Raw genomic sequence first — 265,896 nt, forward strand, 5'->3', positions numbered from 1 at the left:
CCGGACCATAGGCAAGAGGAGGGGAGACCTAATCAGAGCCCAGGACCCTTATTGAGTGCAGGAGATAAAGATTAGAGCTCAAGGAAACTCAGGCAGCCAGAAATTGTAGGGCATGATTTGGGAAAGAGTAGAATTGAGGTTCAAATTATATATGGAAGTAAAAGCATAAAAAATGGGGGTGGGGGATGGAAGTATATGATTGTAAGGGTACAACATTATTAGAAGATGGGCTGTGATAAGGTAAGTATACATGTTATAAACCTTAATGAGATAATTAAAATATTAATACAGAGAGGAATAGCTGATAAGCCAACAGTAGAGATAAAATGGAAGTCTCAAAATTACTCAGTTACATCCAAAAGAAGGCAGAAAAAGAGGGAGAGGGAACAAAGAATAAGAGGGTCAATTAACAAGAATACAAGACAGTAGATTTAGACCCAATCATATAAATAATTATATTAAATCAAAATGGTTTAAACACTTGGATTAAAAGACAGAGATTGTGAGGTTGGATAAAAAGGCAAGACCCAACGTATGCTGTCAACAAACCCAAAGTTTTAGGTGGAGATTTCAAGACTTCCCCTCTCCCTAACTGCAAGAACAGAGACAGAAACTCAGTAAGGATGCAGATTTTAATGCTGACCCTGTTGACATGACCAGAACACTCCACTGAAGAACAAAAGAATACACATTCTTTCCAAATGTACATAGATTCACTAAAATAGACCCTATCATTGGCCATATAACAAGTCTTGATAAATTTTTTCAAGTTGACAGCATATACAGAATATGTTCTCTAGCCACAAAAAATTAAATTGGAAATCAGTTAGGGAAAGATATCTAGAAAACCCCCCCAAATAGTAAATTTAAAACACAATTCTAAATCATCCATGAGTCAACAAAGAGGTCACAAGAGAAGTAACAAAATATTTAAGTTGGATGGAAATTTTAAGAAATATATCAAAACTAAAAATTTCTGCTCTTCAAAAGAGCATCAAGAGAACAAAAAGTGGGCTTCCCTGGTGGCACAGTGGTTGAGAGTCCGCCTGCCGATGCAGGGGTCGCGGGTTCATGCCCCGGTCTGGGAGGATCCCACATGCCACGGAGCGGCTGGGCCCGTGAGCCATGGCCCCTGAGCCTGCGCGTCCGGAGCCTGTGCTCCGCAATGGGAGAGGCCACAACAGTGGGAGGCCCGTGTACTGCAAAAAAAAAAGAGAGAGAGAGAGAGAGAACAAAAAGCTAAGAGAGAACAAAGAGGTAAGAGATTTGAAAGAAAATATGCACAGTACTAAGTACTTACATCAAAACTGTAAAAAGAGGGCTTCCCTGGTGGCACAGTGGTTAAGAATCTGCCTGCCAATGCAGGGGACATGAGTTCGAGTCCTGGTCCGGGATGATCCCACATGCTGCAGAGCAACTAAACCCACGTGCCACAACTCCTGAGCCTGCACTCTAGAGCCCATGAGCCACAACTACTGAACCCATGTGCTGCAACTACTGAAGCCCACGTGTCTAGAGCTCATGCTCCACAACAATAGAAACCACCGCAATGAGAAGCCCACGCACCGCAACAAAGAGTAGCCCTTGCTCACCGCAACTAGAGAAAGCCTGCACACAGCAAAGAAGACCCAGTGCAGCCAAAAATAAATAACTAAATAATAAACAAATAAAAATTTTTTAAATGTAAAAGGAACACTTACAACTCAATCGTAAGAAGATGAACCACTCAATTTAAATAATGGGCAAAAAAATTGAACAAAAATTGAACAAAAGAAGATATAAAAAGGCCACCAGGCACAAGAGTAGATGCTGAATATAATTTGCCATCAGGGAAGTGAAAATTAAAACCACACCAATATACCACTATACATCCATTTCAATGGTTAAAATTCAAAAGGTTGTTGATGAGAAGGGGGAGCACCTGGTGAGATTCCCATTCATTGCCAGTGGGAAAGTAAAATGGTACAACTCCTTTGAAAAATAGTTTGACATTTAATACATGACATAGCAATTCCACCCCTAGAGAAATGAAGACACATATCCATCCATATCCACCCAAAAACGTGTACTTTAATGTTCATAGCAGCTTTATTCATCATAGCCCCAAACTGGAAACAACTCAGTGTCCATCAACTGGTGAGTGAATAAACAAATTATGATATATCCATGAAATGGAATACTATGCAGCAATAAGAAGGAATAAACCTTTAACACACATAAACAACACAGAGGAAACTGAAAAGCATATGCTGAGAAAGACTTGTACAATGAAAACTACAAAACGCTGCTGAAAGAAGATATAAATCAGTGGAAACATATTCCATGTTCATAGATTGGAAAAGGGTATTGTTAAGCTGTCAATACTACCCAAAGCAATCTACAAATTCACTGCAATCCCTATCAAAACCCCAATGGTTTTTTATATATATTTATTATTTATTTTGGCTGTGCTGGGTCTTAGTTGTGGCACACAGGATCTTTGTTGTGGCATGTGGGCTCTTAGTTGCAGCATGCAAACTCTTAGTTGTGGCATGCATGTGGGATGTAGTTCCCTGACCAGGGATTGAACCCGGGTCCCCTGCATTGGGAGCGCAGGGTCTTACCCACTGGGCCACCAGGGAAGTCCCCCAATGATGTTTTTTACAGACAGAAAAAAGCCATCCTAAATTTCATATGGAATCTCAGAGGACCCCGAATAGCCAAAGTAATCTTGAGAAACAAAAACAAAGCTAGAAGGGTCATACTTCCTAATTCCAAAACTTACTACAAAGTTATAGGACTCAAAATAGTATGGTACTGGCATAAAGACAGACATGGAATAGAAAACAAGAGTCAGGAAATAAACCCTCAAATACTTGGTCCAATGAATTTTGACAAGGATGCCGAAACCATTTAATGAGGGAAAGGACAGTCTTTTTGACAAATGGTGTGGGAAAAGTGGATATCCACATGCAAAAAAATGAAGTTGGACCCTTATCTAACTCCATATACAAAAATGAACCAAAGACCTAAATGTAAGATCTAAAACTATAAAACTCTTAGAAGAAAACACAGCAAAATCTTTATGACACTGCGGCTTCCCTGGTGGCCCAGTGGTTAAGAATCTGCCTGCCAATGCAGGGGACATGGGTTCAAGCCCTGGTCCGGGAAGCTTCCATATGCTGAGGAACATGGAGAACCCGCTCTAGGGGCTGTGCTCTAGAGCCCGCGAGCCACAACTACTGAGCCTGTGTGCCACAACTACTGAAGCCCACGCGCCTAGAGCCTGTGCTCCACACAAGAGAAGCCACTGAAATGAGAAGCCTGTGCACCACAGCAAAGAGTAGCCCCCGCTCGCCACAACCAGAGAAAAGCCCGCACATGGCAATGAAGACCCAACACAGCCAAAAATAAAGTAAATAAATTTATTTTTTTAAAAACTACAATGAGGGCCTCCCTGGTGGCGCAGTGGTTGAGAGTCCGCCTGCCGATGCAGGGGATACGGGTTCGTGCCCCGGTCTGGGAGGATCCCATATGCCGCGGAGCGGCTGGGCCCGTGAGCCATGGCCGCTGAGCCTGCGCGTCCGGAGCCTGTGCTCCGCAACGGGGGAGGCCACAACAGTGAGAGGCCCGCATACCGCAAAAAAAAAAAAAAAAACTACAATGAGATACCACCTCACTCCCATTAGGATGGATAATGTTAAAAAAAAAAAAAGTAAATAACAAGTATTGGCAAAGATGTAGAAAAACCGGAACACTTGTGCACAGTTGATGGGAATGTCAGATGGTGGAAAACAGTATGATGGTTCCTCAAAAATGAAAAAAGAACTACCATATGATCCAGCAATTCCACTTCTGAGTAGTATGTACCCAAAAGAATTGAAAGCAGCATCTTGAAGAGATATTATATTTGTACACCCATGTTCATAGCAGCATTATTCACAATAGCTAAAACATGGAAGTAACCCAAGTGTCCATCGACGGATGAATGGATAAACAAAACGTGATAATACACACAATGGAATATTATTCAGCCTTTAAAAGGAAGAAGATTCTGACACATGCTACAACATGGATAAAACTTGAGGACACCATGCTAAGTGAAATAAGTCAGTCACAAACAGACAAATACTGCATGATCACACATACATGAGGTACTTAGAGTAGTGAAAATCCTAGAGACAGAAAGTAGAATGGTGGTTGCCAGGGGCTGGGGGGAATGGGGAATTGGGAGTTATTGTTTAATGGGTATAGAATTTTGGTTTTACAAAATGAAGAGCTATAGAGATGGATGGTGATGTTGGTTGCACAACATTATGAATGTAGTTAATACCACTGCAGTGTATACTTAAAAAGTTTAAGATGGTAAATTTTATTTTATATGTATTTTACCATAATAAAAATAACCAAAAAATGAACATATGTTGAACTAAAGGAACTAGACACAAGAATACATGCTTTATGATCTCATTTATCTGAAACTACAGAAAAAGAAATTCTAATCTAAAGTGACAGAAAGCAGATAAGTGGCTGCCTAGCTCCAGGGATGGGGGTGGTGGATTGATGGGGAATATTTTGGAGTGATGGAAATAATATCTATCTTGATTATGGTGGTGGTTACATGGGCATATAAATCTGTCAAAACTCATAGAAATATACCCCTATACTGGGTGCGTTGTGTTGAAAACAAATTATACTGCAATAACATTGATTTTTTTTTTTTAAGCAATGGGCCAGAATGGCAGGAAATTACTACTTCTGAAAGCAGACAGAGTTCAGGAATAATTTCCTCCATGGCCAGACTAGTACAGCCTCATCTCGATAAAGCTGCTGATGACAATACTTACAGCTCTTGGGAACAAAGTGATGACGCACAAATTATGAAAACACAGTCCTCTGCTATTATAAATGATTTTATAGGTCACAGGCACATTAAACTAATTGTAACCAGAAAATGAAATCAAGGGAACAGTGCTGTGATGACTCACAGAGGTGTATGAATTATACCACAGCTCTCTGGAAGGTTCAGAGTAAGCTGGTGTGTGTTTCACACCTTCTGCCCTATTGCATGGAAGTACAGCCAGTACAGTTGATAGGAATTTCCATAGAAGGAATTTCCATGCTTCTTCCCAGGAAAATAGCAAACCGTCACTTGACAATAATTTTGTCTGTAGTAGGTATCTTTTTCCCTTTCTGATTCTTGGTGATGGTTAACATTAAAAGCAAAAACAAAGTGACTCCTCTTATTGAAGTAGAACTTCGTTTTTCCCTCAAACTAAAAATGTGGAGCAAATATCCCTTTATTTCTGACTGGTCATTAACTATTCCATTCTTCTCCCTCTCTTTTTTAAGCAGGCAAGTTTTATTATCAAATGTAACCTTTCTACAAAAACTCAGTAGTATTGTAGTTAAGTATTACCGCCTATCAAAGTCTTTCAGAGCTTTGGGCAGACAGCATCTTAAGGCAGCAGGTATAAAGAACTGTTTTTCTGAACTTAAGTGCCAGTTATCACCAACTTTCACACAAAATGGTTTTTGTTTCTTATTTTTATTTTTCCTATGCAGTTAAAGGTCCGTTGCTGGTCAGTGAAGAGGGAATGTTTGACTCTCAATTCAAGGTGTTAATCCAAGTAATGCAAAGTCAACAAAAACAGCAGCCATGTAAATCTGCATGGCATTGCAGCCAAGCTAAGGACATTATGAGTAACTCAAAGAAACACATGCATTCATAAAGATGGCCAGTAGGCACATGAAAAGATGATCAACATTGCTAATTATTACAGAAATGCAAATCAAAACTACAATGAGGTATCACCTCACACCACTCAGAATGGCCATCATCCAAAAATCTACAAACAATAAATGCTGGAGAGGGTGTGGAGAAAAGGGAACCCTTCTGCACTGCTGGTGGGAATGTAAATTGATACAGCCACTATGGAGAACAGTAAAACACTTAAAAAACTAAAAATAGAACTACCATATGACCCAGCAATCCCAGTACTGGGCATATACCCTGAGAAAACCATAATTCCAAAAGAGACATGTACCAAAATGTTCACTGCAGCACTATTTACAATAGCCAGGACATGGAAGCAACCTAAGTGTCTATCAACAGATGAATGGATAAAGAAGATGTGGTAGGGGACTTCCCTGGTGGTCCAGCAGTTAAGACTCTGTGCTTCCACTGCAGGGGGTTGGGTTTGATCCCCGTTGGGGAACTAAGATCCTGCATGCCACACAGTGCGGCCAAAAAAAAACGTTTAAAAAAAGAAGATGTGGTATATATATACAATGGAATATTAGCCATAGAAAAGAATGAATAATGCCATTTGTAGCAACATGTATGGACCCAGAGATTACCATACTAAGTGAAGTAATCCAGACAAAGACAAATACCATATGATATCACTTATATGTGGAATCTAAAATATGACACAAAAGAACTTATCTTTGGTACAGAAACAGACTCACAGGTATAGCAAACAGACTCGTGGTTGACAAGAGGGTGGGGTAGGGGGTGAGAGGGAAGGATTGAGAGTTTGGGATTAGCAGATGCAAAGTATTATATATGGAATGGATAAATAACAAGGTCCTACTGTATAACACAGGGAACGATATTCAATATCCTGTGATAAACCATAATGGAAAAGAATATGAAAAAGAATATATATATATGTATAATGGATCACTTTGCTGTACAGCAGAAATTAACACAACATTGTAAATCAACTACTTCAATAAAATTTTTAAAAAATAAATAAATGCCCACTTGCAATCAGCAAGGAGTCAAGCCTGCTGCTTGCTGTAAGGATTTGGCTTCATTGGCTCAAATTTTTCACTCCACCAAAATATAGGGCACAGGTCCACTGTCCAATCATGTTTGCTGAAAATACTGCAGCCTGAGTATAGACAAACTTTCCCTGAAGTTGCTAGAAATTATCTTATTTCTGACGGTTTCAGAATCACCAGACATCTTTCAAACACTGGGCTAGTACGCTGTGTAGTTCACAAAGACCTGAATGCTCGCCGGGTAGTATGCCGGGGATGGCTGCGGTGCTCGTGGGTTCAAAAGCACAGAGGGCTGATAAATGGCAGCTTCAGTAGGGGTAACTGCTGCAGGAACTGGAAATGTGTAGGAAGTGGGAGACAGGCGTGGTAACTTACATGGCGATGCGGATAAGTCACTTCGATTTAAAATGCCCCCCATTAACACAAAGTTCAACTCCTCAGCTGAACACTGAAAGACTTCATATCTGTTCTTTATGGGTTGCTGTTTTTTTTTTGCGATACGTGGGCCTCTCACTGCTGCGGCCTCTCCCGTTGCGGAGCGCAGGCTCCGGACGCGCAGGCTCAGCGGCCATGGCTCACGGGCCCAGCCGCTCCGCGGCATGTGGGATCCTCCCGGACCGGGGCACGAACCCATGTCCCCTGCATCGGCAGGCGGACTCTCAACCACTGTGCCACCAGGGAAGCCCTTTATGGGTTTTTATGACACTTCTTTTTTTTAAATTTTATTGAAGTATAGTTGATTTACAATGTTGTGTTAGTTTCTGTTGTACAGCAAAGTGATTCAGTTATACATATACATATGTTAATTCTTTTTTAGATTCTTTTCTCATATAGGTTATCACAGAATATTGGGTAGAGTTCCCTGTGCTTTACAGGAGGTCCTTGTTGGTTACCTATCTTATATATAGTAGGGTGGGTATGTTCAGCCCGAGCTCCTGATTTACCTCTTCCCCCCACGTTTCCCCTTTGGTAACCATAAGTTTGTTTTTGATATCAATAAGTCTGCTTTTGGGCTTCCCTGATGGCGCAGTGGTTGAGAGTCCACCGGCCGATGCAGGGGACGTGGGTTCGTGCCCCGGTCCTGAAGGATCCCACATGCCGTGGAGCTGCTGAGCCGGTGAGCCATGGCCACTGATCCTGCGCGTCTGGAGCCTGTGCTCCGCAACGGGAGAGGCCACAACAGTGAGAGGCCCTCGTACCGCAAAAAAAAAAAAAACTCTGCTTTTGTGTTGTAAATAAGCTCATTTGTATTTTTTAGATTAGATTCCACATATGAGTGATACATGATATTTGTCTTTCTCTGTCTGACTTACTTCACTTAGTATGATAATCTCTAGGAACATGGCATCTGTTTTATGGTTACTTTCTGCTTATGGAAAGTGAGACATTTTTAATTTACATAGTGAAATCAAGTTTCCTTTTTATTTATTTTTTATTGAAGTGTAGTTGACTTATAATGTTGTGTTAGTTTCTGGTGTACAGCAAAGTGATTTAGTTTTATCCATCAGATTCTTTACCATTATAGTTTATTATAAGATACTGAATTGAGCTACACAGTAGTTTGTATCTGCTAATACCAAACTCCTAATTTACCCCCCCCTCCCCCTTTCCCCTTTGGTAACCATAAATTTGTTTTCTATATCTGTGAGTCTGTTTGCTTTTTAAATAAATATATATTTAAAAATTTTATTTTATTAAAGAATAGTTGATTTACAATGTTGTGTTGGGACTTCCCTGGCGGTCCAGTGGTTAAGACTCCACCCTTCCAATGCAGGGGGTGCTGGTTCGATCCCTGGCCAGGGAACTAAGATCCCACATGCAGCGTGCCATGACCAAAAAATAAAAATAAATTTTAAAAATACAGTGTTGTGTTAATTTCTACTGTACAGCAAAGTGATTCAGTTATATATATATATATGTGTGTATATTATTTTTCATACTCTTTTCCAATATGATTTATCACAGGATATTGATATAGTTCCCTGTGTTATACAGTAGGACCTTGTTGTTTATCCATTCTATATATAATAGTTTGCATCACCTAATCCCAAACTCCCAATCCATCTTAAATATATTTTAACAAAAATGAGTCAGTCTAAAGAAAAATATTACTAATGGGCAACAAGCAGATTAGGCAAATACTGTGGCGGTACTGCTCAGATGTCTGAGATTTGGGAAAGGCTGTTCTCTTTTCAGCTCTGCTGCTTTGTGGTTCAATGAGAGGGCTGGTATGGCCTCATCTGTGGCATCTCAATAAGATGGAGCAGCATCATTAAATAAAAAATAACAACAGTGGCAATTAACTGAATCTTTGGAAGCATGTGCCATCAAATGATACCACCCTCTTTCCTGCTCTCTGCTGGCCAGCTGGTCATACCTTCTTATTCATTGATGATTTTAGGACCTGTCTTATTCTATGCTCTTCCCCTGCCATTTCGGACATCCTTTTAAATAATCTATCCACACCCAGGCCTCTTAGTTTCCTGATTCTTCTGCTTCAATGATCGAGACTTTCTCTCTACCTCAGTCACCCACTCTTATAGTCACACCCTAGGCTTCATCATTACCAACAACTGCACCATTTCCAAGAACTCACCTTCAAGCATCCCTCTCTTTGATACCCTCCTATGTCTCTAGCTTCTTTCTTTCCCCTGCATCTAAGCAAGTGGCTGGACAAAGACCCACATCCTTGCTACATGGCCTCATTTTTTTTTTAATGAATTGTTTATTATTTATTTTTTAAAATAAATTTTTTTTTTTATTTTTGGCTGCGTTGGGTCTTTGTTGCTGCACGTGGGCTTTTCTCTAGTTGCGGTGAGTGGGGGCTACTCTTCGCTGCGGTGCGCAGGTTTCTCATTGGGTGGTTTCTCCTGTTGCAGACCATGGGCTCTAGGCACATGGGCTTCAGTAGTTGTGGCACTCGGACTCAGTAGTTGTGGCCCGCGGGCTCTAGAGTGCAGGCTCAGTAGTTGTGGTGCACAGGCTTAGTTGCTCCGCAGCATGTGGGATCTTCCAGGACCAGGGCTTGAACCTGTGTCCCATGCATTGGAAGGTGGATTCTTAACCACTGCACCACCAGGGAAGCCCTACATGGCTTCATTTTAAATTTATGATCCCAGAACTCCAGACCAGCAAGCCCCTGCATTCTGCTCATCATTTCACCCTCCACTCTTTTTCCTTCACAAACCTCCAAGATCCTCTCCCTGATCTCACTCTCAGCTAATGGTCTTCCTTCTGATTTCACTGAGACTCAGTTCCATTGTATTGAGTCTCTGAGCAGCGTTTGGCACCACTGATAACTCCCTTCTCCTCAGGACATTTTATTTCCTTGACCTTGGGATACCACCCTCTTCTGGGTTTCCTCCTCTTTCACTGCCCTTTCCTTCTCAGCATCCTCCTCTAGATCCTAAATGCTCAAGTGACCCTGGCCTCCCTCAGCTGTCCTCTCTTCTCTATCTACAATCATTCCCTAGGTATAAGTATAGCCAGTCCTGAGGCTTTATATATTATATATGTCTTAGTGAATCCCAGTTTAAAGCCCCAGCCTCAGGGCTTCTCTGGTGGCCCAGGGTTAAGAATCCACCTGCCAATGCAGGGGACACGGGTTCGAGCCCTGGTCCAGGAAGATCCCACATGCCACAGAGCATCTAAACCCGTGGACCACAACTACTGAGCCCGCGCTCTAGAGCCTGCGAGCCACAACTACTGAGCTTGCATGCTGCATCTACTGAAGTCTGCACACCTAGAGCCCATGCTCCACAATAAGAGAAGCCACTCCAATGAGAAGCCCGCGCACTACAACAAAGAGTAGCCCACACTCGCTGCAACTAGGGGAAGCCTGCATGCAGCAACGAAGACCCAACAGAGCCATAAATAAATAAATAAATAAACAGATAAATAAATAAATAAATTTATTTTTTAAAAAATCCCCAGCCTCTGAGTTCTGTCTTTCTGAAGCTACACTCATAAATCTAAATTGCCTATTTTTTCCATATATTAATTTTTATTGAATTTGTTAATGTTACAGTTTTTGCACTGCCAAACCATGCCTGAGAACTCAAAAAAAGAAATGGTACAACAGACAGCCTCGACTACAATCCTGCAGCCTGTGGAACAAAAACCACATTCACAGAAAGATAGACAAGATGAAAAGGCAGAGGGCTATGTACCAGATGAAGGAACAAGATAAAACCCCAGAAAAACAACTAAATGAATTGGAGATAGGCAACCTTCCAGAAAAAGAATTCAGAATAATCACAGTGAAGATGATCCAGGACCTTGGAAAAAGAATGGAGGCAAAGATTGAGAAGATGCAAGAATGTTTAACAAAGACCTAGAAGAATTAAAGAACAAACAAACAGAGATGAACAATACAAAAACTGAAATGAAAACTACACTAGAAGGAATCAATAGCAGAATAACGGAGGCAGAAGAATGGATAAGTGACCTGGAAGACAGAATGGTGGAATTCACTGCTGTGGAAGAGAATAAGGAAAAAAGAATGAAAAGAAATGAAGATAGCCTAAGAGACCTCTGGGACAACATTAAATGCAACAGCATTTGCATTATAGGGGTCCCAGAAGGAGAAGAGAGAGAGAAAGGACCAGAGAAAATATTTGAAGGGTTATAGTCGAAAACTTCCCTAACATGGGATAGGAAATAGCCACCCAAGTCCAGGAAGCACAGCAAGTCCCATACAGGATAAACCTAAGGAGAAACACACCGAGACATATAGTAATCAAATTGGCAAAAGTTAAAGACAAAGAAAAATTATTGAAAGCAGCAAGGGTAAAACGAAAAATAACATACAAGGGAACTCCCATAAGGTTAACAGCTGATTTCTCAGCAGAAACTCTACAAGCCAGAAGGGAGTGGCATGATATACTTAGAGTGATGAAGGGGAAGAACCTACAACCAAGATTATTCTACCCAGCAAGGATCTCATTCAGATTCAATGGAGAAATCAAAAGCTTTACAGACAAGCAAAAGCTAAGAGAATACAGCACCACCAAACCAGCTCTACAACAAATGCTAAAGGAACTTCTATAAGTGGGAAACATAAGAGAAGAAAAAGACCTACAAAAACAAACGCAAAACAATTAAGAAAATGGTCATAGGAACATACCTATCGATAATTACCTTAAACGTGAATGGATTAAATGCTCCAACCAAAAGACACAGGCTTGCTGAATGGATACAAAAACAAGACCCATGTATATGCTGTCTACAAGAGACCCACTTCAGACCTAGGGACACATATAAACTGAAAGTGAGGGGATGGAAAAAGATATTCCATGCAAATGGAAATCAAAAGAAAGCTGGAGTAGCAATACTCATATCAGATAAAATGGATTTTAAAATAATGTTATAAGAGAAAAGGAAGGACACTACATAATGATGAACGGATCAATCCAAGAAGAAGATATAACAATTATAAATATATATGCACCCAACATAGGAGCACCTCAATACATATAGCAACTGGTAACAGCTATAAAAGAGGAAATCGACAGTAACACAATAATAGTGGGGGACTTTAACACTTCACTTACACCAATGGACAGGTCATCCAAAATGAAAATAAATAAGGAAACAGAAGCTTTAAATGACACAATAGACCAGGTAGATCTAATTGATATTTATAGGTCATTCCATTCAAAAACAGCAGATTACACTTTCTTCTCAAGTGCGCATGGAACATTCTCCAGGATAGATCACATCTTGGGTCACAAATCAAGCCTCAGTAAATTTAAGAAAATTGAAATCATATCAAGAATCTTTTCTGACCACAACACTATGAGATTAGAAATGAATTACAGGGCAAAAAACGTAAAAAACACAAACATGGAGGCTAAACAATACGTTATTAAATAACCAAGAAATCACTGAAGAAATCAAAGAGGAAATCAAAAAGTACCTAGAGACAAATGACAATGAAAACATGATGATCCAAAACCTATGGGATGCATCAAAAGCAGTTCTAAGAGGGAAGTTTATAGCTATACTAGCCTACCTCAAGAAACAAGAAAAATCTCAAATAAACAATCTAACCTTACACCTAAAGGAACTAGAGAAAGAAGAACAAACAAAACCCAAAGTTAGCAGAAGGAAAGAAATCATAAAGATCAGAGCAGAAATAAATGATATAGAAACAAAGAAAATAGCAAAGAGCAATAAAACTAAAAGCTGGTTCTTTGAGAAGATAAACAAAATTGATACACCATTAGCCAGACTCATCAAGAAAAAGAGGGAGAGGACTCAAATCAATAAAATTAAAAATGAAAAAGGAGAAGTTACAACAGACACCGCAGAAATACAAAGCATCCTAAGAGACTACTACAAGCAACTCTATGCCAAAAAAATGGACAACCTGGAAGAAATGGACAACTTCTTAGAAAGGTATAATCTTCCAAGACTGAACCAGGAAGGAATAGAAAATATGAACAGACCAATCACAAGTAATGAAATTGAAACTGGGATTTAAAATTTTCCAACAAACAAAAGTCCAGGACCAAATGGCTTCACAGGTGAATTCTATCAAACATTTAGAGAAGAGCTAACACCCATCCTTCTCAAACCCTTCCAAAAAATTGCAGAGGAAGGAACACTCCCAAACTCATTCTATGAGGCCACCATCACCCTGATACCAAAAGCAGACAAAGATACTACAAAAAAACAAAACTACAGACCAATATCACTGATGAATATAGATGCAAAAATCCTCAACAAAATACTAGCAAACAGAATCCAACAACACATTGAAAGGATCATACACCATGATCAAGTGGGATTTATCCCAGGGATGCAAGGATTCTTCAATATATGCAAATCAATCAATGTGATACACTGCATTAACAATTTGAAGAATAAGAACCATATGATCACCTCAATAGATGCAGAAAAAGCTTTTGACAAAATTCAACACCCATTTATGATAAAAACTCTCCAGAAAATGGGCATAGAGGGAACCTACCTCAACATAATAAAGGCTGTATATGACAAACCCACAGCAAACCTCATTCTCAATGGTGAAAAACTGAAAGCATTTCCTCTAAGATCAGGAACAAGACAAGGATGTCCACTCACCACTATTATGCAACATAGTTTTGGAAGTCCTAGTTATGGCAATCAGAGAAGAAAAAGAAATAAAAGGAATACAAACTGGAAAAGAAGAAGTAAAACTGTCACTGTTTGCAGATGACATGATACTATACATAGAGAATCCTAAAAATGTCACCAGAAAACTACTAGATCTAATCAATGAATTTGGTAAAGTTGCAGGATACAAAATTAATGCACAGAAATCTCTTGCATTCCTATACATTAATGATGAAAAATCTGAAAGAGAAATTAAGGAAACACTCCCATTTACCATTGCAACAAAAAGGATAAAATACCTAGGAATAAACCTACCTAGGGAGACAAAAGACCTGTATGCAGAAAACTATAAGACACTGATGAAAGAAATTAAAGATGATACCAACAGATGGAGGGATATACCATGTTCTTGGATTGGAAGAATCAACGTTGTGAAAATGACTATACTACCGAAAGCAATCTACAGGTTCAATGCAATCCCTATCAAATTACCAATGGCATTTTTTAAGGAACTAGAACAAAAAAATCTTAAAATTTGTATGGAGACACAAAAGACCCAGAACAGCCAGAGCAGTCTTGAGAGAAAAAAATGGAGCAGGAGGAATCAGACTCCCTAACTTCAGACTATACTACAAAGCTACAGTAATCAAGACAATATGGTACTGGCACAAAAACAGAAACATAGATCAATGCAACAAGATAGAAAGCACAGAGATAAACCCATGCACCTACTGTCAACTAATCTATGACAAAGGAGGCAAGGATATACAATGGAGAAAAGACAGTCTCTTCAATAAGTGGTGCTGGGAAAACTGGACAGCTACATGTAAAAGAATGAAATTAGAACACTCCCTAACACCATACACAAAAATAAACTCAAAATGGATTCGAGGGCTTCCCTGGTGGCACAGTGGTTGAAAGTCCGCCTGCCGATGCCGGGGACATGGGTTCGTGCCCCAGTCCAGGAAGATCCCACATGCCGTGGAGCGGCTGGGCCCGTGAGCCATGGCCACTGAGCCTGCATGTCTGGAGCTTGTGCTCCACAACTGGAGAAGCCACAACAGTGAGAGGCCCGCGTACCACACACACACACACAAAAATGGATTCGAGACCTAAATGTAAGACCGGACACTATAAAACTCTTAGAGGAAAACATAGGAAGAACACTCGTTGACACAAATCACAGCAAGCTCTTTTTTGGTCCACCTCCTAGAGTAATGGAAATAAAAACAAAAATAAACAAATGGGACCTAATGAAACTTAAAAGCTTTTGCACAGCAAAGGAAACCATAAACAAGACGAAAAGACAACCCTCAGAATGGGAGAAAATATTTGCAAACAAATTAACGGACAAAGGATTAATCTCCAAAATATATAAACAGCTCATGCAGCTCAATATTAAAGAAACAAACAACCCAATCCAAAAATGGGCAGAAGACCTAAATAGACATTTCTCCAAAGAAGACATACAGATGGCCAAGAAGCACATGAAAAGCTGCTCAACATCACTAATTATTAGAGAAATGCAAATCAAAACTACAATGAGGGGCTTCCCTGGTGGCGCAGTGGTTGAGTCCGCCTGCCGATGCAGGGGACACGGGTTCGTGCCCCGGTCTGGGAAGATCCCACGTGCCGTGGAGTGGCTAGCCCCGTAAGCCATGGCCTCTGAGCCTGCGTGTCCGGAGCCTGTGCTCCGCAACGGGAGAGGCCACAACAATGAGAGGCCCGCGTACAGCCAAAAAAAAAAAAAAAAAAAAAACTACAATGAGGTATCACCTCACACTGGTTAGAATGGGCATCATCAGAACATCTACAAACAACAAATGCTGGAGAGGGTGTGGAGAAAAGGGAACCCTCTTGCACTGTTGGTGGGAATATAAATTGATACAGCCACTGTGGAGAACAGTATGGAGGTTTCTTAAAAAACTAAAAATAGAATTAATATGATCCAGCAATCCCACTAATGGGCATATAACCAGAGAAAACCATAATTCAAAAAGACACATGCACCCCAATGTTCATTGCAGCACTATTTACAATAGCCAGGTCATGGAAGCAACCTAAATGCCCACTGACACACGAATGGATAAAGAAGAGGTACATATATACAATGGAATATTACTCATCCATAAAAAGGAACGAAATTGAGTCATTTGTTGAGACGTGGATGGATCTAGAGACTATCATTCAGAGTGAAGTAAGTCAGAAAGAGAAAAACAAATATCGTATATTAACGCATGTATATGGAAGCTAGAAAAATGGTGCAGATGAACCAGTTTGCAGGGCAGAAATTGAGACACAGATGTAGAAAACAAACATATGGACACCAAGGGGGGAAAGCCGCGGGGGGTTGGGCATGGTGGTGTGCTGAATTGGGCGATTGAGATTGACATGTATACACTGATGTGTATAAAACTGATGACTAATAAGAACCTGCTGTATAAAAAAATAAATAAAATAAAATTCAAAAAGAAAAAGAAAAACTAATACTAAACTTTCTTTGGGTTATTTGCATGGAAATATGTTAATATAAATGTTTCAGTCATTACATGAAATTCCTAAAAATCTTATATGTTCTGGTATAATGTTATAAGTCATAATTCTAGTTATTACTTTAAAATGTATATCTCAGAAATAACTAAATTTCCTTGTCAATTGCATTATTATGAACTTTCATCAAATCTTTAACTGTGGACATTTTTAAGTCTTTTGTCATTTACAGACAGTTCTGGGTGTACTCTGATGCTTTTGCAAAAATGTTTCTATAAAAGGGTTTCATCTTCAAGGAATTCATGGAAAAGACTGACAAGCAGGCTTCTGGTAACTGACTATACTGCTGAGCTGAATGATTAAGCATTTTCAGAACTCTAATGGAAAACTGATGAATTCATAAAAGTGCTAACAAAAGATCAAGATAAAAAATTAATTACATGGGACTGAGTGAACTGATGAGAATGATTATAATTTTTGTGACTTTCTGTTTGAATTTTAAAAAACTGTGATGTAAATTTATGTAAAAAGAACTTAATGTAAAACAATGTCACTCTCCTCACATATTTTCTCTTGTTTTGGAAAATATAGATATTTTCTGTTAAAAATGTGATTTATGCTGACATGTGATAGGTTGATTATTGTTATTATAAATGAATTAATAAATACTTTTAAGTTTCAAAAAAAAAAAGCCTCATCCACCCATCATATAGCATATTAAAACTTGATTCAGAAGGCTTCCCCAGTGGCGCAGTGGTTGAGAATCTGCCTGCCGATGCAGGGGACACGGGTTCGAGTCCGTGTCTGGGAAGATCCCACATGCCGTGGAGCAACTGGGCCCGTGAGCCACAACTACTGAGCCTGTGCATCTGGAGCCTGTGCTCCGCAACAAGAGAGGCCGCGATAGTAAGAGGCCCGCGCGCGCACCGCGATGAAGGGTGGCCCCCGCTTGCCGCAACTAGAGAGAGCCCTCGCACAGAAACGAAGACCCAACACAGTCAAAAAAAAAAAAAAAAAAAAAAAAAAAACTTGATTCAGAGACTTCCCTGGTGGTGCAGCGGTTGAGACTCCGTGCTCCCAATGCAGGGGGCCTGGATTCATTCCCTGTCAGGGAACTAGATCCCACATGCATGCAGCAAGTGAGAGTTCTCATGTCACAACTAAGACCCAGCGCAGCCTAATTAATTAATTAATTAAAAAAAAAACTTGATTCGCTGTGTTTTGATAATTTCATAGTCTTTTAAAAAGTTATAACAAGGGTTGGAATTTTTAAATCTCCTGCAGGTCTTCAGATTTCTATGCCATTAAATTACAGTTCCACATATTCATCTTAGTTCATGCCTCAATAACATAACTCCCAACAAAATTATGCTGGGAAAAATGCATACTTTTCGGGGAAATGTGTGGCTCAAGGTCTGAGAGATTATTTGTTAAAAGATTTTTGGTTCCCAAATGAAGTCTTCAGATTAATCAAGAATCCTTTGTTTCTCAGTCATCAAGAAACAAAGGATCTAATTGCATATTGATATGTCTACTTGAAGGTCTAGTTCGCAATGTAACATGTGCAAAACATGTTCACTTCTCACTCCAACCAAAATCTATTCCTCTTGATTTTCCCCATATTTGTGAATGGCACCACCATTCACCCAGTTGCACAAGCCAAAAATCTTGTAGTTATCCTCAACTCCTTTCATTCTCTCTCACCCCACATCCAATCCATCTGCAAATCTCTGTTTTACCTTTAAAAAAAATCCCTACTCCGACCATTTCTCATCACCTCCTCCCTGACTGTACTGGTCCAAGACACCATCTCTTATCATTTAGAATCCTGCAATAACTTCTTTGGGTTTTTTTTGTTTTGTTTTGTTTTTTTTATGGTACGCAGGCCTCCCACTGTTGTGGCCCCTCCCGTTGCGGAGCACAGGCTCCGGACGTGCAGGCTCAGCAGCCATGGCTCACGAGCCCAGCCGCTCCGCGGCATGTGGGATCCTCCCAGGCCGGGGCACGAACCCGTATCCCCTGCATCGGCAGGCGGACTCTAAACCACTGCGCCACCAGGGAAGCCCTAGAATCCTGCAATAACTTCTTAACTGGCTTTCCTGATTCTGGTCTCGGAAAACACAAGCAAATCAACTCACGTCCCTGTTCCCAGTTCTCCAGTAGCTTCCCATTACACTTAGAATAAAATCCAAATTCAATTTAAGACCTATGATTTGGCTCCCGACCAGCTTGCCAAGCCCATTCCCTACCACTCTCCGTCTCACTCACCGCACTGCCATGCAGCCACACAGCATAACGCTGTTTTTCTAACACGCCAGGCGTATTCCCACCTCAGGGCTTTTGGCCTTTGTATACCGTCTGCTTGAAGTGCTCTTCCTCCGGGTGGTAACCACGGCTCACTCCCTCACTTCATTTAGACCACACTATTATCCCCATCACTCTATCCCTTTCTCTATTTTATTTTTCGTGTGTGTGTATGTGTGTGTGTGTGTTTCCAGAACACTTCCTGTCTGGGCCAGTATTTTAGTTGGTTAGTTAATTAGTTCACCAGTTATTGACTTCCCAATAAAACATAAGCTTCATGAGAACAGGGACAGTCTATACCGTTTTGGCTCCAATTCCTGGAACAGTGCCTAGCATACTGGAAGCCCTCCGAAAATGTGTTGCATGAATGACTTGCCAAAGGCAACGGATGCAAATAAATGCATATCCAGGAGATTTCCACGGCTGCCCGCTTCACGCTTCACGCCCTGGAGTTTTCAACTCCAGGGAGACAGCGACACCTCCTCACGGGGTTGAGGGGCTCTCAGTTCCTTTCGTCCTCCCACCTAGTGGGGGAGTCAAGACTCAGCGGGCCGTGAGCCGGGATGGAGAAGCGGACAGGCGTCCCTCTCTATGGTGTTACTCCCCAGACCCCTCCTCCCTATCACCCGGCGTGCCTCTATGGTTCTTCCTGTCAGTAGTCGGGAGGGGGCGCTGTGCGCAGGCGCGGGGTGACGCCGCGGCAGGGCCGGAAGGAGCGCAGCGGCGGCCTCGGCTGCGGCCCCGAAGCTCTCGCGCTGCTCCAGCTGACTAGAAGCTGCGGCGACAGAAGCCGCCGAACCCGCCTCGAGAGCCGGTGAGTTGAGTGGCGAGTAAGTGTCGGCCGCGGGGCGCGCCAGCTATTCGGGAGGCTCTGTGAGGCTAGTGGCGTCTCCGCCCGGCGCCTCCATTGAGCCCAGGGGTGAGGGTGGGGGCGGGGGCTCGTTTGTGAGGGGCGGCGGGGGGCGCTGGCCGGGCTCAGCCGCGGCCCCGACGCGAGCGAACCCGGGGCCGCGCGGGGCGCCGCCTAGCGCCGAGCGGCCGGAGCAGCGGGGCTAGCGGCCGAGAAGGAGCGATAGAGGCGCGGGCGGCCGGCGGACCCTCCGCCGCTCCCGCCACTTCGGGAAGTTTCGCGGGCCGGTAGCGCCGAAAGACCAAGTTTCCTCGGCGGCGCCTCACGGGAGGCGGTGGCCGTGGAGCCGAACGCGGCCGGGGGTGCGCGGGGGGGCAACACGCCGTGACTTTGAACTCCGACGCCCTGGTCCGGGCGGGGGTTGGCGGGGGGCTGACGGGCCGCGGTCCCAAACCCTCCCGACTCGGCTCTGGAGGGGCGTCTTCCCGAAAAGGCGGCCACTGCTGCCCAGCCCTCGTGAGGCCTCCCCGAGTGGGTCAGAACCCTGGGCAGCGCGGGGAACGCGAACCCGACAAATGTGCCCGGAGCGCCGAGCGGCGAACGAGGCCGATCTTCCCGCGTGAGATGTGGCCCGAATACCGTGTGGGACGATTGTTGAAAACTTCGGGCCGCTTCAGTCCCGTGACCAAGCTCACTGAGTGCTTGCAGGGTCCCGGTGATATCCGCTGGGCAGGGTTCCGACATCAGCGAGCCGAGGGCTCTGTAAAGAACTCGGATGCGTCGCGATAAGCGCCTGGGTAGGGTTGTCCCAGGCTTTTTTATTTTTATTTATTTATTTTTTTATTTATGGCTGCGCAGGGGCTTTCTCTGGTCGCGGCGAGGGGGGACTTGCGGTGCGCGGGCTTCTCATTGCGGTGGCTTGTTGCGGAGCATGGGCTCCAGGTGCGTGGGCTCAGTAGTTGTGGCTCGCAGGCTCCAGAGCACAGGCTCAGTAGTTGTGGCGCACGGGCTTAGTTGCTCCGCGGCACGTGGGATCTTCCCGGACCAGGGCTCGAACCTGTGTCCCCTGCATTGGCAGGTGGATTCTTAACCACTGCGCCACCAGGGAAGTCCCTGTCCTAGGCTTTTTGATTCAGAGAGAAGATGACTTACCCTGCTGAGAGAGGGCTGGGCAGACTTTAGTATGCTGGCCTGCTGCAAGACCTTTAAGAAATGGCCTTGCTTCGTTGGTGGTTTTTTGGGTTTTTTTTTTTTTTTTTCTTTGCGGTACACAGGCCTCTCACTGTTGTGGCCTCTCCCGTTGCGGAGCACAGGCTCCGGACGCGCAGGCTCAGCGGCCATGGCTCACGGGCCCAGCCGCTCCGCGGCATGTGGGATCTTCCCGGACCGGGGCACGAACCCGTGTCCCCTGCATCGGCAGGCGGACTCTCAACCACTGCGCCACCAGGGAAGCCCTCGTTGGTGTTTTGTAGAAGTAATTTATTGCGGCTGGGGGTAAGGAGTGGTTTAATTTAAGGAAATATTTGGAGAGCCTGGGGCCAGATTTTGGACCTCCCCGTAAGCTTAAATAGAGGCTTTAGATTTTTCTCCTGAAGACAGGCAGTAGCTAATAAAAGAGAAGCCTTGCAACCCCTTTGGAGAAGTCTAATAAAGGAAGTTGAGATGTGAGTCTGGGAGACTGAAAGTTTATGAAACAGGATAGATGGGAGAGCCTGTGTTTGCTAATTCTGATAGTTCCTGTTTAATGAGGGTTCACTAAATTCTAGGCTATGGTTAAGATCTTTACAGACATCTGTCTTTAGCCAGATACTGTTCTAAGGATTTTCCATATATTAACTCTTTGACTCCTCAGTGCCGTGGGTTTTGTCATTATTCTTATTTTAAAGAGGAAGAAAGGGAGGTGCTGAAAAATAACTTAGCTAGTTGCAAAGCTTGTAAGGATCAGAGCTGGGACTTGAACCCAGTTTGGCTCCAGAGTTCATGCTCCTAATTATCCTTCTATACCTGTGAACTTCTTGTTTGTTCAAGTTCTTCTGGAATATTTACTTTTGCCAGGCTGTGTCCTATGTCCTGAGGCTATGGGAATGAACGTTTTTTAGCAGAGGAGATAGATATTAATCATAGCTTCCTAAATTGTAGATTATCATTGTAGTGAGTACTTTGAAGGAATGAGAGGTGTGTGAACAAACACTGGGGTTAGTCCAGAAAGGTTTTTCTCTGAGGAGGTGACATTTAAGATGAGGAACTGAAGGGTGAATACAGTTAATTTGGTCAAAGAGAGGCAGTGAAGAAGAGTAACCCAGCCAGAGAGAAGAGCCGGAAGTGGAAGGCAGAAGCATGGAATGTTCAAGGACCTGAGCCATGGCGTCTGCAGATTGGTGAATAGGGGGAAGAGGTATGAGGTGGGGCTAGCTATGTCAGCAAGGGCCAAATGAGGCAGTGTTTCACAGGCCATGGTAAGGATTTTGGCTCTACCATGATGAGATCTGTGGTTTTTAAAAAAAAACAACTCAATGCTATATGAAAATTTATCACAGGGTGTAACCTGTAGACAGTATTGGGATAGAAGGGACAGGATATCACGAGTTCACAGCGGATTCAACTGTAAAAATATCATTGAAAACATTGATTTCTCCCCTTTGTGGATGAGGATATGCTTGCCTATCCATCCCAGTTTCTTTTTCTTTTCTTTCTTTTTTTTTAAACATCTTTATTGGAGTGTAATTGCTTTACAATGTTGTATTAGTTGCTGCTGTATAACAAAGTGAATCAGCTATATGTATACATATTTCCCCATATCCCCTCCCTCTTGCGTCTCCCTCCCACCCTCCCTATCCCACCCCCTAGGTGGTCACAAAGCACTGAGCTGATCTCCCCGGGCGATGCAGGTGCTTCCCACTAGCTATCTGTTTTACGTTTGGTAGTGTATATCTGTCCATACCACTCTCTCACTTCGTTCCAGCTTACCCTTCCCCCTCCCCGTATCCTCAAGTCCATTCTCTAGTAGGTCTGCATTTTTATTCCTGTCCTGCCCCTAGATTCTTCATGACCTTTTTTTTTTTTTTAGATTCCATATATATGTGTTAGCATGTGGTATTTGTTTTTCTCTTTCTGACTTACTTCACTCTGTATGACAGACTCTAGATCCATCCACCTCACTACAAATAACTCAATTTCGTTTCTTTTTATGGCTAAGTAGTGTTCCATTGTATATATGTGCCACATCTCCTTTATCCATTTATCTGTCGATGGACACTTAGGTTGCTTCCACATCCCAGTTTCTGAACCAATTTTCAGTTGACAGTTGAGGAGAAATCTCAGTGTTATATATTAAACTCTGTAGCTTCCCCACCGAAAATTTTGAATAATTTTTGGTTTAAAACCTTTTGTTTTGTAGAAAGATACTGATAACAGGATTTTTAGAGCTCTTTTAAACTGCTTAAACTCCACACTAATTGTTTGCATATTATCTGTAATTATGGATGCTATTTTACTGTAGTTTTTTCATTTTGTTTATGTATTGAAATTAATATGCATTGCATTTTCTTATTCTGAACTCATCAGCTTCCTTGTTCTTTCTTAATAGGATCACCATCTTCCAGTCACCTGATCTCAACATCGAGGTCAACTTTGACTCCTTGTTTCCTCATGCCCTTCATGGCCAATTACATACAAAAATCCCATTGAATCTAACCTCTGTGGTCAGTATCTTGTATCTTTTCCTCCCTCTGCTTACTGTTACCGTTAGTTCAGACTTCACCGGCTCTTGCTTCCTGGGTTTCCTGCCACTAGATTACACACTGCAGCTAGGTTGATTTTCCTAAAGCACAGCTCTCTGCATTGCTTCCCATTGGTTAGAAAATAAACTTAGAGCTCTGCTTCACTGACGTGTTAGCAAACCACCTCCAAGCCTGGTGACTTAGTATCACAGTTTTATTTGTTGGCAGTTTTTTGAGTCCAGAAATTGGGAAGGACTCAACTCGGCCTTTTTTCTCCCCCCCACATGCTGTCAGCCAAGGTGGCTGGGACTGGAGGATATACTTCCACAGATAGGATCTTGGAACTGAAAAGCCACTGTAGCAGTTATAATTGTCCCCCATTGGTTCTTACTTACTGATTTTCATTCTTGTGATGTCCATCAGAGTAAAGCAAGAAAATGGTTCAAAAATCAAACTGCAGGGGCTTCCCTGGTGGCGCAGTGGTTGAGAGTCCACCTGCCGATGCAGGGGACACGGGTTCGTGCCCCGGTCTGGGAGGATCCCACATGCCGCGGAGCGGCTGGGCCATGAGCCATGGCCGCTGAGCCTGCGCGTCCAGAGCCTGTGCTCCACAACGGGAGAGGCCACAGCAGTGAGAGGCCTGCGTATCGCCAAAAAAAAAAAAAAAATCAAGTTACAGAAAGAAATAAAAGCAGTAATCCTCTTCTCTTGACCTCCAAATACTGTTTCATAGAGGCAACCACTCTGTTTTTTCCCTTAGGGTGACTTTTTTCCCTTATGGTGACGTTTTTCCCTCTAAGTTTTCCATTGTTAAATACAACACACACACACAAAGAAATTTCACCCTGAACAGCTAAGTTTAGGCCTATGCCTAAACTTTATCTAAATGGAGGCATTCAGTATATTTTCTTTTATGTCTGAATTCCTTCACTCAGCCATTATGTTTTAAGATCCCTTCATATTGCGTGTGAGTACTGTGGCTTGATTCTTGATGCTGTGTATGTTTCAGTTGTATGAGCATACCTCAGTGTATTTGTCCATTCTGTCATTGATATGAGTCCTTTTCAGTTTTTGGCTGTTAGGAATAGTGCTGCTGTGAACATTCTTGTGCATAGAGCTGGTGCGTATAAGCGTACATTTCTGTAGTACACATTTTACAGTGGATTGAGTCTTCCAGGATTTATATTTTCCACTATAATTGATAAAGTATGAAGGATTCTTTTTTGCACAGTTGTGGTACCAGTTTCCTCTCCTACCAATGGTACATGAAAGTCCCCATTGCTCCAAATCCTCAGCAACACTTGGTCATCAATTTTCAGGCTTCTAGCAATCCTTATGGGTATGCAGTATCTCATGGGAGTTTTTTACCCTTTACAAATAAAACAATATATAAAACATGTATGGCTTAATGAATTATTATAAGGTGTTTGTATGTACTACTTAGGTCAAGAAGTAGATCATCCCCAAGCCTGCTCTGTGCATGCTGTCCTGAGCATAATTCATTCCTTCCCCCTGAAATTAACCATTAGTCTGATCGTTTTCTTGTATTTCTTTATGGTTTTTTCACCTGAGTGCATCCCTATATCTTTTAAATCTAGGGTTCCTCTTCCATTCCTTTTATTTTTCCTTATAATTTATCTGTTGTTGAACCTGAATCATTTGACCTGTTAGTTTCCCAGAGCCTAGATAGGTCTTTGTCAGGCTTAAAAAAAAAAATCATTCCTCCCTGTAGAGCCATTTTAGACATTTTTTCCTGATTCTCCCCCATTAAATACTAAGGAATAAGATTTTGTTGGGTGGGATTGAATTTGGGAGGATGACAAACCATTGTAATATATAAGATCTTTTTACCCCCTTGCAAAATTGCCGCCATTGAGAATACCTGATTTAGATGGCGTACTTAATGGTGTAATTCAAAAATTTCATTTTTCAGATAGCTTCTATTCTAAAAATTAGGCTGTGTCCAGATCTGATTGTTTCTGTCAAGACAGTAGATAGTGTTCTTTCCTCAGAAGGCAGTTATGTCTTATTGTCTCTATGATGTTAGCAGTCAATGATATTCAATGTCTAGGTCCTGTAATTTTTTTTTTTTTTTTTTTTTCCGCTTGTGGGATCTTAGTTCCCTGACCAGGGATTGAACCTGGGCCACTGGAATGAAAGTGCCAAGTCCTAACCACTGGAATGCCAGGGAATTCCAAGGCCCAGTAAATTACTGAGGATTGCAAAATGGTGATATTTTAATTGAAGTTTTCAATTAATACTAGAATAATTTTATAAAGAAATGATTTCCTCATCTGCTATTTGGTTACCCAGTGATATAGTTTATATAGAAAAGGCAAGAAAATGCCTGATTCTTTGCCTTTGTTTTACCAGTTTTAAAGGTAATGTATTGGTTGACTATCATCTTCTGAAAATGACCTTTTAAAAAAATTATGAACACTTTCATTTATACATTTTCCTAAGATGTTTGTACCATATCAATTATTATCTTTACTGAAGTTCAAAATGTTCCATCTTTGGCCAGTGGAAGCCTCTTCAGGAATTTATTCTGACATGATTCAGTCTTTGATAAGTAGTCTTTGATAGCTTCCTTGATATGTGATATGACAAGATGTTCCATGTTTATTTTGTATGATTCCCGCCCCAGACTTGGAATTAGTAATTTGTCCCAAAAGCCTTCATCTCTTTCGATGAGAAATAGTATTTCAAATAATCTGGGCACTATGGATGTTCATTGCTGCAAGCAGGTCTTGTTTGAAAACTTTTTTTTTTTTGGATGGAAGTAAAATATTTTATGAGTTTATGCTAATATTTATAATTCAAATTTAGGACTATAGTGGTTTTACTTAACTTACTTTATTGCTTCTATATTATAATTCCTTTTTACCACACTAAAAATCTTGATTCTCAAGGACACAGGGATTGATAGAATTAGAATATGCTATAACCTTGTTTTAACACACCCAAAAGTGTCAAAATTAAAGTCTCAGAATGTCACCACCAACATGATTACTGTAAACAACTTTAAAATCTTTCATATGCTTCCCTCCCCCATAATTTTTACAATTGTACTGTATCATTCAATCTTAGTTATAAGTTAATCTTAGTACTAAAGTAATTATGTATTTCATGTTTACCACTAGTCTTTGTGTCAGTGTCTCTCTAGTCACTTTGGTTGCCTGAAGCTTGCTTTTCTGTTGATTCCTGAGGAAAATCTTGTAGGAAGTTCTTGTACATTGTTAAGTTTGTGCGCTTTTTTCTTAAAATTAGTTTTGCTGGATATAAAATCTATGGCTCATGTTTTTTTTTTAAGTATCTTAATCTGTTTTCGAGTGTCTTAAAGCATCACTGTAAAAATCTGTTAATAATCTTAATTTTTTCTGTTATAATTCTCAAGCCCAGATGCTAAAGGATTTTTTTCTTTCTTTCAAGTCCAGTAATTTTACTAGAATGTGTCTTGATGGTTGTCATTCTGGGTTGCTTTCCTTAGGTATGTACTGTGCTCTTTTGAAATGTAGCTTTAATATTTTTACTTTAGGAAAGTTTTTTTTTTCAGTTACAATTTTTTGTGTTTTCTTCCCTTTCAGTTTATTCAAGAGCTCCTTTATCTCTCCGTTTTTCTATTTAAATTTTTCCTTTCACCTTTCAGTTCTCCTAAAGCAGTATGTGTTGTGTTCATTAACACTTGTGTTTCTTCTAATTTAGTCTGCATTCCTAAAACACTTTATTTAATTTCTGTTTCTTTCCTGAGATATGTCACTTCATTTCTCAGTTTTTCTAGTTCTGATTTATTTTATTTTATGTCATATTATTTTCTTAGTGACCCTTAGGTTGTTTTATCTTTCTGGCATGTTGTTATTGTTTATAGGGATGTTTTGCTTCTTGTTTTTCTTACACCTTTATATGAGTTTTGACATCAGTTCTTTTCTTTGTTAATTTTTAGTGAAATTAGCTTTTTGGGATTTAAAAAATTTTTTTATTGGAGTATAGTTGATTTACAATGTTGTGTTAGTTTCAGGTGTACAGCATAGTGATTCAGTTATACATATACATATATCCACTCTTTTAGATTCTTTTCCCGTATAGGCCATTACAGAGTATTGAGTAGAGTTCCCTGTGCTATACAGTAGGTCTTTATTAGTTACCTATTTTATATATAGTAGTGTGTATATATCAATCCCTGTCTTCCAGTTTATCCCTCCTCACCCCCCTTACACCCTGGTAACCATAGGTCTGCTTTCTACATCTGCAGCTCTGTTTCTGCTTTGTAGATAAGTTCATTTGTACCCTTTTTTAGATTCCACATATAAACAATATCATATGATATTTGTCTTTCTCTGTCTGACTTCCCTCAGTAAGACAGTCTCTGGGTCCATCCATGTTGCTGCAAATGGCATTATTTTGTTCTTTTTTATGGCTGAGTAATAGTCCCTTGTATATATGTACCATGGCTTCTTTATCCATTCCTCTGTTAACGGATGCTTTCTTGGACTTTTAGAAGGAGATGTAGTTTAGGATAACTTTTTCTAATTTCACAGAGCTCCCTCTTCATACAGTGTTCAAAATATGGCAGCTTGCTTTTTGAGGCTTCTTGATTCTGTTCTCTATTTTTATCTGGACCACACTTCTCTTTCCTTTGTCTCTATCTTACTCAGTTTAACTGTTCCCAGCATTTTCTTCTCATAGGGCTGTGTCCTGTCAGGGATCCCTGGTTGATGAGTTTCAAAACTTCATGGGTCCTAGACTGCCATATCTTTTTCAGATCTTACAGGGTCAGGGCCTACCTTGCATTTACCCACTATTGAATTGAGCAAAACTGCTTCGTAGTATTAGCTCCTTTTTCAGATTGGCCTCTGTGCTTTCCAGTGAATTCCTGTCGGTTATTTGGGGTTATGTATTGATACTGTTCTCAGATTTGAATGGTACCCTGTGCTTTCTGAGGCACCAGTGATGCTTCAGAAATTGTGTGGCTCTTGGTGGTTTGTCTTCATGTGCTTGCACTTTGGAGTTTGTGGAGACTCCTTTGTTTTGTCTTGTTTTTTTGTAAACTGGAATTTTTGTAACCAGGGATTTTTTTTTCTGTTTTTTATTTGAAAATTTGGGGAGATTTAAAAGCTATGGTGCCACCATTACTGCCATCTTCCCAGAATTTATTTATTTATTTGTTTATTTATTTATATTTGGCTGCTTTGGGTCTTCACTGCTGTGCACGGGCTTTCTCTAGTTGCAGCGAGTGGGGGCTACTCTTCATCGTGGCGCGCAGGCTTCTCATTGCGGTGGCTTCTCTTGTTGCAGAGCACGGGCTCTAGGCGCACGGGCTTCAATAGTTGTGACTCACAGGCTCTAGAGTGCAGGCTCAGTAGTTGTGGTGCACGAGACTAGTTGCTCCGCGGCATGTGGCATCCTTCCGGACCAGGGCTTGAACCCGTGTTTCTCGCACTGGCAGGCGGATTCCTAACCACTGCACCACCAGGGAAGCCCCCATTTTTCTTTTAAGTTGTCTGATTCTTCTTTTCCTTTCTTTTTTTTTTTTTTTCCTATTTTCAGTTAACATGTAGGAGTTCTTTGTATTTTCTAGATAGGAGCCTTTGTTATATGTATTGCAAATTTCTTTTCCCAGTGGTTTGCCTTTTCACTCTTAATAATTTCTTTGGTGAACAGAAGTATTTTATCTTAATGTACAATATTTCAGTCTTTTCTTTGGTGGACACCCCTTTTTATTTCCTGTTTAAGATATCTTTTCCAGCTCCAATTTGTGCAGGTATTTTCTTATGTTATCTTTAAGAAACTTCATTATTTTACCTTACCATTTAAATCAAGAGTTCACCTGAAATTGTTTTCGTCTAAGGCATGAGGAAGAGGTCTAGTTCTTTGATCTTTCCTATCCTCCCAAAATACAGTTTTCCAGTACAGTGTCAGGTAGTTTAAAAATCATGTTTATCCACTGCTCTGCAGTGCTCCTTTTTTTTTTTTTTTTTTTTTTTTTTTGGGGGGGGGGGTATGCAGGCCTCTCACTGTTGTGGCCTCTCCCGTTGTGGAGCACAGGCTCCAGACGCGCAGGCTCAGTGGCCATGGCTCACGGGCCTAGCCGCTCCGCGGCATGTGGGATCTTCCCGGAACGGGACACGAACCCGTGTCCCCTGCATCGGCAGGCAGACTCTCAACCGCTGCGCCACCGGGGAAGCCCTGCAGTGCTCCTTTTGTCATAAATCAGTCGTCCATATGTGAATGAATCTGTTCGTGGACTCTGTTCCATTGGTCTATTTTTCTCTTCTTTTGCCAGTACCACATTGTCTTAATTATTGTAGCTTTATAATAATAAGACTTAATATCCAGTAGTATAAATTCTCCATGTTTTGTTTATGAGTGCTTTACTTATTCTTGGTTCTTTACATTTTCCTGTAAGTTTTAGAATCATCTAGTACATATCCATTTTTTAAATCTGACTAAGGCTGTCTTAAACTTGTAGACCAATTTGGGGAGAATTGACATCTTTACAAACTTGAGTTTTCCAACCCACAAATGTGGTGTGTCTCTCCATTTATTTATTCTTCTTTAATTTCTCTCAGTGATGTTTTACAGTTTTCTGTGTAGAGGTCTTACACATTTTTAATGTGTTTATCCCTGTTATTTGATTGTTTTCGATGCTACTCTTTTAAAATGTCTTTTTTTGTTTGTTTCATACTAGTTCATTTTTTGTATATTGGCCTTGTATCTAGAGATTTTGTTTTTCATTCATTCACTTATTCCAGTGGTATCTCTGTGTACAGTTACACATACAGATATACATAATTTTGTTCTCTTGTAATCTTCTAGTATCTTTATTGTTTTCTCTTTCATGTAATCTATCTGGAATTGATGTTGATGGGTGGTATAAGGAATGTATCAAGGCTCATTTTCTTCCCATATAGATATCCACTTGGCCCAGCAATGTTTATTGAAAAGGCCATTCTTCCCACTGCATTTCAGTAACACCTTTGTTTTTATGTGGGTAACCAGGTGTATGTGGCTGTGTTTCTGAGCCCTCTGTTCTATTTTTCTCTTTGCATCAGTACCACAATCTTATCTGCAGATAACACCAGTTTTATTTCTTCCTTTCAAACTGGTATTTTATTTCTTTTTATTGCCTGACTCTACTTGCTACAACCTCCAATACAGTGTTGACCAAAAAATGGTGAAAACTCTTCTCAGTTTCAGAGAGAAAGCTTTTCAGTGTTTCACTCTTCGGTGTGAGGATTGCTCTAGTATTTTTGAAATGGCTTTAATTAGATGAAGGAAATTCACTTCCAGTACCAGTTTGCTGAGAGATTCTAGTCGTGAATAGGTGTTAATTTTGAACACTTCTTTTTTTCAACTGCAGTGACTATGTAGTTTTCTTTTATTCTAGTAATGAACATTGCATTGCTTTGGTTAGGATTTTTCATTTGTGTTCATGAGAGATTCTAGTCTTTCTAGTAAACTTCTTATCACTATTCAGTATCAAAATTGTGCTAGCCTCATAAAATGATTTCAGAAATAATGTTTGCTCTTTTTCTGTTCTCTGAGTTTTTGTAATACTAGTTACATTTCTTCCTCAAATGTTTAGGAAACTTTACTGGGCTTGCTGTATTCTTTGTGGGAAGGTTATTAATTACTTATTCAGTTTCTTTATTTGATAGAGATCTGTTGAAATTTAATTTTTTTGTTCAGTTGTGGTAAATTATGTCTCAAGGAGTTTATTTCAATTAAAATTTCAAATTAAGAGGTATAAAGTTATTCATGGTATTTTTTTATATTGTGGAGTCTGTAGTGGTGTCTTCTTTAACATTCCAGATGGTGGTAATTTGTGTTTTCTCCCTTAATAAAGGTTTATCAATCTTATTAATCTTTTTAGATTTTTTTGTATGTTATTAATCCTTTTAGGGAAACCTTTTTGCTTTGATTTTTCTGTTTTATGTTTATAATCTGTTTCAATTTCTGCTCTTATAAGTTTTTTCTGTCTACTTTTTCTGGGTTTAATTTATTGCTCTTTTTCTAACCTCTTGAGATCAAAGCTTAAATCAATGATTTTTGGGTTGTTTTTTCTTCTCTAAAGTATGCATTTGGACCTGTAAATTATCCTCTCAGCACTGCTTTAATTCCATCCCACAAATTTTGATGTGTTTTGTTTTCATTACCTTTCAGTTCAGTCAAAATAGTTTCTAATTTTCAATGTAATTTCTTTTTTAACCCATGGGTTGTTTAGGTTGCTTAATTTCTAATACTTAGTAATTTCCAATTTATCTTTCTTTTACTGACTGTTGTCATACAACACATGCTATATGATTTCAAGCCCAGCAAATTTGTTGAGGCTAGCTTTATGGCTCAGCATGTAGTCTGTTCTGTAAATGTTCCTGGTGCATTTGAAAAGAATGTGTATTCTGCAGTAGTTAGGTGGAGTGATCTATAAATGTCAGTTAAGTCAGCTGTTTGATAGTGCTATTCAAGTCTTCTGGCCAGCTGTAGGTGTGGATTTGTCTTATTTCTTTAAGGTCTGTCAGTTTAAGCCATATATATTTTGAAACTGTGTCATTAAGTTCATACAGGTTTAACGTTGTTATATCTTCTGTGAGTTGACATTCTTATCTGGATGAAACCTCCCTACTTGTTTGTAATAATACTTGTAATATCCATTTTGTCTGATACTAGTGCACTCATGCAGTTTTTTATGGGTTTTGTAAAGAGCAGGGGGATAAAATAGTTAAAGAGAATTTCAACAGAGAACTAGAATTTATTTTTAAAAATCAGATGGACTTTTTATTGACGTATAGTTGCTGTACAGTATTATATAAGTTATAGGTGTACAAAACAGTGATTTACAGTTTTAAAAGGTTATATTCCATTTATAGTTATTATAAAATATTGGCTATATTCCCCATGTTGTACAATCAGTATATCCTTGTAGCTTATTTTATACCTAATATTTTGTACCTTTATTCCCCCTACCGCTATATTATTGCCCCTGCCCCCTTTCCTCTCTCCACTGGTAACCACTGCTTTGTTCTCTATATGTGTGAGTTTCCTACTTTTTTGTTACATTCAATAGTTTGATGTATTTTTTAGATTCCACATATAAGTAATACTTTACAGTATTTGTCTTTCTCTGTCTTATTTTCACTTAGCATAATGCCCTCCAAGTTCATTTGTGTTGCTGCAAATGGCAAAACTTTCTTTTTTGTGGCTGAGTAGTATTTCATTGTATAAATATACCACATCTTCTTTATCCATTCATCTTTTTGTTGGACACTTAAGTTGCTTCAGTATCTTGGCAATTGTAAATAATGCTGCGATGAACGTTGGGGTGCATGTATCTTTTTGAATTAGTGTTTTTGTTTTTTTCAAATAAATACCCAAGAGTAGAATTCCTAGGTCATATGGTAGTTCTGTTTTTAGTTTTTTGAGAAACCTCCATGTTGTTTTCCATAGTGGCTGCTCCAGTTTATATTCCCACCAACAGTGTACAAGGGTTCCCTTTTCTCCCCATCCTCTCCAACATTTGTTATTTGTGTTCTTTTTAATGATGGCCATTCTGACAGATGCGAGTTGATATCTCTTTGTGATTTTGATTAGTATTTCCCTGATGATTAGCGATGTTGAACATCTTTTTTTTTTTTTTTTTTTGCGGTATGCGGGCCTCTCACTGCTGTGGCCTCTCCTGTTGCGGAGCACAGGCTCCAGACGCGCAGGCTCAGCGGCCATGGCTCACGGGCCCAGCCACTCCACGGCATGTGGGATCCTCCCGGACTGGGGCACGAACCCATGTCCCCTGCATCGGCAGGCGGACTCCCAACCACTGCGCCACCAGGGAAGCCCGAACATCTTTTCATGTGCCTGTTGGCCATCTGCATTTCCTCAGATAGACATTTTATAACTAAAAACTACAGTATCTGAAATTAAGAACTTATTAGATGAGTTGTAAATGTTTGATGTTTGCTTTCTATCCTTTTACTTTAAATATTTCAGTTTTCTTGTACTTACAGTGTTTATCTTGTAAAACACTCTTAGTTGGGTTTCATTTATCCATTCTGATAATCTTTGTCTTTTCATTGTAGTAGTCTGTTTATGTAATATAATTTCTGATACAGTTGAATTGTTTAAAGTTGTACAGCATAACGACTTGACTTACATACACTGTGAAATGATGACCACGATAAGTTTAGTTAACATCCATCCATATAGATACCAAAAGAAAAAAGAAAAAAATTTTTTCTCCCTATGATGAGAACTTTTAGGGTTTACCTTCTTAGCAGCTTTCAAATGCACCAGACAGCAGTGTTAACCTTAGTCCCCATGCTGTACATTACATCCCCAGTACTTGTTTATCTTATACCTGGAAGTTTTACCTTTTGACCACCTTCATCCAATTCTCCCATCTCTTGTAAACACAAATCTGATCTCTTTTTCTGTGAGTCTTTTTTTTTTATAGTTTTGGTTTTTTTGTTTGCTTGTTTGTTTTTAGATTCCACGTGTAAGTGAGATCATACAGAATTTGTCTTTCTCTATCTGACTTATTTCACCTAGTATAATGCTCTCAGGGTCCATCCATGTTGTCTCAGATGTCAGGATTTCCTTCTTTTTTGTAGTTGAATAGTATTCCATTTTCTTTACCCATTCATCTGTCAGTGGATAGTTAGGTTGCTTTCATGTCTTGGCTATTATAAATAGTGCTGCAGTGAACATGGCAGTGCAGATATCTTCAAAGTATCGAGATATTTCATTTCCTTCAGATATACACCCAGAAGTGGAATTGCTGGATCATGTGGTAGTTCTATTTAAAAATTTTTGAGGAACCTCCATACTGTTTTCCTTAGTGGCTGTTCCAATTTATAATCCCACCAACAGTGTACAAAGGTTCCCTTTTTTCCACATCCTGCTAGCATTGTTATCGCTCATAACAATGAGTTTTTGAATGAATGATAACCATTCTGACAGGCAGAGGTGATTTTGATTTGCATTTCCCTGATGTTTAGTACTGTTGAGCACCTTTTTTTTTTTTTTTTTTTGCAGTACGCGGGCCTCTCACTGTTGTGGCCTCTCCCATTGTGGAGCACAGGCTCCGGACGCGCAGGCTCAGCGGCCATGGCTCACGGGCCCAGCCAGTCCGCGGCACGTGGGATCCTCCCGGACCGGGGCATGAACCCGTGTCCCCTGCATCGGCAGGCAGACTCCCAACCACTGCGCCACCAGGGAAGCCCTGTTGAGCACCTTTTAATATACCTGTTGGCCATTTGAATATCTTATTTGGGAAAATGTCTATTTAGGTCCTTTGCCCATTTTTTAAAACTGGATTATTTGGGGTTTTTTGCCATTGATCTCTGTGAGTTCTTTATATATTCTGGATTTTAGCATCTTATTAGGGATTATGATTTGCAGATATTTTCACCCATTCCATAGGTTGCTGTAATTGAGTTTTTAATTTTACTTTTTTTTTTTTTTTTTGTGGTACGCGGGCCTCTCACTGTTGTGGCCTCTCCCGTTGTGGAGCACAGGCTCCGGACGTGCAGGCTCAGCGGCCATGGCTCACGGGCCCAGCCGCTCCGCGGCATGTGGGATCCTCCCAGACCGGGGCACGAACCCGCGTCCCCTGCATCGGCAGGCGGACGCTCAACCACTGCGCCACCAGGGAAGCCCTAATTTTACTTTTTGAAAAATGTTTTTTAGTTCCTTTTTTGTTTATTTTAATTTTTCTGGTTTAATTTTACTTTTTTAAAATATATGTTCCGTCTGTTCTTTGATCCTTTGCTGATCTTTTGTATGTTGTTTCGTATGTTCTTTTGCAGTAATGGTTTTTTTTTATTTCCATTTTTCCTCTTCTGTTAGCTTTTTTATTATTTATTTATTTATTTTATATAAGTTGCTATAGATACACATTTTTATTTTATTTTTTTTGACTGCATGGGGTCTTCATTGCTGTGTGTGGGCTTTCTCTAGTTGCAGCGAGCAGGGGCTACTCTTTGTTGCAGTGCGCGTGCTTCTCATTGTGGTGGCTTCTCTTGCTGTGAAGCACAGGCTCTAGGTGCGTGGGCTTCAGTGGTTGCAGCACGCGGGCTCAGGAGCTGTGGCTCGCGGGCTCTAGAGCACAAGCTCAGTAGTTGTGGTGCACGGGCTTAGTTGCTCCACACCATGTGGGATCCTCCCAGACCAGGGCTCGAACCCATGTCCCCTGCATTGGCAGGTGGATTCTTAATAACCACTGCGCCACCAGGGAAGCCCGGTTCTGTTAGCTTTTTAGTTATTCTTTTTTCTTTTTATTTATTTATTTATTATTATTTTGTTGTTGTTGTGCGGGGTCTTGGTTGCAGCAGGTGGGCTCCTTAGTTGCCGCTTGCCTGCTCTTTAGTTGAGGCACATGGGCTCCTTAGTTGTGGCACGCAAACTCTCAGTCACAGCATGCATGTGGGATCTAGTTCCCTGGCCAGGGATCGAACCTGGGCCCCCTGCATTGGGAGTGCGGAGTCTTAACCAGTGTGCCACCAGGGAAGTCCCCTTATTTTTCTTTTTCTTTCTTTTCTTTTAAATTTATTTAATTTATTTATTTTTTGGCTGCGTTGGGTCTTCATTGCTGTGCATGGGTTTTCACTAGTTGTGGCAAGCGGGGGGCTACTCTTTGTTGTGGGACATGGGCTTCTCTTGTTGCGGAGCACGGCCTCTAGGCACGCGGGCTTCAGTAGTTGTGGCACGCGGGCCCTGGAGTGCAGGCTCAGTTGTTGTGGCACATGGGCTTAGTTGCTCCACGGCATGTGGGATATTCCCAGACCAGGACTTGAAGCTGTGTCCCCTGCATTGGCAGGATTCTTAACTACTGTGCCACCAGGGAAGCCCCTGTTTTTCTTTTCAGTGGTGTTTTCACAATAAGCTTAGAATGCTACCTTGACCAGGTATGTGGGAAGAGTTTTGATATTCCCTCATTCTTAATGTTCTTTTTTTTTCTTCTTTTTCAGACTCTGTGGAACAGGTAGTCACCATGTTTAGATATTAGCAAGCACATAGGTGTATGTCTGCATTGGAAAATGGCAGAGGGAAACAATGAAGAGGTAATTCACTTGAACAACTTCCACTGCCACCGGGGACGAGGTAAGTGTTCTCGCTTTCTCTCTTTCACCATTGCTTTTTCCCTTAGTGTTACAGTTATATTGTCTTTGAAATGAATCTGTTCTGCACCATGTAAAACCCAGAGACGTTTCATTTTTAGATCTCAGGACATCAGGTTTAAATGGACTCATCAGACTAGAATTTTATGTCAAATGGTGATTCCTGCTGGCATGAATGAAGTTTAAGAACCTTCTATCACAAGTAGATTAGATCTTAAGAGGTAGGAGTATGGGAACTGTGGTAGTTCTCAGTTTTTGAAGGAATGGTGACTGCAGAGGAGTGCTCCTCCAGGCCTGTACATTCTGAAAGTACTGAATCTGCTGCTAAAGCACTTCTGGTCCCTCATACAATACTTAATTTAGTTTTTGCCAGAAGGTTCTGGTTTAGCCTTACAAGGAATTTTAGGACGTATATTCTTTGACTTTACAGTTTAAAATTGGGGGAAATTCATTCATTCATAAAGGGAAAGGAGCCTACATTTCTCTAAGATTCCTAAACGCATATGAAATTTCCTATCAGATCGTAATTCCCAGTTACATCTAGACTAAAAGGAAAAACGTTATGCTGATGAGTAGGAAAAGATCATAAGTATAAATTCCATGGAAAAAGTTATACCATTTTTTGTGTGTTTTCCCATTGATAATATTTTGTGCTTATGAAGAAGTTTTTCTTTTTCCAGCAGAAGGTAAATTATATATATAGGGCTTTCAGATAATTTAAAATTGAGCAAATTTTATTAAGCAAATAAATTGAGAAAAACAAATTTGTTTAAACTATGCAAATTATGAAAACAAAAGAAATGCCAAGTTTTTAAGGATTTTATTAATGTGTATTCTGACTTGCTACTGATTGTAGCCATAATTTATTGTGATTTAGGAAGTTTTAAATCCTAGTTGTAATTTGTATGTATGATCATTTCCAAATTTTCTGAACATGTATATCAAATAAACATTGTGATTGTTTTTTTAACTGGGTCTTAAATATACTTCAACAAAGTTTCTTTAAGAATAACTTTTTCTGGGAAATTATTGGCTTTAGAGGTATATTTTTCTGTTGGACACATTTTGTGTATTTTGCACCCATTGTGAGGAATTTTATCATGAGGAACTATACACATTTTAAGTGTATAGTTCAGTGAGTTTTGAAAAATGAATATACCAATATAACCACCATCTCAATCATGATGTAGAACATATCCAGAAAGATTCCTGTGTGCCGCTTTGCAGGTAGTCCTCACCCCACTCCTGAACTAAGGAAACCACTGATTTGCTTTTTGTCACTATATGGGTTCATATAAATGGAATCATACAGTGTTTACTCTTTGTCCTGAATTCTTCTGCACAGCATAATTTTTCTGATTCATCCATGTTGTTGCATGTGTCAGTAATTCAATCCCTTTTAATTGCTGAATAGTATTCACCTAGAATTCTATATCCAGTGAAGATAGCCTTACAAATAAAGGTAAAGTAAGGTTAAAAGTACAAGAATAAAAAAAAAGATGCATTATGCAAACAGTAGTCCTCAAGACAGAGCTGTTAAGTCTATATATTATTAGATAAAGTAGACAATCCAGCCAGAAGTGTTTATACAGATAAAGAGTTCTGGGAAAGATAGAGTCTGGGAAGATAGAACAATTCTAATCTCTATAGAGTAGTAATATGGTATCAGAATATACAAAGAAAAAATTGACAGAACTAAAAGGAGAGTTGGACAAATCTGCAATCAAAATGGGAGATTTTAACATGTTTCTTTCAATAACTGAGAGAGACCAAGCACACAGAAACATTTGTATAAATATGGAACACTGGAAGAGCATGATCAACAAACTGGACATAATAAACATATATGGGACTGCCACTCTACTCGGGACAGACCCGGGCGGCTGAAACCCTGTCTGCCCTCCAGGCCGCACACCAGGTGTTGCTGTCTCTAAGCTGAACTGGTCACCTTCTTTGAGCAAAGAGCCCTGGGATGTGAAGAAAAGGAGACAACAGTCATACACCCAGAGTGTGAGTACAGAGAGACCTTCAAGATGGCAGAGGAGTGAGACGTGGAGATCGCCTTCCTCCCCACAAATACATCGAAACTACATCTACATGTGGAACAACTCCTACAGAACACCTACTGAACGCTGGCAGAAGACCTCAGACCTCCCAAAAGGCAAGAAACTCCCCACGTACCTGGGTAGGGCAAAAGCAAAAAGGAAAAACAGACAAAAGAATAGGGATGGGACCTGCACCAGTGGGAGGGAGCTGTGAAGGAGGAAAAGTTTCCACACGATAGGAAGCCCCTTCACTGGCGGAGACGGGGTGTGGTGGGGGGGAGGCGGGAGGTGGAAGCTTCAGAGCCACAGAGGAGAGCACTGCAACAGGGGTGCGGAGGGCAAAGTGGCGAGATTCCCACACAGAGTATGAGTGCCGACCAGCACTCACCAGCCTGAGAGGCTTGTCTGCTCACCCGCTGGGGCGGGCGTGGGCTGGGAGCTGAGGCTTGGGCTTCGGAGGTCAGATCCCAGGGAGAGGACTGGGGTCGGCTGCATGAACACAGCCTGAAGGGGGCTCTTGTGCCACAGCTAGCCGGGAGGGAGTCCGGGAAAAAGTCTGGACCTGCCTAAGAGGCGAGAGACCGTTGTTTCAGGGTGCGCAAGGAGAGGGGATGCAGATCACCACCTAAACGAGCTCCAGAGACAGGCGCAAGCCGTGGCTCTCAGTGCGGACCCCAGAGACGGGCATGAGATGCTAAGGCAGCTGCTACAGACACCAAGAAGCCTGTGTACAAGCACAGGTCACTGTCCACACCTCCCCTCCTGGGAGCCTGTGCAGCCTGCCACTGCCAGGGTCCCATGATCCAGGGACAACTTCCCCGGGAGAACACACGGCGCACCTCAGGCTGTTGCAACGTCACACCAGCCTCTGCCACCGCAGGCTCGCCCCGCATTCTGTACCCCTCCCTCCCCCTAGCCTGAGTGAGCCAGAGCCCCCTAATCAGCTGCTACCTTAACCCCGTCCTGTCTGAGCGAAGGAACAGACACCCTCAGGTGACCTACACGGAGAGGTGGGTCCAAATCCAAAGCTGAACCCCAGGAGCTGTGCGAACAAAGAAGAGAAAGGGAAATCTCTCCCAGCAGCCTCAGGAGCAGTGGATTATATCGCCACACTCAACTTGATGTACCCTGCATCTGTGGAATGCCTGAGTAGACAACCTCATTCCAAAATTGAGGCGGTGGACTTTGGGAGCAACGATATATATATTTTATTCCTTTTTCTCTTTTTGTGAATTTGTATGTGTCTGCTTCTTTGTGTGATTTTTTTTTTTTTTTTTTTTTTGCGGTATGTGGGCTTCTCACTGTTGTGGCCTCTCCCGTGGCTCCGGACGCGCAGGCTCAGCGGCCATGGCTCACGGGCTCAGCCACTCTGCGGCATGTGGGATCCTCGCGGACCAGGGCATGAACCCGTGTCCCCTGCATTGGCAGGCGGACTCTCAACCACTGCGCCACCAGGGAAGCCCTCTTTGTGTGATTTTGTCTGTATAGCTTTGCTTTTACCATTTGTCCTATGATTCCGTTTTTTTTTAATTACTTTTTAATTTTTTAATTTTTTATTTTATTTTATTTGTTTTGCAGTACGTGGCCCTCTCAGTGCTGTGGCCTCTCCCGCTGCGGAGCACAGGCTCCAGACGCACAGCCCCAGCGGCCACGGCCCATGGGCCCAGCCGCTCCGTGGCACACTGGAACCTCCCGGACCGGGGCACGAACCCGCGTCCCCTGCATTGGCAGGCAGACTCTCAACCACTGTGCCACCAGGGAAGCCCAATTTTTTAAAAATTATTATTATTTATTTTAATAACTATTTAATTTAATTTATTTTTTTCCTTTGTTTCTTTCTTTTTTTCTCCCTTTTTTTCTGAGCCATGTGGCTCACAGGGTCTTGGTGCTCTGGCTGGGTGTCAGGCCTGTGTCTCTGAGGTGGGAGAGCCAAGTTCAGGACATTGGTCCACCAGAGACCTCCTGGCTCCATGTAATATTAAACAGCGAAAGCTCTCACAGAGATCTCCATTTCCATGCCAAGACCCAGCTCCACTCAATGACCAGCAAGCTACAGTGCTGGACACCCTATGCCAAACAACTAGCAAGACAGTAACACAACCCCACCCATTAACAGAGAGGCTGCCTAAAATCATAATAAGGTCACAGACGCCCCAAAACACACCATCAGATGCGGTCCTGCCCACCAGAAAGACAAGATCTAGCCCCTTCCTCCAGAACACAGGTACCAGTCCCCTCCACCAGGAAGCCTACACAACCCACTGAACCAGCCTTAGCCACTGGGGGCAGACACCAAAAACAATGGGAACTACAAACCTGCAGCCTGCGAAAAGGAGACCCCAAACACAGTTAGTTAAGCAAAATGAGAAGAGAGAGAAACACACAGCAGTTGAAGGAGCAAGGTAAAAACCCACCAGACCAAACAAAAGAAGAGGAAATAGTCAGTCTACCTGAAAAAGAATTCAGAGTAATGAGAGTAAAGATGATCCAAAATCTTGGAAATAGAATGGAGAAAATACAAGAAACATTTAACAAGGACCTAGAAGAACTAAAGAGCAAACAAACAATGATGAACAACACAATAAGTGAAATTAAAAATTCTCTAGAAGGAATCAGTAGCAAAATAACTGAGGCAGAAGAACGGATAAGTGACCTGGAGGATAAAATAGTGGAAATAACTACTGCAGAGCAGAATAAAGAAAAAAGAAAGAAAAGAATTGAGGACAGTCTCAGAGACCTCTGGGACAACATTAAACACACCAGCATTTGAATTATAGGGGCCCCAGAAGAAGAGAAAAAGAAAGGGACTGAGAAAATATTTGTAGAGATTATAGTTGAAAACTTCCCTAATATGGGAAAGGAAAGAGTTAATCACATCCAGGAAGCGCAGAGAGTCCTGTACAGGATAAATCCAAGGAGAAACACGCCAAGACACACATTAATGAAACTATCAAAAATTAAATACAAAGAAAAAGTATTAAAAGCAGCAAGGGAAAAACAACAAATAATATACAAGGGAGTCTCCATAAGCTCAACAGCTGATCTTTCAGCAGAAACTCTGCAAGCCAGAAAGGAGTAGCAGGACATATTTAAAGTGATGAAAGGGAAAAACCTACAACGAAGATTACTCAGCAAGGATCTCATTCAGATTCGATGAAGAAATTAAAACCTTTACAGACAAGCAAAAGCTAAGAGAATTCAGCACCACCAAACCAGCTATACAATAAATGCTAAAGGAACTTCTCTAGGCAGGAAACACAAGAGAAAGAAAAGACCTACAATAGCAAACCCAGAACAATCAAGGAAATGGTAATAAGAACATACATATCGATAATTACCTTAAATGTAAATGGATGAAATGCTCCAACCAAAAGACATAGACTGGCTGAATGGATACAAAAACAAGACCCATATATATGTTGTCTGCAAGAGACCCACTTCAGACCTAGGGACACATACAGACTGAAAGTGAGGGGATGGAAAAAGATATTCCATGCAAATGGAAATCAGAAGAAAGCTGGAGTAGCAGTTCTCATATCAGACAAAATAGACTTTAAACTAAAGACTATTACAAGAGACAAAGAAGGACACTACATAATGTTCAAGGGCTCAATCCAAGAAGGAAGATGTAACAATTGTAAATATTGATGCACCCAACATAGGAGCACTTCAATACATGAGGCAAATGCTAATAGCCGTAAAAGGGGAAATCGACAGTAACACAATCATAGTAGGGGACTTTAACACCCCACTTTCACCAATGGACAGATCATCCAAAATGAAAATAAATAAGGAAACACAAGCTTTAAATGATACATTAAACAAGATGGACTTAATTGATATTTACAGGACATTCCATCCAAAAACAACAGAATACGCTTCTCAAGTGCTCATGGACATTCTCCAGGATAGATCATATCTTGGGTCACAAATCAAGCCTTGGTAAATTTAAGAAAATTGATATCGTATCAAGTATCTTTTCTGATCACAATGCTATGAGACTAGATATCAATTACAGGAAAAAATCTGCAAAAAATACAAATACATGGAGGCTAAACAATACACTACTTAATAACCAAGAGATCACTGAAGAAATCAAAGAGGAAATCAAAAAATACCTAGAAACAAATGACAATGAGAACACGGCAACCCAAAACCTATGGGATGCAGCAAAAGCAGTTCTAAGAGGGAAGCTTATAGCAATACAGTCCTACCTCAAGAAACAAGAAATATCTCAAATAAACCTAACCTTATGCCTAAAGCAATTAGAGAAAGAAGAACAAAAAAAAACCCCGAAGTTAGCAGAAGGAAAGAAATCATAAAGATCAGATCAAAAATAAATGAAAAAGAAATGAAGGAAACAGTAGCAAAGATCAATAAAACTAAAAGCTGGTTCTTTGAGAAGATAAACAAATTTGATAAACCATTAGCCAGACTCATCAAGAAAAAAAGGGAGAAGACTCAAATCAATAGCATTAGAAATGAAAAAGGAGAAGTAACAACTGACGCTGCAGAAATACAAAGGATCATGAGTGATTACTACAAGCAACTCTATGCCAGTAAAATGGACAACCTGGAAGAACTGGACAAATTCTTAGAAAAGCACAACCTTCTGAGACTGAACCAGGAAGAAATAGAAAATATAAACAGACTAATCACAAGCACTGAAATTGAGACTGTGATTAAAAATCTTCCAGAAAACAAAAGCCCAGGACCAGATGGCTTCACAGGCGAATTCTATCCAACATTTAGAGGAGAGCTAATACCTCTCCTTCTCAAACTCTTCCAAAATATAGCAGAGGGAGGAACACTCCCAAACTCATTCTACGAGGCCACCATCACCCTGATACCAAAACTAGACAAAGATGTCACAAAGAAAGAAAACTACAGGCCAATATCACTGCTGAGCATAGATGCAAAAATCCTCAACAAAATACTAGCAAACAGAATCCAACAGCACATTAAAAGGATCATACACCATGATCAAGTGAGGTTTATCCCAGGAATGCAAGGATTGTTCAATATATACAAATCAATCAATGTGATACACCATATTAACAGATTGAAGGATAAAAACCATATGATCATTTCAATAGATGCAGAAAAAGCTTTCGACAAAATTCAACACCCTTTAATGATAAAAACCCTCCAGAAAGTAAGCCTAGAGGGAACTTACCTCAACATAATAAAGGCCATATATGACAGTCCCACAGCCAACTTGTTCTCAATGGTGAAAAACTGAAACCATTTCCACTAAGATCAGGAACAAAACAAGGTTGCCCACTCTCACCACTGTTATTCAACATAGTTTTGGAAGTTTTAGCCACAGCAATCAGAAGAAACAGAAATAAAAGGAATACAAATCGGAAATGAAGCAGTAAAGCTGTCACTGTTTGCAGATGACATGATACTATACATAGAGAATCCTAAAGATGCTACCAGAAAACTACTAGAGCTAATCAATAAATTTGGTAAAGTAGCAGGATACAAAATTAACGCATAGAAATCTCTTGCATTCCTATACACTAATGATGAAAAATCTGAAAGAGAAATTAAGGAAACACTCCCATTTACCATTACAACCAAAAGAATAAAATACCTAGGAATAAACCTACCTAAGGAGACAAAAGACCTGTATGCAGAAAACTGTAAGACACTGATGAAAGAAATTAAAGATGCTACAAACAGATGGAGAGAAATACCATGTTCTTGTATTGGAAGAATCAACATTGTGAAAATGACTATACTACCCAAAGCAATGTACAGATTCAATGCAATCTCTGTCAAACTACCAGTGACAATTTTCACAGAACTAGAACAAAAAATCTTAAAATTTGTATGGATACACAAAAGACCCCGACTAGCCAAAGCCATCTTGAGAAAGAAAAATGGAGCTGGAGGAATCAGGCTCCCTGACTTCAGACTATACTACAAAGCTGCAGTAATCAAGACAGTATGGTACTGGCACAAAAACAGAAGTACAGATCAATGGAACAGGATAGAAAGCCCAGAGATAAACCCACACACATATGGTCACCTTATTTTTGATTAAGGAGGCAAGAATATACAGTGGAACAAAGACAGCCTCTTCAATAAGTGGTACTGGGAAAACTGGATAGCTACATGTAAAAGAATGAAATTAGAACACTCCCTAACACCATACACAAAAATAAACTCAAAATGGATTAAAGACCTAAATGTACGGCCAGATACTATAAAGCTCTTAGAGGAAAACATAGGCAGAACACTCCATGATGTAAATCACAGCAAGATCCTTTTTGACCCACCTCTTAGAGAAATGGAAATAAAAACAAAAATAAACAAATGGGACCTAATGAAACTTAAAAGCTTTTGCACAGCAAAGGAAACCATAAACAAGATGAAAAGACAACCCTCAGAATGGGAGAAAATATTTGCAAACGAAGCAACTGACAAAGGATTAATCTCCAAAATTTACAAGGGGCTTGTGCAGCTCAATATCAAAAAAACAAACAACCCAATCCAAAAATAGGCAGAAGACCTAAATAGACATTTCTCCAAAGAAGATATACAGATAGCCAACAAACACATGAAAGAATGTTCAACATCACTGATCATTAGAGAAATGCAAATCAAAACTACAATAAGGTGTCACTTCACACCAGTCAGAATGGCCATCCTCAAAAAATCTACAAACAGTAAATGCTGGAGAGGGTGTGGAGAAAAGGGAACCCTCTTGCACTCTTGGTGGGAATGTAAATTGATACAGCCACTATGGAGAACAGTATGGAGGTTCCTTAAAAAGTAAAAGTAGAACTACCATACGACCCAGCTATCCTACTACTGGGCATATACCCTGAGAAAACCATAATTCAAAAAGAGTCATGTACCACAATATTCATTGCAGCTCTATTAACAATAGCCAGGACATGGAAGCAACTTAAGTGTCCATCGACAGATGAATGGATAAAGAAGATGTGGCACATACATACAATGTAATATTACTCAGCCATAAAAAGGAACGAAATTGAGTTATTAGTAGTGAGGTGGATGGACCTAGAATCTGTCATACAGAGTGAAGTAAGTCAGAAAGAGAAAAACAAATACCATATGCTAACACATACATATGCAATCTAAAAAAAAATGATTATGAAGAACCTAGGGGCAAGACAGGAATAAAGACGCAGATGTAGAGAATGGACTTGAGGACATGGGGAGCAGGAAGGGTAAGCTGGGACGAGTTGAGAGAGTGGCATGGACTAATATATACTACCAAATGTAAAATAGATAGCTAGTGGGAAGCAGCTGCATAGCACAGGGAGATCAGCTTGGTGCTTTGTGACCACCTAGAAAGGTGGGATGGGGAGGGTGGGAGGGAGGAGAGATGGGGATATATGTATATGTATCGCTGATTCACTTTGTTATAAAGCAGAAACTAACACACCATTGTAAAGCAGTTATACTCCAGTAAAGATGTTTTAAATAAATAAATAAGCAAACAAACATATATTGAATGTTGCACCCATGTGTTTACCAAAATTGACATTTTGAGCCACAAAACAAGTTTCAAGTTCCTGCACTGCTGGTGGGAGTGTAAATTGGCACAGACAATTTGGAAAGTTGGTTGGCATTGTCCACTAAAATTGAACATATGCTTTGCCTGTGGCTCAGCACTTCTCCTAGAATGTACCCAACTGAAATGAGTCTATCAGGATACATATACAAGAATGTTCATAACAGCATTATCCAAAACAGGCAAGACTGGAACCAACCCAAATGTCTGTCAACAGAAGAATAAGAAACGTATGATATATTCATATAGTAAATTACATACAGCAAAGAAAACTACATACTGTAACATGCAACAGCGTGGATATATCTCAGACATGTTGTTTGCAAGGAAGCCAGAATCAAAAGAATGTATTTTCAGGAACTAATGTGAGTAGTTTAGGCTACTAATGTGCAAGAAATGTATTTATGAACCTTTGTGGTGGTCACACGGGTATGGGCCTTTTGTGTTAATTCATAGCCTTTGCTCTGTTATACTTTAAAATTTTAAAGTATATTTTTAAAAGCTAATGTGTTTATATGTGGTATGTTGGGGAGTATCTTGTCAACCATCGGGCTTCACTGTAAGGTGATAGGTTTAAAACCAACTTTTTCGCTGGGTGCCCCATGGTTGTTGTCTGTGTCTTTTTCTTGGGCCAGTTCTTCCAGGGAGGAATCTACAGTGTCTTGAATGTGGAATCTAAGACTGTTTGCCAGCATTCAGGGAGCCAAGCGGCAGAAGGCAGCCAGGGTCTTACTCATTATGGCTGTTCCAGTGACACCCCTTTCCTCTCTTGGCCTGGTGTCTAGTGACTCTCGCCTCAGTGGCTCTTCAGAATGGACCTCCACAGTGTGGGTCTTCTGGAATGGCTGAGTGAGAAGCTTGGCAAATCTTCTCCCCAAAATCAATGGTAAAATTAGACAGAATTGTCTAAAATAACCATTTAAAGACTGGAAATGACCAAAGACATACAGTAATTGAGAACAGTTATTCAGGATATCTACGATTCTGGCAACATGAATTAGGCCACCTCTGATTGGCCGCCCCCGCTGCAGGCTGTGGGTTTGAGCCTTATCCACTCTTCTAGAGCTCTTGCCATGTGTAAATCTGCTGTTTTCCAGAATTTTATTTAAATCTCTTGCTGGCTATTATCTCCTTTTCTCTTCTTTGTGTACTTAAGAGGTTATACTTTTTAAAAGTTCCTTTACTATCATTTTAGTAGGGTTTTAGCAGGTGATGGTGATAATCACTTGGATTCATTATGCAGGTTTAAGAGAAATCCTCTATAATGTACTTCGCAGGCCCTCAGTTCAGTTGGTTGTTTCTGTGTAGGTAACGTTGGACTTAAAATCAGGCAACTTCACTGTGTGTCAAGTACTATAATAAATAAGCATTTTAGGTAATACTGCTATTTGAAGTAGGCAGTGTTGTTAGCCTTTCTTTAATGTTGAGGAAATGGATGCCTAAAGAAATAAATAATGGCATCATATAGCTAGTATGTGGTAGAGCTGAGACTGGAATCCAGGCAGTCTGACCTTAGATCCCGTGGATGTACCTGTTTTAAACTACTGTCTTGGCATTACCACAGCCCTGTTACAGGAATGAAATGAGATAATTGGTTTTATATTGCTTTTCAAATTCTTGGGTAACATAAAAATACATGAGGCATTAACCTTGAGAAAAATATTAGAGCTTTAATGGAGGAATTATTAATGTGTGTTATCCAGTAATTTATGTCAAACGTGCTTTGTCTTCAAACAAATAAAAGGACTTGGAGACCTTTAACAGAATTATTACATCCATCAATAGATGGTTAGTTTAACTCTAGTTATATTTAAAAGGAAACAGGAAAGTTAAAGTGCTTCCTATCGTAGATGATAAATGGTTGTTTGACTAAAACACTGAAATGTGTTTGTGTAAGTGATACTTAAGATTTCTGTCTAAGGTGAGCAAATTTTAATATTTTAAATATTAAGTGAAAATTTTACTGTTTCTGAGTGAAAGTTTTTTCAGACCTATCAGATTGAATAAAGCAGTGTTTTATATTCCTTTGGAAGAATAGAGGTGAGATGGGAGGCCATGATTTCACTTTTAAGAAATGAGCAGTCGAGAAGATTTTATCAACAGATTACTCCAGTCTAGTATAAGAAAAAGTTGATAATCTTGAGCATAGTAATTGTCAGATATTCTCTGGTGATTCCCAAAATGAATTATTGGCAAAGATCAGCATGGGAAAATGGCTCATTTTAATGCTTGGGTGCATGTGCTGCTTGAGGAGATAAGTAAACACTCCAGTAGCTGTAAACTTGGCTTTAGGCTTGACCCTTTTCATGCCAAAGTTGAATTAAAGGACAATGTGATTATGCCCACCTCCTCCTAACAGTGTCCTCTGCCTTCTTTTAGACTGGATCAATCTCAGAGATGGACCCATCACCATATCTGACTCCTCTGATGAGGAAGGGGTTCCAATGCTGGTCACCCCAGCTCCTCAGCAGCATGATGAAGAGGACCTGGATGATGATGTCATCCTGGCGGAAGTGAGTTTTCTAAAACTTAACGTGATGAGGCATATTGCAGGTTAATAATCTGATTCTTCAGCCACTCAGTAGTGGGTAGGGGCCTTATAGAGCAGCTGAGAGCACCTCTTGTACTACACTTGTGGCATTCTTTGTTTGCACTTGTCCTGCATTTCTGAGAACAGCCTCTTTTATACCCTACCTGATGTCCCCTTAGCTTAGAAGTCAGAAGCCATATGTTTTGGTCTATTTCTGGACTTCTGCACTATTGCTCTGACTCTTCATGTACTAGTCCACAGTGTTGTAATGACTGTGTCCTTATAATGTATCTTAGTATCAGATAGTGCCCATCTCCCCTTATTACTCTATGTTTTTCAGACTCATCCAGGATGTTTTGTGCTTATATTTTAATGCAAATTTTAAGATCAGCTTTTCTAATTCCAAAAGATAGGTAGATAGTGTGTTTAGTTTAAAACATATTTTATTGTTATAGAAAGTTTTTATAATATTGACCCTTTCTAACTAAGAACAAGTTCTGTCTTTCAGTCTAACCTTTTATATTCCTCAGCCAGAGCATTTTCAATTTTTCTTACAATAGATCTTAAACATTTTTAAGTTTGTTCCTGGTTATTTTATGTTTTCTCTTGCTTTTGTAAATGGCATCTTTTCTTCTGTGTACCTTTTTAACCTTTGTTTTTTTTTTTCATTTAAAAGTCTGTTGGTTTTTATACTAATTTCATAATCAGTCAGCTTGTTTTTATTGTCTGTAGTCGTTTTTCAGTTTACCCAAGGAATGGTATCTGGTCCATCTGTAAATAATGATACTTACAGTTTCTTCCTTTCCAGTTTTTATACTTGTCTAATTATATTAAGTGATAAGTCCTCAATTTTTTATTTATTTTTTTTTTTTTGCGGTACGCGGGCCTCTCACTGTTGTGGCCTCTCCCGTTGCGGAGCACAGGCTCCGGACGCGCAGGCCCAGCGGCCATGGCTCACAGGCCCGCTCCATGGCATGTGGGATCTTCCCGGACCGGGGCACGAACCCATGTCCCCTGCGTCGTCAAGTGGACTCTCAACCACTGCGCCACCAGGGAAGCCCCAAAATTTTTAAGTAATAGCGGTAATAGAAAGAAGAAAAATAGCCACTGACATAAATGGGAATACTTTTAATATTTTCTTCTTAAGTGTGATCGTGACTTTTTGCTTGAGATACCGTTTTTAAATTATGTTAAGGAAGTAGCTATCTATTTTAAGTTTTTATTAATGAGTAAATATAGAATTCTATCAAATTCAATCTTAGCATCTGTGGAGATTATTATGTGATTTTTAAAAAATCTGTTAATGTGGTAAATTATTATGTCTCTGGGCAGACTTTTCTTGGTAATGGTATTACAATATGATGGTAATGTGCTGTTAGATTCTATTTGCTAAGATTTTATTTAGGGTTTTCTCCATAGATCTCATGAGTGAGATTGGCCCATAGGGGTGTGTGTGTGCCTGGTCTGTCCTTGACAAATTTTTTATAAACATTATTCTGACTTCATGAAAAGTCTAGAAGTTTTCTTTCTTTTTCTGTGCTCTGATAAAATATTTTAAATAATGTTGGAGTTACCTGTTCTTTAAAGATTTGGTAGAACTTACCCTAAAGGCATCTGGGCTATTTCTTTTCATGGAGGATGGTTCTTTGAAACTGTTTCAGCTTCTTCTGTGGTGATTGACATGTCTAGATTTTCTTTTGCTTTCAGAATCTGTTTTGATCCCTGATGTTTTTCTAGAAAATCGTTTATTTCTTCAGCGTTTTTTAATGTATTTAATAGAGTTAAACAAAATAGCCTGTTCTTTCTACTTACTCTGAACCTATGGTTCCTCCATTTTCCTTTTCTATTTTAGTGTAGTTGTGTTTTTTTAGCCTTTTTCCTTGATTTGGTGAGCTAACCATTATCTTCCCTCCTCCCTTCTTCTCTTCCACCCAGTCCTAAGAACTACTAACCACTTCCGTCTCTATAGATTTGCCTATTCTAGACATTTTATATGAACGGAATCATATACTATTTGGTCCTTTGTGACTAGTTTCTTTCATTTAGCATAACGTTTTCAAGGTCATCTGTGATGTAGGATGAAGTGGTACTTCACTCCTTTCTATTGCTGAATAATAATATTCCATTGTGTGGATATACCACATCTTGTTTAGCCTTTCATCAATTGATGGACATTTGAGTTGCTTCCACTTTTTTGTGATTGTGAATAATGAATAATGCTTCTATGAACATTCTTGTAGAAGTTTTTCTGTGGACATATGTTTTCGTTTCTCTTGAGTATTGTCTTAGTCCATTTGGGCTGCTCTAACAAAATACCACAGACTGGGTAGCTTATAACAGAAATTTATTGCTCACATTTCTGCGGGCTGGGAAGTTCAAGATCAAGACTCCAGCACGATTGTGTAAAGGTCCTCTTCCTGGTTCATAGCTGGCACTTTCTCACTGTGTCCTCACATGGTGGAAGGAGCTAGGAATCTCCCTGGAGCCTCTTCTATAAAGGCACTAATCCCTTTCATGAGGGTTCTACCCTCATGACTTAGCACCTCCCAAAGACTCCCCCTACTGCTGCCATTACCTTTGGTGATTAGGATTTCAACATGAATTTGGAGGCAGAGGGAGTGGGCACATTGAGACTATAGCAGGTATATACCTAGGAATGGAATTGCTGGATCATAAGGTAACTCTGTATTTTACTCTTCTAGACTGTTTTCCATAGTAGTAGCACCATTTTACATTCCTACCAGCAGTGTGAGTGTTCCAACTTCTCCATATTCTCACCAATAATTGCTGTCTATCTTTCTTATTACAGCCATCTTCATGGTTATGAAGCAGTATCTCATTATGATTTTGATTTGCATTTCCCGATGGCTAATGATGTTGGCCTCTTTTCATGTGCTTATTGGCCATTTGTATATCTTTGGAGAAATGTCTATGCAGATCCTTTGCTCGGTTTTTTTTTGTTTTTTGGTTTTTTTTAATTTTTGGTTGCATTGGGTCTTCGTTGCTGCACGCGGGCTTTCTCTAGTTGCATCGTGCGGGGGCTACTCTTCGTTGCCGTGCGCGGGATTCTCATTGCGGTGGCTTCTCTTGTTGTGGAGCATGGACTCTAGGCGTGCAGGCTTCAGTAGTTGTGGCACGTGGGCTCAGTAGTTGTGGCTCGCAGGCTCTAGAGCGCAGGCTCAGTAGTTGTGGCACATGGGCTTAGTTATTCTGCAGCATGTGGGATCTTCCCGGACCAGAGCTCGAACCCCTGTCCCCTGCATTGGCAGACGGATTCTTAAACACTGCGCCACCAGGGAAGTCCCCCTTTGCTCATTTTTAAAGTGTGTTGTCTTCTTATTATTGAATCTTTATATATTCTGAATACTGTACCTTATCAGATGTCTTGATTTGTGGATATTTTTCCTAGTTTTGTGAATTGTCGCTTTACTTTTTTGATAGTATCCTTTAAGCACAAAAGTTTTAAACTTTGAAGTTCAGTTTATCTCTTTTTTCCTTTGTCACTTGTTCTGGTATCATGTCTAATACTACATATGACCTATTTTTTTTTCTTTTTTTTTGCGGTACGCGGGCCTCTCACTGTTGTGGCCTCTCCCGTTGCGGAGCACAGGCCCCGGATGCGCAGGCTCAGCGGCCACGGCTCACGGGCCCAGCCGCTCCACAGCATGTGGGATCTTCCCGGACCAGGGCACGAACCCGTGTCCCCTGCATCGGCAGGCGGACTCTCAACCACTGTGCCACCAGGGAAGCCCCATATGACCTATTTTAACCTGTTTTTTTGGCCACACCATGTGGCACGCGGGATCTTAGTTCCCTGACTAGGGATCGAACCCACAACTCCTACAGTGGAAGTGTGAAGTCCTAACCACTAGACCACCAGGGAAGTCCCCCCATATGGTCTATTTTAAAGGCTAGTTCAGGCTTCCTCACATCATAGAGGCCTCAGCACTAATGTTTAGTGTTTTAAACTCTGGGGATTGTAAAGATTTTAAAACACTTTAACTCTATTTGTTCACCTCCCAACTTAAATACTGGGTTTTTTTAGTATATTCTGATTCTGTATGCATTTTTTAAATTTTATTTATTTATATATTTTTGGCTGCATTGGGTCTTCGTTGCTGTGTGCTGGCTTCCTCTAGTTGCGGAGAGCGGGGGCTCCTCTTCGTTGTGGTGCGTGGGCTTCTCATTGCAGTGGCTTCTCTTGTTGCGGAGCATGGGCTCTAGAGCGCAGGCTCAGTAGTTGTGGCACATGGGCTCAGTAGTTTTGGCGCATGGGCTTAGTTGCTCTGTGGCATGTGGGATCTTCCCGGACCAGGGCTCGAACCCGTGTCCCCTGCATTGGCAGGTGGATTCTTAACCACTGTGCCACCAGGGAAACCCCTGTATATATTGTTTTAAACCCCGAGTTTTTTTGTTTTATACAATCAGTATTCACTTTACCTTCTCCAGATAATTATCTTTTTATGTTGGTCCTCATTCCTTTCTGCATCTCTGGCCTTAAAACAGATTATTTTTACTCTACCTAAAGAACACTCTTTAGGATTTTCTTTAGAGTAAATCTGATATTTTCATTGAGCATAGAATTCAGTGTGTCAGTTATTTTCTTTTAACACAAGGAAGATACTATTCCAGTATTTTTTGCTTCCATTTTTCTTTTTCTTTGATTTATTTATTTAATTGAAATATAGTTGATTTACAATGTTGTGTTAATTACTGCTATACAGCAAAGTGATTCAGTTATACATATATATTTTTTATATTCTTTTCCATTATGGTTTATCATAGGATATTGATATAGTTCTCTGTGCTATTCAGTGGGACCTTATTGTTTATCCATCTGGCTTCCATTTTTCTACTGAAAAGTCAGTCTTATTTTTTCCTTTTGAAAGCAGTGTGTGCTGCTGCTTTACATTTTTATCTTTGTATTTGATTTCTGCAGTCTTCCTATTGCTGTATCTAGGTCTGTTTGGATTTTTTTTTAATTATCCGGTTTAGATCTTCACAAATGAAATCAAGCTGCTGTTCTGCTTGAATATTTGTATTTTATCTTCAGATATTGCTTCTTATCTCTCTCTTCTTTTTCTATAACTTTAATTACATAGTTGGGTAAAACCTTTTCACTGTATTATTCTTTATGTCTCCTATTCTCTTATCTAATTTTTTTTTCTAAACTTTTTTTTAATTAATTAATTTATTTATTTTTAGCTGTGTTGGGTCTTCGTTTCTGTGCGAGGGCTTTCTCTAGTTATGGCAAGTGGGGACCACTCTTCATCGCGGTGCACAGGCCTCTCACTGTCGCGGCCTCTCTTGTTGCGGAGCACAGGCTCCAGACGTGCAGGCTCAGCAGTTGTGGCTCACGGGCCCAGCTGCTCCACGGCATGTGGGATCTTCCCAGACCAGGGCTCGAACCCGTGTCCCCTGCATTGGCAGGCAGATTCTCAACCACTGCGCCACCAGGGAAGCCCTCTCTTATCTAATTTTAAATCATTTTGTGTCTCTATGCATTATTGTGGCTATTTTCTTCTGACCTGTCTTTCCGTTCACTAATTTTTCAACTGTGTTTATTTAAAATGCTGTGCACTGATCCATTGATTCCTGATCTCAGTTACTGTATTTTTACATTCTGGAATTCCCATTTGATATTTTTTTTCTTTCTTTCTTTGTAACAGTTTCTAGTTCTCTGGTGAAACTTTCAATGTAGTCTTTTATTTCCTTAAACATGCTAAGCATGTTATTTTAGAATCCATGTCTGATAACTTCACTATTTGAAATCACTGTAGATTTGTTTCTGTTGTCTATTACTTCTCTTGGTTTTGGTTTTCTGTTATGTTGCATCAACTTCTTATATGCCTGGTTATTTTTTGTTGAATAGTAGTATCACTGTATATGAAAATTTTGAGGTTCTAGGTGATACTATCTTTCTTCAAAGAGGGCCTATATTTGTTTCTCAAAGAAGGTTTGGGAGACCAGGAAACTCAGATCCAGGGATTAAACTGTTGAAACTAGGATTCAGCTTCTGGGAGGTCCAGCATATTTCCGGTTTACCCTTACTTCGGTGGTATACCCTTCAAGGAATGACCCTAGAGCTTGAGATTTACCAGAACTCCTCCCCATGGTGAGTTCTAAATTCCGATTTTGTGCACTTAGCTCCTCAAAAAAGATACCAAGGTTTCGTTCAATCTTCTCATTCTTCATCCAGGTCTGGGATTGGCAAATGCATCTGTAGAAGAAAAGTAGCTTATTTTGTTGGATTTCTTCCTCCTGGATCCTGAGGCCTTCAAGTAGATGTTTTGGTTTTGCTTTGATATTTTGACCAGGGTTTCTGCTTTTACTCAGTAGAAGGGTTGATCTGAATGATCTAGCATGCTATTACTAGAATCAGAACTCCACTTTGGTGTCTTTGTCCATGCGCTTTCTGAATCACAGTGGTCTACTAACTCTTGATTGTATACAGGCATGTCTCATTTTACTGTGCTTTGCAGATATTGCCCTTTTTTTTTTTTTTACAAATTGCAGGTGTGCAGCAACCTCGCATTGAGCAAGTCTTTTGGCACCATTTTTCCAATAACATTTTAAAAAATTAAATATGTGCATTGTTTTTTTAACCATAATGCCATTGCACACTTAATAGACTACAGTATAGTGTAAACATAACTTTTCTATGCACTGGGAGACCAAAAAATTCATGAGACTTACTTTATTGGGATACTCGCTTTATTGCGGTGGTCTGGAACCAAACCTGCAACATCTCTGCGGTATGCCTGTAGTTGATTATATAGTTGGGTTTTGCCTAGTGGTTCTATTTAAAGAGACTTTTAAATTAAATAGGTGAATTGATCTAATTTATATTTATTACTGTGACCATTATACTTTGTTTTTAGTTCTCTCATAGTGTTTAATATGCTTTATATTTTTATTGCTTTTAAAAATGATCTTTCACTATATTCCCTGCATTTTTGAGGTTTTATTTTATTTATATTGGGGGCATGTGTCCTTGCCGATCAGTTGAAAGGTTTTTATCCTTACGTTTTTTTGTTTGTTTTTAGTTCTTCTAGTACTTGCTTTTATACTTTCAACTGCTGTCCTTACACATGTCCTTATATGTTGATTTATTAGCTTTAAGTGTATCTTTTGACCCTCAGCTTCTCCATTTCCCCTCCCAACTTTTGATGGTTACCTTATTTCTACGAAACCATGATTTAGAACATTTATATTAAATAGCTAATTATTTCATTACTGCTTTGTGTTCCTGCTTCTCTCTTTTCTCATTCCATTCACTGTGTAGTGATACTGATTGTATCATACGTGTTGCTCAGCTACCACTTCTTTTGTCAGTAGTTAGGCATCTTAGTATAGTTTCTGTACTGGTTGTTTTTTTATCACTACTCAACGACGAATGCATCTGAAGTGTTCCTGGACCAGCTTTTTGCAGGCATTTATGTTGGGGAAAGGCTCAGGCACTATTCTTGGCTAGCAGGAATTCTTCCTATGACAGAGGACATTGGGGTGGCGGCGGGTGGCAGAGGACATTGGGGTGGCGGCGGGTGGGGGAGGTGTGCTTACATGCACGTATGCTTCTTTCTTTCTTACTGCCTGGCAGATACTGCCAGTTTCAGAGCAGCCCAGTTCAAAGTTCTCTTCCTCCTGCCTCACTGACAGCCTCCCTCCAGCAGAGACGTGTGTCTTCATTCAGTCTTACCTCCTCAGAACATCCTTGCTGCCAAATGGAGTGGAGGTTCCCATTGTTCCAAGCAAGGAGTTGGTTTTGCCTGCCAGGCCACACCACCTACTTTGGAAAACTCAGCCTTTCTGAAGCTTTCTCTGCCTTGCCTAAAATCTGGTTAGACTTCCCTCACTACATTTATCAGCTCCTTCTCATATATATTGTGATTTGGGATCGCAGATGTCTGCTGGTTTTATCAAAGATTTTCAGTTCTTTGTCTCATTCTCCTCTCTGGATTGGGGTGATTTCAGAGAAGAGAAGGATCAGAGACATCTTTATTCTGCTACCTTAAAATTCGGCATTCCACTTTTTACATTTATAAATAACATATGATTGTGTTCTCTATAGAAATTGAAACAATACAGATAAAACTGAAGTCTGTCTTCACTAGCCCCTTCTGCCCCAGAGGTTTCCCGGAGGAACTGTTGTCACTAGTTTGGCATGTATCCTTCCAGATCTTTTTCTTTGAATTCATATGTATTCACGTGTGCATGTGTGTGTGTGTGTGTATGCTTTTAGAAATGGTATGTTTATGTCTGTGTTTTGATTTTTTTAAAGAATAGAATCAGTCTGTGTATGTATTGTTTTTTAACTTTTCTTCACGTAGTACCGTTTATTGGTGAGGTTTCCATTTCATTACATATAGAGCTACCTCTTGGAGGGGTGGAGAGTTGGAGAGTATTTTGTAGAGCAGATAAATAATAGTTTACTTAACTGTTCGCTTAGGAACAAACTTCAGAATGTCTCCAGTGTTCTTCTTTTTACATTGCAAGCAGTGTGGCAGTGAATATGCCTCCTTTGGATACATAAGGGTTTATAGAATAGATACTGAAAAACGATAGTGACAAATCATAAGGATATACATTTTTTAAAAAATAAGTAATACCAAATTGCTTTCCTAAATTCACAAGCAATGAATGATAGTGTGAGAGTTTTCCCACATCTATACCAATGCTAACTAAAAAGTTGTCTAACTGAAAATTGTTTGCCAGTCTTGGGTGGGGGGTACCTTGTTTTAATTTGCATTTTGCTGAATTACTAATGAGATTTAGCTGCTTTTCGTGTGTCTGTTGAACGTTTCTCATTCCTCTACTGTGTTGTGATTCTTTCATTATTTTCTGTACTATGCAGTTACTTTTGTTTTACTGGTCTCAGGTGAAATTATAATTCAAACTATAAGTCATGCTTCAATCAATGAATGGCTGCTTTGATTCTTACAGTTACTATAGTGTGACCAAATTTCAATGTTAAGATAAATGTGAAGAATAGGTCTCATGGGGGAGGGTGTTTTTGTTTTTGTTTCTTTCCTTTCCAACCTCAGAGGCTCAATATAAGTACATAGGGAGGTATAGACACAGAAAAAAAATTGAATTATTATTAAAATTTCATTTTTTCTTAGACAAATAAACCTCAGACATCACGACCCAATCTCATCAAACCAGCTGCCCAGTGGCAAGATCTCAAAAGATTGGGAGAAGAAAGGCCTAAAAAATCTAGAGCAGCCTTTGAATCAGATAAGAACGGCTTTTTTTCTGTGTGTAACAGCTCGTTGTTTGGTTCTGGGGCACAGGATGATTCTGAGGATAACTACGGTGAATTTCTAGATCTTGGGCCTCCTGGAGTTTCTGAATTCATTAAGCCAAGTGGACAAACAGAAAGAGAACCCAAGCCTGGACCAAGTCATAACCAAGCAACAAATGACATTGTCAACCACAGAGCAGAGCAGAAAATCATTATCTTGAAAGAAGGTAGCCTTCTTTTTCCAGAAAGTGATCCTTTGGACACTCAGAACCAGTCATCTGAAGACTCAGAGACAGAGCTTTTATCAAACCTCGGAGAATCAACTGATATCCTAGATGACCAGGCCATCGAAGAAGACTGCTGGTTAGACCATTCTTACTTCCAGTCTCTGAACCAACAGCCCCGTGAGATAACAAACCAGGTTGTGCCTCAGGAGCGGCAGCCTGAAGTAGAACTGGGCCCACTGTTGTATCAGCATGAACCCTCAGGGTCAGCTTTTCCAAGACCAGAACCCCAGCAGGATGGGATTCCAGGCCCTTCTTCTCCTCAGCCTGCCCATCCTCTGGAAGAGCTTGAAGACCAACAATTAGCAATAGATGATGAAGAGCCAGGTCCAGCCTTTCCACTGCAAGGATCTCAGGAGCCCAATTTGGAAAACCTTTGGGGGCAAGAAGCTCCTGATGTAGACCAAGAACTCATTGCACTATTAGTGAAAGAGACAGTAAGTTTTATTTTGATATGTAAATAATCATGCACACTAAGTATACTGAGTTTCCTTTTATTGCAGAAGTATTATTTGTGCGTGTGGACTTCATTTTCTGAATTTCCTAGATTTGTAGACTAGAAGGAGAGAAACTGAAGATTCGAAAATTGAATCAGGATTCCTGAATGTATGCTGAAACCCTCAGCAAGCCCTCTGGGATTCTAGCTGCAGATCATGGTTGCCCTCATGCTGTCATATGAGCAGTCCCCGCAGTTTTTAAAAAGGAATTGAGTTAACTCCAAATTCAAACCCTTAAAGCAGGTTTATAAGATTACCTAGAACTACACTGTCCAATACAGTAGCTTCATTTGGCTGTTTAAATTTAAATGTCTTACACTTCAATAAAATCTAAATTTCATTTCCGGTGGCACCAGTCATATTTTAAGTGCTCAAGAGCCACATGGGGCTGAACAGCTACCGTGTTGGAAAGCACAGAATAGAACATTTCCATCTTTGTACCAAGTTCTGTTAGATAGCCCTGACCTAGGAAGTCATGCAGGGCTCTCTGGGCTGCTGTTTGCCTTGGAACAGTCTTTTAACCCTTCTTCCCCCAGGTTTTTTCGTCTGGTCTACTAGATTGTGTGCCTCTTGAGGGTATACACTAGAAAGTGTTTTATTTGTTTTTAGACTTCCTTTGCTTGGGCAGAGATGTTCGATATTTATTGAAAGACTATAGAATAGACATGCAGAGTGGGGGCACAGGACCAGGTGATCTCTACATACCTTTCTAAGTTCCATATTCTGTGTAGACAGATAAATTGAGGCACCTTGTGTGAAGGTTTAAGCCAGACACAAAACTGCTTTACGGTCCTTTTCTAGTCTTTAGTCATTTTATGTACTTTTTGCCATCTGGTTTTTATTGCAATTTGAAACCATTCCAGGAGATGAAATATAAATAATGTTTTTTATTCCCTTCTAGGAAGTAAGATTTCCAGATGTAGCACATGGGTATATTGAGGAAATAATTCATTTGAAAAATTACTATGATTTGAATGTGTAAGTATACCACCATGCTTTTTTTCTTTCCTTTTTTTTATTGTGGTAAAATATACATAACATAAAACATTTTAACCATTTGTAAGTGTACAGTTCAGTGGCATTAAGTATATTTACATTTTTGCACAACCATCACCACCATCCATCTCCAGAACTTTTTCATCTTCTCGAACTGAACCTGTCCCCACTCCCTCTCCCAAGCGCGTGCCAACCACTGTTTTACTTTCTGTCTCTATGAATTTGGCTCCTCTAGAGACCTCATGTAAGTGGAATCACACAATATTTGTCTTTTTGTGGCTGGCTTACTTCAGTTAGCATTATGTCTTTTTGAATCATCCTATTAGAAGAGTTCTAATTTTAGTCGTATACAGACTGTTTTCTGGATCTTGTATAGAATCATGCATGGTTATAGAATTAAGATGTTTAGTTAATTCTTAACATTGATACTACCCATGTTTTGGTCAGGATGTTAAAGGTATATTCTCCCCTATATTTGTAACAAAGTATTCTGTAGCCACTCTGCCTATTTGGAGAAAGATATGGAAGTGTTTTCTTTAGTTTTCATTATAAAGATGATAAATATGTTTTTTAAAAAATAAAAGTGTCCCAAAGAATACAAAATGAAAAATAAGTCTCTTTCTTCTTATACTCTTTCACCTCCTTCTAGTATGCAGAGGTGGAACAGTTGTAAATTTGTAAAGAGCAGTAGGTATTGAACTTGATCAAATTTTCGGCTAATTAATACAGATTATTTTAATTAAAGGTGGATACTAAACCTCTGTCCTCAAAGATTATATTCTGTACCGTGGAACTCAGCAAGGGTGCGAGTGGGAGCTGGCTGCCTTGACCAAGAGGGAAGGGCCCTCTTTCTGAGGTTAGCAGCCCAGAGGAGGTGCTTCTTTCTCGATTCATACAAAGGCACTGTTGGTACCATTGGCAGCCTTATCTCCGCCCCTCGGTCCAGAGGCAGGCACTGTTACCAGTCTTTTAAACCAAGATGGAATCAAGGTTTCAAATGTATTTCTTTATCTTTTTAGCTTTTTAATTTAGAACAGTCCCCCACTTACTTGTTTCTAATGTTACTGATTTTTTTCTCCCTGTAATTTTTGAACATAAAAAGTTGAAAGACTATAAAATGAACACCCTGTATCCACCACCTAGATTATTATCTGACATTCTGCTGTAAGGAAGATTTTGCCTTTTTTTTTTTTTTGCGCTCCTTTTTTTTTTTTTTTTTTTTAATTTATTTATTTATTTACTTTTGGCTGAGTTGGGTCTTCGTTGCTGCGCGTGGGCTTTCTCTGGTTGATGTGAGCAAGGGCTGCTCTTCGTTGTGGTGCGCGGGCTTCTCATTGCGGTGGCTTCTCTTATTGCAGAGCACGGACTCTAGGTGTGTGGGCTTCAGTAGTTCAGGCTCGCGGGCTCTAGAGAGCAGGCTCTTTAGTTGTGGCACACGGGTTTAGTTGCTCCGCAGCATGTGGGATCTTCCCAGACCAGGGCTTGAACCCGTGTCCCCTGCATTGGCAGGCAGATTCTTAACCGCTGCGCCACCAGGGAAGCCCTGTGCTCTTTTTTAAATCTCTGTAGACATAAAGGTTTTATTTAAGTGGTGCTTTATAATCAGTTACAATTTTTTTTCTTTTTGAAACTGAATTATCCTAAATTTGACCAGTAGGAGCCTCTTAAGATGCACCTGTGTCTTTTTAGCATGACTGCATTAGTCTTTGAGCACATCCTGGCTTTCTAATAGGCCAAGTTACCCCAGGCTTACCTTGAACTTTTCTGCCCAAAACCTGGAATCTGTCATTTCCCCCAAGAAACCCACGTTTCTTAGAATGAGGATTGTTATTTATAAACTAACATCTTGGAGCTAAACTTGCTCATCGTACCTACTAGCCTGTCATTACTTCTAGGACCTTTTCAAGGGACAAACCAAGAAAATAAGTTTTTTTTTTAAATCATGAATTTATATTCAAAATTTCCCATTCAAATTTAACATTAAAATTTTTTTTCTCTGGAGCGGCTGGGCCCATGAGCCATGGCCGCTGAGCCTGCGCGTCCGGAGCCTGTGCTCCACAACGGGAGAGGCCACAACAGTGAGAGGCCCACGTACCGCAAAAAAATATATATATTTTTTTTTCTCAATTTTTCTGAATTTTACATTTATGTGTTGTTTTTTTCTTCCACTAAAAATGCAATTTCTAATAACATTAATATATTTATTTTCTTTATCCTAAAATATACATAAAATAATTTTAACATTATAGTACCGATGTTACTAGTACTAATACCTCTACTGAGTGAAGTAAACAATGTTTTGTAGTTATTTTTGCACTTATGTATATTTCACTAAGGCAATACAGTTAGAATATAGACTGTGCTGGGCTGTAGATTGATGATGTTGGTTAGGTCTGGAAATTTTGTAGCCATTATCTCATTAAATACTTCTTTTGCCCTGTTCTCTTTTTCCCCTCTTCTGTAACACTTTTCTTCTAACCCTTGTCCATGATGGCTCTTAACATCATCTCTTTGTTTCTGAGGTGCATTCCAGATGATTTTTCAGATCTAGCCTCCAGCTCACCAGTTGTCTTTTCAGTGGGGTATAATCTGCTACTAGTCCATCCGTTATGTTTTTAATTTCAGTTTCTATATGTTTTTCATTTCTAGTATTTTTAGTCTTTAATTCTTCAGGCCATTCTTCTAGTGTTTTATTTTTTGTTTGTATTTTTAATCACTTTAGGTCTTTAAACACAATAAACATAACTTCTTTGTGTTCTGGGTGCGATCATTCTGACACATGAAGTGCTTGTGAATCTCATTCTGTTGTTTCTCCTGGCCTCATGGTGTCCTGTTTCCTAGCGTTATTTTGTAGATTTTGACTGTGAGCGCATTACTTGAGGTCTTGATAGAAACGGTTCCTTCAAGGAGGATTTGCTTTAACTTTTGTCATGTGCCTCAGGGCAATGTCAGTCTAATACTACTTTAGGTTGTTGTCTGGAAGTTTTATCTTACCTGGGTAGTAAGACTTTAGTCCTAGATGAGGACTGGGTAATCTTCACAAATTCTCAGGGGGAGTTTTGTTTTCCCATCCATCCACTCAGCATCAGTGTTAAGGCATGCTTTTCCATGTGGTCTCTGAACTTGGTCTCTTATCCTTTATGCCCTGTGAAAACTAAGGGCTCATGTTTATTAGGATCAACAGATGCCCTCAGGAAAACTAGCTTCTGTGTTTAGCTTATTTCTCAGGGGGTGTCAGTTTCACTTAGGTTTGGACTGCTGAAAAAGCCTTACTAACTTAAACATATTGGTGTACTTCAAAATTTTTATTTTAATATTTCATTCAGCAGTTTTCAGTTGGAGACTGCCTGGGTACTTAATTGGTACTTAATCTTCCATACTCCTGGAAAGGGAAGCCATTTTGTTATTTTACACGCCATTCATTCTTCTCAAGCCTTTCCTCCATATTCTGGATTGTATATAACTTAATTTTTTTTAATTTTTGAACTATAATACACATACAGAAAAATGCACAAAATAAAGATGCACAGCTTAATAATTTATCACAAATCAAACATTCATGTAACCACCACCCAGAAATCTTCAAAAAATAGAGCATTGCTGCCATCTTTGAATGCTGTATGAAGATTTCATGTAGTCTGTATTCTCTTGTGACTGGCTTCTTTCAACATTATGTTTGTGAGATTCTTTCATGCTGTGTATAACTATAGTTCATGCATTTTTGTTGCTAAGTAGTATTCCACTTGTTTGAAAATGCTGTAATTAAATTTTCCCTCTACTTTTTTTTTTTTTTTTTTTTTTTTTTTTTTTTTGCTGTATGCGGGCCTCTCACTGCTGTGGCCTCTCCCGTTGCGGAGCACAGGCTCCGGACGCGCAGGCTCAGCGGCCATGGCTCACGGGCCCAGCCACTCCGCAGCATGTGGGATCTTCCCGGACTGGGGCACGAACCCGCGTCCCCTGCATCGGCAGGCGGACTCTCAACCACTGCGCCACCAGGGAAGCCCTATATCTTTACTTTTGAAGGATTTCATAGTAGTGATAAAAAGACAAGGTTGTGAGTTTGGTATGAAGAGAGTCTGTTCTTAAGCAAACATGGTCTGTTCCTTCAGCCTTACAGTAAACTAAGCATCCCTCAGATTGTCATGGGGATTTGTTAACGTAGAGTTAAAGAAGTATTAATGAATTAGTAGAATGTCTTTTATGTTCCATTTATTAACTCTTAGAAAACTATTTTTAATTGTGAATGTAAACACAAACTTTTCCCCATAAAGTTCAACCAGTAAGAATTTCAGTGACTTCATTATATTGATACCCAACTAATAGAAAAACTTCAGAGTTTATATTTCAGTATGTATATTGCTTTTTAAATTAGCAAGTAAAAATAGAGCTTCAGTGTAACTGTCTTTTGTCTATTTATTTGTTTTGTTTTTCTGATCTGCAAACATTTTAATTCCCTGATAGGTCAATTATAATGTGTGTCTAGAAACTTTATTTTCACACATTATGTTTGAATCAGTGGGCAGGTGTGGGATTTGGAAGCACTATGAAAGTAACATCATTTATTTTTGCAGACTTTGTAATTTTCTTCTGGAAAACCCAGATTATCCAAAGAGAGAAGATAGAGTCCTTATCAATCCCAATAGCAGCCTGCTTGCCAGCCAAGATGAGATGAAGGCAAGTTGTGCTCTTGTTTCGCAGTGTCTACTTGGAAATGCTCTGCTCTTTCCATCATTTTTAAGGGAATAAACTGCTCTGTCAGGACACATTTTTTTAAGACTATCCAGGAAAAGAGGATTTCAGAATATATATTTTAGTGGGATTTCTCCATCTGAGTCACTTTGAATTCTGTATTTGACTTCTTTCATTGTAACTCTATCTTCCCTTCCCCACAAAGAATTAAACAAATCCTCCATATCTTTAATCCTACAAAGGAAGTTTCTAAGATAAACAAGAATTGGACCAGATTATTTATATCATTTTAGGTTATTTTTAACATTTTATTATGAAATTTTCAAACATACAGTAAAGTCAGAAGGCTTTTCCATTGATTACCTATATACCCACCAGCAGGACTATTAAAAGTTAACATTTTACTCTGTCCATTTTGTCACATGTCCATCCCTGTGTCCATCAGCACATTCCTCTCATGTTTTATTTCATTATAACGCACTTCAAAGTAAATTGCAAAAACATCAATACACTGCCCCGTAAATACTTTAGCATGCAGATTATTGCCTAGAGTTTAATGTCTGTTTACAGTTTTTCTTTTTGTATAAGATTTATATACAGTACATACACCTGTGTAGCCAAATCCTGTATCAAGATATAAACAGTTTGGTTTTTAGAAATCTTAATCATTGTCTTCATTTATGATCCAGACTAGCATTTAGTGTGTCAAGCGGTTGAAGGAAAGTATAGTTCAGAACTGCTTCACTGGGATCTGTTGTACCATCCTTCTACTTACCACAAATTCTTTTTGACTCTTTCTTTTATGTATGGGTATTACTCATTTTATTGCTCTTTACTTTTGTGCTTTTCAGATGTTACAATTTTTTTTTTTTACAAATTGAAGGTTTGTGGCAATCCTGCCTTGAGCAAATCTGTTGGTGCCATTTTCCAACAGCATTTGTTCACCTCGTGTCTCTATGTCACACTTTGGTAATTCTCACAATATTTCTGACTTTATTATTATATTTGTCATGGTGATCTGTGATCAGTGACCTTTGATGTTACTGTTGCAAAAAGATTGAGTTGCTAAAAGCTCAGATGATGGTTAACATTTTTTAGCAATAAATTATTAATTGCAGCATGTACTTTTTTTTGTACATATGCTGTTGCACACTTACAAGACTACAGTATGGTGTAAACATAAGTTTAACTTTTCTTTGCATTGGGAAACCAAAAAATTTGTGTGGCTCATTTTATTGTGATACTAACTTTATTGCAGTGGTCTGGAACCAAACCCGCAGTTTCCCTGAAGTATGCCTGTATTTTGTAGCTGGAAAAAAATTCATTTTTCTAAACATTTTGTGAAAAGAAAATGGCTAAAAAATTGGGTTCAAATCCCCAGCTATAGTTTTTCATAGTTCCAACTAGTAAAACTAGTCTTCAGACTCCAGACAGACTGTTTAACCTCTCTGACTATCATTTCTTCATCTCTATTCAGGGTTGGTATCCTTCTTTAGAGTAATTATGAGTACAAGTCAGATTATTCTATTCTGTAGTAAATAATTCTTCAAATGATTTCCCCCTCACAGGAAATGCACCGTCTGGCCTCTAATGTTGTGCCTCTCTCTCATTTCAGTTGCCTAAAATAGACTTTTTTGACTATGCTAAATTGGCTCCTCTTGACCAGCGCTGCTTCATCCAAGCTGCTGACCTCCTGATGGCCGACTTCAAAATGCTCAGCAGTCAGGACATCAAGTGGGCCCTGCATGAGCTCAAAGGACACTATGCAATCACCCGAAAGGTGCTCTGCTTGCTCTCCCTGGTGGGGTTACACCTCTTGACTACTCCTTCCCATGGTAACAGAATGAAGAGTTCAGCTCGTGGAAGCTGGCATGGTTTATGATGGTAAAGAGCTAAGGAGTTTGTCAGGGTGAAGATACATAGACAAAGGTATTTGCTGATCAGGAAGAACTGAATGAAAAGAAATACATAGTAGAAGCAGGGAAGTTCTGGTTTGACCATAAAGACATGGAAGGTAATGAATTTTTCCATGGAATGCGGATGACTAGAGTGTAAAAGATGCATTTCAGTGCTACTCCTCCCTCATTTGCTCTCTGACTTGGAGCTGGCCACCACAGTCCTCCCCCAGATGGCCCAGTTAACAGTTACATGTAGAGTCTGTAAAGGGCCCAGGAACCCAGCTCTGCCCAGGGAGTGGTGGTTTGCCTCAGAAGAGAGTAGGCAGCTACTGAAAGCTCTCGAGGTTTTGTTTTTTTCTTCTAGGCCCTAAATAAGGTTCCATGTAAGGGCCTCTGTTCCAGGGCTTGGAAGGGTGCTGGTCACTAGTGGGTAGCAGACCTGCTTCATTTAGTGAAGTCCGTTGTACAGTGCCCGTTTCATGGCAGTCAGCCAGGATGGACGAGTGAGCACCAACAGGTCCTTGACTCGTTCCTCTTCTTCCTCCTGCCTTTGAATCCATTTCTCCGGCTGAAGTTCTGGTGATTCTCAGCAGACAGCGTGCTTTTCTTTCCAGAAGACAAGCAAATGTGGAGTTACTTTAACGGTTAAAACACCCACTGGGTCATAACCTGAAAGAAGGTGAACATCGGTAAATTTGCTGAGTGTAGGCCCATTCCACCTTTAGATTGATAACATCTAGGCAGCTGTCAACAAACTCCTAATTATAGGTTCATTTTAGGTAAAATTACTCTGAAGGGAACACAGAGATAGTGCCTTCTGTTTCTGAGTCTCATTCCCCATGCTAAAGAGGGAATGTCTGTACTGTCATTGAAAAATGAATGAGCTTCCCCCCGCAAAATAATGACCTTGAGAAAGAAGGGGCTCTTTCATCTTTAGGCCCTGCCTGGCGTCTTTACTGACGCTTGGTGCCTCACACCTTTTCCGAGCTCCCAGGGAGCTTAGATGATAAGTAAGAGGGCAGCAGCAGGAGACAGCCCCTGTGGTCTGGGTGTGGGCTGGTCCTTATTGGTAACGTCCCTCCCGCCATCCTGAGATCAGTAAGAGTAACTGTGCTCACACATGCTTCTCCCCACTGAAGTCCTACTAGTTATATGGGTGGGAGGTTGTAGGGCTTTGTGGCTCAGTTCTTGTTCATACCTTCCTTTTTTCCTCGTTTCTCTGGCCCTTTATATTTTTATGGTGTCTGCTTGTTTTGATGGGTAATTTAAAAATTTGCAGGATTTTGGAAAGAGGTGGGTTGGACTATTTGAATGAATGTAAGGTGTTTAAGGAGAAATAATGTTTGACAGAAGCTAAAATCTGATGTGCTCAATCAGAAAGTCTCCCTGCTTTATGGACGTGGTGCACAAGACTTCTGCCTTGTAGGAAGTTACAGTCACGTGGACAGGGATGTAGAAAACACACCCGGAGATGCTTCCTAGTTTCAGCAATAGCATGTCTTCCCTGCGCCACTCCCCAAACATGGTGATAGCTTTGGGAAGGTATGCTGAGTGAAGACGAAGTCAATTCTCCGTGGATTTCTCTGTTTTTCACTTTTTACTGTAAACATCAAACACATATAGAAGTAAAGATGGTATTGTAAAAAGCCCCTGCTTACTGTCACTCAGCTTCAGCAGTTATCAGCTCCTGCCCAGTCTTGTTGTATTGTATTTCCACCCCTACACACTTCTCCCTCCCAGACTGTTGTGAAGTAGATTCCAAGCTTCATTTCATTCTTTTCATCCATAGGTATTTCAGTATTTATCTTTAAAAGAAAAATACAAAGACAAAATAATTCTTAAAACACAATCAAAATACCATTATCGCAGCTTAAAAATTAACATCATCAGCTATTCAGTCAGCATTCAGATTTCTCTGAATATGTCAAAAATCTTTCGCTTGTTTGGTCATAGCGTTCCAAGTAAAATGTGTTTATTGCAGTTGATTGATAAGTTCTTAAATCTCTTTTTAAAAATCTGTAAGCTCTCTCTCTTTCTTCCCCCTTTATTTTTCCTTCCTGCCTATTTGTTGGGAAAAACTGGGTTGTTTTATCTTACAGGTTTTCGAAGTCTAGATTTTGCTGACTGCACCCCTGCATTGTAATTAAATGATTCCTCTGTCCCCTGAATTTTGTATAAATTGATGGTTACATCTAGAATCTTGATCAAACTTAGGTTTGATTTTTTTCTCTCTCTCTTGCTTTTTTTTTTTTTTTTTTTTTTTTTTTTTTGCCATACGCAGGCCTCTGACTGTTGTGGCCTCTCCCGTTGCGGAGCACAGGCTCCGGACACGCAGGCTCAGCGGCCATGGCTCATGAGCTCAGCCACTCCGCGACATGTGGCATCTTCCCAGACCAGGGCACGAACCCGTGTCCCCTGCATCAGCAGGCGGACTCTCAACCACTGTGCCACCAGGGAAGCCCCTCTCTTGAATTTTAATTCTACTTCTGCCACTTGTTGGTGTGTGACTTTGAGCAAGTGTCTTAAACTTGCAGAGCTCAGTTTTCTGTTAGTGAATAGTGAATGTCTTAGATGGGTAAGACATTAGGTGAGAATTAGATGAGATAATACATAGCAGGCCTATAACACAGTGCCTCACATATATCAAGTTTCAGTAACAAGTTTCCATCCCTTCACACTTCTGTGTGCTACAGAATAATTTTCAAACCATTTTACTTAGCAGTTACTCAGTGCTATCTTCAGAGTTGGTCCCTAGTGTAGTACAAGAGCACAAGAGCCTTTGGTGGTTTGGCCTCCTTAGGTTTGCAGCGCTGAATTCATGCTAGAGAGGCCTGTGACCAGCAGGCCCCACTCTGGTTTGTTCCAAGCCTGTGGTATGGAGGCCCAGAGTGCAGGAAGACTCAACCCGCGTATGTGTGCACTTGTGGATACTTTATTTATTTATTTTTTTTTCCGCGGTATGCGGGCCTCTCACTGTTGTGGCCTCTCCCGTTGCGGAGCACAGGCTCCGGACGCGCAGGCCCAGCGGCCATGGCTCACGGGCCCAGCCGCTCCGCGGCATATGGGATCCCCCCAGACCGGGGCACGAACCCGTATCCCCTGCATCGGCAGGCGGACTCTCAACCACTGCGCCACCAGGGAGGCCCCACTTGTGGATACTTTAGCTCCACTCTTTTTATGGGTGTATCCTGTGGGTAAGCTTCTTGGAGACCCCAGTGCAGCTGCAGTAATGTTTCTTCTGGTTGTAAAGTTCTGTAGGGACAGAAATGCTATCAGCACTAAGTGTTTTCAATGAATAACTTCTAAACTGGAGAGAACTGGTCATCCTTAAAATTCACAACAGGAACTACTTCTTAAAATGAATGTTTATTTTTATCAAACTAATTAATTTCCATAGTTTAAAAATAATCAGGGACTTCCCTGGCTGTCCAGTGATTAAAACTCTCTGCACTTCCACTGTAGTGGGTGTGGGTTCAATCCCTGGTCAGGGAACTAAGATCCTGCATGCTGTGCAGCGCGGCCAAAAAATTTTTTTAAATAAATAAAATACAATAGTGGCAAAATGCTCATTTATAATTTTGTAAATGGCAGGCTGAAGCCCCCTTCTTCATCCTTCTCCTGTCCTCTCTAGAGGCAACTCGCAACTCTTTTATGTTTTTTTTTCTGGTATTTACCTCCACATTTATGAACATATAATTATGCTTGATTCGTTTGTTATAGTTTACTCTTTATGGTAGATGGAGGTTCTAGATCTAACACACACTCATCTTTTAGATGCATACAGCTTTTTAAATTTGTTTTTAGCATTGTCATTATTATGACTATGGAAATCTTCACTGCTAGGGCAAGTAATGTACTATGATAATGTTTCCTTTTTTTGAATTTTGTATTTTTCATAGAGTTAAAAATCAGTTGCCTTGGTTTTTTCATTTGCTTTTTTTGTTGTTTTGTTTTTTGACTCTGGGTAAATCTTTCCACACCCAACAACTTGAAAGTTGTTCTTATTCTAGTTTTGCTTATTGTCAAACCTGTCAATTCTCATTTCTTTTTTTTTTTTTTTTTTTACCCAGAGCCCTCCCCTCCTTCCTCTTCCAGTCTGTTCTTTTTTTTTCTTTGTTTTCAATTAAAGTGTACTTGCTGTACAATATTACATAAGTTACAGGTGTACAGTATAGTGGTTCACAATTTTTAAAGGTTATACTCCATTTATAGTTATTATAAAATACTGGCTATATTCCCTGTGTTGTACAATATATCCTTTTTAGTTTGTTTTATACCTAATAGTTTATACCTCTTAATTCCCCATCCCTATATTTCCCTTCTCCCCTTCCCTCTCCCCACTGGTAACCACTAGTTCTCTGTATATGTGAGTCTGTTTCTTTTTTGTTATATTCACTAGTTTGTTGTATTTTTTAGATTCTACATGTAAGTGATATCATGCAGTATTTGTCTTTCTCTGTCTGACTTATCTCACTTAGCATAATGCCCTCTAAGCCCATCCATGTTGTTGCATATGGCAACATTTCATTCTTTTTTATGGCTGAGTAGTATTCCATTGTATATATATTCCACACCTTCTTTATCCATTCATCTGCTGGTAGACTCCAGTCTGTTCGGATTGTTCTTCACGCCTGCTGCATAGCTGTTATCTTGGGAATTCCCTTTGCCTTTTGACAAAGATTAATTTTCTGTATTCTAGATCCTGACAACTTTCTGTGTCTCCCTTTACACACTCATGCTTGACTGATGGTTCCACTGGATTGAAAAATTATTTCCCCTCCTAATTCTTCTCAATAATTCTGCCCCAGATGTGACTACCTCTTTCTTTCAGGCAGTTTGTTGAATGCCTGCCATAAGTCACACATTGGGAATGTCACCGTAAATATAGAGGTTCCCTTCCTCATGGAGCTTAATGCTAGTGGACAGGACCATCTTTTTTAACCCACCCCTTGACTTCTGTTCTCTGAGGTGGTCGTTCTCAGGGTATTGACTACCCAGGCTTCCTAGATTTCTCCCTCTGTGTACTTGAATGGTCATCTCTGTCTCCATGCAGGTAACATATCCCTGTCTCTGGACCTGACCTTTCCATCAGGCTCCACAGAGGAGTCTCTGTCTACTTCTCAGCTCTTGCATCATCACATGACCATTGTTGTGTTTTTAGGTCATCCCTTAAAAGAAGTTTGGCTGTTGTCAGAGATGGCCCCAAAATCTTACCAGACTGTATCCTTGATTCTCAAAACGAATACTTTGAGTGGGTATTTGATTTGTGAGTGTGAGCAGGCTGGAGGGAAAAGTGCTAGAAACAGCAAAAGGAAGATTTTTGAAATTTTTTCTTCATTATCTGTTCTGTGTTCTTCCTGCTAGGTTTTTTGGGGTACTTACTTTGTGGTAGTTACTGACTAGACCCTGAGGACGCTGACATGCGTAGAATACAAATTAGCTTCTTTCCAAAGAATTTTCAGTCTGTTTGAGGAGATTAAAGTTTAAAATAAGGCTCAAGCAATGTGTTGAGTATTATAAAATAGAGTGAATAAAGTTGCATGGGGGCACTAGGAAAGAAATGAAGATGTCATTTGAACAAGGTCTTAAACATGCTTTCACTAGAGGAATAATACGTGAAAGGCTAAAAGGTAAGAAAAAGTAACTGTGATGCCTTTTGGTTGTGTAGGTGTGAATTATAACCAGCAGGTCTCGAAAGGAAGGAATTCTGATTCTCTAATTTTATTTGTCTGCTGGATCTTTAGTCAGTAGGATAAGTAGGGAGTTACCTGGTGGTCTAGTGGCTAGGACTCAGCGCTTTCACTGCCGTGGCCCAGGTTCAGTCCCTGGTCGGGGAACTGAGATCCCGCAAGCTGAGAGGCACGACCAGAAAAAAAACAAAAAAAGATAAGTAATGAATGTTAATATAACTATTAAGGTAAGATTTTGCAGGTGCCTTTAATTTTTAGGCAACATTTTGCTTTAAGGTACAGCTTCCTGACAAGTATAAATTTGTGTTCATATATATGGATTTTTTTTTTCCTGCTAACTAGAAACAGTATTTAAATGGGACCAAGGTAATGACCTCAGTTCTTCCAGTCAGGAGCCTCTATGGTTTTTGTTTGTTTGTTTAATATTTAGTTATTCGGCTGCACCGGGTTTTGGCTGCGGCATGTGGGATCTTTTAGTTGCGGCATGCGGGATCTAGTTCCCTGACCAGGGATTGAACCCGGGCCCCCTGCGTTGGAAGCGTGGAGTCTTAACCACTGGATTGCCAGGGAAGTCCCAGAAGCCTCTGTGTTTTATGACAGTGTAGTGTGGTTGAAAACCCCATAGACTACCTACCAGTTATGAGCTCTGAGTTCACATTCCAGTAATCAGTTGCTGATAAATGACATCTCCTGTTTAATTACCTCATTTTTTAAATGCAGATCATAATAACTTATCCTGCCTCCTTTCCTGGGTTTTTACACATAGCCCTGGTTCAAGGGTGGGGTTTTACCTGTAGATAAAACTTGGTATAGGTTAGTAGTTTTGCAGCTGAGTACAAATATGTGACTTTAAGATTGGTGCCTAAGGATTTGTGGGGAACACCTTGGGTAGCGGGACAGGAAGAAGAAACAGAAAGCAAGGGAGGAGGCACTGCAGCTGTGGAGGACGTTGATCCGGGATATAGAGAGGTAGCAAGATGGATCTTGCTGTTGGCCAGCTCTTGATGGGGTTTCACTGAAATCTGAGGGCAAGGTGGCGTTAAAGAGAGGAGCTTTAGTTCTGAGACTGGCCGGACTTCCTATACTAGCTTTAATTAAGGTTTGACTGGGGGCAAGTTCCTTCCTCTAAGCCTTGCTTCCCTCTACTATAAAATAAATAACACCTCCCTCAGTGGATTGTTCTGAGAATTAAATAAGTAAGGACTTGAAAGGGCCACATGTAGTGCTTAGCTTATAGGAGGCGCGCACAACGAATGGTAATTCCCTTCTGATTCCCAAACTTAGGAGCTTTGAAAAGGAAGGGAAGTAGGAGGTAGATTAAGATGCAAGGGTGATCCTTAGAAATCATGAATTCTGTCTGGGAAACGCTGAACTGCCAGCATGCTGGGTGGGGCCTGTGAGACATCCAAGTAAAAGCAATTCATTGGTTGGCTGAATGGACAAAAAAGGTGGGAAATACGAACTGGAGAAGGGATTTTGAGAGTCGTCAGCATATGGAAGGTGACCTTACCAGCCTGGATGAGGTGTACCTAGAGAGACTGTTGGGTGAGAAAAGAGCCAAGGCTGGCTTGAGGACTCCCAACATGGAAAAACTAGGTAGAGCAGCAGGCAGCGAGGAAGGAGGAAGTCAGGAGAGTGGAGCAGGCAGCATTGTTTGTGCTGCTGAGAGATCCAGTGAGCTGAGGAGTTAGCCCCGTGTTAGGAAGGTTAGCAAGTGGAAAGGTGAGGTAGAGGCCAGATTCGAGGGAGTTGGCCGCTTGTGGGAGGCGAGGTGATGGAATGATGTACAGATGGCTCTTTTGATAAGTTTGGCTACAAAGAAGAGGAGGAAGAAAAGGGCTGGTAGCTGGAAGAGGAAGGAGGTCAGGGAATGAAAGGTTTTCTTTTTTTTTAAGATGGCAGAGACTTGAGCACCTTTAAATGCCTATTGGAAAGATCTAAAAAGGGGGAGAAGCTAAAGGAATGGAAGAAAAGGGATTATCACTGGCATAAGAATTTTGCACTCAGTGTTCAGTACAAAGTGGGGATGTGGGTGAAAGCAATGAGAATGTGGGGGAAGTGGAGGAGGGAGTGTTGACCAGGGAAACACCATGTAAGATGCTGCCTGTAAAATATAACTTGTAGCCATTTGTTATGTGATTTAAGCTGTGCTTATTCAAGGACAGCTTCAGTAGTTTCTATTTTCTTGTGTACCTTTATCAGTAAGCATTTTGGTTCTACCATTATAGCAGTTGTTGAAAGAGAAAATGAAGATAATGAAATGCTACCTGTTTATTTTGCTGCTGCCTTTTCTGGTGAGCCGTGTAGGGAAGATAGCTGTGAGTCATGAGATTTGGGGATTGCCAATGTTTCATGTACTTTTTTTGTCCCATTTACAGCGGTAACCTTTCCCTTTCTCAATTTTTAGGCCTTTTCTGATGCCATTAAAAAATGGCAGGAGCTATCACCAGAAACCAGTGGAAAAAGAAAAAAGAGAAAAGAAATGAATCAGTATTCTTACATAGATTTCAAATTTGAACAAGGTAATGGCCAAATGTGAGTGTTGCTGACGGTGTTTGCAGAGCCATCTGCTTCCACGCAGCCCGTAAGGGGAGTCGTGGTATGGCTGCTTAGAAGTGCCCTGTTACAGCAGTCTGAGGAGTGTCACTGACATGACTGCTTTGATGGCACATTGGTGTTTTTAGAAGGTGGCTACGTTTGTCATCTTTCTGTTTAGGATATACCATGACAGGAAAATTGTGTGTAGTGTTAGACTCACATGTGGAAAAGTGTTTGGGGACATTCTTCAGCTTGGGGGGAAAAGAGGTCTTGAAGGTTTGACAAGAATTAACCTTATCACTACATAGTAAAAGCTAGACCAGTGATTGATTGCTTACTGCAGAGGAGTCACTTACACACCTGAGAGAGTGGCTTCTACACAGAAAAAAACCAGACAGCTCTTAAACTGCCACTTAAGCTGTTTATTTAAAATTCTGTTATTCATATTGATGAAGTAACTGCTGAAAGCTCTTTCAAAGAGGTTACTTCAGGTCTAACTCCCCACCCCCCGCCAAGGTAAACTTGCTGAATTTTGTAACAAATTTGATCTTAGTTGCTTGTGTCTAAGAAAAGAGTCCACTTCAACTTTTCCTGTAGATTATGTCATAAATAAGAATATTTCCCTTTTCTTTTCTCCTATGTGTCTTTCCATTACATCTGTAATTAATTTCATAACTTGACTTCAGGTGTGACTAAATGAAAAATCCATGAGATAGTTATAGAGTTGGAAAGTATTTGAACTTTTGAACTCTTCAGGATCTAAAAGAGAACGTCCTAGGCTCTGACTTCTAAGTTCGCCAAGCTACTTTGTGAAGCAGTCCTCTCCTGACATGACATTCTCACAGATCTGTGGCAGAATGGAAGTGGGGACAGTGTACAGGTGGTTTTTCATTCATCTGAATTTATCCACAGTTTAGACTAGGCATCCCTAATACATAGTCATTCAGTATTTGTTTCTGACTTTCAGTGGTAGAGAAAAGAAAGTACCACTTCACAAGATGACCTACTCCCTTGTTGGTCAGCTATGTCTTTTAGAAAGTTCTTCCTTTATATTAAGCCAAAAATGTACCTTCCTGGGACCTCCCTGGTGGCGCAGTGGTGAAGAATTGTCTGCCAATGCAGGGGACACGGGTTTGATCCCTGGTCCGGGAAGATCCTACATGCCACAGAGCTACTAAACCGGTGTGTCACAACTACTGAGCCTGCGCTCTAGAGCCCATGAGCCACAACTGCTGAGCCCACGTGCCACAACTACTGAAGCCCACATACCTAGAGTCCATGCTCCGCAACAAGAGAAGCCACCGCAATGAGAAGTCCACGCACCGCAACAAAGAGTAGCCCCCACTCACTGTAGCTAGAGAAAGTCTGCACGCAGCAACAAAGACCCAACGCAGCCATGAATAAATAAATAAATTGAAAAGTAAAGTCGCTCTGAAAAAAATTAAATACTTAGATGTGAATCTAACAATACATGTACAGGACTTATGATGAAAACTACAAAACACTGAAGAAAGAAATCAAAGAAAATATAAATAAACGTAGAAACGTACTATGTTCATGGATTGGAAGACTGAAGAAATCTTCCCCAAATTGGTACCATGCTTAGTGTAATTTCTGTCAAAATCCCAGCAAGATTTTTTTGTAGATACAGGCAAGGTATCCTAAAATTTATACGGAAAGGCAGGGTACTAGAATAGCTAAAATTATTTTTTTTAATAAATTTATTTATCAGTAGTTTTGGCTCAAGGGCTCTAGAGCACAGGCCCAGTAGTGTGGCACACGGGCTTAGTTGCTCCGTGGCATGTGGGATCTTTCCAGACCAGGGCTCAAACCCATGTGCCCTGCGTTGGCAGGCAGATTCTTAACCACTCCACCACCAGAGAAGTCCCAGTGATTATTAAAAAGAATAAAGTGGGAGAAATCAGACTACTGTATTTCAAGACTTACTACATAGCTACAGTGATTAAGATCAGGTGGTCTTGGGATTTCCCTGGTGGTCCAGTGGTTAAAAATCCACCTTCCAATGCAGGGGACCACGGGTTCAATCCCTGCTCGGGGAACTAAGATCCCACATGCCGCAGGGCAACTAAGTACGAGCGCTATAATGAAAGATCCTGCATGCTGCAACAAAGATCCTGTGTGCTGCAACTAAGACCCAACGCAGCCAAAAAAATAAAATTAAATAAATAAATTAAATAAATAAATACTCTTTAAAAAGAAAACCAGGTGGGCTTGGCAGAAATATAGACAGATGGAACAGAATAGAGAACCAAAAACTGGTTTTCTAAATAATCAATGAAAAAAAATGTTTTAATTTTTAAAAACTAGTGAGAGTAAAAAAAAAAAAAAAAATCTAGTGAGAGGGAAAATAAAGTGTATCAGTGTATAGTAAATATTGATAAAATCAAAAGAGATTATCAAGGTTTTTTGAGTAAATAGAAAATCTGGATGGAATAGACAGTTTTCTAGAAAATGTACATTACCAAATCAACCAAAGAAATACAAAACCTAAATCAGACCAACTGCAAGATTTGACATTTGTCATTTTGTTAGCTTTTATTCTAAGTGTTATTTATTGTAAATCTACGTACTGCTCTTTTCTGTCTTTGAAATTTTCAAAATAAAAAAATTTTTAAACATACATGAAACACGTGTGCACCTCCCAGAATGGCTCAAATTAAAAACTGATGTCATCAGGTGTTGAGGACAATGTGGAGCGATTGAAACTCACATACATTGCTGGTGGGGGGAGAGTGTAAATTGGAACAGACACTTTGGAAAACTGGCGCTGTTTTCTAAGCTGATCCGGCAATTCTACTCCTTCATGTATTCTCAGCTGAGTTGCAGGCATATGTATAGCAGCTCTGGTCATAATAACCCAAAACTGTAAACCTGCCTGTCCTCAGTAGTGAATGCACAATAAATTGTGGTATATTCACACAGTGCAGTACTAACAGGCTAGGAGAGACCTTCCAGTTGGATTATAATAAGCAGGAGCGAGGGAGGGGTGGAGAGGAAGAGAGTCGGGAAGTGCGTGGAATGTTAGGGAATGGTAAGGAGCCCAGTTTTCCCCCAGAGAATATGTTATGGGAGAGTCACTAACCGTCCTCTGTAGGACCAGGCCACAGAGGACTGGGATGGCTGCCTGATTCCTAGCAGAACAGTTGTCTGCATGATTTTGCATTGTCATTTATCTTCTAGGTGACAAAAAAATAGAAAAGAGGATGTTCTTTCTGGAAAATAAGCGGCGACATTGTAGGTCTTATGACCGGCGTGCTCTCCTTCCAGCTGTGCAGCAAGAGCAGGAGTTCTATGAGCAGAAAATCAAAGAGATGGCAGAGGTAGGAAGATGTGCTTGGAATGCGTTTCTGGGATTCTGGTTTGCTGTTAGGGCATAGTATAAAACTGTCTTATAAGATTTGCCTTTTCTTTCAAGTGATTCATTTGAATAAACTAGAAAACTTTTAAAAGGAAAACAAAACTAGGTTTTGTAATGATACTGACTGAAGTTCACAGTTTCATAAATCAGATTTATGTTAGAGAATTTTAACGAGCTTAGTAAACACATCTGTTTCACCTCCTTCACCCTCTAATGGTGGAAATTAGAGGAAATGGAGGAAAAAACAGATTCCATTTAGCTCTTTAATTCTTCCAAATATGCTATCAAATACCCAATATATACATATATTGGGTATTTAATACAGACAGACCTCGGAGATATTGCGGGTTCAGTTCCAGACCACTGCAATAAAGTGAATATTGCAATAAAGCTAGTCATATGAATTTTTTGGTTTCCCAGTGCATAGAAAAGTTATGTTTACACTACACTGTAGTCTAGTAAGTGTGCAATAGCATTATGTCTAAAAAAAACAATGTCCATGCCTTAATTAAGAAATACTTTTTTTAAAAAAAGAAATACTTTTATTGCTAAAAAATGCTAACCATCATCTGTGCTTTCAGCGAGTCATAATCTTTTTGCTGGTGAGGGGTCTTGCCTCAGTGTTGGTGGCTGCTGACTGATCAGAGTGGTGCTTGCTGAAGGCTGGGGTGGCTGTCCAGATTTCTTAAATGTGACAATAATGAAGTTTGCTGAATCGATCGATTCTTGCTTTCATGAATGATTTCTCTGTAGCATGCAGTGCTGTTTGATAGCATTTTACCCACAGTAGAACTTATTTCAAAATTGGAGTCAGTCTCCTCAAATCCTGCTGCTGCTGCTGCCTTATCAACTAAGTTTATGTGATTTTCTAAATCCTTTGTTGTCATTTCAGCAGTCTTCATAGTATCTTCACCAGTAGTTTCCATCTCAAGAAACCGCTTTCTTTGCTTATCAATAAAAAGCAACTCCTTGCCCGTTAAGGCTTTATTATGAGATTGCAGCAGTTCAGTTCTAATTCTAGGTGTCTTGCTGTTTCTGCCACATCTGCAATTAATTTCTGCATTGAAATCAGCTTCTTCCAAACTCCTGTTAGTGTTGATATTTTGACATCTTCCCATAAATTATGAATGTTCCTCTTTGCATGTAGAATGGTGAATCCTTTCCAGAAGTTTTCAGTTGACTTTGCCCCAGATCCATCAGAGGAATCACTATGGCAGCTATAAGCCTTACAAAATGTATTTCTTAAATAATAAGTCTTGAAAGTCAAAAATTCTCCTTGAACCATGGGCTGCAGAATGAATGTTTTGTTAGCAGGCATGAAAACATTAATCTCGTTCATCTCCATTAGAGCTCTTAGGTGACCAGGAGCATTTCAGTGAGCAGTAAAGGAATATTTTGAAAGGAATCGTTTTCTGAGCAGTAGTTCTCAACAACGAGCTTAAAATATTCAGTAAACCATGTTATAAACAGATATGCTGTCATCCAGGCTTTGTTATTCCATTTATAGAGCACAGGCAGAGTAGATTTAGCCTAATTCTTAAGGGCCCTAGGATTTTTGGAATGGTAAAAGGAGCACTGGCTTCAGCTTCAAGTCATCAGGTGCATTAACCCCTAACAAGAGAGTCAGCCTGTCCTTTGAAGCCAGGCATTGACTTCTCCTCTCTAGCAGTGAAAGTCCTAGATGGCATCTTCTTTCAATATAAGGCTGTTTTGTCTACATTTGAAAATCTGTTGTTTAGTGTGGCCACCTTTCGTTAATTATCTTAGCTAGATCTTCTGGATAACTTGCTGCAGCTTCTGCTTCAGCATCTGCTGCTTCACCTTGCACTTTTATGTTATGGAGATGACTTTTTTTCCTTAAACCTCAGGAATCAACCTCGGCCTGCTTCAGACTCTGCAGTTTTCTCACCTTTCTCAGCCTTCATAGAATTGAAGAGAGTTAGGGCCTTGCTTTGGAGTAGGCTTTGGCTTAAGGAAATATTGTGGCTGGTTTGATCTTCTGTCCAGACCACTGAATCTCTCTCCATATCAGCAGTAAGGCTGTTTCACTTTCTTATCATTGTGTGTTCTTTGGAGTAGCACTTTTAATCTCCTTCAAAAATTTTTCCTTTGCATTCACAACTTGGCCAACTGTTTGGTGCAAGAGGCCTAGCTTTTGGCCTGTCTCGACTTTCGGCATGTCTTCCTCACTAAGCTTAAATTTTTTCTAGCTTTTGATTTAAAGTGAGATGGGCCACTCTTCCTTTCATTTGAATGCTTAGAGGCCATTGTAGGGTTATTAATTAGCCTAATTTCAGCATTGTTGTGTCTCAAGGAATAGGGAGGCGGGAGAAGAGGGAGAAGGATGGGGAATGGCCAGTCAGTGGAACAGTCCAAACACACATGACATTTATCAATTAAGTTCACTGTCTTATATGGGTGCAGTTCATGGCACCCCAAAACAGTTGCAATGGTAACATCAAAGATCACTGATCACCATAACAAATACAGTAATAATAATGAAAAAGTTTGAAATATTGCAAGAATTGCCAAAATGTAACCAGAGACATGAAGTAAGCAAATGCTGTTGGAAAAATGGCACTGATAGACTTGCTCGATGCAGGGTTACCACAAACCTTCAGTTTGTTTTTAAAAAAAAAAAAAAAAGGCACTGTCTGCAAAGTGCAGTAAAATGAAGTGTGCCTATATGTGTTTTCTAGACCAGCAACTCTCAAATTTGCCCCATGGACCCCTGGGTTTCCCAAGACTCTTTAGGATGTCTGCGACGTCAGATCTCTTATCATGATAAGACGATATTTACCTTTTTCACATTGTTGAGTTTGTACTGAGGAACAAAAGTAATGGTGCCTTAGGGTGAATCAAGCCAGTGGCACCAAACTCTAATGGAAATCATTACTTTCTTCACCACCATGCACTCACATTTAAAACAACAAAAAAAGCCCATGTCGTCTAAAAATGTATTTGATGCTTTGATGAAGCAGTTGAAATTATTACTTTATGAAATTTTAACCCTTGAAAACATCTTTTCAATACTCTGTATGACAAAATGGGAAGTACAATTGTCCCTCTGTATCCACAGGGGGTTGGTTCCAGGACCCCCACCACAAATACCAAAATCTATAGATGCTCAAGTCCTTTGTATAAAATGGCATAGTATTTGCATATAACCTACACACATCCTCCCGGATACTGTAAATCATCTCCAGATTACTTACAACACTTAATACAATGTAAATGCTCTGTAAATAATTGGCAGCACACTGTAAATTCAAGTTTTTCTTCTTGGAACTTTCTAGAATTTTTTTTCCCCCAAATAATTTTGATTCGAGGTTGTTGAATCTGTGGATACAGAACCTGCATATATGGAGGGCCGAATGTATGCATAAAGTGCTTTTGCTGCATACTGACTATGATGGTTTTCTCAAGGAGAAACATTTGTAACATCGAATTGCAAGCTGCTGAATTAGGCCCTTCTCCCTACCCACCCCCCGAAAAAACCCCACCATTTTTACTTGAAAAAATGACTGACAGAAAAACTATGATTATTCAAAATTAGGTATTTAGCAGGAATTTCCTCAAAAATGAATGAAGTGGGGGCTTCCCTGGTGGCGCAGTGGTTGAGAGTCCGCCTGCCGATGCAGGGGACACAGGTTCGTGCCCCGGTCCAGGAAGATCCCACATGCCGCGGAGCGGCTGGGCCCGTGAGCCATGGCCGCTGAGCCTGCATTGTCTGGAGCCTGTGCTCCACAACGGGAGAGGCCACAACAGTGAGAGGCCCGCGTACCACAAAAAAAAAAAAAAAAAAAAATGAATGAAGTGATTATTTATGACCAATGATAAAATTCTGGATCTCAAGCAGAATTTGGACTTTTGGAGAATTGTCATCTTGATGCAGCCGTCATAGAGTTACCTGTGACTGTATCTGTTACATTAAAATCTGGTAGTGTAGCTTGCAGTTCGAATAGATCTTTCACCCATGCATGATTTTATCATAAACACCGATTCACTGAGTTATGTAGACCTTCCAGATGTTGGCACATGTCATAGTATAGTATCAAAACACCACATTTGCTAATATCACTGCCAGTCTCATCAGAGAAGTGTTGAAGTATTGGCAAGATGGTTGTGGTCATCTTTTTGATGTCCAAATTGTCCCTTTGGCCAGTGGCGTCACCTTCAAGTTAGTTCCTCTGTCCTGGACCTAGTCGTCTTTGACAGTATCCTTGCTTTCTGGCACACCTGGTGACCCAGGTTCAACTTCTGCTTTTCCTAACCTGGACCTGGAATCACCAACTTTTCCAAGGTGTCATATTTTCTCTTAGTGGAAATTCATACTAAGATTTTTATTTCAACTTTGGTTTACAGGTTTTTTTTTTACTTCTTTCATTTTATGTAAGCATTTCTTTTCTCTTATGCTGAAAATCTTGGCTCTTAATTATATTACCATAACGGCTTATTTCCTTTATCCTATGTTGTATACTTAGTAGATCCCAAATAACAACCCAGTATTATTACCAATAATATTGCTAAATATGGTCTAGGATTTATTTATAACTTAGATTAGGAATTTGAAATTAAAATATTATAAAGTTACTTGAAATAAGTGTGTGGTTATGCCATTAACTTGGCAAGCAAAGAAGTTTATTTGTTTATTTTTAAGTTTTAAGGAATTGGTTTTTAATTTCTTTTTCATTTAATTCTGTTGTTCAGTTACGTAAAGTATTTTTAAAGTCAAAACTATAAAACAAGGAACATTCAGAGAGATCTAGCCTCTGTCCTGTCTGTCCTCCCCATGTCCTCTAACTCCCTCTATACATAACCATTATTAATAGTTTTTGGTTTGTCTTTTCTTATTTTATTTTATTTTAAAAGCATATATGTGTGTATATATATATTTATTTATAAACCTTTCTTTCTTATTAAAAGGTACACACTGTTCTACCCTTGCCTTTTTCACTTAACTGTGCTTCTTGACTCCACAGCAATCCATGGAGATTTTTCTCTTTCCTTTTTAAAACTGCCTAGTGTCCCATTGTCTGCAGTACCAGAGTTGATTCAATTATTCCCCTATTGAGGGACATTCAGGGTTGTTTCCAGTTTTTTGCTATTATAAATAGTGCCATGATAAATAACTTTGCGCATACATCACTTCATATTTCTGCCCCAGGGTAACTTTGGAATAGATTCCTACAAGTGCGATTGATAAATTGGAGTGTAAAAACTTACGTAACTGTTATATGGTGCCAAATTCCCCTCCGTAGTGGTTGTACTGTTTTGCATTCCCACCAGTGATGTACAAGAGTGCCTGTTTCCCGCTAACCTCACCAACGAAGTATGTTGTCAAGCTTGGTTTTTACCCATTCATTTTTTTTTTTTTTTGGCTTATGCTATTCTGTACTCTTAAGTGTGTTATGTCAGTCTTTTATTCCTTCTATATTTTGAGTCAGATTTAAGGAATTTCCCCCATATATTCTGGTACTTATATGGTTTCCTTTTTCATGTGTAGTGTTCTGATGCATTTTAAATTTACTCTCAGGTAACTTTTTAAACTACTAAACTGTGTAACTGAAAAGATGACTATTAATAATAGGGTTTTTTTATGTTTATGAAAGTAAATGCTAAATGGTTTGTGGCATCTTGACTAAATTTGCATCTGTGTGTATGGTTTTTTGTTCCTCAGCACGAAGACTTTTTGCTTGCCCTGCAGATGAATGAAGAACAGTATCAAAAGGTAGTTAAAATCTCACCTAATCAATTTATTCTGGGTATTTTCATTAGCTGTTTTCTCTTCTCACATTTCCTGAGCATTTTGATGACAAATTGGTTCCCGTATAACCTTTGCTGTTGATCTGCTGAGTTTGAGCTTCGGCTAAGTTACAGTCAGGTACTTAAACCATTATAGTCACTTTTGCTTCCAAATTGGATCAGATTTGGAGGGAAGATAATATTGTTAGAGTCGTGCCCCTTAAAAAACATTGCCTGGAATCCATTGGATAGACTTTTAGAGCAAAATTTAGGATTCACGTATCACTTATAGAGTTAGAAGGAAGAGATGTGTCTAACCTCAGGACCACATGGCTTTTGTATGATGTCAGCCATCCTCATGTATTGGCCTTTTCTAACATGGTAGAAATGGACTAGTGACTGGATCAATCACTGCCCTTAATAAAAAGCATAAGTTTCCTGGTACTCGCAGTACTTGAGATGCTGCTTTATATAGCTTCAGTAGTCACTTAAGATAAAGCTCGGGCTGAGTCGTGACCCCATCGCACTCTTGTCTTATAATAAGGAGCAAAATCCAACTTTTTTTTTTTTAACTTATTTATTTATTTTTGGCTGCGTTGGGTCTTCGTTGCTGTGCGCAGGCATTCTCTACTTGTAGCAAGCGGGGGCTGCTCTTCGTTGCAGTGCATGAGCTTCTCATCGTGGTGGCTTCTCTTGTTGCAAAGCACAGGCTCTAGGCGTGCGGGCTCAGTAGTTGTGGCTCACGGGCTCAAAGCACAGGCTCAGTAGTTGTGGTGCACGGGCTTAGTTGCTCCACGGCATGTGGGATCTTCCCGGACCGGGGCACGAACCCGCGTCCCCTGTACTAGCAGGCGGATTCTTAACCACTGTGCCACCAGGGAAGCCCAAAACTTTAAAAATAATATCCCTCATGCCACTTGTCCCTGACTGTTATGTTAACATCTGATTATAGATGTTACAGTTCTGTTGGTACCATGGAGTTCATGAATATGATAACTTTATACAAAGGATGATACCAAAGAATACCCCCAAAAAAACATGAAACTCTCACTGTCTTTAGCTACGTATTAATATTTGTACTAGCATCTTAAGCTAGATTTATACAGCAAAAACAGCTTGGGCTTCCCTGGTGGCACAGTGGTTGAGAGTCCACCTGCCGATGCAGGGGACATGGGTTCGTGCCCCAGTCCGGGAAGATCCCACATGCCGCGGAGCCTGCACGTCCAGAGCCTGTGCCCCGCAATGGGAGAGGCCACAACAGTGAGAGGCCCGCGTACCGCAAAAAAAAAAAACAAAAAACAAAAAACAGCTCATCATTGTTTTATGGCTTCTAGGGATTGCTTTTCACCTCAGAATGTATTTGGGGGTGGGGGAATATGAAACATGGCTTCCCCCTCTACTTGAGTGTAGGGAATTTCATGTGTGTTTCTGGTGGCTTGCAGGATGGCCAGTTGATTGAGTGCCGCTGCTGCTATGGGGAATTTCCATTTGAGGAACTGACGCAGTGTGCAGATGCTCACTTGTTCTGCAAAGAGTGTCTCATCAGATATGCCCAAGAGGCAGTCTTTGGATCTGGAAAGGTAAGAACCGTACAATGTGTCCATACATAGGAAATATTCACAGAGTTTGAGGACACCACATGTATAAACAAGTGTAAATGCCTCATGGAAGTGCCTTTTCTGAGGTGATATGGAACTCTGCTAAGACATGCTAATGTGTGTGATTCCTAGACAGCCTTTGATTTGTGTGATTATGTTGGTTTGAAGCACAGCAGATTTCTTTTCAGGGAATGGTTTAATTCTTCCATGCTCTCACGCCCAGCTCACCGGAGCACCAACTTCTTCAGTCATCTTCTGTTTGAAATTAAAATGAAGGATGAACTCAAAAAGAGAATCTTGCAGGCTGTTTGAACATTTGAAGCTGCAAATTAGTATTTTTTAACAGAATCTTTAAAACATTTTATATAGTTGTATTAAAATGAATAATATTTTTAAAATTAATTTATTTATTATTTTTGACTGTGTTGGGTCTTCGTTTCTATGCGAGGGCTTTCTCCAGTTGCGGCAAGCAGGGGCCACTCCTCATCGCGGTGCGCGGGCCTCTCACTGTTGCGGCCTCTCCTTGCGGAGCACAGGCTCCAGACGCGCAGGCTCAGTAGTTGTGGCTTACGGGCCCAGTTGCTCTGTGGCATGTGGGATCCTCCCAGACCAGGGCTCGAACCCATGTCCCCTGCATCGGCAGGCAGACTCTCAACCACTGCGCCACCAGGGAAGACCCATAAAATGAATAATAGTTTATATAAGATTATATTTCTCTGTCCAAAGTCAGTTTCTCTTGACACCAACATACAATATGGAAAGTTTTGTTTTGTCTTAATGAACACTTAAAAACCAAAATTGCTTTTCATAAATGCCCCACCAATAATCAAACCACTTGACATCAATTATTCTAAAATCAGTTGTAATTTAGTCAAGGACTGAGTAACAGGGGTTTTTTTGCTTTTTGTTTTTTGTTTATAAATGTATTTATTTATTTATTTTTGGCTGCATTGGGTCTTTGTTGCTGCAGCGGGCTTTCTCTAGTTGCAGCGAGAGGGGGCTACTCTTTGTTGCAGTGTGCGGGCTTCTCATTGTGGTGGCTTCTCTTGTTGCAGAGCACGGGCTGTAGGCGTGCGGGCTTCAGTAGTTGTGGCACGCGGGCTCAGTAGTTGTGGCTCGCGGGCTGTAGTGCACTGGCTCAGTAGTTGTGACGCACGGGCTTAGTTGTTCCATGGCATGTGGGATCTTCCCAGACCAGGGCTCAAACCCATGTCCCCTGCATCGGCAGGCGGATTCTTAACCCACTGCGCCACTAGGGAAGTCCCCTGAGTAGCAGTTACTGAGCAGAGTAGTTGTGATGAACAGAATATAGGCATAGTTTAAAGATATTGTAAGTTCGGTTCCAGGCCACTGCAGTAAAACAAATATCACAATAAAAAGAGTCACACAACTCTTTGATTTCTCAGTGCATAGAAAAGTTATGTTTACACTATACTGTAGCCTATTAAGTGTGCAATAGCATTTTGTCAATCCCCTCCCCTCCTACCACTCATCTCTGCCTTCCAAGAGGTTCGGAACTCCAGCTTTTCCACGGACTGTAGAGGGAATCAACTTGCTTATCATGAGTATCTGCTTTTCAGACACTGAGCTGTGACTTTCCTCCTCTAATCTGCTAAGCGATTTTTTCCTTCCTCATCTACTTCCCGTCTTCATATATTGTGGTTTAGGCTGATAGACGTCCTCTGGTAGAATCAAAGGTGGACTTTGTGTTTTTGTTTCATGGTTTTCTTGTTTTGAGTGTGGTTTCTCAGAGAAGAGGGGACAGAAGAGGGGACCTTTGCCATCTCAGAGTCTGTGTTCCAAACCATGATTTATTTGCTTCCCATTGAAAGATGCATTTAACCACTGAAGTTTTATTGTGTTTCTGAAAACTTGGTTAAATTTTTTTTTCCCTTTGCCTCCTGACCATATCATTCTAGTCAGAGCTCAGCTGCATGGAAGGCAGCTGCACATGTTCATTCCCAACCAGTGAACTGGAGAAGGTGCTTCCCCAGACCATCCTGTATAAATACTATGAGCGAAAAGCAGAAGAAGAAGTTGCTGCAGCCTACGCTGATGAGCTCGTCAGGTGAGTCCTCAGAGTCAGAGTGGCACTTGTCAACTCATTCCCTGTCAGGAAGACTGCCTGGGCCCTTTCATTGGTGATGAAAATTCTGTAACAGAGCTCTATCTCCAGGTTTTCTGGCATTTCTTGCTTTTAAAAAAGAGAATAATTGTATTCATAGAAAAGTTTGCAGTTCGTATTTTTACCTACATTCGTTGGCACCTCTTAATCATCTGGCTTATAGGTACAGTCCTTGTGCGTTGGTTAGAGGAAAGATGACGTGTGTAAGGAGTTCTCAGAAAGGTATGTTAAATACTGAGTGGCTTGCACTGAGGCAGGACCCAGAACGGCACCTGCATTTCCTGGTGAGAGCCAGCACAGAGCAGAGCCTCAGTCCATGTTTTAAGGAAAAGTTAAGGAGCAAAAGGAGGTGTGGCTGTCCAACTGAAAACTCCATCTTAGTATGAATAATCACATGGAACAAATCAGGCTTTAATATTCTGAATAATATTCCTTCTGCTGTTTTGATTCTAGGTGCCCCTCTTGCAGCTTCCCTGCTCTGTTGGACAGTGATGTGAAGAGGTTCAGTTGTCCCAATCCTCGCTGCCGGAAGGTAGGGAGGCACATATTTTTTCTAGATTCATATTTGAACTGTGGTATTATGGACTGCCTCTGGGGCACAGGTATGTGCTGGTTGTCTGCATGCTGACCCATGAGGAGGATTTGGGTGCTCTCCTTTTCATGAAAGCAAGTGAAGATTGGTTCTTTGTGAATGGTGGTTGACTTTGTTGCAGAGATGGGGGCCACTTACAGAATTTTAATTACACAGCTCTGGATCCCTGTTTTATGCCATCTTCCTGAAGGGCAGATACTGCAGTGTAAAATGTGAAGGGTTCTGTGTTTATTCCACTGTGCCAGTATTTTTCTTGCTTGCTCTTTCACCACCCCCTTGTGCTCAAATACTTCTTTTCTGTGTGCTCACATGAGCATGCACACGCTTCCTGCCACTTGCAAAGTCCAAGTGGTATTTCTTTGATTAAAGAATTGGGCGTCATGGTGGCATGTCTATCACATGCGGTAGATGATTCACTCAGCTGTTCACATAAGGACTGATTGTGTCAGGTGAGACCAAAGCTGTCTAGTCGCCTTGCTGCTGAAAATCTTTCTTCCCTTTAGACTCCTATTCCGTGAACTAAGAATGTCTTGAAATTTGTCAACCATTTATAAGCCACTTAAGAGTTTTTAAGGAATATAATATTGGCATCCACATAGACAAGTATGTTTTAAGCCATTTTCCTAAAATAGAGTATCAGAGTTGAATATTATAATATCTCCGCCTTTTGGGGAGTGAAGAAATTAAAGTAGATATTGGAAAAGGAAGAAGAAACTACACTGATAGACTAAAACCTTACTCATTTTGTTTTCAACATTAACATTTCTGTGTAAAATCTGGATATTTTCTTACAATTGATGTATCCATTAGTAAGTTTTCCCCACCCCAGGCTGTTGCTATAACAAATGTTTCAGTAGTCTCTGGAATCTTGGAACTAAGAAAGCAGACTCACTGACTGTCCTGTGTGCTTCCAGTGTGTTCAGCTCTAGAATGCCTGGGAAGGCAGTGCCTGAACTAAGATACAGAGAGCAAGGGAGGTAGCCAAGGGACGAAAAGGGTGGGAGTAAAGTGAAAGTGAAGATGTGGAACGTGGTAGGTCCAAGGAGCAGTAGTATCCTGGACACTGACTGGTACTGGGAGTGTGAAGAGAAAGGCTTCCGAACTGGGAGGGGCCAGAGCCATGCAGGCCTTCAGCACCATTCTGAGGCAGGAGGATGGGGGAGTGAAAAAGCAGGGAGATCTGTTTGGCTGTTGAGTAATGAAGGTGAGAGATGCACATCACTGTCACCCCCCTCTGGAGTCTCCTGGAATTGCTAGTTTGAGCTAGGAATTTTATTTCCTGGTATGATTCCAAATTAGACCTTGCCAATGAAAGTGCTCATATATGATTTGGAATGCCAGGGACAGTTACAGGAATGTATCAGGGTACTTATGAGTCTAAAACAGCATCCCGTGAGTATTTTGAGAATATCCAGCCTGGGATATCAGTAAAAGCCTCCTAGAGGCTCTTAAGATACTAGGCAGAAAACCCAGATATTCTGCTTCCTCTCTGTGGGAGGAATATACTTGCCCTGCTGAGCTTGGAGGGGGCCGTGTAGCTTCTTTTGGCCCATGAAATGTGAGTATGGGTGAGAGGTCACTTGCAAAAAAAGTGGTAAAATAAATGCTTAGGGGTGATGTCAGCAAGGTGGTGGAATAGGTAGCCCCAAATTCTTCCCCCACAGAAACACTGATTCAACAATACATGGACCAGTTTCCTTTGTGAGAAATCTAGAAACCAGTTACGAGGCTCCTGCACTCCATACAGGGCAGTTAGCTGCCTTGAGGCCTGTAGGAAAATTAGTGGAGCTCACTCCCCAGAGCCCGTCCCCCAGCACACGTCGCACACATGGGAGGAAACACCTAACTCCTCACTTCCCTGGAGGCAAAGAGCAGACTGGAACATACATCTAACATTCAGACTTCTCAGAGGGCTTACCCAAGGGGCTGGCTTATGTCTTTCCTGAATCTAGGCACCGACAGGAGGGAGCACCAGATTTCACATCATCAGGAACAGAGGCAGTGGTTTGGACTAGCATGCGCTCACTCACCTTTGCCCCTTTCTTTGGCTTAGTGTACAAAGAGCAGGAGAAAACCCCCAATTCCCAGCTTCTGGTTAGGGAGGGGAAGAGTTGGAGTGTGCATCCAGTGTCCCAGCTTTTTGGGGTACTGCCCAAGGGGCTGGTTTCTGTCTCACTTGACTCAGCACTGATAGGACCCTGCATACTCTAGATGCCTGGAATCTTCTGAGGAAAAAAAGAGCTGAGAGGCTTGCTGCTGCTACAAAGCACCCACAGTATAGCAGACAGAGGCCATTATGTCTCTGTGGCTTTTCCTTCCAGGAGGAAGGAAGAGTGGGACATATACCCAATGTTCTAGCTTTTCGGGGGAGGGGGGAGCTCTTCAAAGGACTGGTTTCTCTCTTGCCCAACTCAGAGCACTGATTCTCGAGACCCACCATACTCTAGATGCCTGAGGTCTACTGAGAACAAAAAAGAGCTGGGCATCTTACAGCCCCTCCAGAGAACCTGCAGTACTGTAGACAGACACCAGAGGGAGCAAGAGATTACAAGCTCCTGAAAAAAAAAAAGCCAGCAAAACCTCTCTGAATTGGGAATGTACACACATAGGTCCAGAGAAGGTGCATCCACAGAAGAGGTTTGAGAGTCCTCCATAATTTATAGCCCGACTGATTGGTAAAGGTTTTTCCCTGTACACGGCCAGTCTAAAGACGGGGAGAGATGGCTGTTTTTCAAATGTATATAGATCCTGACAAAGTAACAAGGCACAAGAAGAACCATGGTCTAACCAAAGGAACAAAATAAATATTCAGAAACTGTCCCTAAAGAAATGGGGGTATGTGAATTACGTGACAAAGAATCCAAATAATCATCATGAAGATGCTCAATTAAGATGGACCCAGACATTTTATAATCAAATGGTCAAAAGTCAGAGACAAAGAGAATTTTTTAAACAGCAAGGGAAAAGCAACTTGTCATGTACAGTGAGTCTCCCATAAGATTCTCAGAGGAGCACTTCCCTGGTGGCGCAGTGGTTAAGAACCTGCCTGCCAACGCAGGGGACATGGGTTCAAGCCCTGATCCGGGAAGATCCCACATGCCGCGGAGCAACTAAGCCCATGCGCCACAACTACTGAGCCTGCGCTCTAGAACCTGCAAGCCACAACTACTGAAGCCCGCGTGCCTAGAGCCCGTGCTCTGCAACAAGAGAAGCCCACGTACTCCAACAAAGAGTAGCCCCCGCTCACCACAACTAGAGAAAGCCCGCACGCAGACCCAGTGCAGCCAAAAATAAATAAATAAAATAAATAAATTTATTTTAAAAAAAAGATTCTCAGAGTATATCTCAGCAGAAACCTTACAGGACAGAAGAGAGTAAGATGATATATTCATAGTGCTAAAAAAGTAAAGGAAAAAACCCTGCCGATCAAGACTACTGTATCTGGCATAACTAAGTGAGGGAGGAATTAAGACCTTCCCAGATAAACAAAAGCTTAGGGAGTTCATCACCACTAGGCCTGCCCTACAAGAAATGCTAAAGGAAGTCATTTGAGTTGAAATGAAAGGATGCTAGATAGAAACACAAAAGCACGTGAAAGTATAAAGCTCACTGATAAAGGTGGATATGTAGACAAACAGAATACTGTAACGTGTGTATATAATCACTTTTAACTCTTGTATAGAACTTAAAAGACAAGAGTATGGAAAATATATAAAGAGTTTTTGTATGTGATCACAGTTGTTACCAGCTGAAAATAGGTTGTTATAAATATACACGAAAGAAAGGAATCAAAGCATGTCACTACGAGAAATTCAATGAAACACAAAGGAAGACAGCAAAAGAGGAAAAGAGACCAAAAAGCTATAAGACAGAGAACAACAAAATTACAGTAGTAAGTTCTTCCCTGTCATTAATTACTTTAAATGTAAATGGATTAAAATTTCCAACCAAAAGACACAGAGTGACTGAGTGGATTTTTTTTTTGGCGGGGGGGCTGCATTGGGTCTTCGTTGCTGCGTGCTGGCTTTCTCTAGTTACAGCGAGCGGGGGCTGCTCTTTGTTGTGGTGTGCTGGCTTCTCATTGTGGTGGCTTCTCTTGTTGCGGAGCACGGGCTCTAGGCGCACGGGCTTCAGTAGTTGTGGCACACAGGCTTAGTTGCTCCGTGGCGTGTGAGATCTTCCCGGACCAGGGCTCAAACCTGTGTCGCCTGCACTGGCAGGCAGATTCCTAACCACTGCACCACCAGGGAAGCCCTGGATTTTTTTTTTTAATCCAACTATATACTGTCTACAAAAGACTCACTTGAAATTTAATGGCAGACTTCCCTGGTGGTGCAGTGGTTGAGGGTCCACCTGCCAATGCAGGTGACGTGGGTTCAATCCCTCGTCCGGGAAGACCGCACATGCCACAGAGCAGCTGGGCCTGTATGCCATGGCTGCTGAGCTTGCGCTTTGGAACCTGCAAGCCACGGCTGCTGAGCCCATGCGCCACGGCTGCTGAGGCCCGCTCGCCTGGACCCCATGCTCCGCAGCGGAGAGGCCACCGCGGTGAGAGACAGGTGCACCGTGGTGGGGAGAGGCCCACCCGCGAGCAAGGACCCAACACAGCCAAAAATTAATTAATTAATTAATTAAATTGTATTTAAAAAAATTAAATGGTGCACATTGGAAACAAAAGGATGGAAAAAGATATTTCATGCAAATGATAACTGAAAGAGAGCCAGGGTGGCCATTCTTATGTCATACAAAATAGTCTGTAAGTCAGAACTGTCATAAGAGAGAAGGACATTATATAATGGTGAAAGGATCAATTAACCAGGAAGATATAACAGGGATAAATATATATGCATCCATCGTCAGAGCACCCAAACATACAAAACAAACATTGACATATCTGAAGGGAGAAATAGGCAATTCAGTAATAGTTGTAGATTTCACTACTCCATTTTTCAATCATAGATAGAACAAGCAGACAGAGAATCAGTAAGGGGGCTTCCCTGGTGGCGCAGTGGTTGAGAATCTGCCTGCTAATGCAGGGGACACGAGTTCGAGCCCTGGTCTGGGAGGATCCCACATGGCGCGGAGCAACTAGGCCCGTGAGCCACAACTACTGAGCCTGCGCATCTGGAGCCTGTGCTCTGCAACAAGAGAGGCCGCGATAGTGAGAGGCCCGCGCACCACGATGAAGAGTGGCCCCCGCTGGCCACAACTAGAGAAAGCCCTCGCACAGAAACGAAGACGCAACACAGCAAAAATTAATTAATTAATTAATAAACTCCTACCCCCAACATCTTCTTTAAAAAAAAAAAAAATCAGTAAGGAAACAAAGGACTTGAGCAACACTATAAACCAAATGGACCTAACAGACATACAAAACATTCCACCCAACAGGAGCAGAATATACATTCCTCTCAAGTACACATTTTATAAGGCCAGCATCACCCTACTTCCAATGCCAGACAGAGATACCACAAGAGAACTACAGGCCAACGTTCCTGACAAATGTAGATGCAAAACTCCTAAACAAAATACTAGCAAACCAAATTCAACAGCACCTTAAAAGGATTATACACCATGACCAAATGGGATTTATCCCTGGAATGAAAGATGGTTCTACAAAAATCAATCAGTGTGATAGACCACATTAACTGAAGGATAATTATATCATCTCAGTTGATGCAGAAAAATCATTTGACAAAATTCATCACCCTTTCATAATAAAAAACACTCAACAAACTAGGAGTAGAAGGAAATTACCTCAACATAATAAAGGCCATGTATGAAAAGCCTGCAGCCATTGGTGAAAAACCAAAACTTCTCCACTAAGATCAGGAAAAAGGCAAGGATCACTTTTGCCACTTCTGTTCAACATTAGTACTGGAAGTCCTAGCTGGAGCAATAAGCGAGAAAAAGATAGGCATTCAGATCAGAAAAGGGACTTCCCTGGTGGCGCAGTGGTTAAGAATCCTCCTGCCAGCGTAGGGGTCATGGGTTCAATCCCTGGTCCAGGAAGATCCCACATAATTGTGGAGCAACTAAGCCCATGCGCCACAACTGCTGAGCCTGCGCTCTATAGAGCCCACGAGCCAGAACTACTGAAGCCCGCACTCCTAGAGCCCATGCTCCGCAACAGGAGAAGCCACTGCAATGAGAAGCCCATGCACTGCAACGAAGAGTAGCCTCTGCTCGCCGCAACTAGAAAAAGCCTGTGTGCAACAATGAAGACCCAGCGCAGCCAAAAATAAATAAATAAATTATTTTTTTTAAAAAAAACCTGTTAGAACTAACAAATTCAGCAAGGTTGCAGGATACAAAATCAACATACAGAAATCAGTTGAGTTTTTATATGTTAACAACAAACAATCCAAAAAGGAAATTAAGAAAACGGTTCCATTTATAATAGAATCAAAAAGAATAAAGTACTTAGGAATAAACTTAACCAAGGAGGTGAAAGACTTATGCACTGAAAACCGCAAAACACTGTTGAAGGAAATTAAAGGAGATACAAGTATGTGGAAAGACATCCATGTGCGTGAGTTGGTTATTAAAATGTCATACTATCCAAAGCCATCTACAGATTCAGTACATTCAGTATGAAAATCCCAATGGCGGGCTTCCCTGGTGGTGCAGTGGTTGAGAATCTGCCTGCTAATGCAGGGGACACGGGTTCAAGCCCTGGTCTGGGAAGATCCCACATGCCGCGGAGCAACTGGGCCCATGAGCCACAACTACTGAGCCTGCGTGTCCGGAGCCGGTGCTCCGCAACAAGAGAGGCCGCAAGAGTGAGAGGCCCGCACACTGCGATGAAGAGTGGCCCCCACTTGCCACAACTAGAGAAAGCCCTCGCACAGAAACAAAGACCCAACACAGCAAAAATAAATAAATTAATTAATAAACTCCTACCCCCAACATCTTAAAAAAAAAAAAATCCCAATGGCATTTTTTACAGAAACAGAAAAAACAATCCTAAAATTCATATGGAACCCCAGTAGCCAAAACAATCTTGAGGAAGAACAAAGCTGGAGGCCTCACACTTCCACACTTCAAAGCCTGTTACAAGGCCACAGTGATCCAAACAGTATGTTACTGGCATAAAGTCAGGCATAGAGACCAGTGGAACAGAATAGAGAGCCCAGAAATAAATCCATGCATATTATAGTCAAGGGTGCCAGGACTACGCAATAGGATAGTCTCTTCAACAAATGTTGCTGGGAAAACTGGATAACCACATGTAAAAAAACTGAAATTAGACATTACCTTATACCATGTACAAAAATTAACTCAAAATGGATTAAAGACATAAACAAATGACCTGAAACTTACAAAATTCCTAAAAGAAAACATAGGGGGAAAGTTTCCTAACATCAGTCTTGGCAGTAATTTCCTGAATCTGACACTTAAAGCACAGACAACAGAAACAAACATAGACAAATAGGAATGCGTCAAACTGAAGAGCTTCCGGGAGCAAAGGAAGCGATCAACAGAGCGAAAAGGCAGCCCTTGGAATGGGAGAGAGCATGTGCAACCTATTTATCTGACGAGGCGTTAATATCCATGACGTATAAGGCGTTTCTGCAACTCAGTAACAAACAACAACACGAAAAACAAATATGGGCAGAGGTCCTGGCGAGGCATTTCTGTGAAGAAGACACCCAGATGGCTAACAGGTATATGAAAAGGTGCTCTGTATAACTAATCATCAGGGAAATGCAAATCAGAACCACAGTGAGGTACCACCTCATATCTATTAGGGTGGCCACTATCAAAATAAAAGCAAAAAATAACAAGTGTCAGCAAGGATATGGAGAAATTGAAACCATTACAGGATGTTGGTGGGAACGTAAAATGGTGCAGCTGCTATTGAAAAGGGTATGAAGTGTCCTCAAAAAATTAAAAATAAAACTACTATACAATCTAGCAATCCCACTTCTGGATTTTTATCCAAAGGAATTGAAGACAGGATCTTGAAGAAATATTTGTGCTACCATGTTCATTGCGTTATTATTTATAATCAAGATATGGAAACAGCCTAAATATCCAGTAGATAAAGAAAATAGGGTCCATCCATATAATGGAACATTATTCAGTATTTAAAAAGAAGGAGACTCTACGACATGGATGAACCTTGAGGACATTATACTAAGTGAGATAAGCCAGTCACAAAAAGGCAAATACAGTATGATTCCACTGACAAGGCATAGCTAAAGTAGTCAAAGTCATAGAAGCGGAAAGTAGAATTGTGGTTGCCGGGGGAGGGCAACTGGGGAGTTGCTATGCAACGGGTATAGAATTTCAGCCACACAGGGTACAGGAGTTCTAGAGCTCTGCTGCACAGCAGCGCACACATACGTAACAGTACTGTACTGTACACTTAAAATTCATTAATAGAGTAGATTTCGTGTTACGTGTTTCTTATCACAATTGAAAAAAGAGAGCATATGGTTCACTGTCTCTTTTCCTTCTGCCAAGATAGACATGTAGAAATAAGTTTGTTTTGAGCTACTGAAATTTGAGTTTGTTCCAACAGCATAACCGAGCACATTCTGACTGGTACAGATCATGAGAACCACAATTGACAATAGGGGTGGAGAAAAGGAAAGGTAGTAGGGAGATAGGATTAGAAAGAGATATTGGACTGTGGGGGTGGGGAGAAGCCCAGATGACTCACTTTTCTGGTTTGAGCCACTAAGTGGGTGATGATGCTATTCACACAAAATTGGAAATAGAATAGAAAAAGGTTCCAGGAGAGAAGATCAACTCTGTTTTGCACATGTTGAGTTTTGAGGGTGGAGGTATTTGTATTCAGTAAGCGTACTTTTCCCCAGTACCTGGCACATATCAGGTGCTCGGTAATTATTTGGGACATGACTAGGGTCAGGAACACAGGAGAGATATGGGCTGCAGAAAGATTTTGGAGTCAGGAATAAGAAGCATTGAAAGGCGGGAGTCCTGGGGGAAGGCAGAGGGCAGAACGCAGGGAGCTCAGGGGGGTTTGGGGTGAGGCCCTCTAGGAGTTAGGTCACAGGAGTTAGAGAATGCTGGCACCTAAGGATGCTGGCAGCATTTGCATTAGAGTCTCATCAAATTTATAGGTGAGTTTATAAGGAAAGTATTACCTTTAAAATGTTGTCCTGCTATCAATAAGTCTTTCCAGTGATTCACATTTTTTTATGTCCCTTAGTAGTGTTTTACAGTGAAGAGAATGCATCATAAAGTGTTATAGATCACCGTGTGCTTCAGAACCTGACCCTCACTTGCGGACAGCAGCATTCATGTTCTAGACTTGCTTTCTACATTAGGGTAAGATCTGCAGTGTTTGGCCCACTGTGAGAAATAAAGGGAAAACTGTCTCATGGGACCTGAGGCAGTGACAGCCGGTTAACGGTTACTGAGAAGTTCCCAGCTGTCCTTTGAAAAGAAGGGAGAACTTAAAGTAAAACGTTTGATCCTTATTAGGAACTGTGGAAAGATTCGCCACAAGGTGGCACTAACACTCCATGAAGAAAGGTCTTCTCTTGGGCATTTCAAAAGCATGTGTGTCAGCAAAACACTGTCCTGTAAGCAGAATTGACAGAATTCTTTTAGGTTTAGTACCAAAGCAAACCACTCTTTGCATTCAGAATTTAACATCAAAGAGTCATTGTTTTTAAGACATATGCTTTTACCTTTTTCACTTGTACGCATTCTCCTTATGACATTCTTTCTCCTCAGCTACCTGGCCAAACCAACTGTTAATCCTTGCGGATTCCTAATCTTCAAGAAATGAGCCACAAGCTAATTTGGGCCCTTGTGAGACTAAGGGCTTCTGCTTCCTTATTGCAATGTCACTGCCAGTAATCTAAACTCCAGTTAGATTTCCGGGAACTTGTCACTCTGAGATGAGGCATTTATATTAATGCATTATCTGGAGACGGGCTTGAATGCCTGGAATCATTCCCCTGAAATCCCTGAAGAGTTAGTAAGACACTGTATCTTTGATGAAATGGGGGGAGAGTCTTTGTTACATTGATATGATGAAATGCCTTTGTCAAGGCCCTCGGCGTCCTGTGTGCTGTCAGATAAAGGATTCATCAGTTTGTTTTCAATGTGCTGCTTTTAGGAGTGGATTGGATGGGTTTGGTGTGGGACTGCAGGGTGTTAGATTAAAAAGAGATTTGAAAGTGATACTTCTGGAATATTTTTTAGAGTCAGAAGCTTCCCTGTTGGGTCTCTTTCTAACTGTCTAGAACCATAACTTTGCTCCATAAACTCAGAGATACGTAAGTAGAGCTTTCCCGAAAGGTAACCAGGACCACAAGGTGGAGCTTTAAGAATACTCACGAAGCAAGTGCTATTAGGGAAGCCTTTAATCAGAGTAACTGTGAAGAATGCCTAGTTTGGTGTCTTTTAGTGGAGAATGTGAAGTGACTGTGTAACCACTCATCTTTTCCCAGTGTCACTTATATTTGTTTTTATGTATCTTTCCCACCTGCCAGCTTTCTTCTCTACTCATCTTTTTTATGCTTCCCAGGCACCATCCTATCCTTGGTAGCATTCAGTGTTACTGACTCTGCAGCAGTAAAATATAACCAAAATTCACATCTGCAGTGAACCAGTTTGTTGCTAAAAACAGGCATCTGCAGCCGCCTAAAGTAGCTCAATGGCTGCGTGAAGAGAATGTAAATGATCCTGGACCAGCTGTCAGTGCCAGGGCAGCTCCAGCTGTGACAGTGGACGGTTGGCACTTATTAGCAGCACTATAATTTGAGGCCCAGCCAGTTCCCTGACTCGTGTGCTGAGCACAGGCCTTTACATTTATCTAGATATGAATGAAGCTTGAGCCTCTTGTTCTCATTATCAGGAAGGACCTTTATTCAGGAAGTAACGTTGAGAAGAACCAAATGTCTGGGTAACAAAAGGATTCTTAAGTCCCCAAATGAGGGCTGCTTTACTGGCATGGAAGTCCATGCTGCATAATGCAAGTCCAGAAAAGAAGTGGGGTGGTGTGGGAATTCCTTCTCAGGCATTCAGCTGCCCCTGCTTCTCTCAAGGTGAGTCACTCCCTTCCGAGCCCGAGGGCTCTGGCTGAACAGCTTAAGACCTCAAGCTGCAGTGGCGTGCAGGTGTGTCAGGAAGGGTGCCTTACGGGACCCTAGGCTCCTGTAGGTCCCCATAGCCACCCTATGAAGTGGACACTGAGGTAAAATGGTGGAGCTGAGAACCCAAAGGGGGGCCTCCCTACCGCCCCCAAACAATCCAGAGTGGATCCGAAAGGCCATCTCTGTGAGCCGTCCTCCCAACAAGCACTGAGTAGAGCTGGCACTGTAGGAGCGAGGTTTCAGGATTTAACTCTGTTTTTGTCTTAATATTTTTTTTCCACTTTTTAAAATTCTCCGTAGTAAACAGCGTAGTGAGTCTGTTCATCATAGGCTTCTCAATCCTTGAAAGATTTTGGTTGATAACTACACACCCTTCCTTACTTGACATCTTAACACATCAAACATTGTGTTTGAGAAGCTAGGTCTTCCAGTTAGGGGTGTGTGTTTGTGTGTTTCCAAGAAGAATAAAAGCGAAGAAAGGCAAATATTGCTTACCTCTTCCCACCCTGCCTTCCCTAATAAAGGTCAAATAAATAACCATCTCTGCTGTTGTTTGCAGTCGTTACTTAAAAGGGAGATACATATCCACCCAAAATAGGGAAAGGTAAAAATATGCATGCATTAAACTGAAATGCCAGTATGAATAAAACATTTATTTTTGCTTCCCCTCAACTGTACAGAAATAGTTTTTATTTTTGTACAGGCATACCTCATTTTATTGCACTTCACAGATACTGCTTTTTTTTTTTTTTTTTAAACAAGTGGAAGGTTTATGTCTACCCTGCATTGAGCAAGTCTGTTGTTGCTGTTTTTCCAACAGCATTTGCTCACTTTGTGTCTCTGTGGCACATTTTGATAATTCTTGGAATGTTTCAAACTGTTTCATTATTATTATATTTGTTATGGTGATCAGTGATCTTTGATGTTACTATTACAAAAACATTATGACTCGCTGAAGACTCAGGTGATGGTTAGCATTCTTCACCAATAAAGTAGTTTTTAATTAAGGGGCTTCCCTGGTGGCGCAGTGGTTGAGAGTCCGCCTGCCGATGCAGGGGACACAGGTTCGTGCCCCGATCCGGGAAGATCCCACATGCCACGGAGCAGCTGGGCCCGTGAGCCACGGCCGCTAAGCCTGCGCGTCCGGAGCCTGTGCTCCGCAACGGGAGAGGCCACAACAGTGAGAGGCCCGCGTATCGCAAAAAAAAAAAAGTTGTAATTAAGGTATATGCATTTTGTAGACATAATGCCATTGTACACTTAATAGTACATTGTACAGTATACTGTCAGCATAACTTCTTTTTTTTTTTGGTACACAGGCCTCTCACTGTTGTGGCCTCTCCCGTTGCGGAGCACAGGCTCCGGACGCGCAGGCTCAGTGGCCATGGCTCACGGGCCCAGCCGCTCCGCGGCATGTGGGATCCTCCCAGACCGGGTCACGAACCCGTGTCCCCTGCATCGGCAGGCGGACTCTCAACCACTGCGCCACCAGGGAGGCCCAGCATAACTTTTATATGCACTGAGAAATCAAACAATTCGTGTGACTCCCTTTACAGCATATTTGCGTTTTGCCGTGGTCTGGAACTGAACCCATGATATCTCCAAGCTTAGGGGACTGGTAAGCGGGCACAAGCAGTACCGCTATGCCTGTCTCCCCTGGAGGCTGGCACAGCCCCTCAGGTGTCTCCCCTTGAAACTCTCAGAGGGTGACTGCTGACTTTTCAGCAGATGGTGGAGTGCATTTCAGAGCCAAGGTGGTCCAGACACAGCTGTCAGTATGGACTTGTTGGGGCCTGAGGGCAGAGCAGCAGCCTGGGCCTCGGGGTTTTCCCGACTTCCCTCACCCTCAGGAAATGGGCATTGCTCTGTCTTGCCCCCAGAGAACATTCTGGTGCTTCTTAATGAAGCTGCTTTAAAGGGTTAAACTGTTGCCACCTTCTAGGAGACAAATCACAGAATTCCTGTACTCTGTAGAATGAAGAGGCTTTGCCTTTCTCCAGCAGCATTGCTTGGGACACGTACTTTTTTTGCTGGGCTTTATTAGTAAGTTCGTTGTTTTGAGAGTTCTTTTGGAATACAGTTACATGAGAAATACTCATGGATGCACTGCTCTGGGTCCAGCCCTGTGCTGGGTGCCTTAAGGCTGTAAATATCAAAGAAATCCATGCTGCTGCTTATGATGCAGCTAAGGAGACAGTCTGGCATAGTGGATAAGACAGGGATTTTGTTATTAAACCTGCTCATGCTTTAATTCCAGCTCTTCCTCTTCTTGGCTTTGTGACCTAGGGTAAAAACGTCATCTCCCTGAGCCACATTTTCTTTATCTATAAAAGGAGAACAATTACACCTATGTCGTGGAGCTTTTGTGAAAAGTAAATGGCTTGTCAGTTTTATCTCAGTAAATCTACACCAGGGGGGTTGGGGGGGGCCGTTAAATGCTGTGATGTAGCTGAAGTACTTACCCCACTGCCCAGCACTTCCTCAGTCAGTAAACAGCCGCTGTCCTTACAAGGAAGGCAGAGACTGATGCCGACAGTGTGTGCAGGTGCAGTGCAGGCTCAGGTGAGGACAGGAATTCCTAGAAAGGAGGAGCCTCTCCCAGGTTTGTAAAATCTTTTACCACAAGAGCACAGAGTTCCCCTAAAGTGGGCAGATGTGAAGTCCCATCAGGGGACCAAAAGAGGACTCCTCACTTACCTTAATTTTTCAAATCATGTACTCAAAAAATTTCATTTCTTTTTAGCATGCCACAGTGGAAAGGGGATAGATTTTTGAAGCTAAATTTTTTGCTGACTAATATGTTCTGTCAGAAATAACCACTCTCAGTTCAGCCCACAGTGTTCAAGTTGAGAGAGAACCCCGTCCTGCCCTGGGGAGAGCTGTGTCTTGAAGCAGGCTGCTCGTGGGTTTGCTCTCCATGTCTCAGTTGCTTGGTCGGCACCACTGCTGTGTCCCCTCCTTTCAGGTTTCTCCTTGATTTTGTTTTAACCCCTCTCCAGAGGATCGGCATCTCAGGGAATGATATTCAAAGAGACGAGTGTAGGAAGGACCTAGAAACAAAACTGACAGTACATTGGGCTGGAGAACTCAGAATTAGTCACGAAGGGAGTAGCTTTAAAAACCTGTGGTTCGTCTCCATGGTTCGTTGGTAATTGTCTTCCTAGCAGGGTGCTGACCTTGGAGTCTTGACCATCACCCGCACGTGCAGCGCAGCAGGCAGCCCTGGAGGTTGAGGCTGCTGCTCGCCTTTTGCTGTCCTCTTAGCAGATGGACACACCTCCTTGTCTGTCTTTTGTTGTTTTGGTCTCTACTAACATATACGGTCTGTGGTGCTTAAAGAAAGAGATTCTGTGGATTAACAGGTTTGTATGGGCACTTTATTAAAATAGGAACTCTGACCCTTTTTCATGGTTTTTATGGCCACCATTAGCCATTGCTTATCAGACTCATAGCAGCCTAACCCTGTTCACAAACCGTACGGGGATCAGAAGCTTTGAGTGCCTCTCTCTGGAAACCACATATTACTTGTTAAGTGCCTTTAGACGTTTTGCTAAAATAACGCATTTTTCTGTGCCTGTGGCCTCATCAAAGGAGAGATGCATTTTGATTCAAAATCTTTAGAAATCTCACATTAAAAATCCCTCAAGAATTGATAATCTACAGAATATATTTTTATAGAGTCATTTGCCTCCTTTTTGTCTTTCACTAATTGTGTTACTAGGTAATTTGTTTGAGCGATCCTCATTGTGATGTCCTTGAGGAAGGAGTGTGTGTTGTGTGTGCGTGCATGTATGTTGGAGAGCAAAGCAATAGTGTCCCCTCTTTGCATTCTCAGCACAGAGCACTGCAGGGCTTCCAGCCTTCCAGGTAGAAGAAAAATTGTTGCTATGGTAATAACACAAGCACGAAAACACCCTGTATCCCCCTGGGTGTCTGTGTCAGGGAGGAGGAATGCAGGAGGAAGCAGTAGCAGAGAGGAATGTTCAGGCAAAATCAGAGTGAAGCCTAGGCTAAAGCTGCCACTGGATGGAATTTCTTGTGTTTACTGTTGAATTTGAGGTCATTTTCCGATTGCTGTGTTGTAGCTGAGAAATGTAAATGGTCTTTTACTCCTCAGTGTCCTCTGTTTGGAGACAAACAGAGAATGAGAAGGGCCTGCCATCTCTGTAGTTCCCAAAGGCCACATGACCTTCTCCCAGGCCACGGTTAGAAACGAGTGTCTGTATCTGTGGCCAGTGTACCGCTCCAAGTGGGACTGACCACCCAGACCTACAGCACCCACTGCCCTTCATCTCCAGTATAACAGGTTAAGGAGTCAGCCTTGCCATCTCATTTGAAGCCAAATGGCAGCTTTTGTGCTCTGCGTCTGCATTACATGCTAATGTCTCTTGAGAAGATGGACTCAGAATCACCTTGGTAACTCAGAGCAGTGCTGAGAAACCAAGTGCAGTCCGCTGAGGTTGGCTTGAGGAGCACGAGCAAAAGCTAGTGTGCTGCTCTGCCAGAAAGTCAGAGCCAATCTAGTCAGGGTTCCTTGCGGCGGGGGTTTAGCATCATCGTTACACCTGGCGGAAGTCACAGTACCTGCCAGCAGCGTTCTTGCCGGCTTTTAGGGGCTTTCTACTCCTTGTCCACTCAGAGTCACGCAGCTAGCAGGTGACAACATCAGGGTGACAACCCTGAATCACATCCAAGGTTTTCTTACTTATCATTATTTGTGTGTTTTTAGGTGTGATTTTGGTATGATCGTTGGTTTTTTAAGAGTCCTTGTCTTTTGGAGATGCAAACTGAAATGCTTACAAACAAAATGATGTGTAGACTGGGATTTGCTTCGAAATTATACTGGAAGAGGGAGGACAGGAGAGCAGATAGGGTTTAGAGAAGCCAGGATTGGCTCTGAGCTGATAATTATTAAACATCAGTGATGGGTACATGGGGTTCATTATATTACCTACTTTTGCACATATTTAAATTTTTTCATAATAAGTTAATTTAAAAAACAGAAATCTAGATGTGTTTGACTTTTCTATGTCTATGCTCTGACCTACTTTGCTTTACTACTTTGAGGGCACCTCACTCTTGGAAACTGGCAAGACCTTTCACTCAAATATTCTATTTCATGGTGTAGTCACTTTTTTAAGAGATGAAGAAAATTTGTAACATAACAGGAAAATGTCAGCAGCTATTTGTGAGAAGATTAAAGGGCTAGTCATCCTGGAGAAGGGAAGGCTGCATGTGTGTAGTTTCTCTATTGGTACAAGATTCTTCCATACAAGTGGTGGTGACCTGATGTTTTCCAACTTCCCTGAGAAAACAGACTTCAGCTGCCCATCAGGAATCCAAGATGGATCGCTAGACTATAATGTAACCAGTGAAACAGGTTCCAGGAGCCTGGGGCCCTGCGCAGAGGCTCACGTACAGCCCTCGACAGATTCTCCTTCCTCTAGGACGACTGGCAATGTGCGGTCTAGCCTTGAGGCCGGGAGGGAGACCAGATGACCTTTCGAGCGTCTTTCCAGTCCAGAGTCTCTGATTTCTAGAATACTGAGGGCTTTCAAACTGGCATTGGCATTTGGTTTTCAAAGAGAAGTAGGCTAAGAGAATTTCTCAGATCAAATCCCTAAAGCCTCATAAAAGCACTTTTCAGTTTTATTTCCCATCAGAAGCATATATATGAAAAACATTTTAAGTTTCAAAAGCTCCCTAGAAGCTGATCCAGATTCTAGCCCAAAGAGAGTGAAACAGATTGCAATTTTTTTCTTCTCTTGTCTTTGACAGCGGCTTGTCCTTTTGCCTTCCTCTCCCCTCTTCTGTCACATTTTGCTGCTAAAAATCTCTGTTGCTCCCTGTCCTGTGACCACAGCCCTCTTTGCTCCAAGGCCCTCTTGCCTCCCTTAAAACCCTTCTTTTCTCCCCCAAGGCCAGTGCCCACTCTGACCTAACTGTATCTCTCCTGGCTTGGATCTTCTCTCCAGGTAGCACACTTGCCCCTAAACCCTTCATTCCATGGCTCTGCCTGCCATGCAGGTGCTTCCCTCTTTAGAGCTCTGGACTCAGTCCTTCCTAAAAACCTTTGTCCAGCCATCATGCAGAAGCAGCCGACGAGGGTCTTACCCCTTATCCTCCCCGACGTTACTTCCTTCTTCTCTGAACACGTTTGTGAGCCGCTCCCTCAGCCTAGACTTGTGCCAAGACAGGCGGGACATCACTGCTTGGTTGGAATCTGGTCATTCAGATACTTATTGAGCGCTGACGTGCCTGAAGAAATGCAAAAGGGGCAGCCACAGCCCTAACCCAAGGTCTCGGCAGGGGAGGCCAACTCCTGTGAAGGCAGTTAGATAGTGAAATGGTGATGGTGACTGCTCTAGGGAGTCAGAAGAGCGGTCAGGAAATACTCCCTGAAAGAGCAGGGTCTCCGCCTGACTGGGACCTAACGGGCAGAGATGGGGGACTGGTACTCTGACACGAGCAAAACTGCATGTGAGGTCAGCCAGTAGACGAGTGTGACAGAGCAGGGGAAAATGACACTGGGCAGGTAACTAGAGCCCAGATTGAAGAGGGCTTTGCAACGCAGAGGAAGGACAGGGGATCTAATTCTGGACACTCCAGGGAGCTATTTGCAGGCCTGACGTTGGGACGATGTGATCAAAGTGCAAGGAGGGTGGACCTTGTAGAGCCATGAAAGAGGAGTGGGAGTTGGGGAGAGATGAGATACAGAATGCTGGGGGAGCTGGGAAGTCTTGTCAGTTTAGTTATCATAACGGGTCTGGTGCCGCCAGACCTAGGATCGCACAGTGCTCCCGTGGTCCTCGGTTAACAAACCCTCCGGTCCCAAAGCCCGTTTATGTAGTGCCTCAGGTACTTGCTGTGATTTTTTTCCTTCTCCAGAAGGCCTTGATGGGGTTGGATTGGCCTGAAGAAACACAGTCTTCTGAGGGCTGATTGGGGGCTGCAGTGGAGGGGCAGCAGCCATCAGGAGCGATGGTGGAGGCGCCAGCCCAGGGCCAGTGGTGGACACAGCCTGGGCACGGGTGTCCAGGAGGCCCCTTCCTCCTGCGGGGCTGTCCTGGAGCACAGCCCCTGTGGGTGTAGGGAGTGGAGTGTGGAGGGAGCCCCAAAATGAGACACTGGTTACATCCTTTAGTAGCTGCTGCTTTGGTACAGTTCCGTACCAGTATGTTTGGTTTTTTTAGTCCTTGGGTGCTTTTTAAACATGGAAGAAACCACGTAACCATCGAAGTTTTTTCCCCACACATTTTAAAAGGCTTGTTTTCCAGCTGAAAGCATGTTGGATTAAGCTTAATTTCTCACTCAGATGGCTTAATTTCCCTAACTCCGATGTGCATACAGAGATTTGCTAAATTTTCCTTTTAACAACATGCTTTCCCAGCTGCTGGGAGACCTGCTTTTTTTCTGTGGGCCTCCTGACAGAAGTGCAAACCGTTTAAGGCCTTGTGGTACCAACTGCTGTTTATTACCACAGGGACTTGGATATTGGTGTGTTTTCCCAGGAGTTGCATTTATCTAGGGTTTGTGGCTACTCTCCTGTCCCTCTGAGCCATATGGGAGGCAGGGACCAAGGTTGCGCTGGGCTGCAGTAAGAGCCACAGCCCCTCCTTCAGAGTGAGGTCACCTCCCTGCCCAGCTCCAGTCCTACATCCTCATTACGCAAGGAAGTGAAGTCTGTTCCTTGGATGAGATCTGATTGGAACCATGTTTTCTGGGACACCTCTGCTTAAATCTTTCAGCAGAACACAAACAGCCTTTTTATGGCTTGTTTTGTAAAAGGTACATTTTCACAAGAATGAGGCTTGATACCGTTCATAAATAAACACATCCCTTTGCCGCCCAGGCAAAGGAAGAATGCATCGGGGAACCGTTTGGCTGGGCTTTTGCTTTTCCCTCTCTGAATGCCTGGCGTGCACTGTCCATCCAAGGGTGGCTGAGGGGAGAACACTTTCTTGCTGCCAAAACCACAACAAATGACAACTTTCCGTTCTGTCATCTCTCTCCGCTCCACTGCTGGGCAGGCAATTCATTTTTCTACCATAAAAGGGCAACAAAGCTTGTGTAGAGCTGTGGTGACTTCTGCACTGCAGTAAGAAAGCAGAAGACAAGCTGGGGAGAGGGACGCGTCTCAGTAGGTACAGCAGCACGTTGGCCGAGCCCACATCACTGCTTTGGCCAGGGTGCCGAGCAGCAGCCTCAGTTGGAGAAAGCAGGGCAAGGAAGGCCTCCCATCTACCTGGGTACCATCGACAGCTCACGCTCGTCTGGTGGGACACAAGTGTGTAGTTCAAACCCTGTTAGGGGGAACTGCACTGAGCCTGCCCGGGTGGTTCTATGTTACTGGCATTTGGTTCTCTCCATTTGTAATTGTAGGTGCTGGATTTATAAAGGGAGTGGAGGGGACTCATACAGCCCCTACATCTTCACTGTGCAGACGAAGAAAGGGGTTAAGTGCCGGGTTCACGCAGCTTGAGGAAACTATCACACTTTCGTCTTTTGGTTATATGTGAACTTCGGGTTCAGGGATAGCTCTCTAACCTGTGTATGTCCTCAGTGGTCCATTAGTGTACAGTTTGACTCAGTTAAAGGTGAGTCACAGAAGTCTTGACTAATAGAAATACAGTTCTTAATTGATGGGTTCAACCAGGGTTTCAAAAAATAGCTGTTCTTTATAGTGTTACCTGTAAAATCCATGGGTCCTTGAGGTGATTGTAAATAAATATGCAAAGTCAATAAAGGAATAGGTAGAAAGCAAACACTTAGCAATTTTGACAACATATAGAGCGCTTTGGAGAGAGGGGCTGCGAATTTCCTGCCCCATGCAGCCTGGCAAAGGAACCAGGATACCAACTCAACACAAATTGAGCTACAGCACAGAAAACGCTGTTTCAACAGGAGCCCCGCGCCAGTCCATGGCCACCCGTGCAGATCGCTGCTCTGGGCTCTGCCTTCTCTGTGGGGAGCGGCTGCTGCGCTGGAGAGAGCACGTTCTCAGACTGAGCCAAGAACAGTGCCGACGTCTTTTTGCCTGGCTACCTTGAAGATTTTCCTGTAAAGAAGAACTGAGATTTGCTTTGTCATTTAAATTTACCTTAACTCTAACTGCATGTCTTATTTCAAAGCAAATACTGGAACAGAACTGAGCACATTCCTAAGGGAATAAGAATCATGTCCAAGAATCTTGCTGATCTGGAAATGTGGGAGGAAAGCAAGGATTTTCAAGGTTAAATTTTATTACCCAGATAGTGCTGGTGGTCGGAGTAGATTCTGAGCTCATTGGCTCAGAATCAAAAGTTAACTCAGAAGTCATTCCTGAAAAAGAATATCACTGAGTAGAGAATGCAGAAACAAGCTCAGTGTGAATGACTGATTCAGTGTCACGTACCTCAGCCTGTTGGAAAGTGTAAGACTAGTTTAAAACGTTATCCTTCCGGCAGATAAAGCAGAGAGGAGTCAGTCTTCAAATAGAAATTTATACAAGTCTTTTTTAGTATGACCTTTCTAAGTTCTTTTTTTCTCAGTAGTGTAAAACTGAATATCTTATTAATCTATCAGAGAGCTAATTGGTATGTTTTTCCTTGGTACTTCACAAGATCTTCACTGCCCTTGGGGTAAACAGAAAAATGCCCCAAAGAATTCATCTCCACTGCGCACCTCACACATTCTTCCCATGTAGAAACCTTGGAAGTCCTGGGTTTTTTTGTCAGAAGCAGGAAGTGAATTTCATCTTCAAGAACAATTACTAATTCTTATTAAGTGTAATTTTCATAAGGCTAATTTCTCAAGCAAATAGCATTTCTTTCTTGGATTGAGTCTCTCCTTCCCCATCCATCACTCTCTGTATGCATGCCTGGGCGTCCTGGCCATGTGGTGACCAGCTTAGAGACATCAGCCTGCTTGCTTCCTAATTTGGTCAGAGTATGCTTCAGGCAGCCTTGCCTAACTTAGAAAAACACAAACACAGGGAGTAGCTTTGATACAGCAAAGGGGAATTTCCTTTTATCAAAAGACCTACAGTTTGCCTCTTAACTTCCTCTAAAAAAAGGAAGTAACACTTTGGGAGGCTGTAGCTTGCCCTGCAGTACCCTCTCTACGCCTGCTTCTTCATGCCAGCTTCTTCCAGCTAGTTCCTGCTCTTTCCTCCTCATCCTTACTTAGTGCCTCTCAATGTTTACAGTTTAATTTTATTCTTAAGGATACCCATTTTCCACTTGAATGTTCATCAACAGGGAACAGATTACATATCGACATTCATACAATGGCACACACCAGGGGTTGGCAAACTTTTTTTGTAAAGGGCAAGATAGTAAGTATTTTAGTCTTTTTGGACCATATAAGTCTGTCAGAGCTGCTCAGCTTTGCCTTTGTAGCTTGCAAGCAACCGTAGACAATATGTGAACAAATGAATGTGGCTGTGATCCAGTTAAGATTATATTTACAAGAGGCAACAGAACAGATTTGACTTGTGAACCAGTACACCATAGCATTAAAGAGAATGACGTGGGTCCAGCTGTGCCAATCTGGAGCTATCACCAAGAGGTATTAAGTAAAAAAAATAAAATAAAACAAGGTGTAGAACAGTGGGTATTGTATGCTTATATCTGGGTCTCACATGGGAGGAGGAGGAGATGGGTGCCAACATGTGAATAAAATCTGTGTGGAAGGATAAATAAGAAATTGGTTACAGGGAATTGCTTTGGGGGAGGCTTACTCTGAGGGTAAGGCGGGAGAGGGGGAGTACTGTGCGTGTACTACTTTTCCAATTAAAAAATAACTGCACCCACTTTCATCAACCCAGTCACCTCTGAACTTTTATTAAAACAAAAGGATTTTATTTTATTTGTTTTTAGGGAACTTGAAAAGAATGATAGACATGTGATTTTAAAAACATGCTTGTATATATTCAAACCCATGGACCTTTCTCCTGGATCCCTGTGAGGGCTGACCTCACCACCCTCAAAAGGAGTGCTTTGCCTCAGGTTGTAGGTGACGTGATGCAATTTTGTGGCCAGTGGAAAGAACTGGAACTCTGGCAGCTCTGCCTTTCTTCTCGCTGGCCTTTCTGCAGGAGCCCCATCTCTAGCACACAGGACCGTATGCTGCCAGTGAGAAAACCTTGGCGCAGAAGTCAGAGCCCCGTGGGAATAGATACAGCTTTCAGTAACTATGATTCAAGGCTGCTTCCAACTGCTTCCTTTTCCCACAGAGACTATTTCTGACTAACAAGTAAGGATGGGTTCTGATTCACCCAAGCATTGCTATCACCGGCTTTTGAAATGTCTGGTTTTGGTTGTGAAACCAGCAGAGAAAGTTGTTACTTTCCTAGTGTGTAAAGCAGTTCACTTTTGGTACGTGAGGGACAAGTGAAAGCTTGTGTCTGCTTAGAAGGTAACGTAGCTATAAACAGCTCAGGAGTCACAGATGGCTGTCCACCTTGCTTCAGGGCCCCCTCCCCCATCTCCTAAGCAAATGTTTTTCAGATAGCCATGCTAATCCTCTCCCACGCCTAATTTGCAGGCTTGTTTGCTGTCATTCAGTTCTAATACAAAGATCTGTGTAGGAATGTTGGATATCGTACCTTTTGAAATCCCCCCTTGGAAGCACAGTGGGATGGAGATTTGCAGAGATGGGGAAGCAGTTGCAACAACATCGTCTTCTGTCTCTTGCACTGACGGAGTACCTGGCTGCCAGACCGGGACCTGTTCTGCATCACTTGTCTTGACTTTCCTGTAAAAGCTTAAGTGGGGAGGTACCAGTTTTGCTGAACAAGCAGGCATTGCCTTTTGTAAGAGAAGTCGTTTAAATCACCAGAAAGGTGTTTGAAAGATACTGGCATAGTTTCCTCTGACCTCAGTTTCATACACTGGTAACTCTTCAGTGCCTGAGACTTAGCACTGACACCCTCCCCACCAGGTGGCCAGAGGTATGTGTCCACTCCAGAGGAGAGGAGAAACTATACTCAGCTTGATGAAGGACACTGAGAAGTGCTTCGCTGTACATACTGCCCCTAAAGGGAAGCTAGACATTGTAAAAAATAAATTTAAAACTAACTCCCCGTCACCTCTCTCCCCCACACCCTCCCTGCTTCTTTCTCTCTCTCTCTCTCTTTCTCTTTCTCTCTTTCTCACTCTCACTCTCTCACACACACCACACACACACACCACACACACACACGCTTTCCTCTTCTGCCAACACCGCCTGCCTCCCCCCAGCTCCCCCATTACCGCTTTTAACCTTGAAACCTCTGTTGCACATTTATGCATTCATCCTGTTCCTGCTCTTGCATTATTAATGGGCCTGGAGCAAACCAGCCAGAACACTGACGTTACTAATTACTGCTTATAACTGAGAAGTAAGGAGCAGGGAGTAAAGTGGGTCACAAGACGGTGTCATAACAATAAAATACTGCTGTCAGGCAAAATTGCTCGGTGTCTGTGCTGTTTGTTGAGGGTAGAGGTGGATCTTCACCATAAGCCGACCCAGCAGAGACCCTGTTGGTGGGAGGGGAGGTGCTCTTCACATCACATCGGTCACCCCAGTCTCACTGTCTGTGCACAGGGTTAGAGAAGAGGGTGCGTTTCTGTCGGAACTTTGAAACATCCAAAACTCTTATCATGGCAGAACAACCCCTTTGAAAGCGAGCTCTTTGTGCGCTGGCGGTATGAGCCGGACAGGACTGTGTTAAAGTGGCAGGAGAGGCGTTGCAGGGAGACTGCGGGGAACCAGCTTCCGCCCTCGCTTGGCCATGTGCCGTGTGCTGGCATCAGCCCTTCACCTCCAGGTCTGAGTCTGCCTGTGTGAGTTAAGTCTCCCTCCAGCCCCCAGATCCCAGCTTCGCACGAATCCAGCCCCCACATCCCAGCTTCGCGTGAATGTGACACGTCGGTGTTGTTGGGAGATGTAAGCTGGGCAGAACGAGCACGTGCACTTACCTAAGGTACAAAAGACTGGGCGGCAGAGCGTTACCAGAGGGCAGGGGCCGGCAGCCCCCCTTCTTCCCTATGGAATGGAGCCCTGCTTATGCAAGGGTGTGTTTGGTTGATGGCCCCTGTGAGCTGGTGTAGTGGTTTCTGTGAGAGGTGAGGACAGCACCTCCTCCTGTTGTTGCTTCAGGGAGAGGAGAATTTCATGCCGCTGGAGCCGCCTTTAATGTCACCTGGGGAACCTTAGCAAACTGATCTCTAATCAAAAGCCTGCCCAGCTTCTCAGGTACACTGACCATGTCTTCTAGAGTAAGAGGAAGTAGAAAGGGACTTCAAAGGTATGAGTAAACTGTAAGACAGTTGAACTCTGCAAACGTGGGTCACCTGCCCCCTCACGTATCATTTTCTTGAACGCTTCATTTCTAAATTATTTTACTCAAGTGTGCTATCATACAATTACAACCCTGAGTCCAGGAGAAAAGGAAAACTACTTTGAAATAATGTTTTTTAATTGTTGAAAAGCAGGAAAAAACATTTTGAGAGGACACAAAGCTTATATTTTTCTTGGAAAGAAAACAGCTTCACAAAAGTGAGCAGTTATTAATCATTTGATGGTAGAACTGAAAGGATGTGGGCTTCTATGTTCCCTGCTTCATGATCTGCCTCTCTTTTCTTTTTCTTTCTTTTTTAATACTAAAAATACGGCCAGAATTGAGAGAATGTAGGGAGAATGAATCATGGTTCTCAAAACTGAAAGTAAATCCTCTCGCTTTTCCCACTTCTCACACACCAGCACGATGCTGAAGCAGGCCGCATGGGAGGGCAGGCACTCCTTCCAGTTCCACGCCCCCGGCTCTCCCAGTGGGCATGAGTGGTCCTGGTGGTGGTGCTACATCCCAGGAACTTATTTTGTCTTAAGGTCTTGACATGAGGGATGGAGCCACGGCAGATCCACTTAAGGAAGAAAGGTTGTTTCCTTAATCCAATTCTTCAAATGTTTTCATTTGTTTGTTTTTCTGATCTCTCAATCAACATTTGAATTCAGAATCTCTTAAACTTTTACTTTAAAAAGCAGTGATCTGGGAATTCCCTGGCCGTCCAGTGGTTAGGACTCAGCACTTTCACTGTCGGGGCCTGGGTTCAATTCCTGGTCAGGGAACTAAGATTCTGCAAGCCGCACAGCACAGCAAAAAAAAAAAAAAAAAAAAATGATTAAAAAACAGTGATCTGCATAGTAATGTTGACTGTTATCTTCATTTAGGAGCCTGAGTCATACTTTATCAAAAGCAACCCTTTTTGGCTTCCCTGGTGGCACAGTGGTTAAGAATCCGCCTGCCAATGCAGGGGACACAGGTTCAAGCCCTGGTCTGGGAAGATCCCACATGCCATGGAGCAGCTAAGCCCGTGCATCACAACTACTGAGCCTGCGCTCTAGAGCCTGTGAGCCACAACTACTGAAACCCATGCACCGCAACTACTGAAGCCCGCATGCCTAGAGCCTGTGCCCCGCAGCAAGAGAAATCACTGCAATGAGAAGCCCGCACACCACAACAAAGAGTAGCCCCTGCTCGCCGCTACTGGAGAAAGCCTGTGTGCAGCAACGAAGACCCAAGGCAACCAAAAATAAGAAAAATAAAAATAAATAATTTTTTTTAAAAAACAACTCTTCTGTTGATAAGAAAGTAAGATAGATAAATTGAGAATTGGCCAACTGCTAGAGTAAGCAGCAAAATTTTTCATAACCCATTCCAAAAATTATATATATATAAGAAAGACCTATAAGTACTGATCAGGAAATCTCTCCAAGAAGTGCACTGTCGAGTGCAAAAAGCAAGGTAAAATGGGTGCAGTGTGAGCTTTTTTTCTGGAATGAAACACAGGCTTTCACTCATTATGCCTTTTTGTATTTCTCAGCATGTACATGTATTTTTTTTTTTTTCTTTGACCGGTGTCCACAGCGATTTAAAAAACAAAAACTACCCCAGCATAGAATTCTGAGCTTCAGCTGACCACTTTTCCCCCTGACGTTCAGTCTAGTCTGTTTAGAATGAACGGGTCGGTAGCTCCTCCTCCTCTTTCTTTATAGTTTGTGAATATGTGAATGTGTCATATTAAGTAGTTTTCACCCTACTTCATTTACCGTCTGCTTATACTTTTCATAGCTTTTTACTCTACTTTTTCTCTCAATATAAAAATAATTGGGCCTCCCTGGTGGCGCAGTGGTTGAGAGTCCGCCTGCCGATGCAGGGGATACGGGTTCGTGCCCCGGTCTGGGAGGATCCCATATGCCGCGGAGCGGCTGGGCCCGTGAGCCATGGCCGCTGGGCCTGCGCATCCGGAGCCTGTGCTCCGCAACGGGGGAGGCCACAACAGTGAGAGGCCCGCATACCGCAAAAAAAAAAAAAAAAAAAAAATAATTGAAAGAAGATAATCATTGCCAGAATTATCTCGGTTTTACACAATTCTGTGCTTTTAACAGCAAAATGAAAGCCTGTTGCCCTCGCTGGCCAGCTGTAGGAATCCAGGACTGGAAGCAGGAATGTCTTCCGTTAAGAATACTCTCGTGACTCTTCCAGGAAAGCTTGGCAGAACTTCAGACAATGTAGACAGTAAAGTTCCATTTTCTTCACTTGAACTGAAGTGCTCCCTCCGTCTGTTAGACCTGGAGCTGTGTCAGAAGTAAGTGAAATTCACTAGGCAAAAGCTTTTGACATTAAAATAAATGTTTTGGGGACTTCCCTGCGGTCCGGTGATTAAGACTCCTTGCTCCCAATGCAGGGGGCACGGGTTCGATCCCTGGTCGGGGAACTAAGATATCCCGCATGCCACCAGTGCAGCCAAAAATAAAATAAAGTAAATAAATTAAATAAAATAAATGTTTTAAGTTTTCTCAGAATCAATACACAGAACACAAAGACTTTGTTCATTGAACAAAAATCCATTCTCTGATATTTATTTACTGCTCCAGTCATCTCTTTAGTTTCATTTCCAAAAGCCAGGACCTTTTATCAAACATAAGTAAAATAGTCAGAACAGCTGTTTTTTCCTGCTAGAAAACAGGGGAAAGAGTATGATAGGAAGTTAATTGTAGTGTGACTTTGAGAATCCTGGGCATAACCTATGTAAACTAGGCAAGTCCTTCCATTTCTTAGTAACATGGTTTCCTCATATGTGAAATGGATATGATGACATTCTCTGGGCTATCTGAGGATTGAAGGAAGGGATATTAGTAAAATTCTGAGAGAGCATCTTTAATCTTTAAGTCCTTGAAAATGTGGGTAGGTCCATTTATCTTCTCCCTCCCCTCGGACTTGGGAAATAAACAAAAGACGAGGTTTTCACTGTTCTTGATTCCTCCTCATTTGAGGCATTTGGTTTCTCTGCTTCGGTCCTCTCTGAAATGACATTGCTGGCTCACTGGGTTCCTCCTCTGGAGTGAGGTCTGCTTACCTTAGAATCTTTCAAGGGGCAGGGGAGCTTCACACAGACCTTTGGACCTAAAGAAACTTTACAATGTCACTTAGATCCCCTGGGGTCAGTGTGACAATCCTGCCACAGTATCTCTGTCCACAGATTAGATGCGCGTATAGACTCTTCCTGTGGTTTCTGAAAACTCTGCCTCTTCCCTTAATTTCGAGGTTTTGATTTGGAACCTGGTATTCCTGATAGATATATTCAGTTGACCATGGTAATGAATCCAGTTGGAATAATCAGGGCTTCTGCTTTTGTCTTTTAAGATCTTCTAGAGGTAAAATTCCTTTACCACAGATATCCCTGTCTTTGAAAACTTTGTTGATAAGTTTTCCAAACTCAGCCATCTTAGCTCAGGCTGCTATACCAAATTACCATAGACCGGGTGGCTTAAACAACCAGCATTACTTCTCACAGTTCTGGAGGCTGGGAAGTCTAAGATCAAGGTGCTGGCAGATTGAGTGCTGGTGAGGGCCCTCTTCCTGGTTTGCAGATGGACATCTTCTCTAGGTATCATTACATGACAAAGAGCAGAAGGAACAGGTTCTCCTGTCTCTCCTTGTAATGAATCCCATTCATGAGCACTCCACCCTCATGGCCTTCAAAGGCCCTACCTCCTAATACCATCACATTGGGGGTTAGGATTTCAATGTATGAGTTATCCAAGGACACAGACATTCAGTCCAGTCCATAATTCCAACTCACAGTGTTTTTTAAGAAATAATTGATAACTACAGTTCCAACAGAACCAAGCAATTTAGACAAATCATGGGAGCCTTTTGTAGATGATTTGGTCTACGTTGTGACAGGCTTTCCTGGAGGCACCAATGGTTCTGACCAGTAGCACTTAATCAGAGAACTGATAACATTCAGACTGTAAACTGCTTACTGTGTGACTGTCAGCAAGTCATTTACTCTGACTCTCCTCATCAGAAAGATGGACGTGTGATTCCTATTCCACCTCCTCTCAGGGTGGTTGTGAGAAGCAGTTGAAGTTCTGTGAGGTGAGAGCCCTTTGACAAAGGAGTCAAGAGCTGTTCAGAGACCACGTGGAAGCAGTAGTGTTCTTGAGATTTCTGATAAGTACACGCTTTTTTAGAAATGGAAGATTGCATACCTTCCCTTCAAGACGCACGGTATGTTGGGGTGACCAGTCTCTTTCATGGTTGATTATCAAAGAGAAGGTTAACCCTGGAAGATTGACACGAACAAGGAAATAAAGTAGAAGATCCCAGGAGAGCAGAAGCAAAGAACTTTTCCAAGATGCATGTGAGGGCCGCCCCCTCGGGATCCAGAGGGGCAAGGATCAGGGAGAGTTCAAAAACGAAGTGGAGATTATCATTGGATGACTTAGGTGGAGGCTTAAAAGTGAAGATGTTTATCAAGGCACATTTTTCTAAAGCTCAGTATGGACTGAGATTGTATCTGCATACCTTCTGCCATGTTTTTACAGTGTGTGCTTCACTAAATTTTTTACATAGTTTTCTACAAGATCAGTACTTAGAATGCATTATAATGCTGTGAATGTAAAGAATTCGCATTTGAAAATGTTTTGCTTTTGTCCAAGCCTTCTTAACATACGTATTTAATTACAAGGCATGAGGATTAATGGGGCTCTGAACATTTAAAGCTCTTTTCCTGAGATTAATTTGATTTAATTACTCCTGAGATAGATGTTTGCAGCCTTGGTGACTTGCCATTTGGATGCAACTGTGAGAGAAGAGTGGCTAAACCATGACGTCTGTCAGGTTCAGCTTTTGGCTATTTCTTTCCCTCCCACTGCATACCCTTCCCTCTCATTTTCAGCTCGTCACTTTGTCCTTTTGGTTTTGGGTGGAAAGAGGAAAGGTAATAGAATTCGCCTCTGTGGAGTTCATCTTGTAGCTGGCTGTATTTTCAAAGTAGTAATGTTTTAGTGTACATTCCTTAGTGTCCAGTAAAATACAGTAACGGGGCGTCCCTGGTGGCGCAGAGGTTGGGAGTCCGCCTGCTGATACAGGGGACGCAGGTTTGTGCCCCAGTCGGGGAGGATCCCACATGCCGCGGAGCGGCTGGGCCCGTGGGCTGTGGCCGCTGGGCCTGCACATCTGGAGCCTGTGCTCCGTGACGGGAGAGGCCACAGCAGTGAGAGGCCCGCGTACCGGAAAAAAAAAAAAAAAAAAAAAAATACAGTAACAGAACAGTTTCTGCAGCCCTGCTCTCCCAGACTTAAAAAAGTCCTCCCTTGCACCCTGGGTCCTTCAACCTTGGTGGCCTGTGGGGAGGGGAGGAGTAGGCCCAGGCCCACAAAAGAGTGCAGACCCCAGACAGGGGCCAGTGGGAGTCCCCCTCTCCTAACATGAGTCGCATCTAGTTCTGAAGGCGGAGGGGGTCAGGGAGCCTGTGGGCAGAGGAGGAGCGGTGTTGGAGCTCACTGTACTCCTTTTCGTCTCAGGCCACCGCCACCAGGGCAGCCACCCCGTGTCTACACATTTGCAGTGGGTGACAATCAGGGTGCTTCCCTGGTTCCTACAGCCCGAGTCAGTGAATGAAGGCTCACCCCTCTTTCTGCTGTGGTCTGGCTCCCTGTAGGAAGCAGAGTGTGGCGTGAGCAGCCAGTGGCACGGGTGGAGGGGAGACAGAGGTCTGGCCAGCAGAAGCTGGCTTCGCCCAGCATGGGACTCACCTCAGCAGTCCCCAGCAGCCTCATCCACTCGCGCCTCAGCAGGAACGGGTGTGGGGCCTGTGGGTGGGGAGCAGTGCAGATGGCCCCAGCAGGAGCCCACTTTTCCTTCTTGGGGGAGCTAAGCAAGGTGTTTCATTGACTTCTTTAGCCACCTCAAAAAAAAATGAGGCGCACCATTTGATTTGCTAAAGGAAGGAACCATGGAAAAGTAAAAGCTTCGTTTTTCCTTCCTATTTGTGAGGTGCCTTTTGGACATATGCTGCTTGGGAGCCCATTGGAATCGCTGTTAAGAAATCAATAGAGCCCCCTTTCTCCCCCTCTGCTCCACAGGCAGGGCACAGGCACCCAGGCCTGAGGGCAACTGGGGACGCTACATGACTACTCGGGGTGGTCTTCGCTGCCACTGACATAAGCCAAGCTGGAATTTCTAGAAACCCCAGGGAGCACTGTACAACAGGAGTGGTGGCTGGTGCTTCCTGCACAAGCAGGTCAGGGATAACAAAGTCTGGCAGTAGTTTCAACCTCAGGATTTTTTTTTTTTTTTTCAGTTTATTTGGTTGCCCTGGGACTTGGTTGCGGCAGGTGGGCTCCTTAGTTGCAGCTCAAGGGCTCCTTTGTTGCTCCACGTGATCTCCTTAGTTGCTTCATGCAAACTCCCAGCTGTAGCGTGCACATGGTATCCAGTTCCCCAACCAGGAATCGAACCCGGGCGCCCCCGCATTGGGAGCGCAGAGTCTTAACCACTGTGCCACCAGGGAAGTCCCTCAGGATTTTTTTTTTAATGCAGACTCCCACTTAGAAAGCCCAGCTAATGGAAACACGTGTTTGGCCATCACAAATCAGAGCCAAACACTGGCCAGGCTGAACTGCTTCTCTGCCCACTTGTTCTTCACACATCACTGTCTACTTTTATCTAGGCCTTAACTCAGCCATGGCGGCCTTCTCACCATATGTCACTTGTCATATCATAGTGTTGCAATTTTTCTTTTTTTTTAATTAATTAATTTATTTTTGGCTGCACTGGGTCTTCTTTGCTGCGCGTGGGCTTTTCTCTAGTTGTGGCGAGCGGGGGGCTGCCTTTCGTTGTGGTGTGTGGGCTTCTCGTTGCAGTGGCTTCTCTTGCTACAGAGCATGGGCTCTAGGCGCGCAGGCTTCAGTAGTTGTGGCATGCAGGCTCAGTAGTTGTGGCTCGCGGGCTCTAGAGCACAGGCTCAGTAGTTGTGGCACACGGGCTTAGTTGCCCCGCGGCATGTGGGATCTTCCCGGACCAGGGCTCTAACCTTTGGCAGGCGGATTCTTAACCGCTGTGCCACCAGGGAAGCCCTGCAGTTTTTCTTTAAACAAAAACTACCCCTGTCCCCATCCGGAATTAAGTTAGAAAATCCTGTCTCTCACTTGTCTCTGTGGTAATGGCCAGAGTAATTAGGCTATAAACTCTGCTCGGCTAATCATGAGCTTTGTACAGATTCTATCCCAAGACACTAATATGATTGCCACCCACTTCCCCCAATAATAACTGTATCGCTCATTGATTATCTCCTGCTGTGCTAAGCACTCTAAAAATTCTTACCAGTCCTCAGAGTAACCCTGAAAGGCATCATCATCATCCCCAGTTTACCAGATGGGGACACTGAGGCTCAGGGGTTAAGTGCACACCTGTAAATGGCAGAGCCAGGACTGAGGCTCGAATGTCTGTTTAGAAAGTTCTGGTGAAGCAGTTAGGATCACAGTGCCTGAGTGCCTGTGACCTTGGAGTCTTCACAGGGAGAGTGGGGATAACGTGGCGCCTGCTCAGGGTGTGCTGAGGCGTGAGGCCGCAGCACCAGGCACGGAAGAACAGCAGCTGTTGGTTGTCGAGCAGACGCATGTCTCAGTTATGTGTACAGACATCCTGCCAGGTACGTGTCTTCCCCGTGTTTGTTTTGTTTTTGTTTTCCTGTTTTTTGTTCCCCGTTTTCTGCGGAAGCAGAGAGGCCAGGACTTTCTCAGGGTCACACAGATCCCTCTGATGCTCTGCTCTGCCATGTGGTGCTGCGCCTTTAGCTTGCGGGCTGGCATGTGCTTTTTGCCATGTGATTGTAGTCATTCCATATGTACACTGCTGTGCCTTGCTTTTACTCAACATGACGTAAGCACTTTTTGCATTCTCTAACCATGTGTAAACCTGTGTCACGGGTGGCTGCCATTCCATCAATCAGATGTGCTTCAGCTTATTCACATGCACCCCTGAGTTGGAAACGCAGGAGGCTTTCCGCTTTTTGCTGCTGCAAACAATGCAGTGCACGGCCTTGTACGTAAAGCCTTCTCTTTTTTTTTTTTTTTTTTTTTTTTTTTTTTTTTTTGCGGTACGCGGGCTTCTCACTGCTGTGGCCTCTCCCGTTGCGGAGCACAGGCTCCGGACGCGCAGGCTCAGCGGCCATGGCTCACGGGCCCAGCCGCTCCGCGGGATGTGGCATCCTTCCGGACCAGGGCACGAACCCGCGTCCCCTGCATTGGCAGGCGGATTCTTTTTTTTTGCGGTACGCGGGCCTCTCACTGCTGTGGCCTCTCCCGTTGCGGAGCGCAGGCTCAGCGGCCATGGCTCACAGGCCCAGCCACTCCGCGGCATGTGGGATCCTCCCGGACTGGGGCACGAACCCGTGTCCCCTGCATCGGCAGGCGGACTCTCAACCACTGCGCCACCAGGGAAGCCCAAGCCTTCTCTTTTTTAGAATTTTTCATGATAGATCTCTAGAGTAGGACTCCTGGGCCCAAGAGAATCAATTTCCTTAAGACTCTTAAGACATAGTTGCAAATTTCTTTCCAGGATTGTATATGGTTATCTTTCCTCTGGTACATGCTGCTTATTTTAAAAGGAAAAATGTCATCTGTTCTTCAGCACGGAGACTGGCTTCCCCAGGCTGAACAGTGACACATGCTGCCTGGCTGCCCTTCAGAGAGGCACTGACACCTTTGAAGGGCTGCTTTGTGAAGTAGCCTTTGAGGTGATTCCAGAGGATTTCAAGACAAAACAGGAATTTTCGGAGTCCAGATTTGAGCAAAAGCAAGTATAGGCCAGCACATCGGTACAGAGTTTGTCCTGGCAGCATGACACCCACTCTGGTCTCAGTTGTCCTTCTCTGAGTGGACAGTTGTGCTTGCATTTTAGTGCAGGCGTTTCTTGATTGTCCCTGCCGTGAGGAGAGAAGCTGCTGGGGTAAAGAAACAGCATGAGAAGAACCAAAACAAACCAATGAGGGCTTCCCTGGTGGCACAGTGGTTAAGAATCCACCTGCCGATGCAGGGGACACAGGTTCAAGCCCTGGTCCAGGAAGATCCCACATGCTATGGAGCAACTAAGCCTGCGAGCCACTACTGAGCCCGCGTGCCACACCTGCTGAAGCCTAGAGCCCCTGCTCCGCAACAAGAGAAGCCACTGCAACAAGAAGCCCGCGCACTGTGATGAAGAGTAGCCCCCGCTCGCCACAACTAGAGAAAGCCCGCGCAACGAAGACCCAACGCAGCCATAAATAAATACATACATACAGTGGACGTGCCTGTGAAGCCGTCATTGTGAGAGTGGGCGCACGTGTTCCGTCCTGGTTGCTGTTGGCTCAGGGAGTTTGTCACCTTTGGTCACCTTTGTAGCATCCTTTTTTTAAAATTAATTTATTTATTTATTTTTGGTTTAGATTCTGTATCTTCCACCACTACAGGGTCCAGGCTAGCAGTGATTCTGGATTTAGGCTTCGGGAAACTTGAGAGTGGGTGGGTTTGAGGTAGAGCTGAGAGGACTGGCTGGTGGGATGAGTGGGGGTGGTGAAGAAAAAGGAGGAATCCAGCGTTTTTGCTTGCGCAGCTCGTGGGTGGTGGTGTCCCTTAGTGATATAGAGGAGACTAAGAACAGCTTTGTGGGGAGGTGAAGGGATCAAACTTTGTGTTTCAGACGTGTCTGTGATGCCTTTTAGACCTCCAAGCGGAAATGTTGAAGAGCCAGTCGGATATGCAGGCCTACAACTTAGGGAAGCCGTCAGAGCCAGAGTAGAGCCGGGCACCACCGATCCTGCTGATCCTGCCTGCGTGGGAGAGCCTCAGAGCCTGGCATGTCAGCTGGGGAGGGAGTGGATGAGAGGGGACTACTGGTTTTGCCTGGGAGAGTTGAGGACACATTAAAGAAGTGACTTTAGGATTGGACCTGGAAGGCTGCTGGGTAGCTAGGGCAGGGGAGTGGGGAGAGGCCTCCCAGAAGAGGACACAGCATATTGAAGGTGTGTTTCTGAGGGAGGGGTGGGGCGGTGGCCGGTGATGAGCCATTTGGTGAAGGGGACAGTCCTTGTGGGAAGAGTGTGGGCGTCTTCTTGTTAGCAATAGCAGGTCCATCCAGGGTGGGAAAGGGGATGATGCGCTCAAACAAAGGTTTTCAGAAGATTATTCTGGCAGCAGTTTGAAAAAAGGACTGAAAGTGAGAAGAGATTGAAGGCCGGGAGGGCAGTGAGGAGACAGTGCAAGGATGCAGCTCAGCCACACACAGGCAGTGCAGTGCACTTAGCGCTGCCGCTTTCATCCTTAGAGTGATGGCGGAGCCACCGTGCTCCCTGCCCTGGGGCTCTGGCAGCTCCGCAGAAAGGTGGGTATGAGTGGGCCAGCGTGCTGTGTGGACAGTGGGGGTTCTGGCTTTATCGATCCAAGTGTGTTGGGAGGGCTGGCTCTTTATCAGTGTGATGGTCTAGCTGCTCAGGTTCTGTCTCACCAAGGGCGATTCTAAAGACACTCCTGTTCCTGTTTCTGTAAGACCAGTTGTTTTAAAATGCACACACTCACACTAATACTCTCATTCTCCTGGTGGCTTTTTTTCCTTTTCTTTCTTTTTAAATTGTATCCTGCAACAGCACATTCCACTGGCAGACTCCACAACAAGAATGTTCTTTCACTTGCTTGACTTCAGTGGTTTGATTTTGTGGTCTGTTGCCATAGCGCCTGGAGCTAAGGCCTTATCAAATAACTGCGCATCTGGTGAAGACTTCAACTCCCAGGAACTGGAGGCAAGGAGAACTGTCAAGGGGCTCTCCGGTCAGCTTTCCCAGTACTGGGAGGCCTCGCCCAAGTTCTGGCTTCCTAACAGTCTGTTCCACCAAATACATCTCTTTAGTGTATCAATAAATACACCATTTGTTTATATAGTATTTTCTCTGTGCTGCACCATTCTGGGGCTGAAGAATTTGCCCAGAGTCACTAGACTGTGGCAAAGCAGGTTGTTAGTCCAGCGCTCTTCCCTGAGGCTGGCTGGAACTGCACTGCCACTGCCTGCGTTCAAATCCCAGCCCCTCCACCAACTAGTCTTGTGGCCTTACACAGCCCACTTCACCCTCTGTCTCAGTTTCCCCTACTGTGAAAATAGGGAGGAGAATAGCCCCCTCCTGAGAGATTGGCTATAAGGATTGAATGACTTCATATAAGTAAGATGTTTAGTCCATGGGCACTCGGTGAATGTTAGCTGTTATTATTATTCATCCCACTGTGTATCTCATTTCTCCTACTCTTAGATTTGGCAACTTACTAAGTCTTTTCAATATTCTATACTTGTGGCTCCCATAAATTTCCCTGTTGCTCTTCCCATGGTTGTTCTATAATCCCTGTGTGGTCAGGGTTATTGGAAAGTAACTGGAAGCCGACCGTACTGCCCATGTAGTTTCCGGGTGCTCGTCCTCCGCTCACCTGCGGCATCCTCAGTTTCCTCAGCAGTGTCTACGGACCTGGGTTTCGGTTCTTTCATGCGCTCATTGCTCGGTCAGTTCTCTCAATTTCCCTTTGCCTTTTAAGGGAGAGAAACCAGCTCTCACTTGGTAACCTGCTGTCCAAAAACAGGCTCTGCCACCTTCTGTATGAGGGGGCCTCTCCGACTCATGTTATTGCTCTAGACCCCATGGGGCAGGGTTTTCCTGCAGCTTTGTTTGGCAGGCAGGAGGCCTGGAGGCCCAGGCTGTGATGATAGCGATGGCAGAGCAGCAGCTAAAACGCCTGTCAGTCTACTGCTGGGTGCCGCCCCCTGTGGGTACTAGAAGTGCAGCGTCTCATGCTGTCCTGTAACTCTGCTATCCCTCCTTCATAGACGAGGAAACTAAAGCTGGGAGATGAGCTACCAGCCCACGGTCACCATTCAGTGAGTGGTCGAGGCAGACCGCCCACATCTGCCCAGAGCCAGTCTCCTGACCACCAGGTTGTGTGGGGAGCCCAGGTTGCCTTAATCTGTCTGAATCTCACTGTGCTCATCTGTAGAATGAGATTAACTGTACGTACTTGGTGAGGCTGCGATGCTGGTCAGAGGATATCTCGGGCAGATCTTGACCGTGTTAGTTCCCGTCCTGAGACTGGGCACAAGCCTTAATGTTCTGTAGATCCTGTTTATTAAATGTGGATAAAAATATTTACGTTCCATGAGCTCAGATGACGTAAAGCTGTATTGCGTATTTCTCTGCATGTGGGTGTTTTCGGTAAATTGAAAGCCTTGTAGATGGTAGTGAGATGGGAAGATTTCTGAGGACCATTTTCTTACTGGTCTAGTGAGGAACTGACAGTTACAGCAGGCAGTCAGCAGAGGGCCCCAGAGCCTCACAAATAAGCGCAGATTCTGGCCCTCTCAGGGAGGCCAAGGCCAGCCTTCTTTGGCTTCAGTGGGCGTGCAGTGAGGCAAGCCCAAACTGGAGTGCCCATCTCTGAACTTGGGAGGAAACGCCACCACCTTCGATATCAAGATAGGGGCTAGGTGGAAGATAGAAATCACAGTTAATTACAGAAGTACAGTTGCAAAATCTGGTGGCCCGGTAGTTGGGAATCTGTGTAGTCTTGCTTTGAGGGTGGGGCAGAGGGTTGTGTGGTCTGCCACTGTATGTAAAAGAGGAGCCCATCGGCCTGCAGGAACCGGGAAGTGAACAAGAAACTATCTAACTCCTTCACACCCCAGTATCCCCGTGCTCTGGTTTTTATTGGGTTCCGCTTCAGTAACCCGCATGGCCTCTGCATGTATAACCCCCTCCCTGGACAGACTCTTTCCTGGGAAGTCCTGCACAACGCTTCCAGGATTGTGGACAGCAAATGCAGAGTGAAGTAATGACAGACACACCTGGAAGAGGATTAAGCTGTTTTTTTAACCCTCAGTATTAGCAATTGAATGGCCAGATTCCAGACTGGTTATTAGTAATTTCTTTCTAATCTGAGGATCCTGATTGTAGGTGTAGTGACAGGCGCTTGGAACAATGCCTTTATAAGTGTTTGTGGGCTTCCCTGGTGGCGCAGTGGTTGAGAATCTGCCTACCGATGCAGGGGACGTGGGTTCGTGCCCAGGTCCGGGAAGATCCCGCATGCCGCAGAGCGGCTGGGCCCGTGAGCCATGGCCGCTGAGCCTGCGTGTCCGGAGCCTGTGCTCCGCAATGGGAGAGGCCACAACAGTGAGAGGCCCGCGTACCGCAAAAAAAAAAAAAAAAAAATAAGTGTTTGTTGTTGTTATAGTCTACTAAAAACTGTATATGGACCTTTATTTTTATTTTTATTTTTTTATGGGTTTTTTTGGCCGAGCCACACGGCATGCGAGATCTTAGTTCCCTGACCAGGGATTGAACCCTGGCCTTTGGCAGTGAGAGTGAGGAGTCCTAACCACTGGACCACCAGGGAACTCCCTGTATGTGGGCCTTTAAATCATGGCCTGGATCTTACATTTCATTCCCTTTTTTCCCCATGGATGTCCCTTTTTTTCTCCTTTATAGTGGAAAACTTAGAAAAATGGCAAGAAAGCCAAAAGAATGCAGTTATATGTCACTAGCAATAAAATTTATCTCATGCTCACCTTTAGTGAATGTAGGGGGCATTCATTGCTTGTGCTGCACATACAGTAAGAGCACATAGTGTTCAGAGGACAGGGGAGTCCTTGGTGACTCCTTGACTGATGCGTGGAAGTGCGTGTTCAGCAGTCTCTAAGTAACATGTGTTTGCCCTGAAGTGAACACCTTGACAGTTTAGAAATAATGCTAATACAAAATAACATCATTTTCAGCTTCCCACACCTTATAAGTTACATCAGAGTACCCTGAAACTGTTGGGTGGGCAGGCCCCACTCGTGTGTGTGTGTGTGTGTGTGTGTGTGTGTGTGTCTGTGTGTGTTTTATACCAATATTTTACTTAAACTGGGCCGCTAGTTAGGTTTTCTTAGGGAGGTCGTAGAACAGAACAGAATCTGGTTTGTTTTGGTTTGCTTTTGTTTGGCTTTGTCTTTAAGAAACAGTAACCCCTACCCACTGGAAACATGGACCTTGGATGAGAGTATTTCCGGCATTCACTGGTCCCATTTTAGAGCACCCCAGCTGGATGCACACCTGGTCATAGGCCCAAGGTCAGCCTTGAAATAATAGCAGGGGACAATGGCTGGAGGGGAAGTACTTTGAACCTGAGGCCCAAGGAAGGCCAGTGGCCTTTTTGTCTGTCATGGTTCTCATATTGTACTGTTTGTGAGCCTTTATTTATTTACCAGTTGTTAGGCCTGAAGTGCCATTCTTCTGCAAGAATAAGGGCTTAGATTAGACTGGCTTTTTCCAGCACAAGCCTACTTTTTCTAATTGTGCACCTGTCCCCCCCCCCTTTTTTTTTTTTTGTTTTGTTTTGTTTTTGCAGTACACGGGCCTCTCACCGTCACGGCCTCTCCCGTTGCGGAGCACAGGCTCCGGACGCGCAGGCTCAGCGGCCATGGCTCACGGGCCCAGCCGCTCCGCGGCATGTGGGATCTTCCCGGCCCGGGGCACGAACCCGTGTCCCCTGCATCGGCAGGCGGACTCTCAACCACTGCGCCACCAGAGAAGCCCCACCTGTCCCCCTTTTGTGCCCTCTCAGGGTGTCTGGGGTGCTGCTTGTGTTCCCAGAGTGCCATTGAAGCTGTGGTAGCCATGCCGACAGGCAGACAGGACCGAAGCAGTAGGTCTGGAGCAGACTGCGCCACTCTGTTCCCCGTAGAAATGCCATGTGGACAGAGGCTGCAGGGAAACAGTTCACTGGCTCTGCCGCAAGTGCTGCTGGGAGATTTCCCCAGCAGCGGTTCTGACAGGGCTTACCTTGTTTCAGAGTCGTACTCATTTTTAGCACCTGCTGTCAACACTTTTACTGTCAGCTTCGTTTTGTGTTAAAATTTGCATAAGTTTTTAAGGTATGAAGCTGGGGAAAGGGGAATTTCTTTCAGATAGAGGTGGTGCTGTGAGCTTCATGATCTGTGTGGTCCTGCCTCTCTCCTCCATCCACGGAGGTACAGCCCAGAAAAGTCACTTCCCTTGCAGGAGCCTTAGATTCTTGTCTGTGACTCACTTGCCTCTGTGCAGGGGGTTAGGGATTGACAAGATGATGGGTGTGAAGCACTCAGTACAGTAAGTAGTATATAGCACGTATTTAATAAATGATGCCATATCTGAGTCTTCGAGAGTTGATACTTCTTGCCATGCTATTATTTTAAAATCAAATTTTAACCTTTCAATTAAATTGCGGGAGTTCTGCTCTGTTACATATGAAGCTAACATATTCAAACATTAACTGTTTTACATCCACATTGCTTTAAAGGCTCCCTTCTTTGCACTCCTACAAGTGGGTGTCAGCATTTCTTTGAACAGTCTTCCCAAGGATTCCTTGACTGGCAGATTTTTCTCATAACCTGTGATGGCTTAGGGTTGTTTGGGTTTTTTCGTCTAAATCTAGCCATATGGAAGAATTTCTTCAGAATCTCTTATCTCCCCATTTCACCTGGTCGGACTTTCACTCTGGACTGTAGCTGTGGCCTCCTGCACTCAGTCTCCTGACTCTCTTTTCCTCCCTCCAGTCTGCCCTATAATGTTGTCAGCCTATAATGTTTTTCCTTCACATCACCCAATTAGAACCTGCAGTGGCTTCTAGAGCCCAGGCTCTTGAATTTCTCACAGACCAGACCAGGTCCTCCATGTGCCTGCCTCTGCTCATACACGTGCCTTCACCTGGACCATTCTCTTCACCGCTTGTCCTGCTGTCTTCACAAAGCCCTCTCCAGTCCACACTGCTCTGTGGATCCTTTCCACATTAATTAAATAGATAAATAGGCAGGTAAATAGATAGGTAGGTAGGTAGGCAGGCAGGCAGAGGCCCTGCTTTATACTTTGGGGCTCCACAGAAGAATCTCAGTAACCACTGACTGTTTAACGTGCTTCCCCCTCTCAGGTAGGGCTGGTGCCAGATGCAGTACTGCCCACAGGTGGGATTTGGTGTTGGAGAGAATACATCTGTCTCAGCATCAGATTGTTCAGTAAACTGGTCTCAGGGAGTCCAGTTGGTGCAGAGCGGATACCCACACTGCATGTGTGTCCCTGTCCCACCATGAGAGTGGGTAGAGAGGCTGATAGATACCACCCCATGTCTCTCGTAAAGACAGAACAAACCTATAAATTGTAGCTTCTTAGGCTAAGGCTTAGGAAATCTCAGCACTCCTGTAGACTTTCTGACCAAGGGATCCCCAGAGGTCAAGCAATAGAATCCAGAGAGAGAACCTCAAGCACAAAGTGCCTCAGCTTCTCACCTTCCATCCTAGACCTCCTACTCTCCGCAGCTCCCTTCTCCTCCACTTTCCCACCTCTCCCTGCAACCTGTCACCGAGTTCTCTCCATATCTCTCCTCTACCCTGCACTGCTCGCCCGGATCGCAACAGCCTCCTCACAAGGCTTCCACTTCCAGTTTCATGCTCCATACCTGCACTGGAGTGATCTCCTACAGAACAAACTTGGCCATGTTGTCTCCTGTTTAAGACCCTCCATAGCCCTCATGGCTCTTAGGATGCACCTTAGGAGGCCTTATACATCTGGCCCGGGATCTGGTTGGCCTCACCAGACTCCTCTCCTGCACATCTTCCTTCTCCCAGCATCGTGTTCCAGCCCCACACAACTAGAGTGTCCTCACTAGACCAGCTCTCTCACATCTCTGCTCTTTGTACTTGTTACACCCCCCACCCGCTCCTGGGCAACTCTTCCTGAGCCTTTGAACCTCAGCCAGACCCTCTCCTTTGTGCAGCCCTCCCAGGCCCCACCCCTCCCCTGAACACCTAGAACACCATGTGACCCTTCTTGTCTCTTGTCCCACTCTACACTAGCCAATACCTGAACAGAAACACTGTAGGATCCGCCTCTTAGCCGGCACCTATTCAGGACCTGGCGTAAGCATTTGTTTGGATGAACAGGTTAGTCAGTCATGAGGAGTAGACACCACCACTCCCTGCTGAGCTCTGCCTTAGAAGACAGCTCTTTTCACAGAGGCCTTTTCTGAGCAGCAGTAACCATGAACTCTTGTAGTTGTCTTGGGCGGGGTGAGGGGGGCCCTGGGGAGAAAGGTGGAGAGGGAACAGTCTCTTGATGGTTAAGGAAAACCACATATACCTTTGTAAAAAGGGTGGGGGCAGGGTGGAGACAGCGGGACCAGCTGGTGAGTGGCAGCGGTTCAGTAGCTGGATGAACAAACAAGCCTAAACCCAGAGCCAAGGTTGTGAATGTTTCCTTGGTGCCAGTGCTCATCCCCCAGCTGTGCCCGGTCCTAAATCTGGTCTGTAAAGTGCAGAAAACCCTACCCCCAGCGCACGCATGCGCGTGTGCACACACACCCCTGATGCAGCTCATAGCCATTTTCATTTAGTCCTCACCAACATTATAAACTGTTTTTTAGTTAGCTACCAATACATGAAATCAGATTTTATGTAAAATTTCAGATTTCTGGCTGCTCTTAAATTTAAAACTTAGGCAAACTGAATCTCGCTTTTGATTGGCAGCTGTTGGTCACCACGATTGGTTATTTTCTAGCAGCTTGCAGTACCTGCCACCCATATGGGCGTTTTGAGTTTGCAGTTCCTGGTCTGCTGTAATCTCCTCCTGAAAGTCAGAGACAGAGTCTTGTTAATGGTTTTATTTACACTTGCTAATACAGTGTCTAGCTTGCTTGATAAATATTTGTTGAAACAGATTTCATCACACTTTAGTACCATAACTATTTGTTGTTGTATACTGGCAGGAGAATGCAGGAAGATGGATGCAAATTTAATTCAACATGTATTTTGTGAATTCTGGAAACCTCTTTTTATTCCCAGAAGATATATTGAGTCCAATTCCTGTTGAAATTGTTCAGTAGCATAAACTATCTCTTCAAACTCTAAGCACCACATTGCATTGAGGGGGGTGGTATATTCTGAGGATTACCGTTAGTAAAGGTAGAAGTAACTGGTATAACTACAGGATTATTGGGAATTCCCTGGTCCAGTGGTTGGGACTTGGCGCTTTCACTGCAGGGGCCTGGGTTCAATCCCTGGTCGGGGAACTGAGAATCCTGCAAGCCATGCGGCACGGCCAAAAAAAAAAATTATTATTCCCCCAAAGTCAACATGTACTTAGAGGTCCCCCTTCCAGGAAGCCACGTGTTAATCTGAATGGAAAATAGATCAGTGGCACTCTCGGTTTTCAGGGACTTAGTCACAGTCTCCACGGCCTGTTCCCATCTGTCCCCCAAAAATCATGACTTAGAGTTTCAGCATGAATGAAGAAGGTCAAAGGGCAGCAGTGTGTGCACAGAGAGTCAGGACCTCTCTGGATCCACCACCATCTAGTGTTTGATCACCATTGAAGGCCACCCTATTAATTTGCTAGGGCCGCCATAACAGAATACCACAGATTGGCAGCTTAAACAACAGACATTTACTTTCTCACAGTTCTGGAGGCTGGAAGTCCAAGATCAAGGTGTTGGCAAGTTTGATTTCTTCTTGATTTCTTCTTCTCTCTCCTTGGCTTGCAAATGGCCACCTCCTCACTGTGTCCTCACAGGGCCTTTCCACTGTGAAGGCAAATCTCCCGTGTCTCTCTATGTGTCCAAATACCCCTTCTTCTATAAGGACACCAGTCAGGTTGGCTTAGGGTCTACTCTAAGAGCCTCATTTCAACCTAATCACCCCTTTAAAGGCCCTGTCTCTAAACAGATTCACGTTCTGAGCTACTGGGGGTTAGGACTTCAACATCTGCATTTAGGAGGGAGCACAATTCAGTCCATCATGGCCACCTAAAAAACAGTGTCTTTTGTAGCCTGATTCAGGTGAGAAAGCCACATAAATCAGGAGTGGTTATAATTGAGCTTACAACGGAGCCAGAGACAAATCTGTTAGAGCTTTAGCAGATGTGTGCCATGTATTTCCAGGTTGTCCAGCCTTCGTCCAGGCACACAGGGCTATTGCTGCTGAGCCCCAGTGGAGCAGAGCCCGGGGAGCCTGACAAAAGGCAAATGGCTTCTGGTGAAGTGTTGTCCTATCGTCCATCTGTTGTTTTGAGTAGTTGCTGTAAGGAAGGAATTGAGAATGAAAAACAAAGGTACTGGCAACACCAGAGCAGGCTACCACTCTGGCAGCTCTCTGCAGGGCTGGGTGTTCACAGAATCACTGTAGGCCCTTCCAGGGGAGGGGACATGGAAAAGGGGCATGAGTGACGTGGTTCCTATTGAGTAGACCTTCAGCTCTACCTTCCTGGGCTGGGCTTATGTTGCCTTCAAGGAAGGCTGTGGACAGGCTCCGTATATGGCCAAACACTACACGTTCCCCCTCGGTCCACCATATAACTGGAACTGAGAATTGGGGCCACGGATAAAGGCTGAAAAACAGCTTAAAAGAGATGAGAGGGAAGTCACATTTGCAACATATTGTGTTACGAGACCCGTTTACAACACCTTAGTTGCACTTTTGCTTCCAAAGGTCACCTTTGGGTTTTTGAACATGAAGAAAACTAATGAAAAAGTGGTTAAGCATTAGTGGGTGGTGGTTAAGTATGCTTTGGGGTCAAATGGTGAGGACACACCATTGATTAGTTTCTCTCTGAACAAACACTTTCTGATAGTGTTTGAGATAGTGGTATACTAAGGTTTGTTTTATACTTGAGTGACTAACTGTACTGAAAATTTAAGTCCAAGAATAAGCAAACAAGAAAATAAAAGACCATTTGTCTTCATCAGCAGTCAGCTCAGCACTCTCGCCTGGTTCTGAATGTCTCTTCTTGGCAGCTTCCTCGACGTGGCATCAGGCAAGCCCTGCCTCCCCGCATAGCTGGGTCCTTCCCTGCATCAGCAAGCGGCCTTTACAGGCAGGCGAGTATGTGCTCAGTGCAGATGGTTTATATACAGTCTTGAAGACCCTGCGCCGGCATTGTTTGTTTGCAAGGTGCTTTCCAAAATGCAGTGTTCACCATCTCGTTTTCAACAACAATATTTGGCAAATTTGATAATAAATTTTAGACCTTGATTTAGAAGCATGAAGAACTGTAGATTTCACTAGTGCCCCCTCTGGTCACCTCACTCTCTCATACCTCTTTGTCCCCTACTGTTAAATATGTTGATGGCCTTTCCCTTGAAGCAAGATGGAGTGATGATTTCATGAGCATTGAGTCAACTCTGCCAGTCCCCTTAGCCATGCTGAAAAGAATGGAGAATGAATATAGTCACCTTCCCTAAAAATTGCCAGTAGTGAAAACTGATCTACTAAAGAACCCATATTACCTGATTTTTTTTTCTTGTCTGAATAGAGGTATCAAAAAGATCAGCAAAACCAAGACCTGTGTAAGAAGAGGCCAGGGCTTCTCAAACTTTACTGTGTATTAGAATCACTCAGTGATCTTGTCAAAATGCAAATCTGCTTAGTAAGTCTAGAGTGGAGCCTGATATTCTGCATTTCTAACAAGCTCCCAGGGAAAGACAGTGCTGCCCATCCTTTGAGGAGCAAGTAACTAGGTAACCATCCCCTGAATGTTCTCTGATGTTCTTTATACTATTACGTCCCACAGAACTAAAAATCATTGATCAAACTGCTCGTATTCCTAAGGGAAAGGACTAGTTTTCAGTTGGATAAAGAGTGACTTCCCTGGTGGTCCAGTGGGTAAGACTCTGCACTCCCAGTGCAGGGGGCCCAGGTTTGATCCCTGGTCGGGGAACTAGATCCTGCATGCGTGCCACAACCAAGAGTCTGCATGCCGCAACTAAAAGATCCCATGTGCCACAACTAAGAGTCTGCATGCCGCAACTAAAAGATCCCATGTGCCACAACTAAGAGTCTGCATGCCGCAACTAAAAGATCCCATGTGCCGCAACTAAGAGTCTGCATGCCGCAACTAAAAGATCCCATGTGCCGCAACTAAGAGTCTGCATGCCGCAACTAAAAGATCCCATGTGCCACAACTAAGAGTCTGCATGCCGCAACTAAAAGATCCCATGTGCCGCAACTAAGAGTCTGCATGCCGCAACTAAAAGATCCCATGTGCCGCAACTAAGAGTCTGCATGCCGCAACTAAAAGATCCCATGTGCCGCAACTAAGAGTCTGCATGCCGCAACTAAAAGATCCCATGTGCCGCAACTAAGAGTCTGCATGCCGCAACTAAAAGATCCCATGTGCCGCAACTAAGAGTCTGCATGCCGCAACTAAAAGATCCCATGTGCCGCAACTAAAAGATCCCATGTGCCGCAACCAAGACCCGGCACAGCCTGCATAAAGAAAGGGAGGGAGGGAGGGAAGGAAAAAAATTTGGATAAAGAGCCATGTGGGCATGTGAGTTCAGTAGGGGTGTAAGGATGATAGTATCTGAAGACATCAGATGGAGAGCGTACTAACCAAATACATAGTGTTTTACTGTTTCCTATAACAAAAATATATGAAAACTTAGAGCATAACTGGAGTTGCCAAAGCATGTTAAGTGGGAGCGTGGAGGGAGTGGGGCACTAGGAGGGTGGCAGCACGAAGCATTTCTGTATCGAGACAGGTCTCTGTGTTCCTGTTTCTGTGCCTTTCGAGTTGGGATTCTTCCACTTGCATTTTATCATGCCCCTGTGTCAGGTTGACAGTTTTTCCTCCCTTTTCTGACCCTTCTCTTCAGTCATATTGTTTGAGCCCGAGAGAGGCTTTTCTTTTTGTCACACTTAAGGAGCAAGGAGGGAAAGATTGAAAGCTCACCATTGCTGTTTACTCTGAGCAGGGGGTTTGTTTGTTTGTTTGTTTGTTAATGAGAATATGAAAAACTACTAGCTAGGCAGCCGCTCCCTCCCTGCAAGCCTGCTGTATAAACGGCACTTGTGAAGCAGGTGTAACTCTACCTCCAGCTAAGTTCGAGGAGAGAACGTTCCTTCCAACACCAAAGGAAAGGGACTGTCATTGGCAACACATCAGCAATCCATGTCACTCTTGGTTTTTGTAACCTGCTTCATAAGAATTAAACAGCCCTGATTGTACCTCCCATTGATAGCAGAACAGGAGGGAATGTGAAAGTACCAGTAAAGATCAGAAGTGACTGCACCCTTTCAATTTTTTACCATTGTTTGCTCTTTCCTTTCTGGGAAGACAGCGAGGATTCTGTCTCCTTAAGATGTACAGAATTTGGAAGAATTCTGGGTTCTTTGGAGGAAAATCATTCTGAAAACCTTTGCGAGTATGTAGTCCCCTTGATTGCCATCCCTTTTCCAGGAGCTGACCGTGCCTGTGGGCAAATTAGATGTTTATAAATGGCCGTCCACTCCCTGGACAGTGATGAAGGCAGGCCCTGAACTCTGAAGAAAAGAGCTTTGTGGTCAGGCGTAACCCAGGCAGAGTATTGCCAGGGTTCACGGTGGAAGGATTAGGCCCTCTGTTCAAAACATTGCCAATATGTGAAGCAAAAAGAGAGCACACAGTTTGATAATTTCAGGCACTGCTGACTGACTATACCTGGCAGTCTGCTTGGCCCCCGGTGGGCACTTAGTCAATATTTTAAGTGGATGATATCAGCATAGAATCTGCCCTGCAAACCTTATGAGCAAAAGAAAAAGAAGACAGACATACCCACACTGCACTGTGTGCAAATGTAGAAAACAAGCCCTGAGGAACATCAGGCTGTTGCTGGTGCTTTCTCTAGTTGCTGGGGAGTTAGGAACACAAATGGCAGGGGGTGAGAGGAGCAGCAGAGAAGCAGAATCCCTGCTAGTGAGGTCAGCATTCAAAGGGAGAGCCTCTCAAGAATATACAATGGAGAAAAGACAGCCTCTTCAACAAGTGGCACTGGGAAAAATGGATAGATACATGTGAAAAAATGAAATTAGAACACACTCTAACACCATACACAAAAATAAACTCAAAATGGATTAAAGACCTAAATGTAAGGCCAGACACTATTAAAACTGTTAGAGGAAAACATAGGCCGAACACTCTGTGACATAAACCACAGCAAGATCCTTTTTGACGCACCTCCTAGAGTAAGGGAAGTAAAAACAAAAATAAACAAATGGTACCTAATGAAACTTAAAAGCTTTTGCACAGCAAAGGAAACCATAAACAGCACTAAAAGATAACCCTCAGAGTGGGAGAAAATATTTGCAAATGAAGCAACTGACAAAGGATTAATCTCCAAAATATACAAGCAGCTCATGCAGCTCAGTATTACAAAAGCAAACAACCCAATCTAGAAATGGGCAGAAGACCTAAATAGACATTTCTCCAAAGAAGACATACAGATGGCCAACAAATACATGAAAAGATGCTCAACATCACTAATCATTAGAGAAATGCAAATCAAAACCACAATGAGGGGCTTCCCTGGTAGCACAGTGGTTGAGAGTCCGCCTGCAATCAGGGGACACGGGTTCGTGCCCCAGTCCGGGAAGATCCCACATGCCATGGAGCGGCTGGGCCCCTGAGCCATGGCCGCTGAGCCTGCGCGTCCGGAGCCTGTGCTCCACAACGGGAGAGGCCACAACGGTGAGAGGCCCGCGTACAGCAAAAAAAAAAAAAAAAAAAAACACAATGAGGTGTCACCTCACACTGGTCAGAATGGCCATCCTCAAAAAATCTAGAAACAATAAATGCTGGAGAGGGCATGGAGAAAAGGGAACCCTCCTGCACTGTTGGTGGGAATGTACATTGATAAATCCACTATGGAGAGCAGTATGGAGGTTCTTTAAAAAACTAAAAATAGAACTGCCATATGACCTAGCAGTCCCACTACTGGGCATATACCCTGAGAAAACCATAATTCAGAAAGAGACATGGGGCTTCCCTGGTGGCGCAGTGGTTGAGAGTCCGCCTGCCAATGCAGGGGACGCGGGTTCATGCCCCAGTCCGGGAGGATCCCACATGCCGTGGAGCGGCTGGGCCCGTGAGCCATGGCCGCTGAGCCTGCGCGTCCGGAGCCTGTGCTCCGCAACGGGAGAGGCCACAACAGTGAGAGGTCCGCGTACTGCAAAAAAAAAAAAAGAGAGACATGTACCGCAATGTTCATTGCAGCTCTATTTACAGTAGCCAGGACCTGGAAGCAACCTACTGTCCATCGACAGATGAATGGATAAAGAAGATGTGGCACATACATACAATGGACTATTACTCAGCCATAAAAATGAACGAAATTGAGTTATTTGTAGTGAGGTGGTTGGACCTAGAATCTGTCATGCAGGGTGAAGTAAGTCAGAAAGAGAAAAACAAATACCGTATGCTAATGCATGTATATATGGAATTTTAAAAAGCGGTACTGATGAACCTAGTGGCATGGCAGGAATAAAGATGCAGACGTACAGAATGGACTTGAGGGCACAGCGGGGGGAAGAGGAAGCTGGGATGAAGTGAGTAACACTGACATATATACACTACCAAATGTAAAATGGATGGCTAGTGGGAAGCTGCTGAATAGAACAGGGAGATCAACTCGATGCTCTGTGATGACCTAGAGGGGTGGGATAGGGAGGGTGGGAGAGAGGCTAAAGAGGGGACATGGGGATATATGTATACATACAGCTGATTCACTTTGTTGTACAGCAGAAATTAACACAACATTGTAAAGCATTTATACTCCAGTAAAGATGTGAGAAACAAAAGAGAGCCTCTGCGTGCCAGTCACCTACCAGAGGTGACACCTTTTCTCATTTAATGCTTATACTACTACAGGGAGATCTGAAAGTGGTAACTCTTTGAGAAGAGACTGCCCATAGCAGTAAATAGCAGCAAATACTTCCTCTTTTTCTCCAAGCCTTCTGCTACATTGTGTTGTCTTTATTCCTTTCATTGGGTTGGGTCAGGAGGTGGGGAGGGCGTGTGAGCTTTAAAAATAAAAGTGGAAGGAAATCCAATGGGATTTACCACTTACCAGCACAGAAGTGTACCTGAAACCACATCCCAGAAACCAGTACTTTTTTTTCTAAAGGGAGTTTCTGAAAACTAACTTCCTATATGTCATTTTTTTCTCCAGTCTGTCCACCCAGCATGGTGAGCCATAAAATCCTTCCAACAGAGCAAGTCTATGTGTCTCTCTCAGGGAAGAGGAAGAAAAAAGAAACTAGAGAGATTGCGTTCTCCTGAGGGGTCCAAAAAAGAGTGAGTGAGGGCCATGTTCAAGGGAACGGGACAACAGACGCCACAAGGGAAAGGCTCACGTGTGACCTCTACTTCCTTATGAAAGTCCATTTCTGAAAAGGGAAATGAACGTCATTGGAGAAAGAGTGGGATAGAGGGGTCAGCAGGGAGGCGAGCAAGAAGAGAGAAAACTGCAGACAAGTAGGGCCTGTCACAGGAGTGTGGGGAAAAGGCAGCCACTGAGGGAAATAATGAGAAGAATTGTTCTCCTCCCTGTCCTGCCTTAATGCTGTCATTGGCTGTTTCCTACCACAACCCCTACCGTTCCTTCAGGAACCTGTTCTTCCAAGTTTTCCAGAAATCACCACCAGTTTCAGTATCAGAAATGGTCATATGAACTGTAACTACCAGTTTTAACAACTCTATGGAGGATGTGTTCTTCCTATATGTATACTCTCAGGCCTGAGTACCTTGCCTTAAGCCCAGCTAAAGTGGAAAGACAGTATTGGTACACTCCAATTGGATATCCACCTAGGAGTTCCTTTTTCTGTAAATTAAAACTGAAGTTTTTAGTTCCAGGAAGTTGCTACCAACTTGTGGTCTTATGTTACATGAATGATGCAATTCTAACCCATCAATAATTAACAAAATTTGAGCCAAGAATTATCTGAGTGTTCTCTAGTGGCTGAATGGGCTCAAAGTTGAGCCACTTCTTGGTTCCAGGAAGCCCGACACTAGCAGGACTTTGGATCCCTATCACTGTAGGACTACAAAACGCCAGAAATTCTGTAGTGAGCTGTGAAAGACATCACCAGAGAGAGATGCAGGTAGGATGTGCCTCAATACTCAGGCAGAGAGAGATGGGTGTGGTGTTATTAAGTAGCCCGAAAGAGAGATCGCCAGTCCCTGAGGCATAGCAGCCTTACCCGCTCTCCCTCATTTGTCATCTTTCCATTTTAGAACCTAATCTAGTACCTTAATGACCCCCACCACTCAGAAGCTTCCTATCTCTTCCTCTCTGCCCTGCATGCCACCCCTGGAGCCCCCTGGGGCTCTGACCTGTGCCCCTTTGCGTTTGTCCCCACTCGCCCTGGGTGACCTCATCCAAGCTGTCTTAAATGCCTTCTGCGTGCCAGAGCCTCATACATCTGGACTCCAGCCGCACCCCTCCCTGAGCTCTTAGCCTAACAAGTTCAAACCACACCGCCAAACAGTTCCCCAAATCCACCACATAAAATCTAAATCTGTCATGTTTTCTTCAAAAGTAACTCCCTTCTCCTTGAGTCCTGGGGAGAAAACAAACATGATTACAGTAATGTCCCCATTTTCTAGTACATCAAATGAGGGAATACAGATAAATCCAGGCTCCACTTGATTAATCCCATTATTAAACATGGCATTTGCTGTTACAGTTCCAGATACTATGTCTCTGTGATGTCTTTCTTTTCAAGTCTTGTTTTCTTGACAAGGGTTTCATAAAAGTACACTTGACTGGGCTTCCCTGGTGGCGCAGTGGTTGGGAGTCCGCCTGCCGATGCAGGGGACATGGGTTCGTGCCCCGGTCCGGGAGGATCCCACATGCCGCAGAGCGGCTGGGCCCGTGAGCCATGGCCGCTGAGCCTGCGCGTCCGGAGCCTGTGCTCTGCAACGGGAGAGGCCACAGCAGTGAGAGGCCCGTGTACCGCCAAAAAAAAAAAGTACACTGACAACATCTCATAAACCATGAATCCAAAAAGTTTAAGATGAGTCTGATGAGACCTGGGCACCAGATCGAAAATGGCAGTAACATACCTGGCAAAGATAATCTGGCTGGGAAAGGGTTGTAAGGTCAAGCCAGGGCAGATTTTGTAGTCATTGCCATTTTTGAGAAGAATTTTCCACAGCTGCCTTTTTTCATCTCCCACACTGAAATAGTGGCAGGAGCTAATCAGAAAAGCCTTTGAAGCATCCAAACTAGTTAACATCACAGTCTGTGCTGCTCTGTCCTCCAAGGTGAGCCTAGAGATTTGCCCTCAGATCAGTCTATTTTTATTTGAGATCCAGTTCTAAAACACTTAGTTACCTAGTTTTCAACTCCTTAACAATAGATGAGGAGAAAGAAGGAGCATGTTGGGCAGTCATAGAAACAGCAGCAAAAAAGGGCCTCCTGAAAGCAAGGAAAACACTGTCTATCTGAAACAAACATGAGGACTCCAAAGGCCCAGCAGCCCGGGGACAGACTTGGTAGACTCCTTATGGCTCAGAGTGGCTGGCATACACCAAGACCATAACTGTGAGTCACCAAGAAAAGATTGAATTGTGTCCTCTTCACTCTAAGAATTTCATCCCAAGTGAAAAGTCCTGGTGTCTGTAAAGCTGTCCAAGAAATACAGAACCACATGTCCCCTAGGATCACAGATTCTACAGGGTCCTCTTACACTTATCAGGACCCATCTTTCTGAGTATGTGCTCTTCTTATTATTTTGATTTTTTATTATTCAAGGTTTTTTCTAAAGTATTCTAAAACTCAGTCATATTTAGACCAAGTCAATGAAATAAATCCCCAGACCTAACCAAAATAAAAGTATTAGTGAAAGATACACCCCAGAATACACCCACACTCTGTGCTTACACCCTGATCATCGTGCTTTGCTTTTTGATTTGCAAATATGGCGGTTAATCCAGTCTTTCTACAGCTGTTTTTAAATCCTAGGGAGAGTGGGGGCAGTAATAGCAGTTTGAGCCCAGGGTGTATAAATGGTGTGTTTTAGTCTTGGGGTGAGGACTGGAACCCCAAGTCCACGAATCTGAATCAGTCACACTCTCCACCTACGGGCGCACCATCAGAACCAGCTGCAGAAGACCCCTCTTTGTTTTACTGGGTTTTCTCCATCTCCAATCCCTACTCCTATCTCCTCCCCCTTAGACACCCATTTTAAATATTCAGTACATGTCCTTGGATATGTGTGTATCTTGAGAAAATAGAGTTCTGTGCCTGTATCATTTTCATTGACATAAATGATATGTGCTGTAGATCTCATTCTGTTCTTTTTTTCATACTGTTTTTGAGGTCTTTTCTGCATTGCTTTTTGTGAATGTTTCTCCTTGCCTGCATAGCCTCTTGTTATCCATTCTCCTGTGTACCGTAGCACCTGTCTGCCATCCTAGACCCCTGAATGCATCCTTATGGGCCTGGGGAAGCAACCCTAGGTGGAGGTGGCCAGGCAGTTGACACTCTCCAGCTGTACTCAGCGGTTCCCTTTGACACACAGCCTCACCAGCACCTCACGTGGATTGACTTTGATTGTTGCCAGTCTGCTTAGTATAAAGTGTTTTCATATACATTTTTCTGGTAACTATTTTTTATTTTTTTTTATGGAAGTATAGTTGATTTATAATGTTTCAGGTGTATAGCACAGTGATTCAGTTGTGTGTGTGTGTGTGTGTTCTTCTTCAGATTCTTTGCCATTATATGTTGTTATAAGATATTGAATATAGTTTCCTGTGCTATACAGTAGGTCCTTATTGTTTATCTGTTTTATGTATAGTAGTGTGTGTCTGTTACCCCTGCTACCTCCTTCCCCCTTTGGTAACCATAAGTTTGTTTTCTATGTCTGTGAGTCTATTTGTGTTTGGTAAATAAGTTCATTTGTATCATTTTTTTAGATTCCACATAAAAGCAACATGGTATAATATTTGTCTTTCTCTGTCTGACTTAGCTTCACTTAGTATGGTAGTCTCTAGGTCCATCCATGTTGCTGCAAATGGCATTATTTCATTCTTTTTTATGGCTGAGTAGTATTCCATTGTATATATACACCACATCTTCTTTATCCATTCATCTGTCAGTGAACATTTAGGTTGCTTCTATGTCTTGGCTATTGTAAATAGTGCTGCTGTGAACATTGGGGTGTGGGTATCCTTTCAAATTAGAGTTTTTGTCTTTTCTGGGTATATGCCCAGGAGTAGCATTGGTGGATCATATGGAAACTCTATTTTGAGTTTTTTAAGAAACCTCCATCCTGTTCTCCTTAGTGACTGCACCAATTTACCATCCCACCAACAGTGTAGGAGGGTTTCCTTTTCTCTACACCCTCTCCAAAGTTTATTTATAGACTTTTTGATGATGGTCATTCTGACTGGTGTGAGGTGGTACCTCATGGTAGTTTTGATCTGCATTTCTCTAATAATTGGCAATGTTGAGCATCTTTTCATGTGTCTGTTGGCCATTTGTCTTTGGTAACTTTTTTTTGTTTGTTTTTTTTTGTTTTTTGCGGTACGCGGGCCTCTCACTGTTGTGGCCTCTCCCGTTGCGGAGCACAGGCTCTGGACGCGCAGGCTCAGCAGCCATGGCTCACGGGCCCAGCCGCTCTGTGGCATGTGGGATCTTCCCAGACTGGGGCACGAACCCGTGTCCCCTGCATCAGCAGGCGGACTGTCAACCACTGCGCCACCAGGGAAGCCCTTTGGTAACTTTTAAAGTTGCACATCTCCCCTCTCATATCTTTAACCAATTTTTCTATCAGATTTCTTATTATTTTTTACTTCCCAATTTTTGCCAGTTCCCTGTACATTCTAGATATTAATCTTATTTCAGTTTTAAGTGTTCCAGATATCTTCTAGTCAGTCACACATCTGTTAACCCTGGTCTATGGTGTCCTCCTTAGGATAAAACTACTCAGTTCAGTTGTTTCGCCTTTGTAGTGGGTGCTTTGGAGAATTGTTTAAGAAATCCTTTCCTAACCAAAGAACACACAGATATTTGCCTACATTTTCTTCTATTAGCTTTAACATTTGAGAAAGTTTCTAGTAATGCCTTCCCTGTCCCAGAGAGCCTTACTGACCTGTGCAGCACAACTGTTAGTCCAGACCTCTTTGGGGATGTTTTCTCATTTTATTATAACTATATTCACCTCCTGGGCTCTTCTGCTAGGGCATAAACCATCTGTGGGGGCAGGAAGGAGGTGGAGGTACAGGCTCGGGGAGCAGCCAGGCTGCCTCCTGCGGAAACAGGCCACCGTGAGTGGCCTACAGGGTCTCCCTCTTTGGAAACGTTTGCTCATAAGGTGGAAAGCCTAGGTCAGAGACCTCCGTGAGCCATCCTATCCAGCGTCCGCCAAGGGGTATTTTGAACCCTAAATCCTGACCCTGGGTGCTGGTACCACTGCCAGCTGTACAGAATGTCCCCTGAAACTGCACTCCACCTTAGAATCAGCACTTCCACTGCACTGCCTGTGATTGAGGTCTCTGCTTCCTCCTTCCTCCTGTGCTCAGACCTCATGGCTCCTCCTCTACCTGGGCAGCCTATTGGAACCCCAGCTGCAGAAATCTCCCAGCCTGTTGCCGGACCTGCCACTGGGGAGGGCTGCTAACTAAGGTGGTCTCCACTCCTTCTCACAGGCCTGTGTGGTGGGGCTTGGTTTCTCTACTTTTCTGGCTTACAGTGCATCATCAGACCAGGCTAAAATACAAGTGGACAGTATGTTCAAAAGACCTTTTTTTCTAACTTTGTCAAAGAAGAAAAAAACAACAGAAGTGTGCATGCTGTCTACTCAGGAATGCCCAGGAAACTGGGCAGCCTATTAGGTGAGGGACATTAATTACCATTTATTTACCCTTGAAGAGTAGTCATGACTGTCCTAGAGGAAAGCCATCAAGGCCAGACCTCATAAGGAGGCAGTGGGGGGATCTGGGCAAGGTTTCTCAAAGCATAATCTGTAAGCCAGCTGTAGCAGTGTCCCAAGAAGCTGTTCTATGTGCAGGTTCCTGGGCCCACCCAGCACCACAGCGTTAGAATCTGCATCTCTTATTAGCAACCCCAGTGATTTTTGTGCACACAGAAAGTGAGTGCCAGGGTCAAGGGTTTTGTCTGACACTACTGATCCAGAAGCTGAATTTTACACTGGCCCAAGCCAAATCCACACAAGATTAAAAGAGAAACCAGAACAGATGTATATGTATGACTGATTCACTTTGTTATAAAGCAGAAACTAATAAAAAAAAAAGAGAGAGAGAAACCAGAATGCAGCTAGAGTCCCAGATGTAACTGCCACATAGACACTTAGGTTGGCCTTCCAGCACATGCTGTCTGTCCCCAAAGGCACATCTAAGAGGGAGCGCAAGGCAGGGGACAGGTCCAGTCATCTCATGGCTATTTGTCACGGCTGCAGGATGGCAGCTGTGACAAGGCCAGAGATACTTGAGCTGGCTGGTGCAGTTACCTCTCCTTTAGAGCATGTGGAGTCAGGCTGACAAATCCTTCATTTCTTCTTTTTCTAACCTCAGGTAGCTCAGGTAATATCCTTCTGTTTCTCAGGTTGTGAGAGCTGTTCATTAGGCTGTAGCAGTCTTCTCCTTGGCCATGCCTCTCCTGTTTGATTTGTAGACTTGCTCCCTGAGCCCTTCTGCCACTTGTCTGTCTTCCGCAAGAAATACGTAGCATTTCCCGGTTTAACACTGAGGTAGAGGGTCACTTCTCTCCAAGTTCTGGATTGTGAGTGGCCTTTATTGTCTGTCTGCCCCTCAACACCCCTGCCCAGCTAGCTAACACCATGAAAATATAGATGAGGTCTCGAAGCATATTGTGGGAGGTACATCTTTTGGTTTTCCTGAAATCTGGAGCCTCCCTTCCAGGGAATGTTGACAGTGGAGTGAGAGCAGGGAAGAGCTGGCTTAGCTGGCTCTTCCTTCCAGGCCAGGATTCCCAGAAGCTCCAGGAAGCCCAGGAGTAGCCCTTTTTTTTTAAATTTATTTATTTATTTTTGGCTGCGTTGGGTCTTCGTTGCTGCGCGTGGGCTTTCTATAGTTGCGGCTAGCAGGGGCTACTCTTCATTCCAGTGCACAGGCTTCTCATTGCAGTGGCTTCTCTTGTTGCGGAGCACGGGCTCTAGGCACACGGGCTTCAGTAGTTGTGGCATGTGGGCTCAGTAGTTGTGGCTCATGGGCTCTAGAGCACAGGCTCAGTAGTTGTGGCACATGGGCTTAGTTGCTCCACAGCATGGGGGATCTTCCCAGACCAGGGCTCAAACCTTTGCCCCCTGCATTGGCAGGCGGGTTCTTAACCACTGCGCCACCAGGGAAGTCCCCCAGGAGTAGCCCTTGGAGTGAGTACTGGGCTTGTTTCTGCCCAAGTTCTAACAATGTTTATTTTTGACAGTCGAAGTGACCTTTTATTAGATCTGCCACTTCATAATACATTGCTTTGCTCCTGAGCCCTCCTGAAGACTGTTGTTCTACCTGATTCTCATGCATTGTTCCTCACTAAAAGCGTTACCTCTAGGGTAAACTGGAGACGGGTCCATTTCTCAATCCCTCACAGCTGGTCCCTGGAGAAAGAGCCTCTCTGATCCTTTAAAGAAACTTTTTGGTTCTTGAATGAATGAATGAATCCTAAGTTGATGGTTTTCAGACTGTTTTAACTGTGATCTATAGTAGGAATATATTTTACCATAGAACCAACACATGCATAAACACATATATGTATAACCAAAACAATAGTTTTACAAAAAAACAAATGCCTGACTTGTGGAATGCACTCTAGTATCTTCTTTTCTGTTCTAGGTTTTTTTTTGTATCATAATCTACTGAAATGATTTCATAACCCACCAATGGTTTGTAGTCCATAGTTTAAAAATCATAGCTGTAAGTAGCTGGTTCCACAGACTTGCACTGTGTTGAGTGTCCACCGTGAGCAAACCCCTTTGGACAGGGCTTAGTCACAACCTCTGCCCTCCCGCCCTTTCAAGTCTGTGAGCGCAGCACAAGGCAGGAGAGGCCCAGGGCCCAGGTGGAGGTGTGGCTCAGAGACCTGAGAACTCGCCAGGAAAGGGGAGCCAGCAGATGGGGGTTCTTTGGGACTTAACTCACTCAAATCCTTGTAGAGGGAATCCTCTTTAACCTGTTTACTATGGGTACAAGCCAAAGTCCTTATCATTACCTCCCAGGCCCCAGACACCCTGCCCTCCTTACAGCTTACTGGCCTTTCCACCTCCCTTCTTGCTGTTTCCATGGCCTGGAATTCTTTCCCCCAGACATCACAAAGCCTACTTGCTTTCCTAAGTCTTTGCTTAAATACACCTTTTCAGAGAGGCCTTCCCCAACCACCCACTTTAAAATTATGAACAATTTCCCTTTCTGCAACCCAACGCTAACATTCTTCCTCCCTGTGTTTTTCTCCTACGCACCTGTAATCTTATCTCACTGTGTATTTTACTTATTTGGCGTATGGTGTGACCTTCCCTCCACCCCCAGTAAATTCTCTGAAGGTAGGGGATTTGTATTTGTCCATTTTATTCCCCAATGCCCAGAGCAGTAATCAGATTATATTAATGTCCACCGCCTGGCATTGCCCTGGGTGTTGCTTATATTGTCCCATTGGTTCTGTTAAGTGGACATTCTAGAGAACGTTATCAGTATTTGAACTTACATTTATTTCAGGAAACATTTATCTCCCACTTTTTATCTTAGAAGTCCTGGTCCCCATAGTATAATAAAAAGCAGGCAGCTGTGGCCCTGATGTAATGGGCTTTTCCCAGTCAGTATTTCTCAAGCATTACCCTTTTCCCAGGCAGCGTAAATCTCTAAGTCTCCGTACCTTTATAGCTTTCTATCCCTAGGGGGCAGCATTAGCACAGAAACCAAGTTTATAAACCAGCTATTCTGATTTGTCACCTAATCCTGGTGGATCCAAAGGAAGGGAGTGCTTGACTTCTTTCTAATCTGCAGGAGTAAGATTTGGAGATTTCTTTTTTCAAAATCTGCTTCTGTGCATAGAAATGGTAGGGTTCGCATCCAGTGCACACATTTTTTTAAATCTCCATAGTTTAGTGTGTGTGTGTGACCATCCAAAAATAAGAACAGTATGGAATCTTCCCCAAAGAAGCCCATTCCACAGTAATGTTGCCCAGAGCTGTTGCCTGGTCACACCCAGATTTGAATTTCTACATTCAGAAATCAAAAGGTTCTTCTGCCTCAGAGTGATTATTTACTTTGAGAAAAGAGAGAAATCCCCTGCAAGGAGAGCTTGGCTTCTTGTAGGGGTGTGATGTAATCCAATAATTACAAGACATCATTTAAAGAATTAATGTTCAAATTTTGTTTGTCCTTTAAGAAAAGTGGGCCCAGGCATTATATACCCAGAGAAAACCATAATTCAAAAAGGCACATGCACCCCAGTGTTCATTGCAGCACTATTTACAATAGCCAGGTCATGGAAGCAACCTAAATGCCCATCGACAGACGAATGGATGAAGAAGATGTGTTACGAGCTTCCCTGGTGGCGCAGTGGTTGAGAGTCCACCTGCCGATGCAGGGGATGCGGGTTCATGCCCCGGTCCAGGAGGATCCCACATGCCTCTGAGCGGCTGGGCCTGTGAGCCATGGCCACTGAGCCTGTGCGTCCGGAGCCTGTGCTCCGCAACGGGAGAGGCCACAGCAGTGAGAGGCCCGCGTACCGCCAAAAAAAAAAAAAAGAAGAAGATGTGGTACATACATACAATGGAATATTACTCAGCAATAAAAAGGAACGAAATTGGGTCATTTGTAGAGACGTGGATGGGTCTAGAGACTGTCATACAGAGTGAAGTAAGTCAGAAAGAGAAAAACAAATATCGTATATTAACGCATATACGTAGAACCTAGAAAAATGGTACAGATGAAGCAGTTTGCAGGGCAGAAACTGAGACACAGATGTAGAGAACAAACGTATGGACACCAAGGGGGAAAGTGGTGGGGGTGTGATGAATTGGGAGATTGGGATTGCCATATATACACTAATATGTATAAAAGGGATGACTGATAAGAACCTGCTGTGTTAAAAATAAATAAAATTCAAAAAAAATAGTGATTAAAAAAAAAGAATAGAAAAGTGGGCCCAGGCAGAGTGGACTGGTCTTGTTGGGGTGACGGGTGGGCAGGAGGAGCCTGTGATCTGACCTCAGGTAGTAACTGACCTTCCAGAGCCCCTGGGTGGGAGGAAAGAGCCAGGCTGACTGTGATTTTTTTTTATTTATAAATTTATTTATTTATTTTTGGCTGCATTGGGTTTTCGTTGCTGCTCACAGGCTTTCTCTAGTTGCAGCGAGCGGGGGCTACTCTTCGTTGTGGTACGTGGGCTTCTCACTGCGGTGGCTTCTCTTGTTGTGGAGCACGGGCTCCAGGTGCGCGGGCTTCAGTAGTTGTGGCACACAGGCTCAGTAGTTGTGGCTCATGGGCTCTAGAGTGCGGGCTCTAGAGTGCGGGCTCAGTAATTGTGGCGCATGGGCTTAGTTGCTCCGCCGCACGTGGGATCTTCCCGGACCAGGGCTCGAGCCCATGTCCCCTGCATTGGCAGGCGGATTCTTAACCACTGCGCCACCAGGGAAGTCTTGACCGTGATTTTTGAGTCTTAATCCCTCTAAAATAGAGGCTCACACAAGCAGTATAGTTGGTGAAGCTCCTTTCATTGGAAATGAAGAGAGATCAGTTTCCACATATTGGAGCTATAGGAGAAAATCAACAAACAATGTCTTATTTGAAATATATGCAGTGCTTTCTCAAGCACCATCTGCAGGCATTTGGCCATTAGCTTCTTGGTAATAACTGATCTATAAGTTTTATGCATTAGGTTGGGGAAGGTGATTAGGGAGCAAAGAAAAGAATCACAGTGGAAAAGGCGTAGCCCGTATCCTTAAGGCATAAACTCTGAAGAATTAGCTTGAAATTGTCTTACATATAGCTTGATTTTCTCATAAAATCATCATTATATTTTACATAACTATAAAGAAAAAGATATGATAGGAACTAATGTTCTTTTGGGAAGGGGATCAGTTTACTAAGAGGTTTCATATGTCTTTTTCCCACGTAAAATGCAAAAGTCCCAGGAGTAGGGGTGGGGTTGTATTTGTAACTCTGTATGGAGAGGAATGTGCTTTGTCTTGCCAGGCTTCATCTCTCTGTAATTTTTCATACCTTCAGCCCCTTGTTTGTCTCAGACCTAGTGTAAGGCCCTAGAAATCCAAAGATAGCTGAAACACAGTGTAGAACATTGTAAGCTCCTTTCAGTCAGGAATTTTGCTGGCTTACTCACCAGTCTACCCCCATGTGGCACATAACAGGCCCTCAAAGGATAACATTTTTTGAATACATGAATGGAACCCTCCATTCCAAGCCTGTCTGTAGTGATCAGCAGGGCATAGTCTGTGCCTGCAAGGAGTGCTTGGCTCCTTGGAGATGTGATGTAACCAGATAATTACAAGACACTATTAAAAGTGCTACTGTAATAGAGTTGGAGCCAAGGGCTCCAAGAGTCCAGAGAAAGAGTGCCAACTTTTGCCCATGTCATTTGGGTTTTCCAGAGCCCCCGGTACTTGAAATGAGAGCTGATGAGTAGGTGTTGCCAGCAGAGAAAGGACACCTAGGCAGAGCTTTGCGAGGTCGAGGGTGTTGAGCGTGTGGCACTGGCAGGAGGCCAGCAGTGCTGGCCTTGGGTGCTGGCTCGGGATGGACGTGAGACCTGGGACGGCTGTTTCTCTGAGCTTCTCTCCTTCTTCTCTCCTGGCTCACTCCACCATCCTCCATCCTGCTCCCGCTCCTCTACCAGATACCCTTCAGGTTTGAGCTGACACGCCACCTCTGCGCAAGGCTGTCCTTCACACCTCTTAGCCCCTCACCTTGCTTTAGTTCCCCCGGGTGCTCCTTGTCTTCCTACAGACTAGACATTTATCTGTTTGGCGATCCACCCACTCCAGCACTCCCAGAATGTAGACTCTAGGAGGGCAAGGACTTCATTTGTTCACTGATCATTTGCTGAGAACAGTGCCTGGTCCTCATGGCAGCGCTCAGGAGGTATTTGTTGAAGGGGGCAAGGGAGGGAAAGTGAAAGTGTTCTTACTCCTTTCAGTGCAGAAATTGTCTGCACTGAATCACAGTGTTGGTGATGGTAATCATCTCAAGCATTCTCACTAGCACGTCTTCACGTATCATAATCCTGGCCACCTTTGGGGAAGTGAGTGGCCAGTATTTACAAGTAAAGTTCCAGGGGCTGGTTGAGGGAAGGACCAGGTAACTGATATTTGGTTCTGGTGTGGAATACTCACGTTTGTACATCTAATGGGAATCTAAAAACACACTTCCGTCTGTGCCCCGCCAGACATGCAACTGGCTGAAAGCGGCAGGAACAGCTACTTCCTCACATGTGTCCAGTCCAGGATTACTTTGTGATTAGCAGGTTCCTATCATTACCATTAAGAAAAGGTGTCCTTGTGTTTAATCCTAGTCCATCCTGCCTCTTAATGGGTCATTCCCAGCTCTCCAGGAAACACGGGGAAGCAGGCATCCTGCACAGCTGCAGCTCAGTGTCCACACCTTTGCTACCCTGACGCTTGGTTCTACGTGACCTCACTGACCTTTCGTCTGTGGTCTCCTTACACAAGATGCCCATTGTAACCTCAGGGCTTCCAGTAAACAATGTGCCCTCAGGTTTCCAGTAAACAATGACCTGTTCTTGCTCACAGACACCGTGCTGGCAATCAGTGAGAATAGAGTGGGAAGTGTAAATGGATTTGAGCAGACTTGAGTCCATAGCTCTGTGACCTTAAACAAGTTAATTTGCCTCTCTGAGCCTTCCTTTCTCGTTTACTTAAAAAAGGGGGGGGGGTGATAATGGCCAGTACTTCCCTTGTAGAATTGCTATGAAGACTAAGTGAAATGTGTATGTAAACAGCCTGTACCAGAAGGTGTATAGGTCTGAAACCTTGAACCAGGGTCTCGGGTGAGATGTCTGAGTTCAAGACTCTTGTTAAAGATGTTCCGTACCATATAGATGACATTTCAATGAGAAACTCATCTAAAGAGCCAAAACTGAAAAAACAATCTCCTTTTTAAAATAATAATGAAGTCCCTTTCTGAAATCGTGTAGGAAAAGTGGTCCTCTTATTCCTAGCAAGAAAAGATAGGTATGTTGCCATTTGCTGGTCACAGGTCAGCCTCACCTCTGCCAGGCTCAGCGTTGGCACAGCTTGGTTCAGGAGGGAGGTTGTGGCCTTATTTGTGGAGGGCTGTGGAGGAAGTCTGGCCAAGAACTGAATCCAGACTCTAGGGCTTGTTCCCCTAAAAGTTATTTACCAGGCCCTAGTTCAGTGAGGGGGTCACTGCAAGGTCCTACAACCTAGCAAGCCATCAGCCGCCAGAGTGATCTTTTGAAAATGTGAATTTAGATCATTGCACTTCCCACCCATTTAGCCTAGCTTTCCAAACACCTCCCTCCAGCCTCAGTGGCTGCACCAGGATTGACCACTGTCTACTCTCAGCTCTCCCCCTTGGACTCCAGCCAATACCAACTCCCTCTGTGCTCCTTGAATGAGACAGGCCCTCACCTGTACCAAAGCCTTCACACATCCTCTCCCCTCTGCCTGGAACACCCTTCCCCCGTGTCTGGCTAACTCTGCTCATCCCTCAGGGCTCAGCTTCAACATCACATCCTCAAAAAGCCTTTCCTGATCGCTGGGCTGATTAAACTCTGCTCTTTTACAGCACCCAGTGCTTTTCCTCTGAATGTTCCTGTTGCAGTTGTAGCTATATATCCTGTTTGTCTAATATCTTTTTTCTTCAGCAGAACATAAGCTGCAAGAAGTTAGACACTGAGTCTAACTTGCTTAATGCTGTATCCCCAGCATCTCATACAGCCCTCAACCAATGATAAAAATTCAGCAAATATTGAGGGTGAATAAATAAGCTCGTTTAAAATTAAACTTCTGTTCTCACCTCTGCCTCCCACCCTCACTCAGATCTGCTTCTCCTCCTTCATCACTTGATCCAAGTCCATGTTTTCCCCAACCCAGTCCCACAGACTCTTCAGTTGCTGCTTAACTGTCTTCCTGCCTCTAGTCTCAGCCTCTTCAGTCCATCAAAGCATTTGGAAACACATGCCCAGGCAGGTTGCTGCCATATCTGGATCCCTTCCGTGACTTTCTGATATCTAGGGTAGTAGATGGCACAACTTTGCGATTGCTTTCTGTATTGGAAAAAAATGTGTACAGCAGAATTCCCCCCAAAGTATGTATTTATTTATTTATAAATTATGTGTCTGTACTACTGCTGTAACATACATTGCAAAATATACATAAATACAGAAAATTGTAAAGGGTAGGATGAAATAAATACTTTTAAATAATTTTATTTAAAAAACAAAACTTTTTTTTTTTTTTTTTTTTTTTTTTTTTTTGCGGTACGCGGGCCTCTCACCGTTGTCGTCTCTCCCATTGCGGAGCACAGGCTCCGGACGCACAGGCTCAGCGGCCATGGCTCATGGGCCCAGCCGCTCTGCGGCATGTGGGATCTTCCCGGACCGGGGCACGAACGCATGTCCCCTGCATCAGCAGGCAGATTCCCAACCACTGCGCCACCAGGGAAGCCCAAAACAAAACAATTTTATTGAATGATATGAAAACGTTTTGTGTTCATTAAAATATTAACACTTTGAATATGTTTCATTGTTGAAATGTTTGATTGAGAGTCTGGTTCTACTTTTTTTTTGGCCATGCCGTGCGGCGTGTGGGAACTTAGTTCCCGGACCAGGGATTAAACCCACGCCCTCAGCAGTGAACGCACAGAGTCCTGACCACTGGACCTCCAGAGAATTCCCTGCTTCTACATTTTACATATTTTAATGGCTGTTGTAGCTGGGAAAGGCACTTCGCTAAGAGTAGTCAGTCCAGATGGGAGGAGTGCTTTACTGGTTGCCTGGATGTTCTCATCACTCATGATACTGTTGTTTTTTTATTTTCATTTGTTTTGGCTGCATCGGGTCTTCGTTGCAGCACGAGAGACCTTCGTTGCGGCATGCAGGCTTCTCTCTAGTTGAGGCACACAAGCTCAGTAGTTGTGTCGCACAGGCTTAGTTGCCCCGCAGCATCTGGGATCTCAGTTTGCTGACCAGGGATCGAACCTGCATCCCCTGCATTGTAAGGCGGGATTCTTTACCACTGGATCACCAGGGAAGTCCCCACGATACTGGTTTTATTCAGTCCCATGAAGACACCAACTCCTCAAAGAATCCTTGTCTGACTTAGCCCCACCCCCTTTGCTGTCTCTTGTGTGCTCGTGTGTGCGCATGCACACGTACATGTGTACACTATTATACTTACCTCCACGGTGCTCTACTTGGTTTGCTCACATATCTGACTTCCTTGGCATCCTTGCCGTAGAGAAAATAGAAATCCTCAAATTCCCTTAGTGAAAGGAAGGAAAGCCCACTGATTCTGCCTGAGCTTTGACTTTGCTAAGCTTTATTGATTCCCAAGGGTTCCAGCATCCATCTCATTGTCTGTTTTCCTGTCTTAAAATAGAACTCTTTCTGGATTTGGCTAGCATCCGTATGTCATTTGGGTCTTGAGGTGGGGAGAACCAGTGACTTTGACAACTGGAAGACACATGTGGCCTGAATGCCCATAGCCCTGTGGCTTCTAGAGTATGCTAAGCATTTGTGAATGGTCAGGTGCCCGGGCCTCATCTTTTACTTAAGAGGTGTGAGGATTTACAGCCCCACCATTTTTTGAGTACCTGAGATGGCAAAGCAGAGAGCTGGAATCTCAGAGATTCGATATGAATTGGCCACAGCCCCATGCCCCATATCTTAGGCCAGCAGACTTCTCTCCCCTGGAGAGTGAGTCTAGAAGTTTCACTGGAGGAACCATTCAGAAATCAGTGAGCAGTTTCTCCTGTGTTCCGCTTCTGAGACAAGGTTGGAAGTCAAGCAGGAAAGAGGCGGGGTGCACAGGGAGCCAAGCAGCTTCAGAGCAGGCCTGGAGGGATGGCGAGCAAGAAGTGCAGAGTCTGGTGACTTGGACCCTTGGTCTCATCTCTCGGGTTCTTTGCCAGCAGCAGGAAGCCCTGCTATGCGTAGATGATGACCTGGACACTGTCTGCTAGTCTTTTAGGAAGCTGTTTCTTTGAAGAAATATCAGCTCCCTGACAGGGTCATCTGAAACCAAACTTGATCTTCTGCCTTACCCAATAAACATTATTTAAGCAGCAGAAAATGGATGAAGAGAAGCTATCGAGTACTTTCTTTAGAGTACAAAGTTAAGACCTTAATGAATAGTCAAAACACCTTGATGCATCTTGCGCACTAAAGGGCAACATAAAACTTAACCAGAAATCTCTCTGATGTCATGAGGAACATGGACTGGTAGCTGCTGAGTTAACCAGTGTGTGCATGCCTTCCTCATCAAGAAGGAAGGAGCTGCCTTCTCTGTTGTATTTGGGCTGATGATGAATTCATCTGTTTCCTCCTGATCTGAAAACGCACACAGGCGATGGGAAGCCTCTCCAATTATATTTGACAGCCAGGATATGCATGTCCTTCATGTTTTTTGGTTTTTTTTGGGGGGGGGCGCTGTGTTGGGTCTTCATTGCTGTGCGCAGGCTTTCTCTAGTTGCGGCGAGCGGGGGCTACTCTTCGTTGCAGTGCATGGTCTTCTCATTGCAGTGGCTTCTCTTGTTAGAAGCACACGGAGCACAGGCTCTAGAGCGCAGGCTCTAGAGCGCAGGCTTAGTATTTGTGGCTCACGGGCTTAGTTGCTCCGTGGCACGTGGGATCTTCCCGGACCAGGGCTCGAACCCGTGTCCCCTGCGTTGGCAGGTGGATTCTCAACCACTGCGCCATCAGGGAAGCCCCATGTCCTTCATGTTTTGAAGTTACTTGTCAACGTTGTACTCCACCTTCCAAAATGGTCCTTAGGACTTTCATCAACCTTACTTTGAAGAATTGATTATCTTCATGTTAGAAACGTTGAAGAACATTTCTTCTGCCTAATATTGTTTAAGCATTTGTTGCATTTAGGAACAAAGCCTAGCTGTACTTGAGAGGAGAGAATTACAGCTTAGTGAACTATACACTGTGTTTAGAAGAGAGGGTACGTTTTAAAGAAACAACACACAGAAAGGTCCAAATGTAAAATTCACCCAGCCTGCTATTTGCTTGCCTTCTTTTAATTGTGGGTTTCAATGTCTAACTAGCTAGTCTCTTCAAAAGACATTTCATTTTTATTCTCTGGGATCCCTCAGCCCTTCAATAAGAAGTACATGCCTGAAAAACCACACATGGACCTACAGGAGAGCCGCTGTGACACTGGAAGTAAGCAGTGGCTTCGTGGTGACCCCTCACAGCTGACTCAGCTTGGCCAGGTCATCTTGCTATCATGGACCTGTGCCTCACCTAGAAAATGGGTTCTTCCCTTATGAAGAAGGTCCCATGAATTAATAACTGGATCACCAGGAATGCTGGAAAGCACTCTCTAAATGCCATGCATTGTTTCCAAGATGTTATTCCTGGTGGGTGGCTAGGTTAGTATTGTTTTGAAGGTTAGGATATAGATACCAGCTCATCTATTCTCCAGCTGTTGTTTATCCTCCAGTTTCCCAGAATAGTCAGGCACAAGGTCTTTTAAAAATGGGTTTTAGGGCCTCCCTGGTGGCGCAGTGGTTGAGAGTCCGCCTGCCGATGCAGGGGATACGGGTTCGTGCCCCGGTCTGGGAGGATCCCATATGCCGCGGAGCGGCTGGGCCCGTGAGCCATGGCCGCTGAGCCTGTGCGTCCGGAGCCTGTGCTCCGCAACGGGAGAGGCCACAACAGTGAGAGGCCCACATACAGAAAAAAAAAAAAAAAAAAAAAATGGGTTTTAAAAAAAATTGGGGTTTTATGCTGCTTTACGTTTGGGTGTGTAGTAATGAAGTCAGTACTGATTTAGCTTCTGTTTACTGACAGAGATGTAAGTAGTGGACCAGAGAGCAGCATATCCCTTGGAAGCAATAGCATTTAATAGAGAATCTCTGATCAGCTCATCTCTAACCCCACCCCACCCCATGCCATTGATTGAAGCCTTTTTATGAGAGTTATTCAGGTTCTCAGTTCCTCAAGCAGTCCATTTTATTTCTCTTTCTCTTTTAAAATTTTATATTTTAATTAGGTAGTACAAGATACAAAAGATACAAAGAGCTTACAGTAAGAAGTCTCACCCCACTTTACAGCCACTCGGGACAATCAGTACTACCAATTTCTTGGGTATCCTTTCAGGTTGATTTTATATATCACTATATTCTCCCACCACCACCTTTTCTGATGTAGAAGTGGTAGCATCTTTACTATGTATACTACTCTGCACCTTGTTAGAGTCATCTTAGCAGTATATATTAGAGAAAGTTCAGTAGTAAGTGGAGAATACAGAGGTAGGAGATGTTTCTAGAATTGATGTGAAGATATAATCTAGCACATCTCCTGGCGAGCTCTACCCCAGGTACTTCCAGATGCTAAACATGTACCCCCAACTCCCTGCCTGACATCTCCACTGGGTGTCCCACTGGTCCCCCTGTGTCATTACTGCCAAGATCAAACTCGGGATCTTAACACCTGCCCTCCCTCCTCCCAAGCCAGGCCTTTTCCACTGTTCCCAAGCTCCATCCATGTCACTATTATCTTGGGTTGCACAAACCAGAAACCAAGGCATCAGGGTGATACCTCCCTCTCCTCATTCCCAGAGCCAGGCCGTCACCAAGCCAGCCAGTTTTACTTCCTAAATTTCTCTTAAATCAGTCAACTTTCCTTCATGTCCTCACCTACCTGACCGGGGCCTCCAAATTCTCTCTCTTGAATGACTTTAATAGCTTCCTAGTGTCTTACACTTCCACTCTTTTCTCCCTCTACTCTGTTCTCCACGCAGAATCATCTTTTAAAATCACAAACCTGCTCATGTTACTTCTATGCTTGACACCTTTTGATGCCTCCCTACCACTCTTAGGATAAAGGTCAAACTGGTAATCACATCCTACAAAGCCTCACAGGGACTGGCTCCAGTGGGCCTCACCAGGCCTATTTTCACTGCCTGCAGTCCAGCTACAGGAACCAAACTCGGCCAGTTTCATGTACCAGAGTCTTTCTCTTACTGTTCCTCTGTCTGGAATGCTATTCTGCTTTTGCTTTCTTTGACTCATCTTTCTGATCTCAGGCTCCACTCCCTCAAGCCTTCACTGTCGCCCCAGGCCAAACAAAGCTGACAACACCATTTCTTCCTTCATTGTACTTATTAGGGTTGTGATTTCTATTTATGGAAATTAAATTAGATTAGTGTTTCTTTAAATTCCTGTTATTGATGTGAGATGGTTTCTGGCACATGTGAAAATATTTTATAAACTGTGAAGAGTCCTAGAATAAAAAGTAGTAATTTTTTTGAATTTATGTTTATAAATGAAGTTAAGCCATGGAGGATGATATCCATGTTTATGAGTGAGGGATGACAGAGGGACTGTCTCCCTTAAGGACCCCCTAGTGATCCTAATCTAGACTGTTCTTCACTTCAGTTCAACACAAGTGGTCTATGCCAGACCCAACACTGGAACACTGGGCAGAACCAGACCTCAAGCAGTTCACAGTATTTTATTTTTAAAAAACCAAGGTCACATAAATTTATCTTCTGTAGTTTTTTCAGGTGACTCCTGGCATTTTAGAAAACCTTATAAACCTTGGGTGATGGGAGCGACATTTTCTTCTGATCCAAGGAGAGAAAACTTTCCCCATGCTTTCTTATAATGTTTCTTACATCTTCTATTGAGAGATGTCTTTAGAAATATCCCTGCTGAAAGGGAGAGAGATCCTCTGAAAGAATTCAAGCCAAGTGAAGCTTGTTTCGCATTCCCGATTGTTATACAGAAACGTATATGGTGTCTACTCACCAAGAGCTGTCTTTGTGTCTCTCCTTTATCCCCAGGAGACCTGTAGGAAGTGTCAGGGACTCTGGAAGGAGCACAACGGTCTCACTTGTGAAGAACTGGCTGAAAAAGATGACATCAAGTACCGAACATCTATGTGAGTAACATGATTCAGGGGGGCTTATTGACTGATTTGCAACTCCCCCATTAACCTGCCTTTTGGGCAGAGGGGGCAGTGAATATTGTGGGAAAAACAAGCTCTCAAGCTACCCCAGGCTAGAATGATCTCAAGGAAGGGACCTAACCCCTGAGCCCCTGTTTCCTCATCTCTGCAGCTTCTTAGAACTATTTCTCGGGTCAAACATAACATAGTAAATGCCTGGCACATATGAATTCAATAACTTTCGGTTCCTCTTCTCTTTACTATTTAAATAAAATTTGTTATTACATATTTTAATTAACTTATTTTTGACTGCATTGAGTCTTCATTGCTGCGCACAGGCTTTTCTCTAGTTGCAGCGAGCAGGGGCTACTCTTCGTTGCGGTACGCAGGCTTCTTATTGCAGTGGCTTCTGTTACCGAGCACGGGCTCTAGGTGTGTGGGCTTCAGTAGTTGTGGCTTGTGGGCTTCAGTAGTTGTGGTTCACGGGCTCTAGAGCACAGGCTCAGTAGTTGTGGCGCACGGGCTTAGTTGCTCCGCGGCAGGTAGTATCCTCCTGGGCCAGGGATTGAGCATGTGTCCCCTGCATTGGCAGGCGGATTCTCATCCACTGCGCCACCAGGGGAGTCCCTTATTACACATTTTAATTAAGTCACATCGCACTGCTGTTGCTGATCTGTTTTCTGTACGAGACTCGTGGCCTGAGGCATTAAGTAGAATTACAGCCTCCAGAATGCAAAATAATGCAGTCAGTAAGAAGAACATTACTGTATAGCACTCCTTATGTGTGTGGGCACTTTACAGATATTAAATACATTGATTTATATAATACAGAAGTCTATTTCTGTCTCATATAATAGTCCAGCCCTGCCTGGCAGGTGGGGCAGATCTGTCCCATGAGGTCATTCAAAGACCTAGGTTTCTTGATCTCATTGCTTCACTAAGGTGGTGTTCTTATCTGCATAATTGTGACTAGGTTGCAGCCACATTTGCACTCCAGCCCATAGAAAAGGAGAGAGACAGAGACAAGTTGCCAGGCAGGCAGCTTTTAAGTTTTAAGTGAAGCAGAAATTATATATATTATTTCTGCTCATACCCTATTGGCCTAAACTGAGTCATATGGCCACAACCTGGCTCCAAGGCAGATACCATATATAGTCTCTAGCTGGCCGATTTTCTGTCCAGCTTAAATTTGAAGGGTAAGGAGTGGGTTTTGTGACCAAGAAAATAAAGTAGGAAATGGCTTTTTGGGGCAGTTAACAGTCTTCAGGTCTCCACCACAGATAGGTACTATTATCCTCATTTTACAGATGACACAACTGACACACAGGGAGCCCAAGTAAACACGGTCACACAGGTAGTAATTGGCGTAGCAGGAATTTGAACCTAGGCAAATGGCTCCGTGACTTTGCTCTTTGCCACAGGTTTGGTAGGCAGAATAATGTTCCTCAAAGATGTCCCATATCCTAATCTCTGTAAACCTTTGGATATATTTCCTTACATGGCAGTAGGGACTTTGCAAATGTGATTCAGGTTATGGAACTTGAAATAGGGAAGATTATCCTGAATTATCCAGGTAAATCCAGTCTAATCACATGACTCCTTAAAAGCAGAGTGAGCTTTTCTCTGGTCAGACAAAGATGGAATGATGGACAAAGAGAGACACGAAGAATTTTACCTCCTGTTGCTATCTTTGAAGATAGAGGAAGAAGGCCATGAGCCAAGGAATGTGAGAGCTTCCAGAGGCAGAGAATAACCTTCTGTTTATAGCTGCCAAGAAAATGGGGACTTCAAGTCCTACAGCCTCAAAGAACTGAATCCTCTGACATTCCAGATGAGCAGCAAACAGATTGTCTCCTAGAACCTCCAGTAGGTAACACAGCCCACCGGCACCTTGATTTTAGTCCATGAGATCCATGCTGGACTTCTGACCTACAAAACTATAAAATAATAAATTTGTGTTACATTTAGCTAATAAGTTTGTGGTAATTTGTTATAGCAGCAATAGAAAATAAATTTTGGAACCAGAAGTGGAATGCTGCTGTAACAGATACCTTAAAATGTATAAATGGGTTTGGAATTGGGCAATGGGTAGAAACTGGAAGAATTTTGAGAAGCATGATAGAAAAATACATAGATTGCCTTGAACAGACCATTAGTAGAAATACAGACATTAGAAACCACCATTGAGGGCTCAGAAGTAAGTGAGGACCATTATGGGCAAAGCCTAAATTACCTTAGAGAACACTTAAATCACCATGAACAGACTGTTAGTAGAAATATGGACACGAAAGGCAGTGCTGGTGAGGACTCAGAAGGAAATGGAGAACATGTTATTGAAAACTGGAGGAAAGGGAATCCTTGTTATATAATGGCAGAAAGCTTAGCTGACTTGTGTCCAGCAGTTATGAAGAAAGTAGAACTTGTAAATGGTGAAACGACATTTAACTGAAGTTTCCAAGCACAGTATTTTTTTTTTTTTCTTTTTTTTGTCTGTGCTGGGTCTTAGTTTTGGCATGCAGGATCTTTATTTGCGGCATGCGGACTCTTAGTTGAGGCATGAATGCGGGATCTAGTTCCCCAACCAGGCATTGAACCCAGGCCCCCTGCATTGGGAGCACGGAGTCTTACCCACTGGACCACCAGGGAAGTCCCCCAAGCACAGTATTGAAGAGTAGAAAATGCAAGTGGAAAGATAGACTGAGAGGAGAGCTGTTAACAAAAAGGAACAGGTGGGACTTCTGGCGGTGCAGTGGTCAAGAATCCACCTGCCGCAGGGCTTCCCTGGTGGCGCAGTGGTTGAGAGTCCGCCTGCCGATGTAGGGGACATGGGGTCGTGCCCTGGTCCGGGAAGATCCCACATGCCGCGGAGCGGCTGGGCCCGTGAGCCATGGCCGCTGAGCCTGCGCGTCTGGAGCCTGTGCTCCGCAATGGGAGAGGCCACAACAGTGAGAGGCCCGCATATTGAAAAAAAAAAACAAAAAGAATCCACCTGCCGGTGCAGGGGGCATGGGTTCAAGCCCTGGTCCAGGAAGATCCCACATGCCATGGAGCAACTAAGCCCGTGCACCACAACTACTGAGCCTGCACTCTAGAGCCCACGAGCCACAACTGCTGAGCCCGCGTGCCACAGCTACTGAAGCTCGCACGCCTGGAACCCGTGCTCTGCAACAAGAGAAGCCACTGCAATGGGAAGCCCGTGCATTGCAACGAAGAGTATCCCCTGCTCGCCACAACTAGAGAAAGCCTGCACACAGCAATGAAGACCCAACGCAGCCAAAAATAATAAATAAATAAATAAACAAATAAATAAATAAACTTTTTTTTTTTTTTTAAAGGAACAGGCTTGATTGTTTCTGAAAATCCCATACTCTTCAGATGATAAAAGACCCTAAAATTAAGAGATTGACTGTCAGGAAAAGCATGCTCTAGAGAAAAAAACCAAGGCTGCATTGAGAATGTCAGAGTGTTCAGCTACACAAAGGCTCTTTGAAGAGCCTGAGAGAGTGACTCACAGATCCCCTCAGTGTAACCAGGGAGCCTCTAGGAAACTCAGGCATTATCCCTCAGCCATCTAAGCAGAAGCCAAAAGTAGAGGTGGGATTATCAAGGAAATATCTGTGAATGAGCTTCATGTCTTTTTTTTTTTTTAATAATAATAAATTTATTTATTTATTTATTTATTATTGGCTGCGTTGGGTCTTCGTTGCTGTGCACGGGCTTTCTCTAGTTGCAGCGAGCAGGGGCTACTCTTCGTTGCAGTGCACGGGCTTCTTACTGCATTGGCTTCTTGTTGTGGAGCACGGGCTCTAGACACGCGGGCCTCAGTTGTTGTGGCTTGTGGGCTCAAGAGTGCAGGCTCAGTAGTTGTGGCACATGGGCTTAGTTGCGCCACAGCATGTGGAATCTTCCCGGACCAGGGATCGAACCTGTGTCCCCTGCATTGGCAGGCGGATTCTTAACCACTATGCCACCAGGGAAGCCCCTGAGCTTCATGTCTTAATGGAATGAATCCCTGTGACATACATGGGAGACCCACAAGGTTCTTGAGAATTTTATATCAGTAGAAACACTGCCAGGTTGGACTGAAAGAGACAGTACAAAATGAAAGAAGTCTCTCAGACCCCCAAAATTCTATAAGCAGCAAACAGGCTGATTAAAAACTACTCAGCTGCAAACATATGCTACCTTTCTTGAAAAAGGAAGGATTATTCCTCTTCAAGCCATGAGCAGAGCTGTGAGCCACAGAGGATTGTTCTCAGAGCTGAAATATAAGGGAGTTTGCCCAGCTGGATTTCTAAATTTTTTAGGAATGGTGACTCCTTTTTTCCTTCCATTTTCTCCCCCTTTGAACCAGAATATCTGTAAATGCTGTCCTAGGCCTGTCCCATCATTGTATTTTAGGAGCAGATAATTTGTTTCTTCAGTTTCCCAGGCCCACAAATGGAGAGGAAGTGTGTCCCATAGTGGATCATACCCAGAGTCTCATCTATACCTAATTTAGATGATGAAATTTGAGTTGATGTTATACTGGATGAGATCTTTGGGGTCCTTGGGATGAGGTGACTGTAGTTTGCATGTGGGATGGTTATCATTCTTTGGAAGCCAGACGGCAGACTATGTTAGAGAAGAGAAAATGGCCTCCAAAGATAATGCATGCCCTAATCCCCAGAACCTGTGGTTTATGTTTTGTTTTGTTTTTAATCTCACATGGCAAAGGGCTTTGCAGATGTGATTAAGGTTACAGTAAACAAAACTAATGCAGCCACATACATAGTAATCACAAATACCACGCCCACTAGAAAAATCTGGTATTGCTTCCTCACATCCAGACTTACCCCTGTCAGCCAGCCTTTATATTTTAGAGTGACCACCACCCTGACCAGTGGCATGGCCTTGAGTGATGAACATGTCAAAAAATGTTCTTTTTTCAAAGTCATCCTCTTGTCTGGCAGTATTCTAGCAGTTGTGCTATTGCCTAAAACACTTTAAACTTCTCATCTGGAATTGTCTTTCAGCCAGTTTACGAGCCAGCTCCCCCCACATCTGTTCTTGTTATTGTGGACATGTCATATCTAGTTTGAGTTGGGAGGAACGGATGATTTCTGTTGTTGCTGTTTGAGCCTTTGTTTTGCCTCGAAGAAGGATGTCTCATTCATGAAGTCAGTACAGATTTACTGAGTGCTCACCCTGGATAGCTGTAGTTAGGAACCTTAGGCAAATTTTTTAATCTTTCTGTGCCTAAATTTCCTTATCTGTAAAGTATAGAGCATAATCATATCTACTTATAGGGTTGTTATGAAGATTAAAATCCCCAGAATGGTTCTTGCCATGTGGTAAGTCTGTAATAAGTATTAGCTCTTTGTTGTTGTTGTTTTCTTTTTTAAGCAGGAAGCCCTGATTTATAAATGTGACAACGCACATAAACAGACAACTTCTTGCATTCAGGGCCTGCTCAGGCCTGGTCATATGTACTCTACTTGCAGTTGGTGATGGAGTATTGCCCACCTCTATAAACTGGTTCTTGATCAGGCATTTAGACTACTCCAAGACTCGGTCACAGACCCAGAGATGTTTCTCAGAAGGAGAAGACTCGGTCACTTTTTTTTTTTTTTTTTTTTTTTTTTTGGGCCACACTACAGATTTCAGGATCTTAGTTCCCCAACCAGGGATCGAACCCGGACCCCCACAGTGAAAGTGCCATGTCCTAACCTTTGGACCACCAGGGAATTCCCAGAGTTGGTTACTTTTTGAAGCACAGCCCCCTTTCTGACTTTCCTGTCAGTTCCTGCTACCAGCTCTGTTCAGCATGTTGGTCTGCCATAGATACTTGGAACACCACTGGGTCCAATAGCAGTTGGAAGGCTTCTCTTGGTTTAGACCCTACTTAACCCTGGGCTTTTGTATCAGCAGTAAATGGATCAGAACCATGTATCCAGATGTGATATATGTTAATTACAAAATCCAGAAAGACCTCCCAAATGTCTGACTTCTTTCTTTGTGGTAGGGGATACAAGATAACAGCAATGTGTGTGTAGCTTTGGAAGGAATAGCCTGATATATACACACATGACCTCCAGACCACCAGAGATTCATAGAGATTAGAGATCTCTGTATTTGCAAGAGATCTATCTCCCACCTTCTGGCATACATACACCATATTAATGTATCGTAAAGTACCTGCTACTTCCTGTTCACTGGGTTCTATTTGCATGTCATTAGAATAGTGGTCCAGTGGATTGTCTGTTGGTTGACAGATGATCAAGGTCCTTGCCAACTGCTTCTGGTGTTCTCGGCTTATTGGTCAGAAAATAAAAGCATTTTCCAGATCATTGGCTGCATATCAGTTGCCAGAGGTTATGTTTATTTGCTCTGGTAAGAAATGACATCTGGAACAGCAACTGCAATTAGAGTCAGCACCTGATTAGGCTTATAGTAATGCAGTGTTCTCCAAGACCTACTCCTCTGTACAGTCCAGACAGAGAAGTAAAAGGAGATTCATTGAGAATCAGCACCCCTGCATCTTTGAAGTCTTTGGTGCTGGTGCCACTCTCAGAGATACTCACAAGGGGCTTCCCTGGTGGCACAGTGGTTGAGAGTCTGCCTGCCGATGCAGGGGACGCGGGTTCGTGCCCCAGTCCGGGAAGATCCCACATGCCGCGGAGCAGCTGGGCCTGTGAGCCATGGCCGCTGAGCCTGCGCATCCGGAGCCTGTGCTCCGCAGCGGGAAAGACCACAACAGTGAGAGGCCTGCATACCACAAAAAAAAAAAAAAAAAAAAGATGCTCACAGGAATCTGGTATCACTTTTTGTGGGTTTTTTTTGTTTTGTTTTTTTGTTTTTTTGCGGTATGCAGGCCTCTCACTGCTGTGGCCTCTCCCGTTGCAGAGCACAGGCTCTGGACGCGCAGGCTCAGTGGCCATGGCTCACGGGCCCAGCCGCTCTACGGCATGTGGGATCTTCCCGGACCGGGGCACAAACCCGTGTCCCCTGCATCAGCAGGCGGACTCTCAACCACTGCGCCACCAGGGAAGCCCTGGTATCACTTTTTGTAGGCAGAGGGTGCTCAAGGGGCTTCCACTTCTTTTCGCCACCATATAGCTCTGAAGCCATGGACCAGAGAGCCAAGGGATCCCCAGTTTCCAGCTGTCAGTAGTAAGAAACAACAAGGTACACACAGGGAATCATAAGCAGTTTATTGCTAAATCATAAGATACAGCATAATAAGTGGTATAAGATGGGGCAGGTATTCCAGCAAAACTTGTACAAGAATGTTCGTTAGAAGCACTGTTTACAATAGCCAAACGGAGGAAACAACCCAGATGTCCACCAACTGATGAATGGTAAACAGAGTGTAGTATACCCATAGAGTAGAATATTATTCAGCCGTGGAAAGGGAATGAAGATATCTAGCTACACTGTGGATGAGCCTTCAGAAGAGGCTAAGTGAGAGAAACCAGCTTCCAAAGGCCGCATCTTGTATGATTCCATTTATATAAAGTATTCATAGGCATATGGATATTCGCCTATGTACAGAATAGACAAAACCATTAGAGACAGAAAGCAGATGAGCGACTGCAGAGGAAATGGGATTGAGGAGAGTGAGTGCTTAATAGGTACAGAGAGTTTCCTTTGGGGATGATGAAGATGTTCTGGAACTAGGTGATGGTGATGGATGCACAACATTGGGAATATACTAAATGTCCCTGAATTGTACACTTTAAAATAGATAAAATGGTAAATTTTATGTGCACATTATCACCAAAAAAATGCATACACATGCTCACAGAGGAAGGCCATTTAAGATTTTGAATAGTGTATGCTACAGGAAATAAGGACAGCTCCCAAAAGGAGTTTCCAGCATAATTAAATAGTGGTGAGAACAAATAATCATGGAATCGTAGGATCTTGATTGGTTATGCAGAGGAGGGCAGTGAGCCTTCCTGTTTGAACACAAGGTCAGTCCACACAGCTGCAGCCCAGGCTTCTCTTCCTTTCCTGCGAACGATCACATCCTGTAGGGCTGTTTGCTTCCTGCCTAGTTTAGAATCTACTTGCCAAATCACCCTCCTCCCAAAAAAATCAACTATGATTTCTCCCCAGTCCCATTTTGCACTTTCACATTACTGGATAGGTGGTCACCACATCCCATAATAGCAGTCCTTTTATGGTACAGGGCCATTCTGGCCCTATCTAGCTCTGTTCTTTTGCAGAAACAAAGGACTTGAATAGATATCCTTGCAGTGTTGAGTAGCTATTTGAACATTATAACCATGCTGAGTTGTATGTGTTTTTCATATTTCTCCATCCATTTGGAAGTTCCTTTTCTCCCCCACCACACCCAGTATTATCTCACATTGGCGACTGACAGCTTGGTGGAACAGAGCAAGCAAATGCACCCCCTTCCTGGAAAGGACTATATAACCTTGGTTCTCTTTAGCCACTCCTCTCCCACACTACAGCCTAAGCAGCTGCCCAGGGAAGACGTGAGCCAGCCCCAGGCAGAGTGCAATGGCTTAAAGCCACACCTCAGTCTCCAGGGTGCGTGTACACAGAAAGTTTGTGCCATAGAAAATTGCAATTGTGTTTTGGTCACAGCTTTTCAGATTGGAAACTTTTTCATCAGAACCTTGTGAGTCTTGTTTGTTTGTTTTTTTAATAGTAATTTTGGGGACGTCCCTGGTGGTCCCGGGTAAAGAATCAGCCTTCCAGTGCAGGGGACGCAAGTTCAATCCCTGGTCAGGGAACTAAGGTCCCACATGCTGCAGGGCAACTAAGCCCGCACGCCACAACTATTGAACTCACACGCCTCAGTGAGAGAGCCCGCGAGCCATAAACTGCAGAGCCCACACGCTCTGGAGCCCACACACCCTGGAACCTACACGCCACAACTAGAGAGGAGCCTGAGCACTGCAATGAAGAGACCACACGCCATAATGAAAGATCCCACATGCCTCAACAAAGATCCCATATGCCTCAGCTAAGACCCGGTACAGCTGAAAAAAGCGTAGCAGGGAGGGGGATAAATAAATAAAATAATAAAAAATAAAATAAAAGACAAGAACTTTATTTTAAAATAATAATAATTTTGAATATTTCTTTATTTATTTATTTTGGCTGCACCAGGTCTCAGTTGTGGCACATGGGATCTTCGTTGTGGCACGTTTAGTTGTGGCATACAGGATCTTCAGTTGTGGCATGTGGGCTTCTTAGTTGCAACACAAGGACTCTTAGTTGTGGCATGGAGACTCTTAGTTGCGACATGCGAACTCTTAGTTGCAGCATGCGAACTCGTAGTTGTGGCATGCATGGGGGAATCTAGTTCCCCGACCAGGGATTGAACCTGGGCCCCCTGCATTGGGAGCATGGAGTCTTACCCACTGGACCACCAGGGAAGTCCCAGAACCTTGTGAGTCTTAACATGGAACATTGAGAACTGTCTTCACAGTTGCTGAGTTAACTGAAATCATGGACATGTGTACAGTGTTGACAATAATAAATTTACTTTTTTAAAACTTTGTCTCCTTGACCTTGTTGCCTGTTCAGCAAAACTTAGAACTCATTTGTTCTTCCGTAACTTGAACTGGGTTTAAATTCTTTTCAAGCCAAAGTTCTGCCTGCCTTCATTTTGGGCCATTCAAAACTTAGACCTAAATGAAATGAATAGCAGCCAATTTCCTAATGTATTTTTCTATTTTTAAACACATGATCTGGCTTCTGAGGAGCATTCTACAACAGTCTTCTAAATATCAATAATTAAAACCACTTGCCTGGACTTCCCTGGTGTCGCAGTGGTTAAGAATTCGCCTGCCAATGCAGGGGATATGGGTTCGAGCCCTGGTTCGGGAAGATCCCACATGCCATGGAGCAGCTAAGCCTGCGCACCACAACTACTAAGCCTGCGCTCTAGAGCCCGTGAGCCACAACTACTGAGCCCACATGCCACAACTACTGAAGCCCACGTACCTAGAGCCCGTGCTCCACAACAAGAGAAGCCACTGCAATGAGAAGCCCGCGCACTGCAACTGGAGAAAGCCCGTGCGCAGCAACAAAGACCCGACGCAGCCAAAAATAAATAAATAAATGTATTTTTTATGTATATAATTTTTTTTAATATTTTTTATTTTGGCTGTGTTGAGTTTTCGTTACTGTGGGCGGGCTTTCTCTAGTTGCGGCGAGCAGGGGTTGCTCTTCATTGCGGTGCATGGGCTTCTCATTGCAATGGCTTCTCTAGTTGCAGAGCACGGGCTCTAGGCACATGGGCTTCCGTAGTTGTGGCTCACAGGCTCAGTAGTTGTGGCTCGCGGGCTCTAGAGCACAGGCTCAGTAGTTGTGGCGCACGGACTTAGTTGCTCTGCGGCATGTGGGATCTTCCCAGACCAGGGCTCGAACCCTTGTCCCCTGTGTTGGCAGGCGGATTCTTAACCACTGTGCCACCAGGGAAGTCCTAAATGTATATTTAAAAAAGAAAAAAAAACACTTGCCTGACCACAGGCTCATCTGGCTACTCTTACTTATTAGCAGAAAAACTGGGAGCAGTGGAAGGAAGAAGGCTGCATTCTTTCAGCTCTAGGAGGGAGAGTGCAGATCAGAACTCATCCCCACACTATTACATTCTTTACATTGAAGCAATTACCTGGTTACACACTGTGTTTGTACTCGGAAAGGAGAGAAGTTCTCGAGCAATGGGATGAGTCCTTCAAGGCTATCCATTCTTGGGGTCATTCATGCTCTTCTTGGTCTCAGCAGGAATACCTTTTGACTCCTTCCCATCAAGATGATACTTCTTCATGCCAGCTGGGTACAGGCATCATAGCCTCTGCCTTATACTTTAAGGAACTCAACACAGCAGAGGAAGACACACATAAGCAATTATAGGCAAAGGTGGCAAGTGTTATTTCAGAGTTATGAACAGCACCATTAGAAGTAACTAATTCAGCAGTGCCAGCTCTTGAAAACAAGCCAAGACCTGTCATTTTGACTCTAGATATCAGTAAAAAGTGCTTCTGGAAACAAGTTGCCTCCCTACAAGCTTCCCATTGGCCAGGATTGAGTCATATGTGTGCCCATCCCCTAGCTGCAAGGGAGTCTGGGAAGGTAGTATTCCAACATGCCAGTTTGTCATAGGAGTGAGCTCTGCCAACAGAAAGAAGTCATAAGGTGGCTATTGGATCACCCCCAGCTGTGTCTACCCCAGCCCTATGTCAAGTATGTATTTAAAAATCTAAGGTGTGTATGTAACTAAGGTTTACTGGCTCTCCGTTATCCAGCTTTGTGTATGTAAAAAACATTGTTTAGGAAGACACTGAGTTTTTTCTCTCCATTTTAAGCCTATAGGGACTCCTATAACAAATAGAATAATCATTTTCTAAATACTAGGTGCCAGGCACTTGCCCCACAGGGTGCTCTGTATCTTATCTGTAATCCTCAGAACACTATGAGATGCTAAAATTAATTAATTAATTAATTAATTAATTTTAAAAAACACTATGAGAAAGTTGGGTTCTCCCAATTTAAAAATGAGGAAACTGGGTCTTGAGGCAGTTAAATAATTTACCCAAGGTCATACAACTGAAAAACTGAAGCCAGTTCTGAGACTCCAAAACATAGGCTCCTTTTTTTGTTTGTTTGTTTGTTTGTTTGACTGAGTTGGGTCTTTGTTGCTGCGCAAGTGCTCTCTCTAGTTGCGGCAACTGGGGGCCACCCTGCATTGCAGTGCATAGGCCTCTCACCGCAGTGGCCTTTCTCATTACGGAGCATGGGCTGCAGGCGCACGAGCTTCAGTAGTTGCAGCATGCAGGCTCAGTAGTTGTGGCTCGCGGGCTGTAGAGTACAGGCTCAGTTGTTGTTGCGCACGGGCCTAGCTACTCCGCAGCATGTGGGATCTTCCTGGACCAGGGCTCAAACTCATGTCCCCTACATTGGCAGGCGGATTCCCAACCACTGCACCACCAGGGAAGCCCAAAACATAGGCTCTTTTCACCCTTCGAATGTCACCAAAAGAGCCAAGCAATCATTATCTGTGGAAAGAAAGAAAGACTTTAAGGGCCATATTTTTCTTTCTTTTTCATCTTCCGTGTTATCTCCAATCCTGTTTTCTTTTTTTTAGTGAAGAAAAGATGACTGCAGCCCGCATTAGGAAATGCCATAAGTGTGGAACTGGCCTCATCAAATCAGAAGGCTGCAACCGCATGTCTTGCCGCTGCGGTGCCCAAATGTGCTACCTCTGTCGAGTATCTATCAATGGATATGACCACTTCTGCCAGCATCCTCGCTCCCCAGGAGCCCCTTGCCAGGAGTGTTCAAGATGCTCCCTCTGGACCGACCCCACTGTAAGTGAATGCATGGCTACATGTTGCTTTGTAGGGAAAAAGTATCTATAATGTAATATGACAAAAAGATTTTATACATAAATAACACATTTTGAATCCTGAAAAGATAGGGAACTGCACAGATAACTACACACAAAAATTGAGAAAGTAGCTAAAAAGCTACTCCTCAGAAAGCAGCATTCTGCAACAGTTTATGAGCAAATTCTTTTAATCCTTTAGGGAATAAAATTTTTCTATGCCATTTGAAATACTTCTGAGGATAGAAAAGTGTAAGGAATGTTTTACATATATTTGTATAAAGCCATCATAATGCTGATACCAAAACCTCTCAGAGGTAACCCTGAAAAAGAAATCTGCAAATTTATCTCACTTATGAATATAGGTTTAAAATTCTCTAAATAAAATATCAGCAAATAGAAACCATGACCAAGTGAGATTGTTCCAGATGTGCAAGGATGGTTCAGTATTAAGAACCCTATTAATATGATTTACCATATGATATCTTTAGATGGTAAAGACAAATACACTGACGAGGATGATTATAATTTTTGTGACTTTCTGTTGGAATAAAAAAAATCCCACAAGGACTCAGAGGCAAAAAATATATAAATCAATTTTTTTTTTTTTTTTTTTTGCGGTACGCGGGCCTCTCACTGCTGTGGCCTCTCCCGTTGTGGAGCACAGGCTCCGGACGCGCAGGCTCAGCGGCCATGGCTCACAGGCCCAGCCGCTCCGCGGCATGTGGGATCTTCCCAGACCGGGGCACGAACCTGTGTCCCCTGCATCGGCAGGTGGACTCTCAACCACTGTGCCACCAGGGAAGCCCCTGTAAATCAATTTTCACTGCAAAGTAAAGGAGCTGTTACCGTGGAGGATTCCTGGACTGAATGTCAGTATTATGACACAGTGTGAGTGTGTTTCGTGTTTGGGAATTGCAGTCATTGTTGCTTTTGTCGTGGTCATCCATTTACAGTGCTTGGTGTCAGTTTATCTCTTGTAGAAATAAAATAGTGTGTGTGAAAAATAAATAAGTACAAAACAAAATACAAACAAAAAAAGACAAATAGAGTCACCCCTCTGTATCTGCAGGTTCTACATCTGTGGATTCAACCAACCATGTATTGAAAATATTCAGGGAAAAAAATTTCCAGAAAGTTCCAAAAAGCAAAACTTGAATTTGCCACACACCAGCAACTATTTATATAGCATTTACATTGTATTAGGTATTATAAGTAATCTAGAGATTATTTAAAGTATACGGGAGGATGTGCATAGGTTATATGCAAATCCTACACCATTTTATATAAGGGACTTGAGCAACACTGGTTTTGGTGTCCATGGGGGTCCTGGAACCAATCCCCTGTGGATATCTAGGGATGACTGTATCCATTCTTGATTTAAGCTTTAACAGTAGTATTAGAAGGATACTTAATATGTTTTATAAGCCCCATATTTCAAAACAGTCATTAGCATGTATTTAATAGTGAAATACATAGAAGCATTCCCCAAAAGTCATATATAAGACTATCATCGGGCCTCCCTGGTGGCGCAGTGGTTGAGAGTCCGCCTGCCGATGCAGGGGATACGCGTTCGTGCCCCGGTCTGGGAGGATCCCATATGCCGCGGAGCGGCTGGGCCCGTGAGCCATGGCCGCTGAGCCTGCGCGTCCGGAGCCTGTGCTCCGCAACGGGAGAGGCCACAACAGTGAGAGGCCCGCGTACGGGAAAAAAAAAAAAAAAAAAAAAAAAAAAAAGACTATCATCATTATTTGTGCTATCCAATGCAGTTAGCTGAGAGAATAAGATGAAAAATATAGATATTGGAGAAGATAATCACTAATGCTTATTGGACACCCACTGTGTGCCCAATAAAAAGTTCTAAGCACTTTTATATGTAAAGAAGAAAAGCAGGACTTCCCTGGTGGTGCAGTGGTTAAGAATCCTCCTGCCAGTGCAGGAGACACAGATTCTATCCCTGGTCTGGGAAGATCCCACATGCCACGGAGCAGCTAAGCCCATGTGCCACAACTACTGAGCCTGCACTCTAGAGCCCATGAGCTGCAGCTGCTGAGCCCACGCGCTGCAACTGCTGAAGCCCACGCGCCTAGATCCCATGCTCCGCAACAAGAAAAGTCACCGCAATGAGAAGCCCGCACACTGCAACGAAGAGTAGCCCCCACTCACCACAGCTAGAGAAAGCGCGTGCGCAGCAACGAAGACCCAGCACAGCCCCCCCAAAAAAAAGAAAAAAAAAGGCAAACCTACTGTTTTAAACCTGAGAAAAGACAAAATAATCAACTGAAAAGGCATCAGAAGCAGTGAAAGATGGCTAGATACAAAATAAATATACAGAATGCCATTCACAGTAGCTATATAAATCATGAAATACCCAGGAAATGAACTTTAACAAGAAGTATGAAGAAAACTATAAAACCGTATTGAAGGACATGAAGAGACTTGAACATGTGGAGAAATATGCTTTGTTCTTTTTTTATGTATATAATAACGATAAATTTCATTTGTTTACTTATTTATTTATTTATTGGCTGTGTTGGGTCTTCGTTGCTGCGTGCAAGCTATCTCTAGATGGAGCAAGCAGGGGCTACTCTTTGTTGCGGTACACTGACTTCTCATTGCGGTGGCTTCTCTTGTTGTGGAGCACGGGCTCTTGGCATGCGGGCTCAGTAGTTGTGAGTTGAAGGCTCTAGAGCACAGGCTCAGTAGTTGTGGCGCACGGGCTTAGTTGCTCCGCGGCATGTGGGATCTTCTGGACCAGGGCCCAAACCCGTGTCCCCTGCATTGGCAGACAGATTCTTAACCACTGCGCCACCAGGGAAGTCCCAATAATTTTAAGTTTGATAGTATTACTATTAGTTGTAAGTTGCTCTGTAAGGATGGCAATGTAGTATGTGAGAAGACTTGTTCTACCAAAAAACGATTGCACATAACAGTGGATAGATACCCTGCCAACTTGGAGCTAGCAAGGAAGCTGCACCATAGCCCGTGGAGGCCTGGGGATAGCCATTGACGAGTCAGCTTTCACTGGGGCAAGTGAGGATGACCTGGATAGTGGAGAAGCACCTTGTCCCTCAAAGGGGAGACTTGGTATTACAGAGAGATTACTTATGTCCAAAGTAATCTACAAGTTTACTGCAACTCCCTTTTAAATTCAATCAGATTTCTTTTTTTTTTCTTGAAAAATTACCTGTAATTTTGAAAGTGAGACTAATTTTTACTGTGAAGCTGCACAAATCAAAATCATGTAGACTTGGGCTTCCCTGGTGGCACAGTGGTTGAGAGTCCGCCTGCCGATGCAGCGGACACAGGTTCGTGCCCCGGTCCGGGAAGATCCCACATGCCGCGGAGCGGCTATGCCCGTGAGCCATGGCTGCTGAGCCTGCGCATCCGGAGCCTGTGCTCCGCAACTGGAGAAGCCACAACAGTGAGAGGCCCACGTACCACCAAAAAAAAAAAAAAAAAAAAAAATCACGTAGGCTAATGCAGGAATAGACAGATAAATCAAGGGGACAAGGTAGAGACCAGGAACAGTCCCATAAGAATTTAATGTGTGACCAAAATTTCATTCAAATCACTGGAGAAATGATAGATTCATCCATTCTTTGTAACTATTCAGTGTTGCCAGGACTAGTTTTCTTGGAGTTTCCAGTCTATTAAGTTTAAAACAGAGATCCTTCATGTGGTTGGTACTGTGTAGGAACAGTAAGAATGATGCAGTGGAGAATGACAGGAGCCGGAGGGGGGAGTCATCTCAGCAGGCCTCTCTGAGAGGCAGCATTTACAGCGAAACCTGCATGCAGAGGAGGAGCAAGGCAGGCCAAAGAAATAAAACAGATTCGGCCTATTCGTGGAACAGAAAGAAGGCTGGTGTGGCTTGCAGGTGGTGAACGAGGGGAGGAAGGTGAGAGAGGTGGGCACAGAAGCAGGCCGTGGGTCTCACTGAGTGTGCTGGGAGCTGTTGCAGGCCCTGAGTACACGAGTGACTTGGCCTAAGCCCCCATAGTTTGTTGCCAGATGGGACTGTGCTCAGTTACCATGGCTTCAGATTTTCCAGAGAGGTTGGAAATCTGTACTTTAATGTGAAATCTCCCAATTTTTAAAGATTGACCATTAATCCAAATCTAAAACACTGTTCTAGCTAGAACTTTTTAAGTCAAAGATAAAAGTCTTGTTAGCCACCAATCTTTATCCTTCATATAGAACACCTCCAATATGCCTGATAAGAAAAGGTGTCAGGGTAACAGGCTGGCCCCTGTTGAAAGCCACAGCAGACCAGGCTCGTGGCCTAATCCTAATCCTCAGAACTCCCCACAGTTTTGTAAAGCACTGAGTCCTCTGTGAAAACCCGGTATCTGCATGTCAGGAACAGTCTCCTCCTGGGTGGAGAACTGGGCTGAGGGACCCAGGAATTGCTCTTATTCCACAGCTCCGTGACCCAGTAAGACCCTTAGCAAGCCTGCCCTCCTACCACTGAGGAAATAATTGAAAGAAAGGGGCGACTTTGGAATAAACCGTCATCCTTCTGTTGCTGGTTGAGTGGAGGGAGGTGTGGCCCACAGTGGGAAGTGCTTTCCAGGGTAACCCACGCTGTATTTTGTGACAAAACTTCCCAGGCCCTGGCAGTTCCACTGACTCGGTTCCTCAGTCCCATCCAGCGAGCAAACTGGGGGCCTGAGCATCTCTAGGAACTTGGTGAAGAAATAGGGTCTGTTTCTTCAGCGGGCTCCTAAGAAGCATTCCTCAGGCTGCTTTCCTCTCTAGAAGCAGAGAGCAGCGTGGGAGTTACCATGTGCGGCAGGGTGTGCGGCAGGCAGTCTGGTTTCTCCGCAGCCCCGTTTTCCTTTCTGCTCTCTCTTGTTCTTCTCCTGCCACCGTCCTTTTCTTCCCACACGTGGAATTGATTATAAACGTATCTCGTGTTCTGTTACCTTGTTTGGGTGCCATAGCATGCAACTGCCCCTCATTTTCATGTTGAATTGTCGTCTTGTACCCTGAGAAAGGTTCTGTATTTGCTCAAAATAAAGTTCGAAAGGAAGGTCAGGCAAATACAAATCCCTCCGATTTCCTCTGGTAGCCACAGCCAGAGATTTTGTTCCATTTGTCCCGTTCCCATCAAAACCGGGATCAGCCCCGTTTCCTTGATTCTCACCAGGAGACCGATTGAATTCCAACCCAGCATCTGTTGGGGCTTCTGGGAACACAAAGCCATTCAGAAGTTCAGGGAAACAAAGCATGCCCTGTCATCCAGCCTTTTCTCTGGCTTAATTAACCGGCAAGGCCAGGAAGAATCTCTCATTTGTCCATGAGAGAGTTATCCCTTCGTGGTTTGGAGAGAAGTTGAGTTTTCATCCTTAATGACTAGAGATTGCTTGGGAACTGAACTAACTGCATATTAGAAAGCTGTCAGTTATCTGTTAGTTGTCAGAAATAAGCTCAAAACATTCAACCAAGAGTCTTGTAAAAACAAGATGTCTTTTTAAGAAGGAAAAAAGAAAACCAGAAGAAAACCAGTCACAACAAACCACAGTTTTCTAGCTTAGGGGTCAGAATGCACAGCCAAATCACAACACATAAATGAACAAACATTATTTTGCAGTGGGTGAATGGTTACTCCGGGACTTTACTGGACCCATATGTGCTTACTTTTTTCTTGTCCGTGAGTAGTAACTTAAGGGGGTTAACAAGTTACATCTTAACTGTTAGAAGCCATGTTCAGAGCAATCATCTGGCAGTCCAGATTCCAGAAGTGGGGCAAAATTCATAGAGCATTTTCTCTTTAATACAAAACAAAGTCGGTATTTATCTTGGGTTTTGGCTACCAGAAACTGCACAGAATTGTTTTCTACAACTTCTTTGTTTTTTAATATAAGAATTTGAAGCATGTTCAGTTCAAATAAAACCCTAGGGCTTTAACAGCCAGTTTACAATTTGGCACCATTATCGTCTAGCCATTTGGTTAAGAGAATTATTTATTTTTCTCAAGCCTGCAGTGGATTGAACCTGACATTAATATGTGTTAATATATTTAATTCTTTGACAGTCCTCTAAGGCCAATGTATCATCCCAGTTTTACAAATGAAGAAACTTGCAGAAGATTGTGGTCAGTAAAAGGTGGCATGGGGAATTCCATGGTGGTCCAGTGGTTAGAGCTCTGCGCTTTCACTGCTGAGGGTGCAGGTTCAATCCCTGGTCTGGTAACTAAGATCCTGCATGCCAAATTAAAAAAAAAAAAAAACGTGGCATGTGTTGATCTCAGGTCTTCTGTTCTCTCAGCATCTTAAACAAAGCTGCTTTCTGCTTTCTCCCCTTAGTTGGCTCCAGCACCACCCAGCCTGGACCAGTGTCTGTCTTCCTGATGGGTCACGGGCACGGAGGGCACTGGGCACCTTTGAGACCCTTGTTTGAGTGGCCTGGGAAAGGAAGAGGAAATAAAAGTATTTCAGACAGGGTTGAGGAGGAAAAGGTGGAGATCATTTTAGGGAGTATCTTCAGAAAGGTATTCCAGCATTTAGCTCGGTAACTAATTTTCAGTTCCAGGTTTTTTTCCTTAACTTTCAAAATTTACCTTCTGTGAAGAAGATGGTAAAGTGAACGCCCATGTTGCCCCATCACTTAACTTCCACAGTTGGCCTTAGCATTTTATTTCAAGTCACTGTTTTAAACACCATTGTTCCTGTTACAACATGGAGACGGGACCACTTTCACATTCTGCAGATGAAGAAAACAAGATTCAGGTCACTTGGTAGAACCAGGGTGCAAATCCAGGTCTTCAGCCAGCTGTTAGCTCCTTCCACTCCCCAAGTCTCCACTCTCTGGAGCAAGAGGTCACAAGTACGGGAGCTTGCTGATAGCTGCCCGCAGGGTCCCTGCACCCAGTGAGTCAAGCAGGCCTCCGTAAAGGGATAGGTCCTCGCTGGACCCTTCCCCATTGAGCAAACTGCAGATGGTAGAAAGGGGCCTTGACAGTGTCCCCAGTCGGGTTTAGATGTCACTAGAGGATTGTACCAAGGAGGGCCACAGTATGGCTCAGTCCGGTAAACATGGCATGTTGGCATGTGTCATGTTCAGCAGATGCCAGCAGGCCCCAGGCTGAGTGCTTGACCCTGACAGGAGTCACAACATGGCCACACCCCATGCTGCCTTCAGGTCCCTGGGGGGAGCTCTAGACAGAAAGGTGTTTGCGTTCCAGGCCTCCGTGACCCGAGGAGATAGTTGCAGAAGCCAGCAGAGAGCCGTGCAGTCTTTGCTCCTCCCCAGCACATTGTCCAGACCTCCACCGCACCCCCTCCCCCCTCCCCGGCCATTCCAGACCCCAGCTGCACAGCATACGCCACTCCAGGCCGTGCCGCACCCTCCTCCCCCCAGTTTCCTGTTGCAGGGGGACAGCTGGCGCTGGGGGTTAGGGTCTGGTGTTGCTCGGCGATCTGCAGCCAATCTGGGAATAATTTGAAACTAAATCCTCAGCTCTTTGGAAGCCTTTTATGAAATCATTGCAAGTTTATTAACAACAGCTGTGGCCATACATGACCTGGATCCCAGCCCCAGCCCCACCCCCAAAATTACAGGAGGGAAGCAGCGGTTGACTTGCAATTCTGTCACCTTTTTACGGGGAGGAAAAGTTAAATGGAGAAGAAAAGTCACCACCCTCCCTTCATGGTCACCGGAGGCTGGCGGCAGGCAAGCAGGCTGGCAGCTCTGGTGTCCAGAAATGTTGAAGAAAACGGGCTCAAAAGGATGTTTAAAAGCCTCGCAAGAACAAGCCATGTGCTAAGTACTCAAACATTTATTTTAGGAACCTTCAGCCTGTGGCTGGCGATTGTTGTCAATATCTGATTGGTGGAAACCTTCTCTTTTTCCCTTTAACCACTCGCAGTTTCTCTTCTTTCTTTTTCTCCCATCCAGACCCTGCTCCATGGGCAGAGCTGTGGGGCTTCATTGTTGAGGGACGCGTTTTAAGGAGTTGGGGTTTGGGGTTGTTTCTCTTCATTAAAACCTCTCTGGTGAATTCTCCCTCACTTCCTGCCGGCAGCTGGCGTGCTGAGTCGGTGTTTTGGAGAAGCCGGGCCCCTGCCATCCCCCTCATGCTCTTGCCTTGCCTCACTCCCTACCCACCTCCATGTGAAGCAAGCGTGTCAGAGTCTTCTCTGTTAGGCCAGCATTTCTGTATCTTGCTGAGCTCAGAGGAATTCAGGGAAAGGAAATAAAATCCTCTCACTGTTAAGATGCAACGCCTCATTTCTTTATATAAAGCATTCCACCAGATCTGCTGGGTGGCGAGACTCCATGTCACTCTGCTGTGATCCTTTGTCCTCAGCACTGCATTTGGGGTGCACTGGCCCACTGTGGGTGCTGCACGTGTTCCCATCCCAGTTCTCATTACATTCAGTGGTGGTCTGTGGGTTCCCCTCCCAGAGTGGCTGTGCATAGTGATGGAAAGTGCCGTGGGGTTCACTTCTACTCCCACAGTTCCTCCCACAGTTACCTTATGCTCAGTCTGAGACTTGCTTATATGCATATTCTGTGGATCTGTTTAAAGGTTTTCACCAAGATGAGGAGGGGCCAGAAAGAGGGCAGAAAAAGCCTACTGGGTCCATCTTAAACCCTGAGCCAAAGGCCAAGGAGAGGAATGCTGGGGCGGGCATGTTGCCCTTGGTGGACATTCACTAGGGCCTGTCGAGGTGTCCAGTGCAGGGAGTCCGGACAGAGTTGTCTGTTCCTCCCACAGTTAACTACTGACCAAGGCAGGCAGGGTGTGAAGGGGAACTCAGGTCTCAAATGGGCTCGGTTTAGCCTCCAACTTTGTTGGGGTCAGAGCAGTCAGAGAGGCCCCTAATAGCTTGCTCCCAAGGCCTTTGGCCTCTGATTGCCTGCAGAGTCCAGAGCTGCCCAGGCTCCCCTGGGGACTGGAAGCCCAGAAGCAGCAGCCTGGCCCTGCCCTGGTTCTGATTTCACTCTTCATCATCTACTTGGTGACCTTCAACACATAACTGCCTTGTCAGAGCCTGTTGCCTCGTGGGTAGAATCCTGCCAGCCCCTTGGGGCTGGGAGAGACACTTGGAGAGCAGGCGTGTGTGAACAAGTGCAGTACACACAGGGAAGTGGGACCTGAGTGTGCAGAGTGTGGCCTTCTAGAAGGGAACCTCAGGGATTTTGAAAATGAGATGTGGATACAAAAACAACCAATGGGAATTAGGCCAAAATCTTCCTAGGAGTTATCTCTGGTGAGGAATACCTTTCTTTTTTCTTTGTTTTTTATTTAAATTTTTTATTTTTGGCTGCTTTGGGTCTTCGTTGCTGCCCATGAGCTTTCTCTAGTTGCGGCGAACAGGGGCTACTCTTCGTTGCAATGCGCGGGCTTCTCATTGCGGTGGCTTCTCTTGTTGCGGAGCACGGTTCTAGGCGTGTGGGCTTCAGTAGTTGTGGCTCGCGGGCTGTAGAGCACAGGCTCAGTAGTTGTGGTGCACGGGCTTAGTTGCTTCGCGGCATGTGAGATCTTCCCAGACCGGGGCTCAAACCCGTGTCCCCTGCATTGGCAGGCAGATTCTTAACCACTATGCCACCAGGGAAGTCCCAGGAATTATCTTTTTTTTTTTTTTTTTAAGATGTTGGGGGTAGGAGTTTATTAATTTATTTATTTATTTTTGCTGTGTTGGGTCTTTGTTTCTGTGCAAGGGCTTTCTCTAGTTGTGGCAAGCAGGGGCCACTCTTCATCGCGGTGCACAGGCCTCTCATTATCATGGCCTCTCTTGTTGCGGAGCACAGGCTCCAGACACGCAGGCTCAGTAGTTGTGGCTCACGGGCCTAGTTGCTCCGCGGCATGTGGGATCCTCCCAGACCAGGGCTCGAACCCGTGTCCCCTGCATTAGCAGGCAGATTCTCAACCAATGCTCCACCAGGGAAGCCCGGAATTACCTTTTTATTTGTGTTTTGTTTAACTTTTTCCCAAGATTGCTTTAATGTGTGTGAGAATCAAAACCCTGGGTTTGGGCTTCCCTGGTGGCGCAGTGGTTGAGAGTCCGCCTGCCGATGCAGGGGACACGGGTTCGTGCCCCGGTCCGGGAGGATCCCACATGCTGCGGAGCGGCTGGGCCCGTGAGCCATGGCCGCTGAGCCTGCGCATCCGGAGCCTGTGCTCTGCAACGGGAGAGGCCACAACAGTGAGAGGCCCGCGTACCGCAAAAAAAAAAAAAAGAACCCTGGCTTTTTGTGGAAGAAGGAGAAAATTCCATGGGACTCCAAGGTATACAAGTAACTTGGTAGCCTCATGAGAAAACATGTCAACAAGGCAAGGACATCTGGAGATGGCCTGGAACAGCGCCCAGGTCAGGAGCAATAGGCGACTCAGTTACCATGAGCCAGTTAAGTCCTGTGGCCTCAGTGATAGAGCCTGGCCTGCACCTTAGGCTTCTGGTTTCTCCCCAAGCTCCCGGCTCCCACTCTGGGTGAGAAGGCTCTGCTGGCTTTGTCTCAAAGGCCAAGTGCTGGGGAGGCCAGTCAGAGACCTGATGTTCCAAGTGATGGCACATGTACTTCTGGGTGAGCTGACCCCAGGAAAATGGGAATTTTTCAGGGAAGTGTCCCCTTCTCTGCTGTACTGGCTGTTCATCTCCTTGAGTAGAGATGTTTTATTTTGCCCTATTCCCTTCTTTTATTCAGTGGAGAAAGGAGATTTCAGAGTTCTGCCCATCCCAAAGAGAAGGAACTCTTATATTTCAAAGAGAGCAAGACACACTCTTTCTAGAACAAAGCAGGGCTTAGAAATAGTCACCTCTGACAGTTCTCAGGGCAGGCAGAGTACTCTGGGCCCCTCCAGTCATACTGTTCCAGAATCTTCTATTCAGAAACTAGTGGTTTAAGTACTTGAGAGCTCAGACTTTGAGAAGGCCTGGATTCAAACCTTACTATGCGTGGGACTTCCCTGGCGGTCCAGTGGTTAAGACTCCGTGCTTCCAATGCAGGGGGCGTGGGTTCGATCCCTGATCAGAAAAAATATTTTTTAAAAACCTCAGTTTTCCTCATTTGTAATATGGGGATTAATTAATAGTACCTAACTCCTGGAGTTGTTATGAAATCTATGTGAGGTGCTTAGAACAGGAGCTGGCACACAATAAGCCATTATTACTATCACTGTGCTTGGCACTTTATAAAAAGTGAGATCATTTGCTTCTCACAGTAAACCTGCTATGGAAATGATTAGGCTCCAGGTTAAGTCATGTTGGGTAGAGGGGTCCCCAAGCCAAGGTCTGTGGAACCCCAAAGCTGGAGTCCCATCACACCAGCTGCCTGCCTGTTAGGAAGCCAGTGCTGCTTTAAGATAAAATTCACTACGGTGGGGGCCGCTCCAGCATGCCTGGATTTCCTGTAAGTGACTCAGGCCCTGCAGGGGGGCTGGAGGACAGTTAATTCTGTGATCCAGCCCACACACCCCTGGCCCTCTCATCATCTTTTTTCCTCCTGTTGTTCCCTGTTTCTAGCAGGTTAGGTGTGTCCTAGATTTGCAGAATGGCACAACTTTTTCACAAGTGTCCTTATTCACCGTGAATGATGACACTTGGGATGTCTAGATTGTTTCCCAAGGGAGCTCACCTCTAGAAGAGCCTTAATATCCCCATGTATCACTTACCCAACCCAAGAAGTGTTCTGATGAGGGACCAGTCCTCATGTGTTATCTCAAAATCAACCCTAAACCTACTACCTTCACTCTTTTTTTTTTAACATTATTAACTTTTTAAATTGTGGTAAAGTAAAATTTGCCATTTTTAAAGTGTACAATTCAGTCTGCCTTTACTTTTTTTTAATTTTTAAAAAATTTTATTTTTATTTTTTATTTATTTATCTTTGGCTGCATTGGGTCTTCATTGCTGCGCGCAGACTTTCTCTAGTTGCAGTGAGCGAGGGCTACTCTTCGTTATGGTGTGCAGGCTTCTTATTGCGGTGGCTTCTCTTGTTGCAGAGCACGGGCTCTAGGTGCTCAGGCTTCAGTAGTTGTAGCACGCGGGCTCAGTAGCTGTGGCACGCAGGCTCAGTAGTTGTGGCACACGGGCTTAGTTGCTCCGCGGCATGTGGGATCTTCTGGACCAGGGCTCGAACCCGTGTCCCCTGCATTGGCAGGCAGATTCTTAACCACTGCGCCACCAGGGAAGCCCATGCCTTCACTCTTGACTTGAGGAATTTTAAATACTGAAGGGAAACTGCTTATGGAAGGAAATTCTACCCCAGATGAAGAAAAAGTCTTCCCCCTTAGAGTCTAACATATTTGTCTGAAAATGTAATTTTTATCTTTAAAAAAAAATATTGAAAAGCGTTTTAGTTCTTAGTTTCGAAATATAGTGTCCTGTGACTCCAACCAGTTGGAGAAAGTTGAAATCTGAAACGCTTGACCCATATTCTAGGTGTAACTAACAATTCGCTCATTCTTATGGTAACAATCACTGCTCAAAATAGTTGAGTGCTGACATTTTCTTGTGAAATACAGACTGCATTTAGACTGTAAGAGCACTGCCTGACCAGGGAAAGCCAGAGCTTAAGGACAGAGAGTCCTGAGTCCACTTAACAAATCAGGAGAGTGATCAGAGCCAAGGAAGATGGGGAGGAGGGGAAGAGGCTCCAGGTGGCTCTCTTCAGAAGGTGAAGAACTCAAGGCTCTAAGGCTTCTCCTGCCCCCCACCCCCGGAAGAGCTCTCAGTGGCAGCCTGGGAGTTTCTGCCAGCTGGTGGACCTGGCCGCTCTGCCCTCCAGGGCGCCGGCAGATCCGTGTCAGGACGCTCAGCTCACGCTTGCCGGTGCAAGCGCCTCAGACCCACCGAAGGGAATTCTTGTTTTGTTTTCATGTGGTTGGCTTGTTTTTTGGTTTGTTTGTTTGTTGTTTTAGTTTCTGCTTTATAACAAAGTGAATCAGTCATACATATACATCTGTTCCCCCAACCCTTCCCTCTTGCGTCTCCCTCCCTCCCACCCTCCCTATCCCACCCCTTCAGGCCTAAGGGAATTCTTACATTGCATTTATTCAAGGGCGAACTTTTACCAAGAGCGTTCGGATTTATCACAGGAAACTTAGTATTGATAAAAATCGGTCAGATGCCCTGTTCATCCATACCCTTAACAATGCTATAAGAGACCTGGAATCTTTTACTCAGAAAGTATCCCTCATTCTTCATTTATCCTGGCAGAAATGTCACAAGACAGTCTGAGGGGAAAGAGGGGGTGGGGGTCAGGGGTTAGTCTTTAATGCTGTGAAATTACTCTTTAAGCCCATGTAGAATTCCAGAGTGGAATGCCAGCTGGAATTGTGATCACAGCACAAAAATAGAAGCTCCATGAGGGAAGGGACCAGGTCTGCCTTATTCTTAGCTGTACATCCAGTTCAGTGCCTGATGCATACTGGACACGCGATACATACTCTTGAATGAAAGCATACATATACCCTCCACATTTTCAAATCAAACGACAGGGACAGGGAACCTTCAAAGTAGTTTTCTGTGGATTTTCTCCAGGAAAGGTATTTGAGTGACACTGCCTAGTCCACCACCAACTAACCATAACTTTGAACCACTTACCTGCTCTGGGACCTTACTTTCTGTGGTAGAAGGAAGTTAGAATGCCTGGTTTCTAAGGTGCCTTCCTGTGCCATCAGAGGCCTTAGGTGTCCCTCTGGGTACTGATGGGCATGACCACATTTAGGTGATGTGATAGAAGAGGGATGAGATAGTTGGGGTGGGGTGAGGGTGATAGTGATGTAGTACTGTTATAATTAATGACCAGAGGCAGGAAACCTCACTCATACCATAAAGAAGCCACTGAGGGCTTCCCTGGTGGCGCAGTGGTTGAGAGTCCGCCTGCCGATGCGGGGGACACGGGTTCGTGCCCCGGTCCGGGAAGATCCCACATGCTGCGGAGCGGCTGGGCCGTGAGCCATGGCCGCTGAGCCTGTGCGTCCGGAGCCTGTGCTCCGCAATGGGAGAGACCACAGCAGTGAGAGGCCCATGTACCGCAAAAAAATAAAATAAAATAAAATAAAATAAAATAAAATAAAATAAAAAAGAAGCCACTGAGAGAAATGTTAGGGCATCTCCCAATCTTTACCACTTTTTCTTGAAACTTTTCACCTTTCTGAAATCTTTATTCCTGCCATTTTTTACAACTTTCCTGTCCTTAATAAGGAGTACTTGCTTTTTGCTGGGTCCTTTACACAATTGAGCTCATACGGTCCTTGCAACAGCCCATTTTACAGGTGAGATGCCCAGACTCAGATGTTCAGGAATTTGCCCAGGTCACTCAGTGAGCAGTGCAGAGCAACAGCTCTCCTACTTTCCATTTTTCTAGATTACTCTTTTTTTTTTTTTAATCTTTTTTCCTAGGCTTGCCACTGGCACCAAAATGAAGATGTTTGCCAGCTCCTAATCTAGATAGTGGTAGAATTTATCTTGACATTCACATGGAGAGCTTCAAACTGCCTCCACCAAAGCCTGCTGCATTACTGGAGCCCTTAGTGTCGATTGGCTTAGTGATTACTATGTAGAGTAGTAAGTTTCCTCATTTGGAGTGTTCACCAAGAGGCTGGATGACCGTGTCTTAGGGTTTGTATAGAGTAGGTGTCCAGCACACACTGAGTGAGCAACACTCATGACTCCAGAATCAGGGAGGGGCCATAACTGTCTGTGAAACCACAGTTACCATCTTGGTTATGACATTAGTAACTGCCCATTGCATGCAGACTGCCCATTGCCCAGCTCCACACTGAGGCTGCTGTGCTCTCCCCTGGTCCCAGGCTCTCCAGGTGTTCTTTCCAGCTCACGCGCTCCCTTCTGTGGCCCTCCATTCACCTCCCAGAAGTTCCACGGGTGACGTCAGCCAGTCAAGAGCATCCAATCAGCGTGAAAAATCCAGAGTTAGCATTGACAGTATTCCAACCCAGACCACACTGGCCATGTGGAGAGGCCTTGCCTGATGCGTCATCTGGGGCAACCCATGTTTCTAGCAGGCTTCTGGAAGTCCTGAAACTTGGCTCATGCTTCCCCGCCCCACACTGGGCACCACTGCCCTTCTCCTTACTTCTTCCCAGCTTGACTGCCCTTAACTCCTGGAGAAGCTACTGCAAGACCCCAGGAAACAGAACATGCCTGCCTGTCTCTCGGTTTGATCAGTGCACTTGCCACGCTCAGGTTGTGGCTGCAGTGTCTACTCTGCTCTTTGTCGAGCCCCAGCTCGTGGCGGGTAGACTTAAGTCCCATGCCCTCCGTGGCCATGCTGGTTCAGCAGCAGCCCTGCGGCTGGCAGCAAAGACATGTACCGTATTGGTGGTGTTTTCAATCCAGCAAGTGTGCTTTCAGTCCCCAGCCATTTTGCAGGGCCGCTGAGGAGTGGGTTGAACCCCCAACACATTACACAGAACAGGCATGGTTCAGGTTGTCTGTCCCGGGCCAGCAGCCCAGTTCACGGTGCCTGGGGCAGGTGGAGATGGGGGAACTGTATGTGGCACAGACCCCAGGGTTTCCCTGGTGAAGCCAACACATCTGCCTGTACCCAGAGCACCTCTTTGGCTCCTGTCCCCAGACAGGGATAATCCAAGTCTGAATTGCCCATTCGCGAAGCAGGCCTACCAAGCCTGAGTTTGGGAAGGGGAGATGATGAGGTCTACAGTGGAGTTGTTCTTAAACTGCTGTGCCCTTCCTTGTGGCCCTGGCCACTGTTCTGGCAGGATGCTGCTCCTTCTACAGCCCACCACTGTCTAGGAGCTAAAGGCCAGCTTCAGGGCTCAGCAGGCCCGCATAGTCTTTTGTCCAGCTCAGTTCGGGGAGCCAGCAAGACTTCCGGGCTCTACAGAGAGCACTTCTGTGCTCAGAGTTTGTAGACTCAAGATCTGAAACTCCTCAGGCCCTGCCCACTCCAAACTCACACCCATCCCAGACCCTTGGGTTATCAGTCTGCCCTCTCCGAGCTGTGGGGAGTTCTTACCTTACAGCTGAGTGAACAGAGCACGCTCTCTTAGCCCAGCCCCCAGACAGCCACCTGCAGTGCACAGACCCGCTCCTTGGTCCCAGCCTTTCAGATGGGCTTCCTCATGGGAACACCATCTAATGATGAAGGAAGAAGATTCTTGGGGAACTGGGAATGGGTGGTATGCAAGCCCACGACCTCGCTGGTCAGCAGCAGGTTTCCGGCTTAGCCCCATGGCTGATGGGCAGCAAGCTGGCCTCCCGCGTGTCCCGGGAGGGCCTCAGCGCTGCATGGAGCTGGCTGAGAGCAAGCTTGTAATCTTCTTTCCTTTCTCCTAGGAAGATGATGAGAAGCTAATTGAGGAGATCCAGAAGGAGGCCGAAGAGGAACAGAAAAGAAAGAACGGAGGCAAGTGCTCCCCAAGACAGGCCCTGTGCTCACTCACTCCATGTGCACAGGGGAGGAGGGGACCCCGCTGCCGGCTTGCATCAGGATCCTGGCACTCCACCCAGCCAGGGACCACCGGGAAGTACTGTCCCTCAGGTGGCCACTCATATACCCCACCCACATATCCACCTCCCTCTGGGAAAGGCCCTGAAAGCATAGACACAGTTTCAGCAGCTCCTTGATGGCCAGGAGGTCCCAAGGGGTGAGTTTGAGCTTAGGAAGCAAATGGAAGCCAAAGCAGACTTAAAAAGACAGTAGGCCCCTCTGAGGTTACAGAGGAATGAAATGGAGTTTCTGGAAGTGGCCATCCACGCCCTGGCTCTAAAGGAAATCCTCTCACAGAAGCTTCACCTGTTCTGAGCTGGATCAGTCTGCCTCTTTCCACGGTGATCCTTGTGGAGTGTGACACTCGGTGGGAAGTATGGTTTTGTCCTTGGTGATGGCTGGTTAGGGGGCTATGCACCCATGCGTGCACGCTACGTTTTGGGCTTTAATCGGCCTTATTCTGGCCTGGCCACCCCTCCTGTGTCCACAGGGAAGAATGATGCTGAAAGTTGGAGGTTCCTGGTCTGCCCTCATGCTCCAGGCTGTCAGCCTACAGCTCAGGGCCCCTGGGACCAGGGTCAGGATATACAGCTCTGGTCCCAAGCCAGATCCAAGCACAGTGGGATTTAACTGTTTTCTCTACTAAATCCCATCTTCTTTTCAGAGAATACCTTCAAACGCATTGGGCCCCCCTTGGAGAAGCCTCCAGAGAAAGTCCAGAGGATCGAAGCCCTGCCGAGGCCCGTCCCACAGAACCTGCACCAGCCACAGATCCCCCACTACGCCTTTGTGCACCCAGCCTTCCCCCTGCCTCCCGTCCGGCCCATGTTCAACAACTTCCCCCTCAACATGGGCCCCATCCCAGCGCCCTATGTGCCCCCTCTGCCCAATGTACGAGTCAATTACGACTTTGCCCCCGTCCACGTGCCGCTGGAGCACAACCTGCCTATGCACTTTGGCCCCCAGCCACGGCATCGCTTCTGACACCCAGGCCCCACCCCTCCCGGGAGCCCCGCCAAGCATCCCGTGCAGGCTGGAGGCTGGATAGATGCTTCTTTGCCCCCAAGGCTGATGGCTGTGCCCATGCCTGCTAAGTAGGGATGACGGACTTGCCTGTTGAATGGATAGGCTGGATTTCTTCCTGGGAAGGACCATTGCTCCTTGAAGAGTGGTCAGCAGGCCAGTACCCTCTGGGTGCCCGTAACAGGATTGGGCCAGAGATCAGGGAGCAGCAAAACCCTCTTCCTGAAGAGTTCTGCCATCCTAGCAGCCAACGTGGTGGCCCTGGGCCACAAGGTAGCCCGTCTCTGTCACTCACGTCCCTGCAGAGATAGATGAAGGGAAATGGTTGCCTCTATCCCCTCCCCCGGCAGACAACAGAAGTCTCTCAGTTAAAAACCACGTAAGCCTTCCTTACCGTAGCAGTGTGATCCATAATAAAGTGAAGTAACAAGTGCAGTTTCGAGAGAGCTGAGAGCTCGGGACCGTGTCGTGGAGGCCTCGTTCTCCTACCCCCTCGCTCTGAAGCCCACCTAGAGTGAGGTGCACCCCACTGCCCTGAGCCGGTTGGTCTAAGTGCAGAGCGATGTCCACAGACCTGGGAGCGCCGCTCAGGTTGGGGAGGCTGTGGACCGTGTCCAAGTGCAGTACCCCAGGCCGCCACCACAGTGATTGTTCCAGGGTCTCGCCTTCCCTCTTGATCTTCTCGGATGAGACCACAGAGCCATTTCATGCAATGGGATGTTTGTAGTTTATCTAAAGAAACATTTGCTGTTTACTCACTTTGAACTTTTCCAGTTTTCTGTGGCCTACTAGAGTTTCTCTCCCTCAGTCTCTGGAAAGTCAAAGAAATCTGTTGCCCCGTGCCTGGCAGTTCATGCGGGTGGGATGGTCCTGAAATTTTTGCGAACCACAAGATCCTTTTGAAGTAGCTGTGACAGAGGCCTGGTGGCTCTCCCAGGGATCCGTGTTTGCCACCACCCAGGTAATGAACAGATTCTCCTCTAAGATATGGTGGCGCTGGCTTTCCCCAGCAGGTACGTGACCCAGGTTGCGCTCGGCAGCTACCCTTTCCTGAGGTCAGGTGAGTCCGGCTATGGGTTTGCTTGGGAGTCCGCGCCATGTTCCCAGTTGCCTTTTGCTGTCCAGCCCCAGCCAGGTGTTTGAGCCTCACCCCAGCCACCCGCTCTGCAGTACTTCATGCCCCAGCCCATGTGCAGAGCAGAGGCCTCAGTGGGGAATGAACCTGCCTGGCTCCCTGTGTTGGCCTCCGTTCCTCTTGCTGAAGCTCTGATGGCTATGGGGTTCCCCGAAGTTCACACACACAGACCTCAGAGAGGAGGGGACACACCTGGGACCAGGCATCACCGTGTGGTCACCCGTTGCCATCAGCTTCTCAGATGTTTTTCAGAGATTAAAATGGAGAGGTGATGTGCCAGGTTGCCTGTTATTGCTGTCTTCCCTCTGGGTTTGCGGATAGGTGGCCCCCTGGGCTTGGGGTGGGGGGCGCATGAAGAGAGGCTACACTGAGTCTCTGCTGCCAGGAGCCTTTCCCTACTGGGCTTCCTGCCCCTGCCCTCGGGGCACAGCAACAGGATTTCTTCAAGTACCTTTAAAGCATGTTCCCTGTGCTTCCCCAAGGGAGGGTCTCTGAGGGCTGTGAACTGCCAACAGATGTCCCACCGGATGGGGAGGGTGACCCCAGGTGCTGTCAACCTGCCCCACTGGTGACAGTGCTCACCCCAACCCACCACAACCTTCTGGGTCTCTGACCCGATTCATCAACTAACGAAGGAACCAGCTTCCACCTTTGCCCAGCAGCCCAGGGTATGTGGCTCCACGGAGGTCCTGGGGCAGCGGCAAGGACAGACCTTGGGCTGGTGTCGCATGCCCTTGACACTGTGGTCCAGCAACTGCCCTAGGACCTGGCATGCGAAAGTCCAAAGGTTACCGCACAGGAGGGAGACCAGAATAATTCCCCCAAGGCCAAACTGAAGACTTGTCTTTTGGGATGAGTTCTGGCTGTTTTTAGCCACACAAGGCAGCTAGGGAACCACTCCTGCCTTTCTGAGCCGAGGGCGCCTGATTTCTAACGTTCCTCCTTGAGCCAGGCTGTGGAGTGGCTCGCAGGTCTGCAGATGTAGCACAGTCACTTTTGCCGCAAGTTCTGACCCAAGCATGAGCCCCCTCATGTCTGCAAAATGACCTTGTAGGTGCCTCGTGTCTTGGAGAGTCAGTCTGTACTAGTGATGGGGTTGGGGAGAGAGGGCGCTGTAACCATCAGACAAACCAGTCAGTGGCTGCAAGATGCAAACGACAGGACACCCCCAGAGATCAACCCCTGTCTGGGGAACAGAGCAGTCCCGGAGGCAGCCTGGCACCTTCCCCTCTGGGCTGCCTTCCTTGCTCCCTGGAGCGAGAGACTGCCCAGCAACAGTCCCATTCTTGCCTTAAAACTGGAGAGAGGAATCTAGTATTTGCACTTAGCAAAAGATTTTAAAACTTAAAAAAATGTGCATGACCTGTCACTTTGTATAAAAATAGCAAAAACAATTAGTTTATTAAATTCTTTTCTTTACCTTCTGGTAGTAAAAATACATAAAATTGTTTAAACTACTGTGTTATGTAAAAAGCCTGTACCATATGTAACTTGGTTTTTTGTAAATAAATGTTTGTGCAGACTGCTCTCTGGTTTAGTTTCTCCACACGGCCTGATCAGGCAGGCCCCACGACCCCACAGAGTTACAGGGGCTGCTCAGACCGAAAGCCAGCGTATTCCAGGGGAGTGATAACACCTCACGTGGCACTGCTCACCCAGAGCGGAGGCCGGGATGCTGCTGGAGAGCTGCAGGACCTGACCCCAGAGGAGCCCCGAGGGGCTGGGCCTGCTCAGGAGGAAGGTCAGGTGATCCATTGTGCTAACCCTGCCTGGGTGGCTGCTCAGGTCGGGTTGGGCACAAAGGGGTTTTTTAATTTGTTTTTCAGTACAGAATCCCCTTCAAGAAAGTATGGTCAGCCCCTCTTCAGGCCCCTGCAGCAAGCCACTGACTCAGCCCTGGAGGTGGATACAAAAGAGAGAAACCTCACTCAAGACAGGAGGCCAGTCCTGAGAACAGGGAGCCCCTAGGCAGAGAAGCTGCAGGTACACCCCCTTCCACATACTTCCTGCCACCTGCCAGGCCTGGAGGGTACCCTGGGCACGGGTGGGTCACAGCACGCTCGGGCTCAGATGTTGAGAAGACACGCTATCCTCTTCTCCACTTGCAACTTTTTACTGAGTGACATCTTTTTTTTTTTTTAATTGCACGTCTGAAAAAGGTGTACTGAAGTAAACCCAAGACAAAAGTTACCTGCATTGCCAGCTTGTAAATCTGTGTATTTTTAAATTTACCCATGCCATCTAGTTCTTGTTCCTGTACGTGTTCCATATTTACGTATTTGCAGCAATATCATAGACTGTTCTGCAGTTTCCATCAGTAGATAAGTAATGTTTTCTCCCCACAATCTGCTACCATCTTTTTTTCCCATCCTCCATTCAAGTAACCAGAGTCACATTCCTCCCTCTTTACCCCACTCGCCCTCCAGCACATTTCAACATGCACCTGCTTATCAGGGCTCTGGGCCTTTGTTGTTACAAAAGTGGTTTCATACTTTTGGCTGAAACTCACTTTTCTCTCTTTGCAATTATGGAGTACCCTCCAGGTCTGTGGGTCAATATAGCTCTAATTTGTGCCTTTTATGCCTTCCATGATATTTCTTTGTATATATTTGCCACAAGTGATCCAACCATTGCCCCATTAAAGAAAATTTGGATGCTTGCGATGTCTTGCCACCACACACAACACCTCAGTGAACATTCCCTTTGATGTTGCAATAGATAAATTTCCAGCAGTGGAGTTGTGAATCAAAGGATGGGGTGTGTGTGGTTTTTTTTTTTTTTTTTGAAGTATAGTTGATGTACAATATTGTGTTAGTTTCAGGTGTACAGCAAAGTGATCTGGTTATACATATATATAGATAGATTTTTTTTAATTTTTTTCTATTATACTTTTTTTACAAGCTATTGAACGTAGTTCCCTGTGCTATACAGTAAATCCTTCTTGTTTATTTTATATATGGTAGCACGCATCTGTTAATCCCATACTCAAAGTTTATCCCCCACCGCCTTCCCCTTTGGTAACCATAAGTTTGTTTTCTGTGTCCGTGAGTCTGCTTCTGTTTCGTAAATAAGTTCATTTGTACAATTTTTAGATTCCACATATAAGTGATATCATATGATTGTCTTTCTGTCTTACTTCACTTAGTATGATAATCTCTAGGTCCATCCATATTGCTGCAAGTGGCATTATCATTCTTGTTTATGGCTGAGTAGTATTCCATCGCATATATGTGCCACATCTTCCTTATCCATTCATCTGTTGATGGACACTCAGGTTGCTTCCATGTCTTGGCTATCGGAAATGATGCTGCTAAGAATGTTGGGGTGCATGTATCTTTTCGAATTAGAGTTTTTGCCTTTTCTAGATACAACCCCAGGACTGGGATTGCTGGATCATATGGTAACTCTATTTTAAGTTTTTTAAGGAACCTCCATACTGTTTTCCGTAGTAGGTGCACCAATTTACATTCCTACCAACAGTGTAGGAGGGTTCCCTTTTCTCCAGGTGTATTTCAGTAGCTTTGCCAGATTCCTCTCCTGCAAAGCTGTGTCAACCCACCACAGATGAGAGCCTTTGGCTGTGCTCTCGCCCCTCACTGGCACATCTTTGTGACCATGGTCCACCCTGCTGTCCTAAGACATGCCCTCTGTAATCTGACCTCATGGAGGCATCATTTGTATTTTCACCTCTTTCTTTAGGTAAAACTGCTTTTAGGTCAGGAGCATTTGTCATTATAATGTCCAAACTTTTATTTTTTCCATCCTTAAAAAAGTGTCTTTTTTAAATAAATAAATATATTTGCCAATTGTGAATGTTTTTAAATGGAAAAAAAATTGAAAACACAAAAAAGTATAAAGAAGAAGTGCTTTGTTACCCAAAGGTAACTACTAACAATATTTTGATGTGTTTCTTCCTTCCAGTGTATTTTTTTTTCTGTGATACATATGGTGTATTTCGCAAAACCAGTAAGCCAGATGTGCAGATTTTCAGTCTATCTTGAGCAGTAACAAGGTACATATGAGCAAGTGCTTCTGAAACATGATTTTTAATTAGCTCCTTGTTTTATAACCTCTTGCCGCAGGCTCTGTTAGCATTCTCTTTGGGCTTATTAAAATCTCTTTCCTGAAGGCTGGTGCACAGCCAACCCTCCCCAGCCTGCTGGCCCTTTGTTCCCATGACCCCTGGTGGGAAATGGTCACATCTAAATCCCCATCTGTGTCATCCCTCTTAGTCAGGATTATGTTGGAGAACCAGTTCCTCTCCCTTCATCAGCACATTTTTGGCAAGGACTGATCCTTTTGGCAGAACTGATTACTGGCTTGGCTTGGCTTTGCCTTAGAAGGTGCCAGTTAAAACCCTCGCGGCATTTGTTGAGACGTGGATGGATCTAGAGACTGTCATACAGAGTGAAGTAAGTCAGAAAGAGAAAAACAAATATCGTATATTAACGCATATATGTGGAACCTAGAAAAATGGTACAGATGAACCGGTGTGCAGGGCAGAAATTAAGACAGATGTAGAGAACAAACGTATGGACACCAAGGGGGTAAAGCGGCGGGGTGTGTGGGGGTGGCGGGTGGAGGTGGTGGTGTGATGAATTGGGTGATTGGAATTGACATGTGTACACTGAGGTGTATAAAATTGGTGACTAGGGGCTTCCCTGGTGGCGCAGTGGTTGAGAGTCCGCCTGCCGATGCAGGGGACAGGGGTTCGTGCCCCAGCCCAGGAGGATCCCGCACGCCGTGGAGCGGCTGGGCTTGTGGGCCATGGCCGCTGAGCCTGCGCATCCGGAGCCTGTGCTCCGCAACGGGAGAGGTCACAGCAGTGAGAGGCCCGCGTACCGCAAAAATTAAATTTAAAAAAAATTGATGACTAATAACCTGCTATATAAAAAATAAAATAAAACCCTTGTGGCACTGAGACCATGCCCCACGCCCTGCACACAGTGGGCACCTGTGCACGCGCCACTAAATGGTACAGCCTTGGGCTGGGCCTCAGGAAGGCGCCACTCAGCTGGGTGGTCTTGAGCTGTCAGGCTCCCCAGCAGTGGTGACAAAAAACATGCCACTAAAACAGCAGACCGTGGGAATAGAAGACGCAGCAGGAGGCTCCCATGGGCTGGGGAGGTGGCCTAGAGGAGGTGCCTCCAGCCAAGAGGGTGGGGAAAGACCCCAACCTGGCTCCTCCTCTCCATCACCTGGGGCTTGTCAATAGGCTCCTGGGCCCGTGATTCCGGTGCTTCCTGGGAATCTGCATTTTCAGTCAGCTCATCAGTGCTGGGCCTGCAGAGAGCCTCTGGAGCAGTCGAGGCGGCGGCACATCTGGGAGGAAGGAGGAGAGAGTCCAAAGGGACCCGGCTCCTGGGCACTGGGCGAGGGACAGGAGGACCCCCGGTGGCGCTCAGAGCCTGTCCTGCGCTGGCGGAGCCGCGGGCCCGGGCACGTGGAGGCCTGCCGAGGCGCTCCTGCAGACGCGTCCTGAAGGCCTGGGGCTGCCGAGCAGGCCAGGCCGGGGCCCTGAGGGGCTCGCTTAGAGAGCGGGCGGAGGGGCAGTCTGGAAGCGGGAGGAAGTCCAGGGGGTGCGGTGACAGGGGGAGGAGCCTCTTGCCCCGCCGAGCCCTCTCTCCGGCCCTCTGGTTACTGGGCGTCGGGTAGCAGATCCGGTGCTGTCCCTCCTCCCCTCCCCTCCAAGCCCCCACCAGGGCCCAACCGAGCTCCTCCCGCCCCGGGGCCAGCGGCCCCCTTCCCCCGCCGCTGCTCCACCCGCTCCTCCGCGGCCTCGGCAGCAGGAAACCACCCCGAGCAAGAGACCGCAATGGCTAGAAACCACCGCGGGCAGCTCTGAGCCCTGCTGCGGTTTGTCTGAGACTGCAGCCCCGAGATGGCCTCCCAGGGCCCCTCGCCCCTCGCGGCCCGAGCTTCCCCCCAGCACGACGGGCGCGGGCTGTCAAGGGCTCCCCGGGGCCAGCGCACACAAACCACCTCGCGCAGCGCCCAGCGTGCCCCAAACCAAGCCCTGTGGCCCCCTGTGCGCGGCTCGCCTCTCACAGCTGGAAGAGGCGCCTGGGGGGGACTGTGGCCGCAGCCTTCTAAAGTGGCTCTGTCCCTCCTTTCTCTGTTGGCCCCAAGTCTGGTCCTCTCTGTCTCTCCCTCTCTCCCCCTCCTCCCTCTTTACTCATTTCTATCGCGTTTAAGGCCACTTACCAAAAATACACATGATATAAAAACAAACAGAGAAACCAAATTGGAACAAAAGCAAAGCTATGATTATAAAATGAACACAGCCCAGAGTTAGGGCTCTGAATGCACCTCCACCAGGCGTCCTTGCCCAGTCTTCAAAGGCAGCTTCACCTCGCATGCTGAAACGCATGAGTTACAAGGGTCAATATCTCTATAAGATGGAGACATGCCCATAGCTCAAGGGAAGGGCACTCTGCAGGCAGAGGCACATCTCTGCGACCTGCTGGAGGCCCGGCTGCCCCTGTCCCAGGCACCCTGGGGGCCAAGCCTGCTCACAGCCTCAGACCTCGGGGAAGCTGACACCTCCCCCACAGACATATACTTTCTCTCCCTTCTGATGGGGAGTAAGGCCAAAAAGGAAGCCTAGAGCGACCTTGAATCTGGGCGTTCCTACCCAGCTCTGACATTTCCTGCCTCTGAGACACAGCCCAGTCCCCTGACCTCTATCCTCATGAGGCACTGACCATCTTTGATTGATGCCCTACCTTTGGAATAGTTTCCACGGTGCCTGCCTCCCTGAAATCCCAGGAACACCATTCTGCCCAGCTCAACATCTCCAGCACCAGTTCAGGGTCTGGGGTGCTCAGGCAATAACTGTTGGAAGAAGAAATCTGTGATGAGGATAAAAAGACCCACCTCAGAAGGGGGATGTAGGGCATCAAATGGGACAGGGTATGTGGAGATGCAATCTGACCCCCGGAAGCCACACAGATGTTACCTTCATTGTTTTTAGAATCAGAAAATGTGGGTGAGTGTTCCTTCCACTCCTGGTATGGTGGGCAAGTCACCTGCCAGCCGGAGCATCAGTTCCCCCATCTGTAAAGTGGAGGGGTTGGCTGGGTAGCCTGAAAAGCCCTCCCTGCTTTAATGGGCTGGGATTTTATAGGTGTCCTGATGGTGCAGATATCAAGAGCTGGGGTTATAAATCTACAGAGATGTTTCCCTAGAATGTATTTAATACAATGATAATTTAGCATTATTCATAAATAGCCAAAAAGTGGAAACAATCCAAATGTCCATCATCTGATGAATGGATAAACAAAATGGGGTCTATCCATACAATGAGATATTATTTGGCCATAAAAGAAAGAAGTCCTGACACCTCCAACAATGTGGATGAATCTTGACAACATTATGCTAAGTGAAAGAAGCCAAACACAAAAGGCTGCAGATTGTGTGATTTCATTTATATGAATCAGCAAACCTATATAGACAAAAAGTAGATTAGTGGTTGCTTAAGGTTGGAGGGGGCCATGGAAGAATAGGGGGTGACAGCTAAAGAGTGTGTGCCAAAAAAAAAGACTGCATGCCCTCTGCATTTGGAGCAAAGAGTCTTAACCACTGGACCGCCAGGGAAGTCCCTACAGTCTTTCATTTTGAGGTGATGAATTTATGGTATGTGAATTATCACAATAAAGCTGTTACTTAAAAAAAAAGGACGGACTTCCCTGGTGGCGCAGTGGTTGAGAGTCCACCTGCCGATGCAGGGGACATGGGTTCGTGCCCCGGTCCGGGAAGATCCCACATGCCATAGAGCAGCTGGCCCCGTGAGCCATGGCCACTGAGACTGCGCGTCCAGAGCCTGGGCTCCGCAACGGGAGAGGCCACAACAGTGAGAGGCCCGCGCACTGCAAAAAAAAAAAAGAAGAAGAAAGAGGAAAGGGGGAGGGAGGGAGGGGAGAAATACCACTTCTGCCATGTGGAGTAACAAGGCCGACTGGATTTACCCTTCCCCCTTAAATAAAAAATCAGACAAAATATATGAAACAATAGTCTTCAGACAGTGGACAACAGGAGCAAAGTCAGTGACCCCTGAGACAAGAGAAACAAATGAAGTGAACTCCTTTCTGGAGAGTTGTCCAGGCTGCAGGACAGGAACAGGAAGCCCTGGCAGAGACCAGTGGACTCCCAGAGTTGAGGAGAGTTGAGAATTTGGTGAGGCCGAGAATCCACAGAGCAAAAGAGCAGAAAAGAGAGGAGAGCTGCTCTAGGGGTCTACAGAGGGGCCTCCTCTGTCTTCAGCTGACAATTGATGAGTTAATGCATGTGAGGACCCGGTGTCAGGCCAGGAAATAACCAGCAGAAAGAAGCAGACTAAACGACCCACAAAGGCCACACAGCACTGGGAATAGTTCATGTTCCCCACAGCAGAGCAAAGAATCTCAGTGCATGGATCAGAGCTAGAATTCTCAGAAAGATGTCGCCGCCATAGTGGGCATGAAAGGCTGAAGGGCTGCTTTGGCCCCAAACTTAAAAGCAAGCCTTCAAATGATCAAGCTGTTCCAAGTACTTTAACTTCAACCCAGAGCAAAAACATATGAAGCTAACAGACATTAAAAGAAACACAAAAAAAGAAAAGAAATCCGGACTTCCCTGATGGTCCTGCGGTTAAGAATCCACCTTCCAACACAGGGGATGCGGGTTCGACCCCTGGTCAGGGAACTAAGATCCCACATGCCACAGGGCCACTAAGCCCATGTCACAACTAGAGAGCCTGCATGCCACAACTAGGTAGCCCACATGCCTCAACTAGAGAGAAGCCTGACTGCCACAACTAAGACCCAACACAGCCAAAAATTAATTAATTAATTAAAATATTTTTTAAAATAGAGAAAAGAAATCCAGCATACAACAACATGAAAATCTAAATATCTGTCATCCGATCAAAAATTACAAGGCATGCAATGAAGCAGGAAAATACAACCCATATTAAGGATGGAAGAAAATCAATCACTAGAAACAGGAAGATACAGTTAGTAGACAAGGACATTAAAACAGCTATTATAAATAGATGTAAATCGATTCCCTCAAGAAGGCAAAAGAAAACGTGAGCATGGGGCCTCCCTGGTGGCGCAGTGGTTGGGAGTCCGCCTGCCGATGCAGGGGATACGGGTTCGTGCCCCGGTCTGGGAGGATCCCATATGCCGCGCAGCGGCTGGGCCCGTGAGCCATGGCCGCTGGGCCTGCGCGTCCGGAGCCTGTGCTCCGCAGCGGGGGAGGCCACAACAGTGAGAGGCCCGCATACCGCAAAAAAAAAAAAAAAAAAAAAAAAAAAAGAAAACGTGAGCATGATAAAAAAAAAAAGGGTGGGGAGAAACCCACCCAAATTAAACTTATAAAGATGAAACTATACAATGTTTTATATTTTAAAAAAAATACCCTGGGTGGAATTAATAATAGATTAGATGCTACAGGGGAAAAAAATTTTTTTAAAAAAGGTTACTGAACTTGAAGACAGCAATAGAAACTATCCAAAACAAAGAAACACACCAAAAAAAAGAGTGAAAAAAATAAACAGAAGGGGAAGGGAGCCAGACAGGGCATAGCCTACACCCTCAAAGAGGACAGCCTTTGTGGGGAGGACCTTGGCCCAGGTGAGTTAGGGGACTGGCTGCCATCAGCCACCTTGGAGCCCCCTTCAGCACATCTGGAGCTGCAGGGACCCAGGGCCTCCTTGATTACCACCTCTTTTTCTTTTTCTCTTTTTTTTAAAAGAAATTTATTTATTTTATTTTTATTTTTGGCTGTGTTGGGTCTTTGTTGCTGCGCACGGCTTTCTCTAGTTGCAGCGAGCGGGGCTACTCTTAGTTGTGGTGCGTTGGCTTCTTATTCAGTGACTACTCTTGTTGCAGGGCACTGGCTCTAGGCACATGGGCTTCAGTAGTTGTGGCACATGGACTCAGTAGTTGTGGCTTGCAGGCTCTAGAGCGCAGGCTCAGTAGTTGTGGCGCATGGGCTTAGTTGCTCCGTGGCATGTGGGATCTTCCTGGACAGGGCTCGAACCCGTGTCCCCTGCATTGGCAGGCGGATTCTTAACCACTGCACCACCAGGGAAGTCCCAGTTACCAGCTCTTTGATGAGACTTTATCTGGAGCCCTGGGAGATGTACGAGGTTTTTATTTACACCCCTCAAATCTGCCAGTGGTGCTTTGGGAAAGGAGGAGGCCCAGCAGTCAGGAGCCCCCTGGGCCAAACACCCTGTGTTCCCGGTTAGCAGACTAGCCTGAGCACAGTGCTGATGGCACACACCAACACACGTAGGACCCGGGTTCTCACCTCTCAGCTTGGCAAGAAGCTTCAAGAGCGATTCCATCCACGTTGGGAAAAGTGTAAAGAAACACCCACAGCTGGGCAGGGGCCGGGGGGAGCGTCTTTTGGGGAGGCCATCAGACTACATCTATCAAAATGTCAAGTGACCCAAGAATTTTAATCCTTCCAGGAATTTACCCCAGAGACTTGTAAAGAGGCTCCTACCCACCGTTGTTCCATTCAGCCATGTTTGTGCCAGTCATGACAGATGAGAAAGGATGTGAATGTCCATGAGCAGGGGACAAGGTAGATAAGACAGGCTGTCACAGGGCTGAGCATGAGAAGACAGAGTGAGGTCTGTCTGGGCAGATAAGGAAAACCGGCATGTGTTGGGTGACAAGTGAAGGGACGGAGCAGTGGACGCATACGATGCTACATGTGTCAAAAAATAAAATAAAACCTTCATGCACCATTGCTGGGAATGTAAAATGGTGCAGCTGCTATGGAAAACGTTATGGCAGTTCCTCAAAACATTAAAATTAGAATGGCCACATGAACCAGCAATTCCACTTCTGGGTCTATGCCCAAAAGAATTGAAAGCAGGGCTTCCCTGGTGGCGCAGTGGTTAGGAATCTGCCTGCCAATGCAGGGGACACGGGTTTGATCCCTGGTCCGGGAGGATCCCACATGCCGCGGAGCAACTAAGCCTGTGCGCCACAACTACTAGAGCCTGCGCAACTAGAGCCCATGCTCCGCAACAAGAGAAGCCACCGCAATGACAAGCCTGCGTACCACAACGAGGAGTAGCCCCCTCTCTCTGCAACTAGAGAAAGACTGCAAGCAGCAACGAAGACCCAATGCAGCCAAAAATAAATAAATAAATAATTTAAAAATTAAAAAAAAAAAAAGAATTGAAAGCAGGGGGACTTCCCTGGTAGTCCAGTGGTTAAGAATCCACACTTCCTCTGCAGGGGGCATGGATTCGATCCCTGGTCGGGGAACTAAGATCCCGCATGCCATGCCGTGCAGCCAAAAAGAAAAAAAAAGAATTGAAAGCAAGGTCTTGTACACCTATGTTCATAGCAGCATTATTCACAATAGCCAATAGATGGAAGCAACCAAAATGTCCACTGACAGATGTGGCATATCAATACAATGGAATAGTATTCAGCCTTAAAAAGGAAGGAAATTCTGGCACAGCATGGATGAACTTTGAGGCCATTATGCTGAGTGAAATAAGCCAGTCACAAAAGGACAAATACTGCATGATTCCGCTAGGATGAGGTCCCTACAGTATCACATTCATAGAGACAGACAGTATAAGGGTGGGTGCCAGGGGCTGGGGGAGGAGACAGAGGATCGGTTGTACAAGATGAAGAGTTCTGGAGATGACGGTGGCGATCTGACGATGGCACAACAATGTGGGTATTCCTAACACCGCTGAACCACTAGAAACGGTTAAGAGGGCAGCTTTTGTGCTAGTGTATTTTACCACAATTAAAAGTTATTTAATTAATTAATTGGAATAAAATAAATACAACGGGGGTCATGATAATAAGTGCATGACAACATAGGCCATAGCAGCCATGTCGGTGCCCCTCACATATCCCCTTGGCTCCCCCTCTGCAGCAGAGGTGCTGCCTTCGAACCCCCGCACCACCCTCTGCCCCCCGCCCAGCAGCCCCCCAGCTGTGGGCACACATCTGTCCTGTCCACACAGGGAAAGTCCAGAGTACAGCTTGGCGCTCTGGAAAGCAGCCCACCATGATGGAGAGGTTTGGTGGTGACAGGCCTGCGTCCCTGCTCCTCAGGGAAGGCTCTGCAGTGCATTGTCCTGATCTCCTGAACCACCCAGAGGGGTTCAGGGCCTGGTGCCCATGGTGCTGCCCTGCCATTGCCTTCCTTCTCCCCTCCTCTCCCTGTCCTTGGGTCACCTCCAAAGTAGTCACTTGGCCTGAACGCTTGTATCCATCTGTTTCTGGGAGAACTGATGACTTTGAGTGCCTGTGTGCCTGTACATACTTGTCATGTTTGTTGATTTTTTTTTTTTTTGACCATGCTGTGCGGCATGTGGGATCTACCCCAACCAGGGATCAAACCCACGTCCCCTGCAGTGGAAGCGCGGAGTCTTAACCACTGGATCTCCAGGGAAGTCCTGTTATGTTTGTTGATTTTTTTATTGAAGCATAATTGACTTATGTTATGTTGGTTTCAGGTGTACAACATAGTGTACATTAGATTATACGTATACATAGTATGCATTACACTAATGTACTATATATGTTACAAAATGATCACCACAAATCTGGTTACCATCTGTCACCATACAAAGTTATTACAATATTATTGGCTATATTCCCTATGCTGTACATTTCATTCTGGTGATATTTATTTTGTAACTGGAAGTTTGTATCTCTAAATCCCCTTCACCTATTTCACTCATCCCCCCAATCCCTCCCTTCTGGCAACCACCCGTTTGTTCCCTGTGTCTGAGTCTGTTTGTTTTGTTATGTTTGCTCATTTGTTTTGTTTTTTAGATTCCACATATAAGTGAAATCATATGGTATTCGTCTTTGACTTATTTCACTTAGCATAATACCTCTAGGCCCAGCCAAATTGTCACAAATGGCAAGATTTCAGTCTTTTTTATGGCTGAGCAGTATTCCATTGTGTGTGTGTGTGTGTGTGTATCACATCTTCTTTATCCATTTTTATCCATTCATCTATTGATGGGCACTTAGGTTGTCCTTATATCTTTTTTTTTTTTTTTTTTTTGGTGGTACACGAGCCTCTCACTGTTGTGGCCTCTCCCGCTGTGGGGCACAGGCTCCGGACGCACAGGCCCAGCAGCCATGGCTCACGGGCCTAGCTGCTCCGCGGCATGTGGGATCTTCCCGGACCAGGGCACGAACCCATGTCCCCTGCGTCAGCAGGCGGACTCTCAACCATTGTGCCACCAGGGAAGCCCTGTCTTTATATCTTGACTATTATAAATAATGCTGCTATGAACATTGAGGTACATGTATCTTTTCGAATTAGTGGGGTTTTTTAAAATAAATTTATTTATTTATTTTTGGTTGCGTTGGGTCTTTGTTGCTGCACGCGGGCTTTCTCTAGTTGTGGTAAGCGGGGGCTACTCATCGGTGTGGTGTTCTGGCCTCTCATTGCAGTGGCCTCTCTTGGTGCGGAGCACAGGCTCTAGGCGTGCGGGTTTCAGTAGTTGTGGCATGTGGGCTCAGTAGCTGTGGCTCACGGGCCCAGTTGTTCCATGGCATGTGGGAATCTTCCCAGACCAGGGCTCAAACCCATGACCCCTGCACTGGCAGGCTGATTCCCAACCACTGCACCATCAGGGAAGCCCCTCGATTTAGTGTTTTTTGGGGTAAATACCCAGGAGTGGGATTGTTGGATCATACGGTAGTTCTATTTTTAGTTTTTTGAGGACCCTCCATACTGTTTTCCATAGTGACTGCACCAATTTACATTCTCACCAACAGTGCACGAGGCTTCCCTTTTCTCTAAAATTCCTCTCCAACACTTATTTGTTGTCATTTGGAGAATAGCCATTCTGACAGGTGTGAGGTGGTATCTCATTTTGACTTTGATTTGCATTTCCACCTGTTAGGTTTTTTATATAAAAATTCCAGTTGCACCACGAACTGGGTGTGTGACCTTGAGCAAGTTACTTAACCTCTCTGTGCCTCAGTTTCTGCACCAGTAAGTGAAATAACAACAGTACCTACCATGCGGGGCTGTTATAAGGTCTGTATTAATTTCCTGGGGCCACCGTTACAAAGTACCACAGGCTGGGTGACAAAAACATATATTAGCTCACAGTTCTGGAAGCCAGAAGTCTGAGATCAAGGTATCAGCAGAGTTGATGTCTCCTGGGCCTCTCTCTTTGGCTTGCAGACAGCTGTTTTCTCCCTCTGTCCTCACATGGTCATCCCTCTGTGCCTGTCTGTGTTCTAATCCCCTCCTCTTTTTTTTTTTTTTTTTTTTGGCTGCGTTGGGTCTTCGTTGCTGCACGCAGACTTTTCTCTCGTTGCGGCCAGTGGGTGTTACTCTTCCTTGTGGTGCGCAGTCTTCTCATCATGGTGGCTTCTCTTGTTGTGGAGCACGGGCACCGGCTCAGTAGCTGTGGCACACTGGCTCTAGAGCGCAGGCTCAGTAGTTGCGGTGCACAGGCTTAGATGCTCCGCGGCATGTAGGATCTTCCCAGACCAGGGCTCGAACCGGTGTCCCCTGCATTGGCAGGTGGATTCTTAACCCCTGCGCCACCAGGGAAGTCCCTAATCCCCTCCTCTTATAAGGATACCAGTCATATTGGAGTAGGGCCCACCCCAATGACCTCATTTAATTTTAATCACCTCTTTAAACACCCGATCTCCACAAACAATCACATTCTGAGGTACTGGGAGTTAATACCTCATCATATGAATTTGGTGGGGACACAATTCAGCTCATCATAAGGACTAAATGAGGTAATGAAGGGCTTTGTACGTGGCACATAGTAAGGACTATATTCCTTAAATAAAAAATAAGATTTTCTGGGGGCTTCCCTGGTGGTGCAGTGGTCGAGAGTCCGCCTGCCAATGCAGGGGACACGGGTTCGTGCCCCGGTCCGGGAAGATCCCACATGCTGCAGAGCGGCTGGGCCCGTGAGCCATGGCTGCTGAGCCTCCGCGTCCGGAGCCTGTGCTCCACAGCAGGAGAGGCCACAACAGTGAGAGACCCACGTACTGCAAATAAATAAATAAATAAAATAAGATTTTCTGGAAGAGTATAAGTAACTTCAGTGTTACCTATGGGGGGAGGACTGAGGCTGGGGCACCCTTTGACTTTACACTCTAGGTATTTATTCTTTTAATCCTTTTTTTAAAATTATTTATTTATTTATTTGGCTGTGCCGGGTCTTAGTTGCCGCACACGGGGGATCTTTAGTTGTGGCATGCAGGATCTAGTTCCCTGACCGGGGGTCCAACCCGGCCCCTGCATTCGGAGTAAGGAGTCTTAACTGCTGGACCACCAGGGAAGTCCCTATTCTCTTAATTCTTTTTTTTTTAAATGAATTTATTTATTTATTTTTATTTTTATTTTTTTTTTTTTGCGGTACGCGGGCCTCTCACTGTTGTGGCCTCTCCCACTGCGGAGCACAGGCTCCGGACGCGCAGGCTCAGTGGCCATGGCTCATGGGCCTAGCTGCTCCGCGGCATGTGGGATCCTCCCAGACCGGGGCATGAACCCGTGTCCCCTGCATCGGTAGGCGGACTCTCAACCACTGCGCCACCACGGAAGCCCTTATTTATTTTTTTTGGCTGCATTGGGTCTTCTTTGCTGTGCGCGGGCTTTCTCTAGTTGCGGTGAGCGTGGACTGCTCTTCGTGTTGCGGTGCGCGGGCTTCTCATTGCGGTGGATTCTCTTGTTGCAGAGCACGGGCTCTAGGCGCGAGGGCTTCAGTAGTTGTGGCTCGCGGGCTCTAGAGTGCAGGCTCAGTAGTTGTGGCACACTGGCTTAGTTGCTCTGCGGCATGTAGAATCTTCCCGGACTAGGGCTCAAACTCGTGTCCCCTGCATTGGCAGGCAGATTCTTAAGCACTGTGCCACCAGGGAAGTCCCTCTCTTAATTCTTAAAGTAACAGTAATGATAGTAATAGTAAAACCTTTCAGAGCAGCTTGCCCAGTTCCAGGTTCCTGGAAGGTGGGTTTCCCTTCCCCTTCTGGGGGTCAGGCCTGGATTGGGGGGAGGGGTGGGGAGAAGAGAGCAATTTCTCTTCCCCCATCTCCTCACGGAGAATCAGCCTCCTCCTGGTTAAGCTCAGGGGCCCCACTAAAGGGCTGGGGCTTCAGGCCAAATGCTCAGCTCCACCCCACCCTTCCCAGGCCGGAGCCCCTTCTCCAGGCCTCCTTCTGCCTGGGGAGACCCCATCTGTTCCCTTCTCCTTTCGCTGCCCCAGAGGTCTCAGAGCCCCTCCCCCGTCAGACAGTCTTGCGGCCCAGGGGACCAGCTGTCCGTCGCTCAAATGAGGGAAACTGAGGCCAGAGGGTCCCCAGGAAGTCCAGAGTGGCGGGGGTCCCTTTGTAGCCTCACCTACCTTACCCTTCAGTGTGAGATATGAGCTCCAAGGTCACTGGAGGTCACCTCTCATCCTTCCCAATCCTAGCAGAGGCCCTGGAGGAAGCAGGGCCCAGCCAGGTCTGGGATATCCTCCACTGAGGTCTCCCCAGAAATGAACAGGGGAGGAACCTGAGCTGGGGAGGGCAGGGGGCTTTAAGTGTCCTGTGGAGATGCACCTGGGAAGTTCAGAGGCTTCCCCCCACCAGGGGGGACCACCTGTGTCCTCCTGGGGCTGGAGCCCCCAGCAGGGCTTGGGGTCCCACCCCAAGATGGACCTAAAGGACCAACCTGTGGAGATCCCAGTTTACTCTAGCCAGGCTACATCCTGGGGACCGCAGCTGCCCACAGCTGCTCCCAGCTTCCCGGCCTCCGGCAGTCCTGCCCCTAACAAGGAAAGAGCCACGGAAGGGAAGAAGGGTTGCCTCTCCTTCCTTTTTGCTTCCTTACAAGTTTAATTGAATGTTTTTCCTTCTGACATGATCTTTTAGGCTCACAATTAACCCCAACGAGTAACTTGGAGCACTGGCTGCAGCTGCCCAGACTCACTGGGCATTTCTCTAGGCCTTGGTGTCCCCATCTGAGCAATGGGAGGCTGGACTCTTGCTGGCCCTCCATGGCAGGCTTGGGGGGAACCCAGCCTGGAGGTGAGAGGAGCTGCCAGTCAGGGTCTGGGAAAACTGAGGGGAACGGAGTCCCCAGGCACAGTGGTTGGAAGCCTGTGGGCTGAGTCAGTGCAGGCTGGTGAGCAAACCATAAGCTCTTTGTTCCTGTGGGCTGGTCCGTGTGCCTGTGCCTGCGTCCACGTATGTCTCTATGTTGCCTGTGTGTTGTGTGTGCACTGCGCTCCTGTACGTGCCTGCATGTGTTCCTGTGTGCACTCACCCATGCATGTACATAAGCCCGTGTGCGTGTGTGCAGGATCACACAATGACCCTTGTGAACTGGGAATCACTGAGGAAGAACAGCATCCTTTGCTCTGGAATCTGAGCTCTGGGGGCCCCAGAGCCAATTCTGACGGGGGGCACCTTTCGACCAGGACATGGGGAGTCCCGGTGCGTGCGCAGGAGTGAATCTGGTGGTCCCCACGGTGCTCCATTTGCACCCACGGGAGTGTCTGCCGCCTCCGGGAACGCCTGTCGCCTCCACGTGGGCCTAGAGACAATGGCCTCACTCAAATCCACTCTTCATCCGGGACGCAACCAGGCCCCGCCCCAAGGTTCCTCCCACCTGACCTTTGCTTGTGCGGTTCCCTTGCCCTGGTTGCCCTTCCTGTCCCTAGTATTGGGTTAGGCGCCCCTCCTCCCTAGGTGTGATCACCTCCCCCACCAGCCTTTGCGCCTCATTCGCGGTGTGTGTGTGGGGGAGGGGGGGAATAAGCCCCTGTAACGCGCAGCCACTTGCTCTGAGCCCATTTTTGTAGAACGCGTGGAATTCAGAATCAGTGCCTGGGCCTGGCTGGGAGGATGCGGGGAGGGGTGCCTGCATCATTCCAGGACAGGTCATTCCTGCTCCTGGGCAGACGCCCACCCCGGGCACCGCAGGGAACCACCTCGCTCAACCTCGCTCAACCGCCCAACTGGGGACCCCTCCCTGAGCCCCTTCCAGTGCATCCCCATCCCTACAGTCTAGAGGAGCCTGGCTCCGGAGGACTCATCTGTTCCCTTCCACGTCACTGAGACTCTTCTGGCTTCCAGCCTGGCTTTAACAGTGGTGGAGGGTTGGCCGCCAGGACCCCGCTGAGAGCCCAACGTCCCTTTGTAGCCGCCATCTGTGCTTGTCAATCTCGAGACTCCCGCCCCCAGGGACCACCAATCACAGCGCAGGCATCCCAGTTTCGTCATCAGCAGCCAATCAGCGCTTCTGCTGACAGCTCCGGCCCCTCCGGTCCCGCTGCCCCCGCAAGACGGCCACACGCCCAAGTCCCTCTTCAATCACCGCCTACTTATTGGACACCCATGGGGCACCGCGTTCCACCCTCAAAGCTCTGCCTCGCTACTCTGAACCTCAGGCTCCTCCTCTGTAAGATGGGAACAGGTATGCTCTGGGTAACATGATACTGCGCAGTAAGGGCCCAACCCAGCCCCTCCTCTCTGGAGTCTCTGCAGGGCTGACCACCTGGAGCTCTGCCAGGGGCCACGCCCGCAGGGTGGGCTTAGGACCCAGGTTCCCCCCTTGAGGTTGGAAACTTCCTCAGCTTATCTGCCAAATAGAGAAGTGCCTCCCTTCCTCCCCAAGTTGGGCCTAGGGGTCCTGTTCTCATGAAGGTATCCACCCTGGACTCCAAGCTTAGCTCATCCAGCTGACTTCTCCCAGGGCCTGTGCCCACCTCTATCCGGGCCTGTCCTCCAAGGGCGCCCAGACAGCACATCCAGGTCCCAAGGGGCCCAAGCCTGCTGTGTTGGGGTGTGGATGGATGCACACAAGGCCCCTTGCAGTATGGAAAGGGAGCACCCAGGCCCCATACCTCCAAGCTCTAGTCAAGGCACACCTGCCAAGGCAGGAGGAAGTTCGCTCTGCTGGTTTGTGTGGGCCTGACCTCTAACTCAGAAACCTGCAGGAGGGTTCCCAGGCCCACCCCTCCCACCTGCCTTCATCCCCCCCGCCCACACACACACACGCAACCTCAGGGGCGCAGACTTGCGTTAACTTTATTTTGCTCTTTCCAGTCTGAAGCTACTATCATGGGCATTTAGAGTTATACAAATGACACTTACAAAAAATAAAAGACCAAGACACCCAGAGTGAGATGCATGGTGGACACTAACCAGAGGGGAAGGGAACTGGCAGGGGCGGGGCTAGGAGCCAGGGACCAGGGGGCTTCCACGGGGCTCCCGGCTGAGGGCAACGCCCAGCTTCATCCCACCAAGACCCGGGATTCCAGTCAGAAGAGGAGCACCGATCATACCAGGGGCCCTGGCTGAGGCGGTGAAGGGCCCAGCACCACCAGGTGGGGACACAGGCCTGGGGCCCAGGCACATGGGAGGGAGGGGGCCGGTGAGAGCCCCCTGGGAAGGTGGAGGCAGGTTCTGGATTCAGGGAGGCACCCCACCTACCCCACCACTAGTGGGCAGAGGGCACTGAGGCCCGGAGATGCCGTCAACACCACCCCCCTACCAAGACCCCTTGAAGACCACTCATGGCTACAACCAGGCTCGCCTGGGGCTCCCCCAGCAATAACATTTCACTGAAAAGAAAAAAGTTACTGATTTGGTCATTTTTTGCTTCCAGTCAGGCCAGAGTGAAAGAAAAGAGACAGGAGCAGGACCCCCGGACCACAGCAGGATGTGTGTGCAGTGGCCAGGCCCGGGCGGCCACCAAACCAGGCCTGCTCCACTCACAGGGGCCTGGAGCCAGCCCCGTCCTGTCCACCAGCTGTCCTCCTGACAACACAGGGATGGCGCTCCAGGGGGGCCACCAACAGGCCTGGGGCAAGAGCTTGGCTCCAGGGAAATGGGGGAGGGGGAGGTTCAGGAGGGGACAGGAGATTCCAGTTACACACCCCGCCGCTCCCAGGAGCTCGGGAAGGCCTCCCAGCCCCCCACTCCTCCTCGGCCTCTTCGGGAAAATAAGGCTCAGAGTTGTCTGAGGTCAGAAGAAAGAAGTTCCAGCCTCGCCCAGGGCAGAGAAGAGAGGGCGGAGGGATGTGAAATCCCTCCAAGGACCAGGTCACAGCCTCTGACCTGCCCAGGGGAGACCATGTGGGACAACAGGTGAGGGCACCGTTTGCTCTGGGTTTCCAGTTTGAAAGGCAAGGGGCTCGCCACCCACAGCAGAGCCCACCTGGAGAAGAGAGTTAGCAGGGCGGGTGGGGCAGGGTGGGGAGGGGGCTGCCGGCGGCGGGGCCCTAATACTCCCACAGCGTGGTGGGGTCGATGGTGTCCGCGCAGGCCTTCAGGACCCCCGCGTGGTCCCCCTTCAGGTAGTGCCCGCCCACCTTGATGGCCACCTTGTTGTAGTCACAGAACTCGAAGAAGAAGTCCACAGGGCTGTCGCTGCTGCTGGTGACGGAGGAGTCGTTGCCCACCATCCAGTACTTGCCTGTGGAGTCTGGAGCAGGGCCAAGGGGGGCCCCATCAGGCCCTGCCTGAGCTCCGCTCCCCACCCTCCAGTCACGGCTTCCAGAATGGGGCGGGGGGTGGTCTGTGACATCCACCCAAGCCTCCGGCCCATGCTGGACTGGAGTCCCTTCCCCCGCCTCCCACCAGAATTTTGGTCCCACAACTCGTGTGTGACCCCTCCCCTGCCCAGCCTTTCCAAAATCCCGTCTCCCTCTCTAGCTCTATCTGGGGTGGGCCGGACATCTCCCTCCTGTACAGACAAGAGGGGAAGGGGCTACCCCCCAGCCTACAGCCTCTGGTGTCCAGATGGGGCCTGGCCCAAGCCACATCACAGGGTGGCCAAGCCGAGCCCCAAAGCCAGGCTCAAGTGGGGCAGGGGTTTGCTCTCTGTGTCCAACATTGGCCCCCTGAGCCCAGGGGGCCCCACCCAGCACTGCCCACAGGAGAACCTGCCTTTGATGTTGTAGGCGCCGTCTCTGAACTCCAGCTGGAAGACGTCGTAGTTGGAGCGGTTGGCGTCCAGGGTGCCTGTGACCTTGCGGCAGCCAATGAAGCCGTGCTCGCCACGGAACACGATGATGGGGCGGTTGATCAGCTTCATGAGGAAGAGCTCCGAGTCCCCTGTCCCAGGAGGTGGAAAAGAAGTGAGCCTCATGGGGTTGGGGGTGCCACACCCAGGGTGTGGCTCAGAGAGGGAGAGCGGGAGTCTCGGGTCACACAGCATGCCAGCCCTAGGGTGAGGCAGGGTGGTGCCAGTTTGGGAGGATGCCCAGCATGGGGCAGGCTTCGGGTGGGGTTCGTAAGTGACCACGGCATACAGTTAGACCCTCCAGGGAACAAGGGCTTGAAGTGTGCCCCCAGGTGGCTACCTGCCGTCTCCACCGAGGCAGCCAGCTGGCCGTTCTTCTTGGCCGTCACAAACTTGCCGTTGGACGCGCGCAGTATGATCCTCTGATCACGCCACTCAATGTCAAAGTAGCAGCTGGCATCCCTGGGGGTGGCGGGACAGGGTCAGGCGAGGCCGCCCCACAGGAAGGCCAGCCTGGGCGAGTGCGGGCAGTGACAGGCGGGCAGCGGGGCACTCACTTGGTGGAGGCAGTGGACTGCACACCCCCGGTGGCCGTCAGTGTCCAGTACTTGCCCGAGTGGGTGCGGAAGGCGCACTTTTTGGTGTCGCGGTCGATCTCCAGCTGGAAAGTCTCTTGGTCGGTCTCTTCGTCCTGATTGGCCGACAGGTCCATACCTGCGGGGAGAGCCTCCAGCTAGTACAGGGACCCCCATGCCCCCCCAGTGCTGGCTGACCCTCAGCCCTGCCCGCACACACCAACACAGCGGGGGGCTGCTGAGACCCCACAGTGTGGCTCAGACCCCTTGGCCTTCACGTCAGAGGGCGGAACCCAGGATCCCAGACAGGACAAGTCAAGGGCCAAGGCCAGCTAGGTCCATTTACACATCACGTTCTCTGATTACAGAAGCAATACCTTCCAACAAACCAAGTGCAAAAAGATATTGTAAAAAAAAAAAAAAAAAAAAAAAAAGATATTGTAGAACCAACTGGGAGACTCTCAACATGGTCCAGGATTGGAGAGCATGGATTAATTATTGTTAATCATGTTGTCATTATGTAAGAAAATGGCCTTGTTTTTTAGAGATACACACAAACATTTTGAGATGAAACACCCTGATGTTAGGGATTTGCATTAAGTACAACCAGAAGCAATGAATAAAGGGCCAGGGAGCTAGTGTGGCAGAATATTGCAGCTGGGGGACTCGGTATAGGGTAGTTCATGATACCCTTCCTGCTTCTGTATACGTGTCAAGAGAGTCACAGCACACGTTCCCTTCAGGGAATTTAGAAAACTCATAAATGCGAATTCACACACACCCCCATGCCCACCACACCCCCAGAACGCCACTGTGAACGGCGGGTGACCACACACTCCAGCCTTTTCCCCGTGCGCTCACATATGCATTTTCTTGACCTGCAAGTGCATGCATGCTACAGACCTCGATTTGCAAATGATCTGCCTAACACATTTACACGTTTCCATGTCCCTAAATCGTCTGTGAAGGGGGTGGCTTCCAGAGTCTTGCTCCCACAAGCTGCAGCCATGTCATTCTGCACATCCATATGGACTCCTCCAGATAAAACCTGAAGGGGGATCTTTGGTCCCAACAAGTTCACATCCCCAAGCGCCATGGATCCTAAGAGCCTCAGCAGCAGGGTGAGTTGGGCCTTGAGGCCTTTTGAAGCCAGGATCAGTGGCGGGCGGCAGGTGTTCTTTTAGATGAGATGAAGCTGGCGGGTGGCAGAGGCTGGTGGGTGGCGGAGCCTGGGGTCTGAGCACCCCCAGGCCCTCCCCCAGGACCCATTCTTAGTTCTCCAGCCGCCACCCAGAGGGCCTGAAAGGTGTCAGCCCCATGCTAACCAGGTCTCGTGTCCCATGTCAGCGCCACCCCATCACAAAGGAGAATGAGGCAGAGAGGTGGTGCCCTTGCCCAAGGTCACCCAGAGAGAAAGCTAGGGGTCCAGGGCTCTCGGGAGGAGAGATGGGCAAACTCAGGCCTCCTGCCATGCCCTCTTCCCCAACCCTCCCTCCCCTCTGTGGACTGGTGGATGTGGCCTCCACGGGTCACTCTGAAGCAGACCCTCACAACGCTTGGGCTTGACCCTCCAGGCCCCCTGGGTCCCCTTAGCCACAGTGTCAGGGATCTGCTGACTACTGAGGCCCCGGGGGTAGAGGTGAGCTCGATCCACCATCACGCCCCAGTGAAGCACAGGGCGAGGATCAGCAGGGGCTGGGCCTTCTGGATGCCCGAGCCACCCAGAGGACGACCATCCTAAGGCCACACCCAGGAGCACAATGTGGGGCTGGGGTCCATCCTTGCTCAGACCTCGCCCAGCCGACCTGCCCCACCCCACTGCTGCAGAGCTGCCACCCCCAGCGTGCCCAGCCACATGGCACCACCTGCCCAACACGTGGCAGGCCGGCTGATGGGAAGGAAAGCACAGACGAGGAGGAGCCCCACCGGGCACACCTGGGCAGCAGAAAAGACAGAGGGGGCTCCCCAGAAAGAGGGGCAACGGGGGCAGGGAAGGGCCCCGAATGGCAGGCAGATCTCTAGCAATGCCCAGCCTACCTGACATAACAGAGGCTTGCCAGTGAACAAGGCGCTCGCCAGCCTGCCCGAGGACAAACACAGCAAGTGCAGGGGCTCCTTTTCAATGAGGCTTTGGTTCCTGAGAGCTTAGCCAGCCCTGCGCTCCTGTGGACAACCATAGGCTTGACTCCTCCCAGCAATTCCAGAGTTATTTCGAGGAACAAAGGGAGGCTCTGCAGCGGCTGGTACCTCCCCAGGGCCACACAACCACCACCACCTGCTCAGCCCCTCAGACCCCGTCCCGCCTGGGTGTGTCCAGTCCTGGAACTGGTTTGATAAACAGGCCTAGGCCAGCCCGCAAGGTACGCAAAGCCGGGGCCAGGCGCCCTTGAGTGCCTCCCCCCACGCAGCCTTAGTTTCCCTCTCTGCCTGTCAAAAGGGCCCGGTCTGAGATGGAAAGGATTTAGCAGCCCAGTGCCAAGTAGACACCAGGTCTTCCGCCCGCAATAGGAAGGGGTGGGAAGAGTATCCCCTCCCCATTCCAGTGGGGTACCTCCTGGCTCCAAGGCCCTGCCCAGATGGGAAAGGCCCCACTTGGAGTGGGGCCTTGGAGTCTCTAATTAGAGCTCGGTTACTATGGGAACAGGGTTTTCTTCGGAATTTTTCTTTTCGTCAACAGCAGCACAAAAAACCTGAGTCACAGGCCCACAGGAGCCCTGAGGAGGCAGGAGATGCGGGGGCTCAACAGAGCCCATGGGCACGTCCCCCCAACCCGCTCCAGGGAGCACCACTGAGACACCGGGCCCTGGCATGTCCCTCCCCATCGTGGCTTTCCCCATCTCCAGTCTCTGAGCCATCCTGTACGGTGGCTTGGAGGGGGCACCCCCACCCTGCCAACACACCCCATGGTCCGCATCCCCCTCAGCCTTAGCAGTCCGCATATTCCCCTGGCTTGCTCAAAGCAGGCACTCTCCACCACCCCCACTCAGTTTAAGGGAGGGGGCCCAGAAGCATCTGTGGCCTCCCCTCCCCTGCCCTCTTCCCAGTCAGCTCTTGCCACTACCTGACCACTTCAAATCCCTACTCCGTCCTTACACAAGCTGTTCCCTGGGCCTGAAATGCCCTGCCGCATCAGGAGGACTCTTACACATCCTGCAAAGCCCAGCTTGACCAGCCCTTGCTCAGCCAGCCTGCCTCACCTTCGAGCGGCTGGGATTGGGCACTTCCTGAGCATGGAGTCCCCAGGGCACAGCTGGCCAGATGCAAAGAGGCTGTGAGACCAGGTGGGAAGTGTGGTGAAGCTCTGCCCAGGGTCTGGCTGGAGCCCAGGGCAGGTGAGGCTCCAAAGTAGCATGAGTACTGCTCACTCAGTGGCCCTGCCATCCTCTATCCCTGCCCAAGCCATGTCCTCACCTGTGTGGTCACAGCTACAGCATTTCCCAGGACCTGGGATAGACATGTGCCATCTGCCTTGTCACATCAGCTCTTGGGACCCCCACGCCCTGTGGCCGATCCTGCCTCTAATGTAGGCTGTGATGGCCTCCTCCCAGAAACACAGCCTGGCCGAAAAGAATGTGCCCAGGGCAGCCCTGGGCGAGCCCTTTGCAAATAGGGAAACTGAGGCCAGAGAGCAAGCTGCTGCAGCTTCAGCAGGGAGCAACCCACCCCCACCAGGCCCAGCCTGTGCAGGCCTACGGGGAGGATGATTCACTTCCCCCAGCCAGCTAAACCCAGGATGCTCCTCCTTCCTGGCTGGCGTTTCCCAACATGTGTCGGAAGCACAGCTGAAGCCTCCTTGCCACGCAGGCCTGTCCAAAATGGCCTCTGCAGACACACCCCCCAAGCTCATGCCGGCTCCAGGTCCTCTGGTCATCCTCCACCCCACAAAGAAGACCCGAGGTCAGCCAACATCAGAACGAGATGAGGACCCCAAACTCTGAGGCCAGTGTAGCTCCAGTCTTTGCTCCCGAAGCCCCCTTCCCTTTAAACGCACAGAGGAGCCAGCAGTTCTCCTGGTGCAATTTCCGTCTCCTCCTGCCCCCTCAGCGTGAATCACACCATGGCACCACCAGCGGGCTGTACTAGAGAGGAGAGGGTACCTGCCCAGGCTCACCAGTGCCTGCCAGAAACACCCCCAGGATCTCTCTGCTCCTTTCTGGCGCCAAGGGCTAGGGCTAGGGCCAGGGCCACCCGTTCCTGCCACACCTTCCCCAGGGCAGGTGCTGGATGCAGCCCAGCAAGCATGGAGCATGCCTGCATTGATGAGCACCCAACTTAGGTCCTGTGGCCCTGCTGGCTGTTCCAGTCCCATCTACCAATCTCACAAGCTTCTCTTCAGCCACACTGGGCTTCCTGCTCCCTCCTGCCTCGGGGCCTTTGCACAAGCTGTGCCCTGTATCTGCAACACCGTTCCACACACCTGATACATGCTACCTTCTATTCATCCTCAGGCCAGGTCAAGTGTCCTCCTCAGAAAGGGACCTCTCCCACCTAATCTGGGACCCTCATGTACTTCCTGGACCCCCAGACCTTTGCTCGACACCTCTGGGATGTTGCTCATGTCCCAGTAAGAACACTGGGCTCAGCAGGGAAGGATCCAGGAGATGCCCATGTGCTCACCACTCAGGCCTCAGCATGTCTCACTTGGTAGGGGCTCAGTATTTGCTGAATAGGTGGGGAGTCCTGCCCCACCTCGTACTGTGTGAGACTGGAAAGGGGAGGACCTGTGCCCCAGAGGCTGGGAGGCATCAGGGGGTCCAGATAAGAGCTCATTCTAGAGTCAAACCCAGTTCTTCATGCTGCTTACTTGCTGTGTGACCTTGGGCACATGGCTTCTCCTCTCTGGGCCTAAACCTGCCCATCTGTAGGATGCAGGAAATACCGCCCACTTCAATCAGCACACTCGGGTAGGAAACTGCCACGGGGCTGCGACCTCCTTGGCAGAGCCGGGTCAGGAGGGTGGCCGTCAGAAGGAAGTGGGGAGGGGGGGCTGGGCAATGACTGGGCTCCCATCCAGCTATCTCCAGAGGCTGGGGTCCAACTTCTCGGCTGGGGGAGCCAGACACCCACAGGTTCCCCCAAAGGAGGGGCGAGGGCGCCAGAAGGAAGAGAAGCCGCCTACGGGGAGAGTCTAAGAAGGGAAAGAGGAGGGTTCACTTCTGGCGCGCAGACCAGTAGGAAATGGCCAGGCCAGCGGGAGGCCCCGGGAGAGGACGCATCGAGTTGCAGCCAGTTGTTCCAGGCGGGAGTCTTGGGGGTGGGTTCAACCGAGGGTAGGGGGGCTTCCCGAGGGTGCCGGGCTGGGGTCTCCGGGCTCAGGCTGAGACCCCTCTGTCTCCCGCAGAGCAGAGGGTTCCGGCCAGGGGACGCGCGGCGGGCGCGGGGCGGAGTGCCTGGCGGGGCGCCATCCGCGCCACGCCGTCCCAGGGCTGGGGCGCGAGCAGGGAGGCCGCCTTCTGGGGCGGCTTCGGACGGGGCACTGGGCTGGGGGCGGCGCGGGGGGTCCTCAGCAGGGGGGACCCGCAGAAAGTCGATTCCCTCCCCCGCCCAGCCGCATCTGGTTTTCCCATCTGCAGAGAAGGAGCAGGACAAAGGGGGCGAGGGAGGGCTTTGTCGACGAGCCCGCCCCCCTGCTCACAAAGGCCGCGGCCTCGAGCGCGGGGCGGACGCGGGAGGAGGGGCTGGGGGGGAAGGGCAGACACACTGGGCGCCCCCCTCCAGCAGAGGCCAACCCCTCCCAGCAGCCAGCGGAGGTGGAGAAAGGCCCGGAGGGAGGGGAGGTGGAAGCGCACCCTGCGGAGATCAAAGGCTACCCCCATCCCGCCCGCGAAAGGCGGCCTTCATGGAGCGGGGGCGCGCCCCGCGCCTGTTGCGACCCCTGGTCTCCGCCCTGGAGCCAAAGGCCCACTGCCGGGGGGAGGGGCACGAGGAAACAGGCGAGGGGCGTCCCTCCCCACGGGCTAGGCCCGCGGATGCGAGGGAAGGATCTGCGCGCGTAGGGAGGACCCAGATCAGGCCGAGGGTTCGGAGGGTGGCACAAGGGGCGGCCTCTAATCGCGGCCTAGGAGCCCCAACATCAAGGCGGAGTGGGGGTTATGCAGCGGCACCCAAGGATGGGCAAGGCCCCACCCCTCGCCCCTTCCCGGGGATCGGAGCGCAGGTCCCGCGGTGGGGTGGGGTGGCCCGCGCGCCCAGCGGGGGCGCACCGGGCGTCGCTCGGGATTGCAGCGGCGCCGCGGGCGAGAAAGGGCGGGAGGCTGCGGGGACTGGGGTGGGGTTCGCTTTGTGCATGGCCCAGAGAGGCGGGGGACGGCGTCCCCACTCACCCTGGCGCGTGGACACGTTCCTCTCGTTGGCCGCCTGCAGCACGACCTGGGCGCAGCTCTGTTCCAGGGCGAAGAGCTCGTCCTTGCCCACCTTGGTGGCCTTGCCCGCCTTGAGCGTGCCGCTGGGCCCCGACGGCGCCAGGTAGCGGCCTTCGCAGTCGCGGAAGGCCACCTTGCCGGAGCGGAACTCGAGCGTGTAGCCGGTGGCGGGCTCGGGGTGCGCCACTAGGCGCCCGTCGTGGCGCAGGAAGCGGTGGTCGGCCGTCTGCAAGCTGTAGCGCTGGTCCTGGAAGGCCAGCGTGATGAGCGAGTCGACGCCCCAGGGCACGTCGCGGTCCACTGCGATCTCGTCGGCCGGCCGCGCGCTCAGGTGCGCGTAGCGCTTGCGGGCCAGGCTGTAGATGGTGACCTGGGGGTGCATGGCGATGTGCACGCTCCACTTCTCGGCCGGCGACACGGTCTGAGCGAAGCACGACAGGCGGTCCTCGGTGCCGCCAAAGTAGCGCCGGTGCGCCTCGGACTGCAGCGACCAGCGGCCGTCGTCGTGCGCCACGATGAGAAAGCGGCAGTCGGCACTGGGCACCTCGTGTTCGCAGGTCACGTTGCCATCCTTGTCCGCCGCCAGGTAGCGGCCCAGGTGGCTGCGCAGGCACACGGCTGCGCTGCCCGCCTCGTCGGGCGGCTGTTCCAGCGTCCAGATCTGCTTCTTCTTCAGGCTGCTGGCCGACGCATTCACCTTGAACCCGAACGTCTCGGCCGTCAGGTACTTGTTGCTGCAGTTAATGAGACCGAACTGGATCTGCAGGGCCTCGGCCGTGCCGTTGGCGGTCATGGTGGCGGCGGGCGGGAGGCCGGCGCGGCCCGGGAGGTCGGTGGTGGGTCCCCGCGGCGGCGCCCTGCTCCTTTGTTCAGCTGCCGCCGCCGTGCGCTCACCCTCAGCAGCGCTTTACAAAGCCGGCCCGTGGCGCCCGAGCCCCTTTATAGGCGGGGTGACGTCAGCGTCGCGAGGTCCCGCCCCCGCCCCGCCCCGGGGCTCGCCGAGGAGGGGGCACCAGGGCCCAGGGAGCGAACTGAGTCTCGAAGGGGCCTGGAGGGGCGCGGGTGGGGGCTGGGCTCGCCGCGTTCCCTGCTCGGCCGGCCTCGGTAGTCCCCCCTCTTCCTCTTCGGGCCGCCGCCCCCTCCCCGCCAATGCCAAGGCCTCGCCCTCGCAGCACCGCAGCCTGAGGACTCACCCAGAGCACGGGACCCCTCGGAGGCCCCGCACCCCAAGCCCAGCCGGGAGGAAGGCCGAGCCAGGTTTGAGGTTGTGATAGAGACCGCAAGACCACAGAGCACATCAGTACCAGGCGGAGCGGCCTGGAGGCTCCTCAGAGGAGGTGGCTTTAGAGCAGAGCCTTGAAGGAGCTGAGAAGGGACCCTCCAAGGGCCTGTGGGTGGAAGAGTGGGGTGCAGGCCAGGAGCTGGGGAGGGGCCTGCAGACCCTAACTCACCCAACCCAGGCCTTGCAGCCTCCAGAGCGGGGGCTGCGGTTCCCCGAGGCTTCCCTCCCAGGACACTGCCCTGAAAGCCACCCAGACCCTTCCCTGTGGCCCAGGCACCCAGCCGGGCTGGCCCAAATAGGTCTCCGTGGTAGTGGCTGAGACAAGTGGCAGTGTGTCCACTCTGAGGATGCAGAAGCCACAGGGTTCTGGTGAGGTTCTCCAGGCATAGAGTGAGCAGCGTGCCCTTTTACTGAGCAGGTCAGAGACGTGCTGCGGCTCAGGCAGTACAGCCCCGAGGGGCGGAACCCAGGTCTCCAGCCCCAGGGGCCAGCGTGCCTCCCACTTGATACCCACCCCCAGGCCCCCACTGCATTGGACGCAGAGCCTGGCACACAGGAGGGGGCGACGCTGGCTACAGCCCTCCATCCTCCTCCGTCAACGTGGATATTCCCTACAGATGCCCGCCCCCACCCCTGTAGAGGAACACTTCCCTTTTCTGAGCATCTCCAAAGGCCAAGACTTTTGCTGGGACATTCCCCACATGCCAAGCAGGCCCCTGGAATGCCAGCATGAGCACAGGCTGCCCACAAGGTCTCGAGGCCAAAGGCAGAGGGCACCGAACTAGCTCCTGGGCTGGTTGGTCTGTGCCTGTGGCTCCCCCCAGGCAACCTCCTCCAGGGATTTTTATCTTTCAGGGTAATTTCATGTTACTTTCCCATCAGTTGGGTCAAATGGGTTTACTGGCAGGTCCTTGAGCCCCAGGCAGGCACTGCCCACAGCATCCCGTCCCACAAAGCTCACCTCTGGAGAGATGAGAAATCAAGTGTCTCTTTTTGAGGTCATCTAATAGGCTTGAAACCCAGGGTCTCGCTGGCTGTGTGACTGTAGGCAAGTCACTTAACCTCTCTGAGCCTGTTTCACCTTTTGTAGAAGAGATACAAATCCCCCATCTCAGGGTTGTCTGAGAGTCCCCGAGGGCATGGAGCTCAGCAGACACTGTCCCTGGCCACCCTCAGAACCCATTCCAGTCCCCAGAAAGCCCTAGTAAGGGAGACCCCAACCTTCTGGCCAACTACCAAGGCTCAGAGGAGAGGGAGCTGAATAACTGAAGGTTGGGGGCGGGGTCCATGCTGGCAGCAGGACTGGAGTCTGCTGAGACGTGCCTGCTGGGATGGGGGCTGGATGGCACCTCCCTCCTGGCTCTGCAGCTCCCCATTCTGACCCGAGTCCCCCTCCTACAACTTTGCAGCATAGAGGCCAGGAAGGAGGCTGGGGTTGGGGGCTCCTGCCTCTCAGGCCAGGAGTGGGAGCGGGTCCAGGCCTTCCCAGGTGATGCTTTTGACAGATAGAAAGACTGGTGAGCCCGGCTGGGTATGGAGGCAGCCTGGGTTCCTGCATCGGGCTTCCTGGGCTCAAATGCACAGCCCTGGTTCGTGGTTTTCCCATCTCTAAAAAGGGCATAATGATAGTACCTGCCGCAGGAGAGAAGCTGAGAGGACAGAAGGAGCTGTGAACGGGACTGAGGGGCCTCCCGGGACGTGGCATTTGGTTTTCAAACCAGGAAGGTCTTGGGCAAACGGAGACAAGTTGGTGACTCCACACATTAGGCACCTAAAAAATAGTGCCTGGCACGTGGTCAGTGCTCATAAATGCCAGCTGGTCCTGGGAACAGTCCTGGGGATGGGCCAGACTCCCTCCAGCCCCCAGGGTCACCAGGAATCCCCAGGACCCTAGTCCCGTACCCAGAGCGATGGTGAAGTACAAAGCTTTAGGATCAGTCGGCCAGGAGCATGAACCTTGTGCCGATTTGATTTGCTGAATAAATTAAAATCAAATGGAGCAGTGTGGGGGAGGGCACAGAGAAAGGGGACCTTGGATTTCCCTACAGACGAGGGCAGTCCAAGTCGAGTGAACAACATAGAGCCTGAAGTGTTGGGGAAAATCAGGTTAGTCCTGAGACTGGGGGCAAGGGGCGGTGTAGGGGTGAGTATATGAAGAACCGAGGTTCATTTCAATAGGCATGGAGCTAAATTAGTATATTTAATTTTTTTCTGAACAGACAGTATATTCACATAGTTCAAATCTCCCAAACCCTAAAAAGGCTTTTGTCCTCCCCGCTCCCCCCATTCCCACCCACTACCTCCATAACTGCTGTTAGATTGTTTTCCTTTCCTTGAACTTCAAAGACAAGCGAACCTGCGTCTGTATTCTTGTAAATCTCTACATCTTTAAACAGTAGTTTCAATCCTGCTTTCTTACTTGCATCTGAACCCAGTTTCTGCTTCAGTACCTGAGTGCCTTCCTTGTTCTCTTTCACAGCTGTGTAATGTTCCACTGCATGAGTGTGCCATTTATTTAACTGCTGCCATATGGATGGACATTTGGGTTGTTGCTATTGATGCCCTGCTTTGGCCAGAACCTCCTTCCAAGAGTGATGCCCTCAACCACAAACCAACATGTTTTCATGTTTCTCTTTACCCAGCAGGCACCATGTAAAAACTTAAGGCTGTCCAGTCTTGGCTTGAATGCCTCTGGTGATGGGGAGCTCACTCTGTCCTCTGTCCAAAGCCAATATGGGTGATACATATTTGCCTTGTTCTGGCTGAGGAGGAGATTGGGGGGTGAGGGAGCCCTGGCCCACAGCAGCTGCTGGGAAAGAGGGGTCTCCTGTGTACAGGGAAAACTACCAGATGGCTGAGTCTCATGACCATAGATCTTTGGATGAGGGCAGAGGGAAGCATCTCAGTTTTTTTAAAAATTATTATTATGATTAATTATTGCTGAAAAGCCAATATAGGAACAAAATCCTAGGTCAGTTTAGCAAAAGAGCATTTTCAAAACTCCTTCCCTTCTCTGCACCCATGTTCCCGCCTCTTCCCTTCCCCAAGTCTCAGTTACACTGGGCACTTCTGTGTCCAGTGCAGTCACACGGTCCTGTCTGCAGGCTCCACCTTGGGTCCCTCTGGGGAAGGACAGGAACACGGACGCTGTGTCCCTGGGCCCCACGGGAACCCAGGCGCCACCTGAGCTGCCCGGAACAAGGGCATGGCACGGGGAGAACGGAGGTGCTTGGCTGGGGCCAGGCCTGAGCCGCTCCCAGGCTGGCCGCCGGGCGCCCTCCTGCCTGGTCTGGGCAGGGAAATGAGGCCACCAGGAAGGGCTGCTCAGCTAGCCGTGAACCCAGTTCCCCGAGTGAGGATTCTGAGCCACGAAGACTCACACTCCTCCCCCGTCCAGCAGGCTTGGAGAATTCCCTGTGCCCACCCACCACTGATGGGCAGGGGCTTCCTGAAATGACATCCTGGGGTTCATCCCAGCGCAAAAGCCAAGGAGCAGAAGCTGGAGTCAGGAGGCCTTGACTTGGCTCTCGGCTCTGACACATGCTTACCATGGGACCTTTGACAGGTTACTTCACCCTCAGTTTCCTCACCTGTCAAATGGAAATAATAATACATGCAGAGTTCCTCATGGACAACACAGAGGTAGTTATAAAAATGGCACAGTGTTTGTAAAAGCAACAAACAAATGTCTTTACCTGTCAGAAACACTCCCTAAAGGAACCTCCCTGGCGGTCCAATGGTCGGGACTCGGCACTTTCACTGCTGAAGGCCCGAGTTTGATCCCTGGTCAGGGAACTAAGATCCCTCAAGCCATGAAAAAACACTCCCTATGAAATGACATGATGCCTGGGTTTTGCCTTAAACTATTCCAGACAGGATGGTGGGCATGTGGGGTTGCATTCTGTGAGTCCCTCTATTTTTATTTTTTGGCCATGCCTCGTGGCCCTGACCAGGGATCAAACCCGGGCCCTTGGCAGTGAAACTGCGGACTCCTAACCACGGGACCGCCAGGGAATTCCCTAGTCTCTCTACTTTAATAAATGTTTGGACATTTCCATAATAAAAAAGTTTTGGACAAGGACACTAAGAATAAAAATAAAAAATAAAATACCCCAGTCCTCCCTTCCCCCCCAGAAAAATAGTGGTGGTGGGGAATAGATAGGACGTAACGATTGTGCCAGCAGTGACGGCACGAGAAGAGACAACATACTGTGTTTTTTATGTCTGCCTGAACGTGTTTATAACAAGAATGAACCCTGACATTCTGACCTTGTATCTTCGCCTATGCCTTAGTCCTGTCTCCTGTGTGTGCTGTTCTGTTGTGTTTGGACCTCATCCTGCCAGCCTTCTCTGTACCTTTATTCAGAAATGTATTATGTAGGTAGAGATGGAGAGGTGATAGGTAGATGATAGACAGGTAGGAGATATTGATAGATATTTAGATAGAGAAGTGCATAGCTTTATTTCTGAGGGTTTTGTTAATTTGGCTTTTTTTTTTTTTTTTTTTTTGCTCTGCATCTTACTTACATCCCATGACGATTTGGCCCAGTGAACGCCCCCCACCCCCTCCATCCCCAAGGCTGTTTCAACCCCATTGTCTCTGGCATGTGGAAGGTCATCAGATTCCTACTAGGCTGTCACATTGACCTGCTGCTTCAGGCTTGATCCCAGGGGCAGATGCCTGCCTGGACTAGCTGGGCCCTGACCTGTGCCTGTCCCGGAGCTGAGCCATCTCACCTGGGCTGGGGCAAAGCTACGCTGCCCAGGGTCTCCGGCACCTCGGGCTCCCCGTGGCTTCTCCTCGAGGAAATCTTCCCAAGCCCCACTTCTCCCAACCGCCGAGACCCGGGCCCCAGCTCCCACCACTCCTGGGGTCACTGGTGCTGGGCTCCAGTCGGGAGGCGGGCATTAAACCACTCACAATCACGGGCGCTGCAGGCACTGTGCCCAGGGCTTTATCTGCTTTAACTTTCCGACAACTGGGTGTCATCCCCACTTCACGAATGAGGAGAAGGAGCCTGAGCAGCGGAAGAAACACAACCAAACAGAAAGGAGATTGGTGCCTGCCTGCGGGGGCTGGGGCCCGGGAACGGGGAGTGACTGCTTAATGGGGACGGAGTTCCTTTGGTGGGGGCGGAAGACAGTGTTTCGGAACTAAGTAGAGGGACTTCCCCGGCGGTCTAGTGGTTAAGACTCCACGCTTCCACTGCACAGGGCGAGGGTTCGATCCCTGGTCGGGGAACTAAGATCCAACATGCTGCGCAGCACAGCCAAAAATTTTTTTTAATTAAAACAAAAGGAACTAAGTAGAGGTGGTGATTGCACAACATTGTGAATGTTTATACTAAATGCCACAGAATTGTGTGCTTTACATTTTTATGTTGTGTGAACTTTACCTCAACTTAAAAAAAATCGATCAATCTTGGGGGAAAAAAGAACATAAGCAAATCATGCAGCTAGGAGTGACAAAATCAAGCCTTAGGCTGGCTCCCAGTGCCCCCCGCCCCGCCCCCAGCACCTCCCGCTCCTTGCTGGGGCTCCCGCTTCATACCAGCTTTGCAGTCTCACACCCTGTCTTTGCCTGCCAGGATCTCAACGCTAGAAACTTCCTGTCACACCTGACCACGGCTGCCGGCTTTCAGGGCATGGGCCCTGCACTTGGTCTTGACTGTTGTCCAGGGACCAGGGTTTGAGGCCCCTCGAAGCTTCAGTTCCTCGTCTGCAAAAGGACAGGATGTGACATCCTGGGAGTTTCCCGCCAGCATCACTTAGAGCCGTGAACAGGGGGCTCCCCGTCTTCTCTGAGCCTCACTTTCCTTTCTCTCAAAAGGAGGTAAGTGTGTCCCAGGCGTGTGTGAGGGGCCAGAAGGGCCATCCACATTGCAGATGCACAGATGTCAATGGCCCAGCCCCCATAGATGACCGGCCTCAGGGCCCAGAGCCTGTGAATGGTGTCTTTGTTGTACTGCCCCTGTGGCCCCTCGAGGCAGCCTGGTACGGCCTGCATCCCTGCACCCCTCGCATCCCTCACGAGCGCCCTAAGTGGGAGTAACCGATGGACAGCTGTGCCCTCCAGGGCCACGGGCCACACCCCAGCACTGTCGGGTCAGAGCCAAGGAGGGCAGGACCGGCTGTCACCCCATCACCCCGTCTCCAGAAACATCTCTGCCAATATGGGTTCAGGGCCTCCAGGTTACAAGCAGGGAAACTGTAGCCTGGACCGAACAGCGAGGCTCTGGTCCAGCTTTCAGGAGGGACATGCACTGCCCAGGGGCCCAGTCTGTGGCTCTTCTCAGATTTGCCAAGAGATCCGTGACACCCCCTCCTGCCCTTATATTGTAACCCTTCTAAGTCAGAAACCAAACCTGTGGGTGCCCACAGCGTGGCCCACGTAGTGAGCTGTCCTGGGCGGTGGGGGAGACCCCAGAGTTAACCGTGAGGTCCAGGAGGGCCCCCAGGAGGAAGTGGTGGCCACGCTGGGTGAATAGGAGCTCAGCCGGGCAGAGCCAGGCTGGCTGGAGCAAAGGTACAGAGGCTGACCTGCCCCGTGTCTGTTACCAAAAGCGTGTCCCTACAAAGCATTTCTATTTCTGTCGTCCTGGACCATGAAGTCCCGAGGGGAAGGCCTGGATTGGCCTCAGCGGGCAGCTCAGAGGCCGCACCTGGCCATCCACCTGACAGTATGGCAGGTGCTGGAACAGCTCTGAGACCCGAGTGTGTTTTGTAAAGTGAGGCTGTGGCGGCAGTTGCTTGGCAAGTGCCTGGCTAATTAAGAGGGCATTAGCACCCTGGGCAGAAGCCCTCTCCTGCCAAGGCGTCCTTGCCAGGAGCAGGGCCGATTCCCTGGCCATGCCAGGCCTCGGCTAAGCCCCACCTGGCCGCCACCCCACTCCTGCTCCTCGGCCTGTGGCCGACCTTCGGGGCCCCCCCGCCCCTCCACCAGTGCCCGTGAACCTCCACAGCACAGGCCGGCCTCTGGCCTCAGGCCTCAGGCCCCGTCTGTCAAATGGTGTGTTCATCCATCCTCCCCGAGCCTGCACGGAACCCTTGCTACGTAACGCCCACAAGTCCAGGGGCATCACGGTCACCTGCAAGGAGCACGGTGCCTGCTTTTCCCCCACCCAGAGGGCTCTGAGCGCTATTCTGATTGACTTCTGACGCCTGCGGGGGGAGAAAGAGTGATGAGCACCTCCACAGGGACGGCAGCCTCGCCCGCCTCCTCCATTACCCCCAACCCATCCACTGGGGCAGCCAGGCAGCTTCCTCCATGGCACAAAGCTAGCCCTGCCTGCCCCGCAGCTTAAAGCTCTCTCACGGCTCCCCGGTGCCCAGAGCCCTTGGTGGTCCAGCCTCTGTCCATCTCTCCTGCCTCGCTCTCCTCCTCTCCCTGTTCTCCACCTGCAAACCCCTGCTCATGCAAAAGACCCACCTCAAACATCCCCCATCTCCTCTGGGGAGGCCCCCAGTGTGTGTGGGGGAAACTCTGGCCCTGTTTCCGCAGGTCCGAGCATCCCAGGGGTCAAGGCAGGCATCTTTGTGCAGTGATGGAAGTGTTCTGGAACCTTCTCTGTCCGATACGGGAGCCTCAGGTCACACATCAGTCTGTGGGGCATTTGAAATGTGGCTTGTGTGACTGAGGAACCTTTCATTTTGCTTCACTGTGTTTTTTTTTTTTTTTAAACAAGATGTTGGGGGTAGGAGTTTATTAATTAATTTCTTTATTTTTGCTGTGTCGGGTCTTCGTTTCTGTGCGAGGGCTTTCTCTAGTTGTGGCAAGCGGGGGTCACTCTTCATCGCGGTGCGCGGGCCTCTCACTATCGCGGCCTCTCTCGTTGCAGAGCACAAGCTCCAGACGCGCAGGCTCAGTAGTTGTGGCTCACGGGCCTAGTTGCTCCGCGGCATGTGGGATCCTCCCAGACCAGGGCTCGAACCCGTGTCCCCTGCATTAGCAGGCAGACTCTCAACCACTGCGCCACCAGGGAAGCCCCTTCACTGTGTTTCGTTTATGTGTAAGAAGCGCAGGTCCGGGCACTTCTGCTGCGGCCGGAGCAGCCCGCGCTGCCCCGCCCCGCCCTGGGAGGCTAGAGCAGAGTTTGGGGATATCCCACGAGTTGACAGATGTGACAACAAGCGTCCAGTGCCTTGGCCAGTTGTTGGTGACTTGCCTCTTTTGCCCTCCCCCCGCACCAGCAGCCAGGGCACCCCCAACTCTCCGCACCCCCAACTCCAGTGCCACAGCAGCAGCACCCATGTCAGGCCCTGCACAAACCCCTGACACATGCATCCCTGAGGCCCACCCAGCAGACAGGCAGCCCCAAGCAAGACAGAGGGACCCAGAGGCAGGAGGGGTGGTGTGGCCTGGACACCAGACCCTCCCTCACCTTCCCTGCTGCCCAGGCCTTTCTTGGCTCAATCCTCCGCGGCCCGGGGACCCTCCCCGACTCCAGACCCTGACAGTTCCACAAGTGGGCACGTGGCCTCCGACCAGCACTCTGGCTGCTTCCCCGAAAGAGCCTGGGGTGGAGTCTGCACGGCATTTCGGGAGCGCCAACTGTCTGGGGAATTCCAAATGCTCATACAGGGAAGGGGAACCTTTCACTATGTGCCTGGCTCAGGGGTCCTGCCAGCCCCCATCTACCCCACCGGATTCATGTCCAGCCCCTCCATGAAGCCCACCTGCTCTCCTCAACCTGGGGTCTTCTCCCAGGGCCTCTGTGTACAGCTGGGGTGGGGGGAGAGCCAACTCAAGCCCCCTTAGACAAGCCCTGTGCCCCAGCTTGGGGGCTGTGTCAGCCTGGAGGAAAAGACGTTTTATTCTTGCCAAAAGCCATAGCCCCCAGCCAGGGCACTTTTTAGCCACCCAGAGGAACACCTCTTTCTAATTCACACAAAGGCTTTGTGCAGGCCAGCAGGATTCTGTCCTCACCCATCTTTTCCTAGGCCATTCATGGATCCCTTTGGAAACACTGTCTTTCAGTCATGAAATCTTCACGACCAAAAAACCCACAAACAACCAACCAAAAAAACTGGGAGTTCCCTGGTGGCCTAGTGGTTAGATTCCAGGCTTTCACTACCGTGGCCCAGGTTCAGTCCCTAGTCGAGGAACTGAGATCCTGCAAGCCTTGCAGGGTGGCCAAAAAAAAGAAAGAAAGAAAGAAACTTGACTCAACTGGATAAATATCAATAACAAGTCCAGTAGTTATGGCAAGAAATAAGAAGCCCTAAAGAGGGGAGTTTCCTGGGTTGGGTAATTCTGATAATAGCTGGGAAAGGACCCTGGAACTTCCCCAACTCCTCTCTACCATCCTTACTGAGTCAGCTTTACTCTCAGGCTGAGCCCCTCAGAGTCACAAAATGGCTACCAGGGTTCCAGACATCACATCCCCCCAGCATCATCTAAACTAGGCTTTTGACAAACCCCTTCTCAGTATCATGTTTTTAAATGCATAAGACAGAATACGTAGCATTACCAAGGAAGCCAATTACATTGAAATTGTCAACCTATTGTTTACTTGTGATGTGCTAATATGGGCTTTCTTTTAATACATTAAATAATACCTAGTGGTGGATTTAAGAACTACCATTACTTGAGTCCAAACGACATTCTGAAATTTCTGCAATAGACGTACTATGTTCTGAAACCCTCGGTGACAGTGTTGGTGGCAAAGCCACAGGCCCTTCTGGGGTTTGCTGTTCACAATCCTAAAGAAGGGAAATGCTGAACTCAGTCAGTGACGATCAGGATGTGATTGTTTTCTCATCCGAGTTCAGAGACTCCAGACTCCCTAACTCCAGCAGCTCTCTGTGGAAGGCTGTTTTTATAAATAGAGGAAACCTTTCCCAGAGCCCTCCTGCAGACCTCCCCTCACTTCTCTTAGCCAAGCTGACAACGTGCTTCTCCCCAAATCCACGCCCCATAGAATGACAATATGGTCCAGCAATTCGACTTCTGGGTATAAGCCCCGAAGAACTGAAAGCAGGGACCTGAACAGGTATTTGCACACCCATGTTCACAGCACCGTTTATTCACAGTAGCCAAAAAGTGGAAGGAACCCAAGTGACCATTGACAGCTTTTTTTTTTTTTTTTTTTGGCCACGCTGAGTGGCTTGTGGGATCTTAGTTCCCTGACCAGGGACCGAACCCGTGCCCCCAGCAGTGGAAGCGTGGAGTCTTAACCAGTGGACCACCAGAGAAGTCCCATTGACAGCTGAGTAGATAAACGAAATGTGGTCCATCATACAATGAAACGTCATCTAGCCTTAAAAAGGAATGAAATTCTGACACCTGCTACAACGGGGGTGGACCTTGAGGACAGTATGCTCAGTGAACTGAGCCAGACACAAAAGGACAAATACTGTAGGATTCTGCTTATATGAGGTCCCTGGAGGAGCCACGCTCAGAGAGACAGAAGGTGGAATGGTGGTGGCGGGGGGTTGAGTGAGGGGAAAAAACAAAAAGAACTTACTGCTCCCTAACCTTGTGACTTTCTCTGACGCCACAGTAAGGAAGATGGCAAAGTTCTGGAACAGGACCGACACGGAGGTGGATGGAAGAGAAGACTGAGCCCAACTGACTTATCCAGTCATTTGATTTTCACCAAAGGTGCCAAAGAAATAGAGGTCGGCACACAGACGGGGCAACAGTCTCCGAGCAGGGCTGTGGGCAGCTGCAGCCACTGGGGTGCAGGCCCTTGCTCATCCTCTAGCTTCCTTTCTCTCTCGAGCCTCAGTGTTGTCCTCTGTGAAATGGGTACCATACTGCCCACCTCAGAGGGCTGTGGGGAAATGTCCTGAAAAAGATATGTGTCCACGGGAGCCTGCAGGGCAGGAGGAGTTCAGGGACCACCTGGGGTTTGGTCTGGGGTGCACGGGAGTGGGAAGGGGGAGACAGGGTGGTAGAGAGGCCGGAGCCTGCAGGTCTGTGCTCAGGGTTTATCCTGAGAGTGCTGGGGAGCCATGGAAGGTTTCAGTGGGAGTGTGGGGTGGTCCTGTTGATACCTGGGGAAGACAGATGGGAGGAGCAAGCCCCGGGGCTGAGATGGGGAGGAGGTGCCGTGTGCAGGAGGATGAGTCAGCATGATGGGGAGCGGGGGGCCTCGGAGCCCCACATCCCGAGGGTCACGAGGACCAAGCAGGGCCCAGAGGATGTGCTCAGAAAGCAGTTTCTGTTTGGGGGGGAAGAACTTTGACACCATCTGAGGGGCTGGAAGGGGGCAGCATGAGCAGGACCAGACAGGCCCCTGGGGGCGGGTCACAAGCCTGCTCAGATCAAGGCCTCCTCCAGCCCCAGCCTCTCCACACTGGCTGGGACCCCACAGTTCCTTCTGCCTCCCCGCTGCGGTCCCCAGACTCCCACCGCCCTCTAGCCCTCACCCCACGAGGCGGTGACCAGCAGGAAGGCAGCGGAGGGGAAGACGGGGTGCAGAGGCTGGGAAGCGCCCGCAGGGGGCACTTCCCTCCCAGCAGCTCTGGCTGGGCTCTGGCAGGCATCATGCAGTGGTCAGAGGGCTGCAGTGTCCCTTGCCTTGTCTCTGGCCTAGTTATGGATATTTTTATAAAACCTGTGCAAGACAAAACCCTAACAGGAATGCCTTAGAAGCCAGTGTCTCCGGGCACCCCCCAGGGTCTGCGCACAGTGATGGCGGAGCTGATGGTGAGCTGATTCCGGCAGCATCAGTGTCACTGAGGAACCAGGCTCAGAGCACCTCTGGGGGCAGAGAGGCGGAGGCCCCTCCCTACCATCCGCGGTGCCCCCCAGCCCTGGGTAGGAGGGTCTCCGTCCACTCTCAGCAGCGCCTCTTCAAGGAGAAGGACAGTGGGGCTCAGAGAGGTGCAGTGACTTGCTCAGGGATGCCCAGCTAGTCCGGGAGGGGTCCCAAACCTGTGCTCTGTGAGGAGACCTCACTCGCGTGCCCCCAGTGCCTCAGTTTCCCCTCTGTTCCCAGAGGAGTGCTCCTCCAAGTCTCCGTAGTTGGATTTCCTGGGGCTGCCATAACAAATTGCCACAAACTAGTTGGCTTAAAACAACAGGAATTTATTTTCTCACAGTTCTGGAGTCCAGAGGCAGAAGTCAAGGTGTCGGCAGGGCCGTGCTCCCTCCAGAGGCTCCAGGGAAGGCTCCTTCCTGCCTCTTCTGGGCTCTGGTGGCCCCGGGTGTTCCTTGGCTTGTGGCCGAATCACCCCATCTCTTCCTCTGCCTTCACAAGACCTCCTTCCTGGGGTCTCTCTGGGTCCCAATCTCCCTCTCCTTTCTCTTAAAAAGACACCAGCCAATGGATGGAGGGGCCGCCCCCAACCCAGGCTCTCATCCGAGATCCCTAAATAATGACACCTGCCAAGATCTATTTCCTATCCTAAGGTCACATTCTGAGGTTCCAACAGGAAATGAATTTGGGGGGGGGTCACAGTTCAACCCAGTCCAGTTCAGATGTGGGCCTTGCTCAGGTGCCCCTTTCCCTCTGCAGCCCCTGGGAGCCCCGGCATCATTCCCGCCACGTGTGGGCTGCTCCAGGGCAAGGACCCAGCTGTCGTGGTGGCCACAGCATCTCTGTGCTCCGTCCAGAGTCTGGCTTGTTAAATTCCCCATGAGGGTGACCCCACAGACGGGAAGGAGCGCTTGCTGGGTGACTCCTTTTAGGAAGTTCAAGAACAGTCAAAGCTAGTCGGGGAGGTGCTGGCCAGGTGGGGCTCCAGGGGGTTTCTAGGAGCTGGAAATGTTCGGTATCAGCCACAGATGTAACTTTAAATGTTCCAGCAGCCTCATTAACATGGTAAAAATAGACCAGCGAAATCAATTTTAATAATATATCTTAAAATATATATATATATCTTATTTAACCCATGAGTATGCCCCAAATATGATCATTTCAATCTGTAATCAATATAAACGTTACTGAGAAATTTTTAGGTTCTCCTTTCCCTCCAAACTAAGCCATCTGGCCCACCTACACTCCGCCAAGCCGCACCTGGCCCGTTCCCACCACAGGCCCATCCTGGGCTCCACAGGCTGACATCCTGGCTGGACACGTCTCAACAGACGCAGACTTGTACTCAAGGTAGGTGCACTTTGCGTTTGAAGAAAGAGAGAGAAATAGACGCGGGCGGTGGTGGGGATGAGGGAGGGAGGAAGGAAGACATTGTCCTTGAGTGACTGAGTCCCTGAGTCAGGAGGGGGGCTCTGGTGACCGACCAGGCACAGCCTTCGGGCCTCCCTTCCACGAAGGCGCAGAGTAATGGGGACCAGAGGCCCTGGAGGCTGTGGGGGGGCCATCCTCGGGGAAGCCCCCCTCCTCCAGGCAGCGGCCAGAGGCTGTGATTCCACTGGGCCCCCATCCAGCCCCTTAGCTCCCTCAGCTGGCAGCCCATTGTCTTGGAAGGGAAGGGAAGGGCAGAGGAGAGGCCTGGAGGCCCCTGCCCTGCCCCACCCTCCTCCAGGCTCGCCCACTCCACCACCCCCCCACCTCACCCCACCCCTGCTGTTCCAGCTTCCCCACCTGTCTCTGCCCTGGACCGGCCCCTGGAAGCCCCAGACCCCCTCCCAGGACAGCACAAAGATGAGTGGGGAGAAGCCTGCATCACGTTAAACTGAAAGGAATTGCGTTCCTTACAAACTGCACGCTTGGCGTGAGTTTTCAAGATAAAGCGAGAAACAGAGAAGATGTCTTCCTTCCTCTCCCCTTTGCCCCTTCTTTCATTTCCCTTCTGGAACAGCTGAGTCCTAAAGCCACTGGCTGGGGCAGAGCCAGGTGGGCTTCCATGCACAGGGTGGAGAGGGCTCCCGTGGGGGGGTGCCGGAGTGGGGTGGCCGGCTTGGGGATGTGAAGCCAGGTGGCAGAGGGTGATGGCTGTACCCTGCATGGACCCTGGAGGTGGCAGGAGGGTTTGGATTCTTATGTTCAGGAGAAAGAATGGAGAGGCCCCAGCAACGAGCCAGGGAAGTGGAGAGAGCAGGAGGGGGCTTCCTCCAGGAGGGCAGGGCCACTGACTGGCTGAGGACAAGGGGACAGCCCTGACCCCTCACCTGGAGATATACCACACGCCTCAAGCTTGAATCCAGGGGTCCTGGCCAGTGTTCCCACCACCCGCCCACCCTCTCCCAAAACTTCAGAAGTGCCATCAGCTTTGAAACAGTTTAAGGTGCTTCTGGGGAGCGTGAGGGCCTCAAGCCCACCCACACCCCTTGCTGGTCCTTGCTGGACATTGGCAGGTTCCATCCCCGTCCCCCGCTTCCCACCGCCCCAGCCTGGGCATGGCCCGGATGTCCCCCCACACCCACGCTTCCCGGGGCAGCCTGGACCCTCACCCCAGCTTGCCCTCATGGCTCCAGCCATCAGCTCCTCCCCACCAGAAACCTTGAGCCTGAGGCAGCCACCTTCCAGGACCCCCCCGCTGAGTTTCTGTGGACTTTGGCTCCTCACTCTTCACAGTGATGCATGTCCACCCCCACTGTGTGCCTGGCACTGGCAGGGTCTCATCTAATCCTCACAGCTGTTACCAACCCATTTTACAGATAAGGAAAGTTTCTAGGAGGCAAAACTTGCCTGGGAGGTGGAGGTGGGAACAAAGCCTATACACGCTCTCTAGACACCACTGCCAAGTTTTCTTGCTAAAATCCCCTCCTCCAGACAAGAAACCTTAAAATTAAATATGTGATTTGCATTTATAGCTGGCATTATGTATCTGTTGGATAGTGCAGTTGTTTGGGATCAAGCACATCACTGATAAAGAAAAAATTCTGAACAAAGAATCTTGACTACATTAAAATGGCTCACGTTCTGACCATAAAAAGTAAATAAATCAAATCAAATCAAATCCCCTCCCTCAGCCTGCAGGCTGTCTGGCACACCCTTCTGTCACCCTGAAGACCCTTCCCTGACTTGGCTGCTGAGTCTCAGGTGTGTAGGGAGGAAGGTGGGGAGGAGGCACGGATGATCACACCGTCCACAGCCCTCCCCCACCCTTCCCGCACCTCATTATTTTTTTTCGGCTACTCCTGACTGCTGTGTGACTTGGCCCAAGCTACCTACCCTCTGTGAGCCTCAGTTTTCTCATCTGTAACAGCTTCATAATCAAGTTAACTCGAAATTGGTGAGTCCACTCACCCCCACCCCAGCACTAAGGGCAGAGAGGGGAAACAGCGGAGTGACAGAGTGACGGGGCCTAGAGGGTAAGTTCCTGGGTGGGAATGGAGCCGGAGGGCGGGGGGGCGGGGCGCGAGGTCTGGGTAGGGAGACCCGGGTTTTCCCAAAGCGGAACCCCCCAAGGCCTGAGTCAGCGCATCTGGGGCTCACAACAACCTCGACCGCAGTTACTACTACAACCCCCAGGCTGTGACTCAGCCGGGGCGCCTCGGTCGGGGCGAGAGCGGGGCTTGCAACCTTGGGACCCAGCCCCCCCCCAAATTCCTTGCAGTCTGCGGTGGGGGTGGGCTGAGTGGGCCCCTTTCTTTGTGCTGGCGGGAGGGCGCGGTCTAGCGGAGATGGACCAATCAGGGGAAGCCCCAGCTCTGGGAAGCCAATGGCGGGGCTGTGACCGGATGTGGGCGGGGCCTGTGGGAGAGTGGGCGGGGCTCCTGCTACCTGCTGTAGTTGAGGTTCCTTCCGGGTCCTGCACAGGCCGTCGGGTGCCCCAGGGGAGAAGGAGGGTCTATGGGAGAGGGGTGCCACGGGGGGAAGGGGCCTGCGATTCAGCAGTGGGATCAGGGCGAGCAGAGGCCCCGCCCGCGATGGGGAAGCCCCTGACTCTGGGCGCGGCTAGGAAGGGGGCGCCCCGGGGTCCGCGAGGCCCTGTAGAGCCACGCCCGGACCGCCCCAGCGGATCCCGCGCCCCCCGGGTCCCTCCGCCCTTTGCAACACTCCTGCTACCCGATTACTTCCCGCACCAGCCGAGTCCCGAGACGGCCCTTCCTGTGCCCTTCCGCGAGCAGCCTCCCCTCCCCCCTGGTTTCCTGCTGGCGGAGGCGGCAGTTAGAGCAGTAGGAGGTTTGGGGAGCTTGGAGGCTTCTGGTAGGGCCTGAGTGGCTTCGTTCTGGGTGTGGTTTCCGGAGTTCCGGCGTTGAAGCCCCCTCACCAAGGTCCTCCAGTTGCACCCTCACCCAGAGCCCCTTCCGCCCTCCACACCAGAGCTACTGCACCCGCTGCCAGCCAGACAGTCCCCAAGCCTGGATGATTACACCAGCCGCAACCCGCCTAAGGGATTTCCTTGTCAATCTCCTCTTTTCCCTCCATTGTTCTTCCCTGGGCTCCTTCCCCACATCCGTCCCTCCCCTTCTTTTTAGAGACAGTCCAGGTTTTCATTCCACTCTCTGCTCATCCTCTCAACTCCTGAGCCTTGGGCCAACCCCTACTCTCACCTCCCCATCCAGGTCACCTCCCCATCCAGGTCATCATTGCTCCAGGGATGGGCATGTGACCTAAACTGCCCAATCTGGAGAGACCCCAGGGCATGCTTGGCACCCTGGCCCAGAGCACTGCTGTTCTACTCCAAGTCACTATGGCCTATGGATGTGCCACCCGGACCTGCAGCAAGCATTTGGCCACCCTGTACACAGAGCTGACCCATGGAGAAGACAATGTTTAGAGAGAGAGAAATTGAGCCAGAGCCCTGATCATACCATACCTGACATCCCATTACCTCTAGACAGCTACAGAAGCCAGTATTTGTTGTTCTAGACAAGATACATTGGTATTTTCCATTTCTTGCAACATGAAGACCTAGAAATGAAGCCCAGAGAAGGACTGCATTATGTGTACGGAGCCCACCTAAGGATTATCTAATTCTCTAGGAAACTTCTGTTTGCCTTGCTATTTACTTTTTTTTTTTTAAGATTTATTATTCATTTATTTATTTTTGGCTGTGTTGGGTCTTAGTTGTGGCACGCGGGCTTCTCTCTAGTTGTAGCCTGCGGGTTTTCTCTTCTCTAGTTGTGGTGCACAAGCTCCAAGGTGCGTGGGCTCTGTAGTTGTGGTGCACGGGTTCCAGAGCGCTTGGGCTCTGTAGTTTGCGGCAGGCAGGCTCTAGTTGAGATGCGTGAGCTCAGTACTTGTGGTGCACAGGCTTAGTTAGTTCCCTGACCAGGGATCGAACCTGGCATCCCCTGCATTGTAAGGCGGATTCTTTGCCACTGAACCACCAGGGAAGTCCCCCTTGCTATTTACTTTTTTTTTATATATATAAATTTATTTATTTTATTTATTTATTTTTGGCTGCAGTATGTTGCTGCACGCGGGCTTTCTCTAGTTGTGGCGAGCGGGGGCTACTCTTCATTGTGGCATGTGGGCTTCTCACTGCGGTGGCTTCTCTTGTTGCAGAACATGGGCTCTAGGTATACGGGCTTCAGTAGTTGCAGCACACAGGCTCAGTATTTGTGGCTTGCGGGCTCTAGAGCACAGGTTCAGTAGTTGTAGCGTGAGAACTTCAGTAGTTGTGGCTTGTGGGCTCTAGAGCACAGGCTCAGTAGTTGTGGCACACGGGCTTAGCTGCTCCGCGGCATGTGGGATCTTCCAGGACCAGGGATCGAACCGGTGTCCCCTGCATTGGCAGGCGGATTCTTAAACACTGTGCCACCAGGGAAGTCTGTACTTTTTAATTTACATATAAAATTTATTTATTTATTTATTTATGGCTGTGTTGGGTCTTCATTGCACACGGGCTTTCTCTAGTTGTGGCGAGCAGGGGCTACTCTTCATTGCGCTGTGCGGGCCTCTCATCGTGGTGGCTTCTCTTGTTTCGGAGCGTGAGCTCTAGGTGCGCAGGAAGCCCTGAGCCTTTATTTAAAAGTAAATAGCAAGGGCTCACGCCAGTGCTCACCCCCCACCACTGCTGCCAGGCCAGAGTCACTGCCCAGCCCACCTTAGCACCTGTGCCGAGACCTCCTTATTTATGCCTTTCTGACCTAAGAAGCTTGGAGGGTGCTACTAGTCCAGCGCTCCACATATGCCGTTCCTGATCTCCATCTGCCAGGGAATGTCCAGCTGCCACTGGCATGCAGGTTCAAGCTGAGGCCCCAGATTTTGTCTCAAGGGCCCTGGGGAGCTTCGGATGATGTTAGGTTGGAAGCAGACAGGCAGGCCTACTGTGTCCCCAGGCTAGGCACAGCCCACAGTGACCTCTCAGTATCTGTCAATGCCAGAGTGAAATGCCAGTGGAGCAAGGACACCATGCTGATGGATCACCTCCTTCAATGTCCCTGAAGCCACCCTGAGACAAAATGTGGCCAGTCCCAAGCTGGACGAGGCTAGGACATCACCCACTCCATCTACTCCACTCGCCAAATTCCACCCTCTTACCCGAGAAATGAACTTCTTTTGTTCTGTACTTGTTGGAACCAGTCCCACCTTCCAGCCTAGAATTCCCTCTCCCCTCCGCTCCACATTCTACTCACTTTTCAAGGCCCTATTTAAATCTCCCTGCTCTGATAAGCACCCCAGCCACTTCTCACCTGTCACCCCGCCAGGACAGAGACCTCTGGCCCTGCTCTAGAACCCCAACTCAGAAAGATGAGGCGAGTTCAGTCATAACTTGACCACATAAATACATATATGTATTGACTCTTAATTTTTCATTTTTTGAATGCAGTACTTTTGGCTGGGGGCGGGGGTGTCCAAAGGGCTTCTCAGTGGATCTGGGGTGGCTTCCCGAGCAGCCCCTTCTCAAGGACAAGTCCAGCCCCGCCCAGCTTGGCTTGGCAGGCGCGTTCTCCAGCGCCACCTGGAGGCCTCCAGGCGCCCTGCAGCCCGATCGGGCGGTGGAAAGGGCAGTGGGGTCCCTGAGGGCTGCCAGATCCTGGGCGGGGTCCTCCCTTCTCCGGCCCCGAGGAGGGAACAGGCCGTGTGTTTTGTCATGGTAGTGGGGGACGTCTTCCCTAAGGAGGGCAAGTTGGAGCTGGGCCATGCAGTACACTTACTAATTCGCCTTCTCAGCCCAGCCACCCCGGGGTGCAAGGCCAGAGCAAGCTCTTGCCCTGAATTAGGTGGACCGCGCGCAGCTTACTCCAGCAAGCCTCATTCTTGGGGTTGTCGCACCCGTTTTAAGCATTGGAAAACTGAGGCTCATTCTTAGAATATTTGCGCCACAGCCCCAGTCCAGTGCTCAGACCTTCTTAACTCAAGCCTGCCCTGGCTCCCCCTCGGAAATGCCCAGTCTGCCACGAGCGACTTTAAGTTTGAATGCCTGCTGATTGAACGATTCCCTTTATTTAGAGGAAGAAGTTAGTCCCAGAGAGGCCCTGATCCGGCTGACTCACTCAGGAGTCCGGACTGGGCCAACATTGCTCCCCAGCCCCCGGCCAAAGGCCTGGGCTCCCCCCGGGGGCTGAAAAGAGAGCCAGCCTCCACCGCACCCCAGTTCCTTCCAGTCTGCCCCACCCCCACCCAAGTCCGGGCTCAAGGATGGAAGTTCCAGGAGGATGGGAGGAGTCCCCGCCCCGCGCCAGGTTTCCCGCTCCCTCCCTCTCTCCCTGAATCCTCCGGCTGTACGCCCACCGCCGCCCCGCTTTCCTCTGCTCCCGCTGGCGCTTGCCGGAGCCAACAGGGATAGGGTGGAGAATTCCAGGGTGGGTGTGCGCCGCCATCAGCCAGAGCTTGGGGGTGGGGCCTCTGCTCGGGCACCGCCCCCTCCCCAGACTATTTGGAGCATCCCTCCCGCCTACACCCAGCTCCCAGGAATTCCGCTGAGTCACTTCCGAGGCTGCAGCTGCAATCACGGTGAAAACAATAAGCGTCATTCAATTCACTAGGCAGCGGCCCAGCGCTCACCTGGGACACTTGGCCACTAGCCTGTTTAAACGCCTCTACGTGGCCAACGAGGCCAACCCCGCCTCATCCCCTGCGGTTCTCCCCCAGTGCAAGTGGCCACGCGGCCTCCCGCCTCAGGGCCTTTGCGCTCTCGCTCTCTGTGCCCTCAGCCTGGCACACACTTCCCCAGGACATCTGTAGCCTGTGCATCCTCCCCATGGTCACTGCCAAGGCCTCTGCTCCCGTGGGGATGTGTCAGGCAAGAGCGAGGGAGCATCTACGAGCCTGACCCGCAGATGTTCGTGTGGGCATTTGTATTGGAAAAAATGTGCAGGTGCAAACTGCAAACCGGGAGCGCCACGCGCTGCGTGGTGCAAGTGGACAAGGTGTGTGTGTTCGTCTGACCGTGTGAGAGGCTGCCCTGGGCAACGTGGGGACGGGTGCGCCGAACTTGCATTCCGCGAATCCCCCGCCATCCCGTATGTCGGTATCGGAGCTATTGTCTCCCAGCTCCAAGCCCACCCTTCTCAGCGAGGCTCCGGCTGAGGGCTGTAAACTACGATTCCCAGAATCCCTGGCCGACCCGGAATTCCTGCTGGGCTCGGCCAATAGGAGGCGCCAGGGCTCTTAACAGTTCGGGTGCTGTGGGTGGACCCATGTGGATGCGTTTAGCATCTGAATATACTTAGAGCGACCCTTCTCAGAATCAGGCTTTTTTTTTTTTTAATTTAAAAAAATACTTATCTATTTATTTGGCTGCATGGGGTCTTCTTTGCGGCATGCGGGGTGGAACCTGGGCCCCCTGCATTGGTAGTGCGGAGTCTTAACCACTGGACCACCAGGGAAGTCCCAGAATCATGCTTTTAAGAAAAGAAAATTTAAGACTTTCAGTTGTGTGTATTGCATTCTGTATTTTTTAAGTTGTGGTAAAATACACATAAAATTTGCCTTCTTAGCCCATTTTAACTGTACAGTTTAGTTAAGACATACACAATATTGTGAAACAGCTCTTGAGAACTTCTTCATTTTGCAAACTTGAAACTCTATACCCAATAAATTCCCCTTCTCACCCTGCCCCCAGACCCTGGTAAAACACCCTTCTACTTTCTCTTTCTGTTTGACTATGTTAGCTGTTTCATGTCAGTGGAATCATACAGTATTTGTCCTTTTGTGGCTGTTTTATTCACTTAGCATAATGCCCTCAAGGTTCATCCACCTTGTACCATGTGTCAGAATTTCCTTCCCTCTAAAAGGCAAAATCATATTCCATTGTATATATGTTCCTATTTTGTTTATGCATTCATCCATCCACAGACAATGAGAATCATGCCTTTAAGTGCATAAAATAAAATGCATAGAATTACAAAGGAATTACAAAAGGAAACTATCAATTGCAGTTGTCAACAAGTTGAAAGCACAAATGTGTGATACAGTAACTGATAAAAGTACTTCTTTATTAATGCATTAAATAACATATCTCAAGCCTAGAAACTCGAGACTGTGGGGACTCCAGTGGGATTTCTGTCCACCAGACCTGGAGTTTTCCCATTTTATAGCTCAAGTGATACGTTAGTATATGGCCCATCTACTTCATTCCTAAGAACACCACGATCCATTAGCCTCCATTAGAAATTCCTGCAGGAAAAAAAAGAAATTCCTGCAGGCCAGAACTTTCTGGAAATAGCTCCATCTCTGTGTAATTTGCTCACCTTGTCTCTAGAGCTTAAGGGTCACTGCTCAGCCTCTGCCGTTCGGGGTGCCATCAGCCCCCTGAGATCAGGAGCCCATGGCAGTACGGCACCACCCCCTCACGCCAGCCCACAGAGCATGGCTGCTGGTGCCCGGGGATGCTGGCGCTGCCTCGCCGCTACATTTCTCAGAGACATGCAGGTCACACGTGACAAATCACTCTCTTCTGATTCTTCCTTCAATTATGCCTGGGAAGTTCTGGCACACCTGCCTCACTGAATGTAGACCACTGATGGGATGCAAATTCAGACAACAGAACAAGCAAATTGTTGGAGGCCCTTTCAGCTGCACCAGCTGACACATTACATTCTGACTCTCTGGGATGCACATTCATGCCTGTAAATCCAGCCCAATCCAGCATCACAGTGCCCCAGTGTCACTCCCACGGGCCCAATACCTGTGGAGTCCATCTCCATAGAGCCCCAGGTTTCTGTTGATGGAAATTAGCAACATTTGTCTCTCTTGGAGTATAAGCTGTTTCCTCCGGGTCAACTTTGACCTCTGAGCCCCTGGGGCATGCTGAAATCTGACCCTAGTTCGGGGGCTGAAGGCCACAGGGATGGTGGAGCTAAAGCATGTAAGAGTTTCCCTTCAGGTGAGGGTGTTAAAGCACCTTCCAGCCAGGGAAGGTTGGATTCCTCAGATACTGCATGAGGGGCTGCTTTTGCCAGCCAGGGAGGCTGAGAAACCCAGATTCTCGGCTTCATCTGTATCCACCCAGGTGTGCAGACTCAGGGTGCCCAGTTCCATCGTGCACTCGTGTGCATGAGAGGTGGGCATGCCTGGTACCCTCTAGACCTCAGTTTCCTCATCCTGAAAAGGGGGAGAGAAATGTCCGCCCCAACAGTGTGGCTGGGAGGCTGCAGCTGGAGTGTTTGGTGGGTGGATGACGGCTGGGCCGTGGGGCAGCTAAGGACACTCCTCTTGCCTGATACTTTGCCATGGCCACTTCTTGTCCAGCAAGGCCTGGGGGAGGCAGGGCCTGCGGAGATGAGGGAGGGTTGGGAAAGGGGTGCCATGAAGGGGGGTGCCTATGGAGGTCTGGGCCATACAGGGAGGATCCAGCCAGTCCCTAATTCATCGTGTGGGGACATCACAGGTCCACCTGGCCAGGGAAGAAAATGTCCCCACTAGAGGGCACCCGAGAGCAGTGTCTTCCCGCTGGTCCTGCCCTCCGGGCTGCCCCAGCTGGTTATCATTTACTTACTTCTCTCTGCTCCCCCGACCCCCCCAAACCCCCCCTTCCTTGGGCCCCCACCCCTCCTTCCTACTCCCAGGGCCTCCCCTTCACTTGGGCTGCTTCATGCCCGCTACCTACTCTGTTGTCCCCTGGCCATGCTTCTGTCAATTCTCTCTTGCTCATACCTGCCCTTCTCAGCTGGGTCACCTTGACCTAGTCACTTAACCTCACTGCATTTGGGGGTCTTACTTCCCCGTCAGGGTCATGATGGCTTTCATCAGAGCACCCGGGTGCAGTGCCCACCGGTGGGTGCCCCTAAGTCATGGGAGGAAAGGCAGACTCTCCTTCTGCTTTCTCTTCCCCGTTCCTTCCCGAACGCCCTTTCTAAACCCCCACGCCCTCCCCCCTCCCTCCCCGCTGGCCAGCCTTGCCCACAGCCCTCTGCAGCCCTCTACGCCATGCTCCAGGGCAGGGCTCCAGGACTCACCGTCTGGCACCGGGGTCCAGCGGTGTGTCCTCACCGCTATGGAGGCTGCCTGTGGCTCCGGCCACCTGGAATCTGAGGCCAGGGGACCTGCAGGCCCGTGTCCTGCTGAATATGCTGGCCCTGAGCCTCACCTGGAGTGACCCTCGCCCCAGGGACAGGACAGTCAGGACAGGACAGGACAGCAGGGCATGGGGTTGGCTGGCCCCATTTGTCAGAAACACAAGCCTTTCCAGCCAGGCCAGGCCAGGCCAGTCCATTAACCTAAGGGAGCTATGGCCTAAAGACCTTCCCACCCTGGGCCCACACCCCAGCAAGTCCTTCCATCTCCCAGGGGTGCTGAGGAAAGGGGGAGCCCCACACCTGCCCCCTTTGTCGAGCACCTACTGTGTGCCTGGGGCTCACGTTCAACACTTTGCATGCCCCACATCGTATAGTTCTAATATACTTGCCCCAGAGAGATTACTGATTGGCCCACTGTACAGAAGGAGAAACTCAGGGTCAAAGAGGTTGACCACCATGTCCAGCTACCGGCTCTGCGCTTTTCCCCCTCCTTTCACCCCGCCTCCTTTTTGAAAAGCGTGAAATATTTCGAATATACAGAAAAGTATAGAGAGGAATATAATGCACCCCCGGATCTGGTAATTATTTCACTATACTTTCTTCAGTTCTGTTTTCTCAAAGACATAGAGGATATCAGGATCAGTGGATGCCCTCCCTTATGCCCCCTCCCACTTCCACCCTGAAGCTGTGGTGGCCCCTTCCCATCTGCTTCCATGGCCTTTGTTCCTACCTACATGTCCGTAAACGATAAATGGGAGTGTCCTGTGTGCACATTCCTTTTTACAGTCTGTATTGGTGTGTAATTCACCTGCAGTAGAGGTCACCAGCCTTGGGTGTACAGCTGGGTCCTGAGTGTACTGCAGGGGGGTCACCACCAATTAGCACACAGAACGGCTCCCCACGCACCGCCCCCCACAGCCTACCCCCCACCATCCTGACTGCTATCACCCTTAGTTAGCTTTGGCTGTAGGGGGCCTGAACCAGACAGCCTGAGGCTGCTCCATCTGGGTGCTTCTGACCAGTCACTCCTGACTTTGCACGTATTTCATCCCATACCCTCCTTATCTATCCCTGCTCCCGAGGGCCGGTATTTGGTGGTTTCACAAAGTGTTTTTACATTTTACAAACTCGACCTGACTGCCTTGCACTTTTCTCCCCGGGGCTTCGCTTAGATTGATCTGGGCAGCGACCTCGGCCTCCCTCGCAGGCATCTTCTGGAGGTCACCCTGCGGGGCCCAGGCGCCCGCTGGCCCCGGCGCCAGACTGTCCAGCAGCTCCGGGGTTAAAGCGCCGCAGACCGACCTGGGTGGGGGCGGGGCGGTGGCGTCCGCGGCGGGTCCCCAGCCTGGAACCCCCCAGGCTAAGCCTCCCAGCCTCCCCGAGGGCGCCCCCAGCCCGGGACCCCCCAGGCTAAGCCTCCCAGCCTCCCCGAGGGCGCCCCACCCTAGGGCCCAGCCGCTGCCGGCCCTTTTAAGAAGCGCGTACGTTTCGAAAGGCGCAGCCGCACCTCGGACCCCTCCCGGGCCCCTCGGCACACGGGAAGTTCAGGGAGGAAGCTGAGCGCGGCGCGCGCCGGGCGGCCCGCGGGCCGGATGACTAAGTTTGGCCGCGCGCCCCGCCGCCGGTTGCCTTTTATGGCGGACTCGCCGGCAGCGGACGTGGCCTCCCAGGCCCCCCCACCCCCCACCCCGGCCGAGGGGCTGAGGGCACGACTGCGAGGGGCCGGGCGGCGGCGGGGGGTTGCGGGCGCTTCCCCGTGGGCCGCCCATCCTCTCCCCCCACCTCCCCCACCCCACCCCTACCCCCAGCTGGCCAGGCCCAGCCTCCCAGATTTACCGAGAGGGAAACTGAGGTCCGGGGAGGGGCGGAGCCCTGCCAAGGCCACATCGCACCACGGCGGGGTGGCACCCGATGACACCCAAAGGCCCTGCTTCCCAGCCCAGGGCCAGGACAAAGATGACACACTCCCAAAGGGGCGCAGCTGCATTTATTGAGCACCCACTGTTTGTCTCGCGGCCTCCAGATTTCTCGGCTTCACAGCAGTCCTTTGAGGGCGGGTTTGGGTCCGCGAACCACAGCCCCCGACGCGGGCTTTCCCCGGAGGGGAGAAGCAGCTCCCCCTTGTCCCTCCTCCTCACCTGCCCCTGGCTGGCTGTTGTACTTTACGTTTGCGGGGAGATGAAAATCATGTCCCCGTTTAACAGATGGTAGACCGAAGCTGTGAGCCCCAGGTCAGGGAGCTAAGTGGCAATGCGGGCGGCCTAACATAAGTATGTCTGGGAGGGGGTACACCAAGCCTAGGGGCGTCAGAATGCACATACGCCCCACACGGAACAGAATTCCCGCGCGTCTGTGCGGAACTGAGTCGCACCGCGACCCTTGCGACCCTCGGGGCACGTGTGCGGTTTCCTGCTGGTCTTCAGTCCCCGCCCCCGGCCCTGCCACGCTGTGGGCCTCAGTTTGTTCAAACGCAAAATGCGGGGAGTACAGGGGGTCCGGTTTGGACGGGGGAGTGCACTCGGGGTGATGGTCTGGGAGGAGAGAGGCAGGGATTTAGAACACCCGGGCGCTGGGCTGTGCCCCCCTCCCAACCCGGGGCGCTCAGGCCCGCGACAGCTCCCTGGGGGGAGGGGCACGGGGGGGCGGCCCAGGCAAACCTCCGCGGCAGCCACATCGCCCCCTCCCCGGGCGCTCCCAAACCTCGCCTTTTATGGAGAGGAAGTTGGGCCAAGTGGGCCGGGCCGGCCCGAGGGGCGGGGTGGGGACCTGGAGCTCCAGCCCGGCCCGCGCTGGACACGCACGGGGAGCTCCAGGCTTATCTCCGAGCCCGCCGAGCGGCCCTGGGACGCGGGAGGCCCCGAGCCACGACCACGTGAGCCGCGCGGGCCTGGGAACGCCAGATAATAAACACCCCACCCCGGCCCCCAGCGGCCGAGCCCAGGGGAGGCGGAGCCTCCACCCCTGCCGGCCAAGCCTGGTCCTGGCCTTGGGCTCTTACGACCTGCCTGGGGATGGGTCTGAGCACGCTCACCTTGGGACCCCAGACAGTTACCTACCTGAGGTGTCCAGATGGGCTCCTACCCTCTGATTTGATTTAGACACCCCCTCCCCCCTCCCCTGACCTGGGAGAGTCACTGCAGCTCAGTGTCTCTCGGTCCAGACTCCCAACAAAGTTCTCCTCCACCTTCAACAGCCACCAGCTCCAGCCCTGGCCACTTTACGGGAGGAGGGCCGGGATGGGCTGTGGGATTCTGGGAACCCAGTATTCCACCCCATCCGTGTGGTCCAGAGTCCAGCTGGGACCCTGCAAGGCTGGTTTGAGGCCACTGGGCTCCATTTTACAGGTGGGCACACTGAGGCCCAGAGACAGCACGGCGTGGTTCAGGGTGCTGCAAAGGTTCCACTCTTCTGTCGTGGGGCCTCATGAACGCCGACCAGAGGGTCTGGACACGGGGAATGCTGTCCCAGCTATATCTGAAGAGATTCTCCTGAGTCCCCCCCAGAAATCGCCAGGCCTTGGAGAGAGTTCACAGGCCCGGGGAGCTGAGCAGCAGAAGATGGGGCGGCCGCAGGGCCTGAAGACCCTGGTCCAGCCCCGCTGCAAAGGCTCTGTGACACCCGCACAATCCCCTCCCTTCTCCGGGGTCAGCAAGACCTGGCCAGGAGTCCTGGCACGGCCCTTCCTAAGGGTGGGGGCCCCTAAGGTCTCTAGGCCCACAGTGGATACCTGCCCCTGCCCCCAGGCCTGGGGTGACATTTCAGTGGAGGATAGGGACAGGTGGGCCGTGGTGTACATGTATATTTTCAGATTCCTGAGCTGGAAGCCTGGCACCACACCCCATACACCCTCGGGGGAAAGGTGACTGTCATGATTAAGTCTAGATATGCCTACAAGTGCCCCTGGATGACAGGGAGAGGCCAGATTCCAGCCCCTGCACTTTGTCCTTTGCTCTCCGCTCACAGGGACCCTGGGAGTGGGCTAGGGCAGAACCAGGCAGCTTAGCTTATCAGCTGATACATGAACACCCTTCCCCTCCTCCCTCCACCCCCCACCCCCTCCCCCAAACCAACCGTGAGCAGGTACCACAGAGAGGCCGCTGGCCCCGGTTCTTCCCTGGAAACAAGAGCAGTAGTAACCACAGCCCAGCAACTCCGTGGTTTTTTTGTTTTTTTTTGACTGCGCTTACATGGCATGCAGGATCTTCCTGGACCAGTGATCGAACCCGTTGTTTTCATTTTTTGTTTATTTAAATTAATTAATTTATTTTTGGCTGCGTTGGGTCTTCGTTGCTGCGCGTGGGCTTTCTCTAGCTGTGGCGAGCAGGGGCTGCTCTTCGTTGTGGTGTACGGGCTTCTCATTGCGGTGGCTTCTCTTGCTGCGGAGCACGGGCTCTAGGCGCACAGGCTTCAGTAGCTGTGGTACGTGGGCTCAGTAGTTGCAGCTCACGGGCCTAGTTGCTCCACGGCATGTGGGATCTTCCCGCACCGGGACTGGAAACTGTGTCGCCTGCATCGGCAGGCAGATACTTTTTTTTTTTTAAATAATTTTTAAAATTTATTTATTTATTTATTTTTGACTGGGTTGGGTCTTCGCTGCTGCGCAGGCTTTCTCTACTTGCGGCCAGTGGGGGCTACTCTTCATTGCGGAGCGCGGGCTTCTCATTGCAGTGGCTTCTCTTGTTGTGGAGCACAGGCTCTAGGCACGCGGGCTTCAGTAGTTGTGGCACACAGGCTCAGTAGTTGTGGTGCACGAGCTTAGTTGCTCTGCAGCATGTGGGATCTTCCCGGACCAGGGCTCCAACCCGTGTCCCCTGCATTGGCAGGCGGATTCTTAACCACTGTGACACCAGGGAAGTCCTCACCCCCATTTTACAGGTGAGAAAACTGAGGTCCTTTGCAAGTAAAGTGACTTGCCCAGAGTCACAGAGGTGGCATATATGCCCCCTCTTGCCATCTTTCCCTGGCTGTGTGTGACCTTGGGCATGTCCCCTCACTCCTCTGGACTTCACCTGGATTTGGGGAAAACCCCTGCCTCATGAGGCAGTTAATGGGGAGTGAGCAGGACAGAGCCTGCCTCCTAGAGGTTCATGAAGGGCATCTGGGCATGTAGGGACAGTCGGTCCCAGCTGGGGGCTCACCACCTCACCTCATCCAGGTAAGCGTGGCCCTGCATGAACGTGAGTGAGCTGCATGCTCCCCATACCCCGGGCAGGTCCCCAACCTCGACTGTCAGCTTTGCTACCCACAACTTAAAACATCATGATGGAAGCTGCGCTTCCTGCCTCTTGGGGTTGCCATGGGATAAAATCAAATTATAGAACATCAGAAAAATGAAGGAGTATCACAGACACATAGGTTATTATTCTCATTACTATTATTATAATTATTTGTATAGCTCTAGTATTTCTAATACAAAGTTCTACTTGGCCAGAGACAGACAGAAATCTGAAATCTGAGGCTACAGAGTTTGTTTTGGAGCCTCCTGGGCCCTCTCCTAATGTAGAGCCATCTGCTGAAACATCAGACGTGGCCCGCCCCACCCCGCTCCCGCTCCCCCACCCTCTCTCCCCATTACCATTGCGGACAAAGTCCCAACTCCTGAGTTCATGCCAGTCCTCTGAGAACACACCCACCCCCGGCATCCTGGGCGCCAGCAAATCTCCAGACTTGGGAAGCACTTTCCCACCTCCTGGCTGAGTTCCAAGGCTACATTCTTGCTGTGTGGCCCTGCATCTCGCTTTCCTTCTCTGGGCCAAGGTTGAGGCTGACTAGGAGAGGAAGGGGCACCTGACAGCTTTGGGGGAGGGCAGCACAGAGGCCCTGCAGCTGTCACCTGTTGCAGAGTTCTAGTTCCTTGTTTCTAACCAGTTATTTGGCGAGTGTCATGGTACCCCCAGCGCTGGACCCCAGAGGCTGGCCCCGTAAACTTGCGTCTGCAGGGTGTCCAACTTCCAGGAGGGCCTGTTTCTTGCCCTTATGGGCTCCAGAACCCAAGTTTAACCCAGCTATTCGAGCCTAGCTCTGACCCTGCCTACCTCAGTCTCCCCACCTGTACAATGGGACCTGAATTCAAGGCCCAGTACATTCTTTCCAAGGGGTAAGGACTCACAGCCCCTGCTGAGCTGTGCTAAGAGGGCTCCACCAACCCCATGCCCACCCCAATCCTGCTCACCCAGTTGGGGTCTTTCTCAGCTGGGGCCTCCATGTACTCTACTGAGTGTTGGCCAGAACAAAAATGGTGTTGAGCCCAGATCTCCCCATTAGGGTTTCTATGGACTCAATTTCCAAGTTCCCAGCCACATCAGATGTTTGCAGTTCTCCCAACATACCTTCTGTCAAGCCCCCTCTAAATTGTCTCCTTTGTGAACCCCTATTCATACTTCAAAGCCCAGCCAAAAAGACCCCTCCTGTGGAAAGCCTTGCTTGATCTTCGGGCTGGGTTGCTCTTCCTTCAGTTCAGTTCCTCACATGTTCAGGATATCAAACAGTTGTTTTCCCTGGGGACTTCTGGAGAACAAGGCTCAAGTCTGACCTGTGAGTGATATCAGACACTGGGTGAGTCAGCTGCAGCCCAGAGACCTGAGGACTTCTTGTGACACCCACCCTCCCATACACCCCTCCCATCAACATCCGCTGGAAGGTGTGAGCCCTGAGCTGGCAAAACCCCTTCCTCCCCAGGCCTGTTCCTCATCAGCTTTGGCAGTCCTGGGACATCATTCCTGCTAGGGCTGTGCCCACACCCTCCTGGCACAGGACGCTCACACCCTTGAGAGCCAGTACATCCTTTCCTGCGACCTGTGTCCCTTCTGTAGAGAACTGGATCCATCCATCCATCTTCCCTTCCTCCCTTCCTCCCTCCCTCCCTCCCTTACTTTCTTCCATCTGAAGATAGAAGCCCAAAGCTGGGGTTTCCCTGGTGGAGCAGTGGTTAAGAATCCACCTGCCAATTCAGGGAACATGGGCTTGAGCCCTGGTCCGGGAAGATCCCACATGCCGCGGAGCAACTATGCCCGTGCGCCACAACTACTGAGCCTGCGCTCTAGAGCCTGCGAGCCACAACTACTGAGCCTGTGTGCCGCAACTACTGAAGCCCGCGCACCTAGAGCCCATGCGCCACAACAAGAGAAGCCCCAGCAGTGAGAAGCCCGTGCACCGCAACGAAGAGTAGCCCCCGCTCGCCACAACTAGAGAATGCCCGCACGCAGCAACGAAGACCCAAAAAAAAGAAAAAAAAAAGAAGCCCAAAACTGTACTGACTATACACCCTGAGGTGGGGATCCCACAGTGATCAAAACAGATGTGGTCCCTGCCTGTGCAGCATGGAGGGAGAGAATAAACCTATGATCACACAGATACATCCAATAATCGGCTGTGACAAGCATGACAAAGAAATGCAAGAGCCACAAGAACCCTGCCCTTGTCTAGAGATCCCGGAGGGCTTCCTGGACCAGGTGATGTTTACACCGAGCCCTGAAGGATAAGCAGAACTTAAAGAAGCAGAAAGGATGTGTGTGGGGAGAAGGGTCCATTATAGACAGACAGAACAGCAAGTGCAAAGGCCCTGAGGCAGGCGGGAGTTTGGTGCTCTAAGGGCTAGAGGCCAGCATGCCTGGAGCATAGAGTGAGGCTGGCGGGAGCGGGAGGTGGGGGTGGGGGTATGGGGGGTGGGGGGACGGGCAGCCACACTCCCAAACTAGCTGCCGTCTAGGCAAGTACGCACATTATCATTGTGCAGCTACTTGAATTGCCACAAACTGAACACTCACATGTACCCCAAGAGACACGTCCAGGTCCCAGAAGCCTCCATCACATCCTTTCCAGTCGGTCCTCCCCAAAGGGCACCATTGGCCTGACTTCTGCACACAGATTCGCTCCCCTGTCCTTGAACTCTGTCAACACAGGATCATAGAGAATCTGTTCTTGCGTGTGAAGTGGGATCTCACTGTGGTTTGCATTTGCATTTCCCGGATGACCCGTGATGTCAACACTCTTTTCATCTTTCCTGGCGATGTGGAGATTTGGGTGGCCTCTTGTTTAAAATACCCCTTCATGGGAATTCCCTGGTGGTCTAGTGGTTAGGACCCCGCACTTTCACTGCCGTGGCCTGGGTTCAATCCCTAGTCGGGGAACTGAGATCCCACAAGCCTTGTGGCATGGCTAAAAAAATAAAAATAAATAAAATGCCCCTTCAGGTCTTTTTCTCATTCCCCTCCCTGCCTTTCCCCTCTCTTTCTTGCCCAAAGGCTATACCGGTATTCTCTGGTGGAAGAACAATCCAGAAGGAGATGAAGGCTCCCTCCACCCCACAACCCACCCCTCTTGGGCCCTGCTCTGTGTGTGACAGGCCCGGAGACCAGGGAGAGACACAGTGCTGCACATGTGCACACATGTCCCCTGTTGGAGCCCCCGCCCTTCCTGTAGCCCCCCAGTAAGCCTGGGACGGACCAGATGCGGTACATGGCCTTCGTGTCACAGAGACACGGCAGGCCTGGTCCAAGTCGCCAGCAATGGCCACCCTGTACTGGCTCCGAGGAGGCCCAGCTCCAGTGTGTCTGTTCGCTCACCTGTCCCCTCCCTACAGCTCTGCGATGTGGATGAGTGAGTTTGCCGAGGCCACCAGCACTCAACCTGCTCAGCTGTGTCCCCAGAGCGGAGATTTCAGAGCTGGACACATACCTTTCCACCCACTTCTGCAGTCCCCTGCCTATGTGTCTGGGAACCAGGAGGACCCAGCTTGGGCCCTGCCCTCCAGGGTCCCCCCACCCACAGAGAGGGAGCAACTAGGGGCAGACAGGAGGCCCCTGACCAGGGCCTTTGAGGGACCTGGAGGCCTTCTGACTCAGGGAGGGATGAGGGACCAGGCCCTCATCCTCGTCCGATGCACGTCAGCAGGGCTGCGTTTGGCCAGACCTGGACCACCAGGCCGGTGTGTGCTTCCTGCCAGGAGGAGCAGGTCCTACATGGCTTCTGGGCAGTCTCCGCAGGTCGGCCTGCTCAGGCTGTGTTTAGAGCCATCTCGGCCAAGGGGAGTGGGGTCCTGCGCTCATGCTGGACAGACCAGCCTGGTTCTCCCGGCGGAAGACTTAGCATCCTCCTTGCCATCCTGGCAGCACACAAAACGCGAAGCCCTAGCTCTCCAGGCCTGGGCTCTGGCTTGCCCCAGGCGCTGTGTGATGCTGGGTGAGACTCTGCCCATCTCTGCACCTTGGTTTCCCCTTTGGTAAGTAGGCAGGTGATGGTCACCTTCCAGGCTGTCTGTGACAAGCCCCTGAAAGGTCCAGAAGGCCCACTCAGATGGCACGATCCACACTCGGTCTTGCTGCCCCTGGTGGGCTCAGAGATGCTGAGTCCCTTTCCGAGGACATCCGGGGGTAAGGGATAGAACTGAGTCCTACTTAACACAGAGCCTGAAAGTGGATCAGAAAAGGAAAGACCAGGGTCCCCAAAAGACGGGACGCCGAGCTGACCATGCTGTGGGGCCTCACGGCGGGAAGAGGGTGCCATGTTCTTTCCTGGGGTCCCCAGCTGCTCTGGGGCTCCCTTCACTCTGGCTTAGCTAAGAGGGCACAGCATGCAGCCCCCTGGCCCTGTGCACATTGGGTTTATTGCTGAGTCCTACCTGAGTCTGGACCAACCCCCCAGCCTGGCCACTACGTGTTCTGGGTCATAGGTGTGGGCACACGTGTCCTCAGGTGCACCTGTGTGCCCCCAGTGCTAGGGGTCTCAGCAGCCCGGGTGACTCAGACAGCCCAAATTATTCACTGGGGACCTGGGAAATGGAGGGAGCAGGGCCCCTCTGGGGAGGGGGAACCCTGGTTACTGCCCCCGGCCCCCAGTAGGGGCTGCTGTGCCAGGGGAAACCTCTTCCCCGCCTGACCCATCACACCCAAGCCTGAGATGGGGCTTCTCTGGGCTCGTACAGAAGCAGACTCATGGGGTCAGGACTGTGTCCCAGTGGACACTGCAGGACAAGGGGAGGGGCTGGTCCCCTGTCTTCCCGGCAGCTGGCACAGGGCTGGGCGTAGGGGAGACATCAGGAAGCTCAGGCCACCGGGCCGGCTCAGGTTCCTGGCCAGCCCAGCCGGCGGCTGAGATTTCTGGCCGAGGAGGGCCTGGTTACATGGCTGCACAGCCCAGCCGATTGGGTTTCCACTTGGATGGGCCCCAGGCCCCAGGCTGGAGGAGCCAGCGCCAGCTGAGGAGGGCCCCACGGGGGGCCCCAGGTGCACCCCACGGCCAAGCAGGGAGCCCGCTCTGCACTGTCCACTGGCCACCCTGAGCCTCGGTTTGCCCACCTGAGAACAGCAGCCCCCTGGAGGCTCAGGGACTCAGGGGGCCCCCTCGAGACTGGCTGTGGGCCTTTGCCCTGCTCCAGCCCAGACTCCTGGGTTCCGGTAATCAGTAATTGATTCTCCATTCTCACTGATCTCAGTTGGCTCCTCTGAGAAATGGGGAGATTCCTGCTTGGCCGGCAGGGGCGCGGTGAGCTTTCTGTGTGCGCAGGTGGGTCTGGGCTCTGCTTCCTGCAGGCCCTTGGGGACTCTGCCTTCCCTGTCCTCTCATGGATGCTGGATGCGGATGCGGGCTTCGCCCTGAGGTAGGTGAGCCTGAGGCTCCTGAGTCACCTCCGCCCCACCCACCCGCCTGCACTTTCCCAACACCTCCCTTCCCCCTTCCTGTTCCCCTTTCACTTCCTCCGGCCCCTCCAGCTGGGGAGCTGTACCTCCGCTCCCCCCAGCTCCCCCAGCTCCTAGGGCCTTTCGGAGCCCCTGGCCCAGCCAGGAAGGGAGCAGGAACAAGGCCACCCAGCCAGGAAGGGGCTGAGCCCCCCCCCAGTGGCCCTGGGCGCCTGGGATGGGAGACCCCGTGTCACTGACTGCTCCTGGTCCCCCTGGGGCCAGATGCCCCCCTGCCCCTTTCCACAGCCCGGGGACAGAGGCCTGAGGCGCAGGGTCCCCGTGGCCTCCTGTCTGTGCCATTCCCGTGGGCGTGTTTGCCAACACTCTGGGGCGTCAGGCCCAGGAGCTCCAGAACCCTGCTTGGCCTGAACTTGAAATTGCAGCTGACCCCACCCCACTTGGTCCAACCTGTCCCCCAGCTTCTCAGGCCTCTGTCTGGAGAACCAGAGGAACCTGGCATCTGAGGGCTGTCTTGGTTGCCAGGTGACTCGGAGCTGGTCACCTCCCACTCCCGGTGGGCTGAGGTGGGCCCAGGTGAGGAGTAGGACCTCAAAGGCCTCCTGGGGCCACAACTGGGGCAGGGAGCACGAGGCCAGATGCCCCCAGTCTGCCTGGACGGCTGTCACCCCAAGGGGCCTCTCTCAGCACTCAGGGTCTGCCTGGGTCACCTCGGCTTCTCATCTGGAGAACCGAGACAACTAGCCCTCCCAGCCGAAGGCTCCAGCAGAAGGGGCTCAGCTGGGTGTGTGTAGTGGGGGAAGCCCAGGGAAACTTACGTCTACTTCTGAAAAATTCACTCAAATAAGCGAGGCTGGGAACTCCCCAGGAGGGTGGCGTTTCTCTGGGTGCCCTGGGGGACAGGAAGAGAGAGGGTAGTTTTTAAGGATTTTTAAAAACACTCCCAAGAAGCGTTGGAAGTTCCCAGTTTTTCCGGGGCAGGGATCCCCCTTGGGCAGATAAGTCTGTCAGGGAGGAGGGGAGGCCGAGGGCAGGCTGAGGGGCTGGAGGCTGCCCAGTGGCGGCCCTGGGAGAGACTCTGGCCAGAGGCCGGGCCAGGATGGGGACCAAGGCTCTGGCTGATGCCCAGGAGAGCACACAGGGCCCAGCCCATCCTTCCCGCCTCCGGGGCCCCCTTCAGCTGGCTGGGCACCTCCTCAGAGGGCCTTCCCTGACTCCCTCCTTCCCGAGAAAATCCGCTGCTTTCCTTCTTGGGCATCAGCACCTGTAGTCTTTTGCTCTCTTGTTTGAGGTCTGTCTCAGGGATCACACCTGCTTTATTCAGTGTGTTGTCTGGTGCTGTTCTTCTCTGGAAGCACATCTGGCTGGTTGGTGCTGGTATGTGGGATGCAGGAGCAGTGTGATCCAGGATGTTGAGCTCCTGGCTGGGTCAATTCCCCTCTCTGGGCAGGAAAGCTTACTGCTGTTATGGTAGAGGAGGGAGGAAGTCATAGCCGACTTCCTGGACAGGGCAGCCCAGAGCTGGCCCTGAAGGCAGAGGAGAAGTTGGGCAGGAGGCAGAGGCACCCCAAGCCCAGTCCCTCCCAGGACCTTAGGAATCCAGAAGTCCAGAATTGCCTCGAGACCATCCTGGGAGCAGGGGACGAGGGCAGGGGAACGAGGTGGTGACAGCGTGCAGGCTTGGGGCCTCAGGACCCCCTGCTGTGTAACCAAGGGCCAGTGGCTGTCTTCTCTGGGCCTCAGGAGATAAGCGCTGAGGACAGAGGTGGGACCCAAGAATTTAGACCTTGGAACAGCCTTTGGTCCCAGTCCCTGAGGACACTGCAGGGGACACTTCACCCAGGGAGGGGCAGTGAGAGGCCTCCAGGCCCTACACCTGGAATCCCTCACACCAGCGGACTCCGAGCCCTTTTCCAGTCTGGCCTCAGTTTCCTGCTCTGTAGCAAGAGGTGTACTTGCTAGAACGCTGTCCATCAGTTGCTTCTCACTGAGGACCTACGGTGCGCAGGGGCTCTGCCCTCCTGGAGCCAACAGTCTAAGGTCTCCCTAAGGTCTCCTCCCCTTCTCTGTCCTGCCCCAGTTTCTTCCTCTGGAAAATGGAGCTTGGGTTCCCCGCAGGTCAGGGCAGCAGTGGGGCCCGAACACCCAGAGCAAGGTGGCTGGGTGGCCAGTTCTGGAGGAAGGCGGGGAGTGGTCCTTTGCTATGGGCTGTAAAGGCCCCCTGGCCTGGAGGCCTCGCAGGGAGGGGAGCCGCAAGAGGAAAAAAAAAAAAAAAAAAAGCACCAGAAAGGCAAGTGAAGTCCCCATTGGCTGAGCCGGCTAAGGGCCCCGGGGGCTGTGTGCCTGCCCCGGTGACAGCTCTGAAAACTCCCTGCAAGGGCAAAGTTCTCGCAGAGCCAGAGCAAAGAACCTGCTCACTTCCTCTCCGGAGGCCTCCTCCCTCTTCCCCGGGCCCCTCCACTTCCTCTTTTCCTCCTCTGGCTGGTGTGTCTCTTCAGCTCCTCTCCTACTAGGCCTGCGGCCCCCACCCCCCACCCCTCCATCTTCCCAAGGTCCTTTTTCAGGGCCTAGGACACCCAAGCGGTCACTTATTCATTCAACAGATCAGAGCGTATGGTGGGGGAGGGTATGGTGGGCAGAGGTGGACGGGCCAGAGACCCGAAAGGGCTCACAGTCTGGTCAGGGAGGCCCAGTTATAAATGCCGGCCCTGTGCAGTGGTCTTTGGTGGGAGGGGGGATATGATGCAGATGCCAAAGGACTCCCTCAAGGAGGGGCCTTCTGGGATGGGCCTTGAAAGATGCATAGGAGACTACCCAGCTGCCGCAGACAGAGAGCCGGGAGTAGTCCAGCCTGAGCTCGGTGGGGCTGGTGCTCCTGCCCCTCGGCCGGCCCCTGGTTGAGAAGCGGCGAGGTGGAAGCACAGGTCCTGCTTGGGGACCAGCCTTGCTCTCCATCCCATGTAGCTGCCTGGAGCCACCAGAGTCTCCCACGCCTTGCCCTGCAGCCCTGGTCCCAGTCTGTCCAACACCCACCAGGCTCAGTGAACAGCCAGGAGCAGCCCTCATCAACTGGCAGCAAAGAGGGTCACCCCCCAACCCCCCACCACAGCTCCTGAATCACAGGGTTGGCAGGTCCCAGGGTGGCTGGCCGGACGCCCGTGAATGAGACACACAAGGCCAGGGACAGGGCAGTCCGGCCTCTGGGAAGCAGGGAGTGGACGGGCTGGGAACAGTTGCCCAGGCCCGGGGCGGGGCTGGGGGAGCCAGAGAGAGCAGATCCCTGGGAACACTGGCAGGTGGCTCTGAGCCCATGGGCTCTGCTGTGCCCTGGGAGACGGTCACCCTTTCTACCTGTTTGTGGCCTCTGCAACCTTCAAAGAGCCCTGCCAGCACTAGCCTCCTGCAGTGGGCTGGACCAAGCTGCCTCTGCCCTGGCCAGATTCCACCTCCATATATGGACTAATCTTTCGCTGGTTTCAACACACGCTCAGTGAGCACCTACTATGTGTAGCAAAGCCCTGGGCAGACCAGGGGTGCCTGGACACAGACCACAGGCAACAGGCCAGGGCCCCTACCTGGACCACCCTTCCCGTTTTCCCTTGTGTGAAAATTCAGCTTGTCACCACCTCTGAGAGGATGCGTGCTCCTCCAGGTCGGGCCAGATGCCCCTCTGGGGGTTCCATGGCCTCTGGGTTTCCTTTTACCACACAGTGACCACTGTCGGCCACCCTCTGAGTGGCAGGCTCTCCCTGCCGGCCTGGCACTTCTCAGAGCAGGGACCCACCCAGAACACTGTGGGGCACCCAGGTCTGCCCCAGGGTTTGGTGGAGAGACCCAGGGCAGGAGCAGGTGCGGTGGGAGGGTCTCCTCTGAGGGCAGCTGGCCTTCAGCTACTGTCACTGCCGCCCCACCCCTCACCCTCACTCCTCTCTGGCACATTGTGTGTCCTTCCTCAGTCCTTGGTGGCCTCCAGATGGTCCAGGAGGGCAGTTCAGCTGTGGCTGCACATGACAGACAGACGATGGACGGTGGGTCCCGGGCCCGAGCTGTGACAAATGGCCCTGCCTGCCTGCGCCCAGCAGTGGTTGGCAGCTGCCCGGGTCGCCGGCTAACAACCCAGGCTTGGCCTTGGCTGGGTGTGACCAGGCAGCTCCGAGGCAGCCCAGATCCATGTGAACAGTTTCTCTGCTCTACAGAGCCCACCACTCCCCAGGTCTGCAGCAGGGGAGGTCTGGAGCCATTCTCACAGGGAACTTCTAGCCGCTGGCCCCTGGGGGGGGGGCGCCTGCCCTGTCCCTGGGGACTGTGGTCTTGAAGCCCCTGTTAAATGGCCACCAGCCCCCCTGACTCCCCCATGAAACACCACAGTCCTCAGCCCCAGGTCTCTGAGTAGTAATGTGCCCCCTTAGCAAACGGAGAACCCCACTCAGCAAGCTCAGCACCCCCAGTCTGAGGCCCCCCTGTAACCCAGGCTTTCTGGGCGGTGGAGCTAATGTGGACAAGGGGGGTAACTCGCTGCCCACCCCTCCCCCCCACAACTGTTCCTTAAGTATGCGCCCAGAGCAACCAGGCACCCTCGCATCTGTGCTGACCCTTGCCCACCGGGTCGCTCACTGCTCTGGGGCATCCACACCCGGAGGGTCCCGGGGTGGGGGGACCCGGAGAGACAGGCAGGCCGGGTGCAGGCCTGGCCACGCGGGGCCGGACCGGGCACTGCTCAGCGGGGCGGCGGCCCGGGGCTCGCACCCCCCGACCCGCGGGCCCAGCACCCAAAGCCAAAACTCTCTCCCTCCTCCTCTTCCTCAATCTCGCTCTCGCTCTCGCTCTCTCCCAGTCCATTTCTCTCTCTCTCTCTCTCTTTTTTTTTTTGCAAAAGGAGGGGAGAGGGGGTAAAAAAATGCTGCACTGTGCGGCGAGGCCGGTGAGTGAGCGGCGCGGGGCCAATCAGCGCTGGCCGTTTCGAAAGTTGCCTTTTATGGCTCGAGCGGCCGCGGCGGCGCCCTATAAAACCCGGCGGCGCGACGCGCAGCCACAGTCGAGACCGCGTCCACTTCGCCAGCACAGGCCCCTCGCCCTCGCCGCTCCGCCTTCGCCGCCGGTCTACACCGCCACCAGGTAGGGCCCCGCGCCGACCGGGCCGCTAGTGCGCTGGGCCCGCGCCTCCTCCGGGCAGGCAGCCCGCGATCCTGGCCCCGTGGACAGCCTCCCGGCTGCGGGGAGTGGATTCATGCGCTCCTCGCTCGGGTCCGGAGCTGCGCTCGGGGCGCGCTTCCAGAATATTGCCGTCGGGACCGGGGCGGCCGCGGGTCTTTGTCCGAGCGGGCGGCTCGCTCCGCCGGCGGGACGGCGGGGCAGCGAGGCGGGAGGGTGGGTGGGCGCGGCGGGGCAGCAGGGCCGGGTGGGGGCTGGGGACACCAGTGCGCGTGCGTGTGCGCGTTAGGCTCGGGAAGCGAGGGCGGGGCGGCCGGCCGGAAGGGGTGGGGTCGCCGCGGCGCGAGAGCGCCTGCGCGCACTTCCTTCTCGCGCCGCCGGCTCCCGCGGGTGTGGCTGCTGAGCGTTCGCCGGGTGGTGCTTTTTGGGCGAGGCGGGGCCGGCGCCCGGTGTAGGGGGGCGGAGGCCTGGCTTCCTGCCGCGAGCCGCGGGGCCGCCTCCAACCCGCGTTTGCCTTTTATGGTAATAACGCGGCCGGCCGGCTTCCTTTGTCCCCAATCTGGGCGCGCGCCGGCGCCCCCTGGCGGCTCGAAGGCGCGGTGCGCCGGAAGTGGGTAGGGCGGGGGCGGCCGCACAGCTCATGGTCCTGTTCTCCCCGCAGTTTGCCATGGATGACGATATTGCTGCGCTCGTGGTCGACAACGGCTCCGGCATGTGCAAGGCCGGCTTCGCGGGTGACGATGCTCCCAGGGCCGTCTTCCCCTCCATCGTGGGGCGCCCCCGGCACCAGGTAAGGCGCCCGCCTCGGGTCTGACTTGGTGGGTGGGGCTCACCCTCTCGGGAGCAGGCGGAGGGAGGGAGGGGGAGGCCTTCGGCTTTCTGGGTGAGGGTCGGTGGGGCAGTGCCTGAGCTGAAGGCGCCTTGCCCCTCCCTCCGCAGGGCGTGATGGTGGGCATGGGCCAGAAGGACTCTTATGTGGGTGATGAGGCCCAGAGCAAGAGAGGCATCCTGACCCTCAAGTACCCCATCGAGCACGGCATCGTCACCAACTGGGACGACATGGAGAAGATCTGGCACCACACCTTCTACAACGAGCTGCGTGTGGCCCCCGAGGAGCACCCCGTTCTGCTGACCGAGGCCCCCCTGAACCCCAAGGCCAACCGTGAGAAGATGACCCAGGTCAGTGGCCCGCCGGCCTCGCCTGGGCGCCCCCCGCACCCCGTTTCTCGCCCTTCTTGGCCACGCCCTTTCTCACTTGTTCTTTCTTCTGCCATTTTCCTAGGACTTTCTTCTCTGGCCTGCGTCTCCTTTGGAACTCTGCAGGTTCTATTTGCTTTTCCCCAGATGGAATCTTTTTCTCGTGTTTGCTTTTCTGACTAGGTGTTGAGAGCATAAAGTGTTGTGGGTGTAGGTACTAACACTGGCTCGTGTGGCAAAGCCGACGAGGCTGCGGTACAGTGGCCTTGGAGTGTGTATTCAGTAGGTGCACAATAGGTCTGAAGTGAATCCCCGTCCTGGGAGCCCCAGCACACTTAGTCATGTTCCTTGCACTCTTTGCATGTTCCCAGTCTGGCCTGACTGCTCCCGGTGGCTTCCCAAGTGTGACATGGTCTATCTCTCCGTGCAGATCATGTTCGAGACCTTCAACACCCCAGCCATGTACGTGGCCATCCAGGCTGTGCTGTCCTTGTACGCCTCTGGCCGCACCACTGGTATCGTGATGGACTCCGGTGATGGGGTCACCCACACGGTGCCCATCTACGAGGGGTACGCCCTCCCCCACGCCATCCTGCGTCTGGACCTGGCTGGCCGGGACCTGACGGACTACCTCATGAAGATCCTCACGGAGCGTGGCTACAGCTTCACCACCACGGCCGAGCGGGAAATCGTACGTGACATCAAGGAGAAGCTCTGCTACGTCGCCCTGGACTTCGAGCAGGAGATGGCCACCGCGGCCTCCAGCTCTTCCCTGGAGAAGAGCTACGAGCTGCCCGATGGTCAGGTCATCACCATCGGCAACGAGCGGTTCCGCTGCCCCGAGGCTCTCTTCCAGCCTTCCTTCCTGGGTGAGTAAGGAGGTCTCATGCCCGCCCCACACGAGGGTCACTCTGGCCACACTGGGAGCTAAGTCTGGCTTCTCTTTCTTCTCAGGCATGGAATCCTGTGGCATCCACGAAACTACCTTCAATTCCATCATGAAGTGTGACGTCGACATCCGCAAGGACCTCTATGCCAACACGGTGCTGTCCGGGGGGACCACCATGTACCCAGGCATCGCCGACAGGATGCAGAAGGAGATCACCGCCCTGGCTCCCAGCACGATGAAGATCAAGGTGAGTGCCTGGCCCGAGCTGGCTTGGGCACCTGGGGTGGGGGGGTGAGATCTGGCTTCGGTGCAGATAGCGTGGTGGTCGTCAAGGCAGCTGCTTTGCTGTAGGCCCTGGTGTACCAGGGCTGGGACGGCCAGAGCCCTCACTGTCCCTTTCTCTCTCCAGATCATCGCTCCCCCTGAGCGCAAGTACTCCGTGTGGATCGGCGGCTCCATCCTGGCCTCGCTGTCCACCTTCCAGCAGATGTGGATCAGCAAGCAGGAGTACGATGAGTCTGGCCCCTCCATCGTCCACCGCAAGTGCTTCTAGGCGGACTCTTAGTTGCGTCACACCCTTTTCTCGACAAAACCTAACTTGTGCAGAAAACGAGATGAGATTGGCATGGCTTTATTTGGTTTTTTTTTTTTTATTGGTCTTTTTTGTTTTGGTTTTTTTTTTTTGCGCTTGACTCAGGATTTAAAAACTGGAACGGTGAAGGTGACAGCATTGGATGGAGCAGCCCCAGAGTTCTACGATGTGGCCGAGGACTTTGATTGTACATTGTTCTTTTTTTTTTTTAATAGTCATTCCAAATATCGTGAGATGCATTGTTACAGGAAGTCCCTTGCCTTCCCAAAAGCCGCCCCACTTCTCCCTTAGGAGAAGGGCCAGTCCTCGCCCGAGTCCACATAGGGGAGGGTGATAGCATTGCTTTTGTGTAAATTATGTACTCCAAAATTTTTTTTTAATCTTTGCCTTAATACTTGTTCTTTTTGTTTGTTTTATTTTGAATGGTCAGCCATCACGGTCCCCTTTTTTGTCCCCCATCTTGAGATGTATGAAGGCTTTTGGTCCCCCTGGGAGCGGGTTGAGGTGCGGAGGTAACCAGGGCTTACCTGTACACTGACTTGAGACCAGTTCAATAAAGTGCACACCTTAAAGAAACACGTGGCTTGCGGCTGGCGTTGTTGGATGTTGGGGAGAAGGCTGGGGCGCTGGGGATGCTTCGAGGCGCCTCTCACCCTGAAGGGTCTGGGATCGGGTTAAGTGGGAGGAGTTAGGGATTCCGGCCTCGAATCCTGTTGAAGTGAGTTCCCCGCCTGGCCCTTGTTCCCCTCGATTTCTCGCTGGGTTCTGAGGTCCAGATGCGGGGAGAGTGGGGAGCTAGGGAGTTGTGGGCCCTGTACCACCTTGTAGAACTGGGTGGGGACCTTCGTCCTTGTGGGTGCTGCTCCCTCACTGTCCTCTTGGGATAGTGGGGTCTCCCAGGCCACAGACTCTGTCCTCAGCTTCCCTTTAGTACCTGTGGAGAGCCAGGGGCTCTGAGGTTGAGGGCGGGGCCTCAAACTTAACACCTGCCCACTCACCTGGAGTGACCCCCCCATAGAATGGACAGCGCCACCCACCGGAGGCCTGTGGACAAGGGGATGCGGGGTCGGCAGAGACGCTTTAGTTGGCTCCGGTGGCGGGGCGTTGCGAGGCCTGCGTCCTTCTGACCAGAGGGTGGACGCCATCCTTTATTCTCTGTGCCCACTTTCAAGTGCAGATCTGGCCCAGGGGGAAGCAGCCTGGAGGGCGGGGTCAGTTTGGGAATCTTCTCCGAGCCTGGCTGGCCTCCACTCTGCTAGAAGCTGTGGTTGACATGGAGGGAAAGTGGGTGAGGCCTCTCCCACACCGCCAGAGAGAGTGAGATACGGAAACTGGCCCCCTAGTCAACCCAGATTTGAGGCCTTGGGGGACCCCCTCCCCTCCATGAACCTGGGGCTCCCCCAGGGCTGCGCTGGGGACGGTGGGAGCTGTGGCCCGTGAGGATGGGGTGACCCACCGCCTCCCATCTTAGGGACAGTGCAGATCCTCAGAAAGGCACCTTTTGCGCAGCACCTTGGGGGTGTGTGGTGGGAAGAGGGCTGTTCGACCTCCTGGTGGCTCCAAAAGACCAAAGGGGAGCCCACGGTCCCTGGGCTAACCTGGGCAGATTTTCCTAGATCAGTACATGAAACAGCATGGCGGGTGCAGAATGTGCTATCAGGAAGGTGTCCTGTTCCCCAGGGTGTTGCCCTCTGTCACCTGGCCCAGAGGAAGAGCACCGAGGATGCTTCGCCCTGACCCTGTGCTGTCTTAGAGGCCCGGGAACCAGGAAGGGAAGTCCCTCCTGGGTCAGTTCCAGCTCTTTTGGTCTAATTCAGGGATGGTGGTCAGCCCTGGGCTCTGGGAGCTGCAGGTACGTTTCCACCGATGTGAGTTGAGTACCTGCTCTGTGCTGATGTCTTGGACACAGAGCCTGCCCTGGAGGAGCTGTCAGTCTGGAAACTCCCCTCTCTCCCTCCCTCCCTTTCTCGCTTTCTCTCTTCCCCCCTTCGTCCCTCACACTGTTTGTACTAGGCATGGTGCCACGCGATGGGATGCAGTGGAGAAGAAACCAGGTGTGTTCCCTGCCCTCACAAGGTGCCCAGCTTACTGGGCAAGACAGAATAAATAGGAATGTACAAGTACCAGTGGTGACGAGAAGAAGAAAGAGGAGCGGCTGCGTGTGGTGAAGAACATATAAGGTCGGCCTGGGAAAATGGAGACGTTCATCCCGTGGACGCGTGATGGCGTCGCGGGTGTAGACGTACATCAGAGCTCATCAAAGTACCTCAGTGAAGCTGGAAAAAACTAAGAAATACAGGTGGAAAAAAAAGGAAAAAAGCAATCATCATTTTGCCTTTTCCCAACAAATGAGGTAATAAAGGACCATAAACCTGGCTGAAGGGGGGGGATGGGGGTATCCGTGGCTCTTGAGCAGGAGGCTTCTTCAGACGGCTTCCTGTGGGAGGGGTGCGGGAGCTGGCCAGACAACAGTCGCCTGGGCAGGTGGAAGTGTGGGTGTGCGCGTCTCAGGCAGAGGCCCTGATTGACTGAGGACAGAGGCCCGGGCATGAATGGGAGGGTGGATGGGGCTATGGGTCTTTTCTTTGTGGCCCTGGGAAGTCACATTACTGTCCACATGCCCATCTGAGAAATGGGAATGTCAGTAACAGCTGGAGAGGTGCTGTGAGCAGGTGCTCCCTCAGTCTTTTCCTTTGAAAGGAGACACACATTTGACCCTTTAGGTGCTGCTCCTTTCCTCCCGGGGCCACAGCTGGGCTGATCATCTGGGCTAAGCCAGAGGGTGCTGCATTACCTGCCGCCTTCCTCTCAGCACCCATTTTACAGATTAGGAAACTGAAGCTCAGGGAGGACAGGTGCGCTGGCCCCAGGTTACCCACCTTATAAGTGAGGAAGCTGGAATTTGACCCTAATACCTGTGAAGCCCAACAGGGCAACAGGCCAGAAAAGGCAAGGTTCAGCCCAACACAACCGGCCTCTTGTTTTACAGAACTTTGGCTTCTCCACTCTGACCCTTGAGCCACCTCTGCCCCAGGCCAGGAGGCTCCTTGCTTTCTCAGGTGGCTGGCTCCCCCGTGAGGCCGCTCTGACTGCCTGAGGCTCACCTTCTTAAGCAGCTGAAACCGTCGCTCGCTGGAATGTCCCTCCTCTGTGAAGCGCCTCCTGCCTGGATGGAACTGCACCCTAACAGGTGTCCTGAGAGGAGGGGAGACTTGGCAAGTGCGGGGGCTCAGAACCCCGGGTCGTTCCCTTCATCCTGACGTGTCTTCCTGGATCCCAGCAGTGAGGACACAGGGAGGGTGCTTGGAAGCTCGTGGTGGCACTGTTGCAGGCCGGTCATCTTCGGCGGGGGGACCTGGGGCTGTGAGGCGGCTCTGAGGGGCCAGTGGCAGGATCGGAACTCACCCTCTAGCCTGGAATCACCCAAGGGACTCGGGAGCTGGGATCATTCAGGGCCACGGCTGGCGCCTTCACTCACTCACTCACCTTATTCATCATTCAACTTACATTTCAAGCAGCCACGCAGCTCTGGGGGGGGGGTTCAGCAGTAGTACTGCGACATTGTCCCTGCCCTCATAGGGCTGCCAGTCTTTTTTTTTTTTTTCCCACTGCATCACACGGCTTGTGGGATTTTAGTTCTCCAGCCAGGATCCAATCTGGGCCCTCGGCAGTAAAAGCGCGGAGCCCTAACCACTGGACTGCCAGGGGATTCCCAGGGCTTCCAGTCTTGCTGCACTGTCCCCTAGGGGGCCATGAGCCACACACGGCTATTTATATTGAGATTAATTACAATTAAGAATTCAGTTCTTCAGTTGCACAAGTCACATTTCAAGTGCCCATTGGACAGCACAGGTATGGAACATTCTCAACCTTGTAGAAAATTCTAGTGGATGGCACTGGACTGGTGGGAGGACAGATGTGGACCAAAACCTCATACTTGATGGCCCTTAATTATCCACTGGGATAAATGCCTTCAAGAAATACTTGGAGGAATGGTGACAGAGAATAATGGAACAGTGAGCTGGTCGGCGGGGAGGGGAAGGTTTTCTGTGGAAGGGATGTTGAGAAATGAGTCAGAGTTGGGCTGAGAGCCACCTGTCAGCGGCAACAGCACAGGCAAAGGCAGAGGGAGCGCTTCAGGAGTGAGCGGGTCAGAGATACATATTTCAAAAGTAATAACATTTAATGTTTAGAGCAGTTTTAGGTTCACAGCAAAATGGAGAGGAAGGTACCGAGATTTCCCATACGTCCCCGGCTGGCGTAGCCTCCTCCACCATCAACATCCCCACTAGAGCCGGAGAACAGAGCACAGCGGTACATGTGTCACCACTGATGAAACCTACACTGACACATGGTATCCCCGTAACTTACCTTGGAGTTCACCCTTGGTGTTTCCATTGTATGGGTTTGCACAGACGTCCACCATTACAGTATCATACGGAGCAGTTGCACTGCCCTGAAGATCCTCTGTGCTCTGCCGGTTCCTCTCTGGCCTGGTCTCCCTAAGTCCCGGCAACCACGGATCTTTTTATTATCTCCATAATTTTTGCCTTTTTTTAAATATAATGGTTTAATCAATCTTCTAAAACTGATTTCAAAGAACTTCTAATTTTTGCCTTTTCCAGAATGTAATGTAGTTGGGATCATGAAGTATGTAGCCTTTTCAGATTGGCTTCTTTCACTCAGGAATGTGCATTGAAGTTTTCTCCATGGCCTTTTAAAAAATTAATTTATTTTTTATTATTTTTAAAAGTTTATTTATTTATTTACTTATTTTTGGCTGCGTTGGGTCTTCGTTGCTGCGCACAGGCTTTCTCTAGTTGTGGCGAGCGGGGGGCTGCTCTTCGTTGCAGTGCGTGGGCTTCTCATTGCGGTGGCTTCTCTTGCTGCAGAACATGGGTTCTAGGCGCACGGGCTTCAGTAGTTGTGGCTCGTGGGCTCTAGAGCGCAGGCTCAGTAGTTGTGGCACGCAGGCTTAGTTGCTCCGCGGCATGTGGGATCTTCCTGGACTGGGGCTTGAACTCGCGTCCCCTGCGTTGGCAGGGAGATTCTTACCACTGTGCCACCAGGGAAGTTCCTCCTCCATGTCTTTTCACGGCTTGATAGCCCATTTCTTTTTAGTGTTGACTGCTATTCCACGGTTCAGATGGACTACAGTTCATTTATCCATTCACCTACACTTCTCAGTGGACGCTGTGAGGAAGCGTCACCGAAACCTGGAAAGGCTTGTGACAGACTGAGAACAGTGAGGCACTGGGGCTGACTCCCCAGCCCCACACTCAGTGATTTTCCAACTCAAATGTTCCTCAGAATTGGGGATGCCCAGGAAATGTGAGACTCCTTCCTCATTAGAAAGAGTAAGAGTGGTAGAGGTTACAGCTTCTGTGTATTGAATAGCTCCTCTGCTGGACACGTACCTGCGTAATCTCATTTAATCAATCATTGATTTGACAAATGTTGATCAAGGGTCTGCTGCAGCCATGTCCTCTTCTAGTGGGGGAGGGAAAATAAACACATCTGCCACAATGAGAAACATACCTGATTATGGCTTATAGGGGAAGGAAAGGAATGGGTCAGGGAGTCAGGAGAACCTGGGCCTCTGTGAAACCCCCAGATGCCTGCCTGAGTCAGAGTCGGGCTTCATTGTTGAGGTTTTGATAGTAAACAAAAAATAATGGAAACCCCATTAACACGTGTTTGCCTCAAGTGGCTCCTAACCTTTGACCTAACCGTGAGCTCTTTGAGGCAAGGACTGTGCCTGTTCCCATGGTGGCCCGCCCACAGTTGGAGCCACCAGAGTTCTCTGGATACAAACTGGCTCAACCTGGTGAGGTGGGAGGGAAGTGAGGCCCAGGGAGAGTTTAATATGAAGCTTGATGTGCTGGGTTGAATAGTGTCCCCCAAAGATTCAGGTTCACCTGGAATCTCAGAATGTGACCTTATCTGGAAACAAGATCTTTGCAGATGTCACTAGTTAAGATGAGGTCATACTGGCCTAGGGTGGATCTTAAATCCATCATGACTGGTGTCTTTATAAGAAGAGGAGAGGGAATTCCCTGGCAGTCCAGTGGTTAGGACTCAGTGCTTTAACTGCTGTGGGCCCGGGGTTCAGTCCCTGGTTGGGGAAGTAAGATCCCATAAGCCCCAGCGGCGTGGCCAAAAAAAAAAAAAAAAGAAGTGGAGAGGAGAGGATACACACACGTGCAAAAAGTGAAGACCCCAGAGGCAGAACTTGGAGTATGTGGCCACAAGCCAAGGAATTCCAAGGATTGCTGGCAACCTCCGCAACCTAAAAGAATCAAGGAAGAGGGCTTCCCTGGTGGTGGTGCAGTGGTTAAGAATGCACCTGCCAACGCAGGGGACGCGGGTTCGAGCCCTGGTCTGGGAAGACCCTACATGCTGAGGAGCAACTAAGCCCGTGCACCCCAACTACTGAGCCTGTGCTCTACAGCCCACGAGCCACAACTACTGAGCCCTTGCACCACAAATACTGAAGCCCACGAGCCACAACTACTGAAGCCCACGTGCCTAGGGCCCCTGTTCCACAACAAGAGAAGCCACCGCAATGAGAAGCCCGTGCACCGCAACGAGAGTAGCCCCCACTCGCCGCAACTAGAGAAAGCCCGCGCGCAGCAACGAAGACCCAACACAGCCAAAAATAAACAAATAAAATAAATAAATTTTTAAAATATATTAAAAAAAATCAAGGAAGGATTCTTCCCTTGAGTCTTTGGAGGGTGCATGGCCCAGTCAACATCTTTCTTTTTTTAAAAAAATAAATTTATTTATTTATTTAGTTTCTGACTTCTAGCATTCACATCCAGTTCTTTCTTCCCCACAAATTTTTATTAGTCAATGATTTGTAAATGCAAAAGGTTACAGGTGAGAGCATATCATCCAGACATTAATTTACCCAGAAAATATTTATTCAGCGCCCATGTCAGGGAGCTTTCTAGGTACAGGGCGTTTACAGTTTATTGGGGAGGACAGGAAAAAAAAAAAAAAAAAAAGGTACGGTGGATCAGATAGTGCAAAGAGTTATGGAG

At 47.3% G+C, this 265,896-nt stretch overlaps 3 protein-coding genes across 5 annotated transcripts; 2 read left to right on the forward strand and 1 right to left on the reverse strand.

Moving 5' to 3' along the window:
- Positions 1–19,340: 19,340 nt before the first annotated feature.
- On the forward strand, positions 19,341–189,796 carry RNF216 (ring finger protein 216). 3 transcript variants are annotated; one of them, XM_082645719.1, is made up of 18 exons: positions 19,341–19,474; positions 23,097–23,211; positions 36,189–36,321; positions 48,315–48,448; positions 57,588–58,430; positions 59,392–59,468; positions 64,058–64,160; positions 65,791–65,955; positions 74,171–74,285; positions 77,503–77,642; positions 83,361–83,411; positions 84,868–85,005; positions 86,943–87,091; positions 87,602–87,680; positions 156,948–157,045; positions 169,158–169,380; positions 185,672–185,741; positions 186,490–189,796. In XM_082645719.1, the coding sequence occupies exons 3-18, from the start codon at positions 36,258–36,260 to the stop codon at positions 186,807–186,809; spliced, it is 2,769 nt and encodes a 922-aa protein (XP_082501845.1). In that variant the 5' UTR covers positions 19,341–19,474; positions 23,097–23,211; positions 36,189–36,257; the 3' UTR covers positions 186,810–189,796. The 3 variants fall into 3 exon arrangements, with proteins under 3 accessions (XP_082501845.1, XP_082501844.1, XP_082501846.1); XM_082645718.1 differs by lacking the exon at positions 23,097–23,211; XM_082645720.1 differs by lacking the exon at positions 23,097–23,211 and having other exon boundaries at positions 57,759–58,430.
- Positions 189,797–206,992: 17,196 nt separating this feature from the next.
- FSCN1 (fascin actin-bundling protein 1) lies at positions 206,993–216,802 on the reverse strand. Its single transcript, XM_082645723.1, has 5 exons — positions 215,855–216,802; positions 209,514–209,670; positions 209,297–209,418; positions 208,881–209,048; positions 206,993–208,416 (listed from the first exon to the last, which is right to left on the reverse strand). The coding sequence occupies exons 1-5, from the start codon at positions 216,684–216,686 to the stop codon at positions 208,214–208,216; spliced, it is 1,482 nt and encodes a 493-aa protein (XP_082501849.1). The 5' UTR covers positions 216,687–216,802; the 3' UTR covers positions 206,993–208,213.
- Positions 216,803–256,029: 39,227 nt separating this feature from the next.
- ACTB (actin beta) lies at positions 256,030–259,426 on the forward strand. The gene is made up of 6 exons (XM_082644730.1): positions 256,030–256,136; positions 256,834–256,962; positions 257,112–257,351; positions 257,800–258,238; positions 258,324–258,505; positions 258,668–259,426. The coding sequence occupies exons 2-6, from the start codon at positions 256,840–256,842 to the stop codon at positions 258,809–258,811; spliced, it is 1,128 nt and encodes a 375-aa protein (XP_082500856.1). The 5' UTR covers positions 256,030–256,136; positions 256,834–256,839; the 3' UTR covers positions 258,812–259,426.
- The last annotated feature ends 6,470 nt before the right edge of the window (positions 259,427–265,896 follow it).

Source organism: Mesoplodon mirus, assembly GCF_964341445.2.
Source record: "Mesoplodon mirus genome assembly, chromosome: 15".
NCBI lineage: Eukaryota > Metazoa > Chordata > Mammalia > Artiodactyla > Ziphiidae > Mesoplodon > Mesoplodon mirus.

What these genes read in the sequence shown, in the direction of transcription:
- RNF216 (XM_082645719.1), top strand. Translation starts at nt 36,258, where the DNA reads ATGGCAGAGGGAAACAATGAAGAGGTAATTCACTTGAACAACTTCCAC. An exon ending in CCAGCCAAGATGAGATGAAG is followed by an intron (nt 64,161 to 65,790) that starts GCAAGTTGTGCT and finishes CTCTCATTTCAG; the next exon opens with TTGCCTAAAATAGACTTTTT. An exon ending in ACTATGCAATCACCCGAAAG is followed by an intron (nt 65,956 to 74,170) that starts GTGCTCTGCTTG and finishes CTCAATTTTTAG; the next exon opens with GCCTTTTCTGATGCCATTAA.
- FSCN1 (XM_082645723.1), bottom strand. Translation starts at nt 216,686, where the DNA reads ATGACCGCCAACGGCACGGCCGAGGCCCTGCAGATCCAGTTCGGTCTC. An exon ending in CAGTCCACTGCCTCCACCAA is followed by an intron (nt 209,419 to 209,513) that starts GTGAGTGCCCCG and finishes CGCCACCCCCAG; the next exon opens with GGATGCCAGCTGCTACTTTG. An exon ending in CGGCGCCTACAACATCAAAG is followed by an intron (nt 208,417 to 208,880) that starts GCAGGTTCTCCT and finishes GCCCTGCTCCAG; the next exon opens with ACTCCACAGGCAAGTACTGG.
- ACTB (XM_082644730.1), top strand. Translation starts at nt 256,840, where the DNA reads ATGGATGACGATATTGCTGCGCTCGTGGTCGACAACGGCTCCGGCATG. An exon ending in ACCGTGAGAAGATGACCCAG is followed by an intron (nt 257,352 to 257,799) that starts GTCAGTGGCCCG and finishes CTCTCCGTGCAG; the next exon opens with ATCATGTTCGAGACCTTCAA. An exon ending in CCAGCACGATGAAGATCAAG is followed by an intron (nt 258,506 to 258,667) that starts GTGAGTGCCTGG and finishes TTCTCTCTCCAG; the next exon opens with ATCATCGCTCCCCCTGAGCG.